This window comes from Mobula hypostoma, chromosome 4 (assembly GCF_963921235.1).
Source record: "Mobula hypostoma chromosome 4, sMobHyp1.1, whole genome shotgun sequence".
Classification (NCBI taxonomy): domain Eukaryota; kingdom Metazoa; phylum Chordata; class Chondrichthyes; order Myliobatiformes; family Myliobatidae; genus Mobula; species Mobula hypostoma.
In genome coordinates this window covers 183,908,020-184,196,377 of record NC_086100.1, presented here as the reverse complement: position 1 = coordinate 184,196,377, position 288,358 = coordinate 183,908,020, and the positions used below count along the sequence as shown (strand labels likewise).

Sequence of the window (288,358 nt, the reverse complement as noted above, 5' to 3'; positions counted from 1 at the left end):
GAAGACAATAATGTTTCGGAAGAGTGACCGATTAAGACTCTCTGTTGATCTTGATAACTGACTTTGATTTAAATGAAGTAAAAGCAAAGTAGAGGAGGTATAGCTAGCTGTCCAGTTGGCAACATCCTGACAATGCTTCTGCCTAATTAATGTATTTGATCTCCCAGTGGAAGTAATAATTTAATTCACTCAATCACAAAACATGGATATCATTGGTAACACCCAACCAATGGGCGTCCTTGTTGAGTCACTTTTACTGACTCTACAACTCATGTATGATTTATCCGTCTGTCCATTTATTTTTTTTTATATTTACATAGTTTGGCTTCTTTTGCACATTGTCAGTTTGTCAATTTTAGTCTGTGTGTAGTGTTTCATTGATTCTATTAAATCTCAGTTGCTTCTTCAGTTCAGAGATAATTGAGGGGGGTGGATATTTATAGTTTTGTGTTTCCCCTTTATATTTGTATTACCTTATTTTTGGTGTTTGGTCAGTTTTAGTGATGTTTTGAAGGAGTTCTGGGCGTCACAAGTACCATGATACGTATCTTTTATGCAGATCAGATCATTTACACAATGCATTGAGGTATAACAAAGTAAACAGTACCAAGAACATAGAACATGACAGTACAGCGCAGGCCCTTCAGCGCACGATGTTGTGCTGATTTTCAGCCTACTGTAAGAACTTCCTAACACCTCCCTCTATCATTGCCCTCCATTTCTCCATCATTCATGTGCCTATCTAAGAGTTTATTAAATGTCCACCATATAGCTACCTCTACCACCACCCAGCAGGGTGCGCCACATACCTACCACTCTGTGTAAAAAAAACTTACCTCTGACATTTCCCCTATACTTTTCTCCAATCACCTTAAAGTTGTGCTCCCTGCTATCTGTCATTTCTACCCTGGGGGGGGGGGAAATCTTACCTATCCAGACAGTCTATGCATTTTATCATCTTGTACACCTCATCCACTTCGCTCCAAGGTTGCTCAACCTATTCTCATAAGACATGCTCTCTAATCCAGGCAACATCCTGGTAAATCTCCTCTACACCCTCCCTGAGGCTTCTACATCCTTCCTATAGTGAGGTGACCAGAACTGAGCACAATGATCCAAGTGCAGTCTTCTTAACAACGAAGGATAAAGAGTAATGGCTATGAAGGAAGTGCTGTGCGGGTAAACAGTAAGGTGTAAGTTCACAGTGAGGTAGATTGTGAGGCCAAGAGTCCAAATTATTGTACTAGGGAAGTATATAATAGTCGTACAGCAGTGGTTAGAAACTATACTTCAGCCTGGTGATACAACATGAACTGAGAGTTTGGAGAGCCTGCACTTAGATGAGGATTAGTGACTTGGAGCTGCCTTTGGTCATCTCCTCCTGGCTATCAAAACAAAAACCTCATGCCATCTTAAAAGTTTTTTCTCTGATCAACCATTCTATTTACCGCACCCCTCATTTCCTCAGTCACTGTAAACACTTTAAACCACTCTTTATAAAACTGTTTGCATTGTAAATACAGCTGGTATTTAAGTACTTAGGTACATTTTATTCCGTATTTGTACTTCTAACTTTATTTTTAAACAATTCCTTATTCTGTACAATTATTGAATGCTGTTGTTTTTTGCTGCATGCCATGCCAACGTGCCACAGAAATGTCCTAGTACATGTAAATATACATGGTGAATCAAGTTGATCCCTAATCCTTGGTCCTTGATCCTCAGCTGACCTCAGTGATCCTGATTCTTCATGGAGCATGGATAGTCAGGATAAAACTGGGCCACAATAGGGGTTGGGTAAAAGAGAAGGCAGGTGACTGGTTCTTTTGTAATGGTCAAATGTACCCACAATGTTGGAAAAGACAGCTTCCCATTTATAGCAATTGGCAGCACAGCAGGACTTTGCAGTTGCCGAATTGTGTGTAACTGTGCAAGGACCCACTGATTGCTGCCAGATTCTGTGACTGATGCCCTGACTAATGGCAACAGCACACAACTCAAACTTCTCACTGAACAGTTCACTTGTAACCGGCAGCATTCCATAATGCAAGTAAACATTCATTTCCCCGGGAGTTCCTCTTGCCTCAAGGTTGTTCATCTTTTTTGTCACTTCAGGAGCTAAAATAGCAGCAGATCCAGTGATTTCTGCCACTCTCAGTGTTTTCTAAAGAAGCAAGATACAAACCATTATCTTGATCTCCACTTGTGAACAAGAGTAATGGCACAGGAAGGATCCAGGAATGTCTGAGCGACAGATATACTGATGCTTTAGTGGTGAATCATCTATTGTTGTATTAAATTTGGACAATTCCTGGGAGCTACAGTGCTGTAGTTGAGAGCCTCAGTACTGTAGAAAGCTAGGCATAACACAGGTACACATGAGGTTGCAAATGCTGGAGTCTGGAGCAAGAAGTGTAAAGCTGGAGGTACTCAATGGGTCAGGCGGCATCTGTGGAGGGAAATGGAACATCATGGTTTCAGTTTGAGACTCCTCTCTGGGCTTTTTACTGGTATAATTTTACTTCTTACCGTAGGTGCATGTGATGCACTATCAATAACTCCATAAGACGAAGTAAAGTAAATACTGAAAGGCTTTTATTAGCAGTAAAACGTGACCTCCATCATGCTGAGTATCTGCCCCTGGACTGAGAGGAGGAGCAATGGCGCAATCGCCTTTATTCAGGGGACTGTGGGAGGAGCCATAGGAGCAGTCAGCAGAGGGGCGTGTCCCGACAGGTAAACCAGTTACAACATATATATATGGTTTACCACCGCATGGTAGCATAGTGGTTGGCCAGCAAAACAGGATGTCCAATGTAGTAATCTTGGGATTACTCCCAGTGCCAGATGCTGATCAGGGAGGGAATACGTGATGAATGGTGAATGAGTGGCTGAGTAATTGCTGCAGGGGGCAGGGTTTCAGCTTCTTGGATCATTGGAACCTCTTCTGGGGCAGGGGTGACCTGTAAGGGGAACGGGTTACACCTGAATTGAAGGCTCACTAATGCTACTCAGGAGGTTTTAAACCAGTTTGGCGGGGGAGTGGGGTGGGAACCAGAGCACCAGGTCAGAAAGTAGAGGAATGGAGAGGAAGATAGACGTCATGGCAAGTAAAAACAGGCAGGAGAAAAGGTAATAGATAGACTAGGACAGATAGTTTGAAGTGAGTGTATTTTAATCCTAGGAGCATTATGAATAAATGTGGTGAATTTAGAGCATAGATTGGTACGTGGAAGTATGATGTTGCGGCCATTACAGAGACTTAGCTGAGAGAAGGAAAGGAATGGGTGCCTATTGTCCAACAGCACTGAGTACAAGACAGGTATGTTCTGATCAGAAGACAGGACAATGATGGCAAGGTAAGAGAATCTTGGATGGCGAAGGAGGTGATGAAAAGGGAAAGTATGAAAACTTTGGAAGCTAGAATCAAACAGATCACTGGAGGATTACAATGAAGCTAGGAAAGAACTCAGGAAGGGAATTAAGAAAGCCAGGAGGGGCCACAGAAAGTTCTTGGCAAATAGGATTAAGGAGAATCCAAAGGCATTCTATACATATACCAAGAGCAAGAGAATAACTAAGGAGAGGGTAGGAGGATAACTGGAGAGAGGTTAGGATCACTTAAGGATAAAATCCTCCTACTTGGCAGATCCTCCTTTCTGTGCAGGGGATAACATTTGCTTGGATGCAGAAGATATGGATGAGGTCCTTAATGAGTACTTTACATTAGTATTTACTAAGGAGAAGGACATGGAGGATAGGGATATCGGTGCTGAGCATATTCATATGCTAAGCCATTTCAAAGTAAGGAAGGAGATAGTATTGGGTCCCTTATAGAGCATTAGGTGAATAAGTTCCCAGGGCCTGATGAGATATACCCCAGGTTATTGAGAGAAGCAAGAGAAGGGATTGCCAGGGCCTTGACCGATATCTTTCTGCTCAGCCGCAGGTCAGGACCCGGAGGACTGGTGAGTAGCTAAAGTTGTTCCATTATTCCAAGAGAGAACCAGGGATAATCTTGGAAACTATAGAGCGGTTAGTCTCACATCAATGGTCGGGAAGTTACTGGAGAGGCTGGGCAAACTTGAATTGTTTTCTCTGGAGTGGCGGAAACTGAGGGGAGATCTGATAGAAGTTTATAAGATTCTGAGAGGCATAGTCAGGCAGTATCTTTTTCTCAGGGTTGAAATGTCTGATACCAGAGGTCATGCATTTAAGGTAAGGTGAGAAGGGGTAATTTCAAAGGAGATGTGAGGGGCAGGTTTTTTACATAGACAGTGGTGGATAACTGGAATGTGTTGCCTGGTGTGGTGGTAGAAGCAGATACATTAGGGTCTGTGAAGAGACGTTTAGATAGACTCGTGAATGTGAGGAAAATAGAGTGATATGGTTATTGTGTAGGTACAAGGGATTAGTTCAGTTGGCCATTTTAATTGGTTTAGTTGGTTTGGCACAACACTGTGGGTTAAATGACCTGTTCCTGTGCTGTATTGTGAAAACCAATGAAATAAGAGAAGGTTCAAACAAGCAAATGCATCTGCCTCCCTTTTATATCGTAAACTCACCACTGAGTTAAGGGATCTGCTTCAGAGAGAAGGGAAACAAGTGGAAATGCCTTGGTGGACATTCATATTATGAGAGTAGAGATATTTACAGCTTTACAGCGCACTACAGTGGGTAAATCCCCAGGGCCTGACCAGGTGCATGCCTGGACTTTGTGAGAGATTAGAGAAAAATATTCAGAGGCTCTTGTGGAGCTATTTGCTTGATTGGTTAATTTTTTCATGACACAAAATGAGGAGGTGGTGTTGATGGTAAGAAAGATGATCGTAGACTACAAGGGGATCTTGATCAGTTAGGGAAGTGGTCCGAGGAGTGGCAAATAGACTTCAATGCAGGTAAGTGTGAGATGAGGCATTTTGGAGAGTCAAACCAGTGTAGGACCTGCACTATGAAGGTAGGGCACTAGGTAGGGGGTGTAATGGAATGGAGGAACCCAGGGTACAAGTGCATAGTTCATTGAAAGTGGCTTCATAGGTAGACAGGGCATGCTGGCCTTCATCAGTCAGGGAATTGATTTCAAGTGTTGGGCATTATGTTGTAATTGAGTAATTTGTTAATGAGATCTGTGGTCAGCAGGGACTCACTGGGCTGAAGGACTTCATCTGTGCTGTGTTACTCAGATTCTATGAGTCTAGACCAGGGGTTCCCAACCTTTTTATGCCATAGGCCAATACCATTAAGCAAGGAGTCCGTGGACCCTGGGTTGGGAAACCCCTGCTCTGGAGACTGGGTGTATGTCATATGAGCAAATGGCTGGATTATCTAACATGGCCACATAGATTGGAATGGAGTAAAAATCTTAATCAAGTATTAAGATTAACTAAGCTCTTCTATATTTTAATTTCTGAATTCTTTAATATTGAAGTATTTCAATCAATTTTAATCAATCTCTGATTACAAGTTGGCCTCGCTATCTACCTTGATCATTCACTTTATGGATTATCTGCATTGCACTTTTTCCATAACTTTTACACTTTATCCTGCATTGTTATGGTTTTACCTCAGTCTAACTCAGCGCACTGTGTAATGATTTGATCTGTCTGAACAGCGTGCAAGAAAAGCTTTCCACTCTATATAACGATAATAAGCCAATCATCATCATCATCATTTTGTGCCCTGTTGCTGGACATCATCAGTACGTGCCATGTCGTATGACGTAAGCGATGGTGGTCCCATGACCATGACTGTTCTTAGCAAATTTTTCTGCAGAAGTGGTTTGCTGTTGCCTTCTCCTGGGCAGTGTCTATACAAGATTGGTGACCCCAGCCATTATCAATACTCTTCAGAGATTATCTGCCTGGTGTCTGTGTTTCCATAACCACCTGCTCCCATGGCTTCATGTGACCCTGATCGGTGGGGGGGGGGCGCAGGGGAGGCTAACCATGTGCTACACTTTGCTCAAGGCTGACCTTCAGGCTAGCAAAGGGACAGAGCGCCTTGCATGTCCTTTGGCAGAGATGGATCCCTCCACTCCGCTACCTGCAATAAACCAATATCAATACCAAACCAAACTGAGTGCCAGTGGTCAACAGGGCAGTACTGAAGATGGACCCTTAGGTACATCAACTGTAACACATACAAAATGCTGGAGGAACTCAGCAGGTTTAGGCAGCATCCATGGAAAGGAATAAGTGTCAACGTTTCAGGCCAAGACCCTTCATCAGGACCTGAGATATATCATCTGATATGTTTGTTTTTTTTAATGTAACTTATGGTAATTTCCTTTTATGTCTTTATGTATTGATTTAGCATTACAGTGTAGAATAGGCCCTTCTGGCCCTTTGAGCTGCAGCACCCAGCAAACCCCGACAAGCCCAATTTAACCCTTAACCTATTCAAGGGACAATTTACAATGGCCTATTAACCTACCCAATACATCTTTGGATTGTGGGAGGAAACCAGAGCACCAGGAGAAAACCACAGGGAGGACATACAGAGAGTCCTTACAGAAGACATCAGGATTGAATTGTGAACTCCCTTGCCCCAAGCTGTAATAGTGTCGTGCTAACCGCCAGGCTGTCCTGGTGCCCCATTTTGCGGCAGCAATCTTGTGCTCCATTGCTGCCATAAAACAATAAATTGCTTGACATATGCCTATGATAATGATCCTGATTCTCATTCTGGCTGCTTGAAGGTGTTAAGGTTGATGTCAAGTTCATCATGAGGAGATGACTGTGTGGGCTTGTAAAACACAAAATGCAGGAGGAGCTCAAGGGGTCAGGCAGCATCTGCAGAGGGAAATGGTCAGTCGGTATATTAGTTTCCTCATCATTCCTCATCTGCTACTTCTTGTTCCACACCTTCCCTCCCATTTAGTTTTATTCTGGCAAAGTCCCCTCTGTCATCCAGTCCAGGTGAAGGGTTCTGACCCGAAATGTCAACTATTAACTGGCCACTTCTCTCCATAGATGCTGCCTGATCCACTATCCATTTTCTTGCTCCAGATTCATCGACTCCAGTCTCTCAGGTCTCCAGTGTGGGCTTGAGCTGGTCAGTGACTTTGACAGCAATCGATCGGAAACATTGTGGGAAAAGGTATTTAGTTTTTATTATATTGGAAACCCTCCAGGAGACAAGCTCCAAATTATGCCGTCTTCGCCGCTGCAAATCTGGTTTCACACTTCAGGCATGATATTTATTTTTCATCTTAGTTTATTTTCTTCTACTGAGCGAGGGAGTGGCAAAGTGACAGCAGCAATGACTTATTAATCTAACATCTGGAGGAGTGGGAGAGAAAGTCCAAATGTTGTGTTTGAGATGGCGGATTGATTGCTGCATATATTAGTTTGACACCACGGAGAAGCTGGAGAGTGCCAAGTGGGGGAAGGAGAAGGCACTGTTATTTATTGGTTTTATATTTGGTTTAGCAGGGCAGAAAATATTAGTTTTCCATTCGACAAGATTTCACTGGTCTGAATTTAATAATTAATGAGTCATACATTTTCTGTGACAATGACAGGCTTCCAGCTTCTTTAGATCTATTTTCAGGACGTGGGCATTGCTGGCACGGTCAGTGCTTATTGTCTAACTTTAGGTGCCCATGGCAACGGGGTGGTGGTTATAGAGGCATAGAGCAGTACAGCACAAAAACAGGAACTTTGGCCCATCTAGTCCAAAGTGCCTACTCCTACTGACCCGCACCTGGACCATAGCCCTCCAAGCCCCTCACATCCATATACCCTACTTACCAAACTTCTCTTAAATGTTGCAATCTAACTCACATCAACCACCTCTACTGGCAGCCCGTTCCACACTCTCCCCTTAAACATTTCACCTTTCACTCTGACCCCCATGACCTCGAGTTCTAATGTAAAAGACCTTCATTGAATCTGTAGGGTGAACTGTCTGAGTGGTTTTATTCGACTGAAGCAGTTGTGTGACCACAGTTTGTGGAGACTGCGTCCAGTATTCATCACAGGGATTGTTAGCAGCAGGACCTGCTGACAGTTGTAATGTTATGGCATTCCTCTCCTATCAAGGGAAAAATATATTGGGATTTGAAGTCATTCGTTTTGTGCTACATTTGGTCACTTGTGATTCAGTAACTGTCTGATCACATAGACCTCCGACATTTGCAATGAACTAAACATGTTTCATTTCCATCAGATTATGGGCATGCTATGTTAGGGTTGGAAGCATGGCAATACTTGTGGACTGCCCAGCACAAACCTCACTGATTTGATTTGATGCAATTGACTATTTCATAGAAACATAGAAAACCTACAGCACAATACAGGCCCTTTGGCCTACAAAGCTGCGCCGATCGTGTCCTTATCTTAGAAATTACCAAGGGTTACCCATAGCCCTCTATTTTTCTGAGCTCCATGCACCTGTCTTAAAAGACCCTATCATATCCGCCTCCACCACCGTTGCCAGCAGCCCATTCTACGCACTCACCACTCTCTGCGCAAAAAACTTACCCCTGACATCTCCTCTGTGCCTACTTCCAAGCACCTTAAAACTGTGACCTCTCACGCTAGCCATTTCAGCCCTGGGAAAAAGCCTCTGTCTATCCACACATTCAATGCCTCTCATCATCTTATACACCTCTATCAGGTTACTGCTCATCCTTTGTCACTCCAAGGAAAAAAGGCCAAGTGCGCTCAACCTATTCTCATAAGGCATGCTCCCCAATCCAGGCAACATCCTTGTAAATCTCCTCTGCACCCTTTCTATGGTTTCCACATTCTTCCTGTAGTGAGGCAATCAGAACTGAGCACAGTACTCCAAGTGGGGTCGGACCAGGGTCCTATATAGCTGCAACATTACCTCTCGGCTCCTAAACTCCATCCCATGATTAGACAATAGACAGTAGGAGCAGGAGTAAGCCATTCGGCCCTTCGAGCCAGCACCGCCATTCACTGTGATCATGGCTGATCATCCACAATCAGTATCCAGTTCCTGCCTTATCCCCATAACCTTTGTTTCCACTATCTTTAAGAGCTCTATCCACCTCTTTTTTGAAAGCATCCAGAGACTTGGCCTCCACAGCCTTCTGGGGCAGAGCATTCCATGTATCCACCACTCTCTGGGTAAAAAGTTTTTCCTCAACTCCGTTCTAAATGGCCTACCCCTAATTCTTAAACTGTGGCCTCTGGTTCTGGACTCACCCATCAGCGGGAACATGCTTCCTTCTTCCACCGGGTCCAATCCCTTAATAATCTTATATGTTTCAATAAGATCCCCTCTCAGCCTTCTAAATTCCAGAGTATACAAGCCCAGTCGCTCCAATCTTTCGACATATGACAGTCCCGCCATCCCGGGAATTAACCTTGTGAACCTATTCCCTCAATAGCAAGAATGTCCTTCCTCAAATTTGGAGACCAAAACTGCACACAGTACTCCAGGTGTGGTCTCATCAGGGCCCTGTACAGCTGCAGAAGAACCTCTTTGCTCTTATACTCAATTCCCCTTGTTATGAAGGCCAGTATGCCATTAGCTTTCTTCACTGCCTGCTGTACTTGCATGCTTGCTTTCAGTGACTGATGTACAAGAACACTTAGATCTTGTTGTGCTTCCCCTTTTCCTAACTTGACTCTATTTAGTTAATAATCCGCCTTCCCATTCTTACCACCAAAGTGGATAACCTCACATTTATCCACGTTAAACTGCATCTGCCATGCATCTGCCCACTCACCCAGCCCCTGTCCAAGTCACCCTGCATTCTCCTAACATCCTCCTCACATTTCACACTGCCACCCAGCTTTGTGTCATTGGCAAATTTGATAATGTTACTTTTAATTCCCTCATCTAAATCATTAATATATATTGTAAACAGCTGCGGTCCCATCACTGAACCCTGCGGTACCCCACTGGTCACTGCCTGCCATTCTGAAAGGGACCCGTTAATCACTACTCTTTGTTTCCTGTCAGCCAGCCAATTTTCAATCCATGTCAGTACTCTGCCCCCAGTGCAATGTGCCCTAATTTTGCCTGCTAATCTCCTATGTGGGACTTTATCAAAGGCTTTCTGAAAGTCCAGGTACACTACATCCACTGGCTCTCCCTTGTCCATTTTCATAGTTACATCCTCAAAAAATTCCAGAAGATTAGTGAAGCACGATTTCCCCTTTGTAAATTCATGCTGAATTGAACCAATCCTGTTACTGCTGTCCAGATGTGTCATAATTTCATCTTTTATAATTGATTCCAGCATCTTTCCCACCACCAACGTCAGGCTAACCGGTCTATAATTCCCTGTTTTCTCTCTTCCTTCCTTCTTGAAGAGAAGGACAACATTAGCCACCCTCCAATCCACAGGAACTGATCCTGAATCTATAGAACATTAGAAAATGATTACCAATGCATCCACGATTTCTAAAGCCACCTCCTTAAGTACCCTGGAATGCAGGCCATCAGGTCCCGGGGACTTATCAGCCTTCAGACCCAACAGCCTATCCAACACCATTTCCTGCCTAATATATTTCCTTCAATTCATCCATTACCCTAGGTCCTTTGGCCACTATTACATCTGGGAGATTGTTTGCGTCTTCCCTAGTGAAGACAGATCCAAAATACCTGTTCAACTCGTCTGCCATTTCCTTGTTCCCCATAATAAATTCACCCGCTTCTGTCTTCAAGGGCCCAATTTTGGTCTTAAATATTTTTTTCCTTTTCACATACCTAAAGAAGCGTTTACTATCCTCCTTTATATTCTTGGCTAGTTTACCTTCATACCTCATTTTTTCTCCGTGTATTGCCTTTTTAGTTACCTTCTGTTGCTCTTTAAAAGTTTCCCAGTCCTCCGGCTTCCCACTCATCTTTGCTATGTTATACTTCTTCTCTTTTATTTTTATACTGTCCATTACTTCCCTTGTCAGCCATGGCCTCCCCTTACTCCCCTTAGGATCTTTCTTCCTCTTTGGAATGAACTGATCCTGCACCTTCCGCATTATTCCCAGAAACACTTGCCATCGGTGTTCCACTGTCATCCCTGCTAGGTTATTGTTCCATTGAACTTTGGCCAGCTCCTCCCTCATAGCACCATAGTTCCCTATGTTCAACTGTAATACTGACACTTCCGAGTTTCCCTTCTCCCTCGCAAATTGTAGATTAAAACTTATCATATTATGATTGATGAAGGCCAGTGCACCATATGCTTTCTTAGCCACAGAGTCAATCTGTGCAGCAGCTTTGAGTGTCATATGGACTCTGATCCCAAGTTCCTTCTGATCCTCCACACTGCCAAGAGTCTTAACATTAATACTATATTCTGTCATCATATTTGACCTATCAAAATGAACCACCTCACATTTATCTGGGTTGAACTCCATCTGCCACTTCTCAGCCCAGTTTTGCATCCCGTCAATATCCCGCTGTAACTTCTGACAGCCCTCCACACTATCCACAACACCTCCAACCTTTGTGTCATCAGCAAATTTACTAACTCATCCCTCCACTTCCTCATCCAGGTCATTTATAAAAATCACGAAGCGTAGGAGTCCCAGAATGGATCCCTGAGACACACCGCTGGTGACTGATCTCCATGCAGAATATGACCTGTCTACAACCACTCTTTGCCTTCTGTGGGCAAGCCAGTTCTGGATCCACAAAGCAATGTCCCCCTTGGATCTCATGCCTCCTTACTTTCTCAATAAGCCTTGCATGGGGTACCTTGTCAAATGCCTTGCTCAAATCCATATACACTACATCTACTACTCCACCTTCATCAATGTGTTTAGTCACATCCTCAAAAAATTCAATCAGGCTTGTAAGGCAGGACCTGCCTTTCACAAAACCATGCTGCCTATTCCTAATCATATTATACCTCTCCAAATGTTCATAAATCCTGCCTCTCAGGATCTTCTCCATCAACTTACCAACCACTGAAGTAAGAATTTCACTATATGTTTCAATGTTTTGGTGTATATATGACAAATAAAGCCAATCTTATGAGCTTTTAAGAGACATCTAGAATGTGAATATTTAGAAGAGACATGAATGTGAGGGAAATGGAAGGATTTAGACTTTGTGCAGGCAGAAGGGATTAGTTTAGGTAGCCGCTTGATTACTAATTTAATTGGTTCAACACAACATTGTGGGCCAAAGGACCTGTTCCTATGCTGTACTCTTCTATGTTATCTTTAGCAGCCTTACACACCTTATGCAGCTTAGGGTCTGAAACACCTGTAAGTAGAGAAAGGCATCAGAAGAATCGATAATCTTCAGTTTCTCATTTCAAGTACATCATGGGGAAAGGAAAAATATTTTAGTTCGACTTCCCATTTCAATTCAGACATGTCTGTACATGACCTCTTCCACTGCCACAATGAGGCCAAGCTCCAGCTGGAGGAACAGCACCTCTTATTCCAAATTGATAGTCTCCCACCAGATGACAAAACATTGATGTCTCCAACTTCAGGTAATTTCTCCCGCCTCCCTCCTTCTGTTTTTTTTTTCCACTCCCCATTCTGGTTACTCTCTCACACCTTCTCTTCTCCTCACCTGCACATCACCTCCCTCCGGTTTCCTTCCTCCCTCTTCCTTCCCTCTTTTCAATGGTCTACCGTTCTCTCCTATCAGATTCCTTCTTCTTCAGCCCTTTATCTGTTCCACCTATCAGCTCCTAGCTTTTCACTTCATCTCCCTTCCCCCATTCACCCACATGGTTTCATCTTGCACCTGCCAGTTGTATTCGTCGTCCCACCTCCTACCCCCCCAACAGTCTTATTCCAGTTTCTGCCTCTTCATTTCTAATTCTGATGAAGGGTCTAAGCCCGAAATATTGACTACAGTGTTTATTTCTTTTCATTGATGACCTGCTGAGTTCCACTAACTTTTTGTGTGTGCTGTTCTGTTTGGTTCTAATGATGTTTTCGACCTGGAAGTCAGAAGGTACAAGTAAGAGGTTTGAAGGAAGAGACAGCCAGCTGAAGGAAACAGCCAATTTTAATCTGAAGGAGTTGTTGGAAAGGATTTTACTGTGCGGATTGTGCTCCTTGTTGTGAGGTTCTGCGAGCAGTGAAAAATGCACTCTACCGCTCATTGAAGGAGCCCTTGCAGATGAGAGGTCACCCCAAGATTCCTTATTTAAGGGAAAGTGAACAAGCTGCAGATGTTTTAGATCTGAAATAAACACAGGATACTCTGCAAATGCTCTACAGAGCCAGGAGTCATGGAGAGATAAACAAAATTGAAGTTAACTATTTTTCTGTATGGGGGAGATGTCAAAGGTCTTAATTGGAGATTTTGTGCATCGATATTACTCAGGAAAGACACAGAGTTTATAGAACTGAGGCAAAGCAGCTGTGAAGTTATGGACAAGCAACTTTTATGTGTGTTGCTTGAAATTCCAGCACCTGCAGATTTCCTCGTGTTTGTGTTTTTAAGTTATGGACCATATAAGGATTACAGGGGAGGAGGTGTTCGCTGTCCTGAGGTAAATTAGGGTGGGTAAATCTCCAGGTCCTGACAAGGTGTCCTCTCGACTATGTGGGAGGCAAGTGCAGAAAAAGTTTGGGTGAGACTGGAACCAAAGTTCATGGGCTAAAGGTGAAAGGTGAAATTGTTGTGTATTTCATATTTCAGTAATATATATAATGAAGGGACTCAGCCTGAAAGATTGACTGTTTATTCATTTCCATTGTTGCTGCCTGGCCTGCTGAGCTAACCCAGCATTTTGTGTGCCTTGCTTGGATTTCCAGTATCTGCAGATTTTCTCATGTTTGACAATCTTTGTTGTTTATCTCATTCTTTACTGTTATATGCATGAAGTACATGAATAGCATATGCCACCACACTGTCATGTGATATGTGTGCACCTTGCTTAAAGTAAAAACGAACATACATGGATCTAAAAAAAGCACAGCAAGAAACCGTCAATTTAAAAAAAGCACAGCATGTCTTCTTCACAAAAGGAAAGACGACCGAGTGAAACAAAAGGCAGAAAACAGAAGAATTCATGGGTTCATAAACAGTGAGTACCAGGTGATAATAATCAGAAACAAGAAAGAGCAGGAATGGCTGGCTACATTGGAATGATTGGCATATTTGATTACACAGAAAATAACTGGAATATGCATACTGAAGAGATTGAGTAAACATAGAAACATAGAAAATAGGTGCAGGAGTAGGACATTCGGCCCTTCGAGCCTGCACTGCCATTTATTATGATCATGGCTGATCATCCAACTCAGAACCCCGCCCCAGCCTTCCCCCTATACCCCCTGACCCCCATAGCCACAAGGGCCATATCTAACTCCCTCTTAAATATAGCCAATGAACTGGCCTCAACAGTTTCCTGTGGCAGAGAATTCCACAGATTCACCACTCTCTGTGTGAAGAAGTTTTTCCTAATCTCGGTCCTAAAAGGCTTCCCCTCTATCCTCAAACTGTGACCCCTCGTTCTGGACTTCCCCAACATCGGGAACAATCTTCCTGCATCTAGCCTGTCCAATCCCTTTAGGATCTTATACGTTTCAATCAGATCCCCCCCCTCAATCTTCTAAATTCCAACGAGTACAAGCCCAATTCATCCAGTCTTTCTTCATATGAAAGACCCGCCATCCCAGGAATCAATCTGGTGAACCTTCTTTGTACTCCCTCTATGGCAAAGATGTCTTTCCGTAGATTAGGGGACCAACACTGCACACAATACTCCAGGTGTGGTCTCACCAAGGCCTTGTACAACTGCAGTAGTACGTCCCTGCTCCTGTACTCGAATCCTCTCGCTATAAATGCCAGCATACCATTCGCCTTTTTCACCGCCTGCTGTACCTGCATGCCCACTTTCAATGACTGGTGTATAATGACACCCAGGTCTCGTTGCACCTCCCCTTTTCCTAATTGGCCACCATTCAGATAATAATCTGTTTTCCTATTTTTGCCACCAAAGTGGATAACTTCACATTTATCCACATTAAATTGCATCTGCCATGAATTTGCCCACTCACCCAACCTATCCAAGTCACCCTGCATCCTCTTAACATCCTCCTCACAGCTAACACTGCCACCCAGCTTCGTGTCATCCGCAAACTTGGAGATGCTGCATTTAATTCCCTCATCCAAGTCATTAATATATATTGTAAACAACTGGGGTCCCAGCACTGAGCCTTGCGGTACCCCACTAGTCACTGCCTGCCATTCTGAAAAGGTCCCATTTATTCCCACTCTTTGCTTCCTGTCTGCTAACCAATTCTCTATCCACATCAATACCTTGCCCCCAATACCGTGTGCTTTAAGTTTGCACACTAATCTCCTGTGTGGGACTTTGTCAAAAGTCTTTTGAAAATGCAAATATACCACATCCACTGGTTCTCCCCTATCCACTCTACTAGTTACATCCTCAAAAAATTCTATGAGATTCGTCAGACATGATTTTCCTTTCACAAATCCATGCTGACTTTGTCCGATGATTTCACTCTTTCCAAATGTGCTGTTATCACATCTTTGATAACTGACTCCAGCAGTTTCCCCACCACTGACATTAGGCTAACCGGTCTATAATTCCCCGGTTTCTTTCTCCCTACTTTTTTAAAAAGTGGGGTTACATTAGCCACCCTCCAATCCTCAGGAACTAGTCCAGAATCTAACGAGTTTTGAAAAATTATCACTAATGCATCCACTATTTCTTGGGCTACTTCCTTAAGCATTCTGAGATGCAGACCATCTGGCCCTGGGGATTTATCTGCCTTTAATCCCTTCAATTTACCCAACACCACTTCCCTACTAACATGTATTTTGCTCAGTTCCTCCATCTCACTGGACCCTCTGTCCCCGACTATTTCTGGGAGATTATTTATGTCCTCCTTAGTGAAGACAGAACCAAAGTAATTATTCAATTGGTCTGCCATGTCCTTGCTTCCCATAATCAATTCACCTGTTTACTAATTAGTACTCACCTGAGTACTAATTAAAAACAAATAGAATAGCCAATGAGAAGTAAATGCCAATTTTACGTGCACTAGGTTTAAAGGCTTCCAGTTTGCTTCGAAATTTAACTGCTCCAACCAAACTAGCTGAAATGAGCATTGTTGCTATCCTGAAAGTAATGCAGGAACATTTTGAACCAAAGCCATTGATGATCGCAGAATGCTTTAGGCTTCAAGGTTTGAATTTCAAAGTACATTTATTATCAAAGTATGTACACATTATGTAACCTTGAGATTTGTTTCCTTGCAGGCTGTCACAAAATAAAGAAACCCAAAAGAACCCATAAAAAGACTGTCAAATACTCATTGTGCAGAGAGAAATTAAAAATGGTGCAAACAATAACAGTAAGCAAATAGCTTTCAGGACAAAAGTGAGTCCATAGACATGAAGCCTGGAACAGGCGTAGCAGGCCACAGTCTTAACCTCCGTTTAGGGCAGTGCCGTGTAAACATCGTGGAACACTCAGACATGGAGCCTGGAGCAGGCCACACCCTCTGCCTCAATTCCGCACATTGATATGCTCTAGGCCTGAGCCCTACCATCATGTTTCGCTCCGTATTCGACCTTTCCAAATTGGCCTGGTGCTAGCCTCTCCGTTGTTTGCAGTGACAGTTCACCATATATTTTACAAGGAAAAGTGTTATTAATACAGTATTTACAGCATCGTCCCAAACTGGAATCAAAAGTTAAGCAGAGCCCATTTCAGTGTATGTGACTGAATTGAAGATATATATAATAGTTAAATTTAATAAGTAGTTCAAAAATAGAAATAAAAAAGTAGTGAGGTAGTGTTCATGGCTTCAATGTCCATTCAGAAATCTGATGGCAGCAAGGAAGAAGCTATGTCTGAATCGTTTGAGTGTGTCTTCATGCTTCTTTACCTCCTCCCTGATGGTAGCAAAGAGAATAGAGCATGTCCTGGGTGATGGAGATCCTTAATGATGGATGCTGCCTTTTTGAGGCACCATTCCTTGAAGATGTCCCGAATACTATAGAGGCTAGTACTCATGATAGAGCTGACTAAGTTTACAGCTTTCTGAAGTTTACTTTGATCCTGTGCAATAGCCCCTCCCCCCCATACCAGACGATGATGCAGTCTGCTAGAATGTTTTCCACGGTACATCTGTAGAAACTTTTGAGTGTTTCTGGTGACGTACCAAACCTTTTCAAGCTCCAAATGAAATACAGCTGCTTTGTAGCTGCATCAATATGTTGGGCCCAAGTTAGATTCTCAGAGATATTGACACCCAGGAACTTGAGATTGCTCTTTATTTTTATCTCTGATGCCTCTACGAGGACTGGTGTGTGTTCCCTCTTCTTACCCTTTCTGAAGCCCACAATCAATTCATTGGTCTTATTGACCTTGAGTGCAAGGTTGTTGCTGCGACAGCACTCAACTAGCTGATATATCTCGCTCCTATCTGCCCTCTCGTCATTATCTGAAGTCCTGCCACCAATGGTTGCATCATCAGCAAATTTATAGATGGCACTTGAGCTGTGTCTAGCCACACAGTAATGGGTGTAGAAAGAGTGGAGCAGTGGGCTAAGCACACATCCCTGATGTGCACCACTGCTGATTGTCAGCGAGGTGGAGATGTTTCCCATCCACACAGCTTGTAGTCTTCTGGCTAGGAAATCAAAGATCCAGTTACAGAGGGAGGTACAGAGACCGGAGTTAATTCTAGAAAGAACTAACCTCTCAAAACACTTCATCAGCATAGATGTAAGTGCTACTGGATGATATTCATTAAGGCAGCTCATCCTGCTCTTCTTGGGTTCTGGTACAGTTGTTGCCCTTTTGAAGCAGGTGGAAACTTCTGACTGCAGCAACGACAGATTTAAAATGGACTTTGAATGCCCACGCCAGCTGATTGGCACAGGTTTTCAGAGTTCTACCAGGTACTCCATGGAGACCTGTTGCCTTGTGGAGGTTTGCCCTCTTGAAAGACAGCCTGACATCAGCCTCTGAGATAGAGATAACAGGGTCACCGGGTGTTGCAACGATCTGCGTAGCTATAGCTTTATTCTCCCTTTCAAGGCAAGCATGAAAGGCGTTGAATTCATCTGGGAGTGAAGCATCACTGCCATTCAGTTCATAGATGAGCTTAATGACACACAGAGAGACTTGTTACATACACCTGTTAGGGTGCATTCTCCAGATACCTTATAAGTAGCCTTCATCCAGGAGCAGATGTCATCAGATGGTTTCCAACCTTTACCAAGTGTTTTGACCCTTAACCATGACACTCTCCAGTTGTTGGGCCAGCAGTGGTGGCCAAATCACTGCCCGTCTGCTCCTGGCTTCCAGCTTCCCTCCTCTCGCCTACTCCAAATCCAACAAGAGGCTCATTCTGCCTCTTCCCCCATTCTATGAGCTGCTTGTCTTTTTGCTCCTTTCGTCCAGGCCTAGATCTGACAACAACCGCCATGCTGATTTGGCTGGGAAACCTCTGCAGCCAATCTTCACAGGGAACAACCATGCCTGCCATCCCTTGTCTTTACACTCCTGCACTAAGGGCTGATACTTCAAGGCTTTTCTCTCATGGGCCTCTTCCCATCCCTCCTCCCATGGCACAGTCAGCTCAACCAGAATTATTTTCCTGTCTTCAGTTGACCACAGTCCAACGTCTGGGACTAGGGTTGTGTGCACGACATCTGGGAACTGCAACCTCCTTCCCACATCGACCCTCATTTCCCAGGACCTGGCTGTTAGCAGCAGATTGGGCTTTGGTTGTTTGGTTATGAAAGGCCTGGCTCCCTCTTTGATGAAGGTGATGACCTTCCTCAAATCTGTGCCAGCCGTCCTCTTCTTGCATCTCTCCTGCTCTAGTGTGTCAGCAAGAGCCAGAAGCACCTTATCATGGTGCCACCTATACTGTCCTTGAGTTAGAGCTGTTTTACACACGGACAGTATATGAGCCAGTGTCCCCTTTTGACCATAGAGCTTACAGTTCGGGTCCTCTCTCATCCCCCATGTGTACAGATGTAATGGCGAAGGAAGGGTGTCATACACGAATCGCAAGAGGAAGGAAATATGGAAGGGCTCCAGTCTCCTTAACTCTGCCCATGAGATCTTGCGCTTGGGCAGATCCCATTTTATCCAGACATCCAGGGACACTTGTTCCACTGCCTTTGACATCCGCTTCTCTTCCTCACGTATCCGTACTTCTGCCTGTACCATGTCTCGCCTGTTCCTTAGACTTGGGTTTCCCCACTGCCGGAAGTGAACTGAGCCGAGGCATTGCCGCCCAATGCAGGGGTTGCCGATGATATTTTGCAGCTTCAGAGAACACACTGCCTGCTCCACAGATGTATTGGCTGCCCACTTGCGCCCAGATCTGGTTGTAACACCTACAACAGGAATTCTGCAGATGCTGGAAATTCAAGCAACACACATCAAAGTTGCTGGTGAACGCAGCAGGCCAGGCAGCATCTCTAGGGAGAGGTACAGGGTCTCGGCCCGAAAAGTCTACTGTACCTCTTCCTAGAGATGCTGCCTGGGCTGCTGCGTTCACCAGCAACTTTGATGTGTGTTGGTCGTAACACCTGCTTGCTTTACCAAGATGTCATTGGAATTTCTCAAACTTAATAAGGCTCTGCATTTTGCCACCTTGAATTCCCCCACAACAGATGACAGGGGAAGCTGCAGTTGCCCAGATCGAATCATACAAGATAACATTCATATACAACTCCTGCAACTTACATTTAAAAGAGCAGTTGAAATAGCTGTATCAATGGAAACAATAGAAAGAGAGATGCAGTTGAGTTACAGTCAGGAATGAAAGTCACTGTGAAACTAAATTGCAATGTTTAAACAGAAACTGGTCTGGCCAAGCAAATTGTTTTACTGGTGTGGCAGGGGCTCAGATACGCCCGACCAATGTAGGTTTAAAGGAGAAACTTGCAGAAAATAGGACACATGCTAAGAGCATATTGGGCAGACAAAAATAAATGGACTGCACAGGGAAGAGAAAAGGATAAAAAGCCTTTTTAATCAGAGCACTGATCTGCAGATTGTTGATGAAAAATCTGATGACGATTATTAGTGACAGAGGACTGGGCAACTTTGAGATTTGCAGTGCGAAAACGAACAATAGACAAGTAATATAGCTTACACCAGAAGTGAACAGAAAACTAAGTGAAATAGAATTGGACACTGTTTCAGCTGTTTCAGTCATTCCATAAAATGAATTTAAATGCCATTTCAAAGATACTGAATTGAAGCCTACAAATATCTAACTAAGAATGTGTACTGGAGAAAAGATAACTGGTGAGAATGATATTTGTAACAGTGAAACACTACAACCAATGAGCCACAGTTGGCTTGTTTATGGTAAAAGCAGGAGGGCCAGCATTGTGGGGCCATGAGTGGCTGAAACAACTACAACTTGATTGGAGCTGCTGCAACCACAATTTGCATGCCTCACCTCTTGCAACAGAGTCAACTTAAACAAATTAAGGAAGGTACCTGATGATGCCACAGTAGTCTCTATGCTGTACACCATGAACTGTTGTCTACCAGGGGGCAAACAGGTGTTGGTGCCAAGCTCTGTACCTCCGGTTGGAAAGCTTATTAGACCACGGAAGGACCATGCTGTTCAGAGAGATCATGAAAATGACAAAAGCAGTGGCCCAACTACAACGGTTTTTGTAGGCTTTTGATATGTTAATCAAGCAGTTACTTGCAAAATGTGGCTTGGTTTTATGCTGGAGGAGAGTTCAAGGAGATTCAAGCATTTGGCTTTTGTGAGTATAAAGAACCAGAATATATTCTGCGTGCATTAATGTTACTGCGTGCTACCACTTCAGGTGGTAGACAAAAAGCTGCTTGCAAAAATGTTGCAAAGACGAAAGCTCTGCTGGATGAATGGAAGGCCTGCAAGAAAGGAGTCAGTGGAGATACAAAAACAGAGGATTCATCGGATACGCGAGGAAGTCTGAAGATGCTGGAAACTGAGAGCAGCACACTGAAAATGCTTGAGTTCCTCCAGGACTTTGTGTGGATTCTTCAGATGATGTGGCTGAGGAAACCAAGAGAAGAAATCCAATCATAAGGTAGAAATGATGAATAAACTTTTCTTGGGCTTCCAGCTGGGTGCAAAAATCAATTATAACTGACATTTCTATGACAAACTCTGCCACCTTCTGCAGGGGTGATGCTTGGGCATATCTAGTCTGGTGGTATTTATGCTCTGTAGTCCGTCCCTCTTGATTGGTTAGTCCTCATCCAATCAGGTTTCTGCTTTCCCACCTTGTTTAAATTTGAATTCCAGTTCTAACTTAGAGCGAGACCTTTGGCTTTGTTAAAATTCTTTTCCTCTAGTTTTATTTCAATGTCTTCCTTCGCCAGGCGGTCCCAAAAGCCAATAGTGTGGCATAGTAGTTTTGTGCCGTCAAAATCAATCCTATGGCCATTGTGAATGCAGTGTTCTGCTACCGCAGATTTTTCCGGGCAACCCAAACGGATACACCTCCTGTACTCCTTGATGCGGGTTTCCACGATGCCCCGCCTGGCCGATATACACTGCCCTGCATTTTCAGGGAATCCTGTAAATGCCAGCCGACAGAGTCCCAGGTCATCTTTGACCTGCATAAGCAGTGACTTGAGCCTCCTTACGGGTTTGTGAATGGGACTGATCTGGTATTTCTTCAGGATCCTTGTGGTCCTTCCAGAAACTGTGAAAATATAGGGAAGACAGGTGGTACTGAAGGGTTCTCCTCATTGTTGGGTTTCCTGGTCTTTCTGTCAGCCCTTTTAATCCCCCTTGTCCCTTAGTGACTGGGAGTACGTCGACAGGCCCACTGCTGCTCAAGGTGACCTAGTTTCATGACAAAACACTGCGAGCAGGTCAGGATGTACAGCAAGCTATGCAAACAAAGTGCAGTCATCCCATCATTGGACCCAGAAAGGATTGTTATCAGTCATACAGGGCAAAGTGTTGACAAGGTGACTAGAATGGTCTTCGCCTATGGGCTAAACTTCACTCTAGTCCCCAGAGCTACACCCTATCACAGCCTTTCTCACCCTTCTTGCCCTTGGCGGAACTATTGATATAACTTGCAGGTCTCAGGGAATCCCTGCGTAAAAATTATTGTATCTACAGCCTACGGTACGTTAGCATGATCAGTAAGTTGTAGATATAATAATCCAAAAATAATTGTCAATGCTCTTTTGAATAGAGAATGAATTGTTAGCCTACCTTTCTTGAAGGCTTAGCTTACTTACTTTGAAATTAATCTCTTTCTTCCCCTTTCATAAATTTTTAAAACTCATAAGGCAAACATAAATTTCTGTTAAATAACTGGCTTAAGCCAAAATGGGATTTAATTTTTCTAAAGGTAGGCTCGGTAGATTTAACTTAAATAAAGGCTGTAAATTCATTTTAATTAATGTTGTTTACAACACGAAAATTTATTGACAATGTTGAATCGTAAAGTTACTAAAAACCATAAACCACAACAATATGAATAAAAACATAGCCTGGGACATAATTTTATATAAGACTTTGAAAAAACATTTTCTTACTATGTGACGTCAAGAGGTTCAAATATAGGCCTAGCACGTGAAACTTGTGCTTGCTTTTGATTCACAAGAACGCGATACTGGGTCCTACTTCAGATATGCACACACGGATTTCACCTTCAACTGAAATGAGACAATTTCTATCCTAGCTCTTGATGCTTGTTAAACAAGAAAAAGCTTGCTCACACATGTACAAAGTTGAAATCTGCAGCAAAATGATCATTGCTTTCCCGTGAATGGCAGGACACTTTTTTTTCACAGAAATCCGGAACTTGTCCAGGGGCATGTCTGTAAACCTCATCTTGAGTGCGCGATCAGACTGCAGATCATAAAGTTCTTCCTCTTCTCTCAAAGTCAAGTTCTCTACACTGGTAGAGTTTGTTTGCTCCCATAAGTCAGTTCGTGGTGCATAAGGGGAAGTTGGGGGAGGTAATTCAGGATGGAGAGGTTGACAACACGGCCCCAGTTGGGCGAGTCCATTCAATGGTTGGAAAATGCACTTCATAGTCCTCATCAGACTACTGTTCTCCCCTTTGTGCAATATAGTGCTCACCAATTATCAATGGCCTCCCATAACTTGCATCAAAAACTGATAATGGACTCAGCCAAATGAACACGGTCTGACTGCACACTGCCGTACTGGGCTGAGAGATCTCTAACAAGGTTGCTAACGGGGCTGCTCGGTCACTGCCCACCACTGCGAGTGCTAGCATCGCGCATTGCACAAAGTTCAAAAAAGATGTTTTTTATTTAATCACAATCTCTCGCGGTACCCCGAGTGACCTCTCACAGAAACCCTGCCTTATTGGGACTACATTTGCGAAATAGAGCAAGCAAACCAAAAACTGCCGTCGGATGCCTTGGCGGAGGTAGGAATAGAGGTTTTCGTGATCCTACAAAGAGTGGTTTTGCTGAAACCGAACACTACAAAAGGAGAACGACTGACCCTCCGGACGCTACGGTGAAACCCAGACATCATGATTTTACAAGCAGGCAAAGGAAATGCAATGGTCCTGATGTCCTCTGAGGAATACCACAGGAAAGTCCAACGGATTCTGGGTGATCCCGCCTACAGAGTTCTAGAGTGGGATCTCACAGATTTGATTGCCAGGATGACCTTTGCTTTTAGTTTTGGCACACATCAACCACAGCCTACCGGTCAACCTCGACGCTTTGCAATTCGCCTACCGGAGCAACAGGTCAACGGCAGATGCCATCTCTCTGGCCCTACATTCCTCCTTAGAACACCTGGAGAATAAAGACGCATACGTAAGGCTCCTTTTCATTGACCACAGCTCTGCCTTTAATACTATCGTTCCAAATAAACTGATTCCTAAGCTCTGGAACCTGGGCCTTAGCACTCAGATCTGCAGCTGGATCTTCAACTTCCTCACAGACAGGACCCAGGCTGTAAAAATAGGGGACAAGCTCTCCTCTACAATCACTCTGAGCACCGATGCCCCACAAGGCTGTGTACTCAGCCTCCTGCTGTACTCACTGTACACCCATGATTGTGTAGCCAAGTTTCCATCAAACTCAATATATAAGTTTGCTGATGACACAACAATTGTAGGTCGTATCTCAGGTAATGATGAGTTTGAGTACAGAGAGGAAATTAAGAACCTGGTGGCATGGTGCGAAGACAATAACCTATTCCTCAACGTCAGCAAGATGAAGGAATTGGTTGTTGACTTCAGAAGGAGTAGCGGACTGCACAATCCCATTTACATTGGTGGTACACAAATGGAACAGGTCAAAAGCCTTAAGTTCCTTGGGGTCAATATCACAAGTGACCTGACTTGGTCCAACCAAGCAGAGTTCACTGCCAAGAAGGCCCACCAGCGCCTTTACTTCCTGAGAAAACTAAAGAAATTTGGCCTGTCCCCTAAAACCCTTACCAATTTTTATAGATGAATCGTAGAAAGCATTCTTCTAGGGTGCATCACAACCTGGTATGGAAGCTGTCCTGTCCAAGACCGAAAGAAGCTGCAGAAGATCGTGAACACAGCACAGCACATCACACAAACCAATCTTCCATCCGTGGACTCACTTTACACCGCATGCTGTCGGAGCCGTGCTGCCAGGATAATCAAGGACATGACCCACCCAGCCAACAGACTTTTCATCCCTCTTCCTTCTGGGAGAAGGTTCAGGAACTTGAAGACTCGTACAGCCAGATTTGGGAACAGCTTCTTTCCAACTGTGATAAGACCCCTGAACGGATCCTGACCCGGATCTGGACCGTACCCTCCAAATATCCGGACCTGCCTCTCGGTCTTTTTGCACTACCTTACTTTCCATTTTTCTATTTTCTATTTATGATTTATAATATAAATTTTTAATATTTACTAATTTTAACTATTTTTAATATCTTTAATATTTAATATTTGTAATCCAGGGAGTGTGAAGCGCAGAATCAAATATCGCTGTGATGATTGTACTTTCTAGTACCAATTGTTTGGCGACTATAAAGTATAAATGCTTCTTCAGATACGTCGGTGGCACCTTCGTAGTGTGTCCTCATGGACTCCAGGCGCTCCAACGGTTCTATGACCTTCTGAACAGCATACATCCAAACAATTAATTTATAGTGGAGATAGAGAAGAATGGCTGCCTCCCATTCCTGGACATTCTTTCTTTTCAAATCTTTTATTAATTTTCCAAAATTATAACCAGAATAACAATATTGATACAGAGAGATTGGAATAATCTTATTGTTGATAAGAATGTACAAAAAAGATTTCAAATAATACAGGTATAATAGACTTCCAAACTTTTAATAAAATTAATCATAGAGAAAAAAGAAATAAAAAGAAAAAAAATACAAAGAAACCCCCCCCAAAAAAGAAACTAAATACTAAACCCAAAAAAAAACAAATGGAACAAAACAAGGCTAGACCAATATCTTAAATCGAACATGTTCAGTAATGTCGTCAACTCTGCTCCTCTATTCATATATTTTAAGTTAATAAGAAGGATTCGGAAAGGTCAAATTACATCATATGAAAATGTTGAATAAATGGTTTCCAAGTCTCTTTAAATTTAACCGAAGGATCAGAAATGTCACTTCAGATTTTTTCTAAATTTAAACACGATATAGTTTGGGAAAACCATTGAAATGTGGTAGGAGGCTTGGTATCTTTCCAGTTCAATAAAATGGATCTTCTGGCCATTAAAGTAACAAATGCGATCATCTGACAGGCTGAAGAGGATAAAAATCTATGTTCTATTATTGACAAACCAAAAATTGCCGTAATAGGATGGGGTTGTAAATCAAAATGCAAAACTGTTGAGATAATATCTAAAATATTTTTCCAGAATTTTTCCAAAAAAGGACAGTACCAAAACATAGAAACATAGAAACATAGAAAATAGGTGCAGGAGTAGGCCATTCGGCCCTTCAAGCCTGCACCGCCATTTATTATGATCATGGCTGATCATCCAACTCAGAACCCCGCCCCAGCCTTCCCTCCATACCCCCTGACCCCCGTAGCCACAAGGGCCATATCTAACTCCCTCTTAAATATAGCCAATGAACTGGCCTCAACAGTTTCCTGTGGCAGAGAATTCCACAGATTCACCACTCTCTGTGTGAAGAAGTTTTTCCTAATCTCGGTCCTAAAAGGCTTCCCCTCTATCTTCAAACTGTGACCCCTCGTTCTGGACTTCCCCAACATCGGGAACAATCTTCCTGCATCTAGCCTGTCCAATCCCTTTAGGATCTTATACGTTTCAATCAGATCCCCCCTCAATCTTCTAAATTCCAACGAGTACAAGCCCAGTTCATCCAGTCTTTCTTCATATGAAAGTCCTGCCATCCCAGGAATCAATCTGGTGAACCTTCTTTGTACTCCCTCTATGGCAAAGATGTCTTTCCTCAGATTAGGGGACCAAAACTGCACACAATACTCCAGGTGTGGTCTCACCAAGGCCTTGTACAACTGCAGTAGTACCTCCCTGCTCCTGTACTCGAATCCTCTCGCTATAAGTGCCGGCATACCATTCACCTTTTTCACCGCCTGCTGTACCTGCATGCCCACTTTCAATGACTGGTGTATAATGACACCCAGGTCTCGTTGCACCTCCCCTTTTCCTAATCGGCCACCATTCAGATAATAATCTGTTTTCCTATTTTTGCCACCAAAGTGGATAACTTCACATTTATCCACATTAAATTGCATCTGCCATGAATTTGCCCACTCACCCAACCTATCCAAGTCACCCTGCATCCTCTTAGCATCCTCCTCACGGCTAACACTGCCGCCCAGCTTCGTGTCATCCACAAACTTGGAGATGCTGCATTTAATTCCCTCATCCAAGTCATTAATATATATTGTAAACAACTGGGGTCCCAGCACTGAGCCTTGCGGTACCCCACTAGTCACCGCCTGCCATTCTGAAAAGGTCCCGTTTATTCCCACTCTTTGCTTCCTGTCTGCTAACCAATTCTCCACCCACACCAATACCTTACCCCCAATACCGTGTGCTTTAAGTTTGCACACTAATCTCCTGTGTGGGACCTTGTCAAAAGCCTTTTGAAAATCCAAATATACCACATCCACTGGTTCTCCCCTATCCACTCTACTAGTTACATCCTCAAAAAATTCTATGAGATTCGTCAGACATGATTTTCCTTTCACAAATCCATGCTGACTTTGTCCGATCATTTCACCGCTTTCCAAATGTGCTGTTATCACATCCTTGATAACTGACTCCAGCAGTTTCCCCACCACCGACGTCAGGCTAACTTGTCTATAATTCCCCGGTTTCTCTCTCCCTCCTTTTTTAAAAAGTGGGGTTACATTAGCCACCCTCCAATCCTCAGGAACTAGTCCAGAATCTAACGAGTTTTGAAAAATTATCACTAATGCATCCACTATTACTTGGGCTACTTCCTTAAGCGCTCTAGGATGCAGACCATCTGGCCCTGGGGATTAATCTGCCTTCAATCCCTTCAATTTACCTAACACCACTTCCCTACTAACATGTATTTCGCTCAGTTCCTCCATCTCACTGGACCCTCTGTCCCTTACTATTTCTGGAAGATTATTTATGTCCTCCTTAGTGAAGACAGAACCAAAGTAATTATTCAATTGGTCTGCCATGTCCTTGCTCCCCATAATCAATTCACCTGTTTCTGTCTGTAGGGGACCTACATTTGTCTTTACCAGTCTTTTCCTTTTTACATATCTATAAAAGCTTTTACAGTCCGTTTTTATGTTCCCTGCCAGTTTTCTCTCATAATCTTTTTTCCCCTTCCTAATTAAGCCCTTTGTCCTCCTCTGCTGAACTCTGAATTTCTCCCAGTCCTCAGGTGAGCCACTTTCTCTGGCTAATTTGTATGCTTCTTCTTTGGAATTGATACTATCCCTAATTTCTCTTGTCAGCCACGGGTGCACTACCTTCCTTGATTTATTCTTTTGCCAAACTGGGATGAACAATTGTTGTAGTTCATCCATGCAACCTTTAACTGCTTGCCATTGCATATCCATCGTCAATCCTTTAAGTGTCATTTGCCAGTCTATCTCAGCTAATTCACGTCTCATACCTTCAAATTTACCCCTCTTTAAGTTCAGAACCTTTGTTTCTGAATTAACCATGTCACTCTCCATCTTAATGAAGAATTCCACCATATTATGGTCACTCTTACCCAAGGGGCCTCTCACGACAAGATTGCTAATTAACCCTTCCTCATTGCTCAAAACCCAGTCCAGAATAGCCTGCTCTCTAGTTGGTTCCTCGACATGTTGGTTCAAAAAACCATCCCGCATACATTCCAAGAAATCCTCTTCCTCAGCACCTTTACCAATTTGGTTCACCCAGTCTACATGTAGATTGAAGTCACCCATTATAACTGCTGTTCCTTTATTGCAGACATTTCTAATTTCCTGTTTAATACCATCTCCGACCTCACTACTACTGTTAGGTGGCCTGTACACAATTCCCACCAGCGTCTTCTGCCCCTTGGTGTTACGCAGCTCTACCCATATCGATTCCACATCTTCCCGGCTTATGTCCTTCCTTTCTATTGCGTTAATCTCTTCTTTAACCAGCAACGCCACCCCACCTCCCCTTCCTTCATGTCTATCCCTCCTGAATATTGAATATCCCTGAACGCTGAGCTCCCATCCCTGGTCACCCTGGAGCCATGTCTCTGTGATCCCAACTATATCATAATCATTAATAACAATCTGCACTTTCAATTCATCCACCTTATTACGAATGCTCCTTGCATTGACACATAAAGCCTTCAGGCGCTCTTTTACAACTCTCTTAGCCCTTATACAATTATGTTGAAAAGTGGCTCTTTTTAATGCTTGCCCTGGATTTGTCGGCCTGCCACTTTTACTTTTCTCCTTTGTACTTTTTGCTTCTACCCTCACTTTACACCCCTCTGTCTCTCTGTACTGGTTCCCATCCCCCTGTTGTGAACTAACCTCCTCACACCTAGCCTCTTTAATTTGATTCCCACCCCCCAACCATTCTAGTTTAAAGTCACCTCAGTAGCCCCCGCTAATCTCCCTGCCAGGATATTGGTTCCCCTAGGATTCAAGTGTAACCCGTCCTTTTTGTACAGGTCATGCCTGCGCCAAAAGAGGTCCCAATGATCCAAAAACTTGAATCCCTGCCCCCTGCTCCAATCCCTCAGCCACGCATTTATCCTCCACCTCATCGCATTCCTACTCTCACTGTCGCGTGGCACAGGCAGTAATCCCGAGATTACTACCTTTGCGGTCCTTTTTCTCAACTCCCTTCCTAGCTCCCTATATTCTCCTTTCAGGACCTCTTCCCTTTTCCTACCTATGTCATTGGTACCTATATGTACCATGACCTCTGGCTCCTCACCCTCCCACTTCAGGATATCTTGGACACGATCAGAAATATCCTGGACCCTGGCACCAGGGAGACAAACTACCATCCGGGTCTCTGGACTGTGTCCACAGAATCGCCTATCTGACCCCCTTACTATCGAGTCCCCTATCAGAACTGCCCTCCTCTTCCTTGCCCTACCCTTCTGAGCTACAGGGCCAGACTCTGTGCCGGAGGCACGGCCACTGTTGCTTCCCCCGGGTAAGCTGTCCCCCCCAACAGTACTCAAACAGGAGTACCTGTTGTTAAGGGGCACAGCCACCGGGGTACTCCCCATCACCTGACTTTTCCCCTTCCCCCTCCTAACCGTGACCCACTTGTCTGCCTCCCGTGGCCCCGGCGTGACCACCTGCCTTCCACTCCTCTCTATCACCTCCTCACTCTCCCTGACCAGACGAAGGTCAGGGACCTTCTTAACATATGAGTTAAGGAAGCCTCTTCAGAGTGACATCTGTCACAAATAGGGTTTATATGCGAATAAAGATGGGCTAATTTATCTTTAGACATATGGGCCATATGCACTACTTTAAATTGTGTTAGTGTATGTTTGGCACATATAGAGGAAGAACTAACTAATAGAAAAATTTTATCCCATTTCTCTATAGGTAGGCAAAGTTGAAGTTCCCTTTCCCATTCATTTTTAGTTTTATCAGATATACCTGGCTGTAATTTCATAATTTTATCATAAATAGATGCTATTAATCCCTTCTGAAAGGGATTTAAACCTAAAATTTTATCGATGATATCGGTAGGGGATGAGATCGGGAAGGTAGGCAGCGTGGCACTTAAAAAGTTTCTTATTTGTAAATATCTAAAATGATATTTATTAGATAACTGTTCAAAAGACGTGAAACAGTTATGCAGAAATAAGTCATGAAAACATGTTATACCTTTCATTTTCCATATCAAAAAGGCTTGGTCCATAACCGAGGGTTGAAAAAAAAAATTAGATATAATAGGGCTTGATAATATAAATATGTTCAAACCAAAAAATTTACGAAATTGAAACCATATTCGTAATATTTGTTTAATTATTGGATTAACCATTTGTTTATTCAATTTAGATAATACAAAAAGAAGTGAAGTTCCTAAAATGGAAGCTAAAGAGAACCCTTGTACAGAGTAGCTTTCAAGGTTTACCCAATGTGGACTTGGAATTATATTCCAATCTTGTGTCCAATATATTAAATATCGAATATTAATTGCCCAATAATAGAATCTTAGATTAGGTAATGCTAAACCACCATCTTTCTTGGACTTCAGTAAACATTTTTTACTTAACCTGGGATTTTTGTTCTGCATTCCTGGACATTCTAATACAACGGAAACCGGATGGCGTCTATTGGAAACTCACTCACATGACTTATACCTCAACAGTAACAGGCACCATCGTGCCTCCCAACGTAAAGTGGTTCTTTCCACTTTGATTAACTGTGTGAAAACTATTTCAGACCCGGAGTGTATCCCTGAGGAAATAAGACAATAATGCACAACATTCCTACAGAATGGCTACAAGGTGAAGGAAATCAATTGGGCTCTTAAAAGGGCTGACAGAAAAACCAGGAAACCTAACAATGAGGAGGACCCTGTCACTACCCTTCGTCTTCCCTAAATTTCTACAGTTTCTGGAAGGATCGCTAGATTCCTGAAGAAATGCTGGATAACCAGTGTGGATAACTTCGCTCACCTCAACACTGACCTGATTCCACAATCTATGGACTCACTTTCAAGGTCTTCATGATTCATATTCTCAGTATTTATTTGTTGTATTTGCACAGTTTGTTTCCTTTTGCAGTTTGGTTTTTCTCAGTCTTCACTTGTGTGTGGTTTTTCATTGATTCTATTGTGTTTCTTTGTTCTACTGTGAATGCAAGCTAGTAAATTACTTCAGTGGTTGGTAAGTTGACGGAGAAGATCCTGAGAGACAGAATTTATGAACATTTGGAGAGGCATAATATGATTAGGAATAGTCAGCATGGCTTTGTCAAAGGCCGGTCGTACCTTACGAGCCTGATTGAATTTTTTGAGGATGTGACTAAACACATTGATGAAGGTAGAGCTGCAGATGTTGTGTACATGGATTTCAGCAAGGCATTTGACAAGGTACTCCATGCAAGGCTTATTGAGAAAGTAAGGAGACATGGTATCCAAGGGGACATTGCTTTGTGGATCCAGAACTGGCTTACCCACAGAAGGCAAAGAGCGGTTGTAGATGGGTCATATTCTGCATGGAGGTCAGTCACCAGTGGTGTGCTTCAGGGATCTGTTCTGGGACCCTTACCCTTCATGATTTTTATAAATGACCTGAATGAAGAAGTGGAGGGATGGGTTCGTAAATTTGCTGATGACACAAAGGTTGGGGGTGTTGTGGATAGTGTGGAGGACTGTCAGGGATTACAGCGGGACATTGATAAGATGCAAAACTGGGCTGAGAAGTGGCAGGTGGAGTTCAACTCAGATAAGTGTGAAGTGGTTCATTTTGGTAGGTCAAATATGATGACAGAATATAGTATTAATATTAAAACTCTTGGCAGTTTGGAGGACCAGAGGGATCTTGGGGTCTGAGTCCATAGGACACTCAAAGCAGCTGTGCAGGTTGACTCTGTGGTTAAGAAGGCATACGGTGCATTGGCCTTCAATTTAGGAGCTGTTGCAGCTATATAGGACCCTGGTCAGACCCCACTTGGAGTACTGTGCTCAGTTCTGGTCGCCTCACTGTAGGAAGGATGTGGAAACCATAGAAAGGGTGCAGAAGGATGTTGCCTGGATTTGGGAGCATGCCTTATGAGAATACGTTGAGTGAACTTGGCCTTTTTTCCTTGGAGCAACGGAGAATGAAAGGTGACCTGATAGAGGTGTATAATAAGGTATAAAGTATAAAGTATAAGATAATGAGAGGCATCGATCATGTGGATAGTCAGAGGCGTTTTCCCAGGACTGAAATAGCTAGCACAAGAGGGCATAGTTTTAGGGTGCTTGGAAGTAGGTACAGAGGAGATGTCAGGGGTAAGTTTTTTATGCAGAGAGTGATGAGTGCGTGGAATGGGCTGCCAGCGACGATGGTGAAGGCAGATATGATAGGGTCTTTTTAGAGACTCTTGGACAGGTACATGGAGCTCAAAAAAATAGAGGGCTATGGGTAACCCTAGGTAATTTCTAAGGTAAGGACATTTTTGGCACAGCTTTGTGGGCAGAAGGGCCTGCATTTTGCTGTCGTTTTTCTATATTTCTATGTAAATGAATCCCAGGGTAGTATATGGTACTTGTATAATAAATTTACCTTGAACTTTGAACTGTATGACTTTCTTCCTCTGACTTCCCCCCATTGGTTAAATGGATAAAGCAACACTATGGCAATCTCAGGTATGCAAACACAACCAATTGCACAGATTAATATATTACATAATCTTTTCTCTCTAATTAATTAATTCCTTGTTTGGTTTCCTGTGAACATAGAAAATATTGTAACAACCTTTCCAGCACCATATACTAATTTTAACTTCCTTGTTAATGTGTTGTAGAAGGAGAGGATGGATAAGTATTCTTTAGTGCTTCAATTGCCTGTGTCGAATCAGGCTGCCTCTTTCCAGGGACAAAAGTTCTGATCTAATTGGCTTTTTACCTTGTTACTAATGGATTTCTCGCTAAGGATGCAACTAGCAGGCAGACTGCACCCTTTTACACATTGCTCCTTTAGCCTTCATTTTGACACCATTTTGTGGTCTGAATTCATACTCATTTTACAGCTAAATGCCCACTTCACTATGCTATTTCCCCAGAAGTACATAATCTCACTTGCTAATTTAGTTATTTTTGTTATCATGTCACGATGGATATTTATCAGATGGTACCTCTACTGCAGAATTACTGTTTTGCTTTCTGCACTTTATACTCATGCAAAATCCTTAAAGTTCAAAGTAAATTTATTACCAAAGTGCCAAATATGTCACAATATACTACCCTGAGACTTATTTTCTTGCAGACATTCACAGTAGAAACAAAGAAATAAAATACAAACGTAGAATCAATGAAAAACTAGGTCCAAACAAAGACTGGCAAACAACGAACGTGCAAAAAGATTCAAATTGTGCAAATACAATAATAAATACTAATAATAAAAAAATGTGAGAAACGAGCATGGCCTGGATGGTGGAAGTCTACAATGATGGATGATGTTTTCTTGTGGCAGTGCTCCTTGTAGATGTGTTCAATGGTGGGAGGGCTTTTCCTGTGATGTACTGGGCCGCATGTACCATTATAGTACTGTATGCACCACTTTTCCAGTCTTGGGCATTGGGCACACCAGGCCATGATGCAGCCACTCAAAGGTACACTCCACAGTGCTCATATTGAAGTTTCTCAAAGTTTTCAGTGGCATCCTGACATTATTGACTCTCTCCACCTCTGATCCCTTAAAGCTGACAAAGTGAGCAAAACAAATGGGTTGGAGCAGCCTATACAAGACTTATAAAATGATGGAAGCTCCTCAATCCAAAATGGGGAGTTGCCTTGTAGTCCTGTCAATGCAGAGAATTCACTTGCTGTTTCTTTAACCAAGTTTAAGGTCAACAACAAGGAGGACTATAGCGACTTTATCTTTTTAATAAAAGTAATACACACAAAATCCTGGAGGAACTCAGCAGGCCAGGCAGCATCTGTGGAAAAGATTAAACAGTCAACGTTTCGAGCCTCCCCCACCTTCTTACTCTGATTTTTTTCTCTTCCTTTGCAGTCCTGAAGAAGGGCCTTGACCTGAAACATCGACTATTTACACTTTTCCATAGATGCTGCCTGGCCTATTGAGTTCCTCCAGCATTTTGTGTGTGTTACTTTGACTTCCAGCATCTGCAGATTTGCTCGTCTGTGATTTGCCTTTATCTTTATCTTATAGTTATTATTTTCACATGGAATGGGGCTGTTGCTGGCAACGTCGCAACTTATTGGTGAAGTCTGTGTAAGGGTTTCTTCTTTTATGTTACTGCTAAGGTGAATAAAATGGCTTCTCTGTACTGTTAACTGCTGAGACAGTGGGTCTCTATAGCAGTATGTTTGGGTTATAATTCGTGATAACGGGACTTGTATTCATTTGTTAACCAATTAGGATAGATGTTATTCTTTCTGTCTGTGTGAAAGTTGTTAGTTTGCGCAGTCTTTGGGGAGAAGGTGCAAAGAGGATGAAGAGAGAGAGGAGGTGGCTTGAGGAGACGGTTGCCGGACCCGCTGGGCCTGGGCTTGGGGCAAGAGCCCAGGGGTCATGACGAGCGGAGGAGGATAAGTGACAGGTAATCCGTGAGCTCCAACGTTTGTGCACTGGACATGTTTATGAGATTATTGGTGTCTTTTATTTGTTTTCCTTTTCTTTTGTTCTCTACTAACCCCATACTTAAATATAAAATCTTAATCGTTTAACCGCACATTGTGGACTGAATGTTATTTCGGGGTACTGATGTTACACAGCATCCACCCAAACTTGATTACCAGTTTGGTGGGGCCGAAGGCTGCTCTCCTCAGACAGAAGCGAGCTGAGTGAGCCTGAGGCTTACCATGGGTCTACATCTGCATTCTTGGTGAAGGTACTCAGAGTACTGTTAAGGGTGGAACTCCTGAATTTGGACATTGTGAAAATTAAGGAACAATGATTTATTTCTTTGCATGTAGAGTTTCTTGTGATTAATAGTAAGATTAGCTTTATTTCGAAACATTGAAATGTACAATGAAAAGTGTTTGCATCAATAACCAACACAGTTGTGGAAGTGTTGGGGCAGCCTGCAACCAGTACCAAAATAGTATGCCTACAACTTACTAACCCTAACCCATTAGTATTTGTAATGTGGGAGCACCTGGAGGAAACCCACACAGTCACAGGGAAAACGTATAAACTCCTTGCAGACAGTGGCTGTAATCAAATCCCAGTCTTACAACTGGTGCCATAAAGCTTTATGCTAACCACTATGCATGATCCTGGAGCATTTTGGAGGAGTGAATATGTTCTCAGTTCTCATGAACACATTGGCACGTTCTCCTGGTTGGTATGGAACTGATGGGCTGAATAGACTCCTCTTGTGCCATAAATTTCAATGATTCTGTGGTAGCCATAGAAGAGGGCAACAAGCACATTTCATTTTAACAAGATCACAGCTAATTTGTGATCATATATCTATCTTCCTCTTCCTTATGGCCTTTAATAAGTGTGATTAATAAATAGTACCTTTGGTTCCATTTCATTGTTCACTTGGAAGGAGAGAGTAGTTCAAAATCATTATTTATCCACTTATCAATGAAAAGTTGCAAAGCTATGCTCGGCCTTGTTGACCAGTCTTCCTCTGTTAACCTATCTAAGTGGGCAATTAAGTACATAATTTTCAGTATCTGTGGAACGTAATTCTGCTGTGCTTAATTAAAGAGAGAAAAAAAAAAATTGGACAGTGCTAGTTGGGCAAATTGGGAGCCAAGTGCAATGAGGAGAATTCACTTGCATTTTAAAATACGGCAGTGGAACCCCAGAAGACTGTGCTGGAATGGGGAGTACTTTGCAGAGTTCAATTTTGCTCTGTTCTGTTTGCAATTAATTCAGTGGGAAACCCATTTGAACAATCAAAGGGTGAGTTATCCTGAGTCCATTTGGCCTATCACAAACAAGAGAAAATCTGCAGATGCTGGAAATCCGAGCAACACACACAAAATGCTGGAGGAATTCAGCAGGCCAGGTAGCATCTAGGAAAAGAGTGCAGTTGATATTTTGGGCCAAAACCTTCCATCTACATGAAACGCTGTTGTAGGACAGCAGCATCCATCTTTAGGGATGCCAACATCCAGGTCATTATCTCTTCTTGCTTCTGCCATTGGGAAGAAGGTACAGGAGCCTTAGGATTCACACCACCAGCTTCAGGAACAGTTATTACCCCTCAACCATCAGGATCGTGAACCAAAGGGGATAACTTAATCCAATTTCACTCTCCCCATCATTGAAATGTTCCTACAACCTTTGGATGCACTTTCAATAACATTTCTTCTCATGTGTTCTTGATATTTATTGCTTATTTATTAATTATTATAATTTCTTTCTTTTTGTAATTGCTCAGCTCATTGTCTTTTGCAGACTGGTTGAATTCCCACATTGGCACTGTATTTCATTGGTGGTTATTATCCTATTATGGACTTATTGAATATGCCCAAAAGAAAATGAATCTTAGTGTTGTATATGGTGACATATATGTACTTTGATAACAAGTTTACCTTGTACTTTGAATTTTGGAATTGCTGTTCTCCTCCCCCAGGAATCTGGCAGTATGGATAATAGAGTTGCCAGAAGGAGTGAAGTTAGATTCTATGGGGGCAGAGTCAGGTAGGACTGGCATCTGCCCTCATATTGACAGTCCCTAGGCAGCTTGTAGCATGAGATTTCTATGCCTTCCATTCACTGAGCCTTGACATTTACCTGTTTGGTAGAGGTATCAGTGCTGGTTCCTCACTGTTTTCCATCTCACCCACTCTACAGATGGGACAGCGACCTTAAGTTCAGATGACATCTGATGTCTCCTACAATCTGTTCCATGTGTAAGTTGTCAAGGCCTATCAGATCAGCAGAGCCCCAGGTGAGTACGGCTGTTTCACCACAGTATCCCAAAAGGCATTTCAATTCTCACTGCCGACCTCCAGCGTTCAGCTTTGGTGGTGTTTCGCTGCCCAGTGATTCCCAACATGAGTGTCCCATTGTTTTCGTTCATGGGAGAGAATCATTGAAAATTTGCAGCATAGTAGAAGGTTGTTTGGCCCATATCTGTGTCTGTCAGAAAAACCCAGTTCCATAGAGTCATAAAGGCATATAGCATGGAGTAAGGCCATTCAGCCCAACTGGTCCATGCTAACCAAGATTTCCATTTGCTCGCATTTGGTCCATTTCTCTCTAAACCTTTCCTATCCACGTACATTTCCAAGTGCCTTTTAGATGTTGTTAATGTACCCTGCATCAGCCACTTCATCTGACAGCTCATTTCATATATGGACCATCCACTGTGAAAGATATGCCTCTCAGGTTCTTTGTGAACTTGGAATATTGTTTTCAGTTCTGGTCATCTTAGAGGAAGGAGGTGGAAGCATTGGAGAGTGTGCAGAGGAGACTTACCACAATGCTACCTGGATTAGAGATCCTGTCATACTGTATGAGGATAGGCTAACCAAGCTAAGGCTTTTCTCTCTGGAGAGAGGGAGGATGAGATGTCACTTGATGGAGGTGTATAAGATGATAAGAGCCATAGATAAAGTGACTTTCTTCCAGGTTGGAAATGGATAGTATGAGAGGGCATAATTTTAAGGTGATTGGAGGAACTTATCAGGGGATGTCAGAGGTAGTTTACACGAAGAGTAGTGGGTGCATGGAATGCACTGCCAGGGATGGTGGTAGAGGCAGGTTAATTAGACACATGGATGAAAGAAAGATGGAGAACTATGTGGAAGGGAAGCATTAGATTGTTCTTGGAGTAGGTGATAAGGCTGGCGCAACACTGTGGGCCAAAATGCCTGTACTGTAATCTTCAACGTTCTATGTTAATTGTGATTTTGACCATCTCCCCCAGGCAATTATGAAGCCTTCCCCTATCAACTCAGTGCTCGAGGTGCTGGTCCATACTTCCCGAATGAACCTTTCCTCGCAACTGGGGGCTTCCTGAATCTGTTCCACACCCCATGATCTACAACCTGTGTCCCACTTGAATTCCTCCACCCAGTCTTTCATTGTGGAGTAGGTTAAAAGGTTGGCAGAATAGCATGAGCTGAAGGGTCTGTGTATTCTGTACTATGTATTATATTGTATTATGTTCTATGTTTATAGGGATAGGGGCCAAACGTGAGCAAATGGAACGATCTTAGATTAACTCCTTTGTCGGAATTGATATGTTGAGTTGAAGGGCCTGTTTCTGTGCTGTATAACTTTATGGATCCATTAATTTCAAGCTGATGAAGGAATGGAGGCTAGGACAATGGGACCTTCCTGGTCAACATTGACTTGAGTGGTGGAAATCTTCATTACGTACGGAGATAACTGAAGTGGGTGTCCCAGTGGCTATTTCATAACACCAATGATCAAGGTCAAGTCCTGACCTCTGGTGCTGTCTGTGTAGAGTTTGCATGGGCTCCTTCTAACCGCACATATTTCCTCTGGGTGCTCCAGTTTCATTCCAGTCCCAAACACATGAATGAGTTGCTAAATTCATTGGCCACGTAAATTGCCATTAATGTGTTGATGGGTGGTAGAACCTGGAGGGTGTTGATAATAATGTGAGGAGAACTAAAGGGGAATAGTGCAGGATTTGCGTGTGGGGATGCTTGATAATCAGCATGGATTCAATGGGCTGAATGGCCTCTTTTTGTGTTGTGTGACTCCAGAAACGTAAATCTGTATTATTCTTTTGAGGGCATAGATGATGAAGAGATTAAAAATAGCCTTTAAAAATTGGAAAAGATTTTGACAGATACCAGATGACTTGGAAACAAAGTAATGGTTAAACAAAGCAATGAGGAGTCAAAGATGCTTCTTCTCCATTAGTCTGAGTATTTCTTAGCAGTTAGTGTGAGATTTTGGTTTGATGCCTGCCACTGTCTGGAGCGAGTTTGTGCATTCTCCCGGTGACCACATGGGTTTCCTCCTGCATTGCAAAGATGGACAGTCAGGGTAAGGGAGTTGTGGGTATGCTCAATTGATGCTGAAAGTGTGCTGACACTTGCAGGCTGTGGAAGAAAATCCTCACTGAATTGATCTGACACAAACAACACATTTAACTGTTTGCTTTGATGTTGTGATGTACATGTGACAAATAAAACTGAATAGCGGCGTAGTGGTTAGATTAGATTAGATTAGATTAGATTATGAGGACACGCAGTCCTCTATTATTGTCATTTAGTAATGCATGCATTAAGAAATGATACAATATTCCTCCGGTGTGATATCACAGAAACACAGGATAGACCAAGACTGAAAAACTAACACAAACCACATAATTATAACATGTAGTTACAACAGTGCAACAATACCATAACTTGATGAAGAACAGACCATGAGCACAGTAAAAAAATTCAAAGTCTCTCGAAAGTCCCACATCTCACGCAGACGGGAGAAGAAAGAAAACTCTCCCTGCCATGCCCGACCACAGTCTGACTCTGAGTCGTCCGAAAACTTCGAGCCTCCGACCAGCCCTCCGACACCGAGTACCGAGCACCATCTCTGCCGAATGCTTCGACCCCAGCCTCGGTCGCCAGCAGCAGGCAAAACTGGGGATTTTGGGGCCTTCCCTCCAGAGATTCTCGATCGCACAGTAGCAGCGGTAGTGAACCAGGCATTTCAGAAATTTCTCCAGATGTTCCTCTGTGCCTTCTCACGTCTGTCTCCAACAAATCAGAATTGTGCACGGCATCCTACTTACAAATACGATATCATTTCACCTGAGAGCTGCGCGCGCCACCATCTTCTCCTCCCACCTTTAGCACAACACTTTACAGTACCAGCAACCCAGGTTCAATTCCCGCTGCTGCCTATAAGGAGTTTGCATGTTCTCCCTGTGACTGCATGGATTTCCTCCAGTGGGGAGGGACACTCGGACAGAGGAGTTGCGCAGGGTGTGGTCCCTGCGGAAAACAAAAAGTGAGGAGGAGGGAGAGATGTGCTTGGTAGTGTGATTCCATTGAAGATGGTGGACGTTTTGGTGAATTATATGCTGGGCGCAGAGGCTAGATGAGGACAAGAGGAACCCTATCCCTGGTGTCGTGGCAGGAGGATAGGGTGAAAGCAGATATGCGCGAAATGGAAGAGATGCAGGTGAGGGTAACATTGATAGTGAAGGAAGGGACACCCTTTCTTTGAAGAAGGAGGACGTCTCCCTCATCCTGGAATGAAAAGCCTCATCCTGACAACAGATGTGGTGGACACAGAGTCTAAGAGAAAGGGATGGCATTTTTACAAGTGACAGTGTGGGAAGAGGAATAGTCCAGATAGCTGAGAGAGTCAGTGGGTTTCTAAAAGGTATCAGTAGATAGGCTGTCTCCAGAGATAGACGGACTGATTGAGAAAGGGGAGGGAGGTGTTGGAAATTGACCAGTTAAATTTGAGGGCAGGGTGGAATTTGGAGGCAAAGTTGATGAAGTTGATGAGCTCAGCACGGGTACAGGAAGAAGCACCAATGTAGTCACCGATGTAGCATAGGAAGAATTGGGGAGTGATACCAGTGTAGGCTTGAAACATTGACTGTTTCATGTAGCCAATAGAAAGCTGGTAGAGCTGGGGCCCAGGTGAGTGCCCATGGCTACACCTTTGGTATGAAGGAGATGGGAGGATTGGAAGGAAAAATTATTAAGGGTGAGGACCAGTTCCACCAGATGGAGGAGAGTGGTGGTGCAGGAGGGGAGAGCTTTAAGGCCCTCCTGAAGGGGAATGGATGTGCATATGGACTGGACATCATGGTTAAGTTGGAGGTTGCTGGCCAGTATGGTCAAAGGGTTGGAAGCTCCTATTCCATGCTGTACCTCAAGAAATAAATAAACTCTAATCTCTTAATCAATTTTAGTCTGAAAATAAATTGCAGATGCTGGAAATCCTACATAAAAACAGAAATTTCTTGAAACACTCTGCAGGTAAGATAGCCACTGTGGAAAGAGAAACAGAGCTAGTAATTCAGACCAAGTTTCTTCAAGACCATGGAAAGCCTTGTACCCAGGTACATCACAAACCACAAGAAATTACAAAAATTTATGAATGCAGGCTAGTCCATCATGAAAACCAATGTATTCTCCATTGACTCTCTCCACACTTTCCCACTGCTTCGGGAAAGCAGCCAACATCATTACATGACCCCTCCCATCCTGATATTCGCCCTTCTCCCTCCTTTCATCTGGCAGAATGTACAAAAGCCTGAAATTTAGGTACACCAGGCTGAAGCATAGTTTCTATCCTACTTTTATAAGACTATTGAGTGGACTTTTTAAACGATAATGATGATCTTTTGATATCTCAACCGCCCTTGCACCTCATTTGTTGACCGGCACTGAATTTCTTCACCAATAGTAACATTATATTCTGCATTCTGGTTGTTTTCCTTTTGTACTGCCTTAAGTATGGAATTGTCTGTCTGGATGGCATGAAGCAACACTTTTTTGCTGTATCTGGTAACATGTGACAACAGTAAACCAATCACAATCATTTTCTCATAGCCCTATGTCTTCTTGGAAAATCACCCTTCACCCTTTTCTCACCTGTCTACAAAACTGAAGTCCCCCCATCCAGGTCCGCATGCTAACTAACCTACTTCGCCCATCGCCAATCTAGTAATATCTTTCCCAAGCTGTATTGCAAAAAGAGTGCAATACTCCTGGAGGGAGTTGGACATCAAGAATCAAGAAGGGGTTAAAAGAGCTTTAGTGAAATGATAAAATGGGCGCGGAGATCAGAGGAGGAAGGGAGGCAGCAATTGCATGGTTTGGATGCAAGATCGATGAGCATTCTGGAGTTTTGCCTGGTAACCTTGGAGACAAGGGAGCATTTATTTTGAAGTAACAATCTAAAAGCCTGCACTGACACGGAAGGCATGACTGTGACTATAAAGTGCAAAGACGATTTAATATTTTGGTCACATCCTCAAGCATTAGCACTGCTTTTTGCTTTTCAGTGTTAATGGGCCTCTTCTTTCTCTCTAGCGTTTTCTGAGTTTTCTTTCCATTTCTGTAGAAATTAATCTCCTTGAGTTTTCTTTGTGCAAGTGTTCTCTCACAGCCTGGGCATTATGTGAGCACGGAATGAATTGGATGAATTAGAACTAAAATAAAATTGCATTGGTATAGCAGCTTGCAAGGATCCCAGAAGCAAACTGCAACAAAAGTACTTTTGTTTATGGCTGTGTGGTGTATGGGGTGAACAGGGAGCGTGAGTACTCCTATTGAAAGGGCTTGTGGTGTCGATTCTAGGGCAGCTCACTCACATTTGGTCCCCACTGGACACTCAGCTCTCACCTGTGGCTCCAAGTAGTTCTTGCCATTTGACAGTGACCACACCCTGGTACACCCTGGTCACCCACTGGAACCAAGAAAGACCCCAGCTTGTGACACTTGTTCGTACCACTGGACCCGAACTTCTGAGGTCAAGCGAGTGGGACTGCCCCAGTGCAACGACTTTTCCACTTTAAAAACTCTCCCACACAGGTTTCCCGCCATTATTGGACATGATGGACAACCACCAATTTTGTTTATGCTCAGGAGATGATCAGACTTAGTGTCATAGAGTACGGCAGCACAGAAACAACTTAATCTTCTGCCTAAACTTATTTACCTGCACCCGGACAATATCTGGCCCGGCATATCAATTGGCTACCCTTTGCTCAGAGAGTGACTACCAGATTTCAACCTCTTTTCTTGGAGGGCTGTGATTATTGGTGTTCGGCAAGGACCAAAGCTGAAATCACACTTTGTAATGTATATTGTTAGATTAGAGCGTAAAATTTTTATTTTTCTTGAAGATTAACTTTTCTGATGTGTGCTTAATTTTTATATAATTACCTAACCGAGGGTAAGAATGACCTCATATAGCGCTCTTTGGAGCAGCACAGTTGTCTTGGTCTATTACAAAAAGTGCTCCCCTGTTCACTCAATGTGGCACGTAGAAGGTGAGAAACATTGTCCAGAATTGTCAGGATTTTCCGTAGGGTCCTGAGTTGTAAGTTTGCAGACAACACATAAAATGGAAGTATTTGTGGATAGCAAGGAAAGTTGTCAGAGGATACAGCAGGATTGGATGAAAATCTGGTGGAGAAATGGCTGACGGAGCTTAATCTGGACACATGTGAAGTGATGAAGGTTAAATGTAAGAGGAAAATATACAGTAAATGGCAGGAGGCTTTGGATCACTGATGTACAGAAGAAATCTATGGTGCAAGTCCATAGCTCCTTGAAAGAGACACCACAAGCAGAAAGGGTGACAAAGAAGGCAACCAATGTATTGCCTTCATTAACTGGGCATTGGGTATAAAAGTTGATGAAATTTATTTGTCACATGTATATGAAACACATTTGAAACACATCCTATCTATAGTATCTTTTTTCCATATTCACTGCCTTATTAGCTGAGTATTTCCATCGTTCTCCTTTTTTTCATACAAGCAGGATCTGTGGTGATCTGCATCTTCACTCGTGTCTCCTGATTCTCTTTGTCTCCACCTGGAAGCAAACATTCCCATTATTCTCACCAACTCACCCCCATCTCTGAAATTTAATACGTGCTTTTTTAATCCCATTCCCATTCTGATGAAATGTTATCAACCTGATCATTAACCACACACCTCTCCACAGATGCTGTCTGACTTGTTGGGTGTTTCCAGCATTCTCAGATTTTATTATACAGTATGTTCAGTAATTAAATAAAGAAAATATAGAAATTTAATAATGTTCTTAAATTCTTATATTTTTATCTCTTTCAAAATTTTTAGCAGATCTTATATATTTTAAAGTTTGTATATACTGTGTTAATAATAAGAATAAAAGAATAATAAAAGATAAGAACCTCCAAGAGGACCACAAACAACAGGAATTCTGCAGATGCTGGAAATTCAAGCAACACACATAAAAGTTGCTGGTGAACGCAGCAGGCCAGGCAGCATCTCTAGGAAGAGGTGCAGTCGACGTTTCAGGCCGAGACCCTTCGTGACGAAGGGTCTCGGCCTGAAACGTTGACTGCACCTCTTCCTAGAGATGGTGTCTGGCCTGCTGCATTCACCAGCAACTTTTAAGAGGACCACAAACTTGTCATAGGGTTTGGAGGCTTGCATGCCTCAGTAATCTGGAGAGCTATTTTGTCTAGAGTCAGGGCCTTGTGCTTTGACTCTTGGTAGGGTCACCCATGCCAAACAGTCTAAAGGGTAAAGCCCAACTAAGAATGGTCCACTGTTCCTCGAGGTTCAGTGGTTCAGCTGAAGGCCAACAACCCTGACTGGTCCAAAAAATGTTACAGAAACAGCAATGAAGAAAACCTTCATTGCTATCCTAAACACCAGTGGTGTAATGGGCAGTGAGTAAGTAAAATAGAAGAAATATAGAATTAACTTCAAGGAAGTATCTCATTTGGAATCAAAATATATCCAGCATTGGTCACAATAATTAGAACATAGAACGTAGAAATCTAGAGCACATTGCAGGCCCTTTGGCCCACAATGTTGTGCTGACCATGTAACCTATTGTAGAAACTGCCTAGAATTTCCCTACCGCATAGCTCTCTATATTTCTAAGCTCCACGTACCTATCTAAGATTCTCTTAAAAGACCCTATTGTATCCACCTCTACCACCATCACTGACAGTGTATTCCATGCACCCACCACTCAGTGTGTGGAAAAGCTTACCCCTGACGTCCCCCTTCTACCTACTTCCAAGCACTTTTAAACTATGCCCCCTCGTGTTGGCCATTTCAGCCCTGGGGAAAAGAAAAGCCTCTGGCTATCCACACGATCAATGCCTCTCATATCTTATACACCTTTATCAGGTCACCTCTCGTCCTCCATCACTTCAAGAAGAAAAGGTCAAGTTCATTCATCCTATTCTCACAAGACATGCTCCCCAATCCTTGTAAATCTCCTCTGCACTCTCTCTATAGTATCCACATCCTTCCTGTAGTGAGGTGACCAGAACTGAACACAGTACTCCAACTGGGGTCTGACCCAGGTCTTATATAGCTGTAACATTACCTCACGGTTTATCTTATAATTATCAGTTAAAGTAATGTCAGAAGGGAATAAAATCTTTATCCTCTAGTGAGGTTGACTAGTTACTGTCTTCTGAACAGTCCACTTAAGTCACTCAAATTGGAGATAATGAACATAAACTTCGTCATCTTGATAATGAATAAATAGGAGGGAGAGATCACTGTCATGGTCTGCACAATCCTTTGAGTGAACAACTGACCAGTTAACAAAGGAGGCAAAACACTGAATCTTAAAAGAGCAGCTGTTTATGAATTGGAACCTCATTAACGGCTCTGAAACTGATACTCTGTGCAAATAATTGGCTGGTAAAGTTAGTTGACACAAAACATAACTGAGGTTAGAAAAGTTCAGACATGTCACATTAATTCAGTGTTGATTACATTATAGCTGAGATCTGTGTTCGAGGTTGATATAAATTGGCGAGATTAATTTGGAATTAGTCTCCTTTGATCACTGACAAGTTAGCGGCAATAAATTGCCAGCTTATTGAAAATAGTCCATAACGGGAAATTAAAATTGGGTGAGATGTGAGGCTGAATTGATATGGTGTGATTTACGTTATCACCAAAAGGCAAATCTGTCCCAAAGTGATTACAGAATTTATACAACCTTGTCTTGACATGTTGTGTAGCTGTCTCAGTTGCTGTGTGAGCCTCTGGGGGTTGCTATTGGTCTTTTGAGATGTCAGTGTGAAGATCTTCTGTCTTAGTGATGATACCCATTCCTCTTGGACATAATTTTGGAAGAGCTTGCCTTCTTCTCTGGTACCTTCAAATGAAACAGTTTGTTTAACTAACATTTCTCTTTACAATGGGTATTTAATTGACACATTTATAACCAGATACTATTTTCAGCCATTTTTATCTCTGTTACCTGTTCTTCTGTCCATAAAAAGTTAATTGCCCAATTTCTCAATTTTTATTGCTTATTCATTATTATTATTTCTTTCTTTTTGTACTTGCACTGTTTGTTATTCTTTGTACATGGGCTGAATGCCCAGTCAGTGCAGTCTTTCATTAATTCTGTTATGGTTATTTCTCTAAGAAGACCACAACCTTGTCATGGTTTAGAGGCTTATGTGCCTCAATAACCTGGAGAGGTATGTTGGCTGGAGTCAGACTTTATGCTTTGGCTCTTGGTGGGGTACGCTCATGCCAAACAGGTCAAAGGGTAGAGGACAGACGAAGAGTGGTCCACTGGTCCTCCAGGTTTGGAGGTTCAGCTCAGGACTAAAATCCCTGACTGTTACAGAAACTGTAATGAAATGTCCTACATCTGAGTGCTTTACTTTACTTTACTTTATTGTCACCAAACAATTAATACTAGAGCGTAAAATCATCACAGCGATATTTGATTCTGCGCTTTGTGCTTGCTTGATTACAAATCAATAGTAAATAGTAAAAATTTAAATTGTAAATCATAAATAGAAAATAGAAAATGGAAAGTAAGGTAGTGCAAAAAAAAAACTGAGAGGCAGGTCCGGATATTTGGAGGGTACAGCCCAGATCCGGGTCAGGATCCGTTCAGCAGTCTTATTACAGTTGGAAAGAAGCTGTTCCCAAATCTGGCCGTACGAGTCTTCAAGCTCCTGAGCCTTCTCCCGGAGGGAAGAGGGACAAAAAGTGTGTTGGCTGGGTGGGTCGTGTCCTTGATTATCCTGGCAGCACTGCTCCGACGGTGTAAAGTGAGTCCAAGGACGGAAGATTGGCTTGTGTGATGTGCTGCACCGTGTTCACAATCTTCTGCAACTTCTTCCGGTCTTGGACAGGATAACTTCCATACCAGGTTGTGATGCACCCTAGAAGAATGCTTTCTACGGTGCATCTATAAAGATTCGTGCAATGGTATTTCAGAGTCTCCGCTGGGATTTGGACAGCGGACCCCAGTGAAAACTGAGAGGAAGCTACTAACACAATGAAGGAAGCCATGAACATCGCCAGAGATGGGGAACCTTCAAAGCGATTAATATTGAGAACATGAGATGACGAGTCCTTGAAAGTGAGCTCACAAGTTGTGCGAGCAGCTCAGTGATGGGTGAGTGAAGTTATCTCCACTGGTCCATGAGCCTGATGGTGGAGGGGTAGTAACTCTTCATGAACCTGGTGGTATGGGTCGTGATGTAGGGCAGCGGTCCCCAACCACTGGGCCATGGACTGGTACCGGGCCACAGAGCATGCGCTACCGGGCCGCGAGGAAACGATATAGTTTTGGCGATATGAGTCAGCTGCACCTTTCCTCATTCCCTGCCATGGGCGGCATCTTTCCTCATTCCCTGCCGGGCCACGAGGAAACAATATGATTTGGCGATAGGAGTCAGCTGCACCTTTCCTCATTCCCTGTCATGGGCGGCATCTTTCCTCATTCCCTGTTACGGCCACTGTTGAGCCATTACGCACCTGAGGTCATTACGCGTCCGTGTCAGCGCAGGAAGGAGATCAACTCCTTGCGCTTGCAAATGACAGCGAGCTGAAAAATATAAACAACAGGAATTCTGCAGATGCTGGAAATTCAAGCAACACACATCAAAGTTGCTGGTGAACGCAGCAGGCCAGGCAGCATCTCTAGGAAAAGGTGCAGTCGACGTTTCAGGCCGAGACCCTTCGTCAGGACTAACTGAAGGAAGAGTGAGTAAGGGATTTGAAAGTTGGAGGGGGAGGGGGAGATCCAAAACGATAGGAGAAGACAGGAGGGGGAGGGATGGAGCCAAGAGCCCCACCTCCCCCTCGTACCCCATCTGTTACTTATTTTTATACACACGTTCTTTCTCTCACTCTCCTTTTTCTCCCTCTGTCCCTCTGAATATACCCCTTGCCCATCCTCTGGGTCCCCCCCCAACCTTGTCTTTCTTCCCGGACCTCCTGTCCCATGATCCTCTCGTATCCCCTTTTGCCTATCACCTGTCCAGCTCTCGGCTCTATCCCTCCTCCTCCTGTCTTCTCCTATCATTTTGGATCTCCCCCTCCCCCTCCAACTTTCAAATCCCTTACTCACTCTTCCTTCAGTTAGTCCTGACGAAGGGTCTCGGCCTGAAACATCGACTGCACCTCTTCCTAGAGATGCTGCCTGGCCTGCTGCGTTCACCAGCAACTTTTATGTGTGAGCTGAAAAATATGTTTGACATAACATCTCTGCCGGCATTCTGGATCAAAGTCAAGGCTCAATATCCTGAGATAGCCACGGAAGCATCGAAAATGTTGCTTCCATTTCCAACATATCTCTACAATGAATGCAACGAAAACTAAATTGCGGAATAGAGTGGACATAAGGAACCCTGTTCGAGTATCGCTGTCTCCCATCACCCCTCAATGGCACCGTCTTGAGCCCAGGGCTCCCACTGATTCGGTGATATTAGTGTGCTGCAATGATTTTATATGTTCATAGGGGGAAATATGCGCTGTGTTCAATATCCAAACGTTACTTAAAATGTTCTGATGCTATTGACTTATATAACTATATAACAATTACAGCATGGAAACAGGCGATCTCTGACCTTCTAGTCCATGCCGAACGCTACTCTCACCTAGTCCCACCGACCTGCACTCAGCCCGTAACCCTCCATTCCTTTCCTGTCCATATAGCTGTCCAATTTAACTTTAAATGATAATATCGAACCTGCTTCTGCCACTTCTACTGGAAGTTCAACACTTACTTCAAGCTTCTCTGTTCTCCCCTGATAATTGACTTTTCGCTATATTCATGCGAGGAAAATATGCGCTGTGTGTTTAATATTAAATTCGTTAGATAAACCCTTTTAGAAAGGAAATTGAGCGTATTAGCCACTTATCACCAATATTCCGGTCATGATTACCCCACCCCCCCGAACAGAATCACCATAAACGATTTGTAGAAAAATAATCGGCACGTGCACACATGTGCACTGGTGCCCGCGCAAGGCTTCATGGTCATTGTAGTCTTTCTCGGGGTAAGCACAACGTTTTTGACTGCTACTCTTGTCCGTTGCCAGCCCTACCCCCCCCCCCCAACCCCGTTCGGCCGGTCCGCAAGAATATTGTCAATATGAAACCGGACTGCAGTGCAAAAAAGGTTGGGGACCCCTGATGTAGGGTAATGTGCATAATTCACAACCACCGACATTGGTTGGGGTTCACTTTAAGAGGCTGTTCTGGTGTGATGAGATAATTATGCAAAAGGATTTTACTGCACTTATGTGTTCAGGTTTTGGTGTTCAATCAATGAGTTGCTATGGTTTTTCTTAAACATAAAATACCTCTGCCATTTTATTTGTGAAAACCTGCACTGATGCTCCTGTACCATGGTCCTGATGGCAGCAGTGAGAAGAGATCATGTGCTGGATGGTGGGGGTCCTTGATATGGATGTTGCTTTTCTCTGACAGCGCTCTTTTGTCACTGCTTTGCCCATTACCCTAATCAGTTGAAGTCCTCCTGCTTCCTCAACACTACCTACCCTTACAGCTATCTTTGCATCTTCCATAAACTTTCACAAGACCACCAGTTGCACTAAGGCCACTAAATTACAGATTTCATCACAGACTCGGCTTAACCTGGACCAAAGAGCTCAATTCCAGAGGGCAGTCGGGAGAGACAATCAGGCAGAATCTGAGTGAGTAGGTCATCAAGGAGCATTAGTTTAACTGGAGACAAGGGGTATCAAGGGGAAAGCACTGGAATGATTGGAGTCATGCATGGTTGTGACCTTTGGAAGTCAGGTGTCCTAGCCCAGTGCAGGATAACAGAGCAGGAAGTGAAAATTTAGGGGAAAAAAACTGAAGATGGAAATCTAAAATAAGAACAGAAAACTTACAGAACACAGGAGATATTACAAGTTCTGGAAATCTTAAGCAACACATACAAAATGCTGAAGGAACTCAGCAGATTGGTCGTCGTCTATAGAGGGGAATAAAGAATTGATGTTTCAGGTTGAGACCCTTTTCCCGGATGATGAAGGGCCTTGGCCCAAAATATTGGCTGTTTATTCCTCTCCACAGATGCGGCCTGACTTGCTGATTTCCTCCAGCATTTTGTGCATGCTACAGAAACTTTCCAGGTAATTTTCTCCAAGAGTCTAACCTCCTTGTATTGACATTTCATGCTATTAGCATCAGGGAGTCTCCTACTACTAATATAATGGGGTCAGCAACTGATTCGAAACTTAGCTTGGACCAGTCCATTTAATACCACGGTTACAAGAGCAATTCAGTGGCTGTGTATCCTGTGTGACTGACTCGAATCCTGATGATCCAAAGTCTTCCCGTCATCTGCAAGGTGCGCAATGGAAATTTTATTTCGAGACACAGCACGGTAACAAGCCCTTCCAGCCCAATGGGCACATATTGCCCAATTACACCTCTGTGACCAATTAACCCCCGAACTCGTACGTCTTTGGAATGTGAGAGGGAACCGAGCACCCACAGGAAACCCACGTGATCGCGGGGAGAATGTACAACCTCCTTACTGATGGTAGCGGGAGTTGATCCCGGATTGCTGGTGCTGTAACAGCATTTTGCTAACCGCTGCACCAACATGCCACCCCGTGGAAATGTTCTCCACTGGCCTGGATGAATGCAGGATTAACAATGTTCAAGCTGCCTGCCCATTTGGCTCCCTATCCTTTGCTTAAACATTCATTTCCTCCATCACTAATGCACAATATCTATATTGTGTGGCATCTATAAACTACACTGCGTTAAATGCTCAGGCTACTCTGAAACCATTTCTCAAATCTGCGATCTCTGCCATTGAGATAGGAATGCCAGCATCTGCAAACTGGGGGCTATCCTGACAAGGTCTAAATCATGGAACTCCCTTCTCAACAGCACTGAAGGAGTCAAATCATGAACAAGAGAAAACCTGCAGATGCTGGAAATCAAAGTAATGCACACAAATTGCTGGAGGAACTCAGCAGACCAGGCAGCATCTATGGAAAAGAGTAAACAGTTGACGTTCATCAGGACCTGATACTTGGCCTGCTGGTTTCCTCCAGCATTTTCTGTGTAGCACTGAAGGAGTATCTTTATGGTGATGGACTTTAGGAAGACTAGGTCTGCACTGCTTCCAGTCATTATTGATGGAGAGGACATGCATGTGGTGAGGACCTACAAGTACCTGGGGGTGCACCTGGATGACAGACTGAAGTGGAGCACTAACACAGAGGCTGTGTACAAGAATGGCCAGAGTCACCTCTACTTCCTGAGGAGACTGAGGTCGTTTGGAGTATGCAGGCCTCTCCTTCACACGTTCCCAGTCTGTTGTTCCCAGTACAATCTTCTATGTGGTGGTGTGCGGGCGCAATGTCATCAACACGGGTGATGCCAACACACTGAATAAACAAATTAGAAAGCTGTTATAGGAGTCAAACAGGACACACTGGAGACTGTGGTGGAACAAATGACGCTACAGAAAATCCTAGCAATTCGGACTATGTTTCTCACCCTCTGCATGCCATCTCGGCTGAATAGAGGAGCACTTTTAGTAACAGACTAAGACAACTGTGCTGCTCCAAAGTGCGCTATATAAGGTCATTCCTACCCTTGGACATTGGGGTCTATAATGAGTCAACCTAAATCTGGGGAAGTGATGACCCTCTTCTGTTGGACCGTTTGAGGTAACTTATTTTTTATTCTTTCTTACTTCTCTTTTAATATTTGTATATTTGTATATCTGTGCACTTGTAATGCTACTGTGACACTGTAATTTCCTTTGGGATCAATCAAGTACCTATCTATCTTATCAGCAATAATTCAAGGTGTCATGTTTTAGTCTGACCACGTGGGGGGTGCTAAGGTCCTCCAGGCCCTGACACTCATCCTCCCCTGATTATTAGCTGATCATTTTCACCTCTGCTTTGTTTTATCATAATTTCACCGGCACCTTGTTTGTCAATTTACTTTTCCTGCTTCGTCCATCTTTGCTCGGTCTTGAGTATACCTATCCAATGTGTATTTAATCTCGAGTCCTAGCCTGAGTTTGCCACTAACCAATCCACAAGTAAAGATTCTTTGTTTAACTCGTCTCTGTTCTCCTCTGCTCTTGAGTCCACCTGGTCTAAGTCTCTCCTGTGACAACCTTGAGAACTCTAGTTCAGACACAGCCTGGCAACCACCTGTTATATAGCGGGGAGTTTAGCACCGTTTTCTCAAAAGCGACTAGAAGTGACCATTTAATGTTGATATTTCTGCAACACCCACATCTCAAAAATCAAACAAATCCAAACACTGCTTTCTCCTTTTTGCAAAGAGTGATTATTCATTTATAGATCTAACATGTAGCAGATGAAACAAAGGTTGTTTGTGTTGTGGATAGTGTAGATGGTTGTCAAAGTTTGCAACAGCACATTGATAGGATGCAGAGCTGGGCCAAGAAGTGGCCAGGTGGAGTTCAATTCGGAAATGTATAAATGATACACTTTAGAAGGTTAAAAATGAAGGTAAAGTGCAGGGTAAATGGCAGGATTCTTGTTAGTGTGGAGGAACTAACAAGATCTTGAGGTCTCTGTTCATAGATCACAAAAAATTGCTGCAGAAGTTTATGAAGGTGTATGGTGTGTTGGCCTTCATTAGTTTGCGGGGGGGGGGGTGCAGGAGTGAATGAGTTGAGTTCAACAGCCACATGGTAATGTATAGACTCTATAAAACTCTGATTAGACCATATTTAGGGTATTGTCTTCAGTTCTGGTTGCCTCATTAGAGGAAGGATGGAGAAGCTTTAATGAGGGTGCAGAGGAGATTTACTTGGATGCTGCCCAGTTAAAAGAGCATATCTTATGTGAATAGGTTGAGCAAGCTAGGGGTTTTCTCTTTGGAGTGAAGGAGGATGAAAGGTGATTTGACAGAGGTGTATGAAATGATAAGAGGCATTGATAGATTTGTCAGTCAGTGACTTTTTCCTAGGGAGGAAATGGCTACTACAAGGGGGCATCATTTTAAGATGATTGTGGGAAAGTATTGGAGAAATCAGAGATAGTTTTATTACAGAGAGTAATATGCTGCCAGGGAATGTGCTGCCAGGGGTGCTGACAGAGGCAGAAACATTAGACATTTAAGAGACCCTTAGATAGCAACATGGATGAAGGGAAAATAGAGGGGTGTGTGGGAGGGAAGGGTTAGATTGATCTTGGAGTAGGTTAAATGGTTAGCATAGCATTCTGGGTTGAAGGGGCTGAACTGTGCTGTACTGTTCTATGTTCTATGTTCTCTGTTTGCACATCTTCTGAGTTTCCTTGATCTCTATAAAGAAAGTTGTTTTGTCAGTGCTAGAATGCACTTCTTAAAGTAGGTGACATTATTTTTTTTGATTCAGTACAATAGAATCTTGTGTTATTTCACTCACAATCTTTTTAAGATCTACTTCTGGAATACGTTCATAATTGCATAATTCTTCCATATTCTGTAGTATTGCTCTTGTAGGAGTTAAATGATTAATGTGCACAATTCAAATTCTGTCTCCTATCTTTGTGCAGCATACTTCAATGATTATTCTGAAATTCCATTTCTGAACGTCAAAATTGTATGGCAGTATTAATATACATATTCCATCATGGTGTTTAAAAGGTTTCACTCCATGGTACGAATCATATTTCTATTTCAGTCTCAATGCTTCCCTTTCACTCTGGTTAAATTAAGTTCAATCACCTTCTGTGTCTTCTGTATACATAGTTTGGCAGAAATATACTGTAACCTGTTTACTTATAGTAGAAAGAGGCTGTTTGGATCATTCTGTCCAAAATGCTCCGGACAGAACAATCATAGCTTTTCCATTCCGTCTCTCAGAGAATCAGAGTGCACATGGGTCTTCCAGCCCTTGTAAGGAGAAGTGGGCATGGCCTAGACCAGGGGGTCTTATTCAGGATTCAGGGTCCATGGACCCCTTGTTTAGTGGCATAAAAAAGTTGTCAACGCCTGGCCTAGATTGTGTGGGTCTTTAATGATGCATCTCCGCTTCCTGAGACATCATCTCTGGTAGTTGTCCTTAATGGTGGGAAGAGCTATATGTTGGTGGAACTGGTTGAGTCTACTACCCGCTGTAGCCTCTGCGTTCCTGTGCACTGAAGCTCCCACATCAGGCCTTGATGTAGCTAGTAGCATCGCTATTTGTAACTGATAGCTGAAACCTGACATGGTAACCAACACACAGCACACCCCACTAACTACAGTCGTCCCTCAGTACCTGAGGGGGATTGGTTCCAGGACCCCCCAGCGGATACCAAAATCCGCGGATGCTTATATCCCTTATATAAAATGGTGTAGTATTTGCACATCCTCCCGTATACTTTAAATCATCTTTAGATTACTTATAATACCTAATACAATGTAAATGCTATATAAATAGTTGTTATACTGTTTTGTTTAGAGAATAATGACAAGAAAAAAAGTCTGTACATGTTCAGTACAGACGCAACCATTGTAGCTCTTCTGGGAACGCTGATGCTGCCTCGGCATCAGCCGATGCTGATTCTCCCGTGATCGTTAAGTTCTTGAGGCTGTAGCGCTTTACATAGCTAGCCAGCCATCCCTTACTAGCCTTAAACTCCTTCCTCTCACTCACAACACAAGTAGCGAACGAACAAGACGCAAGGCGAACAATGGTCAAACAACGAGTACTGGAGAGAGGCTGAGGATCTGTGAAATGGTGGGAGGCTACAGCAGGGTACGCCTACCCATCACTTCATTCGCGTGGATTCAGCGTAGTGCTCAGTGCGCGGCAAATTCAAGTTTTGCTTTTTGGAACTTCCTGGAACTTTTTTTGGAATATTTTCGATCCGCAGTTGGTTGAATCCGCGGATGCGGAACCCGCAGATACGGAGGGCTGACTGTTCAAGAGATGATGTCTCAGGAAGGCAACATCCATCATTAAGGACCCACAAATTCTACACTATGCTCTCTTTTCCTTCCCATAGAATGTACCGGAACTGAATACACACACCTCAAACTTCAAACACAGGGTATATACTGTATAACCATGGAAATAGACTTGAAATTGAACGTCCTTGTTGACCTGACATGAGGTAACTTATCCTCCCTGTCACAAACACATCAACTCCCTTTCAAGGGTGACAGTGGGAAAGTATGTATGGAACTGGAGGTAATAGCAGAAGTACTTAACGAATACTTTACTTCAGTATTCACTATGGAAAAGGATCTTGGTGATTGTAGTGATGACTTGCAGCAGACTGAAAAGCTTGAGCATGTAGATGTTAAAAAAGAGGATATGCTGGAGCTTTTGGGATGCATCAAGTTGGATAAGTCCCTGGGACCGGATGAGATGTACCCCAGGCTACTGTGGGAGGCGAGGGAGGAGATTGCTGAGTCTATGGCGATGACCTTTGCATCAATAATGGGGACGGGAGAGGTTCCGGAGGATTGGAGGATTGCAGATATTGTTCCTTTATTCAAGAAAGGGAGTGGAGATAGCTCAGGAAATTATAGACCAGTGAGACTTGGCTCAGTGGTTGGTAAGTTGATGGAGAAGATCCTGAGAGGCAGGAATTATGAACATTTGGAGAGGTATAATATGATTAGGAATAGTCAGCATGGCTTTATCAAGGGCAGGTCGTGCCTTACGAGCCTGATTGAATTTTTTGAGGATGTGACTAAACACATTGATGAAGGAAGAGCAGTGGATGTAACGTATATGGATTTCAGCAAGGCAATTGATAAGTTACCCCATGCAAAGCTTATTGAGAAAGTAAGGAGGCACGGGATCCAAGGGGACCTTGCTTTGTGGATCCAGAAATGGCTTGCCCACAGAAGGCAAAGAGTGGTTGTAGACAGGTCATATTCTGTATGGAGGTTGGTGACCAGTGGTGCACCTCAGGGATCTGTTCTGGGACCCTTTCTCTTTGTGATTTTTGTAAATGACCTGGATGAGGAAGTGGAAGGATGGGTTAGTAAGTTTGTCGATGACACAAAGGATGAGGTGTTGTGGATAGTGTGGAGGGCTGTCAGAGGTTACAGCGGGACTTTGATAGGATGCAAAACTGGGCTGAGAAGTGGCAGATGGAGTTCAACCCAGATAAGCGTGAAGTGGTTCATTTTGGTAGGTCAAATATGATGGCCGAATATAGTATTAATGGCAAGACTCTTGGCAGTGTGGAGGATCAGTGAGCAGGTTGACTCTGTGGTTAAGAAGGCATACGGTGCCTTCATCAATTGTGGAATTGAATTTAGGATCCGAGAGGTAATGTTGCAGCTATATAGGACCCTGGTCAGACCCCACTTTGAGTACTGCACACAGTTCTGGTCACCTCACTATAGGAAGGATGTGGAAACAATAGAAAGGGTGCAGAGGATATTTACAAGGATGTTGCCTGGATCGGGGAGCATGCCTTATGAGAATAGGTTGAGTGAACTTGGCCTTTTTTCCTTGGAACAACGGAGAATGAGAGGCGACTTGATAGAGGTGTGTAAGATGATGAGCGGCATTGATCATGTGGATAGTCAGAGGCTTTTTCCCAGGACTGAAATGGTTGCCACAAGAGGACACGAGTTTAAAGTGCTGGGGAGTTGGTACAGAGTAGATGTGAGGGGTAGGTTTTTTACTCAGAGAATGGAGACTGCGTGGAATGGGCTGCCGGCAACGGTGGTGGAGGCAGATATGATAGGGTCTTTGAAGAGACTTTTGGATAGGTACATGGAGCTTAGAAAAATAGAGGGCTATAGGTAAGCCTAGTAATTTCTAAGGTAATGACATGTTCAGCACAACTTTGTGGACTGAAGGACCTGTATTGTGCTGTAGGTTTTCTATGTTTCTATGTTTAAATCTTTTACCACTTACCTGTACTCAGGGGTTTGCTACTGTAGCTATTTAACTGACCGGCAGGACTTTGGGACATGGGAGGAAAGTCAAGGATCAACAGAGTGAATGTACAGACCTCAGACAAACAGCACCAGAGCCCAGGATTCATTCCAGCTGTTGGGGTTCAGAGGCAGTACCATCTTGTTAGATGCAATGTCATTGTTCTATTGTTTAGCAAAATGTTAGCTCATTGACAGCTCAGTGTTAAACATGAGCATTCTTGCAATACAGTGACGCGAGATTCTGCAGGTGCTGGAAATCTTGAGCAAAACACACAAATGCTGGAGAAACTCCTCAAGTCAGGCAGCATTTTGAAGACACACAGAATGCTGGAGAAACTCAGCAGGAAGTCCAAATGGAGGGTCTTGGCCATTAAAATCGGCTGTAACACCACTCAAGACATGTTCCGTTCTCGCAGCTGCCATCAGGAAGAAGGCATAGGAGCCTTAGGACCCACACCACCAAGTTCATGAACAGTTACTATCCCTCAACCATCAGGCACTCGAACCAGAGGGGATAACTTCACTCAACTTCACTTACTCCATCATTGAACTATTCCCACAACCTATGAATTCACTTTAAAGGACTCTTCATTTCATGTTCTCAATATTTATTGCTTATTTATTTGTTGTTATTTCTTTCTTTTTGTACTTGAACATTTTTTTGTCTTTTGCACACTGGTTGAATGACCAAGTTGGTGAAGCCTTTGATTGATTCTATTACCATTACTATTCTATTATGGGTTTATTGAGTATGCCTGCAAGAAAAGGAATCTGGGTTGTATATGGTGATAAATATGTAATTTGATAATAAGTTCACTTTGAACTTATTTATTTATATTATTGCTTCCTCTTTATGCATTTGCACAGTTTGCTGTCTTCTGCACACTGGTTGAACGTTCTAGTTGGGCAGTCTTTCATTGATTCTGATATGGTTATTATTCTGTGGATTTGTTGAGTATGTCCACAAAAAAATGAATCACAAGGTTGTATATGGTGATATATATGTACTTTAATAATGAAATTTACTTTGAACTTTATTCCTCTCCATTGATGCTGCCTGACCTGCTGAGTTCTTCCGGCATTTTGTGTGTGAACTCACTTAATGCGTTTTTTTATTATGCTTCTACCTCAACTTCCACTGACTTCTCTGCACATTGGTTGATTCTAGACACCAAAGGAGCCTGTCTTTAATGTTCAAGTGGAAATGAATATATTTCAGGACCATTTCTACTGGTGAAATTGTGAAATCATGATTTCATACATTTTGTCTGTATTTTCAAACAGTAACTTTCACAGCACATCTCCAATTTTATTTTGAACTATCACATTTGATTTTGTAATCCTATTGCGATAAGGGAATGTCCCACATTTCCTTATCAGTGCAGCTATTGTTGGTATTGTGAACGCAGGTCTAAGAACTGCTAACAAAAGCTTATTATCTGTGACTGGCTGTGGTCTGCACAAGAGGAATTGATGAAACCTTGGCAATGTCTAATACAGTTTTTCTCAACCTGAACATGGATCCTCTCTCTCCCTTTATTCATGCTCGTGTGGATTGTCTTCGACTGTGCTTGTTATTGCGGAGACGTGGCTTCAGGACAACACCCCATGCACCTTCACCCTTCAGGCCATGTCACTCAAATATTTGTACCAATTTTTTTTGTGATTGTTGGTGCTGTGTGTGACCATAAGTGCTGTGCACAACACATTGTTCAAAACACCAAATGTTTCATTTGGCTGTATCCATGTGTATGGTTGAATGACCATTAGACTTGAACTTGATGTTGCAAAGATTATTGCTTATTTCATCATCACCCGTTTCAAGGTCCTTCTCCTCAACTCACAGCACCATATGCTACTTTTAACTTCCCAGACTCACTTCCATAACTCTTTCTGCTGTTCTTTACCTCCATTCCATTTTTATCCTTCTTTAAAAACTGTTGTACTGGTGAGTGAGCAGTCTGGCAAGATCTAGGAAGAGCCTAGCCAGATTCTGAACCGTGTTTAGATTCAACAATGGTTTCGACCAATTTCCTTTACTATAAAGTCAAGATTTCTGAACACGTACAATTGCTCCTTTTGAGCTTTGCGTTTTGTTTGTGTAACCATATGGACATTTCTAACAGAGATGAGGAGGAACTTCTTTTGTCAGGCAGTGGTGAATCTGTGGAATCTATTGCCACAGACAGCTGTGGAGGCCAGGTCATGTGGGTATATTTAAAGAGGAAATCGATAGGTTCTTGATTAGTAAGGGTGTCAAAGGAAGACAGTGAATGGGATTGAGAAGGATCATATATCAGTCGTGATGGAATGGCAGAGCAGATTCAATGGGCTGACTGGCCTAATTCTGCTTCTATGTCTTATGGTTTAATATTGGAAGATATTTTTTGGAACGTGTAGCTATTATTTTATCACCTTGATTATACAAGTAGTGATTTCTAACTTATTCTGCATTGTCCATCATAGATGGAAGGATCCTTCAGAGATGACTTCATAACTTAAAGTGGTTATGGGTACAAATGCAATTCCTTAAGTGTATTAATTATCAAATATTGCTGATGCATCTCAATGGTACTCAGCTGCGAAAGTGCATGTAATAGATCTAATTTGGTTTAGTTAGATCTAGGGAAGTCATTAGCCTGAAACATTAATTCTTTTTCCCAAAAATGATTATTTCTATTATTTCCCAATTTATTTTGGACATCCAGGATATGCAGGTTCTTTGGGTTCTTGATTGGTCTGATGAGCACGTTGGTTCCTACCAAATCTTCATTCTATCCTGTGAAGTAGATAATGGTTGGCGCCACCAACTGGCAGGTTCAACATCAGCTTGAAGTCAGCATACGGTAAAATGTTTTTCCCCACTTCAGGTACTCCTGCAATGGTCATTTCCCTGTCACCTTCACATGGCTTTGTCAGAATTTGTAATACCGGGTTTCCCCCGCCATCCGAAGGTAGAGCGTTCCTATGAAACGGTTCGTAAGCCAGAATGTCATAAAGCAAAGAAGCAATTACCATTTATTTATATGGGAAAAATTTGTGAGCGTTCGCAGACCCAAAAATAACCTACCAAATCATGCCAAATAACACATAAAACCTAAAATAACAGTAACATATAGTAAGAGCAGGAATGATATGATAAATACACAGCTTATATAAAGTAGAGATACTTTTCCACAATCATTGCCTGAAATGTTCTCCGTAGCGAAAATCTCACGCAAGGGCCATCGGCAAAGACACAGCGCAAGCGCTCTCCAGTAACCTTTAAGCTATGAAGCTGCCAAATCATATCAAATATCACACAGCCAATATAAAGTAGAAATAATGTATGTACAGTGTAGTATCACTTACGGGAATCGGGAAGACATCGAGCACACTGATGATGGTGTATTAGGCTGAGTTGTCGGTGGCTGGGCTGGTGCAGTGGCCCCCACCCTCTGGGCAGCGAACCGATACCGATCTGCGAAGCATGCAGGGGTACAGTGGTAGCCAGGACGCACCCAGCATCGCCTCTGATCTGGGCCGACAATTACAAGCCAGGCAGTACCTAATTAATTTGCATGTTTATTTCGGCTTTTTTCTTAAAGATGTGCTGTGTGTCTCCCAGCTACTGCTGCATTCTCCGCGAATCGGTATCTGTCCGTGGCCTGGGTGTTGGGGTGGTGGGACACTAGGGTGTCATCTCATCACCTGTTTCCATTAGAGCAGGCAGGTCATCTTCTCCTATGTCGAAGGTCGAGGTTCGTCGTCTGCTGTGGCTGATGTGGAAGGCTTGCTTGACTGCTGAGCCTCGCGCAGTTTTCTATCATACAGTTCTTTGTAAGCATTCAAACCATCCTGCAAATATCCCCCTAAAATTAAAGTCGTACTTTATCATTACTCATTCGGTTTCGATTGTTATCCTTTCCTCTTCCAATTGCATCAGCTCTTCATCTATAAGTTCTTGGTCATGGGATGCCAAAACCTCTTCAACATCATGTTCGTCAGCTTCCACAAGCCAAACTCACTTAGTCCTTACTTCGTTCACCACGATCAAAAAGCTTAATTATGTCTAGTTTTACGTTAAGTGTAACACCCTTACGAGCTCTTTCAGGCTTTTCCAATACCTTGGAACTCATCTTGCAAATGGCTGCTCACGGGCTCGTGTTTAAGCAATGCCAGCGCGAATGCCGTCCCGAATCCGGGGGAGAGCGGCTGCTCGGGGCGCGCGCTGCTTTTTGTCGTGCGCTGCTTTTTTTGTAACAGTGAAAACACCTTCTGTTAGCGAAAACAGGGTACTAATGTAGATCTTTCGTTACAGTGAGGTTTCGTAAAGTGAACGTTCGAAAAGCGGGAGACACCTGTACACACAAATGTTGGAGGGTCTCAGCAGGCCATGCAACATCTCCATTTTTTTGTCTACCTCGATCTTCCACATAGATGACAGCTGTGGATTTTGGTAGATTAATTTTTCACCTGGATTGACATATATATTAGAATTTTACCTGTAATCCCTCATGCAAATCCTTGAGCATTTTTATATACTTTCCCAATATTATCTTTAACTGTGACTTTGAAGCATCCAAATAACAGACAGCTTTTCAATTTCCAAGCCAGTTTTTGTCATCAATCTTGGTCAATTAGTATAACCAGCTACAACTAATAATGGTTTACTTTCCTGACTATTATTATCACTGAACTTCTCATTTGGTCTAAAAGTCTGGAAGCTTTAGAGAGAGAGCATGTTTCACCATGATGCTTCCTGGATGGAGCACATGTCTTGAGGATAGGTTGAGCAAGCTAAAACTATTCTTCTTGGAGCGAAAGTGGATTGGGGATGACCTAATAGAGACATACAAGACGATAAGAGGCATTGATCGAATGGATAGCCAGAGACTTTTTCCCCAAGGTAGAAATGGCTAATACAAGGGGGAATAATTTTAAGGTGATTGGAGGAAGAAAAGGGGGATGTCAGAGATATGTCTTTTACAGAGTGGTGGGTGGATGAAACACCCTGCCAGGGGTGGTGGTAGAAGCGGATACTGTACATTAGGGACATTTAAGAAACTCTTAGATGTCCCTAATGTACTTAGAACTCTTAAACTCTAAGAAACATTGATAATAGAAAAAAGATATATGGAAATTAGTATTCAACCGCTAGTATTAATATTTTTATAACAACTATTATCATTATTCAGTTTAATAGAGTGGAATTACAATTGCACATAAACATCTATTAGAGTGCCTAATTATTTTCTATATTATATCAATGTGCACTTGTGAATGTACAAATTAATATAGATTTACTCACATAAAAAACGGAAAAGGTTATGTATGTAAAAAAAAGGTTTGTGTATTACTTGTGAATACCTTATCCAAATAAAAATGAAATAAAAAAAAAGAAAAGTAGAGGACAATGTAGGAGACCAGGATGAGGATGATCTTGAAGTAGGTAAAAAGTCCGGCACAACATTGTGTCCTGAAAGGCCTGTGCTGTAATATCCGATGTTCTAAAAAAGTATCTGCAATACGTTTTCATGTTCACTGTCCATGGTACTTAACTGAAGGGCATTAGATGTGTACCTTGTCCGTGTTTGATCGTTCTCCTGCAGTGGTAGTGCCATGGCATTTAATCAAATGTTTGTCTGAAGTCAGCCCAACATCACGACTGATGATGTAAGTGTCTATTTTCCAAACCAGCTTCGGTACTGTGTAGACTTGTTTTCTGTGCTTTTTAAATGTGAAAACTTGCCTCTGTACTGAAACGCTATTGGTGCTACTATAGATTAGTTGACTTGGCCTTTGACCTATTGACTCAAGTTATGTGCCCTTTATCTGGCAGTTAATATAATTTACCATTGTAAATCGAATTCTGTAGCAATTATTTACACATTTTAGATTGTCCTCCGTAGTACTACTGATCTGTGCCCATAAATTGCTGCCATATGTGCACCCTGCATTGGACAAAATTCTTTAGCAATCCTTAATTGTTATTTTGCTTGAAATTTCAAAAGTGAGGTCCTTGTGTTCCATGTCCTCAGGAGAATTATTTTATCAACCAAGCCATCATCTAATTGTCACTCAATGTCTTGTCGGAGAAGGTGCTGAGGTTGCACTTCCAAATCAGGTTCCTCAACAGGGCAATGTATTTAGTGACGGCCTTGCTTGACTTCTGGTTACTGCAGCTTCTGAGTGATTCTGATTTGTAATCCTGTAACTTTTGTGCTACTTTACTGAATGAACCAAGTTTCCCTTTCCTTGGTGTTAGAAATTTCAGAACTTATTTTAGTGAACAGAGTGGAATTCTTGTCCCCAACACAAACACATGAGGTTCTGCAGATCCAGAGCAACAAATATAAAATGCTGCAGGAACTCAGCAGGTCAAGCGGCATCTATGGAGAGTTGACATTTCAGGCTGAGACCCTTCATCAGGACTTGGAAAAGAAAGGGAAAGAAGCTAGAATAAGGAGATGGGGGTGGGTGGGTCAGGGGAAAGAGTACAAGCTGGCAAATGATTAGTGAAACCAGTGAAGGGGAAGGTAGGTCGGTGTGAGAGTGAGCAGTTGGGTGGTGGTAGGTGGAAAAGTTAAAGGGCTGAAGAAGAAGGAATCTGATGGGGGTGAAGGGTGGACCATGGGAGAACGGGCAGGAGGAGAGGCATCAGATGGAGGTGATAGGCATGTAAGGAGAAGGGAAGGGGTAAGAGGGGAGCCAGAATGAGGAATGGCAAAAGAGAGAAGGGGGAGAAGGGATAAATTATTGTAAGTTAGAGAAATCAGTGTTCATGCCATCAAGTTGGAGTCTGCCCAGATGGAATATGAGGTGCTGCTACTCCAGCATGAGAGTGGATCAGCTTGGCATTGAAGGAGTCCTTGGAATGACATGTGGAATGGGAAGGGCTAGAGAAGAAGGAATTTAATTGGAGAGATTTCTTGCATCCCTGTGCAGTGTTGTAATATACAGAATCATTCCTAACATTAGCATATATTCCCTTTATGCTCTTTGTTGTGAAAACTATTTCCATTATGTGAAGCATGAACTGACAAGAGCACACATCTGACCGCATATAGCAAAACTCTCTGGTGGAGAGTGCTTTCAAACCTTTGCATCTTCTGCTTAACTGGAAACGGGAAAATTGGTAATTTGGTTTATCATTGTCATGTGCTTTGAGGTGCAGTGAAAGAGCTGTATGCATATCAGATCACTGAGGTAGTACAAAGTTAAACTATGTGATGGTGGCTGGCATCCATCTGTCTCGGAGGGCAATGGGTGACGATGATCATCATCACAGGCCTGGGTGGAAGATATGGAGATCATGAGATGCCCAGTCATCAAGACCCACCTCTCGGCCTCTCCAGTGTAATCTACAGGAAAGCTTATGAAGCAATAAGTTTGGCTCCAGCAGCTGCTGGAAGGATGTTCAATGATGTCCAGCTGCCTTGAGGGCTCCACTCCGGATTTGCTCTCTGGGTTTAATCCTGTACCTTTCATCTATCCAGAGGCTGCCCACAAGGCAGTGGAGCTAATTACTCTTAGCTGGAAATCTGGTTCACGAGCATCAGGATGCGTCCATGCGCCGGTGGGCCTAGGTGCTACCTGTGCAGGGGCCAGACCTCCTCCCATCCTCTATAGTTCAGCATGAGTCTGAAGAGAGTTCAGTTTCTGTGTGTTGCCAGCGAGGAGGCACTACATGAGGCTTGCATCTGGAGAGGCTATGTATTGGCAGGGAGATACTTACGCACTCAGCTCTCCTCTTTGTAAGACTACTAGCCAGCAGTGGAAGCTGAAAGAGAGGGCGACAAGCACTACCCATTACACTACCACACTAGACACATCACAACAACCATTTTGACATCAAGGTTAAACAATAACAGTGCAAAATAAAGTGTTCCAGTTACAGAGGAAATGCAGTGCAAGCAGGCAGTCAGGTGCAAGGTCTCAACAAAGCAGACTGTGATGACAAGCATCCATCTTATAGTACTGTTCAATAGACATAACAGGTGGAGCAGAAGCTGTCCTTTAGCCTGGTGAAACAAGCCTCCAGGCTTTTATACCTTCTACAGGATGGGAGAGGAGAGAGGAGAGAATGTTTGGGGTGGGTGTGGTCTTTGATTATGTTGGCTGCTTAACTGAGACAGCTAGAAGTGTAGACAGAGTCCATAGACGGGAGGCTCATGCATGTTCTATGTCCGCACCTCTCTGCAGTTTCTTGTGGTCTTGGGCAGAACAGTTGCTGTTTCAAGCCATGGTGCACCTGGACAAGGTGGTGCATCGATAAAAGTTGGTGAGGATCAAAGGGGACGTACTGAATTTCTTTAGCCTTCTAGGGAAGAAGAATCTCTGGTGCGTTTTCTTGGCTGTGTTGTCAATGTCGTTGGAATGCAGCAGGTTATTGGTGATGTTCACTCCTGGAAACCTGCATCTCTCAAGCTTAACACCATTGATGTAACCATGAGCATGTGCGCCTCTCCCCTTTCTGAAGGCAATGACCAGCTCTTTTAATCTGCTGACATTAAGGAAAGATTTCTGTCATGACACCATGTCTTTAGGTTCGTTATCTTCTTCCTGTACTCCGATTCATCGTTATTTGAGATGAGAAGAGAGAATGACCAAGGAGGGAGGGGTCCTTGGCTGTATCAGCTGCTTTCCCAAGAGATTGGGAAGGGTAGATGGAATCAATGAGGGGAAGCTGGTTTGCATGATGGACTGGTTCATAACTCTGTGACTTTTTGGGGTCTTAGGCAGTGCCATAACCAATATGGAGCATCTGGAAAAGGTGCTTTCTCTAGTACGTTTGTAAAATATTGGTTGCAGTGCTTGGAGACGTGCTGAATTTGCCGAGGAAGTAGAGGCATTGGTATGCTTTCTTCAAGTTTAATTTCAAGTTAATTGTCATCTGACTGTAAATACATACAACTAAGTGAAATAACGTTCCTTTGGACCATGGTACACCCACAAAACATATGTCACACACAGCACATAAACTAAAATATTATACTATAATTATGTTAATAAAATATAGTTCAAAGTGCATGTAGTAAAGTGCAGCACAGGTAAACAGTAAACAGCTCGCGATCTTAGAGTTGAGACCTTGGTGGTGTTCGTTAGTCTCACAGCCTGAGGGAAGAAGCTGTTACTCATGGCCATAGAGTCCATGTGGCCAGACCAGGACAAAGCATTCGTGACATTTTCACCTAAGAACCTGGAGCTCTCAGCCATCTCCTCCTCAGAAACATTGTTACAGACGGGGATGTGTATTCTGTCAGCATCTTCCTTCATTTTGCTGACATAGAGAGAAAGGACATTGTCTTGACACCATGTCGCTGAGCCATCTATTTATTTATTTATCTAGATATAGTACGGAGTAGACCCTTCTGGCCCATTGAGCCATGCCACCCAGCAACCCCTGATTTACCCTAGCCCAATCATGAGACAATTTACAATGACAAATAACCTACCAACTGGTACGTCTTGGGACTCTGGGAGGAAGCAGGAGCACCTGGAGGAAATCCATGCAGTCACGGGGAGAACATACAAAGTCTTTACAGCGGTGGGAATTGATCCTGGGTCGCTGGTACTGTAAAGCATTGTGCTAACCACTACGCTACTGTTCCGTCATCATCATGGCGTTTGTAATTGCCAAACTCCTTCAGGTATTAAACAAGATATAATGGCTTCTCGAAGCATTTCCAGTGCTGTTGGCGCTCTCTTATCTCAGTGCCCAGGGAACATCTGTGGTTCCCTCCTGCACCCATACCAGCTATAGTCGCTGTCATACTCAGCAACACCTCCAGTGCTCTAAGCTGTCTTTGTTTCAGCAACACTGTTACCTTATTTGCAAAGCTCTTTAGCTCACCCAAAGTTCTTTTTCTCCTTCATGAATGATTGACTGTTCACCACCTTACTTCTCTAGGCTTACGTACGTGTGGGTACTTACTCTCATCCACTGAGGTTGGGTGAGTGTAGAGTGAGAGGTCATGGGTTAAGGGGGAAAGGTCAAATGCTGAAGGAGAACCTGAGTGGGAACTTCTTCCCTCAGAGGATGGTGGGTGTGTGGTTTGAGCTGCCAGTGGATTTCAACATATAAAATTTTGGACAGGTGCATGGATGGGAGGGGAATGGAGGGCTGTGGTTCAGGTGCAGGTCGAAGGGACGAGGCAGAGTTATAGTTTGACACGGACTAGATGGGCCAAAGGGCCTGTTTCTCTGTGGTAGTAATCTACAGCTCTATAACTGCATTTGGTGCCAGAAATATAAAGTATTACTATGAGTCTTGAAGAAGTACTAATATGCTTACACACATCCATCATGTATAAAAGCCACAGTTTTACATACACTGATATTCAGCACTGTATGTTCAAAATATCCACAATCCCTTGCAAATGAAACATGTTATACATGTTATGTAACACAGTAGTCCCCAGCCTCCGGACCGCGGACCGATAACGGGCCGTGAAGCATGCAGGGGTGCAGCGGTAGCCAGAGTACACCCAGCACATCTTTCAGAAAAAAGCAGAAATAAACGAGCTCTGACTATACCCCTTGCCCATCCTCTGGGTTCCCCCCCATCCTTTTCCATCTCCCTGGGCCTCCTGTCCCATGATCCTCTCATATCCCTTTTGCCTATCACCTGTCCAGCTCTTGGCTCCATCCCTCCCCCTCCTGTCTTCTCCTATCATTTCGGATCTCCCCCTCCCCCTCCCACTTTCAAATCTCTTACTAGCTCTTCCTTCAGTTAGTCCTGACGAAGGGTCTCAGCCTGAAACGTCGACTGTATCTCTTCCTAGAGTTGCTGCCCGGCCTGCTGCGTTCACCAGCAACTTTGATGTGTGAAGCTAATTAATTAGGTGCCGCCCGCACGTAAATGTGGGCCCAGATCAAGGCGATTGCCGATTTCACTTGCTCTACAGGATGTTCACTCCTCTTTCCAGGGTGCTGGAGCCTTTAGCTGTTCCATTGTTTGGTCAATTTAAATGCCAGCTCAGACAGGCTGAAAAGACAGGGCTGTCAGGATCGAGGTGACATGTTGAATCTACACAAACTTCTAATAAAGTATAGGTGCTGCTGTGCTTTCTTTGTAATGACAGTTACGTGCTGGTCCCAGGACAGATCCTCTGACACTTCTCAGAGAGAGAAACGTCGATCCTTAATGCCCAAGAATTTAAAGTTATTGACCCTCTCCACCTCAGTTCCTCTAATAAAGACTGGCTTCTGGGCGGCACCTAATGATTTAGCTTGTTTATTTCAGCTTTTTTCTTAAAGATGTGCTGGGTGCGCTCCGGCTACCGCTGCACCCCTGCATGCTTCGCGGCCCGGTATTGGTCCGTGGCCCAGAGGTTGGGGACCACCGATGTAACATTTAGACATGGGATAGCAAGTGGCAAGGAAAGGCCATAAGACTATAGGAGCAAAATTATGGTATTCAGCCCATTGTGTCTGCTCTGGCTACATCAAAACTGACTTATTATCCCTCTCAACCCTATTCTCCTGCCTTCTCCTTGTAACCTTCGAAGCCCCGTAATCAAGAAGCTATTAATCTCCTTTTTTAAATATACCCAATGACTTGGTCTTCACAGCCATTTATAGCCATGAATTGTTTAGATTCACCACTCACTGGCTAAAGATGTCCTTCTCATCTCTGCTCTGAAGGGAAGTCCCTCTCTTCTAACACTGTGTCCTCTGGCCCTAGACTCCCCCACCATAGTAAAGGCGAAACAGTGACTGAAAAATACTGAGCTGGATAAGAGCTGGCTGCCTGGAATCCAAAGGTTTATTAAACCTAGGGCTGAAGGTTGTCTAGTCCTAGCCTAAAGAAAGCTTTCCTCCAAGAGGACCACAACCTTGCCGCAGGGTTTGGAGGCTTGCATACCTCAATAACCTGGAGAGCTATGTTGGCTGGAGTCAGGTTCTTTGAGCTTTGGCTTCTGGTAGGGTCACCCATGCCAAACAGGTCAAAGGGTAGAAACCAGACTGAGAGTGATCCACGGGTCCTCCAGGTTTGGGAGTTCAGCTCAGGGCTAACAGTCTTGACTGGTCAAAAAACAATTTGTATAGAAACAGCAATAAATAATTCCTCTATACAGAGATAGAGGACCTTCATTGCCGCCCTAACCACCAGCAAAAATTGGCATAATGGGCAGTAAATAAAGAACACTTTGAATATTCATGAAATACGGCACTGAATGCGTGAATAACAATATTATGTGAGGAGGAATGTGTAGTGAAGGAGGGTGCTGGGGTGAAATGTTCCAATAACTTTTTTAGGCCGACTGGAGGAAGACTTTAATTGCTTTTCAGTGACACAGGGATCTTGCTTCACAGAATGCTTTTGAAAGTTCGACGTGAATGCACGCCGCAGACAAAACAAAGAAACAACTCTTGCGGTCGTTCCGCTGATATTGGCAAGGATAGTGGGGGTTTGCTGGTGAGAGAGAGGCTTTTAGTATCCAGGCTGAAGATGAAGTGGAATTGCTTCAGATTGTCAGTTTGTGTGAAAATTACTTGCATTAGATTGAAGTCACCAACAGCTCCACAGGAAAACAGAAACATTTGTCTTACACTGAAAGAAAAGACAACAAAACCTTTTACCAAGGCCAGAGGTATCCTGGTGATTTCAAGGCGAGAGATTTCTTTAATATTTAAAGGGACCTTGAGGGGAAATTTCTTCAGTTAGAGAGGGTGGTGTGAGTGTGGACCGAGCTGCCAGAGAAGTGGTGGATGTGCATTTGACTGCAACATTTAAGCAAGTTTGGATAAGTACATGGATAGGAGGGGTATGTAGTGCTATGGTCCAGACGTGGGTCGATGGGGCCAGGTGGAATAACAGTTCAGCATGGACTGGATAGGCCAAAGGGTCTGTTTCTGTGTTGTCGTGAGCTATGACTCTCACTCACTCTCTGGAAAAGATGATCCCCGGGAAATCCTCCTTCACCTCCCCCCAGCCCTACTTGAATTTTGTCAAGCCACTTCAGCTTAAGTCTCAGCCACCCTGAGCTGGGTGCCACTCTAGAGGCACATACAACTGGATCAGGTGCGGAGGGTGGACATTCCTACCAAAATATTATGAAAAAATGATTGGTTAACTAATCGGGTGACCACATCGCCAAGCACATTCCCTCCATCAGCCATGTCAGTCGGGAACTCCTGGTGTCCAGCCATTTTAATTCCACTTTCCACTCCTACTACAACAGGTTCTTCACTGCTGGGTCGAGACTAGGTGCATATTAGAGGAATAGAACCTCATATTTTGCCTGGGCACTCCTCAACCTGACAACTTGAACATCATATTCTCAAACTTCTGGTAATTGCTCCTCTCTGTCCCTTTTCCCATTTTCTCTATTAGACTTTAAGACCATTATATATAGGAGCAGAATTAGGTCATTTAGCCCATCAAGTCTGCTCCACCATTTCATCATGGCTGATCCATTTCCCTCTTAGCCCCAATCACCTGCCTTCTCCGCATATCTCTTCATGCCCTGACTAATCAAAAATCTATAAACCTCTACCTTAAATATACCCAAAGACTTGGACTCCGCAGGCACCTGTGGCAACGGATTCCATAGATTCACCACTCTGGCTAAAGAAATTCCTTTTCATCTCTGCTCTAAATGGACGTCCCTCTATTCTGAGGCTGTATCCTCTGGTCTTTGACTCCCCTACCATAGGAAACATCCTTTATACATGGGATGAGGCTTTTCATTCTAGGACGAGGGAGATGTCTTCATTTTTTAAAGAAAGGGGCTTCCCTTCCTCCACTATCAACTCTGCTCTTAAACGCATCTCCCCCATTTCACGTACATCTGCTCTCACTCCATCCTCCCACCACCCCACTAGGAATAGGGTTCCCCTGGTCCTCACCTACCACCCCACCAGCCTCCGGGTCCAACATATTATTCTCCGTAACTTCTGCCACCTCCAACGGGATCCCACCACTAAGCACATCTTTCCCTCCCCCCCCCTCTGCATTCCGCAGGGATCGCTCCCTACACAACTCCCTTGTCCATTCGTCCCCCCCATCCCTCCCCACTGATCTCCCTCCTGGCACTTATCCGTGTAAGCGGAACAAGTGCTACACATGCCCTTACACTTCCTCCCTTACCACCATTCAGGGCCCCAAACAGTCCTTCCAGGTGAGGCATCACTTCACCTGTGAGTCGACTGGGGTGATATACTGCGTCCGGTGCTCCCGATGTGGCCTTTTATATATTGGTGAGACCCGACGCAGACTGGGGGACCGCTTTGCTGAACATCTACGCTCTGTCCGCCAGAGAAAGCAGGATCTCCCAGTGGCTACACATTTTAATTCCACATCCCATTCCCATTCTGACATGTCTATCCACGGCCTCCTCTACTGTAAAGATGAAGCCACACTCAGGTTGGAGGAACAACACCTTATATTCCGTCTGGGTAGCCTCCAACCTGATGGCATGAACATTGACTTCTCTAACTTCCGCTAGGCCCCACCTCCCCCTCGTACCCCATCTGTTACTCATTTTTATGCACACATTCTTTCTCTCACTCTCCTTTTTCTCCCTCTGTCCCTCTAAATATACCTCTTGCCCATCCTCTGGGTCACCCCCCCCCCGCCGTCTTTCTTCCCGGACCTCCTGTCCCATGATCCTCTCGTATCCCCTTTTGCCTATCACCTGTCCAGCTCTCGGCTCTATCCCTCCCCCTCCTGTCTTCTCCTATCATTTTGCATCTCCCCCTCCCCCTCCAGCTTTCAAATCCCTTACTCACTCTTCCTTCAGTTAGTCCTGACGAAGGGTCTCGGCCTGAAACGTCGACTGCGCCTCTTCCTATAGATGCTGCCTGGCCTGCTGCGTTCACCAGCAACTTTGATGTGTGTTGCTTGAATTTCCAGCATCTGCAGAATTCCTGTTGTTATCCTTTATACATCCACTCTATTGAGGCCCTTCAACATTCAATAGGTTTCAATGAGGTCACACCTCATTCTTCTGAATTCTGGTGAGTACAGGCCCAGAGACATCAAACACACCCCTTGGTTGATTGGCTCCCAATGCCCTATCTTCTTCCTGTCTTCCAACTTCTGCAGCTGTACAACACACAACACTCCCCTCATCAGTTTCCCTCCCCACCTCCCTCCCTTTATTCCATGTTCTACCTTCCTCTCCTCTCCGATCCCATCAACTTCAGCCCTTTGGCCCTTCCACCTATCACCTCCCAGCTTCTGACATAGTTCCCACTTTCCTGCTTCCCTCATCTGCCTATCAGGATAAAGGGGAAGCCTTTTAGGACTGAGATGAGGAAAAACTTCTTCTCACAGAGAGTGGTGAATCTGTGGAATTCTCTGCCACAGGAAACAGTTGAGGCCAGTTCATTGGCTATATTTAAGAGGGAGTTAGATATGGCCCTTGTGGCTAAGGGGATCAGGCGGTAGGGAGGGAAGACTGGTACAGGGTTTTGAGTTGGATGATCAGCCACGATCATACTGAATGGCGGTGCAGACTCGAAGGGCCGAATGGCCTACTCCTGCACCTATTTTCTATGTTTCTATGTTTCTATCACCTCCTCACCTGGATCACCTACAATACTGTGCAAAAGCCTTAGCCACCCTACATTTTTTATATGGTTTCAAAAGGTATGGCCTCCATAGAGCCCTGATCTCAACATCATCAAGGCTGTCTGCGATTGACCTAGAAAGGCAGAGGCAAGTGAGACAGCCACAGTCTGCAGAAGAAACGTGGCAAGTTCTCCAAGGTGCTTGGAACAACCTACCTACTGATTTTCTTACAAAACTGCATGACGGTGTACTCAAGTGAAGTGATGCAGTTTTAAAAGCAAAGGACGGTCACAGCAGGTATTGATTTGATTTAATTTTTTTACTGTTTACAACTCTTTATAATAACTTTTTTGATATTTAGAAACTTTAGTTTCATTACTTTTTTTAAGCATCTTCACTTTACAGAATTTTTTTTACATCTGCCACCTCTTGCTCCATCTCCTCCACCGTACTTTTAAACTGGATACGCGCCCTCTTTCAGTCCACGTGAAGGGTCCACATATGAGCAGCTGGTGCATATCAAAAGTCCTAGTTACGTGACCACTGATGTCAGGCGGACGATCTCTAAAGTGGCTGGGAGTAAAGGTACAGGCCAGAAGAAGGCAATGGCAAACCGATCCTGTAAAAAAAGATTGGCAAGAGCAATCATGGCCATGGAAAGAGCATGATCGCCCACGTCCTACGACATGGCACATAACGATCAAACAAACATGGAGGGGAAGAGGTTGGAGGGTAATGGGCTGAAAGCAGGCAACTGGGTCTAGCAGGCAGGGTATTGCGATTCTCATGGACTCGATGGGCTGAAGGGCCTGTTTCTGTGCTGTATACTCGACGACAAGTTCAACAATCTTATCCTCCTTTCTCAACACTTGCAAGTACATAGCACAGTAATCCTAAGATTATGAATCTGGCAGTTCTGCTTTTTAATCTTCTGCCTAATTCCCTGAAACAAATTTTATAGAACTAATCCTGATGAAGGGTCTTGGCACGAAACATCGACTATTTACTCTTTTCCGTAGATGCTGCCCGGCCTGCTGAGTTCTGTGAGGGTTACCTTGTAGAACCTCATCTCTCTTTCTATCTATGTCATTTGCGCCAAAAGACCTTTGGCTTTCCTGCCTTGCCTTTGAAAAGCCCCATATGCAATACAAAACACCTGTGACCCTGGCACCAGGGCAGCCCAGACCATTCTGGCTGGTTTCCTCAGCTTTAGCGTACATAACTCTGAACTGTCTGGGATGCCTTTCGAGTGAATACACCCATCAGGGTGGAATGCACACCACAGCAGTTCGTTTTTTTTTATCACAGGTTGGGTTGGGTAAATGATAATAAAGGAGACCATTAGATTACCCTGAGATTGTGCACTTAAAGCCTCAGGTAAAAAAAAATCCAAACTGATCTGGACTTTCAGCTGTGTCTGTGTGCAGAGGTGCACTGTTTTGTAAATTGAAAATGACATCCTGCTGGCTGACTAAGAATGCCATGTATGATATCAGATGGGAAAAATAATACAGTTCCTTTCCTAAGAAAATCCAATTTGGAACGAATGCCACTTGCTGCTCTTCTATTCTCAGCTGAGAACAGGCTGTAATATGGAAGCTCTGATTGCTTCTGAAGGATTCTGCTCTGGTTTGACAGAGGGCCTGCAGAGAGCAAGCCCCTGAGATCTAGAATCTCATCAATCATCAGCCACTTGCTATGTCCAGGCAATAAAGCAAGAGGGAAAAGACTGAATTGATTTTAGAGTGACTGAAAGATTGGTTTTTATAACAGAAAAAAATGCTATTAACTTGTAGCAGTTTTCACCACTCTGGAACTAATGCTAGTAATGAAAGATATATGCTGATAGAAAGTACGGACTACATTTGGTGCCAAGTATTAAAGTGGTAGCAGTTTTTATGTAACAAACAGATTTAAAAAAATGAAGCCAGGTCCTCCTTAATGCATTTGGAATGAGAGCTTCAGAGATGAAAGCATTTGGATTTTCTCTGTGGTTGAAAGTTTACCAAATGTGGAGTATAATTCAGTACAGCTTCCTCATGTTTGTTCTTGATTACTGCAAACTCGTGCCAAGCTCCAGTTAAAAGGTGCCAAATCCTTTTTTTTAAAACAAAGTGTTAAACCAAGGGCACTTCTCCCTCTCACCACAGCTATCCCTGTATTCCACCCCTCGGAAGAGATCCCACTGCAGCAGGAGTAGTATCTCAGAAACAGTTTAGTTAAGGCAAACGATCCGCTCCTATGATAATGTATGTAAATGTAAACTCAGGAAATTCTGCAGATGCTGCAACAGCTCAGCAGGTCGAGCAGCATCTATGGAGAGGGGTAAACAGTCGGCGTTTGAGCAGGACTGAAAATAAAGGGAAGAAGTCAGAATAAGAAGGAGGGGAAGAGGTATCTGCCAGCTTGTGCTCCTTCCCGTCACCCCCACCTTCTTATTCTGGCTTCCTCCCCCTTCCTTTCTAGTCCTGGTGAAGGACCTCAGCCCGAAATGTCAGCTCTATTCCCATTCATAGATGCTGCCGGACCTGCTGAGTTTCTCCAGCATATTGTGTGCGTTTAAATGTGATATTCTGTTTTCAGACAAATTGATGGCGGCTTTTTACAAGACGACACAAACTGAGTGCACTCTCGTAGAACCTCGGTAGCTATAAAATGCTTTGTGTTTAGTACTGGCTGCCTCATTATAGAAAAGACGTGGAAGCTTTAGAGTGGGAGCAGAGGTGATTTACTAGGACCTTGCCTGGATTAGAGCGTATCTATTATGTGGAAAGGTTGAGTGAGCTAGGGCTTTTCTCTTTGGAGTGCAGGAGGATGAGAGGTGACTTGATAGAGGTGTATAAGAGGTGGAATAATTAAATTAAAGCCATCCATTAGTCTTGCGAGACCATGGATCTGCGCCTGGAAAGTCTTCACTTTCCAGGGCGCAGGCCTGGGCAAGATTGTATGGAAGACCAGCAGTTGCCCATGCTGCAAGTCTCCCCTCTCCACAACACCAATGTTGTCCAACGGAAGAGCATTAGGACCCATACAGCTTGGCACCAGTGTCGTCGCAGAGCAATGTGTGATTAAGTGCCTTGCTCAAAGACACAACACGTTCCCTTGGCTGGGGCTCGAACTCACGACCTTCAGGTAGCTAGTCCAATGCCTTAACCACTTGGCCATGTGCCCACACAAGAGGTGGATAGGCACAACCTTTAGGCAGTAATGGCCAATACCAGAGGACATCCCTTAAGGTGAGTCCAGAAAGTTTAGGGAGATATATTTATTTATTTATTTGGACATGTGGAGCGGGGACAGGCCCTTCCAGCTCAGAGAGCAACACTTCTCAGCAACCCACCTGGAGGAAACCCTCACGGGCATTACCTACAAATTTTCTTTCAGAGGGTGCCAGAAATGAACTCTGAACTCTGACGCCCTGAGCTGTAATAGTGTCATGGTAACAGTGATGTTGCCGTGGTGCCCCAGTGATGAGATGTCAGAGGTAAGGTTTTTCACAGAGAGTGGCCGGTGCCTGGAAGACATTGCTAGGGGTGCTGGTTAAGGCTGACGCATTATAGGTCGGATTGGATTTGCACATGGGTGAAAAAAAAATAGAGGGTTTTGGGAAGGGTTAGACTGATTGTCAAGTTGGTTTACATACAGCACTGTGCAGAAGTCTTAGGCACCCAAGATTTTTTATATGGTTTCAGACGGTATGGACCCCGTAAAGCCCTGATCTCAACTGCATTGAGGCTGTCTGGCAATTACTGGAGAGAGAGAAGCAAACAATACCACCAAAGTCTGCAGAAGAACTGCGGCAAGTTCTCCAAGATGCTAACAACAACCGAACAGCCAATTTTCTTATAAAACTGCCTGACAGTGTACTAAAGGGAAATGATGCAGTTTTAAAGGTAAAGGGCGATCATAGCAAATATTGATTTGATTTTTTTTACTGTTTACTGCTCTTTATTGTAATTTTTTTTTAGTATTTAGAAACTTTTCATTTCATTATTTTTTAAAGTACTTTTGCTTTTCAGTACTTTTTACATGTGCCAAAGACTGTTGAACAGTACTGCAGATTGGCAAAACGTCGTGGGACAAAGAACTTGCACTGTGCTGTACTGTTCTATGTTCTATAAAACGGGAGTGCCTTCTTGCTTCTCTTCTTACAAAAGTATTCTACACTCGCATTCTGTTTCCATCTGCCATGTCCGCATGTACTGTTTTCCTGTTACATTTCAGTACCCTGTGTAGTATTGAACAAAGCTCTCAGTCTGACACATCTTCTTTAGCTCACTGTATGCAATCTCCTCGGTCCTGTTGTGAAGTGTTACACCCATTCATCTCTTTCACTGCACCATTAGTCCGATTCATCTCTGTCCCACTCTGTATTGTTGAACCACTCTCCAATTCACTGTACACTGTCATACCCATCCATCAGTCTCATTGTGTGCTACAATGCCTATATCTGTTGAAGGGAAGACATGCATTTACCCAGTCATCCCAGCTAAAGCATTTTGGAGCCTATCAAATGATTTTGAGGTGTATGTGGATTTGTAGAAATCACAGAAGATGAATTACCAAGTAGTGAGTATCTTGAATGAGCTGTCAGAGGAAGTGGTCGAGTTGGGTACAATTGCAAAATCTGTGAAGGACTTGGACAGGTACATGGAGGGGAAGAGCTTGGTGGGGTTATGGGACGAACACGGTGCGACAAAATATATTTTGAAATTTTGTTCCTTTTCTTTTTTGATTTGATTCAGCACCAAGAGGCATTTGTGAATGACGGAGGCACTATACATGTGTAAAGTTACATTTTTTTATGCAGAAATAGAGAAAAATCTCCAGGGTTCACAAACTTTCCAGCACCACTGTAGAACAGTACAGCACAGTACAGGCCCTTTGACCCATAGTGTTGTGATGACTTCCCTCATCACCCTCCATTTTTTTCTTATCCATGTATCTATCTAGGGGTCTCTTAAATGGATCTTCCTCTACCCCCACCACTGGCAGTGCACTCCACACACTGAATATTCTCCGTGTAAAAAGCTACCTCTGACGTCCCCCATTATACTTTTCTCAAACCACCCTAAAAGAACGCCCTCTCATATTGGCTACTGCTGCCCTAAGAAAAAGACTCTGGCTGCCCACTCTATCAATGCCTCTATACAACTTCATCAAGTTGCCTCTCATCCTCCTTGGCACCAAAGAGAAAAGCCTGGCCTTTCCTCATAAGACATGCTTTCCAGCCCAGGCAGCATGCTAGTAAATCCCTTCTATACCCCCTTCCCCCTCTCTCCTTCCAATCTTCCTCTGGTTTTCCAATTTTTGTCCCATTCCCACCCCCTACATCCCCCAGACCCCATCACTTCCCACCTCTTCCTGGTTCTGTGCACCTACTACAGGTGCACAGTTCACTCACAGACTCCATTTCCTCTCCCACATCTCATTTTGGCTCCACCAGCATTGCCACTCCCCTAATGGTTCTCTCAACAACTCCCCTCACTCATCAGATTCCAATACTTGCAGCCTTTTTTATTTCCACTTATCACCAGCCAGCTCCTGTCTCAACTTTCACAATGCCTTCCAGCTTCCTTCGTCTACCTCCACCTATCATCCATCTTCATGTCTCCCAACTCCACCCCTTCCTAGCTCGACCTTTCCTCATCCTTCAGCTCTCCTCAGTCTACCAACAATCTCTGACTCCCTTCTCACCACTCCCCTCTCCTCTTTATACTGATCATCTCCCCTCTCACCAATCACCTCAGACTCCCTTCTCATCACTCCCCTCTCCTCTTTATACTGAGCATCTTCCCTCTCACCAATCACCCTAGACCCCTTTTTTACTATTCCCCTCTCCTCCTTGTACTGGTCATTCTCAACCCCGGTGCAAGATTTTGACCTGAAACTCTGCCAATTCTTCCCCACCCCTGCCACAGATTCTGCAGATTCTACCTCTAGCAGATTGTTTGTTGCTCCACCTCCCAGCATCTGCAGTTTCTCAGGTCTTCCTGAAGTTGTTGCTTTGGATGAAGATGTGATCTAATGAGGTGGAATGGTACAAGTTTTGTCTGTATCTTTGGAATTTAGAAGTGTAAGGTAATATAATTGAACCAAATAAGAGAGGTTTTAACAGGACAGTTACTCAGAAGATGTTTCCCTTAACGGAGGCATCTCACACAATAATTCAAGAGTAGGGGGATACCTGCCATGATCCCTGAGAGCCTCTGCGGCTTGCCGTAGAGCATTGGGCTTCTCGGTTTCTCAAGCACCTGTATTTACTAATTGCTGTCTTAACTAGAGTCGCGAGTCCACCATTCCTCCACTCCTGGGTTGAGTCGTGGGTCTGCCATTTCTCTGCTCCTGGGTCAAGTTATAAGTTCTTCATCTGCCTTCGTTCTCAGGTCCTGTCCTGCAAGCGTATACCTATTTTAAACAGAGATCAAGAAAGAATTCCTTCTCTCAGATGGTGGTGAATCCTTTGCATTCATTGCATGAACTCAAGACCGAGGTGAATTAGGGAAGTTGGGCCAAGATCCGAGCCATGATTTTCTTGACTGGTTGACAGAGAGGGCCTGGCAATTCCTCTCCTTTTCTTTATGTTCTTATTCAATATTACAGCATCTTACAGTAAAATGATAGTATTTTAAGGTAAAACAAATCTCAGGATTGTACATATACGGTGATATCTAGAGTATGTGCTTTGATAATAAATTTACTTTGACTTTTTATTTCACAAGGTGGCTCCACCTCATTCTACATTGCAGCAGCCGTCTGTCTCCCTCTACTGTTCCATGTCCTCTTTCCAATATACTTCATTCTGTTACATAGTCTTTGATTTTCTTTTCCCCCCATCTGGAGCTGATGAAAGTGAACAGAGTTTGAGAGAGTACATTCCTCAAGGGTTTCTTCATCCATTGGAATCAAACACTCCCAATTTTCCCTTAATGAATTAAATAAGTATCTGTCAGACCTGGTGAAGGAGATCTATGGAAGCTGATTTATAGTTAAATGTTAAGAAAAAACTCTCTGGCTGGCATAATGGCATAAAGTGCATTGGATTCAGCCTGAATCTCTCAGTGGGGAATGCTTTAAGCACAACATTGAAGCAAATATATAAGTGGTTGACAGAATAAATTAAAAGGTGAAGTTAGAATTGAAACACCTTAGGAATTGGGAGACAATGCTTGTTGAATTGCAGCATCATTTCCACGTTTTGATCAAAGGTCAAGATCCAACGTCAAGATATCTGCATATTATTCATATCCTGCTAGCAGTGCAGTAGGAACTGCACTCACCAGGCTTCCAGTCCCATTTATATGCAAACAAGAAGCTGTCGGTTCCCTTGCAAGGGCTTAGCCGAAACCATCTGCTCAGTTGGAGGCTCTAGCAACAATCTGAGGTCATTCTGTCAATCTCGTCGCAGGTTCACCAAGGGAATGTTGGTCCTTCGCACAAGGGGAGACAGGTTAACACGCTGGACTTGTGAATGGATGCCTGGCCCAAGCAAATGAGTTTGAATCAAACATGGCAGCAATGAATTGAAATTCGTAATTTAGGTGAATCTGATTTGACAGGGTTAAAAAAAACATGACGCTGCCAGACTGCTGCTTAAAATCAACTGAACCCTACAACCATCAGGATCCTGAACCTGAGTCGACATCACTCATCTCAACTCTGAATTGATTTCACAACATATGGGCTCACTTTCAAAGACTCTACAACTCATGTTCTCAGAATCAATTTTTTAAAAATTTGCCCAATTTATCTTCTTTTGCACATTAGGTTGTTTGTCAGTCTTTGATAATATATGGTTTTTCATAAATTGTATTGCATTCCTTTATTTTCCTGTGAATGCCTGCAAAAAATGAATCTAATGTATATGGTGACGTTGATAATAAATTTTACTTTGAGTTGGATTTAGACTTCAGGGGAGGGCATTGCTGAATCAGAAGCAAAATGTCAGAGGGGTATTCTGTGCGTAGAGCCGAAAGAGATGAGGAGTCCGATCAGAAACAGGAGAAAGTCTGCAGGTGCTCAAAATCCAGGCCACACACACAAAATGCTGGAGGAACTCAGCAGCTCAGGTGAGATAGAGGAGGATTTTGTGCATCTGTATTTACTTGGGAGATGGACACAGAATCTATATAAGTGAGGCAGGCAAAGCAGCGAGGTCATGGACCCCATACAGACTACCAAGGAGGGGGTTTGCTGTGTCGAGGCAAGTTATGATGTCTGGAGATAAATTAGGGTGGACAAGGAGTTCCCTCAGACTCTGTGGGAGGCATGTGTGGGAATTGCAGGGGTGCAGCGGAGATATTTAAAACACCCTTAGCCACAGGTGAGGTGCCAGAGGATTGGAGCATAGCTAATGTTCCTCCTGTACAGGAGATGGGATTTTATGTTGAAGTTGTACGAGGTGTCAGTGAGGCCTACTTTAGGGTATCGTGTGCAGTTTTTGTCACTTATCTACAGGTTTCAATAGGCACATTTAATGTCACAGTAAATATACAATATATATCCTGAAATTCTTTTTTACAGGAAAAATATAAATACATTTGAAAGAATACCAAGAAAATTTACAAGGATGTTAGCAGGTCTGGAAGACCTGTGTTATAAGGAAAGGTTGAATAGGTTAGGAATTTACCCTTGGAACATAAAAGATTCGGGGGAGATTTGATTGATGTATACAAAATTATGAGGGGTGTAGATAGGGTAAATGCAAGTAGGCTTTTTTCACTGAGGTTGGGTGGGACAAGAAGAGGTCATGGGATAAGGGTGAAAGGTGAAAAGTTTAAGGGGAAATTGAGAAGAAACTTCCTCACTCAGAAGGTCAGGAGAGCTGTGGAATGAGCTGCCAGCATAAGTGGTCCATGCAAACTCAATTGCGATGTTTAAGAAAAGTTTGGGTAGGAGTATGGAGAGTTATGATCCCGCTGCAGGTCATTGAGTGTAGGCAGATTAAATGGTTCGGTGTGGATTAGCTGGGCCAGAGGGCCCGTGTCTGTGCTGTACTTCTCTACGACATCATGACTGTATTAATGAGCAGGTGCACAGGTGGCTAATAATGTGGCTACTGAGTGTAGATTCTTCAGGACAAGATTGAGACAGGGGTTGCCAACTGGGGTCCACCACTTGTTGGTTAATACTAGAGTTCCAAGGCATAAAATACATTGCAAACCCCTGATTTAGTGGGTTGAATTATGAAGACAGTTTGCAAGAAACCTCGCACGTCCTCCAGAGTTTTAAGGTTTCATTAAGGCATGTGGAGGAATGCAGTGGAGAAAATGGAGAGAAGCGATCCCCTCTGGTGACTTTAACCTTAATGTTAGGGAGAAATCAGAAAGCAGTTTTGTTTTGGACAAGTTGAATTGTGAAATCCTCTCCCCCAGCAGACTGTGGCTGCCGAGGTATTTTCAATTTCACCACTGGAGTCGATAGATTTCTGTTAGGTAAGGGAAAAAGGTCAAAGATGGGTAAGTGATGTTGAAGTACAGATTGGCAATTTAGCTGACTGCTGGTGTGGGTTCGAAGGAATATTTCTGAATACTTCTGTTACCATTTCCTTAGGTTACTCTCCATTTTAACCCACAGTAGTGATTCATGTCCTCACTGTAATCATTTTCCCCCTGGAGCCTTGTTAAATCTATCTTCTTTCCTGTACCTCATTTTAATTTCCCTCTTGATTCTTTTTGAAGCGTGTTTTATTTGCCCTGCAGAGATGTGCTATGACATGTAATTCTCCTGCACACTAAAGTATGGCAAACATCGAGCTAATCTCCACTATTGGTGCCAATCATTGCATGCGGGGAACAAATATGAACAGCAAATCCCCCAGGAGCAGTTACCAAACATCTGGCATAAAGCAATACTAATATGAACCCTAAGCTACCCATTTAATGAAAGTAGCTCTCAGCACTGATCAATCATAAACAGACACCTCCTCTAATCTTGGAGAAGTGCAGTTTCAAGCCGTTCTCGGAAGTCTGTTAACATCAAGGGCTTTGACTGATTGCAATTATATTTCTGAAAGTCTCCTTTCCTTAGCTTTCAATATTAGAACAGTGACTATACTTGAAAAACCCTTCATTATGAAGTGCTTTGGGATGTCCTGAATTCACGTTCTCCTCAAATTTCCTTCAGACATGCTTTATAGAAACAGCTATTGACATCCTTTAAATAATATACAATGAAGTCATTTGATTTATTTGTCAGGATGCAAATCTCATTGGTGAGGAAAGCATACATTACTTATCCCAAAGACAACTAACACACTAAAGACACTTACAAATTTCTACAGATGTAATGTTGAGGGCATTCAATCTGGTATGGGGGGGGGGCAATGTACAGCTACTGCACAGGGTCAAAATAAGCTGCAGAGGGTTGTAAACTTAATCAGCTCCATCATGGGCTCTAGTCCCTGTAATATCCAGGCCATCTTCAAGGAGCGATGTCTCAAAAAGGTGACACTGCCCACCCCTCCCAACCGTCACCCAGGACATGCTTTGTTCTCATTGCTACCATCAGGTAGGAGGTACAGAAGCCTGAAGGCACACACTCAGCGATTCAGGAACAGCTTCTTCCCCTCTGCCATCTGATTTCTAAGTGAACATTGAACCCATGAACACTACATAGGAACAAAGAAAACCAACAGCACAATACAGGCCCTTTGGCCCACAAAGCTGTGCTGAATGTGTTCCTATGTTAGAAATTACCTAGGGTTACCCATAGCCCTCTATTTTTCTAAGCTCCATGTACCTATCCAGGAATCTCTTAAGAGATCCTATCGTTTCCGCCTCCACCACCGTCGCCGGCAGCCCATTCCATGCACTCACCACTCTCTGCGTAAAAAAACTTGCCCCTGACATCTCCTCTGTACCTGCTTCCAAGCACCTTAAAACTGTGCCCTCTCGAGCTCGCCGTTTCAGCCCTGGGGAAAGCCTTTGACTGTCCACACGATCCATTCCTCTCATCATCTTGTACACGTCTACCAGGTCACCCCTCATCCTCCATTGCACCAAGGAGAAAAGGCCGAGTTCACTCAACCTATTCTCAAGGTTTTACAAGGATGTTGCTCCCCAATCCAGGCAACGTCCTTGTAAATTTCCTCTGCACACTTTTTATGGTTTCCACATCCTTCCTGTAGTGAGGCGACCAGAACTGAGCACAGTACTCCAAGTGGGGTCTGACCAGGGTCCTATATAGCTGCAACATTACCTCTCGGCTCCTAAATTCAATTCCACGATTGATAAAGGCCAATACACTGTATGCCTTCTTAACCACAGAGTCAACCTGTGCAGCTGCTTTGAGTGTCCTATGGATTTGGACCCCAAGATCCCTCTGATCTGCCAAGACTGCCGAGAGTCTTAACATTAATTCTATATTCTGCCATCATATTTGACCTACCAAAATGAACCACCTCACACTTATCTAGGTTGAACCCCATCTGCCACTTCTCAGCCCAGTTTTGCATCCTATCAATGTCCTGCTGTAAACTCTGACAGACCTCCACACAATCCACAACACCCCCAACCTTTGTGTCATCAGCAAATTTACTAACAAATTTCATGACATATGCCAGTGATATAAAACCTGATTCTGATCTAGCCTTGACAAAGTGATGGTGAATCACATTCTTGAAATGCTGCGCTCCTCATTGATTATCATTTTCCCCCCTCCCCCACATGTGTTGCTGGGCAGGGAGTTCCATGATTTTGATCCAGTGATGATGACGGAATGCGAAATGGAGCACTACAGCATGGACACAGGCCCTTTGGTCCATCTAGTCCATGCCAGCCTGGTCTGCTTCTGATGACACCACAATTGAAGGCCGTATCTCGGGTAATGATGAGTTTGAGTACAGAGAGGAAATTAAGAACCTGGTGGCATGGTGTAAAGACAATAACCTATCCCTCAACATCAGCAAGATGAAGGAATTGGTTGTTGACTTCGGGAGTGGCAGACTGCACAACCCCATTTACATTGGTGGTGCGCAAGTGGAACAGGTCAAAAGCTTTAAGTTCCTCGGGGTCAATATCACAAATGACCTGACTTGGTCCAGCCAAGCAGAGTTCACTGCCAAGAAGGCCCACCAGCACCTTAATTTCCTGAGAAAGCTAAAGAAATTTGGGCAGTCCCCTAAAACCCTCACTAATTTTTATAGATGCACCATAGAAAGCATTCTTCTAGGGTGCATCACAACCTGGTATGGAAGTCGTCCCGTCCAAGACCGAAAGAAGCTGCAGAAGATCATGAACATGGCGCAGCACATCACACAAACCAATCTTCCGTCCTTGGACTCACTTTACACCGCACGCTGTTGGAGCAGTGCTGCCAGGATAATCAAGGACATGACCCAACCAGCCAACATACTTTTTGTCCCTCTTCCCTCCGGGAGAAGGCTCAGGAGCTTGAAGACTCGTACGGCCAGATTTGGGAACAGCTTCTTTCCAACTGTGATAAGACTGCTGAACGGATCCTGACCCGGATCTGGGCCGTATCCTCCAAATGTCCGGACCTGCCTCTCGGTTTTTTTGCACTACCTTACTTTCCATGTTCTATTTCCTATTTATGATTTATAAATTAAATTTTTAATATTTACTATCGATTTGTACTCCAGGGAGCGGGAAGCGCAGTATCAAATATCGCTGTGATGATTGTACGTTCTAGTATCAATTGTGTGGTGACAATAAAGTATAAAGTCCCATCTACCTGCACATGGACTATAACCATCCATACCTTTCCCATCCACGTATCTATCCAAACTTCTTTTAGATGTTACCGTTGAACTTGCGTTCAGCACTTCCACTGGTTTGTTGCACACTTGCAGTACTCTGAATGAAGAAGGTCTCCGCTGAAGGTTCTACTTAAATATTTCATCTTTCATCCTTAACCTGTGACCTCCAATTCTAGTCTCACTCAAACTGAGAAGAAAAATCCTGCAAGCATTCAACTAATCTATAACCTTCATAACTTTATATACCTCTCTCAAATCTCATCTCATTTTCCCACACTCGAAAGAATAAAGTGCTAACAAATTCAACATTTCCCTATAACTCAGGTCCTCAAGTCTAAATAATGTCCATGTAAATTTGGTGTCTTCCCCCTTCCTTTCCAGTCCAGAAGAAGGGTCTCGGCCCGAAATGTTGACTGTTTGTTCATTTCCATAGATGCTACCTGACCTGCTGAGCCGAGACCCTTCTCCAGCATCTTGTGTGTTTTGCTTTGGATTTCCAGCATTTGCAGAATTTCTTGTGTTTATCCTTGTAAGTTTTCTCTGTACTCTTTCAATCATATTGAATCCTTTCCCTGTAGGTAGGTGATCAGAACTGCACACAATTAGGGCTTGTGCAATTTCAACGTAACATCCTAACTTCTGTTTTAAGTGCCCCGATTTATGAAGACCAAGAGCTTTCTTTATGATGCCACTTTCAAGGAATTATGGATCTCTATTCCTAGGTCACTTCGCTCCACTACGTTCCCCAGTGCCCTACCAATTTGCTGCTTGAGTTTCACCCCTCAAAGTGCAACACCTCACAGTTGTCTGCGTTAAATTCCGTCTGCCATTTTTCAGCCTATTTTCCAAGCTGGTCCAGGTCACTTTGCAGGTTTTGATAGTCGTCCTTGCTATCCAATGTCACCCCACTCTTGATGTCATCCGCAAATTTTCTGACCCAGTTTACCACATTATCATCTACACTAAACATATTAATACAAATGATAAACAACAATGGACCCAGTATCCATCCCTGTGGCACACCTCCAGTCAGAGAGACAGCCACCTACTACCGGTCTGTGGCTCCTCAAAATTCAAAGTACATTTATTATCAAAGTATCTATACATTATACAGCCTTGAGATTTGTCTCCTAACAGGCAGCCACAAAACAAAGAAACCCAAAAGAACCCATTTTTTTTAAAAAAGACTGTTGAACACCCAATGTGCTGAGAGAAAAATCATTCCACAAGCAAGTAAGGTTCTGAGCTGAAGTCCACAAGAGAGGCCCATAGTTCAACGCAAAGCCTTGTAAACCTGGAAGAGCAGCGATCTGAGCTGGTCCCTCCCTTGCCTTGGGCCCTGACAACCTGACCCTTTTAGTCTGGCCCGGTGCCTAAATCGATGCTCAGTTAAATTGGCTTTTGGGCCCGGACCTCGATTTGGCCTGTAACCGACCTTTTCGATTTGGCATGATACTCACATCTCCATCCAAACGTCGAGTTCAGTTAAATCGGTACGTTCTGGTGCCAGAACCTCACTGCCTGGTTACGGCTTTCGGCATGGTGCTTAAATCAAACGAACCTTAGGTCCTTCTCATCTTGCCTTGGTTCTGCCATGTCGAAATGCCTTCAAGTCTAAAGGGAAGTCACAGAATGTTACTTGCAATGATTGTTTGCCATAAAATGTTAAACCAAAGCTGAATCCAATTGATTACTGGGATTACCAACTGGAGACCGGGAGGCTTACAGCTCAGCCAGGGCCAACCTGAGGAGGGGAATCTCTCAGACTAAAAACACATACAAACAGAGGGTCGAGGAACATTTCAACTCCTTGGACACCCAGCGCATGTGGCAGGTTATTACAGACTTCAAACCACCGAATGCTCTGCCCCCTGCCAGCTCTGTTTCCCTCCCTGATGAGCTCAATAACTTCTACACTCGCTTTGACCGAGAGAACAAGGAGGTCACCCTCAAAGCCAATTTCCCACCTGGTGAACTGCCTCTCTCACTTTCCACCTCTGATGTTTGCGACACCCTGAGCAGGGTGACTATATGGAAGGCAGCTGGTCCGTATGGAATACTTGGCCGTATATTGCTCAGAGTCTGTGCAGGGCATTGGCCAGGGTCTTCACGGACATTTTCAAACTGTCCCTAGCCCAGGCAGTTGTCCCTACAAGCTTCAAGATTGCCACCATTATGCCAGTGCCGAAGCATTCCAGTGCCACAGGCCTGAATGACTTCCGTCCAGTTGCACTCACCCCCATCATTGCAAAGTGCTTTGAGAGACTGGTTCTATCACATCTGAAATCCTGTCTGACCACTACCCTGGACCCCATCAATTTGCCTATCACACCAACAGGTCAACAGAGGACGCCATCTCCACGGCACTTCACTCTGCCCTGATCCACCTGGACAGACCCAATTCTTATGCTAGAATGCTGTTCATTGACTTTAATTCGGCATTCAATACTGTGATCCCCTCCAAGCTGATTGCCAAACTTCACCAGCTTGGTATCAGCTCATCCCTCTGCAATTAGACCTTGAACCTTCTGACTAACAGGCCCCAATCTGTTAAATTAGACAACCTCTCCTCCTCCACTCTCACCCTGAACACTGGCGCGCCTCGAGGCTGTGTGCTGAGCCCTCTTCTGTATTCCCTTTTCACCTATGACTGTGTTCCTGTACATGGTTCTAACTCCATAATCAAGTTCGCAGACGACACCACCGTGGTCGGGCTGATCAGAGGGGATGACGAGACGGCCTACTGGGCCAAGGTCCAGCACTTGGCTGCGTGGTGTGCCGACAACAACCTGGCCCTTAACACCCAGAAGACCAGGGAGATTATTGTGGACTTCAGGCTTGCTAGGAACCACACTCATGTCCCCATCTACATTAATGGAGCTGTAATGGAGCGTGTATCAGGCTTCAAATTCCTTGGTGTCCACATTTCCGAGGGTCTCACCTTGTCCCTGAACTCCTCTATCCTGATCAAAAAGGTTCAACAGCGCCTTTATTTCCAGCGGAGCATCAAGAAAGCTCACCCCGTCCCAGGATACTGATGGACTTTTACCGCTGTACCATTGAGAGCATACTCACCAACTGCTTCTCAGTGTGGTATGGCAATTGTCCCGTATCGGACCACAAAGCACTCCAGTGGATGGTGAAACTGTCTAACGGATTATCGGCACCCAATTGCCCACCATCGAGAACATCTACCATAGGCACTGCCTGGGCAGGGCGAAAAGCATTATCAAGGATGCATCTCACCCTAACCATGGACTTTTTACTCTCTTCCCATCCAGTAGGCGCTACAGGAGCCTCCAGTCCCGCACCAGCAGGCTCAGGAAGAGCTTCTTCCCTGAGGCTGTGACCCTGCTGAACCTCACATCACAGCGTTAAGCAGTATTGCACCCATATTGGACTGTCTCAGTACTTTTATATTTGTATGCTGTAGCACTTATTTTTTATTCGCAGTTATTTTGTAAATAATACTATTCTTTTGCACTTCTGGTCAGATGCTAATTGCATTTCATTGGCTTTGTTTCTGTACTCGGCACAATGACAATAAAGTTGAATCTAATCTAATTACTTCACACTGAGTACCATGTGACCCAGTTTGTGTACTAGCACAGCCTCTCTCCCACATGCAGGACTTTATCAAAGGTATTGCCTGGTGGATGTACATGTAGATGCCACTCACCAACTTTCCTTCATCAACCTTCCTTCATCAACCTTCTTGGTAACATCCTTGAAAATCTTTTAAAGATTGGTTAGACATGACCTGCCACGCACATACCCATGTTGACTATCCCTAATCAGTTCCCGCATCCAAATGCATACAGTATACGTCCTGTCCTTTATTTCCAAGTCAAGATGGTGAATGACTTTGAGGAGGACCTGAAGGCTTGTAGTGCTTGTACTGTGTTTGAGCCTGCTGGTCCGTGCTTTCAGGCTTTTGTATCTTCTGCCCAATGGGTGACAGACAAAGAGAGAATTTCTTTTCTCTTTGTGAGGTATCATAAGAAAGTATCACAAGAGTCATCTAATCATACAGCATAAAAACTATCTGTAGAGCCCAACTCATCCATGCTGAGTGGGTTGCACAGTGTACTTGTCTGAGGATCCCCCCATCCTGGAGGTCAGCAGCAGCCACCATCTGGATGGGGAGCAGCCTGTCATCAGTCTTGATCTAAAAACAGAGGACCGCTAGCAGTGACGACATTCATAACCAACGTGGAATAAATCTTGGCATGACTCCTTGTGATCTTTCAGCACAAGCCAAGTGTCTGCATCACCGTGACAGAGCAGATTTGCCCTGTAAGAGTATTAGAGAAAAGGATTGCTCTTTTGCTGGAGAAAGGATGATCACATTGGGAATAGTGTGTGCCAAGAATATTCAGCAATCTGAAAGACTGAGGGTGTTGTACATTGGTGTGATTCTGATTCTAGGCCCCGAGCTTCACCCTATTAACAAACAGCTGCATAGGATAAGCAAGTTTTCGAGGGTTAATACTAACACTTCCACTCAGAATTGCAAGACCATCAAGAGACCAAGTGATCCTCATACTACATGCAGGACACGATCTCAATGAATGGCGTTTACGTTCTGATCCATGTGTTTGCACAGTATAATAATCAATCACCCAGTCAAGCCTACCAGTTCAGGACAGATTAATCTGATCAAAAATGTGGTCATTAGAGTTTATCACTCTTACTGAAATAGCATTGGGGCCACCTTGATGTCAATATGAAGAAGTGGATTGTGTGGAGAGTAAAGCAGTGGATATAACCACACCAACTACCAGATATTGCTGTTTCACACATTTTACACTACTGCTTTTATTGTAACAGTGCGAGTAAAGTAGCACTTTCTTGTATAAACATGCACCTTTCACTTTATTTATTTGTTGTCATAGAGTGCGGAATAGGTCACGCGGGGAATGGTGCATATTCCTTGAAGCCACATCACCCAGAAATCCACCAATTCGATCCCAGCCTAATTCACAATGACCAATTAACCTACCAGCTGGTTCGCCTTTGGACTGTGTGAGGTAACAGGAGCACCCAGAGGAAACCCACACGGTCACGGGGGGAGGACGTAGAAACTCCTTACAGACAGCGGTGGGAAGTGAACCCAGATTGTCTCTATTGTAAAGTATTGTGCTAACCACTACCCTACTGTGTCAACCTATCAATCCCCAGGCCATGCCACGCAGGTAGTTTTGCTAATATTATTTTGCGACGGTATGTGCTGGATCATAACTATATGTGCTCTGTTTTGCACATGGGCCCCAGAGGGACGATGTTTTGTTTAGCTGTATACACGTGAATGGTTGAATGACAAGAAAATTGAATTTGAACCTGAAGTTTACTGCTACATAATGAACTATTGAGATAAGGGGAGAGATGTTTGGCAGGCCCACTGTTTCATCCCTTTGTTTCCAGAACTCTGTTACCCAATTACAGTTTCTTGTCTCTGATCTGAAGCTTTGGATATATTCACTTTAAAACTTCAACCCATGAGATGGAATGTGCATTTTCTGTATCAGTGAGAGATATGTACAATAGAAACAGTTCATTTGCAAAACATCCTCACTGTTTTATGCTCTCTTTTGCACTCAATTATTTTTTAAAATATATAGATATATATATATATATATTCTGATTCTAATTTATAGTTTTTTTAATGTATTGCTCTGTACAACAAATTTCACATCATATAGCTCAGTGATCATAAACCTGATTCTGATTCCTATAAGAGTACACAATCTTACTAATTCTTGCAACAATCCAACTACTTTCTCTTAAAAGAGGTGCAGTTTTCTTAAAAATCTTATCATAAATGATGCATTTTAAAACAAACAGATGAAGTTTGTTGTGCTTCTTCAGGTCCCTAAATTACCAGTTATCAATTACCAAAGTGCTAATCTTGTTTAGGTAATGATTTATCTCCATTTTATGGACTTGGATGTGGACCTCCCTCTCTGAGGTGCGTTGGTATGCTACTTTCTTATTCTGGTATAAAGAAGGTCACTCAGCCCACTTGATCCGTGCTGGCTCTCAGCAGAGCAATTCCCATTGTTCCCATAAACATCTCTTTACTTCCCTGAGAATTAGGTCATTCAGCTCACCAGGTTTTCTCCATCATTTGATCATGGCTGATTTATTTTTCTTCTCAGTCCCATTCTACTGACTTCTCCCTATAACCTTTGAAACTCTTACTAATCAAGTACCTATCAACCTCCTCTTTAAATACACCCAGTGATTTGGCCTCCACAGCTGTCTGTGGCAATGAATTCTGAAGATTCACCACCTTCTGGCCAAAGAAATTCCTCCTTATCTCTATTCTAAAGGGACATCCTTATACTCTGAAGCAGTGCCCTACGGGAGAGGGAGTAGGAGGCCGGAGGAGACGAACAGGCCGATGTTCAGCTCTCTACTCCATGAGGTTTAGTCATTTCTGCATTGAACTGGGACTGTGGCCAGCTACTAACGGGCTCCTGTATTAGCTGCAGTGATGACGGGCTTCGTGAACTTCAATTCTGAATGTTATTTGCTTACTTTTATTGTTTGCACAATTTGTTTTTATTTCTGCACATTGGGTGTTTGACGGTCTTCTTTTTTTCAGTGAGTTCTATTGTGTTTCTTTGTTTTGTGGCCGCCCGGAAGGAGAGAAATCTCAAGGTTGCATAATGTATACATACTTTAATGATAATGTATTTTGCCACTTTGAATTTTGGTCCGAGGCTCTCCCACTATTGCAAACATCCTCCCCATGTCTGCTCTATCTAGACCTTTCAATATTCAGTAGGTTTCAATAAGATTCCGCCTCCCCCATTTCTCTAAACTCCAGTGGTGCAGGAAATGTTGTTTAGAGTGGTGGAGGATATTCTAGATATTGCAGTGTTCCTTGCGTGCTATCGGAGCTGTAGTTCAAAGTTCAAAGTAAATTTATTATCAAAGTTTATATCTTCACATACGCTACCTTGAGATTCGTTTTCTTTACAGGAAAGAAAGAAGTATATTAGAATTTATAAAAAAACAGATGGTACATAAACTGAGACTGACAAACAACTAATATCCAAAAGATGACAAACTCTGCAAATAAAAGAAATTAATACTGAGAACAAGAATTGTAAAGAATCCTTGAAAGTGAGTCTTTAGGTCATAGAATCAGTTGAGAGTAGTGAAGATTGAAGTTAACCATGGTGGCCCAGGAGCTAGATGTTTGTAGGATAACAATTGTTTTGAACCTGGTGAAGTGGGACCTAAGACTTCTGTACCTTCTGCCCAATGGTTGCAGTGAGAAGAGAGCATGGCCTGGATAGTCTTTGATGACTGATGTTGCTTTCTTGGGGCAGCCCTCCATGTAGATGTACTCAGTGGTGGGTGGGTTCTGCCTGTGATGGTCTGAGCTGGGTTTACCACTTTCTGTATCTGTAGCCTTTTCTGTTCCTGGCTATTGGTGTTTCTGCACAAGGCTTTGGTACATTCAGTTTGGATTTACACTCATCCAATCAAATTCTCTACTCCCTTAGATGAAGTACTTACCCTCTACTTCTTTAGGAGTTTGCTGAGATTCGGCGTGACATCTAAAACTTTGACAAGCTTCTATAGATGTGGTGGAGAGTATACTGACCGGGTCATCATGGCCTGGTATGGAATCACCAATGCCCTTGAATGGGAAATCCTGCAAAAAGTGGTGGATACAGCCCACGAAATGGGTAAAGTCCTCAACCTACCTCAGTCAGGCCTTCTGACAGCTCATTCCATATCTGCACCACTTTCTGTGTGAGGGAATTGCACCTCAGAACCTGCTTAAATCCTTCATTTTTCACCTTAAGCCCATGGCTTTCGGTTTTCTGTTCCCCTTCCATGGGGAAAACATGGTGCGCCTTCACTCTCTCTATGGCCCCATAGAACACAGAACACTACAGAGTAGTACAGCTGCTTTGGCCCACAATGATGGACTGACCTTTTTAACCTACTCTAAGATCACTCTAATCCTTCCCTCCTGATGTGTTAGGTTTTACCACCACCACTGGAAGGGCATTCTGAGTACCTAACACTATCTGTGTAAACACTTACCTCTGACATCTCCGTATTTTTTCCCCCGATCACTTTAAAATTATTCCGCCTTGTATTAGCCACTTCCACCCTGGGAAAAACTGTCTCAATATCCACCCTATCTATGCCTCTTATCATCTTACACACCTCTATCAAGTCACCTCTCATCCTCCTTTGCTCCAAAGAGAAAAATCCTGCCTCACTCAACCTATCTTTATAAGACGTGCTCTCTAATCCAGGCAGCATCTCGGCAGACCTCCTCTGCACCCTCTCTAAAGCTTCTACATTTTTCCGAAAATAAAGTGACTATAACTGAACGCAATATTCCAAGTGTGGTCTAACCAGGTTTTATAGAGCAGATCATTAACTCAAAAGTTTATACACCATCATAAGGTCACTGCTCAAATCCTATGTTCCATAGAATAAAGTCCTGGCCTGTCTAACCTCCCCATAGAGTGTGTGGGACAGCACGGTAGTGTAGTAGTTAGTACAACGCTTCACAGTACAGTGACATGGGTTCAATCCCCGCTGCTGCCTATAAGGAGTTTGCACGTTCTCTCCGTAACTGTGTGGGTTTCCTCCCGGTCCTCCAGTTTCCTTCCACAGTCCAAAGACATACCGGCTGACAGGTTACTTGGTCATTGTAAATTGTCCTGTGATTAGGATGGATTAAACTGGGGGATTGCTGGACAGTGCGGCTCAAGAGGCTGGAAGAGCCTATTCTACGCCTATGTATATGTAATTATGGATCTATTTCTTTTAGAGTAATGACCCCCCCCCCCCACCGGCACTAGGTATTGATCTGTTGTCTGCACATGAGCTGTTGTTTACTCATGCGTATTGTTCTCTCTCTTGCTGCAGTGTGAATACACCAGTTAAAGCCATCCCCTGCATGCTTTTATTTAATCGACATGTAGCTCTGCACAGACACAACAATAAATATTCAGCACTGTGGAAATCTTGCACATGACTGTAGTAATTTGATGTATTGTGCCATACTACCATTGCAAAAAAAACCCAATTACGTGATATATGTGAGTAATTTTGATATGGGTCTCTATTGTGGACTGAGAGCGGGAAGGGGACAGGGAGAGAGGATTCATGGATGGGAAAGGGGGAATGAAGAGGGGAAGGTGTAGGAAGCACCAGCGCGACATTTTGTAATCATCAGTAAATCAAATATATGGAATCAAATGACCTTGCCTGGTGTCTCAGGGCTGGGTGTGTCCACACCCGAGCCACCCCCTCCCCCCGGCACTCCTCTGCCACTGTGCTCCACCCTCGCCATCCTAACATCCTTTGCTCCCGCCAGATTTTAAAACTCACTCTCCACTCCATGTTGACAAATACAGTACTGAGCAAAAGTCTTGGGCACCCTAACTATATATATGTGCCTAAGCCTTTTTCACAGTACACACTATAGGTGGTAATTGCTTGGCAGTGGATTACTGCAGTCTTATGTTGATCCCAGCATTTTAAATTTCATCTGTTGCTTACATTGTGTTTTTGTTTCAGTCTACCTGGCATGTGTTGCTGGGAGATGCAATGTACAAATGAGTGTACTATTGTACTGACTTGTACATTGTGTTCGTAGCTTTACACACAGAACACAATGTACAAGTGAGCGCAATAGCATCCCTGCGCCTTTGGGAAGAATAATCCCTGTTCATTCCCATCCTAATATAACAGGCATACTATCACTGGGAGGAAAAGACAATTGAATAATGAGCAAGGGTGGCACAGTGGCATCGCAGTTAGCAGGACACTATTACAGCTGGGGGCTTTGGGAGTTATAGCAATTTCTTCATAAAACCATGAGACTCTGAGATATTGGAGCAAAATTAGGCCATTTGACCCAATGAATCTGTTCCGACATTCAATCATTCCTGATTTTTTTCCCTCTCAACTACATTCTCCCATCTTCTTTCTGTAACATTTAACAACCCCCACACCCCCTCAACCCCGACACCCAATCAAGAACCTGCCTTAAATACACCCAATGTCTTAGACTCCACAGCAGTGAATTTCAGATTCGCCATTCTCCGACTGAAAAAATTCCACCTCAGCAACACACAGATAACATATTCTATGAAGTGTGTAGATTTTATCTTCTTCTCTCCCTTTTTCCATTAGTTCTGACACTCAATGGCCTATGATGCTGTTATCATTGCATCTCCGAACTTCCTCCTCACCCCAGTTTAGAAGGAATGCTCCATCGTTCTAAAGCTGTGCCCTCGGATCCTAGACTCTCCGATTAATGGAGAAATATCCTCTCACTCTGTCCAGGCATTTCAGTAATCGGTAGGTTTCAGTGAGGCCCCACCTCATCTTTCTGAACTCCATCAGACGTTTCTCATGCTCTTCATTCCTGGGGTCATTCATCTCATGGGGTTTCTGGACTGACTGATGAGTATGAATTTTCACTGCAGTGGTTCAAGAAGACTCCACCAGCACCCAGTAAACACACAAACACAAAGACAAACAAATGCAAACTCACAGACACATGGAAACAAAGGTATGTGAGTAGAAACACTCACAGGCTCAGACACAGGCACGCACATTCAAGCGTGCACAGAATGCATTAGACACACACGCATCCACACTCCAATGTAATGATACACACACACACTGAGAGAAGCATGAACAGAAACAGAATTCATTGCATACAAAGACATCCACACTCAGATGTAATGATACACAGGCACATAAACACTGAAACAAACATGCGCAGAAATAGAATGTACAATATTACACACATTTATCATATACTATACAAATGGAATGATACAGCCTCCCTCTCTCCCTCTCTCTCTCTCTTGCACTCACACACACACGTTCAAGTAGGCATAGAAACAGAATGCATTATAGACATGCACTCATAAACTAATGTTATTTTATTTTATTAAGATTCAGCATGGAATAGACCCCTCTGGCCCTTCGAACCACACATTCCAGTAATCCCCTGATTTCAATCCTAGCCTAACATCGAGACAATTTCTAACGACCAGTGATACAGACTCAGATACATTCACACACAAACACACACACACACACACACACACACACACACACACACACACACACACACACACGCGCACACAAACATATGTTCATTTTCCTTCCTTGTGATGCTCATCTTTCCTCAAAGTGCTGCAAGAATTCTGAATTGAAATGAGCTCCTTGATCATGGGCAACAGGTGAGTCTTGGGTCCCTATTTTGCCAAGAGCTCGAGTCTGTGCAGCATGGTCCATTTAGCAACCACATTATAAGATTGAGAGAACTGAATTGTAAGTGTGGAAGGAGATGATCACTCACCTTGTCTGCAGTGGCTTCATTCAATTGCCACTTTCTTTCTCTTCCCTCATGTCTTTTGCATTCTTTTCCAGTTTTTAATCAATTCCCTTTGAAAATTGTTATTGAATTTGTTATCGTGGAAGGAAATGAAATTTTCTTCCTTCAGTACCAGCTGTCGTGACGGACAATGGCAAGTTTTGTCATTGCTGACCTCCACCAAGAAGAATTAATGATGGTGTTATAACAAGTAGAACATCATAATTAAGCTGTCCCATATTATCATAAGGATGAATTGCCCCGTTAGAGACTGGCAGGGAGAAACAGCCCTGCGTCAGCGCCTATTAGAATGTTGCAGAATAGCCTGCAAATTTCTGATGTACAGTTTAGGAAGGTAAGACTGCAGCCTTGTAGTCTGACACTCAGACGTTAAACCTAAACTATCAACATTGGCTTATTATCTTCTCAAACCCCTTCAGATGTGAGCTGCTGTACTGCTGTAACCTTTCCCTGCCTCTTAAAACCGTGATTGCTGCCCTCCTCATGAACACCTGCAAATCCGGCACTGGTGGCTGTGCTGAGGAGCGGATTAAAGATCTACCCCTTTAAAGATTAGCTTTATTTATCACATGTACATTGAAATATACGGTGAAACGCATCATTTTGCGTCAACGACCAACAGGGTCCGAATATATGCTGAGGACAAGTGTTGCCACACTATCTGTGTTAACATAACTTGCCCAACCCACATGTCTTTGGGATGTAGGAGGAAGCCATGTGGTTGCGGGGACAACGTACAGACTCCTTACAAACAGCTGCAGGAATTGGCCCCCGATCTTCTGATCGCTGGCACCACAAAGTGTTAACATCAACGATTATGCTACCGTGCTGGCCCTGAAAGGGAGAAGGGATTTTCTCTACTTCCCTCTTGTCCTGAAAACTAATCACTGCCACCAATCTTAAAGGCATCCAGACCCAGACTCACGGGGATATACGTGAAATGTAGTTGGATTTGAGATTATTGTCTGACTGATTCATCCCTAAATCCATCGAATGATCTGGGCTCAGATGCATCAGAATATCTCAGGCGGAGTCTCTTCTTGGGAGTTCATTCCCAGTAGAGGGTGGACAGGAATGAAAGATTTCTCGAAAGATAAAGATTAGCTTTACTGGTCACATACAGTTCAAAGTCTACAATAAAACTTCCATTTTGCGTCAATGTTCAATATAGTCCAAGGACATGCTGGGGGCAGCCTGCAAGTCTCACAATGCTTCCAGTGAGAGCCTGGCATGCCCACAATTTAGCAGCTCTAATCCATACACCTTTAGAATGTGGGAGGGAACTGGAGTGCCCAGAGGAAGTCCATGCGGTCATGAAAAGAATCCACAAACTAATTCTGGATCGCGACGAGAATTGAGCCTTGATGGCTGGCTGCTGGCACAGTATGGATGGGATGATTCTGTTCTATTTGAGGGGCTGGACTTAAGCACATGGTAGAAATATATTAAAGACCTTTGAATAAAGCTTCATCGGGAATACCAGAGTTCACGTATGGACTTATCAGGAATAAGGGAGTTTTCTTATGAATTATGACTGTTCTCATTGGATCGGTAAAGATTAAGAAATGACCTGACAAAACCTGGTGAGACGTTGTTAATTTAGACTGAAAATAAAGTAGCACTCAGTACAAACCGTCCCTGACCTGGCCTCATGCTGTACTGTTCTAAACCAGATTTACCCCTCTGATTCTTCATTCACAACAACATCTGTGGACATCTTTGGCATCAGAAGCATTTCTTGCCAGTCTATAAATATTCTTGAACTGACATCAACCAACTAGTGGGTCTGGAGTCATATATGGGCCAGGCTGGGTTAGGACAGTAGATTTCTTTTCTAGAGAGATGCTAGTGAACCAAATAGGCCCTTATAAGCATCTGGCAGTTTCAAGATCACCATTATGGTGTCTCACTTTTTACCTAGACTTTTAAATTTTCCTTTTGCTTAAAATATTCTGGATTTAATACTGAACATAGAACATTACTTCACAGTACAGGCCCCTTGGCCCATGATGTTGTGCTGACCTTTGAACTTACCTCAAGATCAATCAATCCCTTCTTTCCTATATAACCCTCCATTTTTCTGTCATCTTTGTGTCTTAAGATTCTCTTAAATATTCCTTATATGTTCGCCTGCACCTCCACCCCTGGCAGTGTGTTTTATGCACCCACCACTCACTGTGTAAAAAACTTACCTCTCACACCCTCCCCTTTTACTTTCCTCCAATCACCTTAAACTTAGCCCCCCAAGTTCTAGTCCCCTTTCATTTCTCAGAGGAAGTTCTTGGATTGCTTCTCCTCAGTTATTCTCTACCCCGTTTGCAATCAGATATGCCTGTGATTTTAATTTGCTGTGTACAGCACAAGCTGTGCACTTAATCAGTGTGTCTGAGTGGGAGCTAATGCCGTGGGTGTTAACTTTAATCTGGGCTTTCAAAGTGTTGTGTCAGTATGAGAGCTTGTGAGGTGTAGTTGGACATTTAATGATAGTGAACAATGCTGGTGGGAAACTTTTCTAGAAGTCAGGACAGCGCTTGTTTTAACACCGGATTAATTTTCCTTTGCAGTATCAGAGGCAACTAGGGTTATTTCAGTGGTTGGCAGACCAGCAAGCCATCAGCATGGTGACAACGTCAGGTCTGTACTTGGAGCAGAATGCATAGCAGCGGTGTCATTTCATGACATATGTCAGTGATATTAAAGTTGATTCTGATTTTGGCAGAAATGATGGGACTTTAGGTTAAAACTGTACAAAGAAGGTGGGAGACATGGCAGGGGAAGGCCAAGTTTTCTGCCTACTCCACCAGGCTGCGGGGGAGAAGTATCACAAAAGTGGGGACTTCCTGGTCGCTGTGTCAAGTTGGCAGGAAATTCATTACTGCTTCCTATTGAAGCTCATCCCCAATAAGATGTGATAAAAAGATTAAGGCAGGGATGAACAACATCACAAAATGTTGGAAGAACTCAGCAAATCAGGCAGCATCCATGGAGAGGAATAAACAGTTGATGTTTCAGGCAAGATCCTTCATCAGGACTCCTGATTATTGTGTGTTGCTCAGGATTTCCAACGTCTGCAGAACATCTTATGTTAATGAATGTATCACTGGAGTCTGAGTATGTACATTGAAGAGAATGCCTCTGGTGCTAGCCGAGTATCTTCGTAGTATTTTCATACAAATATGTAGGGCTGTGTGCTGAGCCCATTGCTATACTCATCAGTGCATAGCCAAACACGCAAGCAATCACATCTTCAAGTTCACTAATGACACAACAGCGGTGAAACTCATCAGCAACAATGATGAGACAGCCTACAGAGAGGGGGTGGAAGAGCTCGAGGCCTGGTGCCAGTCAAATAACCGCTTCCTTAATGGCAACAAGACAAGGGAGATGGTTATCCACTTAAGGAGAACTCGCACCACTCACACCCCTCTTTACATCAACGGCACAGCAGTTGAAACTGTGAGCACTTTCAAACTGCTGGGAGTGCACATCATGGTCCCAGATCACATCTTACACAGTCAAGAAAGCTCATCGATGTCTCTACTTTCTGAGGAGGCTGAAGAGAGTTGGACTTTGCACATCCATACTCCTGTCATTCTACAGAAGTGCTGTAGAGAGCATCCTATCAAGTTGCATCACTGTTTGGTGCATAATCAGCACTGTGGTGGACAGGAAAGCTCGACAACCGGTAGTCAAAACTGCCTAATGCTTTAAGAGGTTCAGTTGTTGTTTAGAATGGTGAAGTAATGTGATCTAAGTTACTTGGACTTTGGAACAATTGTTGGTGCCAGATTGGGTGGTTTGAGTATCTCTGAAACTGCTGATCTCCTGGGATTTTCATGCACAACGTTCTCTAGAGTTCACAGAGAATGATGCAAAAACAAAAGCATATGCAATGAACAGCAGTGCTGTGGGCAAAAGCATCTTGTCAATGAGAGAGGTCAGAGGTGAATGGCCAATCTGGTTCAAGTTGGCATGAAGGTGACAGCAACTGAAATAAATATGTGTTCCAGCAGTGGTGTGCAGGAGCTTTAAACGCACAACACATCGAGCCTTGAAGTTGATGGGCTACAGACCAGAAGGTCAGGGAGGTACCTAATAAAGTGGCCACTGAATGTACCTAAGTATGCGTGATCTGTTTAGATGGCATGCAAACAAAATGTTCCACTGTATCCCAACACATGTGACAATAATGACCCAATACCAATACTGGTACAAACAACCTTCCACGCTTGCTTGCAGCAATCTGCCTGCTTCAGTCTTAAAAATATTCAAGGCAGGGTTGGGAAATCAAGAACTAGAGGGCACAAGTTTAAATTGAGAGCAAGAGATTTCATAGGAACCTGACTGACAGGCAATTTTTTTTTCACCCGGAGGGTGCCTGAGCAAGTGGCTGAGATAGGTAATACATCAACAACACTTAAAAGGTACTTGGATGAGAGGGATATGGGCTAAACATAAGCAAATGGGACTAACATGGATTGAAATCTTGTTTGGCATGGACTGTTGTCTGACTCCAGGACTCTGTGACTCTGCTCCCATTGACTCACGCCCATCTGAAAGAAAAGACCGCAGTCCCTGACCTGACTGCATCCCATCTGTCACTGGTCCACAGCTGACATTTCTGGGTGAACAACAGGCTTCCTTTTCTTTGACCACAGTGACTTTACGGCTGAGAGGTTCAACTTTAATGGTAGAATCTCACTGCCGCAATTGACCATAATTTTCCCCCTTGACCTCACACTGTTTCAGACTTTCAGACTTCACTAACAATAACTCAAAATAGTTCTTTCTCTTTCCTGTATTAGTTGCTTTTATTTATTCATAGATGACATAATTTTAAATTGCATGCTAAGTGATCAACAAAATATTTAGAATAAGAATCATATATATTATTATGGACATATGACATGATATTTGTTGTTTTGCAATACAGTACAAAGACATACACATTTATAAAGTACAACAATAAGCAAATAGTTTTAAAAATGAATAATGCAACAAGTCTGCAGCGGACTCAATCCAGTTGACTCTCTAATCTTCTTTGGAGCAATCCTTGACTTTGCTATCGGGAGACCACCATCAGCGTGGATTGTTAATCACATCTCCTCGCTGACAATCAGCACAGGCATACCTCGAGGATGTGTGCATAGCTCACTGCTCTATTCTCTCTACACTCATGACGGTGTGGCTAAGCACAGCTCAAATGCCATCTGTAAATTCGTCAGTGACAACACTGTTTCCAGAAGAATCTCTGATAGCGATGTAGTCGGAGCGGGGTGTGGTTTAGGTGGATCCAGAGTTACACTGAAGTACATTATTATTTTGGATGAAAGAGTGGTTTCAGAGACAGCAGGGAGGAGGAGAATGCAGGTCGTAGGTTTACAAGGAGGGTGCGGAAAAAGACATAAATAAGGGCTCGTCCCGAGCAGCAGCATGTCAGAGGATTCTCTGATCTACGGGCTGTTCACAGGGACTCACAGAGAAAGGGACTTCAGGAGCGGTTGTGAGTTCGCTGACGGCGAAAGGTGCTCTAAGGTCTGGCAGCACACCAGGCTGTCCATGGAAGACGCATTCCAGGCTGCAAGGGTACGTGCTGAGGAATGCACTGAAGTTTGGTACAGCCAACGCATGGGTTTGGTGGGGAAGGACACAGTGTAGGGTTCTACCACTACCAGACAGGGTTGCATGTGGAAATCAGAATCAGGTTTATTATCACTGGCATGTGACGTAAAATTTATTAATTTAGCAGCAGCAGCTTAATGCAATATATAATCTAGCAGAGAATAATAATAATAATAAAAAATAAAAAGTAAATCAATTACACATATTAAATAGATTTTTAAAAATGCAAAAACAGAAATACTGTGTATTAAAAAAAAAGGTAGTGTCCAAAGCTTCAATGTCCATTTAGGAATTGGATAGCAGAAGGGAAGAGGCTGTTCCTGAATCGCTGAGTGTGTGCCTTCAGGCTTCTGTACCTCCTACCTGATGGTAACAGTGAGGAAAGGGCATGCCCTGGGTGCTGGAGGTCCTTAATAATGGACGCTGCCTTTCTGAGTCACCGCTCCCTGAAGATGCCCTGGGTACTTTGTAGGCTAGTACCCAAGATGGAGCTGACTAGATTTACAACCTTCTGCAGCTTCTTTTGGTCCTGTGCAGTAGCCCCTCCATACCAGACAGTGATGCAGCCTGTCAGAATGCTCTCCACAGTACAATAATAGAAGCTTTTGAGTGTATTTAGAACATAGAACATTGAACAGTACAGCACCGTACAGGCCCTTCGATCCACAATGTTGTGCCAACCTTCAAACCCTGCCTCCCATATAAGCCCCCACCTTAAATTCCTCCATATACCTGTCTAGTAGTCTCTTAAACTTCGCTAGTGTATCTGCCTCCACCACTGACTCAGGCAATGCATTCCACGCACCAACCACTCTCTGAGTAAAAAAGACCTTCCTCTAATATCCCCCTTGAACTTCCCACCCCTTACCTTAAAACCATGTCTTCTTGTATTGAGCAGTGGTGCCCTGGGGAAGAGGCACTGGCTATCCACTCTATCTATTCCTCTTATTATCTTGTACACCTCCATCATGTCTCCTCTCATCCTCCTTCTCTCCAAAGAGTAAAGCCTGAGCAACCTTAATCTCTGATCATAATGCATACTCTCTAAACCAGGCAGCATTCTGGTAAATCTCCTCTGTACCCTTTCAAATGCTTCCACATCCTTCCTATAGTGAGGTGACCAGAACTGGAAACAGTACTCCAAGTGTGGTCTAATCAGAGTTTTATAGAGCTGCATCATTACATCGCGACTCTTAAACTCTATCCCTCGACTTATGAAAGCTAACACCCCATAAGCTTTCTTAACTACCCTATCCACCTGTGAGGCAACTTTCAGGGATCTGTGGACATGTACCCCCAGATCCCTCTGCTCCTCCACACTACCAAGTATCCTGCCATTTACTTTGTACTCTGCCTTGGAGTGTGTCCTTCCAAAGTGTACCACCTCACACTTCTGCGGGTTGAACTCCATCTGCCACTTCTCAGCCCACTTCTGCATCCTATCAATGTCTGTCTGCAATCTTTGATAATCCTCTACACTATCTACAACACCACCAACCTTTGTGTCATCTGCAAACTTGCCAACCCACCCTTCTACACCCACATCCAGGTCGTTAATAAAAGTCATGAAAAGTAGAGGTCCCAGAACAGATCCTTGTGGGACACCACTAGTCACAATCCTCCGATCTGAATGTACTCCCTCCACCACCACCCTCTGCCTTCTGCAGGCAAGCCAATTCTGAATCCACCTGGCCAAACTTCTCTGGATCCAATGCCTTCTGACTGTCTGAATAAGCCTACCATGTGGAACCTTGTCAAATGCCTTACTAAAATCCATACAGATCACATCCAGTGCACTACCCTCATCTATATGCCTGGTCACCTCCTCAAAGAACTCTATCAGGCTTGTTAGACACGATCTGCCCTTCACAAAGCCATGCTAACTATCCCTGATCAGACCATGATTCTCTAAATGCCCATAGATCCTATCTTTAAGAATATTTTCCAACAGCTTTCCCACCACAGATGTAAGGCTAACTGGTCTATAATTACCCAGACTATCCCTACTACCTTTTTTGAACAAGGGGACAACATTCGCCTCCCTCCAATCCTCCGGTACCATTCCCGTAGACAATGAGGACATAAAGATCCTAGCCAGAGGCTCAGCAATCTCTTCCCTCGCCTCGTGGAGCAGCCTGGGGAATATTCCGTCAGGCCCCGGGGTCTTATCTGTCCTAATGTATTTTAACAACTCCAACACCTCCTCTCCCTTAATATCAACATGCTCCAGAACATCAACCTCACTCATATTGTCTTCACCATCATCAAGTTCCCTCTCATTGGTGAATACCGAAGAGAAGTATTCATTAAGGACCTCGTTCACTTCCACAGCCTCCAGGCACATCTTCCCACCTTTATCTCTAATCAGTCCTACCTTCACTCCTGTCATCCTTTTTTTCTTCACATAATTGAAGAATGCCTTGGGGTTTTCCTTTACCCTACTCGCCAAGGCCTTCTCATGCCCCCTTCTTGCTCTTCTCAGCCCCTTCTTAAGCTCCTTTCTTGCTTCCCAATATTCCTCAGTAGACTCATCTGATCCTTGCTTCCTAAACCTCATGTATGCTGCCTTCTTCCACCTGACTAGATTTGTTGACATACCAAATCTCCTCAAGCTCCTAATAAAGTATAGCCAATGTCTTGCCTTCTTTATAACTACATTAATATGTTGGAACCAGGTTAGATCCTCAGAGATCTTGAAACCCACGAACTTGAAGCTGCTCACTCTCTCCACTTCTGATCCCTCTGTGAGGATTGGTATGTGCTCCTGCGTCTTACCCTTCCTGAAGTCCACAATCAGCTCTTTCGTCTTACTGACGTTGAGTGCCAGTTTGTTGCCGTGGCACCACACCACTAGTGGGCATATCTCACTCCTGTACGGCCTTAATTATTGCAGCAGTGTACCCCCTGAATGAGTTCACATGAGGGAGAAATTACCCTATTGATTTGAAACAATGTAATTTAACCCAAAGCATTGTTGAGGATCTCTACCACACATCCCACAATCTTTTTGATCCACTACCGTCGGGGAGGAGGTGCCGAAGCATCAGGACTAGGACTGCCAGACTGTGTAACAGCTTTTTCCCTCAGGCTGTGAGACTAATTAATACCCTGCCTCCACTGAGGACTTGTCACTGAGACAGTGTGCTGTTTAATGTACACTGTACTAATTATTGTTTACCTATGCTGCATGCATTTTGAATGATATTTTCTTAACTTATTTATCGTCATATTTTTGTTTATGTGCTGTGTGTGTTATATGATGTGTGGGTGCACCATGGTCTGGAGGAATTTGCTTTGTTTGGTTGTATGTATATACAGTCAGATAACGATAAACTTGAACATAACACTAAACAAATTGCCTCCAAGTTTAAGAATGGCATGATGAATAAAAGTTTATTTTAGTTTAAAAAGTTAAAAAAGTATAGTTTAAACAGAAAGACATCTTTAAAATTTCCTATACTTTAAATGAAATAAGAGAGTTCATGTAAAAATTCTGAAGGTCTCTGAGGACGCAAGATAAATCATTAAGGAGCCTTTGTATTATGACTTCATTGTTAAGGTAGATTCAAATCACCCCTCCTCTACCCCACCCCCATTCTTACATAGCCAATCTGTCTCTCACAGCCCACAGCCCACAGACATCTGAAGTTGGGCTCTTTCAAGTATAACTGAAAGCCAAAACATAATTTTCAGCCAATTCTCAGAATACTGTATGTCGAAAACTACATAGAGCCATCTCAGGCTTCTACAGATTTAACATAGGTACAGTCAGGCGTTCTGCCTGCAGATATTGCTACAGGCTCAGATGGTTGCCAGGGAACAAAGTGCTTAGGGAACAGAGTTTGTGCTTTGGACTGAATGGCTGGAGAAGCCTTCTGTTCCAGTACTAGATAACTAACTCCCAGTCTGTCAACTAAGCTTGCATGGAGAAATAAAATACTTTGAGCTAAGAATCAGAATCAGGTTTAGTATCATTGGCACATGCTGTGAAATATCTTGCTTTGTGGTTGCAGTACATTGCAATATATGATTAAAAGCATGAATTGCAATAAGAAATAGTTATAAAAAAATAAATTAAATAAGTTGTCCAAAAGGATTGCAAATAAAAAAGAAAAAAAATTAGTGAGGTGGTGTAGAATGGTGGGTTCATTGTCCATTCAGAAATCTGATGGCAGTTGGAAAGAAAAGTGCTGGTGCAGGAAAGCAGCATCTGCCAACAAGGACCTCCATCACTCAGGTCACGTACTCTTCTTGCTTCTGCCAAAAGAAAGAAGGAGCTTCAGGACCCATGGCACCAGGTTCAGGAACAGTTGTTACCCTACAGACATCTGGCTCTTGAACCAGTGGGGAGAACTTCACTCAACTTTACTCGTCCCATCATTGAACAGTTCCACAACCTATGGACTCACTTTCGTGGACTCATTTCACGTTCTCAATATTTATTGCTTTTTTAATCTATTATTATTGTTTCTTTTTCTTTCTTTTGTATTTGCACAGATTGCTGTTTTGTTTTGCACATTAGATGTTTGTCTGTCCTGTCGGATGCAGTCTTTCATTGATTCTCTTACGTCTCTTGGATTTATTAAATATGCCCACAAGAAAACAAATCTCAGGGTTGCAGATGGTGACATATATGTATGTTGATAATAAGTTTATTTTGAAGTTTGAACTTTGAAATTGTTCCTAAAATATTGAGATTGCGACTTCAGGCTCCTGTACCTTCACCTTAATGGTAAAAATGAGAAGAGGGTATGTCCTTACTGATCGGTGTCCTTAATGATTTAGCAACTTTTCAAGGCATTGCCTTTTAAAGATGTCCCTGATGCTCTGGCTGAGCAGCAGCTGGTGCAACGGATCACAGAGTCTTGCAGCACTAACCTTTTGATCCGCAATATCTACTCCAGCTATCAAGTACCTATCTATACTAATCACCTTTACTTACAAGGATGATTCAGTGGATAAAGGGGCTAATATATGAGGACCGTTTTGCAACTTTGGGCCAGTACTCACTGGAATTTGGAAGAATGTGGGGATCTCATTGAAATCTACTGAATGTTGAAAGGATTAGATAGGGTGGATGTGGAGAGGATGTGGGCATATCCAGAACTAGAGGGCATAGCCTCAAAATTGAGGGGAGACCTTTTAGAACAGATGTAAGGAGGGATTTTTTTGGCCAGATCTGTGGAATGCTCTGCCACAGGCTGTGGAGGAGATCATGTCCGTGGGCTTATTTGTAAGGGGTTTCCTCTTTTATGTTTCTGCGTATGTTAATCAAAATGGCTTCTTTGTTATGTTAAATGCTGAGAAGGTTCTCTTGCTGCAGTTTGTTTGAGTTATCTTATTGATAAGAGAGCGTATGAACCAATGGGTGTCCATGTTATTCTTTCTTGGGGTGATATGCTGTCTCATATGGCTGGGAAATGGGGGTTTTGGCAGGGAGTTGGAGGACAGACCAGGAGGAAGACAGACGTGCTGGGGAATGCTGTGGTCGATCACTTCGGGTGGTTCCGAGCTGCGAGTCGAGGGGCTCGGAGTGGATCACAGGGTGAAGAAAGAAGGTCCAGAGCTCCAACTGTGTGCACAAAGAAATTGAACTTTGACAAGCCTGGCGCCTTTATTTTTCCATTCACTTTTGTATTGTACCTCTATTAATCTCATAGTCCTAGTGAGATTTATAAAGTGTAATTTGTAAAATGTACATTGTGTGCTGGCTGATGATTGATGTTTGAGTCCGAATCAGATGGCATTGCACAGCAACCGATGTAACCGGGAGACAAGGCTGGGCGGCGGACGGGGTTTCCCCTAGATAAATACGAGCCGATACAGCTGACTGTTACATATTTAAGGTGAAAGTTGATCTTTTCCTGATCAGTCAGGGCATCAAAGGATATGGCGAGAAGGCAGGTGTATGGGGTTGAGTGGGATCCGGGATCAGCCATGGTGGAATGGTGGAGCAGACTTGATGAACTGAATGGTCTAATTCTGCTCCTATGTCTTATGGTCTTATGGTCTTTCACTTGGTCTGGAGCCATGTTATACCTTCGCAATCCAAGTGCAACACACTGAAAGCTGAAGAAATTCAGCCGGTCGGGCAGCATCTATGGAGGGAAGTGGACAGTTCATTTGTATCAGACCATTGATTGGAAATCAGAATTCAGAATCAGGTTTAATTTCACTGACATAGGTTGTTGTAGCAACACTGCAATGCACTACATAGAAATACTATAAGTTACAATAAAAAAATATATTTTTCTTGTATCTCCTCTCTAATGCAGCAATAAGAAGAGATTACATCCTGTGTGATGGGAGCCCTTAATGATGGGTGCTGCCGTTTTGATACATCGCCTTTTGAAGATGTCCATGATGTTGGGGAGGTTAGTGCCCGTGATGGAACTGGCTGGGTTTGCAATCTTCTGCAACTTTTTCTGATCCTCTGCATACCAGATGATGATGCAACCAGTTAGAATGCTTGCCGCCGTACATCTTCAGATATTTGCTAGAATCTTTGGTGACGAACCGAATCTCAAACTTCTACTGGAACTGGAAATAGGAAAGAAAGAGAAGAGTTATCCAAAAAAGAGGAGGACAGTAATGGATGAAGAGCTGGCAGATGATAGGAGGATCTGGATAAAGGAATGTGATATGCAGATGAGGGTGGGTGGAGAGTGGTAATGATGTAGGGAGCTGGGAGTTGAGGGGTGGAAGTGACAAAGGGTTGAAGAAGGTGGAATTTGATAGGAGAGGACAGTAGACCATGGAATAAAGGGAAGGATGTGAGGATAGGAACTAGTGGAAGGAAAGAGTAGGTGATAGGAAGGTGGAGAGGATGGGAGAGGAAAGATTAGATTATGGGGACTGGTAACACAAGGGAAAAAATGGAAAATAAAGGAATGCACAGATGGGAGTGATTACTGGAAGGTAGAGAAATAGATGTTTATACCATCAGTTTGGAGACTACCTAGGTGGAATATGGGATGCTGTTCATCTAATCTGGAACTAGACTCAACTTGGCAGGAGAGGAGGCTGTGGACAGACGTGTCGCTGTGTGAATGGGAAGTAGAATTGATATGGTTGGTACAATGGATAGAGCGAAGGTGATCAAAGATGCTTGTATAGATGCTGTTTAAATGGAAATATAGATTTGCAGCCCATCACGGGAAAAGCCTTCTCCACCACTGAGCACATCTACATGAAATGCTGTTGTAGGAAAAGAGTATCCCTAATCAAGGATACCCACCACACTAGGACATGCTCTCTTCTCGTTGCTGCCATCAGGAAGAAGGCACAGGAGTCCGCGGGACTCAAAACATCAGGTTCAAGAATAGTTATTACCTGTCAACCATCAAGCTCCTGAACTAAAGTAGATAACTTCACTCAACTTCATTTGTCCCATCACTGAAATGTTCCCACAACCTACTGTCTCAATTCAAAGACTCTTCATCTCACGTTCTCGATATTTATTCCTTATTTATTTACTAATATTTCTTTCTTTTTGTACTTGCACAGTTTGTTGTCTTTTGCACATTAGTTGAATGCCCAAGTTAGTGAGGTCTTTCAGTGATTATGTTATGGCTATTATTCTGCGGACTTATTGAGTATACCTGCAAGACAATGAATCTCAGGGTTGTATATGGTAACATGTATGTACTTTGATAACAAATTTACTTAAAACTTTGAGCATTCTTAAAAAGCACTGTATATACTTTATTCATAGTATGTGGAGTAAATACAATTGAGGCATGTCTTTGTTTAAAATGACCGTACCATGATTTCGATATGCTCTGTTAAACAAAGATATCCATTCCTGTGGCACTAGTACAACAACACGATGTCACACTGTTACAGCTGTTTGCATTCTGCTGAGTTGAAGCCACTGCTGTGATGGCAGGCATTTGATGCTGCAGTATCCCGCAGCTGGCGATGACAAAACGATCAGAGAATATTAGCCAGGATGCCAGAAAAAACTCTATTGTTATTCAGAATTATTGACAGGAACGTGTTCTGTCCATCTGCACGGTTTCAGGAGGGTTCTGCTTTGTGTCTCATCTGGAAGGCTATGATCAACATGATTTTCTAAACAACACACACAAAATGCCGGAGGAACTCAGCAGGCCAGGCGGCATCTATGGAAAAGAGCACAGTCGATGTTTCAGGCCGTAATCCTTCGGCAGGACTGGAGAGCAATCTGAGGAGTAGATTTAAAAGGTGGGGGTAGGGAGAGAGAAAAACAAGCTGATAGGTGAAACCTGGAAGGATGAAGTAAAGAGGGGGCAAGTTGATTGGTGAAAGAGACAGAAGGCCATGGAAGAAAGAAAAGGAGGGGGGGAGCACCAGAGGGAGGAGATGGGCGGGCAAGGAGATAAGGTGAGAGAGGGAAAAAGGGGGATGGGAAATGATGAAGGTGGAGCGGTGTGGGGGAATAGTGGAAGTTAGAGAATTCGATGTTTGTGCCATCAGATTGGAGGCTATCCAAACGGAATATAAGGTGTTGTTCCTCCAATCTAGTGTGGCCTTATCACGACAATGGAGGAGGCCGTGTATGGACATACCAGAATGGGAATGGGAAGCGGAATTAAAATGGGTGGCCACTGGGAGATCCCACTTTTTCTGGCGGACAGAGCGTAAGTGCACAGTGAAAATGGCCTTCCAATCTACGTCAGGTCTCACTGATATACAGGAGGCCACATCAGGAGCACTGGACACAGTATATGACCCCAACAGGCTCACAGGTGAAGTGTTGCCTCACCTGGAAGGACAGTTTAGGGCCCTGAATGGTAGTAAGGGAGGAGGTGTAGCACTTGTTCCGCTTGCAAGGTTAAGTGTCAGGTGGCAGATCAGTGGAGAGGGATGAATGGACAAGGGAGTTGCGTAGGGAGCGATCCGTGCAGAGGGAAATATTGGTGGTGGGGAGGGAAAGATTGGTGGTGGGATCTCGTTGGAGGTGGTGAAAGTTTTGGAGAATTATGTGTTGGATGCAGAGGCTGGTGGGGCGGTAGGTGAGGACAAGAGGAACCCTATAATGTGTGAAATTGAAGAGATGTGGTTGAGGGCAGATTGATGCCGTGGATTTCTTTCTCCCTAGGCCTCCCGTCCCATGATCCTCTCATATCCCTTTTGCCTATCACCTGTCCAGCTCTTGGCTCCATCCCTCCCCCTCCTGTCTTCTCCTATCATTTTGGATCTCCCCTCCCCCTCCAACTTTCAAATCTCTTACTAACTCTTCTTTCAGTTAGTCCTGACGAAGGGTCTCGGCCTGAAACGTCAACTGTACCTCTTCCTAGAGATGCTGCCTGGCCTGCTGCGTTCACCAGCAACTTTGATGTGTGTTGCTTGAAATTCCAGCATCTGCAGATTTCCTCCTATCAGCAGATTTTCTCTTGTTTATGATGTCCTAATTACCAGAGATGATGCAGGTGCTGACAATCCGCAGCAACACACGAAATGCTGGAGACACTCAGCACCTACAGAGAGGAATAAATAGTTGACATTTTGGGATAAAGGCAAAAATAAGAACGGCTTTATATGTCGTATGTACTGTACATTGAAACATAGAGTGAAATGCATTGCTTTGTAACAACAACCAAAACGGTCCAAGATATGCTGGGGCAGCCCACAAATGTCACCATAGTTCTGGTGCCAACATAATATGCCCACAACTTAGTAACCCGAGCTCGTACGCCTTTGGAAAGGAAACTGGGGGCGGGGGGACCGGAGCACCCAAAAGAACCTCTTGAGGTCATGGAGAGAATGTACAAACTCCTTCAAACCAGTGGCAGAAATTGAACCCCCTCTTACAACTGATACCGTAAAGTGGGAAAACGATGAAATGTGAATCATGATGAGCTCATTGGAACCTGACTGTTTCCATAGCGATAACTGATTGACTGCATATTGGGTGAACACGCAGGACCTGATCTTGAAATAAAGATGCTATGCCCTGACCAGTGTGCGGATCTCTACCAAACAAGATGAGTGGCCTTCTCTGTCTCTCCTGGATGTGTAAGATCAATAATGAATAAATACACTTTTACAAACTTGTTGTGAGTGTTCCACTTCTCCTCAGTACCAACTTCAGCACACGTGGGTGATTCCTGTAACACATCAGTGTCACCACTACCTCTTTTGCAATGTCTCTAGTTCAAAGTTCAAACTACAGTTATTGTCAAAATACATAAATGGCATCAAATACTACCCCGATGCTCATTTTTTTGCTGGTGCTGACAGTAGAACAAAGACATACAATAGAATCATTGAAAAGCTACACACAAGCAAACACTGACAAGAAAAAAACAATGTTCAAAAGAACCAGCAACACACATAAAAGTTGCTGGTGAACACAGCAGGCCAGGTAGCATCTGTAGGAAGAGGTGCAGTCGATGTTTCGGGCCGAGACCCTTCGTCAGGACTAACTGAAGGAAGAGCTAGTAAGCGATTTGAAAGTGGGAGGGGGAGAGGGAGATCCAAAATGATAGGAGAAGACAGGAGGGGGAGGGATGGAGCCAAGAGCTGGACAGGTGATTGGCAAAAGGGATACGAGAGGGTCATGGGACAGGAGGCCCAGGGAGAAGGAAAAGGGGGAGGGGGGGAAAACCCAGAGGATGGGCAAGGGGTATAGTCAGAGGGACAGAGGGAGAAAAAAGAGAGAGAGAGAGAAAGAATGTGTGTATATAAATAAATAACAGATGGGGTACGAGGGGGAGGTGGGGCATTAGCAGAAGTTAGAGAAGTCAATGTTCATGCCATCAGGTTGGAGGCTACCCAGACGGAATATAAGGTGTTGTTCCTCCAACATGAGTGTGGCTTCATCTTTACAGTAGAGGAGGCCGTGGATAGACATATCAGAATGGGAATGGGATGTGGAATTAAAATGTGCGGCCTCTGGGAGAACCTGCTTTCTCTGGCGGAGAGAGCGTAGGTGTTCAGCAAAACAATCTCCCAGTGTGCGTCGGGTCTCACCAATACATAGAAGGCCACACTGGGAGCACCGGCCGCAGTAAATCACCCCAGCTGACTCTCAGGTGAAGTGTCGCGTCACCTGGAAGGACTGTCTGGGGTCCTGAATGATGGTAAGGGAGAAAGTGTAAGGACTTTCTCCAGATGTGGCCTTCTATATATGATGTGTGTTGCTTGAATTTCCAGCATCTGCAGAATTCCGCGTGTTTGGTAATGTTCAAAAGAAACTGTGCAAATAAAAAAGAACAAATACATTTAAATAAATCAATAGATAAATAAATAATAGATAGATAAATAATACTGATAACATGAGTTGTAGAGTCCTTGAAAATGAGTCAATAGTTTGTGTTCAGTAACTCAACACAAAGAGAATTTGTCACATGCCTGGGATTGTAAAACGTTTTTGAGAGATGCAGCTTCATGCGCTATAAGAGAAATTCTTAAATCCCTGCTTTTATCCTCTTTGGTGGCTTGTAATCTACAATACGACCCTTCACCTAAATAACTGAACATAATGATCGGGCTGTAATAAAGGTTTTCTCAATGAGCCAACATAGGCAGCTTCTTTCAGAATAGAACAATGTGAATTGACCACACTACGGGTTGCACAGCTGAAACTGGAATTGTATTACAACAAACGCTTCCGAAGCCAGCTGAGTCTCCAAGGGAAAGGGTCTCCTTAATGCTTCCATCTTTACAAGCTGCTTGAGGTTTTGTACATCTCAGTAAACACATCAAGCAGGACTGCAACAGTAAGCTTATCTTTTATTTCCTCCGTCCCCATATCCCACCTGCAGTGTTCAATTTGCAAGAAAGCTTTGACTTTGCAGACACAGCAGTTTGTGCCAGTGTTAGTTCTATACAAACAAGGGGATGAATTTCAAGGTGATTGAAGGAAACCATAGGGGGAATGTCTGAGGTAAGTTCTTTACGCAGAGTGTGATGGGTGTACATTGTGAGTCGTTTTGGGCACTTTGTCATAATAAAAAGAATGTCATGATGAGGCTTTATATAATGCATTGGTCAGACCGCTCTTGGAGAATTTTGAGCAGTTTTGGGCCCCTTATTTAAGAAAAGGTGTGTTGCCATTGAAGAGGGTCTAGAGGACTTCAGGTGAATTATCCTAGGAATGAAAAGGTTAGCATGAAGAGTGTTTGATGGTTCTGGGCCTGTACTCGTTGAAATTTAGAAGAATGAGGGGGAATCTCATTGAAACCTATCGAACATTGAAAGGTCAAGATTGAGTGGACGTGGAGAGAAAGCTTCCTATAGTGGGGGAGTCTAGGACAAGAGGGCACAGCCACAGAGTAGAAGAATGCCTCTTTAGAACAGAAGAAAGGAGGAATTTCTTTAGCCAGGGGGTGGTGATTGTGTGGAATTCATTGCAATAGACAGCTGGGGAAGCCAAGTCATTGGGTATATTTAGAGTGGAGGATGATCTGTTCTCAATGAGTAAGGGTGTCAAAGGTTATAAGGAGAAGGTAGGAGGATGGAGTTGAGAGGGATAATAAATCAGCCATGATTGAATGGCGGAGCATAATGAATGGCCTGATTCTGCTCCTATGTCTTATGGAATACCCTACCAATGGTGGTAGTAGAGGCAGGTATATTAGGGGCTTTTAAGAAACTCTTGGTTAGGCACATGGATGATAGACAAATGGAGGGCTGTGCAGGAGGGAAGGGTTAGAGTGATGTTAGAACAGGCTAAAAAGTCCATGCAGCGTAGGGCTTTGTAGGGCCTGCACTGTGCTGTAAATGTTCCATGTTCTATGTTTTGAAGACTGAACGAGATCCTAAGACCTTGGAAAATTTGGCATATAGTGTTGAGCAAGAGTGAGCGTTGCCCATAGTGCCATAGCCATAAGAGTTGATTCCTCACTTCTCCAGAGAGGCAGGTTAGGTGCTGAACTCCAATGTTATATGTGTGGATTTGCACAAATTCACAACCCATTGGCTAAAGAAATTTCTCCACATCACTGTTTTAAATGGACGCTCCTCTATCCTGAGGCTATGTCCTCTTGTCCTGGACTCCCCCACCATCAGAAACATCCTTTCCACATCTACTCTGTCTAGGCCTTTCAACATTCGAAAAGTTTCAATGATATCCCCCCTCATCCTTCCAAATTCCAGTGAGTACGGGCCAATAGCTATCAAACCTTCCTCGTATGATAACCATTTCATTCCCAGAATCAACCTTGTGAACTTCCTCTGAACGGTCTCCAATGTCAGCACATCTTATTATGATCAGAGATTAAGGGAGCTAGGGCTTTACTCTTTGGAGAGAAGGAGGATGAGAGGAGACATGATAGAGGTGTACAAGATAAGAGGAATAGATAGAGTGGATAGCCAGCGCCTCTTCCCCAGGGCACCACTGCTCAATACAAGAGGACATGGCTTTAAGGTAAGGGGTGGAAAGTTCAAGAGGGATATTAGAGGAAGGTTTTTTACTCAGAGAGTGGTTGGTGCGTGGAATGCACTGCCTGAGCCAGTGGTGGAGGCAGATACACTAGTGAAGTTTAAGAGGTTCCTAGACAGGTATATGGAGGAATTTAAGGTGGGGGCTTATATGGGAGGCAGGGTTTGAGGGTCAGCACAACATTGTGGGCCGAAGGGCCTGTACTGTGCTGTACTATTCTATGTTCTAAGTTCTATTATAGATGAGGAGACCAAAACTGTTCACATTACTCAAGGTGAGGCCTTACCAGTGCCTTATAAAGAGCCTCAGCATCACATGCCTACTCTTGTATTCAAGACCTCCAGATATGAATGTTAACATTGCATTTGCCTTCCTCACCACCAACTTTACCTGCAAGTTAACCTTTAGGTAGTTCTGCATATGGGCTGTCAAGTTCCTTTGCATATTAAATTTTTGGATTTTTTCCCCTTTTAGGAAATAGTCTGGACATTTATTTCTACTGCCAAAGTGCATGACCATGCATTTTTCAACAATGTATTTTATTTGCCACTCTCTTGCTCATTATCCTAATCTGTCTAATTCCTTCTGCAGCCCAGATGTTTCCTCATCACTACCTGCCTCTCCACCAATCTTGTATCATTTGAAAGCTTGGCAACGAAGCCATCTATTCCATTAACTAAATCATTAATATACAGCATAAAAAGAAGTGGTCCTAAAACTGATCCCTGCGGATCACCACTAGTCACTAGCAGCCAACTAGAAAAGGATCTTTTTATTCCCACTCGCTGCCGTCTACCAATCAGCCAATGCTCTAACCAGGCCAATAACTTTCCTGTAATACCATGGGCTCTTAATTTGGTAAGCAGCCTCATGTGTGGCACCTTGTCAAAGGCCTTCTGAAAATCCAAATATACAACATCCACTGCATCCCCTTTATCTATCCTACATGGAATCTCCTTAAAAAAATCCAACAGGTTCATCAGGCAGGATTTTCCCTTAAGGAAACCATTCTGACTTTGTCTTATCTTATCCTGCGTCTCCAAGTACTCTATAACCTCGTCCTTAATAATTGACTCCAACAATTTCCCAACCACTGAGGTCAAGCTAAGTGGTCCATAATTTCCCTCCTGCTGCCTTCCTCCTTTCTTAAAGAGTGGAGTGACATTTACAATTTTCCAATCCTCTGGCACCATGCCGGAGTCCAATGACTTTTGAAAGATCATTACTAATGCCTCCAAAATCTCTGCCGCTACCTCTTTCAGATTTAGAAAGGAAGCTGCACCAAACCAGACAGTAATGGCTGATGTGAGGATGTTCTCCATAATGGCGGTGTAGAACTGCACCCGTATTTTCTAGAATTGGAATTTTCCAATCCCCGCCAGAAACACATCCTTTTTGTTAATGAAGGAGATATGTTCCTCCCACATGAGGACTCTAGATCCTTGGATTTCTGATTTAATTCCATAATTTGAAAGAGCTGGGTTAATTGGCCATAGTCAGCTGTTTCTTGCAACCACAAAGGTTTCCTTTGCTTGGTCTGATTTTATCTAGCCTGGTGGGAACAATAGTTGGCATGGAAGAGTTAGCAGAAGGGCCAGTTTCCATGCTGAATTCTAAAACTATGACTCTCTGACCTTCATCACCCAAAAATATGCTGATTGGTAGATTAATTGGCTGCTATAAGTTTCCAGTAGTGTGCGGATGACTGTTATAATCCAGGGAGTTGATGGAAACGTAAGGAAATAAATAGTGTAGGGTTAACAATCTCTCTCCTGTACTCTGTCCCATCTTTGTTGTTGATCCAGCTGTTAGCTGTGGTATCAATGGCAAATTTAGCATTGACACAGTATTTGTCCACACAGGCTTTGGCACACAAGAAGCAGAGCAGGGGACCAAGCGGCCATCCCCATGGATCATCAGTGATAAAGGTCAGGGTGGATGAAGTGTTATGAGCATTTCTATTCAGTTGAGGTCTGTGGGTTAGGAAGGGTCCAGAAACCAACTTGTGGAGGTGGGGACGGGAGGGTAAGGATGAAGTCTGGACATTTAAGGAAATGAAATCCTGCAGATTCCAGAAGTCAGAAATAAATAAGAAAAATTGCTGGAAATACTCAGTAGGTCAGGCAGTATCTGTGCCTAAGACGCTCCAAAAGCAAGCTGCTGTGATGAAAAGTTATGGAGCTGAAATGCTAACTCTTATTTCTTCATGGCTAGCTGTTGATCCATAGATAATTTGCAACTTTTTCTGTTGTATTTCTGAACTTATCTGGACTCAAGCTATGACACTGAATAGCCTAATTCTGCTCCTATGTCTTATGGACACAGTGATTTGTGCCATGCACTGAAAGAGGGATAAAGGAGGGTAACAATTAAGAAAGGCAAAAAGAAATGAATAGAGCAACTGGAAAAGAGGAAAGAAAAAAGAATGAGTGTCTAAGGGAAAGAAAGACTGACACGCTGGTATAGAGAGGTCAGGTTCAGTTTATTGTCCTGTGCACATGGTGAGGTACAGGCACAGTGAAAAACTTGCATGCAGCAGCATCACAGGCTCATAGGTTCAGACAACACACAAAATATGAATTCTAGATAAATTTTACAAAATAACATCATAGAGTGAAAAACAAAGACTGTGCCAAAGTGCAAGACATGAATAAAAAAGCAGAACAATATGTGCATTTGGGTGAGAAATGGAATTAGTTCACTATTGGAATTGGTTTCTATTGTCAGATGGACTGAGATAGAGGGAGCAGTTCATCTTGCATACTGTTCATATGGCCTAAACCACTACACAGTGCTTTGAGGTAGTACGAGCTAAAACAGCACCAGAATAGAATGGGTTGAGTGGACGTGGAGAGGATGTTTCCTATAGTGGGGGAGTCTCAGACCAGAGGGTACAACCTCAGAATAGGGGGATGCCCATTTAGAATTGAGATGAGGAAGAATTTCTTTAGCCAGAGGGTGGTGAGTCTGTGAAATACATTGCCACAGGCAGCTGTGGAGGCCAGGTCAGTGGGTATATTTAAGGTGGAGGTTGATTGATTCCTGATTAGTCAGGTCATGAAAAGGAGAAAGCAGGAGATTGGGGTTGAAGGAGAATACAATATGAAGTGTAACAACACAGAGGAAATACTGTGCAGGTAGACAATAAGGTGCAAGATCATAACAAGGTAGATTGTGAGGTCAAGACTCTGTCTTATTGTATTAGGGAAACATTCGGTAGTCTTAGAACAGCGGGATGGAATTATCCTTGAGCCTGGTAGCAGTACCTTCAGGCTTTTGTACCTTCTGCTCAATGGGAGAGGAGAGTAGAGGGAAATATAACATGACCCATTTACTTTCTCTCCACAATGAAAATTAGAGGGATTTTCACTGGTATTAAGGAAATGCTGGAGCAGAAAGCAGGTCGGACATGAGTAACACACACAAAATGCTGGAGGAACTCAGCAGGTCAGGCTGCATCCAAGGAATTGAAAAAAGGAGTTGACGTTTTGTGCCGAGACCCTTCATCAGGACTGGAAGTGAAAGGGGAAGAAGCTAGGTTAGGGAAAAGGAAGGAGTACATGCTAGAATGCGATAGGAGAAGCCAGGTGAGGGGGAAGCTAGGTGCGTGTGGGATGGGGGATGAAGTGAGAAGCCGGGATCTGTGCAGAAACAAAGTTTCAGGCCAGAAAGTGCTTCACCAGAAATAGGAATGAACTCCAGGTTAACATTGATCACATGACTATCTGCAGGCACTTCTATTTCACGGGCCGCCTGTGAAGTTCCTAACTGACACAGTGACCATGTTTCAGTCAATTAAGTACAACTATTGTTCCTCTGCAAAGTGGAAATGAAGCCTCTGTTGAATGGAGAAGATGAACTAACTCAAGAAGATCATCAGATTATTTTCATCAGATCAGCCATGCTCTGAGCGTACTAGCTGTTGTAGGGGAAAGAATAGTGAGGGCCAATAACGAGTAAATAGTGATATGGATTGTGTCACTGTGGTAACAGGGAATGGCAGACTAAAGTAGACATGAATGCAGTAGCAATGACACTCATATTTCAGAAACTTCACTAATTGCATGCACCCATTGTTGTGATAGAAAATTGGATTTACTATCAGACCTGTGGATAATCATTTTAATTTGTAATCAGGACCTAGTCTGCTACTTAATTAAGTCTTTTTGTCACCACCAATCAGTTATCGAAATGTAGTTTTACCGATAATCTCATCAACTGAGAATATAAAAGTTGTACCAGATTCATGCTCAGGTAGATCAACTTTGTCCAGTCTCCTGGTACGCAGCAGATTTTAGTAAATTGCCCGTTATTTCCAATACCAACTCTGTGTGATCTTTCAGCTTGCTTCAATGGTTCAATTTAATATCAGAGAATATGTATCATATGCAACCTGAAACTCTTACTCTTTGTGGACATCCACAAAAACAGAAGAAAAGCCCAAAGAATGAATGACAGAAGGCGTTAGATCCAAAAACCACCCTCTTCCACATACAAGGAGCAGCAAAAACTTCAACCTTACCTCCTCCCCTTCCCCTTACTTGCTCCAGCAAGCATCAATCGTCCCCCCTCACCACCCATCATGCAAACAATAGCAAAGCCCCCCAGAGACCATGATCTAGAGTCCATCAAGAACTACTGTCCATCCCAACACTTCGAGATCTCAGATAGGCTCTTTCTCTCTCACTAGCATGGGAGAGATATTGCTCCTGCAGTAGATGAGGAGGAGACCAACAGCTCACTGTCTCATGTTACAGTCCACATCGGTTAAAAAATACCAGTAATTTGTTAGAATAACATTCTTGCTCAGAGTCCCTCTTTAACAGCTGTGTTTGGACTGTTTCTCTCCACACGGGTGCTGCCTGCCCTGCTGAGTATTTCTGGCAGCTTCTATTTTGTTTCAGAATTTCAGCATCTGTCAAATTTCACTTCTGACAATGCCGCATTAGAGTGTGGTTAGTCAATAGAGGAAAATAACAACTGTATTGGAATTTTTCTGCTGCGGCCTGGCTGATTGTTGAACAGCCTTGGGGAGGTAAATGTCTGTTTTTAACCATCCCAGATGGCAATGTCCCTATGGCTGATATACTGTAGTACCAGTACTGTCGATCCGATTAAAGTCACAGTTAGTTTCCATCCTGCACTTCAGCTGTTTTATCTTTGCTTTGTGTAATAACAGCAGAAATAAAAGTGGATTGCCAAAGGCCAGGTTGGATTTGAAAAGCAAAATGCAGTTCTACTGGAACATTGCAATCGCAGTTGTGTGAAGTACTCAGCTTGATAACATTGCCCATGGGACACAGTTCTTTATGAATCAACAGCTAAAAGCCAAATCCAGTTTAATCTAAAATTATTCATTGTTTAATTAGAAATTAAAGCAAATTTCTTAGACCAAGCAGCCTAGAGGCAAATGGGTATTTAATAGAATTGAGATCCAGCTAAAAATGCCATATACCATGATATCGGATAGTTTACTGCTGGCGTGCTCCGGAAGAGTTAGTACTCGGAAATAATAAGATCACGTATATAGTTACTCATATGAGGGAAAAAATGGCTTGCTTCCCTCCTCACAGATGCTACCTGACCTCGCAGAATATTTTCAACACTTTAGATTTGTGATATGTATGGGATTTTGTGTTGATCTATGCTGAGCACCAATGAAATAAGCTTGCTACCTCTTTGAGAGAGGAGACTATCTTCACTGTCTTCTTGCAGCAACACACAAAGCCTTGGTGGAACTCAATGGGTCAGGCAGCATCTGTTGAGGGAAATGGACAGCCGACATTTTGGGTTGAGGCTCTTCTTCTGGACTGATGAAGGATGTCATTGACTGTGCATTTCCCTTTATAGATGCTACCTGACCTGCTGAACCCCTCCAGCGTTTTGTGTGTAATTACAGATTCCAGCATCTGGAGTCTCTTATGTCTTTATCCTGGCTCTGCAGAGAGCCAATCACACCTTTGACTCTGCTAGTCCTTAAATCCAATTGGCCACTGTTTTCTCCAGGCATAGGGGCAGGAATGGACTACAAGCATTGAGCATTCTCCATCGGTAAATATGATCATAGCTGAACTCCACTCACGTGCATCTGTTTCCCTATACTCAAATTCCTTTGGCAGCCGAAATCTCATCAAGCTCGCTTATATCAGTGTGGTGGAGTGGAACAGAGTTTACTTATTCATATGTTTTATTTTATTTAGAGATGCAGTGCTGAATAGGCCCTTCTGGCCCAATGTTCCACACCACCCAGCAACCCATTTATTTACTACTAGCCTAATCACAGGGCAATTTATAAAGATCAATTATTCTACCAGCTGATACTTTCTTTGGACTGTGGAAGGAAACTGGAACACTGGGAGGAAAAACCCACATGGTTCACAGGGAGAACTTACAATCTCTTTACGGACACCGCCGGAATTGAACTCGAACTCTGGAGTGCCCTGACCTGTGAGGCAGGCGGGGGAAAGGATAATTAAGATAATTGCACGAGTCCGTGGGTTTGTGGCGGTGGCTTGCCCGATCCCCTGAGATGGAGATGAGAGAGAGAGTTCTAGAAAGCAAGGGAGGAGTCAGAGATGGATCAAGTGAAGGTGAGTGCTCTGTGGAAGCTGGGCATGAAAGCAAGAAGCAGCTCGAATGCAGTCATAATGCATGTTGCTAGTCATAGTAACAAGGATATAATGCTGAGACTTTATAAATAATGGCCAAATTGCACTAGGAGTATTGTGAGTAGTTTTAAGCCTCTTACCAGAGAAAGGCTGCACTGGCCTCAGAGATGGTTCCAGAAGACATTCACAACAATAACAATGGGAATGAGCGAGTTAGCGCACGAGGAGCGATTGATGGCACTGGGCCTGTATTCGCTGGAGTTCCTAAAAATGAGTGTGGTTTGGGGGGGGCGGGTGGCAGGAATCTCATTGAAACCTATCGTATATTGAAAGGCCTAGACAAGTGGACTTGGAGAGCATATTTCCAATAGTGGGAGAGTCCAGGACTAGCGGGCACAGCCTCAGAATGCATGGGCGTCACTTTAGAACAGAATTGAGAAGGAATTTCTTTAGCCAGCTAGTGATAAATCTGTGAAATTTATTGCCACAGGTAGGTTGGTGGCCAAATCATTGAGTATATTTAAGGCAGAGGTTTATAGGACCTTGATTAGTAAGGACATGAAAGGTTACAGGGAGAAGGCAGGAGAATGGGTTTGAGAGGGTTATTAAATCAGCTCTGATGAAATGGCAAAGCCGACCAGATGGGTCAGTCGGTTTAATTCTGCTCCTATGTCCGATGGTCTTATGGTCATCACTGCACTGGAAGAAGAGTTGTGGGTGTGGGCTTGAGCAGCTCTGAAACAAAGACATGTTCATGAGGTCTACTTCAAGTTAATATTTATTAAGAAAAGCAGCTCTCCTAGGGAACTCAGCTGTACTCTTCCCTCCAAAGAAACAACCTCTGGCAATACATTTATTTCCCCTTCATAACATATAACATAGAACAGTGTAGAACAATGTTGTCCCAAACTATATGGACCGTTCATATATAATTTTTTGAAATGTATTAAATCTAATTTCCTGTCTGCTTTGTCAGAATAAATGAGAACTAGAACCAGCGTGCTGGAAGAAGTCAGCAAGCCAGGCAGCATCTATGAAAGTGATTGAGCAGTCAAACGTTGATGGTCTATTCCCTTCCATGGATGCTGCCTGCCTGACTCATGGAGTTCATTCCGGCATTTGTGTGTGTTGCTTAAGATTCCGAGCATCTGCAAGATAGAGACCATAAGATGTAAGAGCAGAATTAAGCCCATTTGGCCCATCGAGTCTTGTGTTTAGAATTAGAACCAGAATCAGGCTTATTGTCACAGAATTATATGAAGCGTATTTGTTGTTCTGTAGGAGCAGCACAGTGCAAAGGCATAAAATTACTATAAAATTACAAAATAATAAAATGCTGCAAAAGAAAAAAGGAATAATGAGGTGGACCATTCAGAAATCTGACGGAGGGAAGGAAGCTGTTCCTGAATCATTGTGTGTGTCTTCAGGCCTCTGTATCTCCTACCCAGCTATACACCTCCCTGCAAAGAAACAATCTTGGTGTAACAAGGTAACAAAAAGCAAATCTGAATTTATTTCTAATTGAACACTAGCTTAATCACATTATGCACTTTCATTGAAGTAAGAAGGTAGCAAAACTCTTGGTAATGAAATCTAGAAAAGGTGCTTTTGAAAGTAATTCATAATTGGACCAGTTATAAACCTCAATATATTAATGAGATCAACATGTCTGTGGTAAAATGCAGCAGATAGAAATCTTCATATGGGCAATTTGAGAAGAAGCAGTTTTCAAAGAGATTAAAATATCTTCTACATGTCACTAAATTTTAATTTTAATCAAACAACTCACAAGGTAAATGTATTTATTTTACTTTTAACTCAGGCTTTCTACCAGCCAATTTCACATACTCTTTTGAACTTATGGGACTATGGGGAACTGAACAAGTCAAACCTCATCCTCCCTCTGAGATATGGAAGCACTTTAATCATTTTATCATGCTGTTTGGTCTTCACCCTTGCTATCAGCGAATTGCAGCGGGAAAAAAAATTGAACTATTTAATGAACATCTGAATGTGGCTTGCTTTTATCATTTTGAATTCTACAAGGAGGACTGTTGTAGGGAAGCAGCATCCATCATCAAGGACCTCCACCACCCAGGCCATGCTCTCTTCTCACTGCTACCATCAGGAAGGAGGTAGAGGAGCCTCAGGACCTACACCAGCATGTTCAGGAACAATGATTACCCTTCTACCATCAAGCTTCTGAACCAGTGTGGATAACTTCACTCACCTCAAAAATGAACTGATCCTACATCATATGGGCTCACTTTCAAGGAAATACAACTCATGTTCTCAATATTTATTATTTACTTATTTATTATTATTATTTGTATTTGCACAGTTTATTGTCTTTTGTACATTAGTGGTTTGTCCATCTTGGTGTGCAGGTTGTATATGTTCAAATATATGTACTTTGATAATAATTTTACTTTGAATTTTGAATTTTCCTGAGGATAAAAAGAAGGATTCTGATGGAGAAGATGGCAGTGCGACGCAGCTCGCAGTGGCCGCTCCGAAGGAGATATCTCTTATCTGTCAAGTAGGTGCCGTGCACAATCCTGATTTGATGGAGACAGACGTGAGAGCACGAAGGAACATCTGGTGAAACCTCTGAAATGCCTGCTTCACTGCCGCTGTTACTGTGTGATCCAGAATCTCCGGAGGGGATGGCCCCGAGTCCTCGGCTTCGCTTGTTGCTCGGCAGCCGGGGCGGGGTCGAAGCGCTCGGCAGAGATGGTGCTCGGTGCTCAATGTCGAAGCGCTGGTCGGAGGCTCGAAGTTTTCGGACAGACTCAGAGTCGGCTGCGGTCGGGTGCTTCCAATGCATCGGCAAGTTTGCGGCGCTTGGAGGTTCATGGCAGGGACCTTCTACCTTCTACCGCCTGTGTGAGATGATGGGGCTATCGGGACTTGAGACTTTTTTTACCGTGCCCATGGTCTGCTCTTTATCAAATTACGGTATTGCTTTGCACTGTTGTAACTATATGTTATAATTATGTGGTTTTGTCAGTTTTAGTCTTGGTTTGTCCTGTGTTTCTGTGATATCTTTTTGGAGGAACATTGTATCGTTTTTTAATGCATGCATTTCTAAATGACAATAAACGAGGACTGCGTGTCCTCATAATCTAATGTAATCTAAACGTAAAAGAATTTTGTCTAATTTGGATATTACTGTGTAATTTTCACAGGAAATACTTAAATAAGCTTGCATCAAGTTTCATTCCCCAGATACAAACAAGGTTAACCCATTCAAGGCAAGCACTTTATTCCCCCAAATTCATTGTAAAAGAAATGCTGTAAGGATGGGACAGAGAAATCCTAAGCATCAGTGATCAGAGTGTATTTTCATATGCAGGGCTTTTCACTTATAATTTTCACAGAGGACAAGGCCACTGATATTGGACAAGCTTATATCAATCAAATAAGTACTTCTGGTTTATTTTAATTCGATCAGTGTGGTACCATTCAAATGTAAAGATAACTGAAATGAATTGAAGCACTGTAACTATTTAAAAAATTCTGGGCATCTTGGGAAACTAAACCTATGTACATCAAAGTGGAATCAAACAACAGGTGAATTAGCAATGGAGGCTTTTCATATATTTCTGGGACATCACTACCACGACAGTTATTGTATATCTCATTCCCTCTGGAAAGCTGGGTGGTAATCCGTCCTCTCGAAGCCTTGCAATCCTTCTTGTGCAGGGTTTTTCGATTTTTCGTCCTGCTCCCACACCAAAATGTATGGCCTCCTTTACGATCTGGCCAATTGTAGGTTGGAGGAGCAATCTCATCTTCTGTCAAGGGAGCTTCCAAACTGATGGTATGAGCATCAATTTCTACAACTTCTAGTGATTATTCCTCTCTCCAACCTTCTCTCTTTTTCCATTCCCTTTTGTAGAACCACTTCTCTTCTCATCTGTAATCACCTCCTTCTGGCTGCCCTCCTCTTTCCTTTTCTCATATGGTCCACTGTCCTCTCCTATTGGATTCCTTCTTCTTCAACCCATTACTTCTTCTACCTATTGCTCCCACCTTCTTATTTCATCATCCCTACCCCACTCACCTACCTTCTCCTTTCACCTAACCTCACCTAACACCTGCCAGCTTGTACTTCTTCTCACCTATCACCTGCCGGCTTGTAATTCTTCTCCACCCCCAACCTTTTTACTCTGGCCTATGCCCCTTTCTGTTTCTGTCTTGATAGAGAGTCTCAGTCTGAAGCATCAATTGTTTATTTCCTTCTGTAGATGCTGCCTGACTTGATGAGATCCTCCAGGAGTTTGTGAGTTGCTTCTGATGAAGGTGTTCGCACAGTGTCATAGAGGTTTGATACAATTGGATCCTCAACTTCCTAACTGGAAGACAACACTCTGTGCGGGTTGGTGATAATATCTCCTCCTCTCTAGTAATCAGCACTAGCATACCTCAGGGTGTGTGCTTAGGCCAAAGCTCTACTCCCTCTATACCCATGACTGTGTGGCTAGGTATCGCTCAAATACCACCTATAAATTTGCTGATGATACAACCATTGTTGTTAGAATCTCAGGAGGAGATGAGAGGGCGTACAGGAGTGAGATAGACCAGCTAGTTGAGTGGTGTCAACAGCACCAACCTTTCACTCAACGTCAGTAAGATGAAAGAGCTGATTGTTGACTTCAGGAAGGGTATGATGAAGGATTATGAACCAATCCTCATAGGAGGATCAGAAGTGAAGAGAGTGAACAAGTTCAAGTTCCCGGATGTCAATATCCCTGAGGATCTAACCTGGACCCAACACATCAATGCTGCTACAAAGAAGTCAAGACAGCAACTGTATCCCATTAGGAGTTTGAAGAGATTTGGTTTCTCAACAAAAACACTTGAAAACTTCTGTAGATGTACCATGGAGTACATTTCGACAGGCTGCATCTCTGACTGGTATGAGGAAGCTACTGCACAGGGTCAAAAGAACCTACAGAAAGTCGTAAAATTATTCAGCTCCATCTTGGGTGCTCGCCTCCATAGTATCCAAGACATCTTCAAGGAGTGGTGCCTCAGAAAGGCAACATCCATTTATTCAGGACCCCCATCACCCAGGACATGGCCTCTTCTCACTGTTACCATCAGGGAGGAGGTATAGAAGCCTAAAAGTACACACTCAGTGATTCAGGAACAGCTTCTTCCCCTCTGCCATATGATTCCTAAATGGATATTAAGTCCATGAATACTACCTCACTTTTTAAATATATATTATTTTTGTTTTTGCACAATTTTTTTAATCTATTCTCTCTCTCTCTCTCTCTATATATATATATGTATGTGTGTGTGTGTGTGTGTGTGTGTGTGTGTGTGTGTAATTTATTTATTTATTTATTTGCATATTACGTATTGTATTGAACTGCTGCTGCTAAGTTAACAAATTTCATGACATATGCCGGTGATAATAACCAGATTCTGATACAGTGAGTGGGCTGTTAAGAGTTGCACATTTCTGATGGTCTGGTGTCACATAAACGGGACCGGGTCAGGATGGTAGATTTCATTCCAGTGGCAATGTGGAGCAGATTCTTATTTTATCAAGTTAATTGGTCAGGACAGTGGGGAGATCTGCCCTTATGAAATGTGCACAGTATAATGTAATTTCCATGCAATGTCCCATTATTGTGTTGCCCATGGAATTAATTTGTGTTGTTATAAGGTGAGAGTTGCTGGACAAGCTTTATGTAAATTTGGCAATTCCCATCTTGGGCCTGGGAACTTCCAGTTCAAGAGTCTAGCTTATTTATCAGCTGTACCTCAAAAGATACAGGGTTCTGGGAGCTGCCTGCAAATGTCGCCAATATCATCAACATTGCCACCCACAGCTGACACGCCTGTGAACTCACCACCATAAAGCACCCCTCACCTACGATCATCTCCCTCCCAACAGAAGCCCCAACCGCAATCATCTCTCGTGGGGCACATCTTAATTCGAATCTTAACCCTAATACATGGTTCCGGCTGACAGAAGCTACCTTGTCGTGGCCCTTGCACTTAATCTGTCTGCCTGAACTTCACTTTCTTTGTTAATGTAGCACTAATTTTTGCAGCTATTTTCTTCCTTCTGCCTCAATGTACTTGTAAGTGGTATGATCCGTCTGCATGGCATGCAAAATGAAAACTTTTCACTGTCTCCCGGTATGTTAGATACGTGGGTTTTGACTGAAGAAAAAAGTGGCCACAGTCGCTTGGGACTTTTGTTCAAGGGTGTTTATTAGGTGCTTTTGGAATCAAACTTTCAAAAATTAGTGAAACTAGTGAAAGTAAAACTGCCAATATTTACAAAAAGGTATCTACCAGTAAACACTATAGTATTCCATGCTTTGTAAATTGTGAACTCCTAGCAGCCCTATCCCTCTCTGCCACTGAGCCCTGTTTATTATGCACCAGGACATACCATTTTTAATCACCCACAAAGCTAACTTAAGACTACATGTGAAATTAGAATATGATGCACCCCACAATGTAGTTATAATTATATTACAAGTTAAACAGAAGTACTTAAATACAGTATATAAACAACGTATAGACATTTATACATCCCCATTACTAAAGAAATGGAATACTCTGCTGTGTGTGGTGGGAGAGGCACCATAAAGCCAAACCGTCTCGGACCCGTTATGAGAATATACCGGGGGAAGGCATTGAAGTGCACTCACCCAGCACAATGACAGCAGAATTACAAGGCAATGTTAGTGTCTGTGTAAATGCATAGGTGTAAGCAGTGCATTTACTGAGCGCTCTCTGTCACACAGTACTGTACATGTGAAAATAATACAGTAATAGAAGCTGTGCACAACCACACAGCTTCAGTCCATTTATGTCAAAACAGAGCGAGATAAACTTAGGAGAAATTTAAAACCATTTTTAAAAGGGCAGTGGAGGCAGATTCAAACAGCTTCAGCATAAATACTTAGAGGAAAAGAAAAATATCTCAGCAGGAATGAAGTTCAGAAATAGAAATTTCCAATGATACATCATCATGATATAACCATACTCTGAACTTCAAGATTAGAACTAAACCTGGCGTACATTTTTTTCCCCCAACGCAGTTTTGTCTTGGAGTTATTTTCCTGCCAGCAGTGGGTATGTTGTATAACAAGTAATATTTGCTTTGGTGCAGCAGTAGAAACTTCTTATGCAATTGTTAAATATGACTGGGACTAGCAGCGAGGATGCTGTGGTTAGCACAGCCAAGATGGGCCAAAGGGCCTGCTTTCTTGCTGTGTCCCTCTATGGATCTATGAATCTATGAATAGAGCAGGTGTGAAACTATTAGTTCTTTAAGGAGCTAGCACAGATATCATGGTCAGAATGGCTGCCTTTAATAGTGATTCTCTACCCTTGTCAAATATAAGAGGGAAATTTTGACTTGGACAGGAATGCACCATTAAAGAGCGAAAACATCTCAGTACATTTCACTAACACATTAAACCTGGCCTTCATTATTAGCAACCAGCTCTGTGGAGGATAAAAATGGTGTTGACATAAATATACAGGTTGGCAGCAGTGGAGGCTGATTCATCATGGATGTTGCAGGTTCACAATTTCAACATCACTGGCCTCCTGTCTTTTGGTTTTCATGTTCACAGCAGGCAAGGCTTACAAAATCTAGAAAAGATGTACGTTTATAAATAGCAGAGGAGACAGTTTCTTTGTACAATCAGCTTCCCCAGAAATCTGCTCCAACTCAGTTTAGCAGTCAGTCATCCCTTTCAAGCTGTCCTCTCCGGATTCGTAACCATACAGTTCCCTTTGCACACTGTCACTCTCTTCCTTTAGTGTGATGGCTTGTAATTCGCCAACATCTACCGTGTCAGCTCCTCTTTCCAACACAACTTCCTTTCAGCATATCCTCCATCTCCCTTACTCAATAGCCGGTAGTGCCCTTCAGCTTATTCACAAGGCACAAGCAAATTCAATTTGTGTCTGTACCGTTGTGTACAGTTGTGGCTGTACCTTTGACAGGTTCTTGAGTTCATCTTTCCCTCCCCTCCTCCTCCTTCTCTCTCCTCTTTTACTTGCTGTCTATCCCTCGCCCTCTTATTTCTTTACCCCTTCCCTCTGTTTTCTTTTTCCCTCTCTTCCTCCCTTCTCAACTCTCCCTTTCCCTTCTCTCCCCTCACCTTTCCTCTCACTTGCTCTCCCACCTCTGATCTTCCCTTCTTCTTTAACCCTCCAACCCTTCTCCCTCTAGAATGTTGCAGCTGCATTAAACAGCTGGACCTCGTTCAAACACGTATCTTGCTTTATTTAGAGATCCAGCACGGAAACAGACCCTCCTGGCCCAACAAGCCTGTGCCACGCGATTACACCCATGTGACCAATTAACTGATACGTCACTTGAATGTGGGAGGAAACTCAGCATTCACAACGAAAACATACAAACTCCTTACAGACAGTGGTGGGAATTGAACTTGTGTCGCTGGCACTGCAATAACATTATGCTAACCGCTAAGCTGCTGTTACCTTGCCACATACAAAGAGTTTATTTTGAATGGCTAAATATAAACTTGAGAAATCACAATTTTCTCATCAGACTGGGCACGTTGCAGCTTTTGGATTGAACTCTGAGTTCAGGTAACTTCAGATAATCCTTGTTTCTCCCAGTTACTCTTCCCTAAATGCTGAGTGGGATAAAACTAGACAAAGTTCATGTTGATTTAGCTACAGAGTAGAGAAAACTTATTTCACTCAATCCTAAATGCCAGAGATTCTGCGGATGCTAGAAATCCAGATTCATCATTATCATTATGTGTCGTGTTGTATGACGTGGGTGATCATGGTCTTCCATCTGTCTTCAATCTGAGAAGTTCTAATGAGCTCTTCAAAACTTTTTCCTGTCCTTCCCCTGATGTAACTCATGAATGTTTTTCCGACTGCAACTTTTTCCTCCAACAATTTTTCCTGTCACTGCAAGATATTCGAGCTTCTCTTTCCTCAGTATGTGTCCCAGAAATTCCAGGTGCCATTTCTCAGTACGTATCCCTGGAACTCAGCGGGTCAAGCAGAACAGAGGAATACAGTTGATGTTTTGGGCCAAGACCCTTCATCAGGACAAGTAACATTGCTCGCTAGCTCTAAGCTGCCATGTCCCAAGCTAAGAGGAAAGGAGAAGAGCTAGCTCAGTGGGTATGATCTTAATAAACTTTGGTTCATCAGCTAGAACTGTTTTGTGTGTATTGAGCTTAGACTGAACAAGGAACTTTTAAAGCAAGTTCAGCACAACATAAAAATAAAACAAACTTCCGATGCTGTATGTCAGATTCAGATTTCTCTGCGATATGACTCTATGCCTCTGTGCTAATGGATTACAGGGATCTTGTTGGATTTGAGGACCTGATTTATAGGGAAAGGTTGCATAGGTTAGGAATTTCTTCGCTAGAGCATAGGAGGATGAGAAGAGATTTGCTAGATGTATACAAAATTATGAGGGGGGAATAGATACGATAAATGCAATGTGGCTTTTTCCACTGAGGATGAGCGAGACCAGAACTAGAGGTCATAAATTGAGGATAAAAGGTGAATTATTTAAGGGGAACATGAGGGGAAACTTCTTCACTCAGAGAATGGTGAGAGTGTGGAACGAACTACCAGCAAAAATGGTGGATGCGGGGTCGATTTCAACTTTTCAGGGAAATTTGGATAGATACATGGGTGGGAGGTAGATGGGGGCTATAGTCTGGATGCAGGTCAATGGGACTAGGAAAATTAATGGTTTGGCATGGACTCGATTGGCCGAAGGGCCTGTATCTGTGCTGTAGTGTTCTATAAAGCTATGACTCCATCTGAATGAAAACAGAAAAATACTGAACAAACTCAGCAGGTCAAAGAGCATTGGTGGAAAAATAAAACAGTGATCATTTTGGATGCATTCCCTTGTATATTTCTCTTTCCACAAATGCTGTCTGATCTGCTGAGTTTTTGCAGAAATGTATAGTTTTTATTTCATCTCAATTTGAATTTGCGCAGTCACTTTAAAGTAATGGAAGCTCCAAGCCACTTCAAAGGAGCCTTTGACAGACACATTTTGATGCCAGTGGAAGTATCAGGAGTGGTTAAAATAACTTGGTTACGTAACTATAAAGTAAATTTATTATCAAAGTAGATATATGTCACCATATATCATCCAGAGAATAAATTTCTTGCAGGCATTCATAGTAAAACAAAATTATACAATAGAATCATTTTAAAACTACACACAAACACTGACCAGCAAAAGAAGATAAATTGCAAATGCAAATAAACCCCCATATAATAATAAATAAACAAATAAATAAGACTGAGAACATGAGTTGTCGAGCCCTTGAAAGTGAGTCCATAGGTTATGTAATCCATTCAGTGTTGTGGTGAGTGAAGTTATCCATGTCGGTAGAAAAGAACTTTGACCAGCGACCAGTCCGGACATCGGAAGTTTTGAGAGGAGGGGACTTCAATCAGGTCCACTGCCCCAGTACACAAGGTAACAACAGATCAGTACAATGAAAAAGAGCTTTGACCAACGACGCATTGATGTTTGTGATTGATTAGCAAAAGCAAACTAAAGGAAGGCAGGGGGAAGCACAGCAAACATCATCTGAGTGGACAGAGTCAGAGTGGTGATCATGAGGCCTAACCTCTTCAAGGCTTCCGTGAAGAGAGGCTTCTGTCCAACAAAGCAAACAAAAGCTCAAGGTTACGGTTTTTCTCTTTCTCTTCTTTATATCTGCTCAGTTAGGAGGGTAGAGATGCCAAGCAGGATAGATGAATGCTTCTCTAGCAAAACGTGGGAAGGCAGGGAGACTTCCTGAGGCCCTGACGACCACAACTGCGAGAAGTGCATCCAACTGCAGCTTCTAACAATCTATGTTAAGAGTTGGAGATGAAACTGGATGAACTCCGGATCATTCGGGAGGCTGAAGGGCTGATAGAGAGGGAATACAGAGAGGTAGTTATACCCAAAGTGCAGGACACAGGAGACTGGGTGACAGACAGGAAAGGGAAAAGGGGTTAAGGAGCCAGTGCAGAGTACCCCTGTGGCTATCCCCCCTCAACAACAGGTACATCACTTTGGATACAGTCTGGCTCTGAAAGGAAGGGGGAAGAAGAGGCACATTTAGGTGACAGGGGATTTATTAGTTAGGGCAATGGACAGGAGATTCTGTGGGCGAGAATGAGATTCCTGGATGATATGTTGCTTCCTGGGTGCCAGTATCCAGGATATCTCAGATCGAGTCTTCAGAATTCTTAAGTGGAAGGGTAAACAGCCAGAAGATGTGGTCCATGTAGGTACCAATAACATGGGTAGGACAAGGGATGAGATTCTGCATAAGGAGTTCAGGGAGTTAGGTGCTAAGTTGAAGGGCAGGACCGCCAAGGTTTTGAGGGCACAAAAGAGAGTAAAAATTAGTGGAAAGTTAGGGGACTGGGAAACTTTTATTAACCAACAGAAGGCAACTAAAAAAGTCAGTAAGAGGGTAAAGATGGCATCCGAAAGTAAGCTAGCCTATAATATTAAAAAGGTTACCAAAAGTTTCTTCAGATACATAAAGTTTAAAAGAGAGATGAGCGTGGATATTGGACTGCTGGAAAATGATGCTGGAGAGGTAGTAATGTAGAACAATGAAATTGCGGATGAACTGAATAAGTATTTTGCATCGGTCTTCACTGTTAAAGATGCCAGCAGCATGGTGGAAGTTTCAGGTGTCTGGACTCATGAAGTGTGTGAAGTTACAACAAATAGAGAGAAGATTCTTGGAAAACTGAAAGGTCTGAAGGTAGATAAATCACCTGGACCAGATGGTGTACACCCCAGGGTTCTGAAAGAGGTGGCTGAAGAGATCATTAATGCATCAGTAATGATCTTTCAAGAGTCACTAGATTCTGAAATGGTTCAGGAAGACCAGAAAATTGCAAACATTACTCCATTCTTCAAGAAGGGAGGGAGGCAGAAGAAGGGAAACTATAAGCCAGTTAGTCTGACCTCAGTAGTCGGGAAGATGTTGGAGTTGATTGTGAGGGATGAATTCTCAGGGCACTTGGAGGCACATGATAAAACAAGCTGTAGTCACCATGGTTTCCTCAAGAGAAAGTCTTGCCTGACAAATCTGTTGGAATTCTTTGAAGAAATAACACGCAGGATAGACAAAGGAGAATTGGTTGATGTTGTGTACTTAGATTTTCTGACAAGGTGCAACACATGAGTCTGCTCAACAAGCTACAAGCTCGTGGTATTACAAGAAAGATTCCACCATGGATAAAGCATTGGCTAATTGGCAGGAGGCAAAGAGTGGAAATAAGGGAGCTTTTTCTGGTTGGCTGCTGGTGACTACTGGTTTCCACAGGAGTCTGTGTTGGGACCGGTTCTTTTCACATTATACGTCAATGATTTTGGATGATGGAAATAAAGGCTTTGTTGCCAAGTTTGCAGATGATATGAAGCTAGGTGGAGGGGCAGGTAGCTTTGAGGAACTAGAGAGGCTACAGAAGGACTTAGATGGATTAGGAGAATGGGCAAAGGATTGGCAGATGGAATACAGTTTCAATAAGTGAATGGTCATGCACTTTGGTAGAAGAAATGAAAGGATAGATTTTTTCTAAATGAAGAGAAAAATTTAAAATTCTGAGGTGCAAAAGGATTTAGGAGTTCTTGTGCAGGATTTCCTAAAGGTTAATTTGCTGGTTGACTCTGGTGACGATGCTAGCATTCATTTCAAGAGGTTGAAAATTTATAAAGCACTGAAGAGGCCTCACCTGGAGTAATGTGAACAGTTTTAGGCCCCTTATCTTGGAAAGGATGTGCTGAAACTGTAGAGGGCTCAAAGGAGGTTCACAAAAATGATTCCGGGATCGAATGGCTTGTCATATGAAGAGCGTTTGATGGCCCTGGGCTTGTATTCACTAGAATTCAGAAGAATGAAGGTTGACATTGAAACCTATCGAATGGTGAAAAGCCTTGACAGAGTAGATGTGGAGAGGATGTTTCCTGTGGCGGGAAAATCTAAGACCAGCACACATAGTCTCAGAATAGAGGGGCATCCTTTTGTATGGAGATGTGGAGGAATCTAGAGAGTGGTGAATCTGTGGAATTTTTTGCCACAGGCAGCTCCAGAGGCCACGACTTTATGTATATTTAAGGTAGAGGTTGATAGATTCTTGATTGGTCAGGGCATGAGGGATATGGGGAGAAGGCAGGAGACTGGGGCTGAGAGAAAAATTATATCGGCCATGATGAAATGGTGGAGCAGACTGAATGAGCCAAATGGCCTAATTCTACTCCTATATATTATGGTCTTATGGTCTTATAGTTCAGGAACCTGATGGTTGAAGGGTATTAACTGTTCCTGAACATGCTGGTGTGGGTCTTGAGGCTCCTGTACCTCTTTCCCAAGGGCAGCAGAAAGAACAGAGCATGACCTGATGGTGGGGGTCTTTGATGGTTGAGGCTGCTCTCTTGTGGTAGCACTCCTTGTGGATGTGCTGAATGGCAGGAAGATCTTTTTCCTGTATGTTAGCAAGTATGTCATGAAGCATTCCAAAGGATCGAGCCAAGGCAACCAAAGACTCTGCAGAGGAAGATAGAATTGTGCAAGGCTATAGGTCCACCTATTTTCAATGAATGTGGGGTGAATGAAAAACATACAGTATATGAAGCTTTGGAGGAAATAAATACAGAGGTATGAATACCATATCAGAAGGGTCAATATATTATGCCTTTAAGAGCTTGTACGTTTCCTGCCTCCTCGAGGTAAGCCACAATATTAATAATTACCAGACTATTAGCTGCCGCATTATTCCATACGGTGACAAGTCAGCATTCTAATTAAAGTAGTGAACATGGGAATAGCTTCCTAACTCATCCTTCTAATCTACTGATATTGTTATCAGTAGTAACACCCAGAATACCATCTGTGCAAAAGCCAGACCTATTTTTCTAGATGTCTTAAAAAATCCTCTGTAACCATGAGATAAATGAAGTCAGTACTAATCTTTTAAAAGGCATCTTTATACATTTGTATTGAGGAATAATTTAAAAAGAATCGGATTTTAAATTGGTTGGCTAGTAGCTTGAATAATTAATTCAAATTACTCTGGTGATAATAAGTTAGCCTTTTCATTGCATGTCAAGATAGATTGCCTCTCTGAAGTTGAACATGTGAGTGTCAACTTTATAATTTTAAATATAGATCAGGCTGATCTTCTGTCAATGTTAATGGGCAATGTTTCTCAGGGTCATTACTGATTGTCATAGAGAGGGATAGGTAGGCTTATTGTCCTGGGAGCTGAGTCCTCATGTAATAAACAAGATTTCAGTAGAGTTCAGAGGCAGTACACTGACCTTTCCATAACTTAAATCCTTGTGGAACATTTCTTGAGTCAGCTTTACCCATTACTGGTCAAAAACACTTTGGTATTTATTGTAACTAGAATATAATTGGACTAGAATATAAAAGCAAGGATGTCATGTTGAGGCTTGATAAAGCACTGGCGAGCCCTCACTTGGAGCATTGTGAGCAGTTTTGGGCCTCCTATCTAAGAAAGAATGTGCTGACATTGGAGAGGGTTCAAAGGAGGTTCACAAAAACGATTCTGGGCTTGATAGCTCTGGGCCTCTACACACTGGAATTCAGAAGAATGAGGGGTGATGTCATTGAAATCCTATTGAATGCTGAAGGGCCTTGATAGAGTGGATGTGGAGAGGATGTTTCCTGTGGTGGAGGAGTCTAAGACCACAGGACACAGCCTCAGAATAGAGGGGCATCCTTTTAGAATGGAGATGAGGAGGAATTTCTATGGCCAGAGAATGGTGGATCTATGGTATTTTTTGCCACAGACAGCTGTGGAGGCCAAGTCATTGGGTATATTTAAGGTAGAGGTTGATAGGTTCTTGATTAGTCAGGGCATTAAAGGATACTGGAAGAAGGCAGGAGATTTGGGCAGAGAGGGAAAGTGGGTCAGGCATGTTGAAATGGCGGAGCAGACTTGATGGGCCAAATAGTCTAATATGGTAATATTGTCTAATGGTGCGTTTATGTGTGTGTGTGTGTGTGTGTGTGTGTGTGTGAGTGTGAGAGAGAGGGAGAGAGGGGGAGCAGGTGAACTGGACTTCACACAGTGCCTTTTGTCCTTTTCATTTTAATTGCCTTCTTACTAATCCATTCTCTCCAGTGTATAGATTCAAACAAATGCAACATTTTATTTTCATTTACAGGCTTTCGACAAGAAAGTCTAAAACTTATTACTCATTCCTAATTGCCCTTGAAATTTGCTGCACACTTCCAGTAACTGTATTTCACAATGGTATTGGATAGTGATTTGTAGAATTTAGACTCAACAATGAAGGACCAGTAATGTAGCATTTCAGGATGATGTCCGATTTTGAGAATCAGATCATTATCTGATCTACAGTTATACAATTTGTAATTCACATCTCTGCATTCATTTCCTCCATAGCATCATCGGCAATCTTCGCTGGCCCTGCAATTGTTCACCCTTGCACTTCCAGCCTAACACAAACCTATCCACCTCTTTTGTTGGCTGGCCCAATTCTTTGAAATTTACACCTTATGATTCCTGACATTAGCTTGATCAAGGTATTTTAATCTCTCTCAATATCTTCACTAGTATCAAAATTGGTCTAACGAAGTGTAGTGAACAGCAAGGGAGACTATCAGAGCTTGCAGTGGTATCTGGACCAGCTGGAAAAATGGACCGAAAAGTGACAGATGGAATTTAATGCAGATAAGTGCGAGGTGCTGCACTTTTGTCGGACCAACCAGAGTAGGTTGTACACAGTGAATGGTAGGGTACTGAGGAGTGTTGTAGAACAAAGGGATCTGGGAATACAGGTCCATCATTTATTGAAAGTGGCGACAGAGATATATAGGGTCATAAGGAAAGATTTTGGCACATTGGCCTTCTTAAATCAAAGTACTGAGTACATGAGAGGTGATGTTATGTTGAAATTGTGTAAGACTTTGGTATATTGTGTGCAGTTTTATTTATCTATCTACAGGAAAGATGTAAAGAAGGTTGAAAGAGTACAGATAACATTTGCAAAGATGTTGCCAGGAATGGTAAACCTGAGTTATAAGAAAAAATTTAATAGGTTAGGACTTTATTCTTTGGAACATAGAAGATTGAGAGGAAATTTGATAGAGGTATGCAAAATTATAAGGGGTACAGATAGGATAAATGCAAGTAGGTTTTTTCCACTGAGGTTGGGTGGGGACTACAACTAGAGGTCATGGGTTAAGGGTGAAAGGTGAACAGTTTAATTTAGATTAGATTAGGTTAGATTCAACTTTATTGTCATTGTGCTGAGTACAGATACAAGGCCAATGAAATGCATTTAGCATCTGACCAGAAATGCAAAGAATAGTATTATTTACAAAATAACTGGGAATAGAAAAAGTGCTACAGCACACATATATAAAAGTACTGAGACAGTACAATACGGATGCAATACTGCTTAGTGCTGTGATGAGAGGTTCAGCAGGGTCACAGCCTCAGGGAAGAAGCTCTTCCTGTGCCTGTTGGTGCGGGAGCGGAGGCTCCTGTAGCGCCTACCGGATGGGAGGAGAGTAAAAAGTCCATGGTTAGGGTGAGATGCATCCCTGATAATGCTTTTCGCCCTGCCCAGGCAGTGTTTATGGTAGATGTTCTCAATGGTGGGCAATTGGGTGCCGATAATCCGCTGGGCAGTTTTCACCACACGCTGAAGTGCTTTGCGGTCCAATACGGGACAATTGCCATACCACACTGACATGCAGTTGGTGAGTATGCTCTCAATGGTACAGCAGTAAAAGGGGACCATGAGAGGAAACTTCTTCCCTCAGAGGATTGTGAGAGTGTAGAACGAGCTGCAAGTGGTGCATGCAAGCTTGATTTAAACGTTTAAGAGAATTTGGATTGATACATGGATGGAAGAGGTATGGAGAGCAATGGTCCATTTGCAGGTCGATGGAAGTAGGCAGCTTAAGTGGTTCGACATGGACTAGGCGGGCTGAATGGCTTGCTTCTGTGCTGTACTTTTCTATGACTCTACGACTCTGAAGGCTCCTTTGAAGTGGCTTGGAGCTTCCATTACTTTAAAGTGACTGCGCAAATCCAGGCTGTGATGAAATAAAAACTATACATTTCTGCAAAAACTCAGCAGATCAGACAGCATTTGTGGAAAGAGAAATATACAAGGTAACGCATCCAAAATGATCACTGTTTTATTTTTCCACCAATTCCCTCTGACCTGCTGAGTTTATTCAGTATTTTTCTGTTTTCATTCAGATGGAGTCATAGCTTTATAGAACACTACAGCACAGATACGGGCCCTTCGGCCAATCTAGTCCATGCCAAACCATTAATTTTCCTAGTCCCATTGACTTGCATCCAGACTATAGCCCCCCATATCCCTCCCATCCATGTATCTATCCAAATTTCCCTGAAATGTTGAAATCGACGCTGCATCCACCATTTTTGCTGGCACCATACTCTGAGTGAAGAAATTTCCCCAAATGTTCCCCTGAAATAATTCAATTTTTACCTTTAGCCCATGACCTTTAGTTCTGGTCTCACGCAATCTCAGTGGAAAAAGTCTCCTTGCATCTACCGTATCTATACCCCACATAATTGTGTATGCATTTAGCAAATCTCCTCTCATTCACAGACCCTCTAAGGAATAAAGTACCAACCTATTCAACCTGTCCTATAGTTCAGGTCCTCACGTCCAACAAAATCCATTAGCGCAGAGCCATAGAGTCATACTGTAGAGAAATCTGAACCTGACATACAGCATCGGAAGTTTGTTTTATTTTTACGTTATGTTGAACATTGCTTTAAAAGGTCCTTGCTCAGTCTAAGCTCAATACACACAAAACAGATCTAGCTGATGAACCAAAATTTACTGAAATTATACCCGCTGAGCTCACTCCCCTCCTTTCTTCTTAGAGTCAGAGAGCAATGAGACCTGTCCTGACGGAGATCTGCCAATGTAAACTGACAACTCATTGCAACAGACACAAAATGCTGGAGGAACTCAGCAGCTCAGGTAGCAATGGTAGAAAGTAATGGAGAGTCAACTTTTCTGGCTGAGACCCTTCATCTGGACTGGAAGGAAAAGGGGATGAAGCCAGAATAGGAAGGTGGGAGTGGTAGTGGAAGGAGTACAAGAAGTCGAGGAGTACAAGGAGTAGAAGCCATTTGGGTGAGGAGATACAGTGAGAAGCCAGAGGTGATAGGTGGAAAAGGTAAGAAGCTGAAGCCTTCTTCCTCCAGCATTTTCTGTGTGTCACTCCAGATTTCCAGCATCTGCAGAATCTCTTGTGTTTATGATAATTAATTGCAGCGTTCTGTAGATGATAAACATTGAATTTGGATTTCTGATTTATTATTATTTTACCATGTAGCAAGGTACGGTGAAAAGCTTGTCTTGCGTACTCTTCATACAGAGCAAGCCATTACACAGTGCGTTGAGGCAGTGCAAGGTAAAAACTATATCAGAATGCAAAAAAACATGCAATCGTGCACAAGGTGCAAGATCACAAGGTAGATCGTGAGGTCAAGATTCATCTTACTGTACTAGGGAACCATTCAATAGTTTTATAACAATGCAGTAGAATGATACAACCATTGTGCACAGTTATTGCAGAGAACAAATATCTCGGATGGGCCAAAGGTCAACTAGGCTGTTTTGTGCTGGATGCTGTTGAATTTCCTAGGTGTTGTCTCTTGCATTCTATTGTGTGGGTGGGTTCTACTGGTTATATGATAACATGGAATCGGCTCACTCACTGAAAATCCAACCTAATGTGATTCCAACTTTAACAAATTGCAAGATCCTAAATTCAACTCCTCCTCTGTGTTTTGCTGGTAAGTCTCAGCCATGACAGTGAGCAAATCGGAAGATTCAAAGTACATTTATTACCAAAGTATCTATCCAGTATACAACCCTGAGGTTCTTCTTCCCACAGACAGCTGTGAAACAAAGAAAACCATGAACCCTATGCAAAGAAAAACATCAAACCCCCATCGTGCAAAAAAAAACAAATTGTGCAAATGACAAAAGGAGAAATGAGAGGAAAACACAGTGTATAAAACACTCATCACACAGTTATCAAAAAGAGTCCAGTTATATTCAGTCAAGCTCAGTCCAGCCTAACCAAGCTCTGTGCCTTCGTTACCTGCAGGGCCAGCCCGCCCCGATCAAAAGAGCACAAAACTCACAACAAAAAAAGGAGTGACAACACCTGTGGAAAGTTAATGTTTGAGGTTGGAGAACATTAAATGGGAAAGATGAGGTGTGTTTCACCTAAAGTGTTAAGTCCGTACCTCATTTGACAGGTGCAGCCTGATCAACTGAATACTTTCAACATACACTTGGTGGCCACTTTATCCGGCACATCTGTACACCCGCTTGTAAATGCAAATATCTAACCTGTCAAATAGTAGCAACTCAATACGTAAAAGCATGCAGACATGGTCAAGAGGTCCAGTTGTTGTTCAGAGCAATCATCAGAATGGGGAAGAAATGTGATCTAAGTGACTTGGCTGTGGAATGAATGTCGGCGCTGATGAGTTTCTCAGAAAGTGCTGATCTCCAGGGTTATCAGAGAATGGTACGGAAAAACAAAAATAAAACATCCAGTGAGCAGCAGTTCTGTGGGTGAAAGTGCCTTGTTAATGACTGAGGTCAGAGAAGAACGGCCAGATTGTTTCAACCTCTTGCACATTGAAGGCTGCATACCAGGCTGTAAGGCGACCAGTCAGAATGCTCCCCTCTGTATATCTATAGAAACTTGTAAGCGTCTTCGGTGACATAACAAATCTCAGGATGCCTTACAACTAATGAAATGTAACAAAAGTCTGTCCTCATGCAAACAAAAATTATTAGCATTTCACCATCGTCTGGCATTTTCTGCTTTATTTTCATTTTGAAGGGTTGTCATGACTCTAAGATAGAAAACACAGCAGTTTATTCAACTGCAAGCCCCTGCAAAACAAAATGATATGCAAATGATCAGGTATCTACGTACATTCAGCATTGCTGACTGAGGGGCAGGTACAGGCCAGCATTATTGAAATCATAAAAAATAAAGCTTAAATGCTGGGAGAACTCAGTCAGTCAGTTCGCATCTATGCAAAGATAAAACAAGATAATGCTGCAGGCGAGAGACCCTTTATCAGCAATATTTACTTTTTGGTTGATTGGCTGAGTTCTTTCAACATCTGCAGTTTTCCTCATTTTCCATTGCCAGAGATAACTAACTTATTTAAAGCTCAAAGTATATTTATTATCGAAGTAAATATGTGTCACCATGCACTACCCTGAGATTCTTCAATATAATACCATGGTACCTTTCACATGGATGCGTGAGACCAGATGGGATGCGGCTTAAAGTCCCTCTTTGACTGGCTCCTGATTATACAACACATTCATTTTGGAATTTTCAAACCCAGTTTGGGAGTTTTCCAGTATATGCATGATCTTTCCAATTCCATCCTTTATTTTGAATTGTCCTCCAGAGTTTCAGGTTTTCCCCAATTCTGACTTCTTTAATTATCTCCAAATTTAACAGCTTCACCTTCGTTCTTGTGTCTTCATCTGCCAATGCCATAATATCTGGACTTACCGTCCGATCTCTCCTCACTCTTCTACCTCGCTTTTCTCCTTACATCTGCCTCTTTGAACAAGGTGACCTATTACCTGGTTTGGTGACTTGGGGAAGCTTTGTTTCTGACAATGCTCTGTGAGGGACTTTGGTTCATTTAATTGCAATATATCTGTTACATATGTAAATATCAAGCCAGGATCACCTTCAGCAGAAGTACCATTACAGTGAAGAGTTTCTACTAGAAACATTAACTATTTATTCCCTGCCATAGATGTTGCCTGAGCTGTTGAGTTCCTCCAACATTTTGTGCGTGTTGCTCTGGATTTCAGCATTACCTTCTCAAAGGCCATAAGGATTGAATTATAAATTCTGGCCTTGACAGCACTGCCCAGATTCTGTAAATGAATAAAAATATATTTTGCACCTGTTTGGATGTACCTGCTGATAAGACAGGGATTGCAACAAAAATCGGACAATTCCAAACAGTTGGTGTTATTGATAATAAGATCTTATTGGTAACAAAGAACTTTACAACTGAAGATTCATGAATACAACTGAAAAACTCCGTGCTGCATTATTCTGCCATCAGGCTAGGGGTTAAGTCTTAACATCTCATATGAGTCTCTGCTCCTGTCTCATTCCTGGTTTTGTATATTTTATAGTAGCTGTAAAGAGTTAGCAATCTTGTCTTTCTTTTCCTTCTCTTGAATTTTACAATTCACATTTTGTAGCTTAGGTTTCTTTTATCTTTAACCTTTCCCAAAGAACATACGACACATTTTGTATATTCTTCCTCCAAATGCCTGAATCAATAATGAAAATTTCCCTGATAGCTTTGCAACCTTGCCAGCTGGTCTTCTGATTTTGGGTTACATATGCTCTGAATTCCATCAGAGCATATGTAGCCCAAATGGCCACAATGTGGGGGTTGCCTGTATAGTGGAGTATCTCCAATCAAGTTTTGGCCCAACACAGACCCCTGTGCAACACCACTGGTCATCAGCAGGCTCCATTTATTCCCACTCTTTGCCTTCTGCCAATCAGCCACGGCTCTGTCCATGCTAGAATCTTTCCTGTAACACCATGGGCTCATAGGTTAAGCAGCCTCATGTGTGGCACCTTGCCAAAGGCCTTCTGAAAGTTCAAGTACACAACAGCAACTGATTCGCCTTTGTCTATCCTGCTTGTTATTTTTTCAAAGAATTCCAACAAATTTGTCAGGCAAGATTTTCTCTCAAAGGAACCATGCTAACTACAGCTTATTTTATCATGTGCCTTCAAGTACCCAGAGATCTCGTCCTTAATAATCGACTCCAACATCTTCCCAACCACTGAGGTCAGACTAACTGGCCTATAGTTTCCTTTCTTCTGCCTCTCTCCTTTCTTGAAGAGTGGTGTGACATTTGCAATTTTCCAGTCTTCCAGAACCATTCCAGAATCTAGTGATCTTGAAACTAATGCCTCCACAATCTCTTGAGACACCACTTTCAGAACTCAGGGGTTCAGTACACCATCTGGTCCAGGTGATTTATCTATGTTCAGATGTTTCATTTTCCCAAGAACCTTATGTCTAGTTATGGTAACTTAACACACTTCATACTCCTAACACCTGGAACTACACTACACTGCTAGTGTCTTCCATGGTGAAGACTGATGCAAAATACTTATTCAGTTTGTCCAACATTTCATTGTCCCCATTACTACCTCTCCAGTATTGCTTTCCAACAGTCCGATATCCACACTCACCTCTCTTTTACACTTTATGTATCTGAAGAAACTTTTGGTATCCTCTTTAATTTTGTATTCCATCCTTACCTTCTTAATGACTCTTTTAGTTGCCTTCTGTTGGTATTTGAAAGCAGCCCAATCCTCTAACTTCCCACTAATCTTTGCATTATTATATGCCCTCACTTTATGTTGGCTTTGTATTCTCTTGTTAGCTACCGTTGCGTCATCTTTTTGTTAGAATACTTCCTCTTTGGGATGTATATATCCTGTTCCTTCCGAATTGCTTCCAGAAATTCCAGCCATTGCTGCTCTGCCATCATCCCTGCCAGTGTTCTTTTCCAAATCCCTGCACTCCACTGTAATACTGATACATCTGACTTTAGCTTCTCCTTCTCAAATTTCAGGGTGAATTCAATCATATTATGATCACTTGCCCCTAAGGGTTATTTTACCTTAAGGTCTCCAATCAATTCTAGTTCATTGCACAGCACCCAGTGCAGAATTGCTGATGCTCTAGTGGGCTCAACCAGGAGCTGCTCTAGAAAGCTATCTCATAGGCAGGCTTGACACTCCCCCCCCCCCACCCCCCAATGCAGCACCAACCTGATTTTCCCAATCTTCCTGCATATTGAAGTCCTGCATGACTATTGTAACATTGTCCTTTTGGCATGCATTTTCTATCTCCCATTGTAATTTGTACGCCACATCCTTACTACTGCTTTGGGGTCTGTCTACAACTCCCATCAAGGTCTTTTTACCCTTGCAGTTCCTTAGCTCTGTTCATAATGATTCAACACCTCCTGACCCTATGTCACCTCTTTCTAAGAATTTGATTTTGTTTTTTAACAACAGAGCCATGTTGTCTGATTGAAACGTATAAGATCCTAAAGGGATTGGACAGGCTAGATGCGGGAAGATTGTTCCCGATGTTGGGGAGGTCTAGAACGAGGGGTCACAGTTTGAGGATAGAGGGGAAGCCTTTTAGGACCGAGGTTAGGAAAAACTTCTTCACACAGAGAGTGGTGAATCTGTGGAATTCTCTGCCACAGCAAACTGTTGAGGCCAGTTCATTAGCTATGTTTAAAAGGAAGTTAGATATGGCCCTTGTGGCTACAGGGGTCACGGGGTATGGAGGGAAGGCTGGGTTCTGAGTTGGATGATCAGCCATGATCATAATAAATGGCGGTGCAGGCTCGAAGGGCCGAATGGCCTACTCCTGCACCTATTTTCTATGTTTCTATGTTTCTATAACATGTTTCTTCTCCCCGCTTCCCTTCTGAGTCTCGGAGGCAGACTCATTGCCAGAGAACTGACCCCTGTGACTCTACTCTCTAAGGTCATCCCCTCCGACAGTATCCAAAGTGATATACCTGTTGTTGAGGGGGATGGCCACAGGGGTACTCTGCACTGGCTTCTTAATCCCTTTCCCTTCCTGATTGTCATCCTGTTTTCTTGTGTCCTGCACCTTGGGTGCAACTCCTTCTCTGTATATCCTATCTATCACCCCTTCTGCCTCCTGAATGACCTGGAGTTCAACCAGTTCCAGCTCCAGCTCCATAACACGGCTTGTCAGAAGCTGGAGCTGGATGCACTTCTCGCAGTTGTTGTCGTCAGAGACTCAGGAGGTCTCCCTGCCTTCCTACATTCACTATCCAACCTGTCATTCCTGCTGTCCCTACCTGAGCAGATATAAAGAGAACAAAGGAACTTCAGCTCTTCTTTCCTTTGCTGCTTCTGAGTGAATCTTCTCTTCGCGGAAGCATCAAAGAACTTAACACTCAAGATCACGATGCTCTCTTGGATGATGAGCACTGTGACAATGGCTGATAAGCTTGCCCCTGCCTTCCTTTAATTTGCTCTTACTAATCAATCCCAGACACCGATTGTCACTGGTCAAAGCTCCATTATGCTACCACAGCCTGCTGCTGCCTTTTATACTTGAGCAGTGAACCTGATTGAAGTCCCCTCTTCTCCAAACTTCCAATGTCCGGAATGGCTGCCGGTCAAAGAGCTATTATAGTCATAGTTATAGTCATAGTCATACTTTATTGATCCCGGGGGAAATTGGTTTTCGTTACAGTTGCACCATTAATAATAAATAGTAGTAAAACCATAAATAGTTAAATGGTAATATGTAAATTATGCCAGGAAATAAGTCCAGGACCAGCCTATTGGCTCAGGGTGTCTGACCCTCCAAGGGAGGAGTTGTAAAGTTTGATGGCCACAGGCAGGAATGACTTCCTATGACGCTCTGTGCTGCATCTCGGTGGAATGAGTCTCTGGCTGAATGTACTCCTGTGCCCACCCAGTACATTATGTAGTGGGTGGGAGACATTGTCCAAGATGGCAAACAACAGGAATTCTGCAGATGCTGGAAATTCAAGCAACATACATCAAAGTTGCTGGTGAACGCAGCAGGCCAGGCAGCATCTATAGGAAGAGGCGCAGTCGACGTTTCAGGCCAAGACCCTTCGTCAGGACTAACTGAAGGAAGAGTGAGTAAGGGATTTGAAAGCTGGAGGGGGAGGGGGAGATGCAAAATGATAGGAGAAGACAGGAGGGGGAGGGATGGAGCCGAGAGCTGGACAGGTGATAGGCAGAAGGGGATACGAGAGGATCATGGGACAGGAGGTCCGGGAAGAAAGACGGGGGGGGGCGTGACCCAGAGGATGGGCAAGAGGTATATTCAGAGGGACAGAGGGAGAAAAAGGAGAGTGAGAGAAAGAATGTGTGCATTAAAAAGAGTAACAGATGGGGTACGAGGGGGAGGTGGGGCCTAGCGGAAGTTAGAGAAGTCAATGTTCATGCCATCAGGTTGGAGGCTACCCAGACGGAATATAAGGTGTTGTTCCTCCAACCTGAGTGTGGCTTCATCTTTACAGTAGAGGAGGCCGTGGATAGACATGTCAGAATGGGAATGGGATGTGGAATTAAAATGTGTGGCCACTGGGAGATCCTGCTTTCTCTGGCGGACAGAGCGTAGATGTTCAGCAAAGCGGTCTCCCAGTCTGCGTCGGGTCTCACCAATATATAAAAGGCCACATCGGGAGCACTGGACGCAGTATATCACCCCAGTCGACTCACAGGTGAAGTGATGCCTCACCTGGAAGGACTGTTTGGGGCCCTGAATGGTGGTAAGGGAGGAAGTGTAAGGGCATGTGTAGCACTTGTTCCGCTTACACGGATAAGTGCCAGGAGGGAGATCAGTGGGGAGGAATGGGGGGGACGAATGGACAAGGGAGTTGTGTAGGGAGCGATCCCTGCGGAATGCAGAGAGAGGCGGGGAGGGAAAGATATGCTTAGTGGTGGGATCCCGTTGGAGGTGGCGGAAGTTACGGAGAATAATATGTTGGACCCGGAGGCTGGTGGGGTGGTAGGTGAGGACCAGGGGAACCCTATTCCTAGTGGGTTGGTGGGAGGATGGAGTGAGAGCAGATGTACGTGAAATGGGGGAGATGCGTTTAAGAGCAGAGTTGATAGTGGAGGAAGGGAAGCCCCTTTCTTTAAAAAATGAAGACATCTCCCTCGTCCTAGAATGAAAAGCCTCATCCTGAGAGCAGATGCGGCGGAGACGGAGGAATTGCGAGAAGGGGATGGCGTTTTTGCAAGAGACAGGGTGAGAAGAGGAATAGTCCAGATAGTTGTGAGAGTCAGTAGGCTTATAGTAGACATCAGTGGATAAGCTGTCTCCAGAGACAGAGACAGAAAGATCTAGAAAGGGGAGGGAGGTGTCAGAAATGGACCAGGTAAACTTGAGGGCAGGGTGAAAGTTGGAGGCAAAGTTAATAAAGTTAACGAGTTCTGCATGCGTGCAGGAAGCAGCGCCAATGCAGTCGTCGATGTAGCGAAGGAAAAGTGGGGGACAGATACCAGAATAGGCACGGAACATAGATTGTTCCACAAACCCAACAAAAAGGCAGGCATAGCTAGGACCCATACGGGTGCCCATAGCTACACCTTTAGTTTGGAGGAAATGGGAGGAGCCAAAGGAGAAATTATTAAGAGTAAGGACTAATTCCGCTAGACGGAGCAGAGTGGTGGTAGAGGGGAACTGATTAGGTCTGGAATCCAAAAAGAAGCGTAGAGCTTTGAGACCTTCCTGATGGGGGATGGAAGTATATAGGGACTGGACATCCAAGGTGAAAATAAAGCGGTGGGGGCCAGGGAACTTAAAATCATCGAAAAGTTTAAGAGCGTGAGAAGTGTCACGAACATAGGTCGGAAGGGATTGAACAAGGGGTGATAAAACAGTGTCGAGGTATGCAGAAACGAGTTCGGTGGGGCAGGAGCAAGCTGAGACAATAGGTCGGCCAGGACAGGCAGGTTTGTGGATCTTGGGTAGGAGGTAGAAACGGGAAGTGCGGGGTGTGGGAACTATAAGGTTGGTAGCAGTGGATGGGAGATCCCCTGAGCGGATAAAGTCGTTGATAGTGTGGGAGACAATGGCCTGGTGCTCCTTAGTGGGGTCACGATCGAGGGGTAAATAAGAGGAGGTATCCGCGAGTTGTCGCTGTGCCTCGGCAAGGTAGAGGTCAGTACGCCAGACTACAACAGCACCCCCCTTATCAGCAGGTTTAATAATAATGTTAGGATTAGTGCGGAGGGAGCGGAGAGCAGAGCGTTCCGAAGGAGTGAGGTTGGAATGGGGACAAGGTGCGGTGAAGTCGAGACGGTTGATGTCCCGTCGGCAGTTGGCAATAAAGAGATCCAGAGCAGGCAGAAGACCAGAGCGGGGTGTCCATGAAGAAGAGGAGGGATGAAGACGGGAGAAGGGGTCATCGGTGGGGGTGGAAGAGTCCTTGCCGAAGAAGTAGGCTCGGAGACGGAGACGGCGGAAGAAAAGTTCCGCATCGTGGCGAACACGGAACTCGCTGAGGTGTGGGCGAAGGGGGACAAACGTGAGGCCCTTACTGAGAACAGAGCGTTCTGCTTCCGACAGTTGAAGGTCGGAGGGGATGGTAAAGACCCGGCACGGATGAGAGCTGGGATCAGAGGGGGGAGGGGGGAGGCTGGGGGTGTCAGTGGAGAGGGGAGGGTTGGGGTGAGAGGAAGATGGAGCCTCTGAGGGCCCAGGAGCTGACGGTGGGATCTGAGGAAGACGGGGCTGCGGAGTGGTGGTGGGGGAAGGGGAGACGGGAGTCACAACAGCAGCACATAAAGACCCGGCCTGGAGTTCAAGGCTGGAGTCGCAGTTGGTGGTTGCGCGATCGCTTTGAATGTCTCCATGGTCGTTGTTGGAGTCCGGGTTTTGAATATGTCCTGAGGTGTTGGAGCCGCCGAGACCAACGGCAGGGGCCGCAACCGAAAGTTCATGCCTGCTAGCGTCGGGGCCGGCAGGCTCTGCAGTCCGTAGATGTAAGATCTTGCGATCTTTGCCTAACATGACAAAGTCAAAGAAACGGCGATTGCAGGCGTGGATCCGACGGAGGATGAAATAGCGGGTAGGACCATTACAGACGGCGAAGAAACTTGGACAGCATCCTCTTTTCAGACACCACCGTCAGAGAGTCCAGTTCCATCCCCACAACATCACTGGCCTTACGAATGAATTTTATGCAAAAGACAATAAATTGTTCAAATAAAAAAGGAAGAAATAATAATAATAATAAATAGATAATCAATAATTATCAAGAACGTGAGATGAAGAGTCATTGAAAGTACATCCGTTGGTTATGGGAACATTTTAAGGATTGGACAAATGAAGTTGAGCGAAGTTGTCCCCCTTTATTTAAAAGCCTTATGGTTGAGGGATAGTAATTGTTCCTGAAACTGGTGGTGTGAGTCCTGAGGCTCCTGTATCTTATTCCTGATGGCAGCAGTGAGAAAAGAGCATGACCTTGGTGGTGGGTGGGTCCCGGATGATGGATGCTGCTTTTTGAAGAGTTTTCCAAATTATTTATCTTCAACTTGTCTGAAACAAGACCAGAAAATTGAAGTGCTGTAAAGCTTAAATGAACTCTGAAAACTTAAATGATCTCTAATTGCTTGTTGTGAGTTATTTCATTAAACTCCCTTATCTCCATTTACCATATGTTTAAAAGTGTATGTCTCCATTCAAATTGAAGGCTGGAAGGTGATCTGCAGTGACCGAACACATCTTGCGTCTCCAAACACACTGCTGCCCACTTCCAAGATTGCCTTGTTTCTTTCTTTCTTAAGTGGCCCTCTGTGACAAACAAGTCGCAGTGATACTTTCATTGCTGTTGAGGAAGAACCATCCCGTAGGAGCTTATTAACATGGGATTCAATGGGAAACAGGTTTCACGATGGAGATGGTTTTCCAGTTTATATTTTGGGGATTACCAGAACTAAGACAAATAGGGGAAAGTGTTGCTTATTGTTCCAAAATAGGTTTGAACAAAGAGTTCTCCCTCTGCCTTATTAAGAATCTATGATTCGTATCAGGTACTGTAGTTTTCCGTGTTGGCTTTATAAGATTTCACCCATACAATCTTGCCTTAGCTGCCTTCTCATTCCTTGAATGGACAAGTCCCCACAACTTTCACGTCCCCTTTCTACTTTAAAACCGTGAGGTATAGGAGCAGAATGAGACCATTTGCCCCACAGAGTCTGCTCCACCATTCCACTATGGCTGATTTATTATCCCTCTCAATCCCATTCTCCTGCCTTCTCTACATAACCTTTGAGGCCTTTACTAATCAAGAACCAATAAACCTCCACTTTAAATATACCCAATGACCTGGCCTCCACTGCAGTCAGTGGTAATGGATTTCCCAGATTCACCAGCTTTTGACTAAAGAAATTCCTTCTCATTTCTATTCTATTCTGAGGGTATGTCATCTGGTTCTAGAAGCTCCCACTGTAGGAAACACTCTCTCCATATCCACTCAGTCTAGGCCTTTCAGATATTCAATAGGTTTGAATAAGATACACCTCCACCCCCATTCTTCTAAACTCCAGCGAGTACAAGCCCACGTTATGGGCTGTAAGAGCAAGTACTACACCTGTTCCTACACCTCCTCTCTTGCCACCATTCAGGGCCCCAAACAGTCCTTCTAAGTGAGGCAACACTTCACTTGTGGGTCTGTTGGGGTCATCTATTGCACCCGGTGCTCCCGGTGCGGCCTCCTCTACGTCGGTGAAACCCAACGCAGATTGGGGGACTGCTTCGCCGAGCACCTCCGCTCCGTCTGCCAAAACAGACAGGATCTCCTGGTAGCCACCCACTTCAACTCTGCTTCCCATTCCCATTCAGATATGTCCATACATGGCCTCCTCTACTGTCATGATGAGGCTAAACTCAGGTTGGAGGAGCAGCACCTCATATACCATCTGGGTAGTCTCCAGCCCCTTGGTATGAACATAGAATTCTCCAACTTCTGTTAATTCCCTCCCCCTCCCTTCCCCTATCCCTATGTCACTCTGCCCCCTCCCCCAGCTGCCTACCACCTCCCTCATGGCCCCGCCTCCTTTTACTGCCCATTATGTTTTCCCCTATTCCTTCTTCACCTTTCCTGCCCATCCCCTCCCTGCTTCCCCTCCCCCACCCCTTTATCTTTCCCCTTACTGGTTTTTCACCTGGAACCTACCAGCCTTCTCCTTCCAACCCTCCCCCACCTTCTTTATAGGGCCTCTGCCCCTTCCCCCTTCAGTCCTGACGAAGGTTTCTGGTCTGAAACGTCGACTCATCATTTCCACGGATGCTGCCCGCCCTGCTGAGTTCCTCCAGCGTGTTGTGAGTGTAGGCTATTTCCATGCTCTATTACTTTAAGAGAATGAGAGGAGAAAATGGGTGGTTGATGGGGCTGTTTTGTGCTGTTTCTATAACAAGCTAAGCCTTGACTGAAATGATCATATTTTATCACCTTCCAAAGACTAAAATGACAAGCATTGAGATTAATCTCTTTGCCTTTAAATGACGGGTGATATCATCACAACTCTCGGATGATTTTAAATGGTGCTGTATGCTAAACCGCATTAATCAAATGTCAGTAGGGCCCTTTTCTTTCTGTTACCCATTGGGTCCCAGTGATGGATGAATCTGAAGGCAGGAAAGAGAAACAGCTTGAAATGAGTGACCTAGAAGGTTGAGGAAAGCGGGATTAGGCTCTATTTTGATTGGCACAAACAAAGCATCCTTTAGCACATCTTGAATGAAAGAAGTAGCACAAACAGTATGAGTCAAATAATGAACTATAATGAGCCGTGGTAGGACAACATTTCTGACCAGTGCATCCTTGTGGGGGCCAGCAGAGTCAATTCTTGCTGAGAATAATTGTGAAGATGAGTTAAGCTGATAGAAAAGGCAATTGGTTTCTTTCTCTAATCATCCATTTATCTGCAGAATCCAGGAGCCCACTGGAACCATGGGGATTTTGAATTATTCCCCGAATGGACCGATATTGAGTGCTTCAATTTCTTGCACAAATTATTAGATACAGGTTTTTGAAGGGGGGTTAGGTACTTAGCAGTTGGTAGCTTGAGGTCAGAGTCAGAATCAGAATCAGGTTTATTATCACCGGCATGTGACGTGAAATTTGTTAACTTAGCAGCAGCAGTTCAATGCAATACATAATCTAGCAGAGAGAAAAAAAAAATCATAATAATAATAAATAAACAAGTAAATCAATTATATGTACTGTGTAGATTTAAAAAAGTGCAAAATCAGAAATACTGTATATTAAAAAAAAGTGAGGTGGTGTCCAAAGCTTCAATGTCCATTTAGGAATCGGATGGCAGAGGGGAAGAAATTGTTTCTGAATCACTGAGTGTGTGCCTTCAGGCTTCTGTACCTCCCACCTGATGGTAACAGTGAGTAAAGGGAATGCCCTGGATGCTGGAGGTCCTTAATAATAAAGATGTCCTGGGTATTTTGTAGGCTAGTGCCCAAGATGGAGCTGACTAGATTTACAACCTTCTGCAGCTTCTTTCAGTCCTGTGCAGTAGCCCCTCCATACCATACAGTGATGCAGCCTGTCAGAATGCTTTCCATGGTACAACTATAGAAGTTTTTGAGTGTACTTGTTGACATGCCAAGTCTCTCCAAACTCCTAATGAAGTATAGCCGCTGTCTTGTCTTCTTTATGACTACATCGATATGTTGGGACCAGATTAGATCCTTGACTCCCAGGACTTGAAGCTGCTCACTCTCTCCACTTCTGATTTAAACTTTCTATAGTCCCCTGGTGTTACACGTTGGAAAGGGGACTCTGCAGTGCCTTGGGCCAAATTCTTTTGACAAGGGGAGGGTCCAAATGCATGTGGAAACCAAACCACCCCCACTCACCCCATTCCCCCCACCATCTCCCTGCATTATCCTGATGATTCCAAGCCTCTGATCTGGGAACGGCTGGCATAGGATCGGAATCTTTATTAACTTTAGTGATTCCTGACCTGGAGATTGGAACTGGAGTTGGAATTGTTTTGTAATTGTCAGCATGCCTTCTGGTCCTGGATCCCCCACTATAAAGAAACATCGTCTCCACATCCACTCTATCTCGTCCTTGTCAAGATACAAGGAAAACATGCAATTCCATACATGTGTACATCAAGGTAGTAAAAAGCAAAAAAAATTGTGGACTATAGATTTAGAAATGGCTTCTTCTCCTCCAACATCAGATGTCTGAACAATCTGTGAGCCCATGAACACTACCTTGTTATTCCTTTTTTTAGCGTTATTTATGTATTTTTCTTCTGTAATTTGTAGAAATTTACGTATTGCACCATACTGCTGCTGCAAAACAACTGATTCTGATTCAGTTAGAGAAGGTGCAGTGGAGGTAAACAAAATGTAAGAGTCATGACAAGGAGATTCTTTAGCATTTGAGAGACCCGATAACACTTGAGAGTCTGATAACAATTGGATAGAGACTGCCCTTGCATGTGCTGGTATGCACTTGGAAGCTTTTGTACCTTCTGCTCGACAGGAGAAGGGAAAAGAGATAACTACTGAGTTGAGAAGAACCCTTGATTACGTTGGCTATTTTCCGAAGCAGCGGGAAGTATAGACAGGGTCAAAAGAGTGAAGGTTGTTTTGTACGATGGACTGGGCTATGTTCAAAACTCTGCAATTTCTTGTTGCCTTGGGCAAAGAAGGTTAAGTTCAGTTATTTATTTAGTTATTTCTTGCTCACTTTCATGCTTTAATGTTTTATTAATTAACTTTGAATTTATATTACATACTTGCAGCCATTTTATTAGTACATAAGTGTTTCTGAATACCTGGGACAGTAAAGTCTATAACAACACATTGGTGAAGCACTTGCCACCAGCCTTGCCTCCTGTTGTGTTCTGGCTATGGGATCTTAGCACTTCAATGAATTGGCAAGTGAGTGAGCAAAAGATATCTGGAATATAATATGGAAGAGTACAAGGTCATCCACTTCGTTCCACAAAACAGAAGCACAAAGTTCCCATGTGCCTTCTACATTTTTATTGCTGGAAGCTAACATCCAGGTAAAGCAAATAAGAACTACCATGTCATGTTGGCTATTATTATAAAATGATTTGAAGACAGGAGTAAGGATGTTTTACTGCCTTGGTGACATGGTCCCTCGGGTAGTGCATATTCAGTCTTGGTCTCCTGAATTAAGAAAGGACATGGTTGTCATCAAGGGAAAGATTCATTATCCTGGTTCGAGGTATGAAGGGATTACCATTTGAGCAGAAATTGAACTGCCTAGACCTGTTTTTTTTCTGTAGTATAGAAGAATAAGAAGCAATCTCCTTGCAGTGACAATATTCTGACAGGGTTCAACAGGCTGGATGCAGGGAAAATGTTTCCTTTGGTCGAGACCCAGGGCCATAGAATAAAGGTGAGCCATTTTGGACTGAGGACCCCAGCCATAGGAAAAGACTGAAGGCATTCACCCTATTTATGCCCCTCATGATTTCATACACTTTGATAACACCATAAGACCATACGATGTATGAGCAAAATTCGGCCATTCAATCCATTGAGTCAGGTCTGCCATTTCATCATGGCTGATCCATATTCCCTCTTAATTCTATTCTCCTGCTTTCTACACCCTAATTAATCAAGACCCTATCGACCTCAGTCTTATATACATCCAATGGCCTAGCCTTCACTGCCACCAACTCTACAAATTCTCCACCCTCTGGCTAAAGAAATTCCTCCTCATCTCCTTTCTAAGTGGACATTTCTCTATTCTGAGACTGTGCCCTCTGGTACAAGATCCCCCCACTATAGGAAACATCCTTTCCATATCCATTCCACTTTGGCCTTTCAACATTCGATAGGTTTTAATGAGATTCCCCCCTCATTTTTCTAAATTCCAGCCATACAGCCACAGAGCCATCAAATGATCCTCATACAATAACATGTTCATTCTTGAAATCATTCTCATGAACCTCCTCTTAACCTTCCCCCCCAAATGTCAGGACATCCTTTCTTAGATGAAGGGCCCAAAACTGCTCACAATGCTCTAAGGAATATCTCACCAATGCTTGATAGAGCCTCAGTATTACATCCTCGCTTTATACACTGGTCCTCTCAAAATGGATGCTGAAATTACATTTGCCCTCCTGTCCACTGACTCAACCTACAAGTTAACCATTAGGGAATCCTGCAGGAGGACTTCCAAAAACTCTGCAGCTTAGATTTTTGAATTTTCTGCCCGTTTAGAAAATAGTCTTTGCCATTATTCCTTTTTCTCCAAATTGCATAACCAGACATGTCTGAACACTGTATTCCATCTGCCACTTCTTTGTCCAGCCTTCCTGCTTCCTCAGTGCTACCTGCCCCTTCACCTATCTTCATACTGTACGCAAACCTGGCCATAAAGCTATCAATTCCATCATCCAAATCAATGACATATACTGTAAGAAGAATCAGTCCCAACATTGACCCTTGTGGAACACCAATAGTCTCTAGAGGTCAACTAGAAAAGGCTCCATTTATTCCCACTTCTTTGCCTTCTGCCAATCAGCCAATGCTCTATGAATTCTAGTATCTTTCCTGTAATACTATCGGCACTTATCTTGTTAAGCAGCCTCATGTGTGGAACCTCGTCAAAGGCCTTCTGAATTTCCAAGTACAAAACATCCACTGATTCTCCTTTGTCTATCCTTGCTTATCATTTCCTCAAAGAATTCCAAAAGATTTGTCAGGCAAGATTTTCCCTTAAGGAAACCATACTGACTTTGGCCTCTTTTATCATGTGCCCCCAAGTACCCTGAGACCTCAGCCTTAACAATCAACTTGTACGTTTTCCCAATTACTGAGGTCAGGCTAACTGGCCTATAATTTCCTTCCTTCTACCTCCCTCCCTTCTTGAAGTGACATTTGCAATTTTCCAGTCCTCCGGAACCATGCCAGAAAATAGTGATTCTTGAAAGATCATTACCAACTCTTCCACAATCTCCCCAGCCATCTCCTTCATAACCTTGGGGTGTACTCCATCTGGTCCAGGTGACTTACCTGCTTTCAGACCTTTCAGCTTCCCAACCACCTTCTCCCTAGTAATTGTAATTGCACTCACTTCTGCTCCCTGACACTCACGAACTTCCGGCATACCACTAGTGTCTTCCACAATGAAGAAGGATGCAAAATACATATTTAGTTCATCCGCTGTTTGCATGTTCCCCGTTACTACCTCTCCAGCGTCATTTTCCAGTGGTCTGATATCTACTCTCTTTTACACTTTACATATCTGAAAAATATTTTGGTATCCAATTTGAAATAATTAGCTAGATTACCTTGTATTTCATCTCTTTCCTCTTTATGGCCTGTAATTTTTTTTCTGCACTCTTTCCCATTTAATAACATATATAGCAGGGTGATCCAAACAGGACTCAATACTCCAAGTGCAGCTTCACCAAAATCTTGTATAATCAACTACACCATCACCTTTCAACTTCTGTACTCAGTGCCCCAGCTAATGAAAGCATCCTTCATTACCCTGCTTGCCCGTGGCACTACTTTCAGGGAATTGAATTGAATTGACTTTATTTCTTACATCCTTCACATACATGAGGAGTAAAAATCTTTACATCACGTCTCCGTCTAAATGTGCAATAAGCAATCATAGTAATTTATAATAATTTATAATAAATAGAACAGCCAATGTAACATAGAAATAGACTCAAATTAGCGTGAGTTAATCAGCCTGATGGCCTGGTGGAAGAAGCTGTCCCAGAGCCTGTTGGTCCTGGCTTTTATGCTGCGGTACCGTTTCCCGGATGGTAGCAGCCGGAATAGATTGTGGTTGGGGTGACTCGGGTTCTGACTGATCCTTCGGGCCCTCTTTTCACACCTGTCTTTGTAAATCTCCTGAATCATAGGAAGTTCACAACTATAGATGCGCTGGGCTGTCCGCACCACTGTCTGCAGAAAGGAGGTACAGTTCCCATATCAAGGAGTGATGCAGCCAGACAGTATGCTCTCAATTGTGCCCCTGTAGAAAGCTCTTAGGGTCTGGGGGCCAATACCAAGCTTCCTCAACTGTCTGAGTTGAAAGAGGTGCTGTTGTGACTTTTAAACCACTCAGCTGGTTTGTACAGTCCAGGAGAGGCCCTAGGTGATGTGGATGCCGAGGAACTTAAAGCTCTTCACCCTCTCAACCCCAGATCCATTGATGTCAATAGGGGTTAGCCCATTTCCATTCCTCCTGTAGTCCACAACCAGCTCCTTTGTTTTTGTGACATTGAGGGAGAGATTATTTTCTTGATACCACTGTGTCAGAGAGATGACTACTTCCCTGTAGGCCACCTCGCTATTGTTTGAGATTAGGTCAATCAATGCAGTGTCGTTGGCAAATTTAATTAGCAGATTAGAGCTGTGGGTGGCGACACAGTCATGGGTATACAGGGAGTGAAGGAGGGGACTTAGTGCACAGCCCTGAGGGGCTCCTGTGTTGAGAATCAGAGTTGTGGAGATGAAGGAGCCCACTCTTACCACCTGCCGGCGATCTGACAGGAAGTCCAGGATCCAGCTGCAAAAGTCAAGGTCAAGTCTGAGGTTTCTGAGCTTCCTGTCGAGCCGTGACGGAATTATGGTGTTGAATGCTGAACTGTAGTCAAAGAACAGCATTCTCACATAAGTATCCTTCTTCTCCAGATGTGTAAGGACAGTATGTAGAGCAGTGGCTATTGCATTGTGTGTCGATCGTAACCGTGAACTTGCTCTATTCTGCAACACTTCCTAAAGCCACAAAGACCTCTAGAAAGTAAATCAAACTCCATAAAGCAGGAAACAAGAGCCTTGGGACTCGTTCCACCAGGTACAAGAACAATTACTACCTCACAATCATCAGGCTCTTGAATAGAAGGGGATAACTCTCTTGCCCCATCATTAAAATGTTCCTACAATCAATGATTTCACTTCAAGGACTCTTTATCTCATTATTCCATGTTCTCATTATTTATATTTTCATTTGTACAGTTTGTTGTCTTCTGTACTCTGGTTGATCTTTCATTGATGCCTTTATAGTTACTATTCTATAGATTAGCGAAGTATGACCATAGGAAAATAAATCTTTGGATTGTATATGGTGACATATATGTACCTCAATAATAAAATTTACTTTGAACTTTGAAGATTCTGTCTCCAGCTATTATTCAAATGCGCTTCATTAGTTGTAATATGCTCTGGGGCATGTGACCTGTAGATCAGTCATTATTTTCAATGAACAGAAACTTGAATTTTGCAGCCATTCCCTTCCAGTGGACAATTTTGATCTCCTCTCAATGTAAGTGATATAATCTGTAAATCCTTTAGTTTTATTTTATTTTTAGCCTGCTCATTTTCTCTAATGCAATCTCCTGAACTCATTCTTTGTGTCACTGCCCCATTTACTTCTCAAGAGCACCCAATCATAAACTCATATTACCTGCCTTAATACTTTCATTTTTTTTGCTAACTGGACTAGAATTGCATCTTCATTGTAATGGAGTGTACTATTAATGTAGTTCTGCCCCTGTTGTAGGCGATGAGGAACAGGTTATTGCCGTAGTTCTTTACTGCAAGCTGAATGTGCAGAACTTTGCTCTTAACTGAAGATAATTAGTGGTTGTCAAAAGAAACCACAACCAACAAAATTGTCCCAATATTTTAATGTATCTGAGATAATCATCCCTAGTAGAGGATGTTTATTGAGCTATTGGTTTTTAAGATAGCAACTTTGCTTAATTGCTGGAAGCAGAAATATCAGTTCTGCACCTATATCCCTGCAAATAATTTCTTATCATTTTCCTGTGTACATATAACAACAGAACAGTACTGCATAAGAATAGGCCTTGGATGATGGTGCAGACCATGTTAACAAATAAAAACTTGATCTACCCTCTCTACAACTCTCATAATGTTATAAACTAGTATCAGGTCTCCTATCAGCCTCTGCTGCTTCAGAGAAAACAATCTAATTGTTTCCATCTTCTCTTTATAGCTAATTCTCTCTAATGCAAACAACTGAATTATTCATAAGATATGACCTGCTATACTGACTACACAAATTATCAGGTCCTTTCAAATCCCCTGGGCTCTCGTTGGACTTGAATCTGATGGTCTGGGCAGTCAGTAAGTGATTCTCCCTTGGAGCACAAACTAACACCTGGGTAGCATCGGTCTTATCGCATGTGACTAGTCACCGCACTCTTTGAGAAAATCAAATTACAAGGTACTACACAAGGTTCTAGTAGGCCATCAGAAGATTCTAGGTATCGGAAGGAGGTCGTGAATAAAATCCACACACTTCTGGAGAAAAGTTCTGTTTATAAGCAAAAAATAATATGTACAAAATATTTACATGAGCAAGAACAATTCCAAATTCCAACATTTTGTTTACGTTCCAAATCTTAGATATCAAACCAAAACAAATTCATTTTTAATTAGAATCAGTGAGATTCCTTTATTTCTCTAATCTAATAGATCTAGTGTTCTTTCCTATTTAAAAGTCTACAGACTAAACATTCCTTTTTACTTATCCCTAGTTAGTTAGAAAACCAACTATAATTCCTATTCTCAAGAATTATAGTTAACTTCAGTTTCAGTTCCCGGCAGTATATCTACAAGTTTAAATTCACATTCAAAAATTATATATCTTATATATCTCATGTAGTACCATGGTCCTGAAAAACGTCGTCTCGTTTTTACAGTGTACTGTACCAGCAGTTATGGTCGAAATGACAATAAAAAGTGACTTGGCTCGATATATACACAGTTTAAATCCTTTCACGACAATTCTCCAACATCACAACATTTAAACAAAGTAAATCTCATGGAGAAAATCAAATTCAGATTCCTCGATTGATAATAAACTTATACATCCAATTGTATTAAATCCTTTGTGTCATTATGTGTTGCGTTCCCGCGCTGGTTTGTCAAATCTTGAGTAGCTTGCAATCTTCTTTCTTGGTGCATTGGAATGAAATAGTTTATCATCCACGGCAAGTCAATTCACAAATTTGTTCAAAAAACTTGACCACATCCCTTGGTATGATTTTACAGAACTTATTCCCAACCACACAGTAGGGATCTTGGACACTTGTCTCTGACAATATTGTCTCGTTATAGCTGTTCTGTGCATAGCCACAACTTCAATAAATATTTTATTGCTATGGTCTCCACTCCAGGGGTTTCACCCTGAGGTTTTCAAGTTAGTAGAGTAAAGATAATCTCTACTAATTCCACTCTTAACAGGTCATGTCTTCAGCTTCTAATGATTTCTGCGTTTCCCTGCTTGCCCGCATCTGTGTCAGCCATGTTGCATTCTTGCATAGGGTTTTTTTGTCAAATTCTTTAAAAAAAAATCGATAAACCTTGTTTTCATCCCTCTGCAGGTGGAGCTTTCTAACATTACATCTTTGGGTTTAATTAACCTGAGTTACAACAAGGTTCACATACAATAGTCAACCCAGTCATGAATCGCCATCGAGCTTATGCCACACTCTTCCAAATATTTGACATAGTATAATTAACATACAACATAGAACAAGGACTTCTAACCCAACAGCTCCATGCTGGTCAAGATTCCCATCTCAGCTAGTTCTATTTGCCTGCATTTGGCCCATATCCCTCTAAATCAGGAGTTCCAAACCATTTTTGTGCCATGGACCCCCATCATTAACTGAGGGATCCGTGGACCCCAGGTTGGGAACTCCTGCTCTAAACCTTTCCTCTCCACATATCTGTCAAAGTACCTTTTAAATGTTGTTAATGTACTGAACATAAGTTCAACCACTACTTCTGGCAGTGCATTCCAGTTAACGACTACCTGAATGTCCACAAGATTCCTACTGAAGTTCTCCTCTCCCACATGTTAAACTTATGGCATCTAGTGTCAGGATGTTGGAGCAGGGATCCAATCGCAGACCCAGTACTGTGCACGCAGTGATACTAACTGAGTAACAAATCCCAAGGCACAAACAAAGTCGGTGTCAAAGTTCAGGCCAAGATCCAAAAATCCAGAGAAATCAAAAAAAAACAGAATCAGGAAACAGGCAGAGTCGATATTCAGACAGATAGAGTACAGACAGAAATGCTGGAAAGGCTCAGGAAAACTCACTGGCACAATCTGGCAACAAACAGGTGAAAACACAGGACTGAAATACACTGAGCAATAAACAGAGAGGCAGATGATAGGTGGAGCACAATGAGACACAGGTGGCAGCAATACAGGAAACGCCGAGAAACAGGTGAGAGACGGAGTACTCAGTGATGCAGGGTCCGGAGTAGAGCAGGAGCGGGGACAGGAGAACATGGCAATACAAAACCACAGACTAACAGCTAGGCACAAAAAAACTGAGTTCAACTGGAGGTACTGACATCTAGTTATTGATTTCCCAGCCCTGGAGAACCAGACTGTACACAGTCCCCCTGGCTATGCTGCTCGTAATTTTATACTGTAGTCCTCCCTCTATAAACTCATCCTGCATTCTCTTACACTTAATTGAAAAAAGTCCCAACCCACTCAACCCCTCTCTGCAACTCAGTCCCTCGAGTGCCAGGGACATTCTTGTATAACTCTTCCACACTCTATCTGCCTTACTGTATCAGGGTGATCTAAACGGAACACAATACAGTCATTGTTGTTGTTCCTTTTTGTGTATTGTGGTGCATCAGGCAGCATCTTTTTGTCATTTTCTTAGCATTTGGCTGGTTTTTACGAGGCTGAGTTGCTAACTTGACGCTCAACCCAGCATGAAAGTGTGCAAGGAGTCGACTAGATTTGAACCTGGGACCATTCGCCTCAAAGTCCAGTGCTCATACCTTTACACCACTGGCCGACTAAAACATGGTCATTCCACATTCTTTATTCCTCTTCCTAATTTGGTCATAAGGTATATACCATAAGACACAAGAGCAGAATTAGGCCATTTGGTCCATCGAGTGCATACAGTTTTTCAGCACAAGTGAGGGCGTTCAAACTAGCTGGGCCTGATTCACTGAAGTAGGCATTAACTGGAAGTTTGGAAACTTATCAAGGGAGTAGTTGAAGGACTGGCCTCAAACTGGACTACAGCTAAGGAGTTTGAGGCATCCAAATTCTTCATGGTCTTCAGCACCTACAACCCGTGACATTATTCTCACTGAGCTCTCCCTGTTCACCTCATCCTGGTTTGTTCCTTCCATTTAAACACCTCCAGTATTTTCACCCTTCACAACCATGCAGGATTGGTGAGTGAATGCCTCTACACAGGACTACACAGACCAAAGCCGGTCCTACTGCACATAACGCCTTGGTCTTGGCCACAGCAGAACAGTGGAGCTTTGAGACCTTGTTCCACGCTGGCCGACCAATTAATTCTGCTTCCATATCAAAAGCGTCTCACCATTTTACAGGTAGTGCTTACTGCTGGAAGCTCAGCGCAGAGAGAGCAGAGAAGTTAACCATATGGGTGAGGACCTTTTGCCAGAACCTGATTGTGAGGGATGAGCCTGTTAATGACCTGTGGTTTAATGACCCCTCCTGGGATTTTGTGATTGACTTTCTGGCAAGCAACAAGCTACAGGCAGTGACACTGAGCTGGGCAGTGGAAGTGAAAAAGGTTACGATTAGCACAGAACAGAGACATGTATTGTTTTGGCATTCTGAGAGAATCATAAGCTTGTGATTATCGCAAGAGTGTTGCTTCTGCTGATTGGTACTCATTTACATACTCTGTGTTAAATATAGCTGTCAATTTATAGCTTAATTCCTATTCAAACTGAATGGATAATGGCTGCAGAGCAATCATGCTCTGTGTTAGCTGAAGGCACGTGAGAACACCAGTGATAGGAACTGCAGTGTTGGCTCATTGCTGGAACCGCAGGGGATAAAGATTAGCTGTATTTGTCACATGTACCTCAAATCATCGAAATATACAGTAAAGTGCAACATCTTTGCCTTAACAACCAACACTGTTCTTGCATTGCATTGGGGCAGCCCATGCTTCCAATGCCAACATAACATGCCCACAACTCAGTAACCTTAACCCCAACACATCTGCCTTTGGACTGTAGGAGGAAATTGGAGTACCCGGAGGAAACTCACACAGTCATGGGGAGAACGTCAGACTCCTTACATTCAGTGGCGGGAATCGAACCTCACTCAGTGGTCAATGGCATTTGGAGGGGGAACGATTACCCTTGTGAAGCAGCACATCACTGGTATGGTATGAGTTACTCAAAAGAGTGTCAGGTTTAGCAGTATTTTCATCCCCTCTTCTCCCACTGTCCCTGAGAGTTCTGGAGAGATTGTATCTGGCACAGGTTGGCTGTTGGTAGACGTGCAAATGGTGGCGGAGATGATGTGGAGTAGCTGAGGAGATGGCTAGATGGGTGCTGAAGAGGAGACAAGACAGGGTGGGAGTAGCTGCTGAAACATGTGGGATTGTATGATGAAGATATCTGAGGGGGTGTCTGAGGAGAGGTGAAGGGTAGGATAATCAGGGCAAGTTCTGAGGACGTTAGTGCTATTATCAATCACAGAGGATATGAAGTAAAGACTAGGGGCACAAGAGTAAACAGTCAAGAGAGTAAACAGATTGCCATCCCCTTCTCTCAGTTCCTCCATCTCTGCTGCAACTGCTCTCAGGATGAGGTTTTACATGGTGTAGCCTCCTGTATTTGAGTGAGACTCAATGTAGATTGGGAGACTGCTTCACCAAGTAGCTATGCTCCACCCGCCAGAAAAAGTGGGATCTTCCAGTAGCCATCCATTTCAATTCTACTTCCCATTCCCCTTCCGACATGTTAGTCGATGGCCTCCTCTACTACCGCAAAGAGGCCATACTCAGGTGGAGGACCATCTCCTTATATTTCGTCTGGGTAGCCTCCAACCTGATAGCATGAATATCAATTTCCCAAACTTCCGGTAATTGACCACTCCCACCTCCCCATCTCCACCATTCCCATTCCTGTTTCCCTCTCTCATATTATCTCCTTTCCTGTCCATCGCCTCCCTCTGGTGCTCCTCCTCCTTCCCTTTCTTCCATGGTCTTCTATCATCTGCTATCAGATTTCCCCTTCTCTATCCCTTTATCTCTTTCACTAATCAGCTTCCCAGCTCTTTACTTCACCCCCTCTCTTTCTCCCAGTTTCACCTATCACCTCCATCTTGTACTTCTCGCTCCCTTCTTTCTTTCCAGTCCCGATGAAGTGTCGCGGATGAAAAAGTTGACTATTTACTCTTTTCCATAGATGCTGCCTGGCCTGCTGAGTTCGCCTAGCATTTTGTGTTTGTTGCTTTGGTTTTCCAGATTTTCTTGTGTTTGTTGTGAAATTTGTTATTTTTCAGCAGTATGACTGTGCTATACATAACAATACTATAAATTAAAATAAGAAATATACAGTATATAAAAATTTGAAATTAAATGCTTTCTTATTGCCTGCTATGCCTGCTGGTACTTAGGGCAGCAATGCAGGTCCTCCATCTCTGTCTGTCCTTGGCCATCTTCTCTATTGTAGTTCAGGCTTCTCATTTCTGCTTCTAAGTTATGGAGCCACGTTGTCTTTGTTCTCCCGCATTTCCAACACCTTTCTGTGCATACATTCCAGAAACAAGCTTGGTCTTGGTCTTGGCCTTCAGGGCTTCCTTCATTGTGCCAGTAGCTTATTTTCCATTTTTACTACTATCAGCCATGCAAGTCCTGGTTGGAAACTCAGGAATACTGTTGCCCACAAATGTAGAAGGAATTTTCATTGCTGTTTCCTTAACAGTTTTCTTTGACCAGTCAAGATTGGTAGCCCTGATTTGAACCCTAAACATGGAGGATCAGTGGACCACTCTTAGACTGCCCTCTACCCTTTGACCTGTTTGGCACAGGTGACTCTACCAGGAACCAAACTACAAGGCCCTGACTCTAGCTAGTTTAGCTCTCTGGGTCATTGGAGCATGCAAGCCTCCTAACCATGACAAGATTGTGGTCCACTTAGAGGTTAAATTAAATAAGTTGTACAAATAGAGCGCGAATAGAGTAAAGTAGTGTTCATGGCTGGTTCATTGACCATTCAGCAATCTGATGGTGGAGAGGAAGAAGCTGTTCCTAAAAAGTTGAGTTGTGTGTTCAGGCTCCTACACCTCCTCCTTGGTGGTAGTGATAAGACGAGAGTGCGTCCTAGGTGATAGGAGTCCTTAGTGATGGATGCTGCCTTCCTGAGACATTGCTGGAGAAATTTGGCAGGTCAAGCAGCAACTGTGGAGAGAAAGGAACTGTTGATGTTTGCAGAGTACTGACCTGAAACATCGATAATTCCTTTCTCCTTACGGATGCGACTCAGCCCATTGAGATCCTCCAGCAGATTATTACTGAAGTAAAGACTCTGCTATCGGTTAACTCTCTGGATGCTGCTTCATTTGCTATGGCGAGCTCAGTGGTGTTACACTAAACACACAATTGACAGTACTCCGAGCTACAGTACAGTTCTGGCAGCACCATTACAGCACCAGCAACTGGGGATCAATTTCCACCAGTCTGTAAGAGTTTGTACATTCCCAATGTGAGCACATGGGTCTCCTCTGAGTGCTCTGACTCCTCCAACTTTCCAATGGCACAAGGGTTAGTAAGTGTTAGTGAACTGTGTGCGAGCCATGGAGATAGAATTATGCCATTCAGCCCATTCAGCCTGCTCTGCCATTCCATTATGGCTGGTCCCGTATCCCACTCAACCCCGTACACTTGCATTCTCGCCATATCCTTTGATAGAAACATTGAAAACCTACAGCAGAATACAGACCCTTCAGCCCACAAAGTTGCGCCGAAAATGACCCTACCTTAGAAATTACTAGGCTTACCCATAGCCCTCTATTTTTTCTAAGCTCCATGTACCTATTCAAAAGTTGTCAGCAGCCCAGTCCATGCACTCACCTCTCTCTGTGTAAAAAAAAACTTACCCCTGACATTTCCTCTGTACCCACTCCCAAGCACCTTAAAACTGTGTCCTCTTGTGGCAGCCATTTCAGCCCTGGGAAAAAGCCTCTGACTATCTACATGATCAATGCCTCTCATCATCTTATACACCTCTATCAGGTCACCTACCATCCTCCGTTGCTCTAAGGAGAAACAGCCGAGTTCACTCAACCTATTCTCATAAGGCATGCTCCCCAATCCAGGCCACATCCTTGTAAATCTCCTCTGCACCCTTTCTATGGTTTCCACATCCTTCCCATAGTGAACTGAGCACAGTACTGCAAGCGGGGCCTGACCAGGGTCCTATACAGCTGCAACATTACCTCTCGGCTCCTAAATTCAATTCCACGATTGATGAAGGCCAATACACCGTATGCCTTTTTAACCACAGTGTCAATCTGCGCAGCTGCTTTGAGTGTCTTGTGGACTTGGACCCCAAGATCCCTCTGATCCTCCACACTACCAAGAGTCTTACCATTAATACTATATTCTGCCATCATATTTGACCTACCAAAATGAACCACTTCACACTTATCTGCGTTGAACTCCATCTGCCACTTCTCAGCCCAGTTTTGCATCCTATCAATGTCCTGCTGCAATCTCTGACAGCCCTCCACACTATCCACAACGCCCCCAACCTTTGTGTCATCAGTAAATTTACTAACCCATCTCTCCACTTCCTCATCCAGGTCATTTATAAAAATCACGAAGAGTAAGGGTATCAGAACAGATCCCCGAGGTACACCACTGGTCACCGACCTTCATGCAGAATATGACCTATCTACAACCACTCTTTGCCATCTGTGGCCAAGCCAGTTCTCGATCCACAAAGCAATGTTCCCTTGGATCCCATGCCTTCTTACTTTCTCAATAAGCCTTGCATGAGGTACCTTATCAAATGCCTTGTTGAAATCCATATACACTACTCAAATGCCTTGCTGAAATATACCCTGACCGATTAGGAAACTATTGACTTCTGCCTTATATGTACACACAGACTTGGCCTCCACCGCAATCTGTGAGAAAGCATTCCACAGATTCATGCTCTCTGGCTGAAAAAAAATTCCTCCTCACCTCTGTTCTAAACGGTCACCACTCAATTTTGAGGCTGTGCCCTCTAGTTCTGGATACCCCTGCCACAGGAAACATTCACACCACATCCACTTTATCTGATCCTTTCAACATTCGGTAGGTTTCAATAAGATCCCCACACATTCTTCTAATTTCCACTGAGTACAGGCCTAAAGCTGCCAAACTCTCCTCATATGTTAACCCCTTCATTCTCGGAATCATCCTCATGAACCTCCTCTGAATGCTCTCCAATAACAACACATCATTTCTGAGATATGGGGCCCAAAACTGTTGACAGCACTTCAAGTGCAGCCTGAATAATATATTATAAAACCTCCGCATTATCGCCTTGCTTTTATATTTTATTCCCTTTGAAATAAATACCAACATTGCATTTGTCTTTTTACCATAGACTCAACCTTTAAGTTAATCCGGGAGCCTTGCACAAGGACTCCCAAGTCCCTCTGCACCTCTGATGTTTGAATTTTCTCCTCATTTAGATATTTATTCTTAGATAATTTTTTTTTTACCAAAGTGCATTATCATACATTTCCCTAATCAATCACCCACGTTTTTGCCTATTTTTCCAATGTGTCTAATTTCTGCTGTAATTGGTTTGCTTCCTCAGCACTACATACCCCTCCAACTATCTTTGTGTCATCTGCAAACTTTGCCACAAAGGCATCAATTTCATTATCTAATTCATTTGCAGACAATGTTAAAAGGAATGGTCCCAATATTGATCCCTGAAGAACACCACTGGTCATTGGCAACCAACCACAAAAAGGCTCCCTTTATTAAACTAGAATGGTTGGGGGGTGGGAATCAAATTAAAGAGGCTAGGCGTGAGGAGGTTAGTTCACAACAGAGGGATGGGAACCAGTGCAGAGAGACAGAGGGGTGTAAAGTGAGGGTAGAAGCAAAAAGTACAAAGGAGAAAAGTAAAATTGGCAGGCCAACAAATCCAGGGCAAGCATTAAAAAGGGCCACTTTTCAACATAATTGTATAAGGGCAAAGAGAGTTGTAAAAGAGCGCCTGAAGGCTTTATGTGTCAATGCAAGGAGCATTCGTAATAAGGTGGATGAATTGAAAGTGCAGATTGTTATTAATGATTATGATATAGTTGGGATCACAGAGACATGGCTCCAGGGTGACCAGGGATGGGAGCTCAACGTTCAGGGATATTCAATATTCAGGAGGGATAGACATGAAGGAAGGGGAGGTGGGGTGGCGTTGCTGGTTAAAGAAGAGATTAACGCAATAGAAAGGAAGGACATAAGCTGGGAAGATGTGGAATCGATATGGGTAGAGCTGCGTAACACCAAGGGGCAGAAGACGCTGGTGGGAGTTGTGTACAGGCCACCTAACAGTAGTAGTGAGGTCGGAGATGGTATTAAACAGGAAATTAGAAATGTGTGCAATAAAGGAACAGCAGTTATAATGGGTGACTTCAATCTACATGTAGACTGGGTGAACCAAATTGGTAAAGGTGCTGAGGAAGAGGATTTCTTGGAATGTATGCGGGATGGTTTTTTGAACCAACATGTCGAGGAACCAACTAGAGAGCAGGATATTCTGGACTGGGTTTTGAGCAATGAGGAAGGGTTAATTAGCGATCTTGTCGTGAGAGGCCCCTTGGGTAAGAGTGACCATAATATGGTGGAATTCTTCATTAAGATGGAGAGTGACATAGTTAATTCAGAAACAAAGGTTCTGAACTTAAAGAGGGGTGACTTTGAAGGTATGAGACGCGAATTAGCTAAGATAGACTGGCAAATGACACTTAAAGGATTGACGGTGGATATGCTATGGCAAGCATTTAAAGGTTGCATGGATGAACTACAACAATTGTTCATCCCAGTTTGGCAAAAGAATAAATCAAGGAAGGTAGTGCACCCGTGGCTGACAAGAGAAATTAGGGATAGTATCAATTCCAAAGAAGAAGCATACAAATTAGCCAGAGAAAGTGGCTCACCTGAGGACTGGGAGAAATTCAGAGTTCAGCAGAGGAGGACAAAGGGCTTAATTAGGAAGGAGAAAAAAGATTATGAGAGAAAACTGGCAGGGAACATAAAAACGGACTGTAAAAGCTTTTATAGATATGTAAAAAGGAAAAGACTGGTAAAGACAAATGTAGGTCTCCTGCAGACAGAAACCGGTGAATTGATTATGGGGAGCAAGGACATGGCAGACCAATTGAATAATTACTTTGGTTCTGTCTTCACTAAGGAGGACATAAATAATCTTCCAGAAATAGTAAGGGACAGAGGGTCCAGTGAGATGGAGGAACTGAGCGAAATACATGTTAGTAGGGAAGTGGTGTTGGGTAAATTGAAGGGATTGAAGGCAGATGAATCCCCAGGGCCAGATGGTCTGCATCCTAGAGCGCTTAAGGAAGTAGCCCAAGAAATAGTGGATGCATTAGTGAGAATTTTTCAAAACTCGTTAGATTCTGGACTAGTTCCTGAGGATTGGAGGGTGGCTAATGTAACCCCACTTTTTAAAAAAGGAGGGAGAGAGAAACCGGGGAATTATAGACCAGTTAGCCTGATGTCGGTGGTGGGGAAACTGCTGGAGTCAGTTATCAAGGATGTGATAACAGCACATTTGGAAAGCGGAGAAATGATCGGACAAAGTCAGCATGGATTTGTGAAAGGAAAATCATGTCTGACGAATCTCATAGAATTTTTTGAGGACGTAACTAGTAGAGTGGATAGGGGAGAACCAGTGGATGTGGTATATTTGGATTTTCAAAAGGCTTTTGACAAGGTCCCACACAGGAGATTAGTGTGCAAACTTAAAGCACACGGTATTGGGGGTAAGGTATTGGTGTGGGTGGAGAATTGGTTAGCAGACAGGAAGCAAAGAGTGGGAATAAACGGGACCTTTTCAGAATGGCAGGCGGTGACTAGTGGGGTACCGCAAGGCTCAGTGCTGGGACCCCAGTTGTTTACAATATATATTAATGACTTGGATGAGGGAATTAAATGCAGCATCTCCAAGTTTGCGGATGACACGAAGCTGGGTGGCAGTGTTAGCTGTGAGGAGGATGCTAAGAGGATGCAGGGTGACTTGGATAGGTTGGGTGAGTGGGCAAATTCATAGCAGATGCAATTTAATGTGGATAAATGTGAAGTTATCCACTTTGGTGGCAAAAATAGGAAAACAGATTATTATCTGAATGGTGGCCAATTAGGAAAAGGGGAGGTGCAACGAGACCTGGGTGTCATTATACAACAGTCATTGAAAGTGGGCATGCAGGTACAGCAGGCGGTGAAAAAGGCGAATGGTATGCTGGCATTTATAGCGAGAGGATTCGAGTACAGGAGCAGGGAGGTACTACTGCAGTTGTACAAGGCCTTGGTGAGACCACACCTGGAGTATTGTGCGCAGATTTGGTCCCCTAATCTGAGGAAAGACATCCTTGCCATAGAGGGAGTACAAAGAAGGTTCACCAGATTGATTCCTGGGATGGCAGGACTTTCATATGAAGAAAGACTGGATGAATTGGGCTTGTACTCGTTGGAATTTAGAAGATTGAGGGGGGATCTGATTGAAACGTATAAGATCCTAAAGGGATTGGACAGGCTGGATGCAGGAAGATTGTTCCCGATGTTGGGGAAGTCCAGAACGAGGGGTCACAGTTTGAGGATAGAGGGGAAGCCTTTTAGGACCGAGATTAGGAAAAACTTCTTCACACAGAAAGTGGTGAATCTGTGGAATTCTCTGCCACAGGAAACAGTTGAGGCCAGTTCATTGGCTATATTTAAGAGGGAGTTAGATATGGCCCTTGTGGCTACGGGGGTCAGGGGGTATGGAGGGAAGGCTGGGGCGGGGTTCTGAGTTGGATGATCAGCCATGATCATAATAAATGGCAGTGCAGGCTCAAAGGGCCGAATGGCCTACTCCTCCAGCTATTTTCTATGTTTCTATGTTTCTATGTTTATTCCCATCTGCTGCCTCCTGCCTGTCAGCCATTCCTCTATCCATGCCAGTATCTTTCCTGAAACACCATAGTATTTTATCTTGTTAAGCTGGATCATGTGTGGCACCTTATCAAATGAAACTCCCTTTTAGTGGGCATCTCTGGAAAGTGGCTCGTTAGCCCCTCACTAAAAGCCACTGGATTCCGTGGTGAGAAACCTTTCTCAGCTTTCTCAGGCTTTGTACATCTAGAGTGTATACAACTTCGGTGATTCCACCACATCTGTGAAACTGGGATGTCTCGCCCACCCAAATCCTGGCTTGTGTGAATACTGTGTGATTTTCTGCCCCCGGCAAGAAATAACAGATCGTAAACTGTATACAATTAATCAGAAGTATATTTAAGAATGTTAACTTAAGTGAACAGTTATTAAAGGAAAGTAAGATAAAAAAACAAAAAGGGCCCATTATACTTAAACAGTCACGTGTGCATAGTGTAGCTCAAATCTTGAACTTGACAGTAACTCACACGCTGGACATGTGAAAGCACACACCACCTCCTGAATGTTGCTCGAAATTCATCTTGTACAAATGGGCTCTCCCATGGGAGTATTGGTCCTTCCTCCTCAAAGCCATTCATCTGCACAAAGCACCTTGTGCAAGAGGGATGGCATCCTATACCATCTTCTCTCCTGTCTTATCTCAGCTCCTGCCAACAAAGACCTCTCCACCCAGAACTCTCTAGAACCTCCTCCCAATTCTACCATCCTAATTGGCTGACACCACATTCCTAAGCCTCTTATCTCAGCTCAAACCCAAATAAGCTGAAAGCAGGACAGACTGCTCTTACAGAACTGCTAAAATGAAATACCTACAGCATAGTAGTAAAAATCTTCACCAGGGCATTACACAATGTGTTCTGAAAATCCAAATGATATCCACTGTCCCTCCATTGTCCACATTGCTTTTTACTTCTTCAATAAATTCTAACAGATTTGCCAGACAAGATTTCTGTTTACAGAAACCTTGCTGACTTTGACACTTTATCATTAGTCTCCAAGTACCTCGAAACTTCATCCTTAATCATAGAGTCCAACAGTTTCCCAACAACTGAGGATAGGCTAACTGGTCTATAATTTCCTTCCTTTTGCTTCCCTTCCTTTTTAAAGAGTGGAGAGATATTTGCAATTTCCCAGTCCTCCAGCACCATGCCAGAATCAAGTGGTTCATGAAAGATCATGTTTAATGCATCTGTTATCACTTCAACAATCTCTCTCAGGACTCTGGGATGTAGACCATCTGGTTCAGGTCACTTATCCATCTTCAGAGTTTGCCTGGCACTTTTTCCTTTGTAAAACAATGGCACTCACTCCTGCTACCTGACACTCACAGATCTCTGGCACACTGCTAGTGTCTTCCACAATGAAGACTGATGCAAAGTACTCATTAAGTTCATCTGCCGTTTCTTTGGCTCCCATTACTACCTCACCTACATCATTTTCCAGTGGTGCAATATCAACTCTCACCTCCCTTTTGCTCTTCAAATAACTGAAAAACTTTCAGTATCCTGCTTTATATTATTCGCTAGTTTGCCCTCATATTTCATCTTTTCCCTGTGAGCTTTTTTAATTGTCTTTTGTTGGATTTTAAAAGCGTCCCAATCATCCAACTTCTCACTAATGTTAGGTACCTTGTACGCCTTTTCCTTGGCTTTAATGCAGTCACTAACTTCCCTTGTCAGCCACGGTTGCCTACCCCTGACATTTAAGAACTTCTTCCTCTGAGGGACATATCCATCCTACGCCTTATGAACTATTCCCAGAAACTTCAGCCATCTCTGCTCTGCTGTCATCTCTGCCAGCGTCCTCCTCCAATCCACATTGGCAAGGTCCTCTTTCACGCCTCTAATTCCCTTTATTCCATTGTGATACTGATACATGTGACTTATGCTTCTCCCTCTCAAATTGCAATGTGAATTCATTCATATTATGATCACTGCCTCCTAAGGGTTCCTTTACATTAAACTCCCTAAGAAGATCTGGGCTATTACACAACATCCAGTCTAAGATAGCCTTTCCCCAAGTAAGCTCAAAGCAGAAGATGCTCTAAAAAGCCATCTTGCAGGCATTCAACAAAACCCTCTCTTGCGATCTGACACCAAATTGATTTTCCCAATCTCCCTGCACGCTGAAGTCCCCCATTACAAATGTGTCATTGTCCTTATCGCGTGCCTTTTCCAGCTTCCTTTGCAATCTCAACCCCACATCTTGGCTACTATTTGGAGGCCTATATATGATTCCCATAATTTTTTTTCCCCCTTGCAGTTTCTTAACTCCACCCACAAAGATCGGACATTTTCTGACCCCATATCACCTCTTTCTAAAGATGTAATTCCATCTCTTACCAATAGAGCCACACCACTGCTGATGCCTTCCTGCCCGTCCTTTCGATACAAAGTTTAACCTTTGATGTTAAGCTCCCAACTAAGGTCTTCTTTTAGCCAGGATTCAGTGATACCCACAATGTCATACCAACCAATCTCTAATTGCGCCATGAGTTCATCCACCACATTCCAAATGCTACGCACATTTAAATATAGCACCTTTAGTCCTGCATCCTTCAACCTTTTGCACTTTGCTTCTGTGATACAATTATTCATTGGCTTGTCCTTCCTTACATGCATGATACACCCATTATCTATATGTAAACCTGCTGGTTCATCCTCAGCTCTATCGTACTAGTTCCCATTCCCCTGCCATATTAGTTTAAACTACTCCCAACAGCTCCAGTACAGCTGCCCACAAGAATATTGGTTCCTCTCAGATTCAAGTGCAACTTGTCCCTTTTGGACAGGTCATACTTGCCCAGATGAGGTCCCAATGATCCAGAAATCTGATTCCCTACCCCCTGCTCCAAATCTTCAGCCATGCATTGATCTGCCACCTCATTCTATTCCCATACGCATTGTTGCGTGGCACAGGTAGCAATCCTGAGATGACCACTCTTGAGTTCCTGCCTCTCAGCTTTTTTCCCATCTCCCTGTATTCTGTTTACAGGATCACCTCCCTTTTTCTACCTATGCCATTGGTATCAATATATACCACGACTTCTAGCTGCTCATCCTCTCTTTTCAGGATATTGTGAACGCATTCAGAAACATTTCAAACCATGGTGCCTGGGAGCAAACTACAATCTATGTTTCTTTTTCACGTCCACAGAATTGCCTGTCTGTCCCCTAACTATCTGAACACTAACTATAGAGTACCCTATCACTGCTGCTATCCTATTCCATTCCCTACCCTTCTGAGCCATGGGGACAGACTCAGTGCCAGAGACACAGCCGCTGTTTCTTCCCTCAGGTAGGTTGCTCCCTCCATCAGTAATTGAAATGGAGTACTTATTATTGAAAGAGACGGCCACAGGGGTGCTCTCCATTATATGATGTTCTCCCTTTCCTCTCCTGACAGTCACCCATTTATTTGTCTTCTATAGCCTTGGGGTGACTACCTCCATGTAGCTCCTGTCTATCACTTCTTCACTTTCCCTAACAAGCTGAATGTCATCCAGCTGCAGCTCCAGTTCCCTAACTCGGTCGCTAAGAATGTGCATCTCAATGCACCTGGTGCAGATGTGGCCAGCGGGGAAGCTTTCCACCTCCTGGAAATCCCACATCTGACACTCAGAACAGAACACTAGGTCTGTAGGCATACGCCCTATTCTCTCAAGAGTTAAATAAGAAAAAAGAAATAAGAAATATAGAATGAATTTAACCCACTTAACTTGCCTCAATCCGTTCTTGCCGAAGCCTGTTGAGCCAAAGCCTTACCACTCTGACTTAGACCGCTCCCACAATGACCACTCCGCTAAATGACCACTCCCTCTTTTATGGAGATTGTTTTTTTAAGCTTTTCGTCAGACTTGACCAGGAACACTTCTACTGTCTCTGCGCCGTACTCCAGTCAAAGACCCACAAGTGTCAGTGACATTTGTCTCCCCCAGCACATCCTCAGGCTGTGTTGGTCATTGACACAAATGGCGAATTTCACTATATGCTTTGATGTACTTGTGGCAAGTAAAGCTAATCATTAATTTATAATCTGAAATTCATGGCAATCACAACACCATTATTGCTTGCTCTTGTTGTTATTGTTACTCTCGTGGCTCATTGGGTACCAACCTTGCTGTGTCTTATTAGCATTTGGTTGTTTTTTTTTCTTTTTATGAGGCCGAATTGCTAGCTTGGTGCTGAAACCAGCAAAGATAGAAAGAATGCTTGGAGCCGGCCCAATTGGAACCCAAAAGCATTTGTCCGCTATCACTATTGCCTGACAATTAGTAATCGGCTTATTATTGTTACATGCAGCTTGAGAAACTTTGTTTTGCAAGCCATCCAGACAGATCAGTCCAAACAATGGGGTTATAGAGTTATCTTGTAATTGTAGCGCACGTAGACAGAAAGGTGCAAAGCCCATGACGAGGTAGATTATGAGGTCAAGAGTTGATCTTTGTCGTACAAGAGTGTGATAACAGCAGGATAGAATCTATGCTTGACCTGGTGGTATGTGATCTCAAGCTTTTGCACCTTGTGCTCAATGCAAGCTGGATAAGAGAAAATGACTATGGAGGGAGAGGTCTTTAATTATTTTGCTGACTTTCCTGAAGCATCGGGAAGTGTCGGTGGAAGGGAGGTTGCTTTTGTATTTTCTGCCTGATAGAAGGATAGAGAAAAGGGAATGACCAGGTTGGGGGGGGGAGTGGTGGTGGTGGTGGTCTTTGATTACATTGTCTACTTTCCCAAGGCAACAAGAAATGTAAATAGTCAATGGAGGAGACACATCAAAAGTGTCTCCAGAATAACTTCAGCCCAGAAGTCACTCAATGAATTCCGCCAAATTTCTTTATTTCATCTTAGTTGAGACAAAACAGTATTTCTGTATATTCCCTGAGGATCACGAGAGGTATTGAGAGCCTGATTCCTCAGATCAGAGGGTCTAGAACCAGCAGACACAGGCGTCAAAGGTCATCCATTCAGGACGGAGAAAATAAGAAATTTCTTTACTAGAGTGACTGCATCCCTGTGGAATTCTCGACCTCAGAGAGCACTGGAGGCTCGATAGCTTGAGCTCATTCAAGGCTGAAATAGCTAGATTTTCTGATTCATAGAGAATCACATGATATGATGATTGACAGGGAAAACATAAGAGACATGAGATGAGCTGTGTTCTTATTGAATGTCAGAGTACTCTCAAGGGATTCTATCACCTAATCCTCCTAGAGTTTATGTCCTTGAATATGCTAATAATCACCGACTATGAAGAGAGAAAGCTTTGTACCCCTGTGCCCCTTTTATAACCTCTGGCTTTTCAAATGTGCTTTACACCAGTGAAGCGTTAACTTTTCAAGTGTAGATTTTGTTGCTACAAAGAGAACTCAGCAGCAAATCTATTTAGGAAATTCTGAAAAACAACATCACAGCAAAAAGCAGATAAGACCATAAGATATAGAAGCAGAGTTGGGCTTTTTATCCATTGAGCCTTGTCTGCCCTTTAAACATGACTGATTTACTTTCTATCTCAACCACATTTTCCTGCCTTCTTCCCCCAACCTTTGACACTTATACTAATCAAGAATCTATCATCTTTCACTTTAAATATACCCAATAACTTGGCCTCCACGGCCACCTGTGTCAATGACCTCCACAGATTCACCACCCTCTAGCTAAAGGAATTCCTCCTCACCTCTGTTCTAAATCAACATCTTTGTATTCTGAGTCTGTGCCCTCTGGTCCTAGACACTCCCACTATTGGAAACATCTTCTCCACATCCAAACTATCTGGGCCTTCCAATCTTGAAGAGCAATTCAGTCAACTGAGTGTCCATAGTCTCCATCCTGTCACAGACAATCACTTCATTCTTTCCAATCCCACCTTTCTTTGTATCTTAAGTAGCTTTTTTTTCCAAATTCTCAACTTGATAGAATAATTGAAGGGTAAGTTGAATACGCTTTCCTACAAAATGCAGAAAATGAAGACTTTGATGTCCTCCTGAGAGAGGTGATGGTGCACAGGAGACTACAATGCTCCTTCATCCCAGTACTGGAGTACAAACTACAACATCTATGCACTGGGGTTTTCCATTGTTTGACATCTTACTCAGGTGTAATTGCTTCCACAGAGGCAGGATAGGAATGTGGCCACTGTAGTAGGAGTATCAATGCTTCAATGGCTACATCTGCTCAAGGGGATGACTTACGAATCTGTGGAGCAGGTGATTAACTGACCTTTCCAATGTCACTTGCTGACCCTCTGTAGTGAGTACTTCTGAACAAATAATTTGACAACAAACCCTTGCCTTGCTGGAAAAATATTTTATACATCTCAACAGGATGTGATCTTGCATTATTACCTCTGCAGACTGAGGCCATCATCGCCTATAAATGAAGGCACCATAAAATAAACATCTTGAGGTAGGATTACATTCAACTCATAGTCAACAAAGCACAATCCTGCAGATGTTGGTAGTTAGAAATCAGAACACAAATGGCTGTACATTCTCGGCAGGTCAGAAAGTGTCTGCGGCCATTGAAAAACAGTCAGAGAACTGTAAAAGTGTGACAACAACCATACCTTAAGTTGCAGAGGGGAGTGGAAGTGGGAAGAATAAAGGGAATGTTTGTGATTGGATGGAGACTATGGATGTTAAGGTGGCAAAGTTTCACACCATGAGGGAAACTGTGTTAATAATATATCCATCAAGAGGGATGTAAATAGATCAAGATGTGAGGAAAAAGAAGTATGTTGGATCTCTGTTATAGAGTCATAGAACAGTACAGCACAGAAACAGGCCTTTTGACCCATCTAGTCCATACTGAACCATTAATCTGTCTAGTCCCATCAACCTACACCTGATCCATAACCCTCCATACCCCTTCCATCCATGTACCTATCCAAATTTCCTTTAAATATTGAAACCAAACCTGCATCCATCACTTGTGTTGGCAGCTCCTTCTGCACTCTCAGCACCCTCGGAGTGAAGAAGTTTCCCTCTCATGTTGCCCTTGAACATTTCGTCTTTCACCCTTAACCCATGACCTCTAGTTGTAGACTCACCCAATCTCAGTACAAACAGCCTGCTTGCATTTACCCTATCTATACCCCTCATAATTTTGTATACCTCTATCAAAACACCCTTAATCTTCTACGTTATATGGAGTAAAGCCCTAACCTACTCAGCTTTTCCCTGTAACTCAGGTCCCAAGTCCTGGCAACATCATTGTAAGTTTTCTCTGTATTCTTTCTATCTTATTTACATCTTTCCTGTATTTTGGTGATCAAAACTGCACAAAATACTCCAAATTATGCCTCACTAGTATCTTATATAATTTCAACATAACATCTCAACTCCTTCAATGCATTGATTTATGAAGGCCAATGTGCCAAAAATTTTCTTTTCAATCCTATCTACCTGTAGTATCACTTTCAAGGAATTATCGATCTGTATTCCATACCTTACTGCTCACTGCATAAGACACACCCTGGTTGGTCCTCTCAAAGTGCAAAACCTCAGTCTTGTCTGTATTAAATTCCATCTGCCATTTTCAGCCCATTTTTCCAGCTGCAAACCATGATAGTCTTCCTCACTGTTCCCTCCACCCCTGATTTTGGTGTCATCTGCAAGTTTTCTGATCCAGTTTACCACATTATCATCCAGATCCTGTTACGGATAGGAAGGCAAGGCAACTTTACACAATTGAAATAAATACATCCAGAAAGGACCAAATGATGCTGGATCCAACCCACAGCCGAGATCCCTTCATTCAGCACGCTTACCATGACTAGATGCAGAGGAGTAGTCACAAAATGCTGGAGGAACTCAGCATGCCAGGCAGCATTTATAGACTGGGTAAGTTAACCTTCTTCACCACAGACATAGACACAAGTGTAGGGAGGCTACAGAGGTGAGTATGTATAGTATGCACAGAGGACCACCTGATCCTTTAAGATCATATAATCGTTTCAGTAAGATCTGCTCCATTTTCCTGACAATCCAAATATCCTTCCTTCCCAGTAATCTATTAATCTCTGTTTTGAATGAATACAAAACCTGAGCTTCCACAGCCTTGCACAGTTGAGAATTCCAAGGATTCTCCACCCTCCGAGTAAATAATTTTCTCCTCGTCTTCACAGCGCAAAAACCAACCAGAGGACATACTTTCAAGATGAGGCCTAAACTTTATAATCAACTTTGAATTTCACCGTCTGGCTCCAATTTGATGACGGAAGGTGTTAACTGTAATGTTCTCTCACCTGCCACAGAGAGTGCTGAGTACTTCGCATAGTCTCTGTTTTAGCATTAATCATTTTAATTTGACAAGAATTAACAAGTTGTAAGAACTAGGAGCAGGAATGAACTATTTGGCATGATTCATCAAGTTCACGGCTGCTTTCCTACCTCAGCAACATTTTCCAGCACTCCCATATCCCTTGACTTTCTTCCATTCCAGAAAATGAAGATCTACATTCTGAATGAACTCAATGACTGGTGTCTTAGAGCCACCCAGAGTAACTAATTCTGTCCCTGCTACATTACCCACTCAGCTTGGTCAATCCTATCACTGATATTCCCTTTTTCTGCTCCATCCCTCCTTCTCCTCTCCCTTTATCTCTCTTTTCAAGTTCATTGTCATTTAACCATATACATGTAAGTGAGGCCTCCATTGATCAGAGTTGACCATGGATATTTCATGCTAGCTGTCTAGTTACACAAACCTGGGCAGTACAATATGGAGAGCAAGCTGTTGCCCATGTAGCAAGCTCCTCCCGCCCCTCCCCACGCATCTGATGAAGCCAAAGGAATGGTAGAGACCAGTACAGTTTGGTACCAGCAGCGTCACAGGAGTTGCCAGTCAGTGTTGAACTCAATTTAGGACTGCCTTAGAAACTCCAACTCCGGATATTTCCCTCCGGGTTTACTCCCGAAGACTTCCCTATGACTGGATATACCTGCAAGGCAGTGGAGGTTTGAGATCAGAGTTCTCCTAGATGAGCTGCCAACCATGGCTGACAAGCTCCAGCTGCCTGAAACAACTGGTTTAAAGGTGCCAGTAGAAACAATTCTGCCGGACTTAGTAGCTAAGCCACATGTGAAGGTCAGGAGTTTGGCTTGGTTGTCAGAGGCTATTTGAGGTGCAAACCACTGGGAGCATTTAATAGGTTGTGGGGCCTTGCCCTCCTAATACCACCCCTGACTATAACAACCTTAAGGAACCCATGTATACAGCAAAACAAAATCATTCCTCTGGGACCAAGGTGTAAAACACAGTACGTGTGCTCATGCAGAGCACATATAGTTACGGTCCAGCACATCTGGTCACAATATAATATTAGCACAGGTCCCTGAGTGGCATGGCCTGGAGTTTGACAGGTTGACGTGAAGAGCGAGATGCATGTTTGTGTAAGACAGTATAATGTTACTCTCACTATTACAATAAAACAAGCAGTAGTGTAAATCTGTGAAACAGCAACAATAAAAGATGAACAGTGACCAGTGCAGAATGAAAGTGTGTCTGTGATTTGGGGGTGGGGTTTATTTCTATAGAATGGCGGACATCCCACCCTGCAAAAACTCATTTCAGGGAGGTAGCACCATCAATTTGCGGGAGACTCCCGGAACTTCCGGGAGAGGTGGGATGTCTGCAATAGAGTAGCTCCTTAGCAGCTAGCCAGCGAGTTTAAATAACGTTAGCTATGCTAATGAATGAATGACACCTGTTAAGCTCACCTCAACACGTCTTTTACAGTCTTAACCCACCATGGGCAATAGAAAAGTCACTGTTGCCAACAGTGCAGCGAGCAACACTGTCATTATTTTTGACCCCTATTAGGCAGGGGTACACTTTAGTGTAGTCTGGGGTGACGTACGTTTTATATTTTCTTTTTTTTGAACACTCTGCCATCTCTCTCTCTCACTCTCACTCTCTTTCTCTCAAAAAAATTTAATTTTGGGATATTGTATATAATTTGCGGGCATCAGGAAGCCACTATTAATATGCGGGAGACTCCCGGAACTTGCGGAAGAGGTGGGATGTCTAGAATGGCCTCAGACCTGAGACATTAATTCTGTTTCTTTTCCCACAGATACTGCTTCACCTGCCTTTCTAGCATTTTCTGTTGTTATTTTATATAAGAGAATTCCAAAGATTCACGATTCTGTGTGTGAAGAAATTCTTCCTTAACTAAAAGGCCTGTCCTTTATTTAGAGACTCTGAACCCAGAAACATCCTCTCTGCATCACCTCTGGTGAATGAACTTTGCAAGTTTGAGATCATCTCTTATTGTTCCATACTCCAGGGAATATAGAGTAAATTATTAAATCTCTCGAAATACAGGAGTTAGTGTTGTACAGTCTCTGTGGCAAGTATGAACATGAGGACTCTACTCACCTCCTATTCTTTTCAGGGTTTTATGTAATTAGCTCTTTCATTATAGAGTTCCATCAAGCCACAGCCTTTGTCACCACTGAGGACATTTTCCTGAAGGAGTTGATGAACATCACCAAGACCCTCACCATTGGGACATAACTTCTTCTCATTATTACCACTGAGGTGGAGATACAGGAGCCTGAAGACCCACACTCAACAATTCAAGGACAGCTTCTTCCCCTTTGCCACCAGATTTCCAAACTGTCCACAAAATCACTCACTTTCTTTGCACTATTTATTTTATAGGTTGTACAATTATGTGTCTTTGCACTGCATTGCCTCTGGAAAAAAACACAATTTTTCTATGAAGTCATAAAGTCATCGAGCACTACAGCACAGAAACAGGCCCATCAGCCCATCTAATGCATGCTGAAATATTATTCTGCCTATTCCCATCAACCCGTATCTGGACCATAGTCCTTCATTGGAATTGAATCTGCATCCATTACTCATTCCATACTCTTACCATCTTCTGAGTGAAGAAGTTCCCCCTCAGATTCCCCTTAAAGATTTCACCTTTCACCCTGAACCTATAGTTCGAATCTCATCTATGCTCAGTGGAAAAAGCCTGCTTGTATTCACCTTATCTTGCATATATTAACTTAATTTTATTTTATTTACTTAGAGTTGCAGCACAGAACAGGCCCTTCTGGCCCTTCGAAACACGCTGCCAGCAACCCTCATTTTAACCCTAGCCTAACCGCAGGACAAGTTACAATGACTAATTAACCTACAAACTGGTACGTACGTCTTTGGAATGTGGCAGGAAACCGGAGCACCTGAAGAAAGCCCATGCATTCCATGAGACCACAAGATATCGAAGCGGAATTAGGCCATTCGGCCCATCAAAGTGCTCCGACATTTCATCATGGATGATTCATTTCCCTCTCAGTCCCAATCTCCTGCCTTCTCCATGTGGCCCTTCATGCCCCGACCAATCAAGAATCCATCAACCTCTGCCTTAAATATACCCAGTGACTTGGTCTCCACAGCTGCCCGTGGCAATAAATTCTACAGATACACCGCTCTCAAGCTAAAGAAATTTCTCTTCCTCTCTGTCCAAAATGGAAGTAGTTCTGGTCTTAGACTCCCTCACCATACAAAACATCCTCTCCACATCCACTCTGTCGAGGCCTTTCAAAGTTTAATAGGTTTCAACGAGATCCCCCCTCATTCTTCTGAATTCCAGTGAGCAGACGTCCATCAAATGTTCTTCATATGACAAGCATTACAGTTCGAGAATAATTTACGTGAACCTCCTTTCTTAGATAAGTGCCCAAATCTGCTCATAATATTCCAAGTGAGGCCTTATAAAGCCTCAACATTACGTCTTTGCTTTTTTATTTTAGTCCTCTTGAAACATCATATTTGCCTTTCTCATCACAGACTCAGTCAAATTATTACCCCTTATGGAATCCTTCAAGAGGACTCCCAAGTCCCTTTGCACCTAAGATTTTTGAATATTCTCTCCATTTCTCTCTGTTCATTCTACGGGGAGGACATGCAAACTCTGCCAGGATTGAACTCTGAACTCTGATGTCCGAAACTGTAATAACGTCGTGCTAATCGCTATACCGTGCTAACCGTGTTGGCGCGAGGCCAAGTGGTTAAGGCATTCGTCTAGTGATCTGAAGGTCGCTAGTTCGAGCCTTGGCTGAGGCAGCGTGTTGTGTCCTTGAGCAAGGCACTTAACCACACATTGCTCTGTGACGACACTGGTGCCAAGCCGTATGGGTCCTAATTTCCTTCCCTTGGAGAATATCGGTGCGTGGAGAGGGGAGACTTGCAGCATGGGCAACTGCCAGTCTTCCATATAACCTTGCCCAGGCCTGTGCCCTGGAAACTTTCCAAGGCACAAATCCATGGTCTCATGAGACTAACGGATGCCTATATATGTAATAAACCACTATACTATGATTGAATCATAAACAATAAGTTGGTAATAATATATCTGATTCTGACTTCAACATCTGTCCTTCTCCTGACGTTGGCCTGTCAGTTCTTTAACAGTATGACCAATTTAAACTCACTTCCATGAAACTATAATTTGTGATTGTACATGGCCTATCAGAGGCATCAACAGAGCTTTACCGTGAGGGGTTTCTCACAGGTCAGCAACAGTTATTTAAAAAGGGAGCTTCAAGCATGTTTGTCCATTGTACATGTCCTATCAGTGGCTGTAACAGGAGCACCAGTTGTGAGTTGGGAAGCAGGGAAGGAGCAGGCATAAACGGGAGACGCTGCCTAGTGGAGCGGTCATCGATGGAGTGATCTGAGGCAGAGTGGTAGGGCTTTGGCTCATTCGGGCTTCAGCGATAATGGTCGAGGCAAGGTAAGTTACCTGTGAGGAATAGAAACAGGAAGTATGTATGTGATGCCGGTGTTCTGTGCTGGGTGTCAGATGTGGGATGTCCGGGAGAATCCCAGCCTCCCGGACAGTCACATCTGCGCCAGGTGCATTGAGTTACAGCTCCTTAGGGACCGTGTTAGGGAACTGGAGATGCAGCTTGATGACGTTTGACTGGTCAGGGAAAGTGAGGAGGTGATAGAGAGGAGCTATAGGCAAGTAGTTACACTGAGGCCTTGGGAGACAGATAAGTGGGTAACAAGCAGGAGAGGGAAGGGCAAAAGTCAGAAGCTAGAGAGTACCCCAGTGGCTGAACCCCTTAACAATAAGTACTCCTGTTTGAGTATTGTTTGGGGGGGGGGGAAACGGCCTACCTGGGGGAAGCAACAGTGGCCGCGCCTCTGACACAGAGTCTGGCTCTGTGGCTGAGAAGGGTAGGGAACGGAAGAAGACAGCCGTAATAGGGTCACTGTAGTTAGGGGGTCAGACAGGCAATTCTGTGGATGCAGGAAAGAAACACAGATGGTAGTTTGTCTCCCAGGTGCCAGGGTCCGGGATGTTTCTGATCGCATCCACAATATCCTGAAGTGAGAAGCTGAACAGCCAGAGGTCATGTACATATTGGAACCAATGACATAGGCAGGAAAAGGGAGGAGGTCCTGTAAACAGTCTACAGGGAGTTAGGAAGGAGTTTGAGAAGCAGGACCTCAAAGGTAGTAATCTCAGGATTACTACCCTTGCCAGGTGACAGGAAGTATAGGAATAGAGTGAGGTGGATGATTGTGTGGCTGAGGGATTGGAGCAGGGGGCAGGGATTCAGATACTGTGGCAGGGGGCAGGCTGCAGAACAGGAGGAAGTCGTGGAGGGATTGTCTACTGTGGGTGGAAGTTAGGAACAGGAAGGGGTCAATAACTCTACCAGCTGTTTTTTGTAGACCACTCAATAGTAACAGTGACATTGAGGAGCAGACAGGGAGACAGATTCTGGAAAAGTGTAATAATAACAGGGTTGTTGTGGTGGGAAATTTTAATTTCCCAAATATTGATTGGCATCTCCCTTGAACAAGATGGGGTGGACTTTGTTAGGTGTTTTCAGGAAGGTTTCCTGACACAATATGTAGATAAGCCTACAAGAGGAGAGGCTGTACTTGATCTGGTATTAGGAAATGAACCTGGTCAGGTGTCAGATCTCTCAGTGGAAGAGGATTTTGGAGACAGTGATCACAATTCTATCCCCTTTACAATAGCATTGGAGAGGGACAGGAATAGACAAGTCAGGAAAGCGTTTAAATGGAGTAAGGGGAAATATGAAGCTATCAGGCAGGAACTTGGAAGCATAAATTGGGAAAAGATGTTCCCAGGGAAATGCATGGCTGAAATGTGGCAAATGTTCAGGGGATATTTTTGTAGTGTTCTGCAAAGGTAAATTCCAATGAAACAGGGAAAGGATGGTAGGGTACAGGAACTGTGGTGTACAGAGGCTGTTGAAAATATAGCCAAGAAGAAAAGAAAAGCTTACGAAAGGTTCAAAAAACTGGGTTATGATCGAGATCTAGACGATTATAAAGCTTGCAGGAAGGAGCTTAAGAATGAAATTAGGAGAGCCAGAAGGGGCCATAAGAAGGCCTTGGTGAGCAGGATTAAGGAAAACTACAAGGCATTCTACAAGTACGTGAAGAGCAAATGGATAAGATGTGGGAGAATAGGACCAATCAAGTGTGACAATGGAGAAGTGTGTATGGAACCGGAGGAGATAGCACAGGTACTTAATGAATATTTTGCTTCAATATTCACTAAGAAAAAGGATCTTGGTGATTGTAGGGATGACTTACAGCAGATTGAAAAACTTGAGAATATAGACATTAAGAAAAAGGATGTGCACGAGCTTTTGGAAAGTATCAGGTGGGATAAGTCTCCAGGACCAGACAAGAACTACCCCAGGCTACTGTGGAAGGTGAGAGAGGAGATCGCTGAGCCACTGGCAATGATTTTTGCATCATCAATGGGGGCAGGAGAGGTTTCACAGGAATGGAGGGTTGCAGATGTTGTTCCCTTATTCAAGAAAGGGAGTAGAGGTACCCAGGAAATTATAGACCAGTGAGTCTTACTTCAGTTGTTGGTAAGTTAATAGAGAAGATCCTGAAAGGCAGGATTTATGAACATTTGGAGAGGAATAATATGATTAAGAATAGTCAACATGGCTTTGTCAAAGGCAGGTTGTGCCTTACGAGCCTGATTGAATATTTTGAGGACGTGACTAAACACATTGATGAAGGTGGAGTCGTAGATGTAGTGTATATGGATTTCAGCAAGGCATTTGATAAGGTGCCCCATGCAAGACTTACTGAGAAAGGATCCAAGGGGACCTTGCTTTGTGGATTCAGAATTGGCTTGCCCACAAGGCAAAGAATGGTTGTAGATGGGGCATATTCAGCGTGGAGGTCGGTGACCAGTAGTGTGCCTCAGGGGTCTGTTCTGGTACCCCTTCTCATTGTGATTTTTATAAATGACCTGGACGAGGAAATGAAGGGATGGGTTAGAAAATTTGCTGATGACACAAAGGTTGGGGGTGTTGTGGATAGTGTGGAGGGCTGTCAGAGGTTACAATGGGACATTGATAGGATGCAAAACTGGGCTGAGAAGTGGCAGATGGAGTTCAACCCAAATAAGTGTGAGGTAGTTCATTTTGGTGGGTCAAATATGATGGCAGAATATAGTATTAATGGTAAGAATCTTGGCAGTGTGGAGGATCAGAGGGATCTCGGGGTCTGAATCCACAGGACACTCAAAGCTGCTGTGCAGGTTGACTCTGTGGTTAAGAAAGCATACGGTGCATTGGCCTTCATCAATCGTGGGATTGAGTTTAAGAGCCGAGAGGTAATGTGGAAGCTATATAGGACCCTGTTCAGACCCCACTGTGCTCAGTTCTGGTCACCTCACTATAGGAAGGATGTGGAAACTATAGAAAGGGTGCTGAGGAGATTTACAAGGATGTTGCCTGGATTGGGGAGCATGCCTATGAGAATAGATTGAGTGACCTTGGCCTTTTCTCCTTGGAGCGATGGAGGATGAGAGGTGACCTGATAGAGGTGTCATCATCTTATACACCTCTATCAGGTCACCTCTCATCCTCCATCATCCTCAGCACCCTTTCTATAGTTTCCACATCCTTCCTATAGTGAGGTGACCAGAACTGAGCACAGTGGGGTCTGAACAGGGTCCTATATAGCTTCCACATTACCTCTCGGCTCTTAAACTCAATCCCATGATTGATGAAGGCCAATGGGTAGTCAGAGGCTTTTTTCCAGGGCCGAAATGGCTAACACGAGAGGGCACAGTTTTAAGGTGCTTGGAAGTAGGTACAGAGGAGATGACAGGGGTAGGTTTTTAACACTGAGAGTGGTGAGTGCATGGAATGGGCTGCCGGCAACGGTGGTGGAGGCAGATATGACAGGGTCTTTTAAGAGACTCCGGGATAGGTACATGGAGCTTAGAAAAATAGAGGGCTATGGGTAACCCTTGGTAATTTCTAAAGTGAGAACATGTTCAGCACAGCATTGTGGGCTGAAGGGCCTGTATTGTGCTGTAGGTTTTCTATGTTTCTAAACTGCAAGGGCTGATGCTCAGTAAATGCCATTGCTCCTTTAGGCAAATCATTTGCTCTTGTTACATTGATTCTGCTTTATCAACACTTACGTAGAATAAAGGCAACTTAACAAATGTTCCCATTGTGCAGGGATACTGGAGCACTTGGCAATTTTAACTTTAGGGCAGAGATAAATGATGAGAAGTATGTTAAATACTCAAAATAATGAGCGATTTTTAGAGAGGAGAGATAATCTCTCCCTATTTAAACAGGAGAAATCTATTTTTATTGGCAAAAATTTGGAAACCAGAGGGCACAATCTAACTTTAGAAAAGGTAAGTTGGTTTTGCATTCCTTCACAATTTTCACACCCCTTTTTAGTTGTCTATAGTCATTTAAAATACATTGGTAAAATTACTTTTTGAAGTACATTAATTTCTTTTAAATATTGAAATCGAACCTGCATCCTCCACTATTGCTGGCAGCTTGTTCCACATTCTCACCATCCACAGAGTGAAGAGGTTTCCGCTCATGCTCCCCTTAAACATTTCACCTTTCACCCTTAATCCATGACCTCTGATCCTAGTCTAGTCAACACAGGAAATGTAGCTGCTAGTTTGTATATCACAATCTCTCACAAACTGCAGTATAATGATTAAACTATCTTCATTAATAGTTAGACTCTATGAGGAATATGTATTGACAGGACACTGAGGAGGATTCCTCTTTTCTTCTTGCCTTCAATATATTTCTGCTGATTCTTTACATAGAGAGATCAGACAAAAGATGTCTGCCCCAGAGATGATACATTTGAAAATGCTGTATTCTCTCAGCACTTCAATAAATTATCGCATTTGGTCTTTTGTTCAAATCTCTGGAATGGGACTTATAATCATAAACAAAACAATGAACAGTGAAGTAGATTGGCTGAGCTTACAACAGGATCTAGATTAAATGGGAAAGTGGAAGAGGGTTCATTTCTGTCGGTAGATGCTGCTTGACCTGCTGAGTTCTTCCAGCGTTTTGTGTCTACTGTTCGAAATGGACAAAGGAATGTCTGAATGAATTAACTCAGACAAGTACAAAACATTGCCTCTTAAAATTTTCTTATTACTTTGAGTCTTTTTAAACAAATTTCTAATTTGGTGTCTCTGCTCAGAAGACAACATTGACAACTTCATCAGTGTCACCACACAAAGTGAATGTTTATAAAAGTCATCTTTAACCTGTTGATGGTAGAGACGTGTGAAAGCACACACTCAGTGATTCAGGGACAGTTTCTCTCCTCTACCATCAGATTCCTGAATGGACATTGAACCCATGAACACAACCTTTTTACCTTTCTTTTATTACCTTTGTTTTTACATACACAAACAAATTTCATGACATATTCCAGTGATATTAAACCTGATTCTGATTCTAGAGCAAAGTCGATGAAACTACAGTAAGAAAAAGAGTAAAAGTGTTTCATCAGAAAGACTTCAGCATTTACTCAAAATGATGCAAAGTGGACATTTTACCAAGCCAGTATATACATAGAATGACAGAGTCCTGGGGAATGTTACTGAATACCCAGAACCCAATACCCATTCTTGTCATCTTCAGAAGTTTTCGGATGACTCTGCCATAGTTGGATGCATCAGCAAGGGAGATGAGGCTGAGTACAGGGCTACGGTAGGAAACTTTGTCACATGGTGTGAGCAGAATTATCTGCAGCTTAATGTGAAAAAGACTAAGGAGCTGGTGGTAGACCTGAGGAGAGCTAAGATACCGGTGACCCCTGTTTCCATCCAGGGTGTCAGTGTGGACATGGTGGAGGATTCCAAATACCTGGGGATACGAATTGACAATAAACTGGACTGGTCAAAGAACACTGAGGCTGTCTACAAGAAGGGTCAGAGCCATCTCTATTTCCTGAGGAGACTGAGGTTCTTTAACATCTGCTGGACGATGCTGAGGATGTTCTAAGAGTCTGTGATGGCCAGTGCTATCATGTTTGCTGTTGTGTGCTGGGGCAGCAGGCTGAGGGTGGCAGACACCAACAGAATCAACAAATTCATTCGAAAGGCCAGTGATGTTGTGGGGATAGAACTGGACTCTCTGACGGTGGTGTCTGAAAAGAGGATGCGGTCTAAGTTGCATGGCATCTTGGACAATGTCTCCCATCCACTACATAATGTACTGGGTGGGCACAGGAGTACATTCAGCCAGAGACTCATTCCACCAAGATGCAACACAGAGCGTCATAGGAAGTCATTCCTGCCTGTGGCCATCAAACTTTGCAACTCCTCCCTTGGAGGGTCAGACACCCTGAGCCAATAGGCTGGTCCTGGACTTATTTCATAATATACTGGCATAATTTGCATATTACTATTTAACTATTTGTGGTTCTATTACTATTTATTATTTATGGAGCAACTGTAACAAAAACCAATTTCCCCCGGGATTAATAAAGTATGACTATGACTAACTTGGTGAACAAATACATAGTTCTCTGAAAGTGGCAATGTTTATACAGAATAGTTCAAGTTCATTGCCATCTGATTGTACATGTATACAAACAAACAAAATAATGTTCCTCTGGACCACAATGCACCCACACAATGTATATCCCACGCAGCACATAAACCAAAATATTATATCATAAATAAGTTAATAAAATATAAATCGAAATGCATGTAGTAAAGTGCAGCACAGGTAAAGAGTAAACAGCTCGCTGTCCTAGTGACAAGGCCTCGGTGGTGGCAGGGTGTTCATTAGTCTCACAGCCTGAGGGAAGAAGCTGTTACCCAGTCTGGCAGTCCTAGTCCTGATGCTTCAGTACTTCCTGTACAGTGAAGAAGGTGTCTGTCTGTACAGGCTGAGGCATTAAAATTAAGTTTTGTAACATCATTATACAGTTGGTTAGGCTGCATTTGGAGTATTTTATGTAGTTCTGGTCGCCACTCTATAGAAAGGAAGTAATTAGGCTGGAAAGGGTAGAAAATACTCAGAAATCTTGCTTGGGTTATAGGGAGAGAATGGACAGAATGGGACAGTTTTGTCTCGGATGTTAGAGGACGAGGTGTGACCATGAGGGGCTTAGACAGGGTAGACAGAGTCATTTTCCCAGCGCAGGGGAGACTGAAACAAAAGGTTTAAGGAGAGAAGGGAGAGATTTAAAGGGACCTGAGGGGCAGGTTTTTCACAGAGAAGGTAATGGGTATATGGAATGAGCTGCTAGTGGAGGAGAGTACAATTACAGGATTTAAAAGACGAGTGGACAGGTACATGGATAAGAAAGATCTAGAGTATAATGGGCCTGACTCAGACACATGGGATTAGTAGAGACAGGAATCTTGATTGGTTTTATTGTTGGGTGAGGGGAAAGTTTCTGTGCTTACTCTGTAAACCTATCTGGCCAGCTAAACTTCAGCTGAGATTGTTGAGAGGTTGAGGAGAGATGGGAAGATATTTTAATTATATTCTGGAATGCACCAACTGAAAGGGTGATGGACACAGATGCAAATCCAAATTGGATGCACGTATTAAAGGTGAAGGAAATATGCAGGACTACTTGTTCAGAGGAAGGATACGAGAAAACTCAAGGGTCAGGAATAGCTATGCTGCTCTGAGTGGTCACTTCCTGAGCCCGGGGATCTTTGGTCAAGATTTACATAAATGATACCACAAGAGGGAAAATACAATGTCAATCATAAAGGTGAAAGATTAAAGATCACAAGAGATTTTGTAATTTCACATTTTAGCAAAAACTGCTAAATTACTTTTTCAATTATGTTAATTTTGGAATTGAAATCAGTGAAGACCACGAATGTGAGGTGGATTGGAGGTAAAGATTGGGGCACAAGGACAGAGAAAATACTGAACAAACAAAGCAGACTGAGGAGTGTGGTAGATCGGAGGGATATGGGAACACAGATTCACAATTCCTTGAAAGAGACATCACAAGTAGATAGGGTTGTAAAGAAAGATTTTGGCACAATGGCCTTCATGAATAGAGTATAGGAGCAGGGATGTGATGCTGAGGCTCTATAAGGCGCTGGTGAGACCTCACTTGGAGTACTGTGGACAGTTTTGGTCTCCTTATTTAAGAAAGGATGTGCTGACGTTGGAGAGGGTACAGAGAAGATTCACGAGAATGATTCCGGGAATGAGAGGGTTAACATATAAGGAACGTTTGTCCGCTCTTGGACTGTATTCCTTGGAGTTTAGAAGAATGAGGGGAGACCTCATAGAAACACTTCGAATGTTAAAAGGCATGGACAGAGTGGATGTGGCAAAGTTGTTTCCCATGATGGGGGAGTCTAGTACGAGCGGGCATGACTTCAGGATTGAAGGGCGCCCTTTCAGAACAGAAATGAGAAGAAATTTTTTTAGTCAGAGAGTGGTGAATCTATGGAATTTGTTGCCACGGGCAGCAGTGGAGGCCAAGTCATTGGACGTATTTAAGGCAGAGATTGATAGGTATCTGAGTAGCCAGGGCATCAAAGGTTATGGTGAGAAGGCGGGGGAGTGGGACTAAATAGGATAAAATGGATCAGCTCATGATAAAATGGCGGAGCAGACTCGATGGGCCGAATGGCCTACTTCTGCTCCTTTGTCTTATGGTCTTATGGTCTTATGAATCAAAGTTTTGAGTATAAGAGCAACACATGACTCTTTGGGCCATGATCTTTCTTCAGGACCCTTCCTGATGAAGGGTCATGACCCGAGGCGACTGTTTACTCTTTCCTATAGATGCTGCCTGACCTGCTGAGTTCCTCCTGCATTTTGCGTGTGTGGCCTTGGGTTTCCAGCCTCTGTAGATTTTTTTGTGTTATTGAGTACAGGAGTTGGAATGTTTATGTTGAAATTGTGTAAGACATTGGTGAGGCCTAATCTTCAGTATTATGTGCAGCTCTGATCACCTACTGTGCCTACAGGAAATATATCAAATAGATTGAAAGAGTGCAGAGAAATTTTTCCAGAACCTGAGTTATAGGGAAAGATTGAATATCTTAAGACACTGTGCCTGGAGTACAGGAGATATAGGGCAGATTTGATAAAGGAATACAAAATTATGAGGGGTATAAATAGGATAAATGCAAGCAAGCTTTCTCCGCTGAGGTTGGGCGAAATTAGAACTAGAGATCATAACAGGTAAAAAGTGAAATGTGTAAGAGGAACCCGAGGGGCAACATCAGAGGGTGGTGAGAGCGTGGGGCGAGTTGACAGTGGAAGTGGTGCATGACATCAATAGTTAATAGAAATTAAGTCGATAAGGCTGGTATGGAGGGCTGTTGTCCAGGTATGGATCAATGGGACTAAGCAGAATAATAGTTCAGCATGGACTAGATGGTCTGAATGGCCTGTTCTATAGTTCTTGATGACTATAACTCTATGACTGTGTAAGGTGTGGAAAACTACCCACACAGCTGTTCAGGCAGGGGAGGAGAAAGAAAAAGAAGTGCAGTTCAGAGAGAGTCGTCAGCAACAGTGAGGCAGTCGATGAGGGTGTTTTTTATTTTGGGGGAATGGATGAGGGTGTATTTTATCTGTAGGTGTCTGGATATTCATTAAGTTATTAGTTAGGGTCATGAATATCCAGAGGCTCAATGCAGTAGAGCACTACTGCTGAGGGTTGAGACAGAAGGATTTAACTGAAGAATTTATTTTATTTTCAAATGTGGCGCTGACCAGGCATCTCCAGCCCAACGAGCCACACAGCCCAGCAACCCGTCTATTTAACACTAGCCTAATCACAGGACAATTTACAATGACCATTAATCAGTATGTCTTTGGAACATGGGAGGAAACCCGTGCGTTTCATGGGGTGGACGTACGAAGTCCTTACAGACAGTGTTGGAGTTGACCTCAGAACTCTGATGCCCTGAGCTGTGATTGTATTAGCTGCTACGCTACTATGGCACCCCGCTCTAGCCTGCTGGGCACTGCGGTTAGCATGGAGAGATTGGCCGAAGGGCCTGTTTCTGCACTGTATTCTAACACTACATCTCTCTGGCATTCATGTTCTGATGTTCTGTCCTCACCTGCATTTTCTTTATAAATTGTTCTGGGATAATTGGTGTTGGGATGGACAGTAGTTTTTGATGGACCCTAGATCATGGTCTCTAATGCTTGTATGGTGGGTGGTGGAGGCGCGGCTAATGATTTTGCTGGAGTAACTGGAAGAGAAGGGGGGGTTGATGCTTTTTCTGCTGCTTGTGCATGGGAGATGGAGGCGGGGGGGGGCTTTGGGGTTCTCACATTTTCCTGTCATTCATTCTTTGGGCTTTTACCTCTTTGTTCTGTGGATGCCTGTGAAGAGCAAGGATTTCAGGTTGTATATTGTATACCTTTTCTGACCCAAATTGAACCATTGAAGCACATTTTTACAGTATTTGACCAATTGCTCGATGTTCTTTTTTCTAAAATGTCAACCTGCTTAGTGTCAGGCAAACGTTTGACATCCTGGCTGTACTTACAGTAACACATGCTAATTATATATGAGTCACACTTTTAAAAAGATATCTCAAAGTGCTTGCAAGGTCATTTAGTTTCTGCTGAATCAGACTTAAACAGGGATACCTCTTCTCTGCCCTGCAATAACAATGAGTTTTGCATAAAATATCCGGTAGTTCACAGGTCGAAGCATATATTGGGAGATATAAGGGACTGCAGATACTAGAAACTGAAACATAGAACATAGAACAGTACAGCACACTAACAGGCCCTTCATCCCACAATGTTGTGCTGAACTAACTAAATAAATCAAAAAACACTAATACTTCCTATCTACACCATGTCCATCTCTTCCTTCCATCCATGTGCTATCTAAACATCTCTTAAAAGCCTCTACCACCATATCCGGCAGTGCATTCCAGGTATCCACCATGCTGAGTGAAAAACTTACCCCTCACATCTCATTTGAACCTACCCCCCCTCACCTTCAATGCATGCCCTCTGGTATTGGACATTTCAAAACTCCCTGTCCACGCTATTTGTGCCTCAGTCTTATAACAGATCTCCCCTCAGCCTCCGGCACTCCAGAGAAAACAACCCAAATCTATCCTGCCTTTCACGACAGCACATGCCCTCCTAACTCAGGCAGCATCCTGGTAAACCTCTTCTGCACCATCTCCAAAGCCTCAACATTCTTCCTGTAGTGGGGTGACCAGCACTGTATGCAGTACTCTGGATGTGCCCTAACCAGAGTTTTTTAAAGTTGCAATATAAACAAATAATTTGCTGAAGGAAACCAGTGGGTGGAGTACTATCTGTGGTATGAAAGAATTGCCCATGTTTCAAGTCTAAACGCTACATCAGGGCTCCACTGGAAGCATTGACATCTCAGGAGTCTGACTGTATCTTGCTTAAGGCTTAAAGTTAACTCACACTGTGAAGACTTAGCTTTAATGTCCAAATATTCCCAAGGCTTTGTCCCTAATTGACCTCAATATTGCACCTAATTGCAATAAAACAATGTAGTGGTCTTATTTCATTTTCGTCCATTAAACACAAGAGTAATTGCATCCTGAAGTAACGCGACTTGAAGCAAACTCACGTACTGAAAATATAAAAAGGTCCATGTCATTTATGTCTGATAGGAAAGCAGCAGAGAGTTTTCCTTGCTTGCTGATCAAGAATCTTTCCTCTTATTCATAGAACATTACAGCACCACACAGACCCTTCGGCACATGATGTTGAACTGACTTTTTAACCTAATCTAAGATTTTAACCTAATCTAACCCTTCCCTCCTACATAGCCCTCCATTTTTCTATCATCCATGTGCTTATTTAAGATTTTCTTAAAAGCCCCTAATGTATCTGCCTCGACCACCATACTTGACAGGGTATTCTACACATCCACCACTCTGTGCAAAGAAATTACCACTGACATGTCTCTGTACTTTCCTCCAGTGACCTTAAAATTATATCCCCTTGTGATAGCCATGCCCGTCCTGGGAAGAAGTCTCAGTGATCTTGGAGTCTATGTCCATAGATCCCTCAGAGATGTCGTGCAAGTTGATAGGCTTGTTAGGAAGGTCTATGGTGTGTCATTAGTCATGGAATTGAGTTCAAGAGTCATGAGGTAATGTTCTAACCAGCTCTATAAAATCTCGGTTAGAGCACACTTGGAATATTGTGTACATGTCTGGTTGTCTCATCATAGGAAAGGTATTTAAGCTTTAGGGAAGATGCAGAGGAGATTTACCTGAACGCTGCTGGATTGGAGAGCATGTCTTGTGAAGGTTGACTAAGTGAGTTAGGGCTTTTCTCTTTGAAGTGAAGGCCAGCTGATGGGTGACTTGACAGATAAGTACAGGATGATAAGAGGCATTGATTGAGTGGACTGCCAGGGGCTTTTACTTCAGGGCACAAATGGCAAATACAAGAGGGCAAAATTTTAAGGTGGTTGGTTGAAAGAATAGTGAAGATGTCAGACAAACCAGGGCTTTCTCTTGGGAGAGAAGGAGGATGAGAGGTGACTTGATAGAGGTATGCAAAATGATAAAAAGGCGTAGATAGAGTGACAGCCAGAAACTTTTTCCCAGTGCGAAAATGTCTAATTGTAAGGTGATTGTTTGAAAGAATATCAGAGGCAAGTTCTGTACATAGAGAGTGGTAGGTGTGTGGAATACATTGCCAGGGAGAGAGGCAGATACATTAGGGACATTTAAGATGATTGAAAAATGGAGGGTTATGTTGTGGTAGTTAAGAGTGTTATTCCTATATCACCCAGTTAGCCACTCTCACATGGGAGGAGTTCACATATTGTACAAGCAGCGATATCAATAAAGTTCAGTTGACTATTTTGCAAGACTGGCATCTGGGGTCTCTCTGCACTATCCCTCAATATCGAACACAGCATGGTATCAGAAATGGTTGATTGTCAATGAATTGGTCCTACAGTCCAAATGAAATCCCCGACAAGAAAGAATTTACAGCAAGTCTGTTCTTGTTCGCATATATCTATGAAAAATATCCAGAGATTAATCAACCTAATTTGTCCATGCTTGTTGCTAATTGCATGCACTATGAGGCTGAGCTGAGAACTGGCCAGGGTTGCTAGGCAATGCCTTCAGGTGGCAACCAGAATTGGATACATTGTAATAGTCTGTGGGCCACTAGCCTGGGAAGTTCACAGAGACACAGACACAGCAGAGAAATCTGAGAAGTTAGTCAAACTCTTTTGTCATCCAAATAAATAAAAATAAATAAACAAACAAACAAACAAACAAACAGGAAAACAGAGCAAATACCTGCAGTACCTACATCTACTTATGTAATAAAGCCCCCCCCCACCCCCACAAGACATTTGATTTCTTTAAACCAGGGGACTTTGAGAGTTGGCTCAGATGCTTAGAGAGATTTAGGGTTACAAGCAATCTCACTCAGCCTCCAGAAGATCATCAGATAAGCATACTGATATGCTTGCATGGGGAACAAAGCAGATGACATCATGGATTAGGACTGACAGATGCTCAGAAAAAGGAGTGCAGGAGTGTAAGAATATCTTACAAGAAAATGAAATGTGATGTATAGAGGAAATAATGTGCAGTCAGAAAGACTGCAGAAAAAGGTGACAGTACAGCTCAGCTCAAGGAAAATAAACAAGCGAAACAAGGAGCAGGTAAAATGTCCAACTGCAGAGGATGTTGCTAGTCTCCATTCCACGTCAAACAGCCCTGACCAGCAAAAGAAGTGAAATGGCACAAGTGCAATAGAGTTGGGCATTATAAAAGTCAGTGTCACTCAAAAACAGTTCAGGAGGTCAAAGATGATGATTCAGCTGAAGAGAGATTTCCATGGGGCTCTAGATTCAAATAGACAAGGCTGGTGTACTATGGTTTAGTTTCAAAATGAGACAGTGATGTTTAAATGGACACTGGGGCAGATGTCACAATGTCTGTTCACAAAACTGGTGGAAAAAAACAGGCATTATGCCAAACCCAGCAAAGAGAGTGCCAGGGAGACACAAGCTCAGAGTGACGGGAATGTTTACTCCTTGCATTCGTAAAAATGAAAAGCAGTTAAAAGAGGATGTCTGTGTTGTTCAGAATCTCTTCTCGCCACTACTGGGATGACCTGCGATCAACAGGTTGAACCTCATTGCAAGGTTGGATTCACTAAACAATGTTCAGTGGCAGGAAAAGCACCTGGAGTTGTTCATAGGCCTGGGGGTTTCTGAAAGACGAGTACCCATCCAGCTGAGGCCAGGAGTGACACCCTACTCGCTGCACAGTGAGGCATATACCAGTCCCATTGATGAACAAAGTCAAAACTGAACTTGTGAGAATGAAAGTGCTTGAGATCATAACTAGAGTGAATGGACCTGCTGACTGGTGTGTAGGCATTACTCCTCTTTCCAAGCCAGATGGCACAGTGAAGATCTCTGTTGGTCGAACAAAATTGAATAATGCAGTGAGATGGGAGAAGTTTATTCTGCCCTCTGCAGAGCACACATTGGGTATGCTGGGTGGAGCAAAGTTCTTCACTAAACTAGACGCACCTCAACACGGCTGAGTCACAGAAGCTCACAACCTGTATCACGCCATACACCTTCGAGAGACTCCTTATGCCATCTCAACAGCCCCTGAGCTCTTTCAGATGAGACCGAACCAAATTCTGGAGGGACTGTAAGGAGTAGTGCACCACAGGGACGATGTACTCATCTTCAGAAGGTCAAGTAGGGAATAAGACAAAAGAGTGGAAGCTGCTGTGGAGAAACGGAAATAGGCTGGAATTACCTTGCACAAGAAGAAATGTGAACTTGCAAAGTTGGTGGTGAAGCTCTTAGGTCACCAACTGTCCTCAGTGCAACCAGATTCAGACAAACTGGCAGGAGTTTGGAACATGAAACAATCTATGAATGTATCAGAGATCTGCAGTTTCCTTGACATGGTAAACCAGCTAGGAAAGTTCACTCCAGATTTGGTAGAGAAAACAAAGCCACTACATTACCTCCTCTCTCAGTGAAATGTCTGGACCTGCAATGCAGCACAGAAGAAGTTAATTCTCATCACCTAAAGCAGAGCTTATCTCTCCGCCAACATTGGCATCCTTTGATCTGAACAAAGCAACCAAGGTCTCAGCAGATGCCTCATACTTTGGCCTAAGGGGAATGATGATGATGATGAAGATGATGATCAGACCTGAGAGGCCAGCGTCAGGCATTTTCATGCCTTACAAGGCACAGTTTGAAAGGCTGTGTGGGACGCTACTCCTCGTACAGACATTTCGCAGTATTATTTTATGAGGCCGAGTTGTGAGCTCGACATCAACCTGGCACGGATGGAAAGCGCACGGGGGGGGGGGGCGCGGTCTGTCACTGGATCGAGCTTGGGAACCTCCGTTCTCGAGCCTGGTGCTGATCTCACTGTGCCACCAGCCAGGGGAATGCTCATGTAAAACTGCAGTGGTGAATGGAAACTGGTGGCATTTGCATCAAGAACCCTGACCTCCTACTGAACAACATTACGCCCAAATCAAGAAGGAGACATTGGCTCTCCTGTGGGTTTCTGAACACGTCAGCTGCTACTTGATAGGCACTAAACTCCAACTTGAAACAGACCTCAGGCTGCTCATCAGCATCCATAGCTCAAAACACTTGGATGTCTTACCTCCACATCTGCAAAGATTCAGAATGAGGCTTATGAGATACTGCAATGACATTGAACATGTCCCCAGCAAATCTCTCACAATACCAGACACTCTGTCAAAGATTCCATGCAAAAGTGAGTAGATAGAAGCTGTCTCCGCCCTCTAGATACTAATCTCTACTTAGCTCAGGTACGTGAAAGCTTTCCTGCATCACAGAGTAAACTGGATGAATTTCACACCGAGTTGGAAAAGGACCAAATCTGCCGCAAGGTCATGCAATACTGTGAGCATGGATGGCCAGCTGTTCCAAAAGGAGCTCATGAACCCAGATCTTACTGGCTTGAAGGAGACACACTCACCATCCTTGATGGTTTGCTGCTAAAGAGCTCCACACTCATCATTCCTGCTGCTATGCACAATAAGATTGTCAGTGAAATCTACCAAGGCATTGAAAATTGTCAGCCAAGAGAAAGGTAATCTGTGTGGTGGTCTGGTCCGAGCACACAGCTGCAAGATTATGTAAAGCAATGTGAAGCATGCGAAAAACTGCACCAAAATCATGCTGAACTCTCTGTCCCACAGAATTCTTGGACTTTCCATGGCAAATTGCAGACGCAGAGATTATTGAGCTGAAAGGAGACACACATCCTCTCACTGTGGATTACTACTCGTGGAATGTTGAGGTGTCCAAGCAACATCCTCAACAGCAGTTATACAGCACCTGAAAGCTGTGTTCACTCGCCACTGAATAGCAGAGGCATTTGTGTCAGACAATGGCCTACAGTTCAGCTGCTCAGAATTTAAAACCTTTGCTAGGAACTGAGCTTAAACACCAGACAAGCAGTCCACGTTACCCACATGCAAATGGAGAAGCAGAAGGAGAAGTGCAAACTATTAAGACTCTCCTACTGAAGGCAAAAGCCCCCTACAAAGCACTGCTGGCTTATCACTTCACACCTCTTTGATGGACTGTAGCCATTTTCAAGCTGTCAATGGGCCAGAGACTGAGAATATACCCGTTCTTTCTTCCTTTCTCCAATCTCACTTACCGGACGTGGACAAAGTGAGGAACTATGAGACGACACAGTGTGAGACAACTAAGAGCGTACCTGACCTCAGACACAGCAAGATATTTGTCGTCATTCAGGAGTGGTGAAGCCACTTGGGTTTCAGACCAATTCACCAAAGGAATAATAGTTCAGTAGCATGCACCACGGTCAGAAAATCACACGATGAAATCTGAAGGAACAGATATGTGCTCATATGCCTTCAAAGTCCACAATAGGTAGAGAAAGAAATGGATCCTTATGACAAGGACCACTTACCTGAGGTGGATGCACCTGTTCAAGAATCTCCATCCGCTCCAATACTTCCAGGAACCTCTATACCAGAAGTGGTTGTTTATCCGTCCCACCACAGAGATATACTTCGTAGCCTAATAGCTTTTAGGGCAAGTGACTAATGATGTAGAATAATCCTCTCACTTTTCAGGAGTGTTCAAGTAGTCTACCCTGATTAAAAAAAAAAGATTTGTAATGTTGGAAACATTTCACAAAATGAGACTGTTCTTTAAAAGAAAGGAATTGGTAGAAAAAAAAATGAGGAAAACAGAGAGAGAGCATTAGAAACAAAGAGGGAGACAGTTGTAATGTTGGTAATTCTTTTTAATACAGGGAGTGAGAGATCATTAAAACAAAGAAAAAACAACTATAAAGTTGGCAATTCTTTTATGTTTATTGTAAGGAGCATAAGTTACCTGCTATGGGTGAAGTGAACTGAATCATTCATTTTCAGTGACTATAATTTCAATGCAACTCTGTAGACAAGGAATCCATATATACCTAGTTTTTCTTTTTTTTCTCAAGAAGGGATGATGTTCTGGTAGTTAATAGTGTTATTCTTACGTCACTCATTTAGCCACTTCCACATGGGAGGAGTTCACATATTGTACGAGCAGAGTGATCAATTAAGTTCAGTTGAATATCCTGCACTTGCCCTCAATAACGAACACCACAGGCTATGTAGAGGGAAGGTTTAGATTGATCTTTGATGGGGTTAAAAGGTTTGCACAACATTTTAGGAGAAAGAGCCTGTACTGAAATGTAATGTTCTATATTGATCTCAGTAGCAAATAGTACTTAAACAAGATCAAATGGTCGTATGGAGATACACACAAAAAGTGCTGGTGAATGCAGCAGGCCAGTCAGCGTCTATAGGAAGAGGTACAGTCAATGTTTCGGGCCGAGACCCTTCTGCCCTGATGAAGGGTCTCGGCCCGAAATGTCGACTGTACCTCTTCCTATAGATGCTGTTTGGCCTGCTGCATTCACCAGCATTTTTTGTGTGTGTTGCTTGAATTTCCAGCATCTGTAGATTTCCTCGTGTTTGTGTCATATGGAGATGTTACACCAGCCTGTCATATTCTTTACTGCCATCGAAAACTTTAAATAATCTTTTACCATCAAATTTAATTTTCTGCATTCAGTAGTCTCCTCTACAATGGAGAAAGCAAACATATATTGGGTGACCATTTTGCAAAACATCACCATTAATTTTCAAGGTTAACCCTAAGCTTCTTTGTGTCCACTGTTCTTCATCACTCGGACAGCAAACTGTTTACCCGTGCTGTGCACAACATGCATTTTAAATTATATTTTATTAACTTATTATCTTTAATTGTCACAAGTACACTAAAAGGCATTGTTTTACGTCACCAACGAATGCAGTGTGAGGATTGTATTGGGGGTAAGGATTGCCACACTTTCGGCACCATCATAGCGTGCCTGCTAACCGTAACCCTAACCCTATATCGTCAGAATATTGGAGGAAGCCAGAGCACCCAAAGGAAACCTAAGCTGTCATGGGGAGAATGTACAGACTCCTTACAGACAGCAGTGGGAATTGAGCCCCGATTGGTAACTGCTTGTGCTGTAAAGCATCACGCAAACTGCTATGCTACTGTGTCAACCAGTCAGTCATAATTAAACAGTGGAGTAGCTCAACGGGTCAAATCACAAGATATAAATCACATGATTTTATGGAATAGTTTTTTGCTTGTGTATTTATTTTGGACTCTCATTCCCTGGTCCTAATTATTCCAGAGTTTACACGAGGGATGCAGACCTCTTCCTTCTCCATCGATGTGACAAATGGCCTGCCAGTAGAGCTGACCTCATTACCACGCCAGTCAGTGTCTCCAAGAACCAGCATAGGAGGCAGGGCAGGACAATGCAGAATGATATGTTTCTTCCCTTCAAGGACATTAGCCAGCCAGATGGATTGTTACGACAACCTGACAGTTCAGTTTTTTCTCATAAAAAATGCAGATTATGTATTTTCCCTTGCCTGTATAATCAGGCGGCAGGCTGATAAAGTGGCCGAGGCCCTTCTCCTGCACGCGGTGCTCCTTACGTAAAGCGACTGGTTCTGATTTCTGACAGTCTCTAATTAGAAAAGATTACCCACTCTAAGGCAGCCTTAAGCTTCTAAATCAGCAGGAATGCTGATTAGAACCCAATAACAGCTAATTGGAGGATTTTATGGAAAACATCTCGGTGGCATCACATTCAGACGTGAGAGAATTGAATTGCTTCTCTTTCTCTGCTCCTGAATCAATGGAGCACATACCAAATGAACAGTGTTCTTTTAAAGAGAGGGGGCATGGAATACATTCAGCCAGCATTCCCACTGCCAAACTATTATTAAGGCCAGTAAACTGTCAAATAGAAGATTACACTGATGAGGGGATCAGGAGGACTCTCATTTGAAAAATATCCACCTACAGAGATTGGTCAGAATAAAAGTTTCTGTACACTACACGTGAACTTAAAATGTCTATTGATGACAATGATATCTATTCTGACTTTAAATGACAGAGTGATACTAGAATCACAGAATTATTCAGCACAGAAGTTGTCTTTAGCCCAGCTCTTCAACACCAAACATCATGCATATTTACCCCATTATTCATATTTCCCCACTCTGGCTCCCTTCTCATCTCTCTTCTCCTCATCTGCCTTTCACCTCTCCCAGTGCCCCTCCTCCTTCCCATTCTCCCACAGTCCACTCTCCCCTCCTGTCAGATTCCTCCTTCCCAGCTCTTTACTTTTTCTACCCATCACCTCCCTGCTTCTTACTTCCTCTCCCCAGTCACCTTGCTACACCTATCACCTTCTAGCTTGTTCTTTTTTCCCCTCCCCCTTCTTAGTCTGCTTTCTTCCTCCTTTCTTTCCCGTTCTGGTGATAAGCCTCAGTCTAAAACCTTGACTGTTTATTGCCTCTGCATAGATGCTGCCTGAATTGCTGCGTTCCTCCAGCATTTTGTGCGTGTTGCTCTGGATTTCCAGCATCTGCGGAATCTTCTGTGTTTACCCAAATTCCTCTACCTTCCTACATGAAATTCTATTTCCAAATCCCCTTAAACATTGTAATTGTACCTGACTCTACCATCTCCTTTTTATCATTTTATTTAATATCAATAATCATAAAATTCACAACACTGTAAATAGATCTTCCTGTCCAACAAGCCCCCAGATGCTCAATTACACCCATGTGACCAACTAACCTTCTAAACTATACTTCTTTGGAAACTGGGAGGAAACCAGAGTACCTGGAGGAAACCCATGTGGACATGGAGAGAGCGTACAAACTCCCCACAGACAGTGGTGGCATTGAACCTGGGTCTCCGGCACTGTAGTAGCATTATGCAAACTGCTACACTACCATGCTGCTCCTCTGGAAACTTGTTCCATATGACAACTTCTGTCAGTGAAAAACCAAACCCCTTTAAATTTATCTCTCTCCCCTTACATCTGTACCTTCTAGTTCTGGACTGCTCTGCTCAGGGGAAAGTCTGCAAAATGTTCAACGTAGCTATCCCCCTTATTGTTCTATACACTTCAGTGAGAATGACGTTCAGCCTACTAAATAAACCCAACCTCTCAACAGTCCTCTATCCCAGACAGCATCCTGGTGAATCTCTTCTGCATTCTCTCTGTTGCTACTACATCCTTCCCGTGGTGTGTGCACAGCTGCATGCAATACTCCAAATCCAGTCTAACTAATATATTGTACAGCTGCAATATGACTGTGAGATGTTGCACTTTGAGAGGACAAACAAGGGTAGGATTTATATCGTGAGGAGTACGGTAGAACAGAAGGATCCAGGAATAGAGATCTTTAATTCCTTGAAGGTGGCATCACAGGTAGACTAGGTCGGGAAGAGAGATTTTGGCGCATTGGCCATCATAAATCAAAGAATGAGTGTAGGAGTTGGGATGTTATGCTGAAGTTGTATAAGACATTGTCAGGCCTAATTTGGAGTATTGTATCTAGTTTCAGTCACCAACCTATGGGAAATATAGCAATAAGATTGAAAGAGTGCAGAGAAAATTTATAAGGTTGTGGCAGAACATGAGGACCTGAATTATAAGGAAAGGTCGAATCATTTAGGACTTTTTTCCTTGGAGTGTAGGAAAATGAGGGTAGATTTGTTAGAGGTATACAAAATTATGAGGAATATAGAGGACGCAAGAAATAATTTAAACAAGAAAATAGGAAAACTAAAAGAGGCCATGAAATGCCTCAGCAAGTAAGGGTAAGGAGATTGCCAAAGCACTTGATGCATATATTAGGAGCAAGAGGTAGCTGGGGAAAGTGGTAATGCAAGTGGGCAGGGTGGTTAAGAAGGCATGCTGCATACTTGCCTTTGTCAGTCAGGGTCTTGAGTACAAAAGTTTGGAATCCTAAATGGTTGAATCAGGGCCTGGTGTGGAAACACCAATGTCCCAAAACAGAAAAGCTTAGAAAAAGTAGTCGATGCAGCTTCATCCATCACAAGAAGAGCCCCCGCTGTTACTGAGCACAACTGCAAGAAGCACTGGCACAAGAAAGCAGTGTCCAAAAGTCAGGGACCTCCACAAACCAGGTCAGGCTCTCTTCTTGCTGTTGTCACCAGGAAGGAGGTGTAGGAAGCCGTAGGTCCCACACCACCAGGCACAGGAACAGTTATTACTCTTCAGTCAGCAGACTCCTGAACCTGAGTGAAAAACCCCACTCACCTCAACACTGAACTGGTTCCACAACCAATGGACTCAGTATTATTTATTTATTTAGTTAGACCATGATAACACAAGACAGAATTAGGCCATTCAACCCATCAAGACTGCTCTAGCATTTTATCATGGCTGATTTATTATCCCACCCAACCCTGCTCCCCTGCCAATCCCCCCATCCCCGTAGCTTTTAACACACTAATCAAGAACCCATCAACCTCCACTTTAAATATACCCAATGACTTGGCCTGCAGTCATCCATGGCATTGGATTCCACAGATTCACCACATTCTGCTAAATAAACTATGTGGACAGCCAGAGGCTATTCTCAGGGCTGAAATGGCTAACATGAGGGGGCATAGATTTAAGGTGCTTGGAAGTGGGTACTGAGGGAATGACAGGGGTAAGATTTTTCCACACAGAAAGCCGTGGGTGTGTGGAATGCACTGCTGCCGACACTGGTAGAGGTGGATAAGGGTCTTTTAAGAGTCTCTCAGATAGGTACATGCAGGCTAGAAAAATAAAGGGCCATATGGTAGAGAAAATCTAGGCAGTTTACATGGTCAGCACAACATTGTGGGTCAAAGGGCCTGTAATGTGCTGTAGATTTCTATGTTCTATAAAATGCCTCATCTGTTCTAAAGGAATGTCTTTCTAATCTGAGATAGTGTCCCCTAGGCCTATTCTCCTCTCCATGTCCACTCTAACTGGCCCTTTCAATATTCAATAGGTTTCAATGAAATCCCATTGATTCTTCTAAACTCCAGTGGGTACATGCCCAGAGCCATCAAACACTTTTCATACATTAACCCTTTAATTCCTAGAATCAATCCTGTGAAATTCCTTTGGACCCTCTCCAATGCCTTACATAAGGGGCCCAAAAACAATTCATAATACTCCAAGTGCGGTTTGTTCAATGTCTTATAAATCATCAGCATTACTTGCTCTTGTATTCTAGTTCTCTCGAAATGAATGCTAATATTGCATTTGCCTTCCTTACCATTGACTCAAACTGCAAGTTAACCTTCATGGAATCTAGCACAAGGACCCCCAAGTCTCATTGCATTTCAGATTTTTGTGCAGAACCAGGCACTTCCCTACACTATATTCCATCTGCCACTTCTTTGCCCATTCTCCCAATCTGTCTAAGTCCTTCTGCAGACACCCTGCTTCCTCAACACTACCTGCCCCTAAACCCATCTTCATATTATCTGCAAACTTGGCCTCAAAGCCATCAATTCCATCATCCAAACCATTCACAGATAATGTGAAAAGACTGCCCAATACTGACCACCAGCGATCTGCAGCCAACCAAAATAGGCCCCCTTTATTCCCACACTTTGCATCCCGTCAGTCAATCTTCTATCCATGCTAGTATCTTTCTATAACACCATGGGATCTTATCTTGTTAAGGAACCTTATGCACAGCACCTTGTCAAAGGCCTTCTGAAAATCCAAATAAAGGACATCTATTGATTCTCCATTGTTTATCTTGCTGTTATTTCTTCAATGAATTTCAATAAATGTTTTCAGGCAAGATCTCCCCTTAAAGACACCTTGCTGTCTCTAGTCTATTTTATCATGCACCTTCAAGTACCCTGAAACTTCATCCTTAAAATGGACTCCAACATCTTCTCAACCACTGAAGTCAAGCTAATTAGCTTATAATTTCCTTTCTTCTGCCTCTCTCCCTTCTTGAAGAGTGGAATGACATTTGCAATTTTCTAGTCCTCCAGAACCAATCCAGAATCTATTGATTCTTGAAAGATCATTACTAAAGTTCCATAATCCATTCAGCTACCTCATTCAGAACCCTGGGGTGTAGTCCATCTGGTCCAGGTGTCTTATCTATCTTCAGCCTAATCCCAAGCACCTCCTATTTAGTAATATCAACTTCTCTTACTTCAGCCCCCTGACACCCTCAGATTCCTGGCATACTGCTAATGTCTTCTACAGTGAAAAAAGATGCAAAATACTCAGTAAATGTGCCTTCTATTTCTTTGTTCTCCATTAGGTTCCTTAACAAGATAAGATCCTGTGGTACTATAGAAAGATATTAGCATGGATAGAAGATTGACTGACAGGATGCAAAGAGTGGGAATAAAGGGGGCTTTTTTTGGTTGGCTGCTGATCACTAGTGGTCAGTATTGGGGAAGTCTTTTCACATTATATGTGAATGATTTGGATGATGGAATTGATGGCTTTGAAGCCAAGCTTGCAGACAATATGAAGATAGATGTAGGGGCAGGTAGTGTTGAGGAAGCAGAGTGTTTGCATCAAACCCACCTCCCAATCCTGACACAAAAAAGAACAGTATTCTGATCATTAACCCCCAAAAACCAACTCCTTCCCAACACAAAAAAGTAACAGAACACAACAGAACATCAACGACTAAACCCCCCCTCGTACAACAAAGCGGAAAGGGAACGGGTGATGGAAAACCCAGAATATAGAAACCATAAGTCTGGAAAGGTTCACAGCCTATAAACGCAGAACCATGATACCATCCTACGATATCACTGACATCCTTTGAAAGAGAGGGACAACTCACGAGGTAGAGCAGCCTACCCGCCTGCTAGAGCGAGACACACAGCGATAGGTCGCTCACAAGTTTCTTCTTCGGCAGCAATCAAAAGAAAGGCAGCCAGCGCCGAACTCTTGCTCGACTTCTGCATTTGCCTTGATGTCTTAATCTTCCTCGACTCTTCAACTGGCGATTAATAGATGCTTTGACTGGTGAACATCAGCTCGTGCCCCATCTCAAAGTTTCTTCCCATCAAGGCTGTCCGAGGTTGAGCTCATTTCCTGGAATATTCTTGGGAATAGCAACGTGCTGGGTTACTCAAACTGGATTCCCTCTCTTGGTATCCAGCACCAACCTAATTTTCCCAATCTACCTGCATATTCAAATCTCCATGACTATTGCAACATTGACCATTTTACAAGCCTTTTCTATCTCCTGTTCTAATTTATATCCCATATCCTGGCTACTATTCTGAAGCCTGTATATAACTCCTGTCAAGGTCTTATTACCCTTGTAGTTTCGTAACTCGATCTACAAGGATTCTACATCTTACAATCCTGTGTCAACTATTCCTAAGGATTTTTTTCTTACCAACACAGTTACCGCACCCCCTCTACCTACTTGCATGTCCTTTGTTGGGAGCTCAGCATACAATGTGTATCCTTGCGTGTTATGCTCCCAACAATGATCTTTTTCGACCATGACTCAGTGATACCCACAACATCATACCTGCCAATCTCTATGTGCACTACAAGATCATCTACCTTATTCCTATACTGTATGTGCATTCAAATATAGCACCTGCAGTTATCACCCTTTTCAATTTTGTCCCCATGTTACACTTCAACTCAGCCCGCTGACTGTAATTTTGCCCTATCATCTGCCTGGCCTTCCTTTGCAGTCTCACTACAAAAAGCATTGACTTGTACACCGTCTGCTAACCTACCACGTTGATTCCCATCTCCCTGTTAACTTAGTTTAAGCCTACCAGACAGTTCTAACAAACAGCCCACAAGGATATTCGTCCCCCTCAGGTTCATGTGTAACTTGTCCTTTTTGAACAGTACTTACCTTCCCCAGAAGACATTCTAATGGTCCGGAAATCTGAAACACTGCCCCCTGAACCACTTCCTCAGCCATTCATTCATCTGTGCTATCGTCCTAATCCTGCCCTGACTAGCACGTGGTACTGGGAGTAATCCAGGGATTACTACCTTAGAGGTCCTGTTCTTCATCCTCTTCCCTAACTTCCTATACTCACTGCCCAGGATCACTTCCCTCTTTCTATCTATGAGATTGGTGTCAATGTGCACTATGACCTCTGGCTGCTAATCCTCTCTCGTGACAATCTTCCGTAGCTGGTCTCAGATATCCTGGACTCTAAAACCTTTGAGGCAACACAACATCCTTGAATCCCTTTTATTTCTTCTTTGTATTATTAGTTTTTGTTTGCACGGTTTTTCTTCCTTTGCACTTTCGTTAATTGTCTGTGCTTGTGTGCACTTTTTCTGTAAATGCCCACAAGAAAATGAATCTCAGGATAATTTATGGCGACATATGTACGCTGATAATAAATTTCCTTTGAACTTGGAACTCTCTGGAAGTTATGTTGCAGCTTTATAAAACTTTGCTTAGGCCACGTTTGGAGCATTGTGGACAGATTACATGCCACATTATAGGAGGGATATGGAGCTTTGAAGTGCAGAATTTCACTGGGATCAGAATCAGAATCAAGTTTATTGTCACCAGCATGTGTCGTGAAATTTGTTAACTTAGCAGCAGCAGTTCAATACAATACATAATATAGAAGGGGAAAAAACATAAATCAATCAATTACAGTATATGTAGTCATAGTCATACTTTATTGATCCCGGGGGAAATTGGTTTTCGTTACAGTTGCACCATAAATAATTAAATAGTAATATGTAAATTATGCCAGGAAATGTCCAGGATCAGCCTATTGGCTCAGGGTGTCTGATCCTCCAAGGGAGGAGTTGTAAAGTTTGATGGCCACAGGCAGGAATGACTTCCTATGACGCTCTGTGTTGCATCTCGGCGGAGTGAGTCTCTGGCTGAATGTACTCCTGTGCCCAACCAGTACATTATGTAGTGGATGGGAGATATTGTCCAAGATGGCATGCAACTTGGACAGCATCCTCTTTTCAGACACCACCGTCAGAGAGTCCAGTTCCATCCCCACAACATCACTGGCCTTACGAATGAGTTTGTTGATTCTGTTGGTGTCTGCTACCCTCAGCCTGCTGCCCCAGCACACAACAGCAAACATGTTTGCCCTGGCCACCACAGACTCGTAGAACATCCTCAGCATCGTCCGACAGATGTTAAAGGACCTCAGTCTCCTCAGGAAATAGAGACGGCTCTGTCCCTTCTTGTAGACAGCCTCAGTGTTCTTAGACCAGTCCAGTTTATTGTCAATTCATATTTGTAATCCTCCACCATGTCCACACTGACCCCCTGGATGGAAACAGGGGTATATTGAATAGATTAAAAATTGTGCAAAAGCAGAAATAATATTTATTAAAAAAATGTGAGGTAGTGTTCAAGGGAGGGAGAATTGACTACTTTGATTGTTTTATCTGGATCGTCAGAGGCTGAGGGAAATATAGAATTACATATATTAGGCGCCTGAAACATTAACTTGTCATTTCCACCTGATCTGCTGAGTTCCTCCAGTCTTTTGTGTGTGCTGCTGAAGGTGTCCAGCATCCGCAGGATCTCTTTCGTCTATATGTTACACAGAGTGCGGCAAGTGCTTGGAGTGTGCTGCTGGGTGGTGGTGGAGGCAGCCACAGCAGTAGAATTTCAGAGGCATTTAGATAGGCACATGGGCAGGCAGGGAGAAGAGGGATATAGACCATGAGCAGGTTCCGGAGATCCTGAGAGCAATGCCATCTGGAGTATAGCAACCTGGCACTTTGCTCACAGTAGGCTCACCCATGGCGGTAAGGTCAATGGGGAGGTTCCAGCTGGAGTGATCCAACCAAGACCTCAGTGGTGGAACTGACAGGAGGTGGTGACGTCACAACGGCTGTGAAGGCGGAACAATCAAGGGTCCCCAGTCATCTTGCGTTCCATTCCGCACCCCGACCCCGATCTGACAGGTAGTGTGTGATGGCTCCCCATGCATCAGCCTCCCCACGTCAAAACGAAGTCACACACAGGCATTCTCCATGAAGAGGATACCAAACAACCCAGCCACACTACCACTCCTAAACTTTGGAGATCAGCCTGCAGTGAAAGTTTCTTTCAGTCAGAGCAGTGTCCTTGCTGTGCCACGGGTGACTCTCCTGTTTATATAATCAGCATCTAATTTAAATGTTCATGAAGTTAGCTGCAACACAACTAAACAAGAATCACATTTGATTTTGCTCCTTCTTAATTAATATAAAGAGCACCACAAGTAGACTTTGAAACAAACAGAGCAGCGGTATTTAAACCCCTGAGATTGTTATCTGCTTGTCATTGCAGATTAATGATTGGTCTTCCTGCCACTTTTCAGGGACCAGATTTAATACTTGTCAATAACCACTTGGTAAAGCACTTCCAATTCTGCAACAGGTAATGAAACCTAAACACAAATAACAGAGTGGCTAATGTATATACATATTGCTTCCTACCTTGGGAAATGGGCAATGCAAATTAAAGTAATAAAGATCTGGTATCTGAAATTATCCTTATAACCCATCAGGTTCATGGGTAACCAGCAGGGAAGGAGTCTGCCACTTTTTTCCTGTCTAAATGACGCAAGAAATTGGATGGGAGCAGTATGGAGGGCTGTGGTCCAGGAGCACAATAGGATTGGACAAAATCATAATTCAGCATGGATGGGCCAAAGGGCCTCTGGTTCCGTACTGTAGTGCTCTATGACTCTAAGACTCCATTGTATGGTTGGTTTCCAAAGGGCCTTTGGAATGGCTTACAGGGCCTATCAGTTGAGAAAATAAAGGGGGAAAGGGCACAAATGCCCACAAACAATGTTCCCTCGGATTTTTAGTAGTTAGTGTGCACAAAAATCTTATGTTGTGCAAATTTTTTTTCCTGTGATAAAAGTATGTGCTCACTGGATGCACACATGGCACAGTTTATGTAGGTTTACAAAATATTTGACATAAAACTGCACAGAATAACAACAAAATAACATACATATTTAAGTCACTCAGTTATTTTTTCTCTCTCCTGTCTTTGGCATTTACCCATTCTTTGTAAACATTATCTAGGCTAACAGAACTTCCATCCAATTGATAGCTTCTGATTCTCATTAACATATCCAAATGACATTCACCTAAACGGTTTCTCAGCTTGTTTTTGAGTTGATTCATTAGGCTAAAACCTCACTCACAGTCCGCACTAGACGCAAGAAAGGTTCCCCCAATGTCCATCAACTGTTCAAGGTCGCAAAACTGTTCATTTTGAGGTACAAATGCCACCATTTGAGCAAAGTTTGAAATCAGTTTGGATTTAATTTTTTCTTGCATGGAAAATCTGAAATCATTAAACTGTGTAACTATTACAGTATTTTCAGCTACAAAATTGTGATATTTTAGACATAAGGCATTAACTTGTTCATCGCCAAATGTGAAGTCACAATCTGCAATTGTGGAGAAATCAAAAGCTGACTATTCTTGTACCTCATCTTCAGGAAACATTTCTTTTAAATGAACACAAAGACTATTTATAAAAGTCAACAGTGAACTTGCATCTACTGTGACGTTTCCTTCACTTTGTTGGCTTAGCAAAAATTTAACTTTGATACTCCATGAAACATTGATTCCCAGATACTGCCCTCCTATCTTGTTAATTTTACCTCGTGCAAAATGAAGTGAATCAATCGGTGTCAGACCACCCTTTTGCAGAATCTTGCACAGTGCAGCTAGTTCATCAAAGACGTCACTTAAAACCTGTAAAACCTGGTTTCCTTTATATTTAACTTTGATTGGTCGTATTAATGCAGTTAAGATGTTTTTTTTGCCAAAATTTTTATATATATTTCAGGCATTACCAATCTTTGTTCCAAAATCTTTTTTTGACAAAGTCGACTCCAAAATTTCTTCATTTATTTGGCAAAATAAAAACCCGAGATTGGGTAAAATACATTTACAGAAAGCTAAGAGAGATGGAGGCTTAGCATTACCTAACTTTAGATTTTATTATTGGGCAATTAATATTCGACATATGAAATTCTGGTTACTTGACCAGGATATACTATCCATTCCTAAATGGGTAGCATTGGAATTACAATCTGTTCAGGGTTATACACTTGGCTCTATTTTAGGTTCCTCTCTTCCTTTTGATTTGAAACGCCTTAAACAGGTGTCTAACCCGATAGTTAAATATACCTTACGTATTTGATTTCAATTCAGAAAACTTTTTGATCTTAATCAATTTGGGTTAGCGATTCCTATTTTAGGTAACATATTTTTTCCTCCCTCTTTTATGGATTGTGCTTTTCAAATTTGGAAGACTAAGGGTATTTCACGGTTTTTGGATTTATTTTTAGATGGTTCCCTTATGTCTTTTGAACAATTATCTAATAAATATAATTTATCAAGAATACATTTTTTTAGATATCTACAAGTTAGAAATTTCCTAAGTACTATACTTTCTTCCTTTCCAATGCTTCCTCCTACATACATTTTAGATACTATAATTAACCTTAATCCATGTCAGAAAGGTGCATCGGCTATGATTTATAATATTATTATGAAACTTAGGAAAGCTCCATTTGATAAGATTAGGGTAGATTGGGAACAGGAATTGGGGTTTATCATTTCCGTGGATGACTGGGGGCAGATTTTACAATTAGTCAATACTTCCTCTATATGTGCTAAACATTCCCTAATTCAATTTAAAGTTGTTCATAGAGCACATATGTCCAAAGATAAATTAGCGCGCTTTTATTCTCATATTAATCCTTTTTGTGATAGATGTCCGGGGCAGATAGCCTCTTTAACTCATATGTTTTGGTCGTGTCCTACTCTGGAAACTTTTTGGAGAGACATTTTTAATATTATCTCCAAGGTATTGAATATAGATATCTCGCCTCACCCTATTACTGCTATCTTTGGACTACCTAAAATTTCCAGTAATCTTTCCCCTTCAGCCCGTAGAATGATTGCATTTCTTACTTTAATGGCGAAAAGATGTATCTTACAACATTGGAAAGAGCTTAATGCTCCAACTACCTTTTTTTGGTTTTCTCAGACGATATTATGCTTGAATTTGGAGAAAATTAGAAGCAATCTTTATGATTCCTCACTTAAATTTGAACAGACTTGGAGATCTTTTATTCAATATTTTCATTTAATGTAATATATACCCTTCTTGTTTTTTTTTACTGTTTTTAATGGAGGTCGGGATTGAGGACGTGATTTTAAGTTTAACTCTGTTTGGTTCCAAGTTAGCCCATTGCTTTGCTTTGCTTTTAGTTAGTTGCACGGTGGGTTTTTTTTGGGGGGGGAGGGTTTCCTTTTCTCTATTGATATATATATAAAAATTAGTATACTATTATGTTACCTTGGTACGTTACGTTTAAATTACATTGTTTGTATTTTTTTTTGTATTAATATCTTCTGTAATTTTATTACATTCTAACAGTGTATTAGTGCCTATATGGCTTACCTTTTTGTATACTTATTCAATAAAAAGATTTAAAAAGAAAGAAAGAAAACCTGTAAAGCTACTTTGTATGTGATGTTTATCAATTTCTTGTGACAGTATTTAGCCACAGGGTCATTTGACTGATCTTTTTCAATAAAAACTTAGTAAGCTATCTACAGGATTTGAAACAGATCTTTGTAAACTTTACGATATGAACACTATCCACCAAAGATGGCTGCTACTGTGATGCAGCTGTACAAACCGGAACAGGAAAGGTGAGGTGACGTAAATTAGTGGCGTGCATTGTAGTATTTGAAAAACCGACTAACTAGTTAATAGAAACATTTAGTTAAAAGATTATTTTCAATAAGTATAATTATTAATTACTACATTATTTTAGGTAACTAACCTTTTGTGCGCACATTAATTTCCTTCGTGCGCTGGCTGAAAAAAGTGTGTGTGTGCGCACACACGCACAGCTTAGAGGGAACATAGCCCACAATGTCCATAGGCTTTGAACAAAGTCAAAGTTGAGTTCATTGTCAGATGCAAAGGAAAAAACTTGCTGCAGTATCACAGTAATGCAGCATCATAAAAGAAGTTTTCACAAGAAAAACACCAATTAAACATAAATTATGCACTATTTTTACAAGAAAGACATGCTCAGAACAAAAAAAAAGACATTTTATCTTAAACCTACCCTGATTAATAAAAAAATAAGTATTAAAGACCATAAGACATAGAAGTAGGATTAGGCCATTCGGTGCATTGAATCTGCTTTGCTATTCTATCATGGCTGATTTATTATCCCCCTCAACTTCTTCCTACTGCCTTCTCCCTGTAACCTTTGATGCCCTTACTAATTAAGAACCTATCAACCTCTGCTTTAAATATATCCAATGACTTGGCTTCCACAGCTATTTCTGGCAGTTTCACAGATTCACCACCGTCTCACTAAAAAAAAATCCTCCTCATCTCTATTCTGATTCTGTGTCCTCTGGTTCTAGATGCCCCCACTATGAAAAACATCCTCTCCATGTCCACTCCATTTAGACCTCTCAGTATTTGAAAAGTTTCAATGAGATCCTCCCTCATTCTTCTAAACTCCAGTGAGTACAAGACCAGAGCAATCCAACTCCCCTCAGTCATTAACTCTTTCACTCGCGGGATCATTCTTGTGAACCTTGTCTGGACTCTCTCCAATGCCAGCACATCCTATCTTAGGTAAAGGGCCCAAAACTGCTAACAATGCTCCAAGTGCAGACTGACCCATTTCTTATAAAGCCTCAAGTTTATCTGAGTAATCTTGATGGAACCTCAAAAAGCAATAAATTCTGTGAAAGCAGTAGTCTGTTTGAGATTTTGTGCTGGATTGCTGGTATTACATTGACTGGTATTCAGCCTAGACTTAAGTCTCTGGAGTGTGAATTAACCACATGACCTTTATACATGAAGGTGAGAGTGCTAAGCCACAAATGACACAATGGGAATGTGATAAAAGTGAATTCCAGCTCCTGGAATGTTACAATGTTTCTACTATCTTCAAGTTTTTGGACTAGAAGTCCAGAAATATTTAGTCACTGAGAACAGAAAGCTGATCTAATGACTACCCTTCAGCAATCAATTACTTACACACGACCAATGGGAAGAATAGTTCATTGCTGCTAAGTAGCAGAGCTTAACGAGATTCTGTCCTGACCGCAAAGCATTCCAGCAGCACCTGAGTTCTGAACTGCAGAGTAATTAATCAGCATTACAGCAGTCCGATGGGAATAGATAGTCACCAAGGGGTGACACTTCTCCACCAGTGTTGCTGAGCCTTGAGCTCACCAAATCCTTTGGGTGGGAGACTTGGACCTGTCACCAACATGCGTATCATTGTCTGGCATGAATTTAATTCCAATTTTAGATTTGGTCATTTACTTTAGAACAAAGAACAGAGAGCATTAGAACACAGTACAGACCCTTCAGCCCATGACGTTGTGCCAGATATTAATCTACTCCAAGATCAACCTAACCCTTCGCAGCCACATAACCCACCATTTCTCCACCATTCATGTGCCTATCCAAGAGTCTCTAAAAAACCCCCAATACGTCTGCTATAGAATCATAGTTATACAGTAAGAAAGCAGCTTTGCAGCCCTGCTGGTCAATACTAAACAGGATATCCACCCCAGCTAGTCCCATTTGGCTCATAACCTTCTGAACTTCTCCTGCTCAGGTACTTGTCCAACTGTCTTTTAAATATTGTTATTTTAACCTGCCTCAACTACTTCCTCTGGGAGCTTATTCCACATATATGGTTGTGCTCAGTCAGGTCTCAGCTACTGAGGCTAAATGGGTGGAACTGAGGAATAAGAAATGAATGACCACAGTAATGGAATTATATTATAGGTATAACCATATAACAATTACAGCACGGAAACAGGCCATCTTGGTCCTTCTAGTCCGTGCCGAACGCTTACTCTCACCTCGTCCCACCAACCTGCACTCAGACCATAACCCTCCATTCCTTTCCTGTCCATATATCTATCCAATTTAACTTTAAATTACAACATCGAACCTGCCTCAATCACTTCTGCTGGAAGCTCGTTCCACACAGCTACCACTCTTTGAGTAAAGAAGTTCCCCCTCATGTTACCCCGAAACTTTTGTCCTTTAACTCTCAACTCATGTCCTCTTGTTTGAATCTTCCCCATTCTCAATGGAAAAAGCCTATCCACGTCAACTGTATCTATCCCCCTCATAATTTTAAATACCTCTGTCAAGTCCTTCTATGCTGCAAAGAACAAAGACCCAACTTGTTTAACCTTTCTCTGTAACTTAGGAGATGAAACCCAGGTAATATTCTGGTAAATCTTGACTTTACTTTACTTTACTTTATAAATCTTATAAATCTTTACTAAATCTTCTCTGTACTCTCTCAATTTTGTTGACATCTTTCCTATAATTCTGTGACCAGAACTGTACACAATACTCCAAATTTAGAGGAGCAAATTTGTAGAAAGATTGCAAACTGTTGCAAGAAACAAGGTTGTAATAATAGGTGATTTCAACTTTCCACATATCAACTGGGACTCCCATACTGTAAAAGGGCTGGATGGGATAGAGTTTGTCAAATATGTTCAGGAACATCTCCTTAATCATTACATGGAGGTCCCAACTAGAGAGAGAGAGATACAAGATCTCCTAATAGGGAATGAGATAGGGCAGTTGATAGGTATTTCTGCAGGGGAACACTGCATCTAGTGATCATAATGCCGTTAGTTTCGATATAGTTATGGAAAATGATAGGTCTGGTCCTCGGGTTGAGAATCTAAATTAAGGTTATTTTTGTTGGTATCAGAAAGGGTCTGGCAACTGTGGTTTGGGATAGGTTGTTTTCTGGAAAAGGTGTACGTGACAAGTGGGAGGCTTTCAAAAGAGAAATTATGAGAATACAGAGTTCGTATGTTCTGATCAGAATAAAAGACAAGGATAAGAGGTTTGTGTTTTGGTTTTAATCTCTTGGTTTGAGAGATATTGAGGACCTGGTTAACGAAAGTGAGATGTATTGCAGGTGTAGGCAGGAAGAAGAAAACAAGGTTTCTCAGTACAAGAAATACAAGAGAACACTTAAGAAAATCAGGAGGGCTAAATGAAGGCATGAGGTTGCTCCGCAGGACAAGGTAAAGAAGATTCCCAAGTGTTTCTACAGATACATTAAGAGCAGAAGGATAGGATAGCAAGGGACAAAATTGGTCCTCCAGAAGATTAGAGTGTCATCTATGCATGGTGCTGGAGATCTTAAATGGAACCTTTGTATCTGTGTTTACTTGGGAGACGGACACAGTCTATAGAATTGAGGCAAAGCAGCAGTGAGGTCCTGAACCATATACAGATCACAGAGGAGGCATTTGCTGTCTTGACGGAAATTAGGGTGAATAAATCTCCAGGGGTTTACAGGATATTCCCTTGGACCCTGTGGGAGGTAGTGCAGAAAATGCAGGAGCCCTAGCAGAGATATTTAAACCATTCTTGGCCACATATGAGGTATCGGAGATTTGAAAGTAGCTAATTTGGTTCCACTGTTTAAAAAAAAGGCTGAGAGTAAGCCAGGAAATTATAGGCCAGTGAGCCTGACATCAGTAGTGCACAAGTTATTGGAAGGCATTCTAATGGACCTCTAAGTGCTGGGTCTGTTGTTTTTTTTGTCATTTATATCAACAGTCTGGATGATAATGTGGTAAACTAGGTCAGCAAATTTGCGGATGACAGCAAGATTGGGGGGTGTAGTGGACAGCATGGAAGACTATCAGAGCTTCCAGATCTGGATAGCTGGAAAAAAGGGCTGAAAATGGCAGGTGGAATTTGGTCTTCCACAGTGAGCAATAGGGCACTGAGCAATGCGGTAGAACACAGGGATCTGGGAATACAGATCCATAATTCTGTGAAATGGCACCACAGGAAGATAGGGTCATAAAGAAAGCTTTTGGCACTCGAATCAAAGTATTAAGTACAGGAGTTGTGATGTTATGTTGAAGTTGTACAAGATATTGTTGAGGCCCAATTTGGAGTATTGTGTGCTTTTCTGATCGCCTACCTACAGGAAAGATGTCAATAAGATTGAAAGAATTCGGCAAGAGTGTTGAAGGATGAGTAGAGGTATACAAGTTTAGGAGAGGTATAGATAGAGTAAATCGCAGCAAGGTTTTCTTCTGAGGTTGGGTGAAGTTAGAACTAGTGGTCATGTGTTTGGATGAAAAGTGAAATATTTAAGGGGAGCACGAGGGGGAATTTCTTCACTGAGAGGGTTGAGAGTGTGGAATGAGCTACCAGCAGAGATGGTGGATGTGGAATTTATTTCGACATTTAAGAGCATTCTGGATTGGTACATGGATGGGAGAGGTTTGGAGGGCTATGGTCCAGGCGTAGGTCAATGGTTCTGGGCAGATTAATAGTTTGGCCTGCACTCAATGGGCCAAAGGGCCTGATTCTGTGCTGTTTCTATGATTATGATGGCTCCAGCAGGTTCTGCATTCCCAAGTGATTTCTTCCAGTACCCGTATTTATTTCTCTTCTCTTTTGTCTTTCTTTTCTTTTCAAGGTGGTTGTGGTTCTGTCGGAGTCCATGATACTGTTCTTTGCAAGCGGTGGGTTTTCGGATCGCCTAGCGCTTTGCTATCTCCAGGAATGGCCTTGAAGACGTGTGTCCTCGGGGCTGGGAAGTCAGAAGTCGGGGATGGGTTCCTTGCCGATTTCACTGACGGAAGCTTTATGGGAGACAGAAACATCAGGAGTTGAACACTGAGACAGCAGGCGGTGTGTCTGCTAGTTGCCGGCGGCTGTCAGAGGAAGGCCTCTGTACTCGAGCGATTCCTTCCTCTCTTTCAATGGAGACTGAGAGTCTGTTGGTCCTTGAGAAGGGGGGCTTGGCGACTTTGAAGATTGTAATATAGGAACTGCGAGTTGCTGGTCTCTGCTCTTGTTGTTGCATGAGTGACCTCTCTCTTCCTCGCTGGGAGAGAGAGCCTGTCTGAGATACTGAAGTGTTGGTCTGTGAAGTGTAGTTTTGATACACTCTGGATCTTATCGGGCTTATGCTGTTGCTCGCATGGGGGGGCGTTGAGGGAGGTGACTGTGCTTCTGCTGGCTTGGGTGGGTCGGTCTCAGGTGATCATTGGTTGGGTCCATCTGATTTTGCAGCTGCTGCTTGTTCTCAACAACACAGCAGAGGTCATTCTCATTAACACAGCTTCCATGTGAATGGATTTCCTCCCGGTTTATCTGTTCAGTGCAATATCTTCCCAGCTTTTTGATGTATCACTGAGTAGCTTCAGGCTAATTTTGGTGCCATCTTTGAAGCGTTTCTTTTGCCTCACCAGGACCTTCATTCAACTGGGATTAAAGTATCTGTTTGTGGAGAAGCGAGTGATGTATCTGGATGACGTGACATATCCAATGGAGTTGGTGTTGCTTTATCAAGGTGGAGATGCTGTTCATGTTGGCCTCCTCCAATACGCTGGTTTTAGTGCATCTGTCCTTCCAGCTGATCCTCACAGTTCAGTGTACCTTATGCCTTGCCTACCGCTCTCAGAAGCCCATTACCTCCAAAAAGATTCTTTAGCCAACCACCTACACCTAGAGATAATTTCCCCTCTGATGATCATCACCTGGTAGGGTCACCCATGCTGTAAAGTCAAGGGGGAAGTTTCAGACAAGCAGCGATCCATCCTCAACGAAGGAGCTGGCAGAAGATCATGATACCTCACACTGTCAGTGAAGACCGAGGAAGGCTGCCAATGAAAGGTCCACAGTTGTCTTCCATTCCATGCCTCTGGATCCTGACCTCGATCTGTCAAGGACCGTGTGGTGTCAGCCTCTCCACATTAAACAAAGACACTCATTCTTCTGGATTAGGACCCATGGAATATGTGGACGCTGGACTGGCCTCTACAGCTACCTTAGGACCAACCAACAGACAAACTCTTTGGAGAACATTATCCTCGATTCCAGTGATTGCATGACCTACCTGCTAGAGATAATGTAGAACGCTAGTTAAATTACCATTCTGCACACCAGGAATTTGAAACACTTGGAGAACCCGGTGTGGTCACAGGGTGAATGTACAAAATCTGCACGGGAGGTCACGATCAAACCTGGGTCTCTGGAGCTGAAAGACAACAGTACGACCTGCTCTCTTAACTGCCTTTAAAGTTAGAACTTATTCTTGATTTTTTTTCCTTACCTGGACAGTAACCTGCAGCCTCAGCAGCTCTAAAACTGTGACCCATTTCACAGTTAGAATCGGTTTTGGCACTACAGTACAACAGCTGCCACACCATTTGCATATGATAGCACTCTTGCTCACTCAGAAATATCTTAATTGCAAACTCAGATACAAGCTCTCACGACTGCCAGCTCCCTGGAGGTTTGAAGTCAGAGTAATGCTGACTCATGACTTTTGGTAGCAGCATTTTCTGTAAAGCAAGCACTCAAGAATGGTGGGGGAGGGGGGGACCTCATTGAAACCTATGGAATATTGAAAGGAGGAGATGGAGAGGATGGGGGAGTCTAGGACAAGACGGTACAGCCTGAGAATACAACCTAAGGCTGTGTAGTCCAAAACCTCTGGAGGAGAAGGCCCCGAGTCCTTGGCTTTGCTTGTTGGTCGGTGGCCGGGCGGGGTTGAAGCGCTCGGCAGAGGATGGTGCTCGGAGAGGCTGTGTCGGAGGGGCTGGTTGGAGGCTTGAAGTTTTCGGATGGACTCAGAGTCCGCTGCGGTCGGGTGCTTCCAATGGTGCTGCATCGGTGAGTTGGCGGTGCTTGGAGGTTCATGGCGGGGAGAGGTCCTCCCTTCTGTCACATGCGTGAGATGATGAGTCTATCGGGACTTTGAGACTTTTGTTTTACTGTGCCCATGGTCTGCTCTTTATCAAATTATGGAACTGCTTTGCACTGTTGTAACTATATGTTATAATTATGTGGTTTTGTCAGTTTTAGTCTTGGTTTGTCCTGTGTTTTCTTGTGATATCATTCTGGAGGAACGTTGTATCATTTTTTAATGCATGCATTTCTAAATGACAATAAACGAAAACTGAACTGAACTGAACAGGTTCCTTTAGAATAGAGATGAGGAGGAATTTCTTTTGGCAGAGTGTGGCGATTCTGTGGAATTCATTGCCACAGATGACTGTCCGGGCCAAGTCATTGGGTATATTTAAAGCAGAGGTCAATAGGTTCTGGATTAATAAGGGCATCAAAACCTATGAGGAGAAGGTAGGAGGATGGGGTTGAGAGAGGTCATAATTCAGCCATGATGGAATGGTGGAGCAGACTCAACGGGGTGAATGGCCTAATTCTGCTCCTATGTCTCATTGTCTTATGATTTTAAATAGGGCTCCAGCTCTGGAGTCCTACAACATTTCTCTGGTCACTTTACAATGCCAACAATTACTGCCACTGTCTGTAAGGAGATTGTTCGTTCTCCCTGTGACCACATGGGTTGCTCTAGTTTCTTCCACATTCCAAAGATGTACAGGTTAGGGTTAGCAAGTTGTGGGTAAGCTACGTTGGCAACAGAAGCAAGGCCACTCTTGCGGGATTGTCACAGAACATCCTTAGACTGTGCATGTCTTTGACAGAACCCTGATGAAGGGTCTTGGAATGAAATGTCGACTGTTTACTCTTTTCCATAGACGCTGTCTTGCCTGCTGAGTTCCTCCAGCATTTTGTGTGTGTTGCTTTGGATTTCCAGCATCTGCAGATTTTCTCTTGCTTCTGACACAGTTCATTGTATGTTTTGATGTTTTGATGCACATGTGACAAATAAAACTGTTTTTTAAAAAAAAAATCTCTTCTTGCCTTGCTATCAGTTAATGCTGCCACTGCTAAAACCCTTGTTCAGAAATACTCTCAGATTGTTCAGTTTATACACAGATTCAGTGATGTACAGCTATCTCTGAAAAAAAGGCCCGGGGGTACAAGATATTCTAATGAATCCACATAGACCATATCTAATCCACTCAATGAATTACATTACAAACTAATACACACAAAATCAGTCCAATTCATTTAAGGGTCTCAGCTCCAAACATCAACCATTTATTCCCTTCCATTGATGCTGCCTGACTTGCACATGCAAAATGCTGGAGGAACTCAGCAGGTCAAGCAGTATCTGTGGAAATGAATAAACAGTCGACATTTCGGGCCAAGACCTGACCCGATGAAGGGCCTCAGCCTGAAATGTTGACTGCTTCTTCTTTTCTATAGATGTTGCCTGATGTGCTGAGTCCCTCCAGCACTTTCAGAACAGTGCAAAAAGAGAAATAATTTTAAAAAAGTCAGTTCAATGTCCACTTAGCAATCAGATGGCAGAGGGGAAGAAGCTGTTCCTGAATCATCGAGTGTGTGCCTTCAGGATTCTGTACCTCTTTCTTAATGGTAATAATGAGAAGAGAGCATGGTCTGGGTAATGGGGTCCTTAATAATGAACGCTGCCTTTCTGAGGCACCGCTCCATGAAGATATCTTGGATACTACAAAGGCTAGTACCTGTGATGGAGCTGACTAATTTTACAATTTTCTGTGTGTTGCTATGGATTTTCAGCATCTGTAGAATGATATATGATTTGCTGCCTAACTTGTTGAATTTCTCCAGCATTGTGTGTGTGTGTTACTCTGAATTTCCAGTATCTACAGAATCTCTGTGCTTATACATTACAATCCAAACTGTGATTGGTGCAGAAGCGTCCATTTCCTCTGAAGTTTAAGGTATATCACAGCTTGGGTTGGCAACTGCTCTGCCCAAGAAATTGCAGGGGTTTGTGAATGCACCCCAGTCTATCATGGATAAAGATCCCCCCCCCCCCATCATTGACCCCATTTACACTTCCTGCAGCCTCGGGAAAGCTGATCAAAAAATCAAACAGCCTTACATAATCAGAGGCCCCAATCATCATCTCTTCTCTCTTCCACTGGGTAGAAAATACAGAAGTTTGAGAACGCACACCATTTTCCATCAGGCAGAAGTTACAAAAGTTTGAAAACATACCAGCAGGCTCAAGGAAAAGTTCTATCCTGCTGTTACAAGAGTCTTGAATAAACCTTTTGATGAACTCTTTATGATTTACAAGGCAAGCTTTTCACACAGAGAATGATATATGCCTGAAACACGCCAAGGGAATGGGGGAAGCAGGTATGACTTCTCAACTTACCTCACTGGGGACCTTGACCCTTATTTGTCAACTTATGCTGCACTTTCTCTGTAAGTGTGATATTATATTGTGCATTCTGTTCTTCCTATTTCCCCTTTGTCCTATCTCTATGTACTTGTATCTGAATAGCATACAAAACAGTTTTTCACTGTACATATGACAGTAATAAACCAATTACCAGTTACAAATTTGTTTAATAAATCCATTAGTCTGTGTGCTTATGATTCAGATGAAACTTTCCTCAGAACTCAATACAAGAGGGTGTATTTAAGGTGATCTTTTCAAATTCATTTTGGCATATTGACACTTGACTCAAGTAGAGAGTCATGGAGAAGTACAGCACAGAAACAGGCCTTTTGGCCCATCTAGCCTACGCAGAAACCATTTAAACTACCTACTCCCATTGACCTGCATCAGGCCATAGCCCTCTCTAGGCCTACGATCCATGTACCTGTCCAAACTTCTCTTAAAGGTTAAAATCGAGCTTGCATGCACCACTTGTGCTGGCAGCTCATTCAACACTCTCATAATCCTCTGAGTGAAGAAGTTTCCCCTCATGTTCCCCTTAAAATTCATGCTTTTCACCCTTGAGCCATGACCTCTGGTTGTTGTCCCATCTAACCTCAGTGGAAAAAGCCTGTTTGCATTTACCCTACCTATACCCCTTATAACAATGTTGTATACCTCTGTCAAATCTCCTCTCAATCTTCTACATTCTAAGGAATACAATCCTAACCTATTCAGTCGCTAGGTATACATGGAGAGGTGGTAAATTGGATTAGACATTGACTCGATGGAAGAAGCCAGAGAGTGGTGGTAGAAAATTGCTTCTCTGAGTGGAGGCCTGTGACTAGTGGTGTGCCACAGGGATCAGTGCTGGGTCCATTGTTATTTGTCATCTATATCAATGATCTGGATGATAATGTGGTAAATTGGATCAGCAAGTTTGCTGATGATACAAAGATTGGAGGTGTAGTAGACAGTGAGGAAGGTTTTCAGAGCCTGCAGAGGGACTTGGACCAGCTGGAAAAATGGGCTAAAAATGGCAGATGGAGTTTAATACTGACAAGTGTGAGGTATTGCACGTTGGAAGGACAAACCAACGTAGAACATACAGGGTTAATGGTAAGGCACTGAGGAGTGCAGTGGAACAGAGGGATCTGGGAATACAGATACAAAATTCCCTAAAAGTGTCGTCACAGGTAGATAGGGTCGTAAAGAGAGCTTTTGGTACATTGGCCTTTATTAATCAAAGTATTGAGTATAAGAGCTGGAATGTTATGATGAGGTTGTATAAGGCATTGGTGAGGCCGAATCTGGAGTATTGTGTTCAGTTTTGGTCACCAAATTACAGGAAGGATATAAATAAGGTTGAAAGAGTGCAGAGAAGTTTTACAAGGATGTTGCCGGGACTTGAGAAACTCAGCTACAGAGAAAGGTTGAATAGGTTAGGACTTTATTCCCTGGAGCGTAGAAGAATGAGGGGAGATTTGATAGAGGTATATAAAATTATGATGGGTATAGATAGAGTGAATGCAAGCAGGCTTTTTCCACTGAGGCAAGGGGAGAAAAAAACCAGAGGACATGGGTTAAGGGTGAGGGTGGAAAAGTTTAAAGGGAACATTAGGGGGGGGCTTCTTCACACAAAGAGTGGTGGGAGTATGGAATGAGCTGCCAGACGAGGTGGTAAATGCGGGTTCTTTTTTAGCTTTTAAGAGTAAATTGGACAGATACATGGATGGGAGGTGTATGGAGGGATATGGTCCGTGTGCAGGTCAGTGGGACTAGGCATAAAATGGTTCGACACAGCCAAGAAGGGCCAAAGGGCCTAAGGGCCTGTTTCTGTGCTGTAGTTTCTATGGTTCTATGGTTCTAATCTTTCCTTACAACTCAGGTCTTCCAGACCTGACAAAATCCTTGTAAATTTTCTCTGTACTCTTCTAACCATCTTTCCTGTAGTTAGTTAACCAAAACTGCAAACAATACTCCAAATTAGGTCTCACCAATGTCTTATACAGCTTCAACATAACATCCCATCTCCTGTACTAATAAATACATTGATTTAGATTATGAAGACATGTAGTCCTCTTTTATTGTCACTTAGTAATGCATGCATTAGGAAATAATACATTATTTCCTCTGGTGTGATATCACAAAACACAGGACAGACCAAGACTGAAAAAGCTGACAAAACCACATAATTATAACATATAGTTACAACAGTGCAACAATACCATAACTTGATGAAGAAGTCCATGAACACAGTAAAGTTCAAAGTCTCTCAAAAGTCCCACATCTCACGCAGACGGGAGAAGGAAGAAAAACTCTCCCTGCCGTGCCGACCACAATCCGACTCTGAGTCATCCTAACACTTCGAGCTCTGATCGGCTCTCTGACACCGAGTACTGAGCGCCATCTCTGTCCGAATGATTCGACCTCCTTCTCGGTCGCCAAAAGCAGGCAAGGCCGGGGATTTTGAGGCCTACCCTCCGAAAGATTCCCGACCACGCAGTAACGACAGCAGCAAACGAGCGTTTCAGAAATTTCTCCAGATGTTCCTTTGTGCTTTCACGTCCATTCTCCATCAAATCAGAATTGTCCACAGCCCCTATTTAACAGATACGATATCATTTTTCACCGGAAGGCTGCGCACGCGCAGGCGCTGCCACCATCTTCGCCTCCCGCCTTTTATATGCCAAAAGCAGAGGAAATGTCAGAACTAAGTTTTTTTTATACATACTGACTGGTGGGTAGAGGCATTAGGGACTTCTAAGAAACTCTTAGATAGGCACATTAATGATAAAATAACGGAGGTCTATGCAGAAGGAAAAGGTTAGAATGATCCTGGTGTAGGTTAAAAACATCGTGGGCCGATGAACCTGTTCTGTGCTGTAATGATCTAGAACATAGAACTGTACAACACAGGAACAGGCCTTTCGGCCCACAATGCTGTGCCAAACCAATAAACTAGTAATCAAATGGCAAACCTAACTAATCCCTTCTGTCTACACTATGTTCATATCCCTCCATTTTCCTCACATTCATGTACTTATCTGAACATTTCTTAAAAGACCCTACCTCAACCATCACATCAGGCGGCACATTCCCAACACTGACCACTCTGTTAAAAAAAACTTACCTCTCACATCTCCGTTAAAGTTACCCTCTTTCATCTTAAATGCATGCCCTCTGGCATTAGATATTTTAACCCTTAAAAAGAGATACAACCTGTCTATTCTATCTATGCCTCTTATAATCATATAAACCTCTGTCAGATCTCCCTTTAGCCTCTGCCTCTCCAGAGAAAAGAATCCAACTTTGTCCAATCTCTTCTTGTAGCACATGCCCTATAATCCAGGAAGCATCCTGGTAGACCACTTCTGCACCCTTTCCAAAGCCTCAACATCCTTTGTATAATGGGGTGACCAGAATGTACACAATATTCCAGGTGCAGCCTCACTCGAGTTGTATAAAGATAAAACAGAACTTCCTGACTTTTGACCTCAGTGCCTTGACTAATAAAGGCAAGCATGCCATATGCCTTCTTAACCACCCTATCGACCTGTGTGGTCACTTTCAGAGAGGTATGAACTTGGACCATCAACACTGCTTGTTAACACTGTTAACAAGGTTGGCCTTAACAGTGTACTGTCCCTTTACATTTGATTTACCAAAGTATAACACTTTACATTTTTCCCAATTAAACTTTATCTGCTAATTTTCTGTCCATATCTGCAACTGGTCTACAATATATTCCACTGTATTCTTTGCCAGTCATCTATGCTACCAACAACACCACCAATCTTTATATCATCTGAAACTTACTAACCCCCCCATCTACATTTTCATCCAGGTCATTAATGTAGATCACAAACAGCAGAGGTCCCAGTGCAAATCCCTGAGGAACATCACTAATAACAGAACTCTGGCTAGAATACATCTCCTTTGACCACTACCCTCTGTCTTCTACGGGCAAGCCAGTTCTGAATCCAAATGGACAATTCACCACTGATCCCATCAATCTTAATCTTCTGGATGAGTCTCCCATGAGGAATCTCATCAGACACTTCACTAAAATCCAGGTAAACAACATCCACAGCTGTAACTTCATCAGTCACCCTTGTCACCTCATCAAAAAACTCAATCAAGATCGTAAGACACAACTTGCTCCACACAAAGCACTGCTGTCTCTCCCCAGTTAGGCCATGGTTTTCCAAATGTTCATAAATTCTATCCCCGAGAATGCTGTCTAATAACTTCCCTACAAATGACATGAGACTCACCAGTATATAGTTTCCAGGATTATCCATAGTTCCCTTCTTGAACAACGTTAACTACTCAACAGTTCTTTGGGATCTTGCCTGTAGCTGGAGGGAGCACAAAGATATTGATCAAATCCCCTGCAATCCCTTGCTCCTCTCAATAACTTGGGGTATATCCCATTAGGCCCTGGATTTATCCACCTTAATACCCAAAACTACCTCTTCCTTTACTTCAAAATGTTATGTTAATGCTCTCAGCACTGATCTCCCTGTCCTCCATATCCTTCTCCTTTGGGGAATACTGATGCAAAGTACTCATTAGGAACCTTACCCATACCCTCTGCATCCAAGCAAATATTTCCCCCTTTATCCTGTGGTGGTCTTACACTCTCTTGCTCTGATGTACATATACATGCAATTGGAGCTTGAATCCTTGGGATTCTCTTTAATCCTACTTGCCAAGGAGTTTTCATGGCCTCTCCTAGCTTTCTTAATTCCCTTTTTGAGTTCTTTTCTAGCTTCTTTACAATCCTCCAAGGCTCTCTTTGATTCTACCTTCCCATGTTTTACATATTTTTCCCTTTTCTTCTTGATTAAATTCATCACCTCTCTCAACATCTAAGGTTCTCTTCCCTTGACATCCTTGTCCTTCCTTCTAACTGGAACATCCAAAGCATGTATCCTGTGCTGTTGGCCTTTAAAAATCCTCCATATGTCAGGTGTGGACTTGCCCAGAAACAGCTGTTCCCAAGTAACTCTCCCTAGTTCCCGCCTAATGGTCTTGTAATTTGCTCTGCTCCAATTTAATACTCTCCCACATACTAAAGCTATATTAAAACTTAATGAGTTGTGGTCACTGTTTCCTAACTTCCCTAACCTAATCATTTGCCTGGCCAGGCCCACTACTCAATACTTGGTCCAGTACAGCCCCTCCACTTGCAGGATTATCTGCACATTGATTTAAGAAACTCTCCTGCATGCTCCTAAAATGTTCTACCCCATTTAAACCTCAAAAGGTCCCAGTTTATATTTGGGAATTTGAAGACCTTTGACAACAACCTTTCCTTAATTTGCCTACATATCTTTTCCTTAACATCCTGTTGGCTAGTGGAGTGGGGGGGGGGGCGGGGGTTCTGCCCTACATCCTTCCTGCTTCTTGAGTTCTACTCATATAAAATGAGCCTTCCATTATGTTCCCTCTGAGCGCAGCTATGATATTGTCTCTGATTAGTAGTGCAACTCCCCCCTCCTTTTTTACTTCCCTCTCTATCTTCTCTATCGATCTATCTATCTTTTCTAAAATATCGACATTAAGCACCAATCCTGTCCCTCTCTCAGCAAGTTTCTGTAATGGCCACGACATCACGGTTCCATGTATTGATCCATGCTCTAAGCTCATCACATTTATCCACAATTCCACGGTAGAGAAGTGGTTAGTGTGATGCAGTTGGAGCTTGGAACATTAGCTTGGAGTTCAGTTCTGGCTCCATTCTGTAAGGAGTCTCTGTACGTCCTCTCCGTGGAATGTATGGGTTTTCCCCTAGTGCTCTGGATTCCTCCCACAGTCCAAAGACGGTGCTGAGTAGGTTAGTTGGTCATTGCGAAATTGTCCCGTGAATAGGTTAGGGTTAATGAGGGGTGTAGGGTTCTAGAGCGGTGTGGCACAAAGGGCCAGAAGGCCTACTCTGCACTGTATCTCAATACATAAAATAAAATAAATAATTAAATTAAATCAAATCAAGTTTAATTATCATCGAAACCATACCCAGATACAGCCGAACGAGACGCGTTCCTCTGGAGCCAAGGAGCAAAATATTCAAAATAACAAGCAATCATTCAAAAATAGTGAGTAACATAATTTAAAATAGCAAGCAAAGAAGCATATTCACTCAAAAAAACATATATATAGTACTAGACCCTGAGCAACAATATCCAGCAATCAATGGTATAGTCTCCTGGCAGTGTGCAGACGCATGCAATCCAGTCTGTCATTCCAATAAGTAATACACCTGGAATTAAGGTGCACACATTTCAAACTGTCTGTATTATTATATCTATTAATTTGCTCCTGCTTGCATTTTGTGACCCTGACATCTACCTTCCTCCCCCTCCCTCTACTTTCTGGCCTGGTGGTCTGTTCCCATCCCCCTGCCAAACTAGTTTAAGCCCTCCTAAGTAGCACTAGTGAACCACCCAGCCTGAATATTGGTTCCCCTCTAGTTTAGGTGCAACCCGTTCCTCTAGTACAGATCACCCCTGCCTCAGAGAAGGAACCAATGATCCAAGAACCTGAAACCCTGCCCTTTGCACCAGTTCCTCAGCCACTCATTCATCTGTACTATCATTCTATTCCTAACCTTATTAGCACATGGCACCAGGAGTAACCCAGAGATTACTACATTGGACGCCCTGCTCTTCAGCTTCTTTCCTAACTCCGTATACTCTCTGTGCAGGACCTCTTCCCCCTTTCTAATGATGATGTTAGTGTTAATGTATACCACGACCTCTGGCTGCTTACCATCCTGCTTGAGAATACTCTGCAGCCGCTCTTGGACATCTGGACCTTAGTACCTGAGAGCCAACACATTATCCTGGTGTCCCTTTTATGGCCACAGAATCTCTAGTCTGTCTCCCTAACTACTGAATCTCCTATCACTACCGTTCTGCCTGACTTTATCCTTTTATGCTAAGCCTCAGAGCCGCTACAGTTCCGGCTGCTGCTGCTGTGCCCTGATAGGTCATCTCCCCAGAAGTATCCAAAGGGGTAGACTTGTTGCTGTGGGGAAGGACCACAGGGGAACACAGCACTGTGTGGTTACTCCCCTTACCTCCTCGGTCATCCATCTACTGCACTTTGGGTGTTACCTCCTTTTGGGTGTAAACGTTTTACCTTTGAGATTTTCAGCCTCCTGGATGATCCTGAGAGCATCCAGCTCCAGCCCCAGTTCTTTGACCTTATCAATCTGGACCTGAAGTTGGGTGAACTTCCTGCAGATTTAGTCATCCGGGGGACTGCCAGGTACCCTGAAGTCCCACATTTCTCTGGGAGAGCATTCCACTGCCCTAACCATCCTGCCTACACTGAACTACGGACCAAGGATTTACAGACAATAAAAAAACTTACCTGCTCTTACTTTGTACCTTCTCTCTTCACCGAGCTTGTTATACCTTTGGCTCCACCTTCTCAAGTGCAAGTTCTGCAATCTAACCAAGTGTAAATGACTCCGCTTTCATAGCCTGCACTTGTTCTTGCCGAAGCCTACTGAGCCAAAGGCTGTCCACTCTACCACGGACCCACTCCAACAATGGCCATTCCCACAGTGGCTGCTCCACCCAAAACTAACTTCCTTTTATTGGTTCAAATAAAACTTACTCCCGAGAAGACGTTTTTTTTTCAAATTGCAATGACGCCATTCTCTCACTCACAACTTCAAGGAATGTTCTATGTCCTATGTTGTAAGGCGTGAGGCCTTATGAATGCAAGACCAGCATTTATCATTCATCTGCGATCGTCCTTAGGATAGTTGTGGACAGACCATAAGAGATAGGTGCAGAATTAGGCCATTTGATCCATTGAGACTGCTCTGCCATTTCATCATGACTGATCCGCTTTTTTCTCTCAGCCCCAATCTCCCACCTTCCCCCTGTATCCCTTGATGCCGTGACAAAACAAGAATTCAACTATTGTGGTTCCTCTAACAAAATTACTCCCAAGGTGTTGTAGGATGTCTGTTCCATGACCCAGCATCAATGAAGGACCATCAATGCATCTCCAAGTCATGTTGGTGAGTGATTTGGCGAAGAATCTGTCAAGACAGTTCTCCTGAAGCTGCTGTGCCAGGAATGTAGATCAGCAACTGTACTGTATTTTGAGCCTGGTTTGCACATCACCATCGTGTACTCTTGAATGAATGTTTAGAGTGGTTGGTGAGATGCCAATCAAGCAGGCAATCTTGTATCGAAAGGTGCTGGGTGTCTTGAGAGTTTTTGGAACTGCACTCATTTTTGCGAATAGGGAGTGCAGTAGTCCATCATGCAAACAACAGGAATTCTGCAGATGCTGGAAATTCAAGCAACACACATCAAAGTTGCTGGTGAACGCAGCAGGCCAGGCAGCATCTCTAGGAAGAGGTACAGTCGACGTTTCAGGCCGAGACCCTTCGTCAGGACTAACTGAAGGAAAAGTTAGTAAGAGATTTGAAAGTGGGAGGGGGAGGGGGAGATCCAAAATGATAGGAGAAGACAGGAGGAGGAGGGATGGAGCCAAGAGCTGGACAGGTGATAGGCAAAGGGGATATGAGAGGATCATGGGACAGGAGGTCCAGGGAGAAAGACAGGTGGGGGGAAACCCAGAGGATGGGCAAGGGGTATAGTCAGAGGGACAGAGGGAGAAAAAGGAGAGTGAGAGAAAGAATGTGTGTATAAAAATAAATAATGGATGGGGTACGAGGGGGAGGTGGGACATTAGCGGAAGTTAGAGAAGTGGATGTTCATGCCATCAGGTTGGAGGCTACCCAGACGGAATATAAGGTGTTGTTCCTCCAACCTGAGTGTGGCTTCATCTTTACAGTAGAGGAGGCCGTGGATAGACATGTCAGAATGGGAATGGGATGTGGAATTAAAATGTGTGGCCACTGGGAGATCCTGCTTTCTCTGGCGGACAGAGCATAAGTGTTCAGCAATGCAGTCTCCCAGTCTGCGTCTGTGAGACTCTGTGTTCATCTCCCGAGTAAATACAGATGCAAAAAATCCATTTAAGTTCTCCCCATCTCTTTTGGCTCCATGTATAGATTACCACTCTGATCTTACAGAGAACCAGTTTTGTCCCTTGCTATCTTTTTGCTCTTTATATTTATGTAGATGCCCTCAGGAGCTCCTTCACCATATTTGCTAGAGCAACCTCATTTCAGTTTTGCGCTGTGCATGTATTTACTACTTTTCTGCCAATGAGTGAATGTTGCCTTGGTCTAGTTTCATGAACACACAGATTTCTTCACTCTGAGAGGAGCTGTAAAAAGAATTGAACATTGTGCCACCTACTTCAATTCAAGTTCCCATTCCCATTCCAAGAGGTCTATGGCGATGATGAGGCCACACTTAGGCTGGAAGAGCAACACCTCATATTCTATCTGGGTAGTCTCTAACCTGATGTTATAAACATTGATTTCTCTAACTTACAACAATTCCCCTTCTCCCCCTCCACTCTTTTACATTCCCCAATCTGCCTCTTTTGTTACCCCTTCTCCTCTCACTTGCCCACCACCTCCCTCTACTGCCCTTCCTCCTTCCCTTCCTCTCATGATCCACTGCCTTTTCCTATCAGCTTTCTTTTTCTTCAGCCCTTTGCCACTTCCACCTATCATCCCCCAGCTTCTTACTTCATCCCCCTCCTCACCCACCTAACCACCTTCCCCCTCACATGGTCTCCTCTAACACCTCCCCTACCTTCTTTTGCTGCCTTCCTCTCGCTCCCCTTCGTCCTGACGAATGGTCTCGGCCGAAAACATCGACTGTTTATTCCCCTCCATAAATTCTGCTTGACTTTGTGAATTCCTCCAGGATTTTGAATTTGTTTCTCTGGATTTCCAGCATCTGTGGAATCCCTTGTGTTTATGAACACTACGCAAGCATTCGTGAGCATCCCCACCTCTGATCTTATGATGTGACGAAAATCATTGATTAAGTTGTTGAAGATGACTGGATCTAGTATCTGCCCTGAGTTGAACTGATCTGTTTCCACCACCTGAACTACTTTGTTCTACCATATAACTATAAAACAATTACAGCACGGAAACTGGCTTTCTTGGTCCTTCTAGTCCGTGCTGAACTCTTACTCTCACCTAGTCCCACCGACCTGCACTCAGCCCATAACCCTCCACTCCTTTCCTGTCCATATAACTGTCCAATTTAACTTTAAATGACAAAATCGAACTTGCCTCAACCACTTCTGCTGGAAGCTCGTTCCACACAGCTACCACTCTCTGAGTAAAGAAGTTCCCCCTTATGTCACCCCTAAACTTTTGCCCTTTAACTCTCAACTCATGTCCTCTTGTTTGAATCTCCCCCACTCGCAATGTAAAAAGCCTATCCACATCAACTCTATCTATCCCTCTCATAATTTTAAATACCTCTATCAAGTCCCCCCTCAACCTTCTATGCTCCAAAGAATAAAGACCCAACTTGTTCAACCTTTCTCTGTAACTTAGGAGATGAAACCCAGGTAACATTTTAGTAAATCTTCTCTGTACCTCCTCAATTTTGTTGACATATTTCCTATAATTAGGTGACCAGAACTATACACAATACTCCAAATTTGGTCTTAGCAATGCCTTGTACAATTTCAACATTACATCCCAACTCCCATACTCAATGCTCTGATTTATAAGGGCCAGCATACCAAAAGCTTTCTTCACCACCCTATCCACATGAGATTCCACCTTTAGGGAACTATGCACCATTATTTCTAGATCTCTCTGTTCTACTGCATTCTTCAATGCCCTACCATTTACCATGTATGTCCTTTTATGATTAGTCCCACCAAAATGTAGCAGCTCACATTTTTCAGCATTAAACTCCATCTGCCATCTTTCAGCCCACTCTTCTAACTGGCCTAAATCTCTCTGCAAGCTTTGAAAACCTACTTCATTATCCACAACGCCACCTATCTTAGTATGATCTGCATACTTACTAATCCAATTTACCACCCCATCATCCAGATCATTAATATATATGACAAACAACATTGGACCCAGTACAGATCCCTGAGGCACACTGCTGGACACCGTCCTCCAATCTGACACACAGTTATCCACCGCTACTCTCTGGCATCTCCCTTCCAGCCACTGCTGAATCTATTTTAGTACTTCGATATTAATACCTAACGATTGAACCTTCCTAACTAACCTTCCATGTGGAACCTTGTCAAAGGCCTTACTGAAGTCCTTATAGACAACATCCACTGCTTTACCCTAGTCAATTTTCCTAGTAACCTCATGAAAAAATTTAATAAGATTTGTCAAACATGATCTTCCACGCACAAATCCATGTTGACTGTTCCTAATCAGACCCTGTCTATCCAGATAATTATATATACCATTTCTAAGAATACTTTCCATTAATTTACCCACCACTGACGTCAAACTCACAGGCCTATAATTGCTAGGTTTACTGTTAGAACCCTTTTTAAACAATGGAATAACATGAACAATACGCCAATCCTCTGACACCATCCCCGTTTCTAATGACATTTGAAATCTTTGTGTCAGAGCCCCTGCTATTTCTACACTAACTTCCCTCAAGGTCCTAGGGAATATCCTGTCAGGATCCAGTGACTTATCCACTTTTATATTCCTTAAAAGCGCCAGTACTTCCTCTTCTTTAATCATCATAGTTACCATAACTACCCTACCTGTTTGCCTTACCTTACACAATTCAATATCCTTCTCCTTAGTGAATACAGAAGAAAAGCAATTGTTCAAAATTTCCCCCATCTCTTTTGGCTCCACACATAGCCATCCACTCTGATTCTCTAAGGGACCAATTTTATCCCTCACTATCCTTTTGCTATTAATATAACTGTAGAAACCCTTTGGATTTATTTTCACCTTACTTGCCAAAGCAACCTCATATCTTCTTTTAGCTTTTCTAATTTCTTTCTTATGATTCTTTTTACATTCTTTATATTCCTCGAGCACCTCATTTACTCCAAGCTGCCTATATTTATTGTAGATCTCTCTTTTTTCTGAACCAAGTTTCCAATATCCCTTGAAAACCATGGCTCTCTCAAACATTTAACCTTTCCTTTCAACCTAACAGGAACATAAAGATACCCTCAAAATTTCACCTTTAAATGACCTCCATTTCTCTATTACATCCTTCCCATAAAACAAATTGTCCCAATCCACTCCTTCTAAATCCTTTCGCATCTCCTCAAAGTTAGCCTTTCTCCCATCAAAAATCTTAACTCTGGGTCCAGTCCTATCCTTCTCCATAATTATATTGAAACTAATGGCATTGTGATCATTGGACCTGAAGTGCTCCCCAACACATACCTCCGTCACCTGACCTATCTCGTTCCCTAACAGGAGATCCAACCTGCCCCTTCTCTAGTTGGTACCTTTATGTATTGCTGCAAAAAACCATCTTGCACACATTTGACAAACTCCAAACCATCCAGCCCTTTTACAGAATGGGTTTCCCAGTCTATGTGTGGAAAATTAAAATTTCCCACAATCACAACCTTGTGCTTACTACAAATACCTGCTATCTCCTTACAAATTTGCTCCTCCAATTCTCGCTTCCCATTAGGTGGTCTATAGTACACCCCTATAAGTGTTACTACACCTTTCCCATTCCTCAGTTCCACCCAAGTAGCCTCCCTAGATGAGTCCTCTAATCTATCCTGCCAAAGCACCGCTGTAATATTTTTCCTGACAAGCAATGCAACACCTCCCCCTCTTGCCCCTCCGATTCTATCACACCTGAAGCAACGAAATCCAGGAATAATTAGTTGCCAATCACACCTCTCCTGCAACCATGTTTCATTAATAGCTACAACATCATATTTCCAGGTATCAATCCATGCTCTAAGTTCATCCATCTTTCTTACAATGCTTCTAGCATTAAAATAGATGCATTTAAGAAACTCTCCACATCTTACTCTCTGTTTATCCCTAATAGTGCAAACAACTTTGTTATCTTTTTCTTCCTTCTCCCCTACACCTTCGGTCTGAGTGCTCCCATTCTTTGTCCTCTGCCTATCCTCCCTCACAGACTTTCTACCAGCTTTCTCTATTTGTGAACTAACCTCTTCTCTCTTAGTCTCTTCAATTTGATTCCCACCCCCCACCCATTCTAGTTTCAAGTCTCCCCAGTAGCCTTCTCCCCGCCAGGATATTGGTCCCCCTAGGATTCAAGTGCAACCCATCCTTTTTGTACAGGTCACACTTGCACCAAAAAAAAACGTTTGAGAAGTTGGATCAGTCTCAGTTGTTTGTCCCACCCATGGAACTTGAGCAGGTGTTTTTATATAATCCAGGTCCCTATGGGGAACCCAGCATCCTATAAAAGCACAAGCACTTTCTTCAGTTCAGCCAGCCTCTCCTTATTCAGATACAGACTGCACGTCTTGCCCGATAGCCTTGTCTATTCCTCAAAGATGGACTAAGCGGGCTGCCGCATGATTAATGGCAGGCCAGGTACCTTTCTTCCGCATCTGCTGTTTCTTCCACACTGACTCTGCCTTCAGCTGCAAGGTGAGCAGATGGTGAGCCCTGAGTAATGGAGCATCAGTGAACGTTACCGTCCTGACATGGCATTTCATGCTGACTTTCTACATTTACCTACTGCTTGTGGACACTGCCAGGTGGTGAAGAAGACTCTTCAGTGCTAGGATGGTAGGGGCAGGCAGTCCAGATTGTGTTTGCTACATGCATCCCTGTCTTCCCTACTGAAACAGCCCCACTCCACCCTTCCTTTGCATCGTCCCCAGTATCTACACGGTCTCTATCCATCACTGCAAGATAGGGATGAACTCCTGAGGCAAACGCAGCCGCTCATTATAGCACTCTTGCCGATGCCAGATCTTGTTTAACTATTACCTGCCAACTTTGCTGACAGAAGGCAATGCCTACTGCAGGGAAAAGCTGACTGCTTATGGGACACAAGGCTTTTAATAGAAATCCAGGTGTCAGAGTTGACTCACTGCTCAAGAAGGTAACATCGTTGGGTTAGGGGTTGTCATCCTGGTGTCTGGGAGAATTCTCTGCCCTTACAATTACGAGGTGGCAGCACAGGAGGAGGCAATGCAAAACATTCTATCTGTGAAGGAAGTAAATGTTATGTTTTTGAGTCTGTTTTGGCTCTTGGCCTGTAGCTAAGGAAATCTGGCATGTTCCCAATGACCATCACCAATTGTTGCAGATGCACCACAGATATCATCCTATCCGGATGCATCACAGCTTCATCTGGTAAATGCGCTGCCCAAGTCCACAAGAAGTTGCAAAGAGTTATGAACACAGCTCAGTCCATAACACAAATCAGTCTCCTCTCTATTGACTCTGCAGACACTCCCAACTATTTTGAGAATGCAACAAATATAATCCACCTAATGAAAAAAGTTTATTTCTGCTCTTTCTAACTCAACGCCGTATTGTTCTGTACCGTTCAGCTATGTTTCTCTGTTCAAAAGAAAACAAAAACTACTTAGATAGTCCATAAACTATCAACATTTGGACCAGGATCCTTGGCCTGAAACTTTGACTGACTATTCCCCTTAATAGATGCTGCCTGATTTGCCGAGCTCCTCCAGCTTTTTGAGTCTGTTGCTCTAGGTTTCCAGCAGCTGCAGAATTACTTTGCGTCTTGGTCTATCTTCATAGCTGCAAACATCCTATCCAAGGCATTATTCAAAAGTCTCAAAGTACATTTATTATCAAGGAATGTATAAATTATATAACTTTGAGATTTGTTTGCTTATAGGCAGCCACAAAACAAGAAACCCGAAAGAACCCAATTACAAAAAAAGACCAACACCCACCCGATGCACAGAGAAAGGAAAGAAAAACAAATCATGCAAATAATAGAAATGAGCAACATTTGAACCAAAAAGAGTCCTTAGATCCGAACCCTGAAGTAACTAGGAGTAGGCCCAAGCCTATTAGAGGGCAGTCTTCATAGCCTCAGTACTATGGAGAGAGGATTGTGGGAGACTGAGCAAGATCCACTCTCACCTCCGACCCTGACTCCTTGTCTTTCCAAACAGCGTTTCTTTGCTATCTCATTACTTCCTTGGGGACTACCATTCAATGTTTACACCCTAATCTTACTAATCACAGCATCACTCACTCCTTCATCACTATTTCAATATCCTGGTAAATCTCCTCTGCAACCTCTTTGATGAAATCACATCTTTCCTGCAGTGTGGCAACAAGAACTGCATACAGTACTCGATCTGTTTCCTAATTATTGCTTTATATAATTGTGCCATAACCTTTGTGCTCTTCTATTGTAGGCCTTGGTTAATGGGGGTAGGAATCCTATGTGCCTTCTTAACTAATGTACCTACTTGTGCTAATGCCTTCTGTATCTCAATAGTGCCTTGGGAACTACCATTCAGTGTTTATACCCTAATCTTACTAAAGCTGCCAAAATCACTCAATCACATATTACTATCTCAGTTTTATTAGAATTCAATTCAAGCATGTCCATCTTGTCAATCCATTAATTTCATCCTTAGCCAAAGACTACCTTCGTCCCTATCAAAGACACCACCAGTTTCTGTGCAATCTGCAAGCCTACTGTATGGCTTGCACATACGTATGCTAAAGTTGATTCTGCAATACCACTCCCTTAAATATCCATATCTTCAATGTATATAACAAGTAGACAGGGTCCCAGCACTGATACCTGTGATACAAAACTGATTGTATCCTTCAAAAACAGCCTGCATCATCACCCATAAGAGAAAATCTGCTCCTCAGCTCTTTTTTTCTCTAGTCCTGACGAACAGTCTCAGCCTGAAACATTGACTATACTCTTTTCCAAAGGTGCTGCCTGGCCTGCTGAGTTACTCCGTCATTCTGTGTGTGTTGCACCATCACCCTCTTCCTTTAATTTCAAGCCAGTTTCAGATTGTTTGCCAAATCCTTTGACTCACCTATTGGACCAGTCTTGGCTCTTATATTTTGGGCCTCAGCCAATGAAGGCGAGCGTCCCTTATGTTTTCTTAAGCATTTTATAACCTTCCCCACCACATTCTTTCATCGAATTGCACCCACTTATTATATTTATTTATTGACATGCAGCACAGGACAGGCGTTTCCGGCCCTTTGAGCCGCACTGCCCAGCAATTCCCCAATTTAATCCTAGCCTAATCATGGGAGAACTTACCATGACTAATTAACCTACGTCTTTGGAATGTGGGAGGAAACCGGAGCGCCAGGGAAGCCCACGCGGTCACAGGGAGAACGAACAAGCTCCTCAAAGGCAGCGGTGGGAACTGAATCCACATCACTGGCACTGTAAAGTATTGTGCTAACCACTTATGTTATCGTACAGTCCCACTATGCTACCGTGTCATTCCTGCCAAAACCCGCTTGTGTTTACCAAGAAGCCAACGTAGCCAGTGGCTAGGTAAATCGGCCAGTGTAATCAAAGTCCCCACCCACCCTGCACATTCTCTCTGCTCAGGCAGCAGGTAGGAGAATTTGAAAGCATGATCCACAACTTCTATCCTGCTAATATCAGACTACCGAACGAACCTCTTGTACAATGAGATGCACTCACAATCTAATTTGTCATGGCCTTGCACTATATTATCTGTCTGTTAGCACTTTCTCTGTATCAGTAACTCTATATTCTGCATATTGTTATACTTTTTCCCTTGTACCACCTCAGTGTACTTTTATGATGAAGTGATCTGTACAGGTGGAATGCAAAGACAAGATTCCTCACTGTACCTTGACACATCTGACAGTACTAATCCAATTTTCTTATTTACTAATTTGTTTGTAGGCAATTCAGTAATTACACCAATTCAGCTTCATCTTCCTGCAGAACATACTTGTGCAATTCTACACTGCCATCATAGAGAGCATCCTCACACCAGACATTACTCTCTGGTTTGCTGCAGCGTCTTTTCACAATACACAAAACCTGCAGTGAACTCTCATGTCAACGTAAAGGACTGCAGCCAACCATCATTTCAGGGCTTGTATGTGTCCAGGACAAAGAAATGGGCAAGAAACATCTTTTTAGACATTACCCAGCCTGCAGACTGTCTTTTCCAAAAACTCCTTTCTGGAAAGTGCAAGAGACCTATTAAAACAAACACTCCACGCCATTTTAAAAATTTCTTCCCCAGGCAGTTAATCTGATCAATTATGCACTGTAAAGTATAAAGCTGTTTACATTGTAAATATATGATGTTATTTATGTAATTATGCTAATTTTATTCCATGTCTGTACTGTAACTTCACATGTATTTTTATATAATTCTTTATTCTTTATAGTCATTGAAAGTTGTTTTTTTTTTGTTGCATGTCATGTCAACATCCACGGCAAATTTCTAATACATGCAGATATATATGGTGGATAAATTGCTCTTTGATCCTTGATAACATAGTTCTTCATCTTGTTTGCCATTCTCAGACATTGACCTCTTCTGATAATACTAATTGGAATATTCTATGTTGATTGGAAAAGAAATTTGGGCCCTCAGCTTAACATTCTAACCTTCAGCTTCCATATGTACCAATGCCAGATGCTCCAAGCACTTTGCCATTATCCCACCAATTCCTGGATCTAAACCTCACTGGATGGCTCTCCAGTTCAGAGAGTACTGCCAACTAAGCCAAGACATCACTGGGAGATACAAACTACTAAGAAGAAGAAAACTTTACTATTGCTGTTATGGAAACAGAATCATCGAGTGTGACTGTGCATTGAGTGACACAACAGATAGATGTGCAGTTTTAACTTTGATAGATAAGGTTCTCTGTTGGCTTGTCATTTTTGCATTATGTGCAAACGATTTATTCACTACACTATCGTGCGGCAAAACAAATATATATTTTCAGTTTGTGACATAGGAATAAATAAAGACCCAGGTTACCAACACTGCAGTTATAAGTCATGTGTGAAATGCAGTCTAGCTCTCCCAAAGATTAAGCTGGCAGGTGGGAAGGCCAGAATTAGATCAGGTATGTTCCATCATTTATCAAATGAAAGGAAGTATCGTTGGCAGCCATGGGCTCTTTATGCTTAGAGAGCTTTTTTTAAAAAAAAATTTAAGTCTTCACTGTGTGTAGGGTGTCAAATGATGGACTAACAGATGGATTGATCATGGGTGTTAATTGGTTTCTCTAGATGGTCATGTGGGGCAACTCAACTAGACGTTGCGCTGCAGATGAATGAAAAGGTGGGGAATCACCTGCAGCTCTGGCTCCTGATCAATAGCATTTCATGTACTGAGGAATCACTCGAGCAGTGGCTCGTGAAGAATCTGACTCCAATGCTCCCTCCTTTACCGGGACAGAGTGGACCATGGGCAATATGAGGTGGACTTTCACTCTTGAGCACACCTGCTACTTTGTATTTAATTCTTACATTTTTGACTGGCAGATATAGTTACTTAATCTTTACAGTAATGATATAGAACCTCGCGGGAAATTAATATTGGGCTGAATCTTACTCGTTGCAGTTAATGGTTCTGCAAGCAAACTGCTAGTGTTCAGCTATTCAAGCTGATGAAAGTCCTGGACATGCATCAGGGTTCGTTTAATTTAGCACCATTGTCTACATTGTCATAGAGGTTAAAGGGCCTGTTGCTTGCTGTATTGATCTATATATATATGTCTTATTTTCTAAAGCTGAGATAGATGGAATTTTAGTCAGAAGTCATTGCTGAGGATAAGGCTAGAAAGTAGGGTTGAGGTCAGAGTCAAATCTCCTCCTTACCTGTCTTGCATTGCCATAAGAGCAGAAGTAAAGGAAACTGGAGTGGTCTAATCAGTCCCCAGCATCACTCCATCACACTCTCCCCATACTTGTTGTTTCTCTTATAGTTCAAGTATCTGTCAATCTCTGCTTTGAATACATTCAATGAGCTTTCTTGGTTATGGAGCTCCAAAGACATACAACTCTCTGAAAGAAGAAATTCCTCCTTGTTTCAGTTTGATTTTGGGTGATCCATTACAGTATTGTGAATTTCTGGATGCCCCCATGTATGGAAACATTTTAATATTAATACCCCTCTGAATCATTTTATCTTTCAATAGAATCATTGTCAGTCCATTATTCTTCAAATGAGTACAGATCCAACCCGCTCAACCGTTCATCATACACCAATCACTTCACCCCAGGTCCTCCTAAAGAAGGCCATATTGTACAAGTAGAATTGGAACTGACCAATACCTCGTCAGGTTGTGCCAATGTTTCTTTACCTCTTAGCTCCTTACACATGCAATAAAGGCTAACCTTTATTTAAGACCATTTAGACAGGTACATGAGAAGGATATGAACAAAATGCAAGGAAATGGGGCTAGCTCAAGTAGACAATTTGGATGGCAAGGATGAGTTGAGCTGGAGTCTTTTTCCATGCTTTGTAACTCTATGACTCTATACGGTTTTTTTTTGCCTTTATGCCAACACTTTGTCATTCATCAACACAAGAGATTCTGCAGATGCTGAAAATCAAGGGCAACCCACACAAAATGCGGGAGGAATTTAGCAGGTTCTCTGCACCCTTCCTGAATTCTGATGAAATATCTCAACCAGTAATCTTGATTGTTTATCCCCCTCCATAGAAGTTACCCAACCTGCTGAGTTCCACCAGTATACCATATGCATTCCTTTGCGATTCGTGCACTGGGATCTGCAGATCTCTTCACAGTGCAACATTCCATAGGCTCAGATTTTTTTAAAACAAATAATTTTCTCTCTTATTACTCTTTGCAAAGTAATTAACTACATTTTTCCCACAATATATTCCAACCGTTAACTTCTTTCTAACTCAGTTAACCTATCTGTATCTTTTTGCAGACTCTGCCCTTCTTTCAGGCTGCTAATTTACCTATTTTGGTATAATCTGCAAATTTAACAGCACCACGCTCTGAACCTTCATCTGGATAATCTCTCTGACATCCCACTATTCACTCATTGCCTATACAAAAATGGCCCATTTATCTCATTTCCAGCCAATGTCCTATCCTAACTGGCTGAATCCTGCATGCTATCACAGTCAATAAGGCTGATCCCTCATAGTTCCAGTGAGATGGATTCAGCGTAGACCTGTGGTTCTGGCTGTACGGAGGATAGACTTGGTTTACCCCCAGGTGCTTGATAGCTTGGCCGCTATATGACATCACACCACTGGGTGCTAAGGACCTTTTTTGAACTGACACTTTTAGAGGTGATCTGAGGGAGACTTTTGCACCACAGGGAATGGTTGGACCCTTGAATACCCTTCTTCTGGAAGTGGTTGAGGCAGATGCTCTTCCAGTATTAAAAATGCATCGAGACAAATATTGGAAATATCAAGGTATTGAAGGCCATGGACCTAAATGGGATTGATAGAGACAGGTGCAAAGTCAGCAAAGATGTGACGGTCGAGGGACTTGTTCCCGTGTAAATTCACCATAATCTAATCGAGCACAGAAGAGCATACTAGGTAATGACAGCATTAAAGCTGAACACAGCATATTCCAACAGGGACAATGTGCATTTTACAGCTGGTAACTGTGTGTGTGTATGCGTGTGTGTGTGTGTGTGTGTGTGTGTGTGCACGTACTTAATTATTTGCACTTGCTTGATGCGCTGTGTAACTGCTCCTGACCAGCTGGTGAATTACCATAATTAACCACTTTATCCTAGCAAACCCTGAGCAGTCAGGACTGGGCACTATGGCAAGTTAACCTAACCATCTCCTGTGATGACGTCTGCTTGTCGCCGCCAGACGTTGGCGCTCAGGTGAAGTTCCGGTCGAGTAATGGCACTCAAAGTGGCTGCAGAGGGGAAGGGTAAACTCTCACAGCGGCACTGGGGAAATTAGAAACAGTTGACATAGTTAGACAGGGAAAAATGTCAAAAGAATGTCAACTAAAGCTAGATTTAAAACAGCAGGGACCATAAATCAGCAAAGCACACCAGGAAATGAAATGCGAAGGAGATGGATGTGACGGGTAAGAGAGAGACTGGTGATGCAAATGATCATTGAAGCTATTAAATTCACCCTAGGTCAGTTTATGTGTTTAGTCACAGGGCTACACAGTTTGAACTGGAATGCCCAATAGAATATCCATTTCTAAAACAGTTAATGAAGTATTTATATTCTGAAACTGAACTTACAATGAAGTTCATTCAGGCTCTGTTGCAAAATAATGAAAGTGCCTTTTGCTTCCGTGCGGTTTCACTAAGACTCAGAAATTGATAAGAGTTTATGTGGAGTTACAAGTTTGCTTTCCTTGTTCCTTTGGCCTGAGAACAACTTTGGGATCCTGGTGCATGTATGCATAAAGTGGATATTTCCAGAACTGCTTCCATGATGTATCTTCACAGGCTGCAGTGTAGGCTGCATATGCAGTCACTTAAATTTAAACAACTCCGCATCAGTCCTGTTGATAAATAACCTGGAAAGCTTATGTGAGGTTTGAATCTTGGAAAGACAGAACTGTACAATACAGTACAGGGACAGACCCTTCAGCCCACAATATCTGTGCTGAACATAACACCAAATTAACCTAATCATCTTCTGCATGTACATGATCTGTCTCCCTCCATTCCCAACATAGTCATCTATCTATCTAACAACCTCTTAAGCACCATGATCATATCTGCAACCCGTTCTGGTACTCACCACTCTCAGTGTAAAAGCGTGCCCTGCATTCTTGAAAATTTCTCCCTCTAACCTGAAATACATGTTTTCCAGGACTTAACATTTCTACCCTGGGAAAAGGATTTGGACAGTCGAATAATCTTTATGCCTTCAATAATCTTACAATTTTCTGCAATGTCCACTCTTCAGCCTCCGATCCTCAAGCTAAGTTTGTCCAACCTCTCCTCGTACCTCATAACCTCTAATCCACTCAGCATCCTGGTACACATTCCAAAGCCTTTTGTACTCTTTCATACCCATTCTGATGTCTCCTCATCCTTTTTGTAATAGGGCGACCAGATTGACGTAATACTCCAAGTGTGACATAAACAAAGTTCTCCAGACAACCACGAAACAAAGGAAAACCATGGAGCCGTTCAAAGAAAAAGATCAACACCCCATCTCATTAAAAAAAATCACGCAAACGGAAACATGAAATTCAAACTCCCCTATGTGAAACACAAAACAAGTTGCCAACTGGCAACTAAAACATCAAATCCCCAACCCCCTCCAGACAAAAAAAAGAATAAATCGTGCAAGTGGCAACAAGAAAGAATTGGCAAGAACACAGAATATAAAAACATAAAACTGAAAGAGTCCAAGCTGAACCACAGTCCACAGTCCAATCCATAAATTGCAATACTTCGGTTACATCCTCTGACAGCATCGAAGGAGAGAGAGACCATTCGAATGCAGAGACAGTCACAAAGACCATCATACATCGACATCTTCTCCAGCAGAAGCAAGCCAGAGACCCTCACACGCAGACACCTTCTCCGGCAGAACCCTTCCCTCCCCCATAGTCCTCCATTTTTCATCCACGTGCCTATCTAAAATCTTCTTAAATGTTCCTAATATATTTGTCTCTACCACGATCTCTGGCAGCACCTTCCATGCACTTACCTCTGATATCACCCTATACTGTCCTCCAAACACCTTAAAGTTATGCATCCTCATACTAGCTATTTCCACCCTGAGAAAGTCTGAATGTTTTCTCTATCTATGCCTCTTATCATCTTTTCACCTCTATCAGGTTACCTCTCATCCTCCTGCTCTCCAAAGAAAAAAACCCCAGCTTGCTCAGCCTATGCTCATTAGACGTGCTCTCTAATTCAGTCAGCACCCTGGCAAGTCTCCCCTGCATCCTCTCTAAAGTTTCTGCATTCTTCCTGTAATGATGCAGCCAGAGCTGAACACAGTGCAGTTCAAACAGATACTGGTCTCGATTATTAAAATCAATTATTATACTTTATGGTTATTATTTGTAGCAACATTTTTGGTGGCAAGTTAGTCTTTTGGGTGCCACGATCGTGTAGCGGTTAGCTTGATGCTATTACAGCTCGGGAAAGCAGAGTTCGGAGATCATTTCTGATGATATCTGTAAGATGCTGCATTCACCAGCAACTTTGATGTGTGTTGCTTGAATTTCCAGCATCTGCAGAATTCCTGTTGTTTCTGTAAGATGTTTACATGTTCCTTCCCATGAGTGCATCAGTGTCCTCTGGGTGCTCCGTTTATCTCCACAGGCTAAAGACATACTGATTATTAGGTTATTTGGTCATTGTAAATTGCCCTGTGATTAGGCTAGGGTTGAATAGAAGGGTTGCTGGACAGTGCAGTTTGTTGGTCTGGAGGGGACTGTTCTGTACTGTATCTCTAAATATCCAGGTTTCCCCTGCCATCCGAAGATAGAGCATTCCTATGTAAGCCAGAATGTCGTAAAGTGAAGAAGTAATTACCATTTATTTATATGGGAAAAATTTGTGAGCGTTCGCAGATCCAAAAAATAACCTATGAAATCATGCCAAATAACACATAAAACCTAAAATAACAGTAACATATAGTAAAAGCAGGAATGATGCGATAAATACACAGCCTATATAAAGTAGAAATACTTTTCTACAATCGTTGCCACACTGTCCACTGTAGTGAAAATCTCACGCAAGCGCTCTCAGTTGAAACACGGCGCGAGTACTCTTGGCAGAAACACTCTCTCCAGTGACCTTTAAGCTATGAAGTTGCCAAATCATACCAAATAACACGTAAAAATACACAACCTATATAAAGTAGAAATAATGTATGTACAGTGTAGTATCACTTACCGGAATCGGGAAGACAGCACCGAGCACACTGGTGATAGTGTGTTAGTCTGAGTCGTTGGAGGTTGGGGCGGTGCCGCGGACTGATACCAATCCGCGAAGCATACAGGGATGCAGCGGTAGCTGGGACACACCCAGCACATCTTTAAGAAAAAAGCCGAAATAAACAAGCTAATTAATTAGGTACCGCCTGGCATGTAAATGTCGGCCCAGTCCAAATCGCTTCTGATCTGGGCCGACATTTACGTGCCGGGCGGCACCTAATTAATTGGCTTGTCTATTTCGGCTTTTTTCTAAAAGATGTGTTGGGTGTGTCCTGGCTACTGCTGCATGCTTCTCAGCCCGGTATCGGTCCGTGGCCCGAAGGTTGGGGTGGTGGAACATTGGGGTGTCATCTCATTGTCATCTGTTTCCATCAGGGCGGGCTGGTCATCTTCTTCTATGTCTGCCTGCCTTGATGTCGAAAGTCGAGGTTTGTCGTCTGCTGTGGCTGATGTGGAAGGCTTGAAAAACAACAGTATGCTTGACTAATTAGCCTCACGCATTTTCCTATCATCTCATGCAGTTGCTTCACGTTCAGTTCCTGGACGACTTCACTTTCGGTCCGTTCGCTACTGCATTCGGTTTCGATTGTTATCCTTTCCTCTTCCAATTGCATCAGCTCTTCATCTATCAGTTCTTGGTCATGGGATGCCAAAACCTCTTCAACATCATCTTCGTCAGCTTCCACAAGCCAGGCTCACTTTGTCCTCACTTTGTTCACCACGATCGAAATGCTTAATTATGTCTAGTTTTACGCTAAGTGTAACACCCTTACGAGCTCTTTTAGGCTTTTCCGATACCTTAGAACTCATCTTGCTAACGGATGCTCAAAATAAATCGAGATAAAGCACAGATGCTCACAGGCATGTATTTAAGCAATGCCGGCTGGAATACAGTTCCGGGGTAGGAGCTTGGCTGCTCAGTGCATGCGCTGCCTTTTTTCGTAACAGTGACAACACCTTCTGTTAGCGAAAACAGGTAACTAATGTAGGTCTTTCGTAACAGCGAGGTTTCGTAAAGCGAATGTTTGAAGAGCGGGGGACACCGATAAATAAATAAAATAAAAAAATAGAGGTGAAAGCTGGGCTTGCTTTCAGCGAGGTCACTTTCAGCCGGCATGTCCCCAACACTCGTGGGTTGTGTTACACAATTGGGACACAGAGGCTACATTTTGCTCACACACTTTATACCTGTAATTTCTGTTGATAATGTGAGAGGCAATTACAGGCTCCAGTGCAGCATGAAATGCATGGTCCAATTGATGAATTTACATGCAGATATTGAAATTATTATAAATATTAGTGTGCAAATGGAAATAAATGGTTTATTGCTGTTACTAAAATAACAGGTGAAAGGATTAACTCTGCAATGAATACCATTTCCTATTTGCAAGTCAGAACTTTAGGGCCACAGCATGATTGGCTTTTCTTCTTATGATGATGTATCTTCTCTCTATTTCCTATTTGTGCACCAGTTCTGAAATCACGGTCAGACTGAGGCGTACTATCAGCCATCGCTGTCGTTGCTCCATGTCCCATGTCTTAAAGACAGGTGCATTTATAGAGTCATAGAGTGCCAAAACACAGAAACAGGCCCTTTGGCCCATCTAGTCCATGCTGAATTGTTATCCTGCCTGGTCCCATTGACTCACACCTGGACCATAGCCCTCTATATGTTTTTCATCCACGTACTTATCCAAACTTCTCTTAAATGCTGCAATTGAACCCACATCCATCACTTAAGTTGGCATCTTGCTCTACATTTGAACAACCTCTGAGTGAAGACCTTCCCCCTTATGTCCCCTTTAAACATTTAACTTTTCACCCTTAATGCATGACCTCTAGTTCTGGTCTCGCCCAACCTCAGTGGAAAAAACTGGCTTGCATTCACCCTATAGAACATAGGCTTTACTAGAAGCCTATCCAATTTATTCTCCTCCCAGTCACAAAATCCTAGGACAGAGGGAAGCTTTTCAGCCTGATATTCTGCTGGCTTTGTAAATGATTGATCCCATTGGTCTCAATTCATTTTTTTAAAACTATTCAGAAACATTATTTTTTCCTTCCACCATCAGATTTCTGAACGCATGAACATTATTACCTCATTATTACAAACAAGAGAAAGTCTGCAGATGTGGAAATCCCAGCAACACACACAGAATGCTGGAGGAACTCAGCAGGCCAGGCAGCATCTGTGGAAAAAAGCACAGTCGCTGTTTCGGGCTGAAACCCTTCAGCAGGACCTCATAATTCTTTTATTTTGTGCAATACTCATTTATTTATATAATTTATAGTAATTTTATTGTAAGCAATAAATTGCTTGTCATACAAGACAGCAATAATAACCTTGTTTCTACATCTTCGTAGCACCACAGATTTTTAAAATCTTATCTTCGGTTTCACTTTGAGCATTTTTATTGACTCTGGTATCAGTAGTCTAGTAGTTCACGCAATACTAATTGCAACAATTCACTGTCTAAGAACATAGAACATCACAGCACAGTACAGGTTCACAATGTTGTGCTGACCTTTTAACCTACCTTAAGATCATCTAAACCTACATAACCCTCTATGAGTCCTGACGAAGGGTCTGGGCCTGAAACGTCGACTGTACCTCTTCCTAGAGATGCTGCCTGGCCTGCTGCGTTCACCAGCAACTTTGATGTGTGTTGCTTGAATTTCCAGCATCTGCAGAATTCCTCGTGTTAGCCCTCTATTTTTCTGAAGAAAATAATATCTTTCTCTATCATCCAGATACATTTGTTAATGATTTTATAAATATAGTTCCCACTTCTCTTCCTTGTGGAAGATCATGTATTCTTTGAAAATGCTTCACTATTGTGAATGTCTTTTTAAGATGATAGAAAAATGCAAGGGGTCTGTAGGCGGGAAGGGTTAGATTGATCTTAAAGTCGGTTAAAAGATCAGCACAGCATCATGGGTCAAAGGGGCTGTATGGTGCTGTGATGTTCTATGTAATGTGTCCTATGAATTGGAAATACTTAGCAAGTAATTGAATTAGACCCATCTTTCTGTGCCAAGCCGTCACTGCAATTTGCATGAGCGTTAAATTTCCCCTCTCAAAACTAATGGTGAAAACCAAGTGTTCAACAGCATTAGCGTGTTTAACATCCTGAAATTGATAATAAATGAGCCCTGTGCTGTGACCAGGCTGAGTCTGGTGTGTTTGCTAATGTTGCAATTCAGGAGTCAGAGAAGAGCCCTTAAAGGTAGTCACATAATATGGCGGCCATGGGGGAGAGAAATGCTTCAGGGGAATCAATAACAGGTTGTACATCTGAGAACAGAAAACCTCTTCTGTTCATGCAAAGCCGCTCCATCAAGGCTGGAAAGGAAGGTGTGTGGCGGGGGGGAAGTTAGAATAAGGTGGAGGGAGGGGAGGAGTACAAGCTGGCAGGTGATAGGCGAGACCAGGTGAGGGGGAAGCTGGATGGGTGTTGGAGAAGGGGGATGAAGTACAAAGATGGAAGGTGATGGTAGAGGAGGTAAAGGGCTGAAGAAGAAGGAATCTAATAGGAGAGGACATTCTGCCCCCTTCTTTTCCTGTCCTGATGAAGGATCGCAGTCTGAAACATTAACTGTGTATTCTCCTGCCTGACTCCAGCATTTGTGTGTGTTGCTCAAGATTTCCAGCATCCTCACGATCTCACGTTTATTCACATTTGCTCTTTGGTTTACCATCCATTTTAGTAGGCAGTGGAGAGTCAGTCACACAGCTCTATGTCTCGGGCCATACAGAGGCCTGAGCCAGTAAGAACAGTAGAATGCCTTCCGTGAAGGATATTTAAGATATTTGTGCCCTGAGGGGGGAAATATGGGACCTTACATGAATCCACCTCTGCTTCCCAATTGTTTCTTTCGGGGGATGTGTCTCCTGTATAAAACAATGAAAACCAGGCTGGAAGTTCATTGAAATTATGACAGGTGAGCAAAGAGAACATTCCGCATAACTTCACTTCAGAAGTATACCTTTGCTTGTTTTCAGCAGAATTTAAGGCTATTTGTAAATGCTTCATAATGCTGGAGCATATTCTCTGCATTGCAAATTTTGATTCCTGCAGGTACACCTGCCAGAGTTATGTATTACTGTACTACTGGAGTTTGGGACTGTATTTTCTGCCACATTCACGAGGGAAACGCAAAGCGTTTCCCATTATAACTCGTAGGCCAACTTGGGTGAGTTTATTTCTTTTTTTAAGCAAACATCGTGGAATAGGCCCTTCCTGCTCTTCGAGTCATGTTGTCCCAACACCCCGACAACCCCAATTTAATCCTACCCTAATTACTGGACAATTTACAATGACCAATTAACCTACCCAGTACGTCTTTGGACTGTGTTAGGAAAACAGAGTACCCAAGAAAAACACATATCTTCCACGGAGAAGATGTACAGACACTTTATAGAGAACGCCGGAATTGAGCTCCAAACTCTGACGCTCCATAGAAAACATCCTCTCCACATCCACCCTATCTAATTGATGCGAATTCAGAGCAAGTAACTAGGCTTTGAACTGGAATTGGGATTGGTTTATTATTGTCACCTGTACTGAAATACAGTCTTGCATACTGTTTGTACCGATCCAATTACGATGCAGTGTATTGAAGGAGAACGAGGTAAGACAATAATAATGCAGATTAAGTGTAACAAGTGTCTGAGTTTGTGTGTAGGTTTGCATTGATTCTGTTGTATTTCTCTGTTCTACTAAAAGTAAATCTCAGGTTAGGATATGGTGACACATACTGAACGTACTTTGATACTAAAGTTAGTTTCAACTTAGAAATTTGAATATGTTCAGAGATTTGTCAGTGGCATCACATGGCAGAGGATCCTGGCCTCTTTTCAAGATCTGATTGTAATTTGTGTGCGTCTGGCAAATTAGAACATTCCTACCTGAAGAGTGATGGGCTGCTCCAACTTTACGAAATTATGTCACAGATGCTATAACTTATAATCACATTGCTGTTCAGCTGAATGCTAAATTCCAAGCAAAATGGGTCTGTTCACTGGAGCTTCTGTCTGTTCATGAGTGAAATGTGTAATAGTGGAAACTAGCTTCACAGACCGGTTGAAGAGACAATAAGGTAGATTTTGGAGTACTATGTGCAATTCTGGTCACCAACCTACAGAAAAGATGTTAATAAGTTCAAAAGTTCAAAGTAAATGCTAAGTTCAAAGTGCCTGAAATTCAACTTCTTGTGTGCGCACATAGTAAATTTAAGAAAAATAATAGAATCAATGAAAGACCGCACCCAACGGGACAGACAAGCAGCCGATGTACAAAAGACTACAAACTGCAAATACAAAAGAGAATAATATTAATAATAATAATATTATTAATAATAATAATAATAAACCCACTTTAATTCACTGAATCAGATGAAAATTGGGTTTCAAATCAGAAACAATGGAATGATTTATACCTTGACGCATCTTCTATACATTGATCATTTGAAATTATATGCTCCTTCATCAGTAAGGCTAAAGCAATTGATTCAAATAGTAGAACTATTTTCGAAAGATATAAACATGAACGTTGGACTGGATAAATGCAGAGCATTGAACATAAAGAAAGGTGCAATAGAGCTAACAGAATACAAAAGAGAGCAGCAGGATACAATACAACCGATGGCTGAATATGAAACATAAGTATCTGGGATATCAACAAGTAAAGAAAATAGATCACAGTGTGATAAAGGAAAAACTTGTGACAGGATTTACTTCAACGCTTAAAGAAAATCTGCCGAACAGAGCTCAACAGTAAAAATATAACAAAGGTCATAAACAATTCTGCTAAACCTATATTAACTTATTCTTTTGGCATAATATCTTGCTCTGAAACCGATCTGGAAAAATTTACAAAGAGTATAAGAGCTGAAATGACAAATTTCAGCAAACATTATGTACACTCGAAAGTGCTTAGATTAACACTACCTAGGACAGAAGGGGGAAGAGGAATAACAGACATAAAAATCTACAAAACAGTCAGATAAAACTTCCAAGGATATATTTTCATCAACGAAAACAGGATTCAGCACTCTACACGAGCATATGCAATTCTGATATGTATACACCACTAAACTTAAAAGAGAGCACAACCCAGAAAAAGAAAGAAATTATCACTATTGAAGAAAAAGTTAACCAAAGAAAAAGCATAGCTATACATGGAAGACATCCCCACAATCTGAGCAGATCAGATGTAAACAAGGAAGTGTCAAACACCTGGCTCAGAGTTGGAAACCTCTTCCCAGAAACAGTAGGTTTCCTTGTGGCAATACAGGTTAACACAAAAAATATCGATAATACAAAACAAAAGGCTAACAAGTTCAAGACAATAAATGTAGAAGATGCCAAGAGAAGCCAGAAACAATCCAACACATTACAGGATCCCGTAGCAGTTTAACTCAGTCTGATTAATTACACAAGCACAATCAAATGGCAAACATCATTCTCCAAAATCTTGCTTTAAAATACAAAATCATAAACGAAACCATACCTTACCATAAATACAAGCCTGATCAAGTTTTAGAGTCATATATGCAGCTTTGCTGTCCACATGCCCTAGTGTTGAGTGAAGAGCCAATGAAATAGCATCTGCTGTGGGCCTGCAGGTCGACCTTCACTAATCCGGCACCATTGGGACCTGAGGAGTGCCGGGTTAGTGAGAATGCTGTATTACAGAAGGATCACATTAAGCATAATCAGAGCTGGATTATTGAAGGAACTGGATTACAGGTAGTTGGATTAGTGAAGCTCGACTGTATTGTTCTGGTAGGCAAAATGGAATGATCCAAGTCACTTTCAGGCAGAGGTTGATTTGTTTCATCACCAGCCTCTCAAAGCACTTCATCGCAGTGGATGTAAATGCTACTAGACAATAGTAATTGAGGCAGATTATCACATTCTTCTTAGGCATCAGTATATTTGAAGCTTGCTTGAAGCAGATGGGTACTTCAGACTGCCGAAACGAGAGGTTAAAAATCTCAGTGATAACTCAATCCAGTTGATTAGCACAGGTATTTAGTACTTGCCAGGTACTCCATCTGGGCCAGATGTTTTCCATGGGTTGACCCATTGTTCTCACGTTGTTCTCACGTTGGCCACAGAGACCGAAAACACAGGCTCCTCAGGGGCTGTTAGAGTTCATAATGGTTCCTCCACATTTTGATAGTTAAAGCGAACACAGAAGGCGTTGAACCCCTCTGGGAGCAAAGCCTTGTTGGCATCTACATATATCTCTGGATTTCACTTTGTAAAAGGTAATAGCATTCAAGTCCTGCCACAGCTTTTAAGCATCCTTCAGTGATTAACATTTGGATGGAGTTGCCACTTTGCACGTGAGATGGCTTTCTGGCAATTGTATCTGGGCCTCTTGAATCTTACTTGGTCGCCAAACCTGAATGCCACTGATCTGGCCCTCAGCAGACTGCAGATCTCATGGTTCATCCAGATTTACTGGTTGTGGGAGATTCTGACTGACTTTGTGGGGTCAAACTCATCTATATACTTTATACTTTGTACTTTATACTTCATTGTCACCAAACAATTGATACTAGAATGTACAATCATCACAGCGATATTTGATTCTGTGCTTCCCACTCCCTGGATTACAAATATTAAATATTAAACGTATTAAAAATAGTAAAAATTAGTAAATGCTAAAAATTTAAATTATAAATCATAAATAGAAAATAGGAAAATGGAAAGTAAGGTAGTGCAAAAAACCGAGAGGCAGGTCCGGATATTTGGAGGGTATGGCCCAGATCCGGGTCAGGATCCGTTCAGCAGTCTTAGCACAGTTAGAAAGAAGCTGTTCCCAAATCTGGCCATATGAGTCTTCAAGCTCCTGGGCCTTCTCCTGGAGGGAAGAGGGACGAAAAGTAAGTTTCATCTATGACTGTTTTTATAAAGTCTGTGACAACCGTGGTGTATTCATTCAGATCCACAGATGAGACCAGTGCACTGATTCAAAGCAATCCCGTAGCCACTCCTCTGTCTCCTACAATCATCCCCTTGTTGTCCTAATCTCTGGAGCCTTGCTCTTTAGCGTTTGCTGGTCTGCATGTAGGAGAAAGACAGACAGCTTATCAGATTTCCCAAAACCTGGGCATGGAACAGTGGGCATTCCTCATATTAGTATAACAGTGATCTAGAGTGTTGGAGCATCTGGTGCTACAAGTTATATGGTGATAGTAATTGGGCAGGGGTTTCCTCAACCAAGCCTGATTGAAGATCCTGACTATGATTTACAATGTGTGGGGGTTGACAGTTTCTTGATTGGTGATGGTAGCATGTAATATCTCGAGTGCCTGATTAACGCTGGCTCATGGAGGAATGTAAGCCACGGTCAGGATCATGGAGCAGAATTTGCTTGGCAAGTAGAATGGTCAGCACTTAATCATTAAGTGTTCCATGTTGGGGGTTCAAGTGTGTGACAATACCATCATGTCCTAGCATCACAAAGAGATTATCATGATCACAACATCCACCTTTTGCCTTCTCAAAATCAGCATTCGGTCCATCCTGTGTATCAAGAATCCTTTGAGGCTTACCAATGTATCTGGCGTGTCCAGAGTGAAGCACAAGACACAGTGATTCTTCATTTCGCTCTGGTACAGCAATATCAGTTTTGTTCCCCATTGACTGTACATTTGCTGACAAGATGGTGGGTAGAGGGAGTTTCAATCTCAGCCCAGCTTTGAGTCCTTCCCTCCTCTCTCTTCTGGCCATGGTGATGTACCTTTGTCCACTTACAGGTGCCGTATCTGCATTGCTTGAGAGCTAGGTCTGCTGAGTCCTTCAGAAGTCTGGGAAATCGCTAGTTCATTGAGATGGTTCAAAAGTACATTGCTTAAAGTGAAGCTACAGGCTGCAGATTGCAGCAATTGTAGTTCAGAAGCGACTTACCTTTCGATAAGATTGAAAGAGTACAGATAAAATTTACAAGGATGCTGTCGGGGCTTGAGGACCTGAGTTATAGGGAAAGATTGAATAGGTTAGAACTTTATTCCCTGGAGCGTAGGAGGATGAGGGGAGAATTGATAGAGGTACACAATATTATGAAGGGTATAGATAGAGTAACTGCAAGTGGGCTTTTTTCACTGAGGTTGGGTGAGAACAGAACTATAGATCATGGGTTAAAGGTGAAATGTGAAATATTTAAGAGGAGTCTGAGGGGTAACATCTTCACTCAGAGGATGTTGAAAACGTGGAATGAGCTGTCAGCGGAAGTGGTGGATACAGCATTGATTTCAACATCTAAGAGAAAGGTAGATAGGGACATGAATGGGTAGTGTATATGGAGGTCTATGTTCCAGGTGCAGATTGATGGGATTAGGCAGAATAATACTGTAGTATGGCATGGACTTGTGGGTCTGGAGGCCATATTTCTGTACTGTAGTGTTGTAGAGTCATGGAGTCATAGAGAAGTACAGCACAGAAACAGGCCCTTCGACACATCCAGTCTGTACTGAGCCATTTAAACTGCCTACTCCCATCGACCCACACCAGGACCATAGCCCTCCATACCCTGACCGTTCATGTACCTATACAAACATCTCTTAAACATTGAAATCGAGCTCACATGCACCACTTGTGTTGGCAGCTCATTCCACATTCTTACAACTCTCTGACTGAAGAAATTTCCCCTGACGTTCCCCTTAAACTTCTCAACTTTCACCCTTAACCCATGACTTCTAGTTGTGGTGCCATCCAACCTCAGTAGAAAAAGCCTACTTGCATTTACCTTCCCTATACCTCTCATAACTTTGTAAACTTTTATCAAATATCCACTCAATTTTCTACGTTTCTAAGGTCCCAGCCTATTGATGATTACAGAATGTCTCTCTGCTAGTTCCCATTCCCTCCGCTCTGCCTTCCCCTTTTCCCAATCAGATTCCTCTCCCCCTGCCCCCTTCCCACTCTCAGTCCACAATAGAGACCCAAATCAAAATCAGGTTTATCATTACTCCCATATGTTATGATTTTTTTTTTGCGGCAGCAGTACAGTACAAGATAAAATTACTACAGCACTATGTAAAATTTTTAGACAACCTAGCTATGTATACTGTACGTGCCTAAGACTTTTGGACAATATTGTATGTCCTGTATTGTTAGCTGATTAATTAAATAAATCTTGGGCAAAGTACCAATGGCAGTGATTAACAAACTACTGTTTCGTCATTAAAACCTGGCTTTCTCACTAATGTCCTTCAGCTGTCCTAGCCTGGCCTACATGTGACTGAAAAACACAGCAATGTGGTTCACACTCTGCTGAATCCCTGAAATGATCTATTCAGTCATTCAGGTCAGAAGTTAATGGGCAATCAGGCTTAGATTATATATGTTGGTTTTCCCACTAACACCCAAATCCAATGAATTAATATGTAAAATGTACTCTTTTAGTGGCCATGTGTTCTTTTAATTAGTTCACAGATGAAGATTTTGCTCCGTTTGGATTCAAAATAAGAATTTTCCATTATTTCATTTATTTGTGGCTTAATCAAGGTGACTAGTTAGAGTTGCACAAGATGAAAAGAAGCATAGATAGATTGGAAAACCTTCTTTCCCGGGACGGATATGGCGAATATGGGAGGGCATAATTTGAAGGTGTTTGGAGTTAAGTACAGGGGGGTATATCAGAGGCAGGTTTTTTTACACGGAAAGTGGCAAGTGCATGAAACGCACTGTCAGGGTTGGTGGTAGAGACAGGTACATCAGGGACAGTTAAGAGACTGTTAGATCAGTGCATGGATGACAGAAAAGAAATGGAAGGTTATCTGGAAGGGAAGCATTTAATTGATCTTGGAGTTGGTTGAAGAGTTGGTACAATGTCATGGGCCAAGGGCCCTGTTATATGCTGTACCATTCTATGCCTATGTCTATGTCTATGTCTGTTTCTATGTGTATGTCCATATTTCTATCTAAACGTAAATGAACAATTATCGCTTGATGGCTCTGACCTTGTGCTCTCTGAAGTTTAGAAGAATGGGGGGGGTGTGGGGGTTCTCACTGAAACCTATCAAATACTGAAAGGCCTAGTTAGAGTGACGTGGAGAGGATGTTTTCAGTAGCGTAGGGTGTGGGGTGGTCTAGGACCAGAGGGCACAGCCTCAGAATACAAGAACATCGCTTTAGAACAGAGAGGAAGAGGAATTTCTTTGATAATTTAATTATTTGATAATTTATAAATAACTCTTAGCAATGTTTTCAAAGGTTTTGAAGGTTCCAAAGGTACATTTAATGTCAGAGAAATAGATACAATATACATCCTGAGATGCTTTTACTTCACAACCATCCACAAAACCAGAGGAGTGCCCCCAAACAATGAATGACAGTTAGATGTTAGAACCCCAAAGTCCCCCCCAGCTCCCCTCCTTCCCACATGTATGCGGCAGCAATCAATGATCCCCCCCACCAGCAAAAAAAAGCGCATTGGCACCCGCCACCGGGGCACTCAAGCGTGTAGCAAAACAACAGCAACGACACAGTCTTGGAGTACCCCAAAGACTACTCATTCACATGGTATTCAACGTACCGCTGGCTCTCACTCTCCCTAATAAGGGAGAAAGAGGTGTCTCCGTTTCACAGTGAGAGGGGAGACATAACAAACAACTCACTGGTTTATGATGTTAATAGTCCATTGCCTTGCTTTTTCCAAGCTCTGTGCCCAAAGATCTCAGGTCTCTGAGCATACAGCCATAGATCTTCGGAATCCTAAGACTCACCGATCTCCTTCCGGGACACTGACCTTTGATTCGCCCATCTCCAGAGCCACGAAATCTCGGACATCTGAAGGTGACTGAAGTTCTTAGGCCGTGCCCTTGGTGTGTCAAATAACGGCCAGTCGTGAAACCCCGAGAGCAGGTCCCATTCCCGCGAAGAACCAAAGTCAGCATGTAACTCCAGGTCAGGGTCTTCAAAAGAACTCTGAAAGGGAAAAATAGAGGTATTAAAGATGGAAATGGAGCTGTTTCTGAAGATGCAAGTGAAGGGGTCGCCATTAGGCGTCATTGACTCTCCTAAACTCATCCTCCTAGAAATGTTCTCTAACTTTTCCCTTTTAAGCTGGTCCCAAAACGATTGTAATTCCACATCATTGTCTGTCAAGCCAAAATCATTCCTCATTGCTCCACTACTTGATAAGAATCCTTTTCCCTTTTGAATGCCCTTTACAAATGTTGAGTACCTGAAATGTTTAGTTCCCAGCTTTGTTCATAGTGCAGTCATATTTTTGCAGTCTGGAAAAATAAGACCACGTTGACTAGGAGAACAGGCTCAAAGGCCAAATGGACTACCCATGGAACATAGAATGTAGCACAGCACAAGAACTGGTCCTTTGGCCCACAATGTTTTGCCGAAACAATTAAATTAGTAATCAAATGTTGAACTAATCTCTTCTGCCTACACAATGCCATATCCTTCCATTTTTCACATTCATGTACCAATCTAAACATCTCTTAAAAGCCCCTAATGTATCTGCCTTTACTAATATTACAGGCACCCACCACTCTGTGTAAGAAAACTGGCCCCTCATATCTCCTTTGAATTTACCCCCTCCCACATTAAATGCATGCCCTCTGGTAGAGCATAGAACATAGCCCTTTGGCCCACGATATTGCGCTGACATTCTAACCTACTCTAAATTCTATTTATCCCTTCCTTCCCACATATTCTACCCTTCCATTTTTCTATCTTGCTTCTAATTTTCTATGTTTCCATCCTTATTTATTTCTATTTTACCACTAACTTGTTCCTCTTGTGGCCGTTGTGTGCAATTCAGGCACAGCATTATATATTTTGATAGTTCAACATTTTTCTTGACTTAATTCCCTTCATCTGTGCTGCTTATTTTTATATGCTACACACGTACTTTTTCTTTTCTCCTTTGAATTTCCCAATCCCCTGTCTAGCTAATTCAAACCCTCCCCAGAATTACTGGCAATCTCCCCTTCAAGGATACCGTCCCTTTGTCTGCTCTTTAATTTATGAATTGAGCTTCAAACATCATGAATATATTCCATTATTTTGGTGAGATTCCCCCTAAAGGGGCTAATTAGTAATCTGTTCAGCTCTAAATGTGTTTAAACCTTTGACAGGAAAAAAACACTCTGCCATTTAAGTACTCTCTTCTCCAATGATGAAATTCTTCACACATATACCCATTATCACCAAGGTCTCAAAAATCTTTAACTTCTGGATAATTAATTTCACAGAATCCCAGCTAACAACACCATTCATTTTATAACAAAGCACTCCTGACAGGAAGGTTCAGTCCCGGATGAGTTCAGCTCCTGCAAGAGCAGTCGTGCGATCACTAGTCGAGTATAATGTTCTGAGGAGTTATATATCGGTGGCTGCAGAGGCCGATCAGGGTCTGGCCCCTTCGCCACTTGTTGACCACCATGGGACTTAATCTGGATGTTAGGGTAGATTCCCTTAATGGAGAACATCTGTGTGTGACTTTGTTTAACAAAGTGCATGAGCAGCTACCACACTGTGTTTGACAGATTGGGGTCAGTGTCCATTGGTATAGAATGCAAGGCAACTGGGGACCCTTCACTACTACAGCCTTCCTCCACCTTTACTGCCATTGAGATGCATCATCATCTCCACCAGCTCCACTATGAGGGTCTTGGTTGAATGGCGCTTTGTCTCGAACCTCCATCTTGACCTTACCGCCATGGGTGACTTTACTAGGAGCTCAGCACCAGGTGGCTCAACCCCAGACAGAATCCATCTCAGGAACTCGCAAGCCTCTCCACCATCACAAGATGATGATCCTCGGAGAAGACCTCGAACAACACTAAACCAGTTCATCACCATCCACAACAAAGCAATTCTCTTGACTGGCTCGCCATTCACCTCCCCACAAGCAATTGCATTCTCCACTACCACGTGTGTTTTTTTAAAATGTGCTGCATTGGATCCAGAGTAAGATTTACTCTATCTAAGCCTTTCAGTAAGAACACCACTCATTCTTCTAAACTCCACACAGGCCCAGAGCCATCAAATGCTTCTCATACATTAACCCTTTCATTCCCAGAATAATCCTTGTGAACGTCCTTTGAACCCTCCCAAATGCAGGAGATCTTTTCTTAAAAAGGTCCCAAAACTGCTCACAATCTCCAAGTGCAGTCTGACCCAATGCCTTATGAAGGCTCAGCATTACATTCTTGCTCTTATATTCCCATCCTCTCAAAATGAATACATTTACTTTCCAGAGGGCCCATAGGGTTTTCATGGCAAGATACGGAAAGTAGATGGCCAGGCCTTTCTTCTGCACAGATACTGCTGCTGCCCAGGTTGGGACTCAGCTGGGTTTGAACTCAGGACCATCTGCCTTGAAGTCCAGTGCTGATGCCACTACGCCACTAGCCAGCCCAAACCTTTCTATGGTGCATTGATTAAAATTGGTAATGCTAGAGAGAGACCCTCAACTAGTAGAGGCAAAGCAAACATTTTAGTTACATAAATACTCCAAAGACTGAGAATTAGCACCCTGCAGAAGATAATCTTCTAACCATTTGGCCATCATCATCTAAACTGAATAAAGAAATGGTATTTAGAGGTTAATAGCAAAATAAGAGCAATAGGAGATAGAAGGAATGGAGGGAACAAGGGAATAAAGAACAGAGGGGTGAAGGTTAAATGGTAATGGCAGGCACGGTGTAAGTTTGCATCTGAAAGTTTTGGGATAATGTCAAATTTCATTGGTGGTATTCATCTTCAGCAAGGACATGGGAGAGATGGGAATAGGGCAGTGGAGATTTAAGAGAATTTGCATGCATGCACCTCCACTTCCTCATATTTTATAATCCATCTTGGGTGACTATACTCTTTTAAACGTAACTAATAATTAGCATGACTTTCTAATATCCAGATAGGTTTGATCCGACAAGACCCATTGCCTGGCCTCATCAATCACTTTCATCATGTTCTCAAAACTCTCAATGAAGCTTTAAGACATGCCTTCCCCACACAATATGCCAACGCCAAAAGTTGCAACAGAAGCCCAGGCTTATGGAAATATATTATTGATTCTTGCATTTCTCACAATTTCTGTCACTCAACAATCTCCTCAGAACAATGAGAATAAAAACAGTAAAAATTAAATTGAACCTCCATCAAAGTGTTGCAGAACCTCCCAGACCCACTGTATAATGAGAAAATGTTTACAGAATGTTGTTACACAGAGAAACTTTTCCCATTCTAGGCTTTTGACATCTCCCCATTTTTAATGGAGACTGTCATAGTGTAGCTGTGGAGTTCTCTGAATGGAAATTCTATATCCCTCCATCTCATACACCTCTTAGAGATACTTCTTCAAACTTATCTGGTTGAGGTCTGTTGCAATATATCTTTCAGTAAGGAAGAATCAAGGAACATCGAAATTCTTTTAATTACACTCTGCATCCAGTTTATTAGGTACACCGGTATATCTGCTTGTTTTTGCAAGCATCTAATCAGCCAATCATGTGGCAAGAAATGCATAAAAACACGCCGACATGGTGAAAAGGTTCAGTTGTTGTTGAGAACAAACATCAGAATGGGGAAAAAATGTTATCAAAGTGATTTTTATCATTTGGGGTGATTTGAGTATTGCTGAAACTACTGATCTCCTTGAATTTTCACTCACAACAGTTTTTAGAGCTTACAGAGAATGGTGTGAAAAACAAAAAAAATCCAGTGAGTGGCAGTTCTGTGGGTGAAAACATCTTGTTAATGAATGAGGTCAGAGGAGAATGGTCAGACTGGTTCAAGCTCACAGAAAGGTGACAGTAACTCAAATAACCATGCATTACAACAGTGGTGTGCAGAAGAACATCTCTGAATATATAACACATTGACCTTGAAGTGGTTGGGCTACAGCAGCAGAAGACCACAATCATATTAATCAATGACCACTTTATTAGGTACAGGAAGTACCTAATAAAGTGGCCACTGAGTGTATATTAAAGACATTGCCCAGAGCGAAGTAATTGCTGACATGTTTTTCCAAGTGAATGCTTTGAAAGTATTGGATCTTCTGTTTCTAAAGTTTTTCTAAAACTTGAGTAAGATGACCAGACATAATGGAGCAGATCCAAGCTACTGATGGCACACTGCTAGGATGGTAAATGAGCTGCGAAGATAATATCAAGAATCTGCAAAGGGATGTAAATAGGTTAAGTGAAAAATCGGACAGTCAAATTCTCCTTCTTTGTCATAGGAAGTTACCCCCGTTAAAGAATGGCTATTTGGAGCTCTGTTCAGTTCTCGTTGCCCTGTTATAGGCAAGATGTTATTAAACTGTGTAGTGTTGAGTTTCTTGTCTGCAAAATCCTAAACATAATTGAAGATTTTAAGCCTTATTCCTTTGGGTACCCTCACTATAGGGAGGTTATACTGCATCCCGCTATACTTCAAAGACTAGCTTACTTCCCTGTCAAAAGCCTGTGGCAAGGTTTAGCTACCAACACCCACTTCTTGAGCAGAGTCCCCCTCTCTACCAGCAAGGAGATGCTTCCAGGTAATGAACACACTTTATTTTACACAGAGAGCTCTGACCCTTTGGAAAAGACATGCTTCTGTAGTAAAAGCTAAGGTTTGCAATAAGCTTCTCAGGCCCTGGAAAGGGAATATCCATCATAACACTGGAAATGTTTAATAAAAGCTTTAAAAATAAACCAGGAAATTCTAAACTTGTATGCCTGACATGAGTAGTGATAAAGTTATTGGAAGGTATTCTAAGGGACCAGATATACGAGTATTTGTATAGACATGGACTGATTAAGGATAGTTAGTATGACTCCATGTGAAGCAGGTCATGTCTAACCAACCTTATAGAGCTTTTTCAGGGTGTTACCAAGAAAGTTGGGGAAGGCAAGGCTGTGGGTGTTGTCTGAATGGACTTCAGCAAGGCATTTGACAAGGTCCTGCATGGGAAGCTAGTCAAGAGGTTTCAATCGCTTGGCATTCAAGATGAGGTAGTAAATTGGATTAGACATTAGTTTTGTGGGAGAAGTCAGAGTGATAGATAGTTGCCTCTCTGACTGGAGGTCTGTGAGCAGTGGAGTGCCGCGAGGATCGGTGCTGGGTCCATTGTTATTTGCCATCTATATCAATTATCTGGAAGATAATTTGATTAACTGGATCAGCAAGTTTGTGGATAACACCAAAATTGGGCGTGTAGTTGGCAGCAAGGAAGCCTATTATGGCTTGCAACAGGATCTGAACCAGCTGAAAAAACGGGCTGAAAAATGACGGATAGAATTCAATGCAGACAAGTAGGAGGTGTTGCGCATTGGTAGGACCAACCAGGGTAGGTCTTTCACAGTAAGTGGCAGGATGCTGAGGAGTGTGGTAGAACAAAGGGATCTGGGAATAGAGGTCCATAATTCATTGAAAGTGGTGTCATAGGTAGACACGGTCCTAAAGAAAGCTTCTGGCATATTGGCTGTGATAAATCCAAGTATTGAGTACAGGAGATGGGATGTTATGTTGAAGTTGTATAAGACGTTGATGAGGCCTAATTTGGAGTATTGTGAGCAGCTTAATTCAACTACCTACAGAAAAGATGTAACTAAGATTGAAAGAGTACAGAGAAAATTACAAGGATGTTACTGAGTCTAGAGGACCTGAGTAAAATGGAAAGATTGAAAAGGTTGGGACCTTATTCTTTGGAATGTGGAAGACTGAGAGGAGATTTGATAGAGGTATACAAAATTTTGAGAGGTTTAGACAGGATAAATACAATCAGGCTTTTTCCACTGAGGTTGGGTGGGATTACAAGTTGAGGTCATGTATTAAGGGTGAAAGGTGAAAAGTTTTAAGCGAACAAGAAGGGAAATTAGAGGGTCATGAGAGTGTGAAATGAGCTGCCAGTGCAAGTGGTGCACCTGAGTTTGATTTCATTCTGTAAGAGAAGTTTGTATAGTACATGAATAGCAGGGGTCAGGAGGGCTGTGGTCCTGGAGCGGGTTGGTGGGAGTAGGCAGTTTAAATGGGTTGGCATGGATTAGATAAGCCGAAGAACCCGTTTATGTTGTGCACTTTTCTATGTCTCAAGCAACCTAGCCACCCACTGTGTATTTCCAGAACATTCTGTTTTGATTTTAGATCTCCAGCAGTGCTATACCACTTGGATATATTTATTTCTTGCTAATTATATCAATGCAAGATATTGATGTAGAAATTCATCAGGAAATTGAGAGCAATAATAAGAATTACTGTCATCTGTATTTCAACTCTACTTGGATGGTATATTTAATTTAGCAACACAGAGCTCTCCACAGAGCCATACCTTTGACTCAGCCGATTTGTCAATGAAATTCCCTCTGTCTTAAGACACAAGAGATTCTGCAGGTACTGGAAACACATAGAAAACTCTGGAGGAGCTCAGATGGTCAGGCAGCACCTGTGGAAGGAAATGAAATGTGGACGATTCAGGCTGAGATCTTTTATCAAACTGAAAAGCAAGGGGCGAGAAGCCAGAGCAAGAAGTGGGGGGAGGGGGAAGAAAAGATCATGGATGAGTCTTTGAGGGCTGTTCTTCTGGAAAGAATCATGGACTTCATTGGCCGAATGGCCATTTGCCTCAGGTGAGCCTCAGTGAGGGAATAAAAACGCAGGAAGCAGACATGACTGCAAAGCAGCTCTTGAATGGAGATGAAACAACTACCCAGAACGACAACATCTGCAAACCTGGCTCAATAAAACTGGCTTCCTGCCGACATTTCCTTCACAGTTATCTGATGAATTCTTCAGCACCAGGAAGAGGACTCATCTCTGACTCCAGCCCAGTTAAGTTAAGGTGAAGGATAATCCAAAGGGAATTCAACTCAATAAATACTACTGCCCTACAAAAATAAAATTATAAATCTTAAACTTCATTATTCCAATCAACCCTTAAATCTTAGAAAGATGCTGGAGAAACTCAGCAGGTCAGGCAGCATCTATGGAGGGAAATAAAAAGTCAAGATTCAGGTTGAAACGTTTCATGTAATGCTAAGGCTTTATAAGGCATTGGTCTGATTGCACTTGAAGTATTGTGAGCAGTTTTAGGCCCCATATCTGAAAAGATATGCTGGCATTGGGAAGAGTGCAGGGGAGGTTCATGAGAATGATTCCAGGAAAGAAAGGGTTAATGTATAGGGTGCATTTGATGGCTTTGGGCCTGTACTTGCTAGAGTTCCAAAGAATGGGGTGGAGGTGATGTCATTGAATTGTTTTGTATATTGGAAGGCCTAGATAGAGTGGATGTGGAGAGGGTTTTTCCTGTAATGGGGGGGGGTCTAGGACCAGACGTCCCAGCCTCAGAATAGAGGAATGTCCCTTTAGACCAGAGATGTGGAAGAATTTCTTTAGCTAAAGGCTGTTGAATCTGTGGAATTCATTTCCACAGACGGCTGTGGAGGCCAGGTCACTTGGTACATTTAAAGCAGAAGTTGATAGGTTCTTGATCAGCAAGAGTGTTAATGGTTAAGGAGAGAAGGCAGGAGAATGGTGTCTTGTGGGATAAGAAAAAAACAATCAACTGTAATGGAATGGTAGAGCGGATGCAATGGGCCAAATGGCCTAATTCGGTTCCTATGTCTTAAGATCTTATGGTCTTCATCAGGACTGGAAAGGAAGGGAGGAAGTGAGAGAGAAGCCAGAATAAGGTATTGCAGGAAGCAGGAGGATGGGTCACAAACTGGCAGGTGGTAGGTGAGCCTCAATGAGGGAAAAGACATGTAGGTGGTGTAGGGTGGGACAAAAGAAAATGATATGGAGATCTAGGAGGTGAACAGTGGACGATCTCCTCAGATTACTTCTTCTTCAGCCCTTTGCCTCTTCTAATACGTGCTGGCCTTGCTGCTAACATCCATCTGTGAATGAATATTCATACACCTTTTCCTCACTGCCAACAGTTCTGTGGGTAATCATTGATTCTGAAGGAAAGCAGTCACCAAACATCCTAAAGTGAATGGTCCTTTAATGAAGGCAATAATGAGTGGTTGCCATGTGTGTTTAAAGGAGTGTTTTGCATTATATCTGCTGTGAATGCTAGAGCACCTGTAGCATTATAATTGTCAGTTAACCAGAGACCTACAAGCACAAGGCTGCAGATATCTGAAAAGAAAATTAAATCAAGCAGAGTAGAAATTAAGTCTGCATTCTCTGAACCTATAGCACAAATCTCTTAGATCATTGCTAATCTGCCCCTCAACTCCATTTACCTGTTGTTGCCCTCTGTTCCTTCTTGAAGCAACTTTCTAGCTCGCGTAAATGGCATACACAGTGCAGTAATGTCTGTAAGCCCATTAAGCCTTTTGTGCGTCTGATCAAAGAGATGTGCAGATCAGAGCTCAGTGCTTAATTCAATAGAATGCATTTGGTAGCTTTTGAAGCAATGTGGTAAGCTGAGGCTCCAGGTGACCTATGGAAATGTGCATTGCTCTGCTGACGATCGATGCCCGTGTAGCTTTTCTTGACAGATGCAAATGTTGCTCTTTGTGGTACTTACAAGCTGTCAGGAGAGCAGAGCAGGAACTCGAAGCACTGGAGACAGAGACATCTGGCTCGAATCTTCTATTGTGTCTGCTTTATCCCAACGGGGTAATGACATCCTCTCTCATTAGCAAGCATTGATTTCGAGCGTAGGCTTCCTCCTGTATCGATAATGCAGATCTGCCCTTCTTACTAAGGGCTAAACAAAATGAAGTATGCTGTGAGGGGGATTAGACCAATGCACCAACTCTCTAATTATATGCCTGGGTCTCAAGGCACAGAGCATTAACCTCTGCTGGACCTCCTCCATCTCCTGCTAGTGTTTGTGTGTTGCACCAACCATTTCTGATCTCACTAACAAGGGCTGCAGTTTTACTGCATGAATTTTAAATGTCAACCGAAAATTATGCTGGGAGACAGAGTCTGGAATCTCTAAAGGCAAGCAACATAAATGAGCCTAACATTTATATCCAGATTTCAAGCTTGTCACGGTATTTGCCTTAACAGATCGCAGTTGAAGAAAATTCGTCACAATTTGCTGGAATACGGATTTTGAAGCCCTTCAAGTACTGAAATTTACATAGAAAGCATCAGTTTAACAAAGCAACCAAAATGCCACTCAGATACTACCCTGCTCCCACTCACTAATGTGAATTATTTTGCATTTAGTTGCTGCACATTTGTATCTTGAATCACATTTTGGGTTCCAGCATCTCATTCCAGGGATGAGCTTAGAGCTCAGCCCACGGAATGCTGAGGAAATGGTTCCAGAGATTAAACTTGTTAATGTGAATTATGAACGCCAGTGGCTCCAGCTACAAGCCCTGTGGAAAACCATTAACTACCCTTCCAGGTTTTATGAGGCATTGGTCAGACTGTACTTGGAGTATTGTGAGCAGTTCGGGCCCCTTAACGAAAGAAAGGACGGCTGCTGGCATTGGAGAGGGTCCAGAGGACAATTGGAGTTAACACATGAGGAATATTTGATGGCTTTGAGCTGGTACTCCCTCAAGTTTAGAAGAATGAGGGGGCATTTTCATTGAAATCTATCAAATATCAAAAGGGCTAAGTAGAGTGGATGATAAGAGGATGTTTTCTATATTGGGAGAGTCTAGTATGAGAAAGCACAGCATCAGAATACAAGGGTGCCCCTTTAAGACCGTGATGAGGAGGAATTTCTTTAGCCAGAGGGTGGTGAATCTGTGGAACTCATTGCCACAGATGGCTGAGTATACTTAAAGCAGAGATTGAGAGGTTCTTACTTCATATGGATGTCAAATGTTACAGGAGGAAGGCAGGAGGATAGGGTTGAGAGAGATAATAAATCAGCCATGATGGAATAGTGGAGCAGAATCAGAGGGCTGGGCTGAATGGCCTAATTCTGCTCCTATGTCATATGGTCTATGGTCTTATTCTTAAAGACAGCTAGCAATCCAGTTAGTTAAACATCCCCTAACACTGCTCTCTCTGCCCTTAGCCATTCAGCTAAGGGTACAGTCTCGGAGAACCAAAAGGAGAAATTTGCTTGATTGTATTTTATCGTGCGGCTCCAAGTGTCAGTATTTAAAGGCGAGGGATGAACTCACTCCACCCGCAGTGACGCGGGTTGCTCAGATTCCTCCAGCGTTTTGTGTGTTGCCTCAGATTTCCTACCTCTGCAGTTTTTTAAAAAATGTCTCCATTTGTTAGTGAGTCTAGAGGAATTTTATGGATGTGCCCTGGGGCAATTTCTTCCTTTACCTGAACTGGAACTGGAGCAGTCCTTGAAATGGAGGGTTATGAGGAAAGATAGAGCATTTTGGGCCCTATACCCTGTGGAGCTTAGAAAAATGAGAGGAGGATTTTAGTAGAACTCTGAAGAAGCTTGTCAGATGCTATGAGGATATTTCCCCGGTGAGAAATCTAGAACTAGAGGTCATAATCTCAGCATATATATTCCCTTACTCGGTCCTGAGATAGAACAGATTTCTTCCAGAGTCATGAATATATGAAATTCTGTACTCAGAAACCCAGAGGTTGAATTATTCAAGACTCAGAGATACCGCTTTACGGATTATAGAGGAATTGGAGGTTATGGGGGATAGGATGGAAGTGGATTTGAGATCAAGGTCAGGGCAGCGATTTGTTTTCTGTTAAACAGCAAAGGCATGAGTACTCAAATGGCTCACTCTTGCTTCTATTTATGTCCTTATAGAACATAGAACATAGAAATCTACAGCACACTACAGGCCCTTCAGCCCACAATGATGTGCCAACCATGTAACCTACTCTAGAAACTGCCTAGAATTTCACTACCGCATGTAAACTAATCCATCGTTCCTGCCACCAGATTCTGCCGCCCAAATTTCACCACCAGCACATCCTCTCCAGTAGCTGAACTATTCCGGTGCACAAGGACTGAAGGACATCGATTTCCTGCCCCTGATAATTGCACAGGTGTCTTACTGCACTCATTGAGAAACTTCAGAATTTGTATGTTCACCTGAATACATAAATAAGTTATAGCACCAGGGAACTTGGTTCAATTCTGCCTTCAGGTGCTGTTTACGTACAATCTGCATGTTCCTCCCTCATCTTAAAAAATGCCGGAAAGTGAACTGGTTGCATGGTGGCATAGTAGTTAGTGCACGCTTTACAGTGCCCGCCGTCACTGGTCGGGTTTCAATTCCCGCCCCTGTCGGTGAGGAGCTTGTTGTCCACGTGACCACGTGGGTCTTTTCCAGGTGTCCTGGTTTTCTTCCTAAACTCCAAAGACATACTATGGTGGCTATGTTGGCACCAGAAGCATGGCAACATCTGCCGGCTTCCCCTGGCACATCTCAAACGATGGTGCAAGCGGCGCATTTCACTGTAGGTTTTGATGTTTCGATGTACACGTCACAAATAGAGCTAACCTTCTCTCTTCTGTCTGCCTTACTGTAAGTCAGCTCCCGTACTGGTGAGAGTCGAAGTGCAGCCAATGGGCATGTGAGAAAGGATAAGTCATAGTCTCCCAGGGAAATAGAGAGAGTGCCAATGGGACTGTGGGTGCTGTCCTGCTGGGAGCCAACGCAGACTTGATAGTCCAAGTGGCCATTTTCTGTGGCATGGTAAATAAACACACAGGAAGCATACATAGCTGAAAAGCAGCTCTTGAATGCAGATGAAACAACCATCCAAGACTCTTGTCATCTGCGAACCTGGCTCCCTACTGCCTCAATAAATGTGGCCTCCTGGCGAGCAACTCTTTCATGGTTATCCAATGGATTCTCCGATACCAATAAGAGAAGGAGTCGGCCCAGCTGATTTAAGGGGAAGGATAATCCAGAGGGAAATGAACTCAATCAATCCTACCACCTCACAAGAATGAAAATCATAATTTTTTAAATTTCTTATTCCAATCAAGCCTTGTATCATAGCAAATGATTCTTTTCCCGTAATTCATGTGTTTCCCAGTGTTTCATTGCCCCTGCTGTTTCTGGTCATCACCCTTGTTAAAAGTGTTCTTCCTTATTCATCCATTCCCTTTGTTCTCTGCATTCACAATCACAGGTTCTCTCTAAGTGCCAGCACTGAGTCCTTGTTTTATTGACTTCCCACCTCATTCAACTAGTTATTGAAAATCTTGCTGTGTGTCAGATTTCAGACTCACAGTGACATATCCCTTCTCTCTTTGATGTTAAAAAAAACACTAACGTGAGTGTAAAATCAGCTTTGCATTCACACTGATATTTAGAACGTAGAACAATATAGCACAGGAACAGGCCCTTCAGCCCACAATGCCCACATCCTTCCATTTTCCTCACACGAATGTGCCTATTGAAACGTCTCTTAAAAGTTCCTAATGTATCTGCCTCTACCATCACCCCAGGCAGCACATTCCAAGCATCCACCACTCTCTGTGTAAAACTCCTTGCCCTCACATCTCCTTTGAAATTACCTCCTCTCACCATAAATTCATGCTTTGTGGAATTGGATATTTCAATCCTAGGAAAAAAGATACTGTCATATGTCTCTCATAATCTTATAAATCTCTATCAGATCTCCTTGCAGCCTCCGCCTCTCCAGAGAAAACAACTCGAGTTTATCCAACCTCTCATGATAGCACATGCCCTCTAAACCAGGCAAGCCGGCAAACCTCTTCTGCATCCTCTCCAAAGCCTCAACATTCTTCCTATAACGGGGCAATCAGAAATGTATGCAATGCTCCAGATGTGGCATAACTAGAGTTACGAAGCTGCAGAATAAATTCCTAATGTTTGAACTTAGTGCCTTGTCTAATAAAGGCAAGCATGCTATATGCCTTCTTAACCTGTATGGTCACGTTACAAATATGGACCTCATTACTTCTGACCACATTACCCTAATAACCATATATCTTTCAACTCAAGCGAGCAACAATCATCTTCTAACCTTTGGTATTTCAGATCTCGTCATTTATCAGAATTATTGGCTCCATTATCTCCACTGGGCACCCACACCTCAGAGTCACGGGGACATGGGACAAAGAAGCGGGCCATTGAGTCAGGCAGTATCAGGTGCTGGCTCCACTTGCTTCCATTGGCTGCCCACGCTAAACCGGCATTGTGGATCAGATGTAGTCCTGACGAAGGGTCTCGGCCTGAAACGTCGACTGCACCTCTTCCTAGAGATGCTGCCTGGCCTGCTGCCTTCACCAGCAACTTTTATGTGTGTTGTGGATCAGATCTGGTTAGGTTTCCAAGTGGAGTTTTCAAAAATTTCACCCGTGTCCAATGAATGTGACTTAAGCAGATCTCGGCTCCATGATGCTTTTGCATGAGAATAGCCACAGGACTGGAACATTGTGGACCTGCCAGACTGCCATCATTCTCCCACTTATTTACCTGAGGCTAAGCTGCCCCATATCCCAATACAGTACAACTCAGATTCTCCAGCAGACTAAGGACTTTGCTGGTACAAGACTGGCAAACGTGTCTGCTCTACTGGATGTTAATTCTCCAAAACACTTTAACTCACTTTTTAAAAGATGAATCGGCAAGCTTTAGAGCAGAGGTTTCCAGCCTTTTATGGAGCCATGGAGCCTTACCTTTAACTGAGTGGTCCATGGACCTTCAGTTAGAAACCCTGTTTGAGATGGATATGGGTCAAACACAGTCAAATGGATCTAGCTTAGGTAGGCATGTTTGTCAGCATGGATGAGTTGGGATGAAGGTCCTGTTTCTATAGTTTGTAAATGTATGCTGACTATCAATCACCCAATTACATTATCCATCCTATATTAATCCCATCTTTTACTCTTCCTGCAATCCCATTAATTCCCAGATTTTACCACTCTATACACTGAGGACAATTTGATGATGATCAGGCCTCTGTTGGTCAGGATCGACAGTGGATGTTGTGTCCTAGCTGTCTAGATACACAAGCCAGGGCAGTACGATATGGAGAGCAAGTAGCTGCCCATGTAGCCAGCTCCCACTCTCCATGCATCTGATGAACCTAAAGGAATGGCAGAGGCTGATATAGTTTGGCACCAGCAGCATCGTAGGAGTCGCTAGTCAGTGTTGAACTCAATGTAGGATTGCCTTAAGGACTCCAGCTCCAGGTTTTTCCCTCTGGGCTTACTCTCGAAGCCTTCCTCATGAGTGGCTATAGCTTCAAGGCAGTGAAGGTTTAAGATCAGAGATTTCCTAGATGAGCTGTCAACCACGGCTGATGAGCCCCTTCTGCCTGAAGCACCTTTGCTCCTTCTCCTGTCAGTAGAAACGTTCCACTGGATGTAGTAGCTAAGCCAGACGTGAAGGCAAAGTGCTGGACTTGGTTGACAGATGCTATTTGAGTCGTACGCCATTCGGAGCAGTTAATAATTAGAAGGAGCTTATCTCCACTACCAACCCTGGCTATAACAATTTATGGTGTCCAATCAACCTACTGGTCTAAAGGTCTCCTTTGGGATGTAGCAGGAAATCCATGTACCTGCAAGAAGAGGGAAGGTCCAAACTCCATACAAGTAGAATCTAAGATCAGGATTGGATCAGGCGGTCAGAGCACTATCAGGTCCGCACTGTACCACCCTTCTGATTTGTTCACCCGATGTTTTGTTGCATACTGCACATGTTCCCAACCTTTTTTTATGCCATGGAGCATTACCATGAACCGAGGGATCTGTGAGCCCCAGGTTGGGAACCCCTGGCACAGTGGTACCCAGACACTTGGACACTTGGCCAGGGACATATGTTCAACTATCACCACACCAGCTGAAAAAAATAAATCAAAATCACTATTTATCAGAAAATCCACCTGGTGTACTAATACCTGTTAAGGAAGAAAACCTGTATGGCCTAGGCAAAATATTACCCACCAGTACCCTCTGGATTAGCTTGGTAAAGAGCTAAATTCAAGTGAAGCTAGGAATGAGAATTAAATATTGGCCTTGTCTGCTATAAGTGCATCCCATCAACAAATAAAGAGAAAAAGTCATTCACCTCTTTAGCTTTGACCGACTGTAATGACCAAAGCATCCATAATACGTGGAGTATAAGAACAGGAAGTCATAAACACAAGCGATTCTGTAGAGGCTGTGAATCTAGAGCACCATGCACAAAATTCTGGAGAAATTAAGCAGGTCAGGCAGAATCTATTGAGATGAATAAACAGTTGATATTTCGGGCTCTTCATCAAGAATAGAAAGTTTTGGTACAACTTTTAAAAGCAGTAATAAACGTCAAAGTCAAAGTTACATTTATTATGAAAACAACTATGTAAATATTACTTTAGGTTCAGGGCACTGAGGAGTGAGCAATAGAACAAAGGGATCTGGGAACACAGATCCATAATTCCTTGAAAGTAGTGTTAAAGGTAGATAGTGTTGAAAAGTGAGCTTTTGCCAATTTGGCCATCATAAATCAGATTATTGAGTACAAGAGTTGGGATGTTATGTTACGTATAAGACTCTGGCAATATTGAGGTCAAATTTGGAGAATAGTGGGCAGTCCTGGACACCTATCTACAGGAAAGATATCAAGAAGACTGAAAAGCACAGAGAAAGTTTACAAGGATGTTGCTGAGACTTCAGGATCTGAGATACAATCAAAGGTTGGATAGGTTAGCACTTTTTGTCCTACAGCATAGGAGAATGAGGGGTGATTTCATGGCCATTTACAGAATTGTGAAGGGGATAGATAAGGTAAATGGATTTTTCCACTGAGATTGGGTGAGACTCGAGCTAGAGATCATAGGTTATGGGTGAAAGGTGAAATACTTAAGGAAACGTGAGTGAGAAATTCTTCACTCAGAGGGTGGTGTGGATGTGGAATGAGCTGCCAGCGGATATAGGTTTGATTTCAACATTTAAGACTTTAGATTGGTACCTGGATGGGAGGGGTATGGAGAGCTATGATCCAGGTCTGAGTCAATGAGACTTGGCAGAGTAACAGTTTACATGGACTAGATGGGCCGAAGGATCTGTTTCTGTGTTGTCGCACTCAATAATTCTCTGACTCTTTGACTCTAAAAAATGTCTATTTTAGTATAAAATGATTAAAGTGGCCATTGAGTTGTAAAACTATAGGGATTACAGTTGTGCCCATGATGGAGGTAGGGATTCTCACAGCATTTGGATGAGAACATGAACCTCCAAGGCTTGCAAGGCTACAGACCAAATGCCAGTAAATGGGAACTAGTATAGACGTGCTTTTACTGGTCAGCTTAGGTATACTGTACAAAAGTCTTAGGCACATATGTATAGCTAGGGTGCCTAAGAATTTTGCAGAGTTCTGTATTTGTCAACATGAAGTGAAGACCAAGCTTGTAGATCTAGCGGGAGCAAAGTATGTTGGGAATGGTGAGGATGGAATGCCATGGGAGGGGTATGGGACAGGTGGCACAAAATTGCTGTGGGTACAGACACACCCAGCCCTGAAACACCAGGTAAGGTAATTTGATGCCAAACAATTGGTTTATTGATCGTTACAGAATGTCTCTCTGGCACCTCCCGCTCCCTCCCTCCTATCTTCCTCTTTTCCCAACCATGATTCCCCTTCGCATTCTCAGTCCACAATAGAGACTCATATCAGAATCAGGTTTATCAGCACTCGCATACTGCATGAAATTATAATTTTTTTTTGCGGCAGCAGCATAGGGCATTACATAAAATTACTGCAGTACTGTGCACAAGTCTTAGGTACCCTAGGTATATATATATGTGGCAAAGACTTTTGCACAGTATTGTTTTGAGGTACACAACGCTTCATCACACTGATAAAAAATATTGTGGCTTGAATAAAACATTCCTTTTCATCACTGGATTCCATTTACTTCATCTTTCAATTTTCTTCATCTCTCTGGTTGCTGAGTCACTGAACTTTCCTTCCTTTCTTTTCCTTCTAATCCCACATGCTCTCCTTTCTGAAGCTCATCACAATGAGACCCCACTGTCCCCACTGACAGGTCAGCGAGCCTACATTTGATTAATGTGGTCAATTGCTAACTTCTCAAACAGAACAGTAAAAGCTCAAAGCTATTAAACACGAATAATCATAAAGTGTCTAATCATTTACAATGATATTGGATGTGACTAGATTGGAAAGCAGTGAATCTATTTTGTGTCTGTATTAAAAGCAAACGAGGGCTTAATTAGAGAATAAATTGAGCATAGACTTCCTGAAAAACGGAGCTAAACGGAGGAAATTGTTTTCCTGCATTGACATTAAGTAGGCTTGTTTAGTCGAGTGGTTCAGCATTGTTATTAGTTAAAAATTAGAGTCGTTGAATCATGTAGCAGAGAAACAGGCCCTTCATCCCATCAAGCCTCTGCCAGCAGGTAAGAACGTAAGTAGATCCTGGACTTGGATGCTGAAAAGAAGCTTTCGTGAATCTCGTTTTTATTCTAGCCACATTTTCACTAACCGCCCCCAGATTCTGCCACTCACTCACAAATTCCAGGCAATTTTGTAGTGGCCCATTAACTTGTCAATCACTAGGACTTCCTGAGGGAAACAGAAGGACGAGCAAACTCCACACAGACAGTATGGGAGGTCAGAGCTAAAACCCAAATCACTGGAGCCATGAGAAAGCAGCTCTACTATGAAGCACCACTGTACAACTTAGTGGTGAACGTGACAGTACGGGCTTGTGACAGGAAACTACCCAGTTCACTGATATCTTTTAGGGAAGAGAACAGGCCAGGATGGTCTACATGCGAAGCCACGCCCTAATCAGTGTAGCTAGTTCTTAACTGCTAGTCATCTCAATACTAAAAGTGGTGTACAACTAAACAGAGGAAATGTATATTCCACCAGAAGGGAGGCACAGTCAAAACACTCACGACCATGGACAATTAAACAAAATCTCTCAAAAGATAATTGACAGGTCAGCTTTTTTGAACTACTCTCCTAAACTCTGGAATTCAATACTGAAAACTGGAAGGTGTGCAGGCTCTGTAAGACACAATACAAAGGAGCAGGATTAGGCCATTCAGCCCATCAAGTCTGCTCTGTCAATCCGTCATGGCTGATCCCAAATTCCCCTCAACCCCATACACCTGCCTTCTCATCATTACCGTTGATGCCCTGACCAATCAGGAAACTATTGATTTTCGCTTTAAATAGACCCACAGTCTTCGCCTCCACAGCTGTCTGTGGCAGAGCATTCCACAGATTCACTACTCTCTGACTAAAAAAATTCCTCCATACCTCTGTTCTAAAGGGCACCCCTCAGTTTTGAGGCTGTGCCCTCTAGTTCTGGACACCCTCACCATAGGAAACATCCTCTCCACATCCACTCTATCTGGTCTTTTTAACATTTGGTAGGTTTCAATGAGATCCACCCAGCATTCTTCTAAATTCCAGAGAGTATCGGCCCAATGCTGACAAATGCTCCTCATACATTAACCCCCTCATTCCTGGAATCATCCTCGTGAACCTGCTTTGGACTGTCCAATGACAACACATCTTTTCTGAGATGTTGGGCTCAAAACTGTTGACAATACTCCAGGTGCAGCCTGACCAGTGTCTTATAAAGCCTCAGTATTATCTCCTTGTTTTTATATTCTATTTCCCTTGATATAAATGCCAACATTGGATTTGTCTTCTTAACTATAGACTCAACCTGTACTTCTGGGAGTCTTGAATAAGGACTCCCAAGTCCCTTTTGCATCTCTGATGTTTGAACCTTCTCCATATTTATATAATAGTCTGCATTATTATTCTGTTTACAGTAGCAGAATGGATTATCATACATTTCCCAACACTGTATTCCATCTGCCACTTTTTTGCCCATTCTTCCAATTTGTTGAAGTCCTGCTACAATCACGTTGCTTCCTCAGCACTACCTACCCCTCCATCTATCTTCATATCATCTGCAAACTTTGCACAAAGCCATTAATTCCATTATCTAAATCATTGACAGGCACTGTGAATAGTAGTGGTTCCAATACTGGCCCCTGAGGAACACCACTAGTCATCAGCAGCCAACCAGAAAAGCCCCCTTTATTCCCATTCACTGCCTCCTGCCTGTCAGCCATTCCTCTCTCCATGCCAGTATCTTTCCTGTAACACCATAGGATTTTATCTTGTTAAGCAGCCTCATGTGTGGCACTTATCAAATGTCTTCTGAAAATCCAAGTAAATGATATCCACCGCCTCTCCTTTGTCTGCCCTGCTTGTTACTTCCTCAAATCGATAGATTCTGGCATTGTACCAGATGACTGGAAAATTGCAAGTGTTGCTCTGCTATTTAAGAAGGGTGGGAGGCAGCAGAAAGGAAACTATAGACCTGTTAGCCTGACATCAGTGATTGGGAAGTTGTTGGAATTAATCGTTAGGGATGAGATTACAGAATACCTGGAGGCACATGACAGGATAGGCCAAAGCCAGCATGGTTTCCTGAAAGGAAAATCCTGCCTGACTAACATACTGCAATTCTTTGAGGAAATTACAAGCAGGGTAGACAAAGGAGATTCAGCAGACATGGTGTACTTGGATTTTCAGAAGGCCTTTGACAAGGTGCCGCACATGAGGCTGCTTAGCAAGATAAGAGCTATTGGAATTACAGGGAAGTTATTAGCGTGGGCTGGTCAGCAGAAAACAGAGAGTGGGAATAAAGGGCTCCTATTCTCAGTGGCTGCCGGTTACCTGTGGAGTTCCACAGGGGTCGGTTTTGGGATTGCTGCTTTTTACAATGTGTGTCAATGATTTGGACTACAGTATTAATGGATTTGTGGCTAAATTTGATGACGATACAAAGATAGGTGGTGGAGCCTGTAGTGTTGAGGAAACAGAGAGCCTGCAGAGAGAGACTTAGACAGTTCAGGGGAATGGGCAAAGAAGTGGTAAATGAAACGCAATGTTGGAAAGTGTATGGTCATGCACTTTGGTGGAAAAGTAAACAGGCAGACTATTATTTAGATGGGGAGAGAATTCAAAATGCAGAGATGCAAAGGGACTTAGGAGTCCTTGTGCAGGATACCCTAAAGGTTAACCTGCAGGTTCTGTCCGTAGTGAAGAAGGCGAATGCAATGTTGGCATTCATTTCTGGAGGTATAGAATATAAGAGCAGGGATGTGATGTTGAGGCTCTATAAGGCAGGTGTGAGACCACACTTGGAGTATTGTGTGCAGTTTTGGGTTCCTTATTTTAAAAAGGATATACTGACATTGGAGAGGGTTCAGAGAAGATTCATGAGAATGATTCCAGGAATGAAAGGGTTACTGTATGAAGAATGTCTGGTAGCTCTTGGGCTGTATTCCCTGGAGTTCAGGAGAATTGCGGGGGGCATCTCATAGAAACATTCTGAATGTTAAAAGGCATGAACAGATTAGATATGGCAAAGTGATTTCCCATGGTAGGGGATCCTAGGACAAGAGGGCATGACTTCAGGATTGAAGGACGTCCCTTTAGCACTGAGATACGGAGAAATTACTTTAGTCAGAGGGTGGTAAATCTGTGTAATTTGTTGCCACGAGTGACTATGGAGGCCAAGTCACTGGGTGTGTTTCAGGCAGAGATAAATAGGTTTCTGATTAGCCAGGGCATCAAACGGTATGGGGTGAAAGCAGGGGAGTGGGGATAACTGGAAGAATTGGATCAGCTCATGATTGAATGGTGGGGAAGACTCGATGGGCTGAATGGCCTACTTCTGCTCCTATATCTTATGGTCTTATGGAATAACTCTAACAGATTTGTCAGGCAAGATTTCCCTTTACAGAAACCATTCTGACTTTGACTTATTTTATCATTTGTCTTGAAGTACCCTGAAACCTCTTCCTTAAAATGGACTCCAAAACTTTCCCAACCACTGAGGTTAGGCTAACTGGACTATAATTTCTTTTTTTTTTTTTTTTGCCTTTCTTCCTTCCTTCTTAAAGAGTGGAGTGACATTTTCAGTTTTCCAGTCCTCCGGAACCATGCCAGAATCAAGTGATTCTTGAAAGATCATAACCAATCCATCTCCTATCTCTTAGCAACCTCTTTCAGAACTCTTGGATGTAATCCATCTGGTCCAGGTGACTTATCCACTTTAAGACTTTTCAGTTTGCCTTGCATTTTTTTCCTTTGTAATGGCACTCACTCCTGCTCCCTGACACTCTTGGACCTCTTCCACAGTTTCTTCCACAGTGAAGACTGATGCAAAGTACTCATTATGTTAATCTGCCATTTCTTTGTTCCCCATTACTACCCGACCAGCATCAATTTTCCAGTGGTCCAATATCAATTCTCATTTCCCTTTCATGCTTTATATAACTGAAAACACTTCTAGTATTCTGCTTTATATTATTAGCTAGCTTGCCCTCACAATTGATCTCTTCCCTTCTTCTGGAGTTTTTAGTTGCTGTTTGTTGGATTTAAAAAATTTCTCTATCATCCAACTTCTCACTCACTTTTGCTATCTTATATGCCCTTTCCTTGGCTTTTATGCAGTTCTTAACTTCCCTTGTCTGCCATGGTTGTCTGTGTCTGCCATTTGAGAATTTCTTCTTCTGTGGGACATAGCTATCTTGTGCTTTGTCAACTATTCTCAGAAACTTCAGCCACCTCTGTTCTGCCATTATCCCCGCCAGTATCCTCCTCCAATCCACCTGGGCAGACTCCTCTCTTGTGCCTCTGTAATTCCCTTTATTCCATTGCGATACTAATACATGTGACTTATGCTTTTTCCTCTCAAATTGCAATATAAATTCAATCATATTATGATCATTACCTCCAAAGGGTTCCTTTACCTTAAACTGCCTTATAAGATTACACTGCACCCAATTTGAGATAGCCTTTCCTTAAGCAGGCTCAAGCACAAGCTGCTCTAAAAAGCCATCTCGTAGGAATTCAACAAATTCCCTCTCTTGCAATCTGACACCAACCTGATTTTCTCAATCCCCTTTCATATTGAAATCCCCCATTACAATTGTGACATTACCCTTATTACATGCCTTTTCCAGATCCCTTTGCAATCCCAACCCCACAGCTTGGCTACTTTTTGGAGGCCTATATATGATTCCCATAATTATTTTTTTTATCCTTGCAGTTTCTGAACTCCACCCACAAGGGTCTGACATTCTCTGATCCTCTGTCATCTCTTTCTAAAGATGTAATTCCATCTCTAATCAACAAAGCCACACCGCCTATGCCTTCCTGCCTGTCCTTTTGAATCAAAGTATATCCTTTGATATTAAGTTCTCAGCTAAGACCTTCTTTCAGCCACAGTTCAGTGATGCCCACAAATACCATACTGACCAATCTCTAATTGCACCACGAGTTCATTCACTTTATTCCGAATGCTATGTGCATTTGAATACAGCACCTTCAGTCCTGCACTCAGTTGACACCTTTAACCATCACCCCCTAATGTATTTATTTAACTTTGTTTTTAATGTCTATTATTTTCATGTTTATTTTTATCTTCTTTTATTTTTATGCATCCACTTTTATCCCATTGTAAAGCACTTTGAATTACACCATCTATATGAACCGTGCTCAATAAATAATAATAATAATTATTATTATTATTCATTTTACTTTTTCTTAGCTCAAGCTGGTAAAACCTGAGGTGCAGGTATAGCCAAGCACACTCATTTCTCAATTACTAGGAACTTCCGGACTATTCAAGTGATGTTTAGTACCTGTATTGTGGCTTTCTGAAGATTAACATACAAACGTTTGTAGATATTGCTCTGTAGTCCTAATCGTTTAATGCTATTTTAGTGCCTTTGGGATGACCCCAGTTGTAGATATTACTATTGGGACAATGTATTCCCTGTTCATGTTCCAAAGTCTTTCAATTTCCTCTTTCAATTCAGCGTATTTCTGACGTTTTTCACTTATTGATTTCTGTATGTTGTGTGAGTTTGGAATGGCTATATCTATTAAGTTGTTCTTGCTTGTTTATCCTGTATTATTATATCCAAATGATTATTATGGATTGTCCTATCTGTAATAACAGATTGATCTTAATATAATTTGTGGGATTCTGACTCTAAAACTAGATCAGGCTTGTATTTATAGTAAGGTATGTCTTCTTTCATGAGTTTGTATTTTAAAGCAAGGTTTTGGTGAATGATGTTTGCCACCTGATTGTGGCTGTGTAAATAATCAGATTGAAATAAACTGCTGCAGGATCCTGTAATGTGTTGGATTATTTCTGGTTTCTCTTGGCATTTTCTACATTTATCATTGTGAATGAGTGGGTCTTCTATTACCTATTTTTGAATTTTTTTGTGTTAACCTGTATTGCCACAAGGACCCCTTCTGTTTCTAGGAAGAGGTCTCCAATGCTGAGCCAGGTGTCAACATCTAGTCTGCTCACATCATGAGGATCTCTTCCATGGAGGGTCATGCTCTTCCATTGGTTAACTTCTTCTTCAATAGTGATAATTTCATCATTTCTCTGGGTTGTGCTCTCAGATTTTGCAGTGCTGAATCCTGTTTTTGTAGACGAAAATATGTTTTCCTTGACTTCATAAGCTACAAATAAATAGACAAAGAATAACAATATTTTTTTATTTTTATTTTTCTCAGCTCAAACTGATAAACCTGTGATCTGGACATAGCCAAGCATGATCATTTATCAATTGTGAGGAACTTTTGGACTATTTCAGTGATGTTTAGTATTGTGGCTTCCTGAAGATTTACATATATATTGCTGTGTAGGGCTAATTATTTAATGCTATTGTGTAGTGACTTTGGGATGATACCAGTTGTAGATATTGCTATCAGGACAATCAGGACCTTGTTCATGTTCCAAAAACTTTCAATTTCAAGGAATGCAAGTTATGTCCAGTGAGTTAGAGTGAGAGGTGTAGGACGACATAACGAACAGAGTAGGTGATAAGTACCTGTCAAAAAAGAAATAAAAGTGTTCTCATAGTTTAATGCAGAGAAAATGTTTCCACATGCAGGAAGATCCCAACTAAAGGCCATTAGTCATGAAGAAATCTAAAAACTGAATTCTGGAGAAGTATCTTAACCCAAAGACTGATGACAATATTGAACTTTAGACTGAAACCGATGATATGGATTCACTAAAGATCAGATTGAACAGGTATACTGTAGGAGGAATAAGGGAATCAAGGAATTTCGAAGAACAATGGTTCTCATTGAAATCTACTGAATATTGAAAGCCCTAGATAGAGTGAATATACAGAGAAAGTTTCTAACCATAGGAGAGTCAAGGGACCAGAGGGCACAACCTCCGAATGCAAGGACATCCATTTAGAATAGTATCACTAAATAAATAGATATACAGATAGATAGATAAACATACTAATGAACAGATAAATCAATGGAAAGAGTAATGAGGAGAAATTTCTTTAACCAGTGGGTGATGAGTCTGTAGAATTTATTTTCAAAGATGGCTGTGAGGCTGTATTGGGTATATTTAAAGTGGAGGTTATTAGGTTCTTGATTATTAACGGTTGATCAAAGGTTTGAAAGGTTACAGGGAGAACACAGAAGAATGGAATTTGGAGGGATAATAAATCTGCTATGATGGAATGGTGGACCAGACTTGATGACCTGAATTACCTAATTCTGCTCCTATGTCTTATGGTCTTATTACCTTTCTGCTATGATTAGAAGTTGTAGATTTCTGCAATGTTTTCACCTATAAAATAATCTTACTTGAATTTCAATTTGGAATTCAAAGACAGGGTCTTGGATAATCTTATATTTCTGATAACAAAACTGGAAGATAATTGGACCCTAGCTGGTGTTGCAAACTGGAGGGGGGGGGGCTCTAATTTTATGTGGCCACTGTGGTGATATCACGTGCAATCATGTGCCAGTACATGATTGAACAGAGCACTGAGCATGTGTGTGATTGCCAGAATGTTCCAGCACGTAGCTGGGTTAAGACGCGTTTGTTTATTACTGTAAATAAAAGTTCTCTAATTCTTCCAGAATATGATTCTTTACTGTTAACCCATGGTATGTTTAAACAGAAGTAACATAACACGGTGTCAGAAGAGGTTCTGGAAGAATAATATGGGAGAATCGAGAATTGAAGATAGTCGAGAAAAAAGAGAAGAAAAAAGTTCAAACTGTAAACGGTAAAATGGAAGGTTTTTACAACCCCAACCAAAACTTCAGCTGATTGGCAATGTAGCAGAGAATTGGAGGATATTCAAGCAACAGTTTGAGCTGTACTTATCAGTGATCGATTATGAAGAAAAATCAGAAATAACCAAAGCTGGACTTTTGCTCCATGTAATTGGGAATGACGCAGTAGAGGTATATAATAATTTTGTCTTTGAAGATGGAGATAATTTCAATTTAAAGTTGATAATGGACAGATTCGAAGTATTTTGTATACTCAGCATAATTTAACGTATGAGCGATATAAATTCTTCACATGTGCGCAGATAGCCGCTGATACAATTGATCAGTATGTTACTGAGTTAAGAAAGTGTAGTAGAACATGCGAGTTTGGATTGCTCATGGACTCTCTCATTAAAGATAAACTTGTTTGTGGCATTCAAGATAATGCTCTGAGAGAAAGGCTGTTGTGAGAGCAAGATTTAAGTTTTGAAAAAGTTTTGGTGATTTGCAAAGCTTCTGAGACCATGACGTTGGAGGCTGAAGAGGTTTTTGTCGAAAATTGCAATGTAAACGCTGTAGAAAGCGCAAATACATCAAGAAATTTAATAATACGTCAATGAAACCAACAGAGAGCAAGACAGCATTAGAAAGAAAAAAATCATGAGATCGCTGTTCGTGGGAACATTGTCCAAATCAGTGTCCCGCATTGGGCAAAATTTGCAATGGCTGCGGTAAGATTAATCATATTTCATGCTGTTGAAAAGTAGAAAGAAGGAAAATAAAATGAAACAAGTAAATGCTGTGCTTGAAGATGAACGTGAGGAATTTTATATAGATGTGCTTTGTGAAAATAAACAAAGTAAGAATGACTGGACTATTCCATTGCAAGTGAATCAAAGCAATTTTCTGTTTAAACTTGAGACAGGAGCGCAAGTAAATGTTCTTGCAGAATCTGAGTTTAATGCTTTAAAGCCAAGACCAAAGTTACATCAGACAAATATAAAAGTGACTGGGTATTCAGGTGCAGACACTCCAGTTAAAGGAACATGCGTGGTAAAGGTATCACACAAAAATATTGTGCATACGCTTTCATTTGTGGTCATGCCAAAAAATGTACAGTCAATTCTGGGTTCATCTCCCTGTGAAAGACTTAGTTTGCTAAAAGGAATTTTTGTCTTGGATAGTAACACAGAGCTGGAGCGACAGAATGTTTCATTACAGTGGGCAGAAGGTGACATAACTTGACTGCAGGTCCAGCAGGAGGCAAATGCTGACATGGAGAATATAAAAGCAGTAGCTGCAGTGTCGGAGATGACCAAATAGGAGGCAATTGATGATATGAAAAAGTAATGGCAGGAGGAGGTTGCTAATGAAAGAGACACTGAGAGAATATGAGATTCAGGTTCATCACTGTCTCGAGCAAGAACGCTCACAGTGGGCACAGTATAAGGAAGAAGTGAAAGCACAAGTGAAGGCATTGAGAAGTATTATTGAAATGATGACGTCTCAGCATAAAAAAAAGATTACACAGTTAATGAATGAATTAGATGAAGGAAAGAAAATTCGTATTTCATTACAAATGGAAGTGGAACGTGAATTGACTGATCTAAGGAGACGTTTGTCTGAAGGACAAGGAGACAAAGTGAGGATACAAGATAAAAGGAACAAATGGACACAGACCAGATCATACATGGTCCAAACAGAGGGGGGAATGGTGTTAAGAAAGAATCACAAAGGTTTTAAGAAAGAGCCAACTTCAGAGTTTCAGTTATCTGATATAGATGTGTTTTGATTAACATTGTTAATTGTTTTTCTTTTTAAGGAAAGGAAGATGTGGTGATATCACGTGCAATGATGTGCCAGTACATGATTGGACAGAGCACTGAGCATGTCCGGGATTGCCAGAATGTCCCAGCACGTGGCTGGGTTAAGACACATTTGTTTATTACTGTAAATAAAAGTTCTCTAATTCTTCCAGAATATGATTCTTTACTGTTAACCCACGGTACGTTTAAACAGAAGTAACATAACAGCCACTAATAAATACAACAGAAGAAATTAGGAACAGCCTCTTTCACCAGAGAGATGAGAAGATTGATTTAATTTCCATATGGAGTGATGGAAGTGAATTACCTTTTAGTGGAAGCTGGAGATGGTCATATGGGATAAAAAGTAGTACAAATTATTTTAATAGAGTGAAGCAGTAAGGGGTGAGCTGGGGATCACTTAGAGCATCGACACTAGCAAAAACGATTTGGCCTGTTTCCCAAATGTTCATTTTCGCTAATTCCCTGAAATTCTACATGGATAAGCTTCCTGATTCCATCAAAATTAATTTAAGGTCTGTGCTTCTCAATTATCTCTGTGCATCTAATTGATTGTTATGAGGAACTTTGCTTATATTCCCTTTTGAATTTTGAAGAATGTATTAACTTTGTTGCTACGGTAATAGCCTTCCCCAGGAACATGGTTAAACAGGAAGAGTTCTCCAAGGGGAGATACTTCTAAAATTTCCCATAAGTATAGCTTTTAAAAGGGATTTATTCCATCTGGCTGAGTGATCTACTTTCCTTTAAGGTGCCTGGAAAACCAAAGCTCTTGACTGGATGGTCCTAGTTAGAAATAAGTGTTTAATGCTATTAGGTACTTGGTGTTCTTGGTCACTTTATTAGTTTCACCTGTACATCTGCTCATTAATGCAAATATCTCATCAGCTAATCATGCGGCATGACTCAATACATAAAAGACATGGTCAAGTGGTTAAGTTATTGTTCAGACTGAACATCAGAATGGTGAAAAACTGGGATCTAAGCAACTTTGACTGTGATGCCAGACATGGTGGTTTGAGTATCTCAGAAACTGCTGATCTCTCGGGACCTTCTCGCACAAAATTTCCTAGAGTTTGCAGTTCTGTGGGCAAAAATGGCACGTTAATGACAGAGGTCAGAAGAGAACGGCCAGACTGGCTCAAGCTGACTGGAAAGGCGACAGTAACTAATAATCACGCGTTAAAGCAGTTGTGTGCAGAACAGCACCTCTGAATG

The 288,358-nt window shown here is 42.8% G+C and overlaps 1 long non-coding RNA gene across 1 annotated transcript; it reads left to right on the top strand.

The window, feature by feature from the left end:
* Nucleotides 1-51,522: 51,522 nt before the first annotated feature.
* LOC134344994 (uncharacterized) lies at nucleotides 51,523-287,237 on the top strand. The gene is made up of 3 exons (XR_010017586.1): nucleotides 51,523-51,638; nucleotides 108,345-108,443; nucleotides 287,137-287,237. It is a non-coding gene; the product is annotated as an uncharacterized LOC134344994 (long non-coding RNA).
* The last annotated feature ends 1,121 nt before the right edge of the window (nucleotides 287,238-288,358 follow it).